Here is a 288358-nt window from a genome sequence, read left to right as displayed (position 1 = left end):
CAAAATCCAGAGAAACATGAGGTGGAACCTTCAGCCTTAACTGAATCTTGAGATGACTAGAGTCCTCATCTGCTTAACTACTCTGAAATGAAGTTTATAGGTAACCCATCAACACGCAAAATTTCAAAAATGCAAAAAATGCTCTACATATAAAACAAAGGAGAAATCAAAGGGAATAATTTGCTACAATAGAATGAACACTTAAATATATAAATGCTCTTGCATGACTACCCTTGAAGACATATTAAAGTAGCCAAATGCTTGAGTCTATAGGTGACTTCAGAAGCAAATGACTGCAGTAGAGTGGTGTCCGCAAATTCTGTAAGTTCTATTTCCATTGGTGACATGATTTTCCAAAATAACAAGCATCTCTTGGTATAATAAGGCAAAACACCACCCTCCCTTGAAATATAGAGAAGTTACATCCCTGGAATATAGTTACAGCATTACATTGAGTTTTGAAAATTTTGCTTGTAGATTGGTTATTATCTATTAATTTCATTTCAGAATTGTAGAGAAGTCATAAAAAAGTAATTATTATAAAAAGAGGACATTAAGCCTAATAGGGCTGAGCACTGGTGTAGAGAATTATTATTAAAAGAGGACATTACGTCTAATAGGGCTGAGCACGGGTCTGGAGAAAAACTTAGATGTAGTTAGAATGTTGAATCAACTCTGTAGGAAATAAAAAATCACCTCAATGATTCAGTGCTAAACATGGGGGGAAATTCAGCTGTCTAAAGCTCAGGGAATTGCTGGGCAACACTTATCATTCCTTTCAATATAAACATTATACCCCTACACCTTGTAAGACATTGATTCCCTACAACCTGTGATACTACAGCCCCAATGACTGCCCTCCAACCTCGTTTTGTATGGCTTTGTAATTAGTCAAGCTCCACTTCATTTTGTAATAAATTTTCTTTATGCATTCTGTCTCCCTATGTCAACCAAAAGATTTAGTAATCCATACTCAAGCAAAGAAAAAAAGCTACATGATGTTAATCCTTGAGAAATTCTAGATGATTTCTAATGTGGGTGAATCACAGGCTGAGCATTGATTTTAAACCATCCTTGGAGGACAACAAAGCAATGTACTAGGATTGGAGTCATAATGGAATTGATTTTGGTAGCTATGTAGACTTTTGTCCTTTAATGCATGCATTACTCTTCATTCAATTTTTGCTCCATGATATTTGACAGTTTATGAATGTCACTGTCTGTTAATACTAAACATTATCAAAAAGTGAAGCTGTATAAATGTCTTATGATAATCCTATAGGCATTAGCCAACTCAGAAACTGTAATCGCCACAGAATCATGATCACAACCTAAAATGTGTGAAAAATCATATTTTATATTAACAGCAGCAAAAAGACAGGAAGTAGAGATGAAAGAAAAGTGGGAAGGGAAGAAGACGCAGTATTTAATGCACGGGAAATTGCTCTGAACGGTTGATGACTCTGGTGGTCTTCCAATGGTCAATAGCGCTGAGTAGTGAGAGCCCTGGAATCATTTGCAAAGAAGCCTCCTCGTCTTCAGAACCATATTACATTGACGTAAAACGCCATAACCTAAACCTGTAAAACTTATACCCTGTATTCAAAAGCAGAAAAATCAAAGCCCATCTCTTATTACGCACCATTGACTTTCCAGGATAATAACAACTTGCATTTTTTTTTTTTTTTTTTTTGCTTTTAGGCTACTTTTCTTTGCCTGCAGCTCTTTTGAAAGATAAAAATATCGAACTTGCCTTCCCATTTTGCACTGCTCCACATGCTCAGAGGTTATTAAGATTTATTTTCACTCCGTTTTCTTTGTAGTCAATGTGGTATTGGTGAAAACTCATCATGAGCCCTTCATGTGGACTTGTGGTTGTGAAACTGGGCCCAGAATAAGTCTCCGCAGTTCCTCCACCCATCCCAAGCTAAGCCCCTCTTTCCGCCTCCAGAACAATCATAATGAAGTGTCCGGAGGCCCTAACTCTTCCCTTGACAGTTCCATCAAATGATCCAGCCTCCTTCCTTTAAAACACACTAGTGAGTAAGAGTGAAGGTCCTCAACCTCCCTCTTTTATCTCAAAATGTGGCTGTGGTTCTACCTACCTTTACCATCTTCACTCCCATCTCGGGAGAGGGATTGTTTTGCTCTGCTCTGAGGTCAAGCCCTCCATTTGTACAATCTTACATGTCCCTTGAATTACTGCCACTCTTAGTCAATTTATCCCTCCCCAGTTTCTCTTACTTCTCCATCTACACACTCTCCAAATCTCCACCGCACCCCCAATCCTTTACTCCAGCCTCCCTACGATCCTCTCCTATTTCTGTAATTCCCATCACAATCTGTTTTTAAGAGCATAATACATCATTGACTCCACTTAATCTCTTCAATCTACTCAAACTGGTTTTTGTTCTTGACAAGTGAAATGAAATTACTCTAATACAGTCTTCTCCTGCTCACTTGCTTAACACCTCCTTATTCACCAACACACTGCTAAGGCTTCATACTTAATAGATGCTCATATAAATTTGCTGAATCAATTAAGGATCAAATCATTCTCAAAATTCTTAGCAAAATGTTCAAAGGCTTTAATAATCAGCCCCAAATATCTTTCTAGCTTCATCTCTTGCTATTTCCCATGAGGTTTCACTTGTTTCCATCAAAAGGGGCATACTCTGAGCTCAGCGCCAATGTCTTCATTGATTTGTTCATGGAAATTTATCTTCTCCCCGCCTATTAAATATTATGCAGAGGCATTAGAAAACAATGGTTAAGAGCCCAGCATAGGATGTCAGATCACCTAAAGCCAAACTCTGCCATATTACATACTATCTGCATTAACTATTTTTCTTATATACATATTTTTCAAGGATCATTTAAAATGTCTTCCTTCATTATAATCACTGGGAGGGAAAAGATCACTTCCTTCTTGCCCCACCCAGGATTCCAGGAGCTTTCTTCACCTGATGTCTTCATTACTTTGGAGGTTCCTATAAGACTAGGAGTCTGTCCTGGTCTTCTCCCCCAACCCACACCCCACCCCATAGCCTCAAAGACAATGCTGTCTATGGGGCAATCACCTTCGTCTTCCTGAAAGCGAACATACTGGGCTCAGCTGGAGGTTAGTCAAGTGAACGGAAGCGAGGGGCAAGAGTCTGTCTAGAGACTGATAGAGTCCTCTCCAGTACTAGAGAGTAAGAGAGAACAAGTGTAAGCCTTGATTTGGACTAAAGATCATACTTTGGAAAATCAAAACCATCCATCAAATGCATACTATGATGGGTAGATTAGATGAAGCTAAGTTTATACCCACCTCGAAGTGCAGGTGGAGGTCTTAGAGTATTTCTTAACTGATGATACAGTCGGTGTGTGAAAAATTATGAAAATTCAAACCACATGGTCTAAAAGGCTATTTGGAAGTAAAAAAAAAAAATACAAGGAGATCACAGAATGTAACATCTGGTTGCCATACCTAGTGGCTTATACTGAGAAATAAGAAGGAAGTATGAAAGGAAAAAAATATGTGTGAAGAGCCCGAGGGTTACTGAGTGTAAAGTGTTGATGTGAACATTAGAAAGGTTTGGGGGCTGAACAATCAGAGCAGTTTGTGGTACACTGTGAGATCTAACAATAGCAAAAGCAGTTATGATTATCCTGGTAGTCTGGGTCAGAGTAGTGGTTAAGATCTAGGAAACTAAACAGAGTACATTCAAGAAGATGTTAATCAAAAATGCAAACATTTAGTCCAAACAAGATTTCAAAAGAAGGCACTGGGGATGTGTTTTTTTTGTTTTTTTTTTTTTTTTTAAAAAGTTCCAAAAGAGGAAACCAGGCAAGAACAAAGACCAAAATGTTGAAGTTGAGTTTGAGAAGCAGAGCCTAGAGAATTACCCTAACGTGCCTACCATGTAGCTGCCTTGATTTATATGTGATTCTTGTGACTGCTGCCTTGAGTATGTCTAAGAACTGACCTGAATGTCAAAGATCAACTCCATCCAATGAAGATTCCCCAGTTGACAAGGTTCTAGGTCATGCTCTTTTGTACATTTTTTTAAAAGTACTTATTTATTTTAGAGAAAGCATGCAGAAGAACATGGGGAGGGAGAGAGCAGAGGAAGAGAGAGAATCTCAAGCAGACTCCCCAGTGAGCACAGAGCCTAAGGTAGGGCTTGATGTCATGACCTTGAGATCATGAACTGAGCTGAAATCAAGACACTGACACTCAACTGACTGAGCCACCCATGTGCCTCTCTTTTAACCTGGGATTAAATCGTGTAAATTTAATCCTAGGAAATGCAATCCCCAAATTAGGGAACGTGAAATCAAAAAGGCAAAAATTACAGCATTAGAGGGAGGGGGCTGAGTAGAAAGACAGTGAAAATTCCTAGAGAGGCTTTTCACTCTAACTTAAATAGTAGCAGAAGCAGATACTGCTGGAGAGAACAGGAACATGACAAAAGAAAATATTCGGTTTGAGAGTTGGTGCCCTAACATGGCTAACAGAAACTGGAAATTGTAGGGAGTCCTAGAAGCACTGAGATAAGTTTCCACCTTACTCTGCTGGTGTTTAGATGTGAGCTGGGATCTCCTGTAATCATAGGCCAGTTAGGTGAGGGTCAGGGTTTTTTTTGAATTCTCTTTGGGTTACCTGCTCTATCTCATCTGAAAGGCCATTTCAATTGTCCAGCAAGGGCAGCTGAGCGTTTGAGGGCTCTGAACCACACTGGACTTTGAATCCTGGCTCTGCCCCCTTGTGACAGTGTGACAGAAGTTGGATAGCATGATTTTAGAGAAATGGGTGGGGAGGGAGGATGGATAGGATCTACTAATTATGTAACATTTGGGGATTCTTCTAACTGAGCCAACTTGGAGAAGAGAAGAGTTCCTTCTTCTCATTCCTAAAGTTATTGTCTTATCACTTTAGGAATATTATCAGATCTAGAAAGACCTCAGGGTGATCCAGGCCAGAGGTGTCTGTGCAGTTTAAGGGGAGTGAAGCCCAGAGTATGTAGCACCTTTGATACATAATTGTTTGAAAGACATCATTTGACGAATCCAGAAAATAACTGAGAGGGAAATAGGGAGTTAGCGAAAGTTCTATTCATGTTGATTTGACTTCATTTTTAACCAAGCTGGTGAATGTCTAAGTAGCATACATATTATCAAGGTTAGCCTTCATATGAGTGCTATGGAGGCCCCCTGGGTGGCACAGTCAGACAAGCATCTAAACTCTTGGTTTCGGCTCAGGTCGTGATCTCAGGGTTGTGAGACCAAGCCCCACATCAGGCTCCCTTCTCAGCATGGAGTCTGCTTGTTCCTCCCCCTATGCTCCTCCCCTTTCTCTTTCTCTCTCCCTCCCTCCTTCTTTCTGCCAAATAAATAAATAAATAAAATCTTTCTAAAAATACAGCTTTATAAAGTACATGTAATTTCAAATATAATCTCAATTTTTATAGAAAACTAAAGATCAAAGTAGTAAAAGAAACATGCTCAAGATCACAAAGCAATAGTAAAATAAAAGCATGGTTTCAGGCTGAATTTTCTCTTTCCCTGTATCACAGTCTTTCCCTCACCTATTCACCCGCTCCTAGCTCTGGCAGATATATTTGAAGATAATAAAACTGCATTTCTTTGAAAATGTCCCATTTCCGAGCCAGTTCAGCCCCATCCAGCAGAGAACACTGAGAAGCGTGCCTCTGCTGTTTTGAGCGATGTGCGTGTTCTGTATTTAAAAAGCACAGTGTCTGGAGATAATACCCAGATGGCATCTCTACTGCTTAACGGAAAATGGCATCTCCCCTTTCACTTTGTGTATCTTCTGCCAAATAGTCTTACTCCTCCAAATTCTAACCAAACCATGCAGCAATCATTATCCGCAAGGGTGTGTAGGAAGGACCCTCCTCCCCAACTCCCACCTCTAGTTCCCAAGCAAGTGTGCACTCTAATTATTCATTCCAGAAATCTCATTTTCTGTGTGGACCCCACTTTGAGACCTGCCACAGAATCATCTTATCTGAGCAGTTAAGTAAAAGCAGAAGCTCTTCACAGGTGTGTTGGGCAGGTGGTACCATGAATTAGAAAAGCACTGTAGTTAGAGCTCATTTTGAATCCCCATTTTCAAGGACCATTGCTGCATGACCTTGGACAAGTCAATGTTTCTCTAAACTCCACTGTCTCCTTTACCCATATCCTTTGATACTCGATACTAATAGCAATCTCACAGGGGGGTTTCTAGGAGTAAGGGAGGTAAAATGCCTATCCAAAGGTGAGCAATTAAAATCTTTTTCTGGAGGTGCCTGGGTGGCTCAGTGGGTTAAAGCGTCTGCATTTGGCTTAGGTCATGATCTCAGGGTCCTGGGATCGAGCCCCACATCGGGCTCTCTGCTCAGCGGGCAGACTGCTTCCTCCCTCTCTCTCTGCCTGCCTCTCTGTCTACTTGTGATCTTGTCTGTCAAATAAATAAAATTTTTAAAAATAAAAATTAAAAAATAAAATAAAATCTTTTTCTGCATTCCCTCAAAAGAGTAGATGATCACCATTCTGATCAAAATAACCTCTTCTACTACTTGAAATTCTAAAGACAGAAAAGTCTGAAAGGAAGATAAGACATCATACTATACCTTATAGTACATTATACTGTACCATTATGCTGTATCTTATACACTATACTGTACAGACAGTTATACTATACGTACAACTATATTGTCAATAATAGTTAGAATGAGTTTCTCCAGACTTTTCTGCTATGACAAATAAATGGCAAGTACCTTTCTAGAAAATACAACAGGGTGTACATATTTTCACAGGAGGGAGGATGGGCGTTTGGAGTTACCCTTGAGCAACCGAGAGGCAGCACCAGGTCCCAGGGGAGCTGTGGGGAAGACCTAGCTAAGGAACAAGCACCCTAAAAAGAAAGGAGTAATGCGAAGGAGTCAGAGGTCACTTTGTGGAACAAGAGCACAGCAGGGTCCTGAGAAGAACAGCAGGTTATTATGTAAGTGTGCTTGTTCATTATGTATCTCTCCCAGCTACAGGAAGCTGTGTATTTTTGTATTCATCTCTGCTCTTAACATCTGCTACAGACCTGGCACATAGTATGTACTTAATAAATATTTACTGAATAAATAAATAAACAGATTTCTCGTCCTCCGGCTCTCGTAAGTGCCCCATTCTCCGTGAGTCTGGACATCCATTGTCCCATTTAATCTTTACAATTGTCCTTTAAGGCAGTCAGGGGCTCAGTGTCTTCCTTTACAAAGGAAGACACTGAGGCCATAAAAATGCAAGGACTTTAGCCAAGTTTACATAGCCGGTAAGCAAACAAATCAAGAGTCAAACCCAGATGCATGAGAAAAGACACTTTTTCTGCTACCCCTTATGACATGTGTATTTCAGCTACAATAGGTGCTGTGGTAGCAAAGCTTGTGTGCCCTTAGATCTCACCCTAAAAGATGAGGTTTCCTTACCGCAGTTGCTTAGGGCTATTTTTACTTTTCATGCAGCACAAACCAAAAGTGCCAGGAAATTAATGTCCTTGCAAGCAGCCATCAAATCAGTGACAGATGGGAAGCTGGAAAGAATCTCAACTATTTCACCCTTCGGTTCGGTAACTTGAGAAAATGTTCTATGGTGTCTCCTGTGAGCTTCAGGGGGATTGAGCCCTGTTATTCCTCATGTGTAGGACAAACCTACAAAATAGCACACTCTTGTCTGGCCTTCTGCCATTTGGATTCAAGGCACTAACTTACTCATCTCTTAGAATTTCCTAGATTCACCTCTGAAATAAACTAAATAAACTACTTGTTCCCAAACTGCTTCCTCGGGGTCTGCTTCTGGAGAACCTAACTGGAGAGATCTCTCTCGACGAACCCCGGGACTTCTTACTCTCTTACTTCTGCACTAGGCTCTTGTGGACAGCTGAACATAAGCCATTCACGGTCAAAGAAATGATCTGGGGTTAATGGGTCTATACCACTCTAGCATGCTTCATCTGGACACGCCATTTCTTCATCTGTTTCCGTGTGAATATCCCCACTGGTTTGGAGGGCTTTCTGATGCTCTAGGCATTTTCAAGACTTATCCATATCAAGATTCATAAGAGAATCCAACAAAAGGGGAAGATATGAATGCTCTTGGTGATCCCATGTATATATTCTATTTTGGAACATTAATAAAGTTGGTTGGAAGAATATTTCTAAGAAGTAAGTGACTGGGAATGCTATGTGACAAAACCTGCAGCTTATAGTGATCTCCTAAAAAAGTGCTGTGTTAATTCCTTTTGCTTATCCATTTGGCCACAAAACATGATTTTTTTTTTTCACATTTATAGCATTCCTGAGGTTCCTAGAGTGTTTCCTATTCAGCCATTTCATTCATATTCATCATTCTTGAATTTTATTATTATTATTTTTTAAATTTTATTATTAATCTGTAAGTAAGTTACTCTGCTTTTCAGCAGAGTGCATGATCAGTCTGGGAAATAAACTGAGGAGGGCCATTCAGGGAACGGTCTGCTTAATTTTCCTTCAAGGTATGAAAAATTCAACCACGCCCTATTAGCTTCGTCTCATGAGTAGCCTGCGTGTTTTCCCAAATAAACTTTATGGGAGCAACTCAGTGGATAGACAACCAACGGTAAAGTAGACTATGTAAAGTACAGAATTGTGTAGAAAACAATTGTAACATGAATGGAGGGACGGGAAGAGGTAAAATATGGGCCTCTGAATAACACAGCACAAAAACATTTAATCCGGATCCAATAGCTGACTTAATTTCCACTAGGGCAGCGTACTGGCTTTGCCCACCACTCAATTTCAGGACCTGGCTCAGGGCCTGACCCAGAGGAAGCACTGAATTATTTGTTAAACTAACTGATGAAGGATATGAAAATGTATGTTTTATTGGAAAACACTGGCCCTTTCCCCTGAGGCATCCAAATGAAACTAGAGGTTCGGGGAGGAAACACACTATATATTAATGTCAGACTACCTACGTTTTATTTCTGAAAAGGTTTCAAGAACTACTACATCCATCTCTCCTTTGCAAAAAACAAATGTCACCATTACTTTCAGAAACATATTTTTAGAGGGAAAAGTAGCAAATAAGTGATCATGGCCAATGATCCAGTCAGCAACCACCTGTAACTCAGGCCAGGCTCACAGAGCGCTAAGATAATATTTATTTTGCAATAAAATTAAACTCAGAACCCATACCAACTGACTTGAACAATTGTCTTTGCCCTGTTTTTGCTCTTTGTTCCCTAGTCCATTTCTATCTTGCTTTTAACCTTTGTGAGTTGTCTCCTAGTCCCTGGAATAGGATTTTCAATCCTCACTAAGGTGACAAAAGGCATCCTGAACCAAAGAGTGTTCTGCTCCAGTTAAAGAGATTGTATTAATAACGTAGTAGTGAAGAGTGGGAGACAGAAGCTTGTGGGTACAAAATGAGTAAGTTAGGAGAGTAAGAGGTGCAGCACAGGCACTGTAATGGCATCGTCTGGTGACAGAGGGTGGCTATGCCTGTGGTTTACATGGGCCTCATGGACCTTGTGGAATCCCTAGGCTGTAGGTCTGTAACCAACATAACACTGTGTGCCAACTATACTTTGCTAACAGAAGAGGAAACAAAGAATGCAGCAACAAGTGTGTGGGAATAATGTGCTGAAGAAGAAAAGAAAAAGGTCTATGGCAGGGCATTTTGATGAAGATGGCAGTATGATGATGATGGTGATGGCAACATGGTGGTGACGGTAATAATTACTATTATTATATTGTCCTGTTTTTCAGTATATTTTGTCCATAATTATACTCAGTGTCCTCATGACTTTCAAAAGTAAATTCAGCCTTTCAATGCCTCTTCTGCTTTTGTAATGCTGTGAAGTAGGGTCTTTTCAAACCAAACCAGCTAAGTAAAGGACAGAGAGAAATGTTGACATGAGCTCAGTACCGCACTCATAATGCATATTTAATATATAATTTGAATTAAGCTGAATTAATTTATTCTTAGTACTATCCTCTGGTTTTGCATTTTTCATAAATTCATTCACTTGAAAGATATTAACTTTGAACAACTTATAGATTTTTATCGAGCTAAATCATGTATATATTCTTATCCCTCCTGGAAGAACCTGTTTTGACAGTCTCATACTTTAGATGGGCCCATTTTGCATATATGTCTTTTGATCATTTTTTAAGGAACACCACTTAGAAATTAATTTTCTCCTGTTTAACCACAGAACAAAGATCGTCAGGCCCCACGACTCAAATATAAACAATGGCAGAGTCATGCGGATGTTTTATACTGGTTGCCCATTATTAATGAGTCACACGGCACTGAAACTAATTAGACGCAAAAGCAAAATAGCTCTGCATGCATTATCGGTATCTGGCACCTCTCATTACTATTATAAGCAACTTGCCTGGAACAAACAACAATGTGGCTTCCATGCTATTTATTTACATGCATGCATTTTCTGTTCCGCTTCCTTCTTCCTAAGACCAAGAAATAAGTCTTAAGTAGAGAGTAGAGTGTATTTCTCTGACATATGGATGGGTTACTACATCTGATAATAACCAAACATATATAATTCTCATTTGTTAACAATTTCAAATGTACAGATACTGTTTCATGGGAAATGTATGCAGAGAAAATATAGACCAATTCCGTGAAAAACAGTGGCTCACCAATGTTTATGTAACAGCTCTTGAGAGTTTCCACAACCCAGCTGTGCCCCATATCATTACTACAAAAATTCAAACTGGATAACAACCCAGGAGAAGAGCAGAGAAGAAGGAGCAGAAATGAGAAGTGGTGGGTCAGCCCTTCCCATGCACCTGCAGCTCACCCCGGCTGCAAGCCCGGTGTTCCTTAGAGCAGAACTTAATGCTCTCCTAAGGGCTCGCAAAGGCAGTCACTTGTTTTCACCTTCAAACTGGTGAGAGGCTGGTCAGAAAAATAAAGCCATTAAAAACCGACGAATAAATAAATTTCTCCTATTTAGCACACAGGTACCCAAATGGTAGCACATTTTTCTACCCAAACCATCCAAATTCTTAGCACATTGACCCTAAAATACCCTCGACAGCCAGGTCCACCCCGTCCACTCCGAGGCAGAGAGCTCAGCCATGCTGGATGTCCAACACACGCGTTGATTTTGTTTTCTTGTCCTTATCTCTCACTGTGCTGTAAACCTGGAGACTAAAATCTGTGTTTTGTTTGCTACTGTGCTGCTCCATCTCTAAGATCGCTCAAGTTCGAAATTATTGTACTTCCGGAATGAAGTTAATGCATTTAAAATAACTTATGTGTTTGTACAAAAAAAAAAAAATGACAGAATTTTCCCTACATGAATATCCCATCCTTATGAAGTCATACTAAAAGTTATTAAGATGCATTGAGGGATAATTATTTTATATTAAACATGATTGCAAAAATTGCAGTCATAGAAAAATATCAGATTGCTTCAAGAGTAGCACAGGTCATTGCCTCCAAGTCTGTCCGCCCAAATGAGCTTCAATTTAAATCATTCTCCATGTATCCTCTTAGAAGGGAACAAGCTTTTGTGGCAGCCCATTTATATTCTCAAACACATACAACATTTCTTTTATTTGGGCATTGCACATGAATGTGCCGGTATTAGGTAAGCACAGAGAAACATGTCCTCCATTTAGGTATTATGTATGAAGATGTCAGTGTTGCATATTCACTAATACTTTATGGCAAACAGTTTTGGGGTGCAAAATGTTATTTTCCAGGGACTTAGAAAAACGTTTTTACTAGGTCTTTATTTTTTCTCTGCCTGGATTTCACACAAATTTAGAGCTGACCTCACTGCACCCACAAACAGTTGTTAGCTCGGTTAAATAAAGTTTCAGTGCAGAAATGGGCCAGCATGTCCCTCATTAGCACTGTGTCTCTTTGACATGGAAATGCTGACGCCTTGATGACTGCTCTTCTGCCAAACTGACCTCAGACTCTAAAATATTTTCCTAAGGACAATTTTCACTTTTCTTAAAAACAACAAACTTTCTTTCCTTGATTGTGTTGTCTCTAAGGCCTTTCAAGCTTCTTTAGAAATGAATTAGAAGTGGGGGATCCCTGCCTGGGCTGTGTTGACCTGGGTCACCATTCGGAGCCTCATGCCGGATGACGGCCAGGCGAGGAAACGGCGCAGCAGAGATGCTCACCGAACGCCCTTCCTGGGCCTGTGGGGCCAAGATGCCGTGACTCAGTAAGGCTGGGCATCTGGATGGAGGGACTGCCAGCCCCAGTCTCTGCACAGTCCTTCCGGGCCTTGTTCTGTTTGCAGCCATAGCTCTCCTTTCCCTGGGACCATGATGACTTGGCATCCTGTCCTCGGACGTCTCCTTCTCGGTGTTCTCTCACTCCGGCCCTGCTGTTTGGACAACTGCCGCTTCCTGCCCCGAGAAACAGTGTGCCCGCAGGAAAGTCTCTCTCACAAGGCGCTCCGACTCTGTCCGGCACTGTTTGTCCAGCATTCCGCCCATGCCATGGTTCCAGGTACACACGCTGCAGCCTCTCCCCGGACCTCAGGTTTCGCCTTGCTGCGCGGCTCTGCTCTAGACCTCCAGACCCCTGACGCGGGGGATGCGGCTGGAATATTGTGCCAGGCAGGCACCCGGGCCATCGCTTTGCTGATGTATTTACTCCCTTTGTTGGAGGAGTTTGGGCTTCTTCCCAATGCCTTGTTGCCCTAAAGACGGCCCATGTAAGTCTGTTCTCAAGAGATACTAAATTCAGACAGAAGGACAATGGAAGTTAAGAAAGTCTTGGGCCTCTAAGGGAAGCTGGGCACTGTTAATACTGAAGCCTGAGGGTGAACTGAGGCAGATGAGTGGAGCTCTGCACAAGGTCTTCACTTTTACGGGAAACAGCAGAATGTTTTGGATATGAGCATTTGCTTTCGGTGGACCTGGCTTGAGCACAAGTTTAATCATATCCTAATATGATTATTAATATCCTAATAATAATGACATCAGAGCTGCCTGAGCCTCAATATACTTCTTTGTAAAATGAGGTAGGGGCACCTGGGTGGCTCCATTGGTGAAGCGTCCGCTTTCGGCTCAGGTCATGATCCCAGAGTCCTGGAATGGAGCCCCACATCGGGCTCCCTGCTCAGCGGGGACTCTGCTTCTCCCTCTCCCACAGCCCATCCCCCTATTCTCTCTCTCTCTCTCTCTCTCTCTCTCTCTCTCTGACGCCCTGTCAAAAAAATACGATATTTTAAGAAAGGAAAATAAAATGAGATAGATAGTGGTATTTACCTCACCTAGCTGAGGTGACGATGACCATGTTCATGGACGTCAAGTTCTCTGGAGCGGGTCTGCACACAGAAAACACTACCAAAAGGTGGTCATTGTAATGATCTGGAGATGCTCCGTGTTCTAACCATCAGCTCTGCGCTGTGCGCCCCTCAGTTCACAGCTGCACAGCCTCCGCTCAGTGATGCTGCTTGGACTGACAGGACAACGTCAAACAGGAGATGGCTCTGACACCAGGAATAAATGTGGCGCTTGAGAGTGCTCTGAAGGACGAGCATTCAGGGAAAGGGGGGAGCCCTCGCTACAGAAAGTTATTAGGCTTGGTCAGCAAATACCATTAAGCAAGCCCTTACCTGTCAATGAATAATTTAGGGGCAAAGGAGCTGCCTTTTATTAATTTTGAATGTACCTTGTATGTTGGGGGGAAGGCTGTTTTGATATCAGAGTCCGTTTTCCTAAAGTGCCAAACCTTCCAAGAAAACAGTCATTCACCCTATACTTGTTTCTCAAGTGAAAGCATGGAACTTTTGAGGTAATAAGACTGCATTTGAGTCACACAAGTTTATTAGAATTATACCAGTTCCATTTAAATTCTGCTCTTCTCTGCCTCCCTGCCTTTGCTCGTGGGACTGTTTAGAAGACGCTGCCCTTCTGTCTGGGTATACAGTCCCGCACACACTTCCTGGTCCATACCCAATGCCTTGCCTTCTCAAAGTCCTTCCTGAACCCCCTCCCCAGACACACGCACATCTCCAGCTGATGTCATCTCACTCTCCTCCACACTCTCACAGAGCTTGATACCTTTATGCCTAGACACAAACAACAATTTTGACTTCATGGGCCACTGATTCATATACTTAACTCCCTATCGTTTGTGATTTCTGAAGTGTTTTTTGTATGTGTGTCGGTGTGGTATGTTCATTTCTAAGTTTCCACACTCATAGAAACATACCTTGAATATTGCAGAAGCCCCATGCATATTCAATGAGCACCTGAATTTACCAGACCATTGATGCTCAGATTCCATTTTCCAGAACGGAGGAGAGTGTGCTAGTTTCCCCGATGACAGGACTTCCTATCATGCAGCCACAAAGCGGGTGCTCCTAGACATTTAGCGGGTGAACAAATGGGGGGGACAGCCATGTCTCACTGGGATGTTTCAGTTAGAGGAGCCTCACTTGGATCTGGAGAGAAAGACAAGAAGCAGCTTCACAGCACTTCTTGGCAGGCTTTTAAGAACAGGAGAGTCAGCTACAAGCATCAGTGTACAGAAGCCACACTGAAACATAATGAAATGTGTAATAAAAATGTTTCTTCCTTAATTCAGCAGCATTTTATCTTGCCCCTTTGCTGATTAGGCATTTGCCTTCTTAATAAACTTTAATTTGTTTGCATATTAACCACCGAAATTTTAAATGAAAGTGATTATTCGAAATCATATTAAATTTTACATGCCTTAAAATGCACCATAAAAATTTATAAGGCAGGGGCTGTCTCAGATTACACACGTGAGATGTTTGCAAGTCAGACATAATTATGTAATGCTTAGTGTGCATGAGGTCCTTCAATAACTAAAAGAGAAATTATGGCAAGGCAAATGTGACATACATGCACAATAAAACAGCGATTTACTAGAATGCTCTCAAAATGTGTTCTCATTAACCGAATTACATGGGTAACTAAAAATTAAGCAGGAAACATTTGTTTTTCCCGCTAGAATCATAGAGTGTTATGATAACTTCCTACATCAGCAGCCTCCTAACATGTCCACTTATCTTCTACCCCTCTGTCATCTACACTGATTGTTTTAAGATAGAAGGTAGGTCATGCTACTTCCCATTGCATTACAGATAAAATTTAAGTTTTTACCATGGGAAATAACTAAGGGTGTGAAACGTAACTATAGGTCATAACCTAGGCTGCCTATTGCGATCACCAGTGAGAATCAAAGCATGCTGATTCTTGTGTGTCCACCTGCTCTGGGGTGGGGTCCAACACAAGCAACTGTCAATAGCTTCCCAAGTGATGCTGACGTGCCGCAATGTGCTAAAGAGTTCGGCCCTCATTTCAAGGGAGAATGAGCAATCACTGATGGGTTTTAACCAGCCAATCAAAAGTATCAGAATTAAATTAGAAAATGATAAAAACTTATAAATTTGCTCCTTATCATTTTTCTTTGTGAACATTTTTCTTTGTGGTGGCAAGTTCACCACCTCCTTTATTCATCCTTGAGTCATTTTAACAGCTCTTAATAAAGAATAGCAATTCATTGAGAAGTCGTAAGATTAATGGAGGTTTTTTTTAAATAAGCATTTATCAATTATCACTGCATCCATGTCACTCGAACTCCACAGGACATTGCTGAGTACAGATAACCCTTTTATTTATCCAACAGCATGCCTTGTATTTTTGCTATGACCCACACTATCCTAGACTTAAGAGACATGAAAATGAACAATCATAGTTCTACTTGTCAAGGTACTTTCTCTTCACTGGAAAGACAGACAAATGCACAACTAACTTAATGGTAGAGGAAGACATTCTCTAGGAGTAAACATAAGGCAGGAATAATCTGCTGTTGAAATGGGAGGAGGGTCAGTCAGGGAAGCTTCAGAACTTTTGCCCCATGGCCTTAAAAGATGAATGGGGATTGACCAAGCAGAGAAGAGAGCAGAGTCTTCAAATCTGAGGCAATGGCAATAGTGATGGGCTAGAGGAAGCAAAAGAAGACAAAGCCTGTTAAAGACTTACTCAGCAAACAAGGACATAGAGTGTACGATGTGCTAGAAGGGAAGGCACACAATGAAAATAGAAAAGTATGTCCCATGAGCTCAGTCTCTTAGGAGCTTTAGTTTTTTACAATAATTCCTTGATATTTCTAAAAAAGATTTTATTTATTGGTGGGGGGGTAGCACAGAAGGAGAAGCAGAGCAGAGAGTCCAACACGGGGCTATATTCCAGGACCTTGGGTTCATGACCTGAAATGAAGGCAGACGCTTAACCAACTGAGGTACCCAGGTGTACCTAATTTCTTTATATTTAAAGAAGAAGACTTAACAGGATTGGATTGAGAATGTTTCAAACCTAGAAATTGAGTCTAAAATTTCAGAGTTAAGATCTTTGGGTATAAAGTAGGGTGGCTCAGGACTCAGTGCAACGGCTGTGGTGTGGGCTACAGCTCCTGTGTCCCTGGTCAGCAGTAAATCAAGATGGTAGATGTAGATAAAACATGTGGATAAAAGTTGTTATCATTCTCCATGAGGAGTGCCCCAAATACCAATGTGCCCTAACACATCCTGCATTGAACTAAAATTCCCATCTAATCTAGGCAATGGAAACTACTTCCTGGGAACCAAATTTGGCCCAGTCCCTGTTTTTGAAAATAAAGTTTTACTGAAACACAGTCATTGTCATTCATTTACGTATTGTTTATGGATCCTTTCACACCATAATGGTAGCTTTAAGTCTTTGTGACAGAAGCCATACATCTGCAAACCTAAAATACTTACTTTGTGTCCTTTATAGAAAAAGAATTGCCAACCACTGATCTGACAGGTAAGACTTTTCCCCTATGAAGTCCCAATTAAAGAGAAAATCAGCTCAAGTGGCCAAAGCAAACTTGAGAAAGAAAAAGAAAGCTGGTGGCATTACACTTACTCGTTTCCAACAATACTACAAATTGACAGTAAATAAAACAGTATGGTATTGGCATAAAACAAACAAATAGACCTATGCAACAAAGTAGAGAGCCCAGAAATAAACCTACACATATATGGCCAATTAATTTATGGTAATGAAGCAAGAATATACAATAAGGGAATGCACTGTTTCCTCAATAAATAGTGTTGGGAAAATTGGACAGCCATATGCAAAAGAATGCAACTGGACCACTGACTTACACAATACACTGAAATCAACTCAAAATCAATTAAAGACTCAGCTATAAGACTTGAAACCACAGAACTCCCAGGAGAAAACATAGGCAGTAAGGCCCCAACGGAGGTCTTGGTGATAATTTTTTGAATCAAAAGCAACAAAAGCAAAAGTGAGCAAATGGGACTACATAAAACTTTTAGCTTCTGAACAGTAAAGGAAACAACTGAAAAAAATGGAAAGGCAACCTACTGAATGGGAAAATATATTTGCAAATTATATAGCTGATAAGTGGCTAAAATCCAAAATATGTAAAGAACTCATACAACTCAACAACAAAGAAACAAAAATAAAAACAAAATGATTGAAAATGGGCAGCATATCTGATTAGACATATTTCCAATAACAACATACAGATGGCCAACATCATTAATCATCGTGGAAAACGCAAATCAAAACCACAATGAGCAATCACTGCACCTGTTAGGATGACTGGATCAAAAAGACAGGAACTAGCAAGTTTCTGAGGATTTGAGGAAAAAGAAGACTTGAGGACAATTAGTGGGAATGCAATCTGCTGTAGCCACTGTGGAAACTGTATGGAGGGTCTTCAAAAACTTAAAAATAAAACTGCCTTATGATCAAGAAATTCTACTTCTAGGTTTTTATCCCAAGAGAACAAAAATGTCAATTTGAAAAGATACATGCACCCCCATGTTCACTGCAATATTATTTGCAATAACCAAGATATGGAAACAACCCAGATGTCCATTAGTAAATGAATGGATAAAGAAATCATGGTGTACATACAATGGAATATTATTTGGCCATAACAGTAATAAAATCTTGCCATGGGTGGACCTTGGGGGTGTTATGCTAAGTGAAATAAGCCAGACTGAAAAAGACAAGTAACAGGATCTTACATGCAGAATCTGAAAAAACAAAAACAAAAACAAAAAACAAAAAACAAAACCACCAAACCAAGCTCACAGATAATGGGGAACAGACCGGTGGCTGTAAAAGGCAGAGGTGGGAAGTGGAGGCATGGGTAAACTATTTTTTTTTAGTCTGAATACATTTAATAAAAAATTTTAAAAAATATAGGGAGGAAATGTAAGTGGAATTAGCTGAATTCCAGCTCACCCTTGAATCAATGTGGTTTGAACTGTGTCAGTCCACTGGATACACTGAATTTATTCCATAAATATGTTACAATACTGTAAATGTATATTTCTTATCCTTAGGATCTTCTTAACATTTTATTTTGTTTGGTTTATTTTCAGAATTATAATGCACATAATGGACAACAGTGATGTCGGGATACCTGGGTGGCGCAGTTGGTTAAGCATCTGACTCTTGGGTTTCAGCTCAGGTAGTGATCTCAGGATCATGAGATCCACATTTGGCAGGAAGTCAGCTTGAGATTCTCTCCCTCTACCCCTCCTCAGACTCTCTCTCTCTCTACAATAATGGATAAATCTTTAAAAAAATGTGTTAATTAACTGTTTGATGTTATTGGTAAGCCTCTTGGTCAACAGTAGACAATTAGCAGTTTAGTTTGGGGGGAGTTGAAAGTTATACAAGGTTTTTACTGTTCAAGGCTGGTGCCCTAAACCCCACATTGTTCATGTTAACTACCATTGTGAATGGTAGTTAAAATAACGAATTTCAGTGTCAGTGTCAAATAAAGGGGTAGTGGAATAAATGAAGGTATGGTCTCTGCCAACATGGCGGCACATGGCTTGGCATGGTGAGTAAGAGCACAGACTGTGGAGCTGTCCCGGCCACAGTGGAATCCCAGCTCCACCACGTACCACCCATGCAAGTGACTTGAGAAGTTTGCTAACCTTTCCCAAGTCCTAGACGTGGTCATACAGCCCAGTTGTGAAGACCATTCATGACACAACTCCAGCACCCCCTTCCAGTCAATAGTCTATGTGATTGAAGGCCATGGAATTACACAGCATGCAACCTATATGTCCCTGTGTGTTATACTCAACTTTTGGGTAGGCCAAATAGTCGCGGCTTTCTCAAGAAGAGTTGAGAAGAAGAGATTAACTAACATAATAAGTCAGTTAAAACTTGGTTTAGCACAGAGTATGCATTCAATAAATAAGGTTACTGTGAAGATGGCTAGTTGCTTCACCAAATCCCCTTCTCACTTTCCTCCTTTCTAGTCAAGTTTTCCTTGGACACAGAACCATCTGATTAGGATCCATATTTCCCAAAATTCCTCGCAGACAGGTGTTTGTGGCTTTAAGGTTAAATTTAGGAAAAGAAATATGAGTAGAAGGGACCAATGCATCTTCCATATTACCTCAGATTTAAGATCACTCGCTCTCCCTGAAGCATGGCTTTTTCTCCCCATGAGGTATGTCAGAAGGCATAGCAGAAAACCAACTCTGAGCACACAGATGAGGGTAACATCCAAGGAAGATGAAGAAACAAAAAGATGGAGGGAATCTGGGTCCCTGAACGACCTGAGAAGTAGAACTATGAACGACTACACAGAACAAATATACATATGAGAGAAATAAAGCGCCATCTTATTTAAGCCTCAATATTTGTAACAGATTTATTGACATATGACTGACATATAATAATCTGCACATATTTAAATTCTACAACCGGATATGCTTTGATTTATGGAAATGCCTGTGATACCATCACCACAATCACACTAACGAATAAATCCATCATCTCTCCATGTTTCCTGGTGCCCCTCCTCCTGGCCTCCCACCCATCACTAGTCAACCACTGTATTTTATAGCCTTTCTGTCAGAGCACCTTAACCTCTATCTAAACTAGTGCTGATATTATGACTTATTACCATGAGTTTTATGTCAGTTCCCGAAGAAGTTTTTGGCAAGTGTTGTAGCTGATGGATACATTCTAATATTCTGGAGGAAGAGTGAGGTGAAGGGAGGGTGTGGTGAAGGGAAGAGTTAAAGCACAAAGCAGTGAAAACAACAACAACAAAAAAGCACAAAGCAGTGTTTTTGGGTGAGTGGTTTCCACCATCAGGGGCAACCGCTTGCTTATTGTAAACTCATTGTAGGCAGAGCCTACATCTCATTTATCTCTAAATCCCCAGCATCTACCACAGTGTCCTAACTTCAGGACTCAACGCATGGTAAATTGGGGAGTGGATGAGGGTATCGTACCATGAAAGCAGAGAAAAACATGGCCAACAATTTAAATTATTTTATAATTACTCACTGAGCTTGGCATGGCCATCAGAGCACAAGGAGGCCAAGATTAACAGCATATTTTTAGATGATTCTCCTTCAAAGCAAGCACAGAAGTAAAAAATATGTTTAGATGTGGCAATTGTGGGAAAAATATCTTTGATCTTCTTCTAAAATATGTGGCAAAGAGAACAAAAGTAAAAAAAAAAATATTCGATGTTATGAAAGCTCTTGTGAGAAGCATGTTTTTATTTGACATTTAAGAGCTATCTCTGTTTATATCTTTTTCAACTCCTGATCTCCAGCTTAAGAGCAAGTAACAAAAGCAGAATGTTGAAGAATAAACAGAATGAGTAATGTGCCAGAGAAGAGGTGAGGGGCAAGAAGATGGTTGAACAGAAACCGAGAACCCCCGCTCCACGCGCCGCCCAGCCTGATCCACAGGGTGTCTGGACCCTGTGCTTTTTGCTCTTTGATGCTCTTTACAGACTCAAAGTGTAGTCATTCATCCACTCGGCCAACCACAGACTAGGTGCCAGGGTCTATGCTAGCAGTAAAAGATAAAAACAGCACTGTCGATGAAGATATTAATAGGAGAAAACAGTCACATAAAGAGATATATGAGTTAAAAATAGAAGGACCACACATTCCATTTTTGCAGCACAGTCTTAATTTTAAACATATTGGATAATGTAATTTTCCTAGCATCATTTCACTTTCCAAGTGTCCCAGGTGGGACAATAAATGCAGTGTTATAATAGAAATCTGAATAGTTTCTCAAAGGATACAAGTGGTTAAGTCCATCTGAGGGAGTCTGGGAAGAGTTCACGCAGAAGAAACGTTTGAAGGGAATATAACGGATAAGTAGCTATGAGCCAGGAAAGGGAGACTAGGGTTGGACACTTCAGGCAGATGGAGCACTAAGGGCCAAGCTTCAGGGTTACAAGCAAGCACAGTACTTCAGAAGAGAAGAGGATGGCAGAAAGGAGGAGGCTTAAAGAGGATGGAAATGCTTTTGTGTTAAAAGTGTATGGGTAATGGAACAGACTAGATTAAGGATGAATGAAACTGCTTCTGAGAATCCAGGTGGGTTGATGACCATGGCTCATTAGTGCGTTCCAGCTTCCCACCTGGCAATTTCTCTAACAACATCCGTGAGATCAGGTGTAAAAGCAAGATAAGCCAGGTGACATTAATTCAACATTTTATGAAAAGATAAAACAAAAGGACAAAACATTGAATGAATGCAGTGGCAAGAGAGACTTTAGTACAATAAAATGCTTCTTCATAGCTGTGTAAATTGGGAAGTACAGTTAGACTGAATGGGGGAGAGGTAGGAAAAAATAATGGAAGAAACTAAAAGACTAGATTAATGGATCTCAAATTATGGTGTATATAAGATAGCTGAGTGTTTACTAAATTACATTCCCTGGTACTTTTCCACTCTCACTCCTAGATATAGAAAATCTGGTATGAGTCTCAAAAGTCATATCAAAGGGAAGAGTATGGAGGAAGTGAAGTGTAGTGAAGACTGAGTGAGTGTATGGAGAATTATTGAACTCCAGGCAAGAGATGCTCTGCTTCTCTCTAAGAATATGCTTACAGCAACTGCTGTGTTTAGTCCACTCCTTCATTCCTACAATTTCTCATTCATACACTCATTCTAAGGCAGATTCCAGAGGTGCCTGGGTGGCTCAGTTGGTTAAGAGTCTGACTCTTGACCTCAGCTCAGGTCATGATCTCAGGGTCATGGGATCAAGCCTGGACTCTGCACTCAGTGTGGAGTCTGCTTGAGATTCTCTCTCTCTTTCTCCCTCTCCTCCTCTGCCTCTCCCCCTGCTTGCTCTCTCTTTCTCTTAAAATAAATCAAATAAAAGATTCAACTTAACCAAACAGGTGAAAGACCTGTACACTGAAAACTATAAAACACTGATGAAGGAAACTGAAGAAGACACAAATTAATGGAAAGATATTCTACGCTTATGGAGTGGAAGAATTACTATTGCTAAAATGCACACACTACCCAAAGCAATCTATAGATTTAATGCAATCCCTATCAAAATTCTAATGGCATTTTTTGGTAGATTCCAGAAATAGAACAAACAACCTAAAATTTGTATGGGACCACAAAAGACCATGAATAGTCCAAGCAATCTTGAGAAAGAAGAACAAAGCTGGTAACATCAAATTTACTCATTCCAAACTGTATTACAAAGGCATAGTAATTAAAACAGTATAATATTGGCATAAAACAGACACATAGATCAACGGAACAATATGGAGAGCCTGGAAATAAACCCATACATATTATGGCTAATTAATTTACGATGAAGAAGTAAAAAATACACAACGGATAAAGGCCATGCTTTTCAACAAATGGTGCTGGAAACACTGGACAGTCACATGTAAAAGAATGAAACTGGACCACTTTCTTAGACCACATGTGAAAATAAACTCAAAGTGAATTAAAGACTTGGAGGTAAGCTTTCAAGTGAGAAGGGTGAGTGAGAAGTGAGAGGAAAACAAAGGGTATGAACCCCTTGACTTCAATCTTGGCAATGATTTTTTTTTATTCTGACACCAAAAGCAAAGGCAACAAAAGCAAAACAATCAAATGAACTAATCAAACTTTTAGCTTCTGCTAAGGAAAAGACGCTATCAAAAATATGAAAAGACAGCCTACGGAATGGGAGAAGACACTTCCAAACCATATATCTAATAAGGTGATAATATCCAAAATATATAAAGAACTCATACAACTCAATAGCAAAAACCGAAGACATCCAGATGGCCAACAGACACATGAAAAGGTGCTCAACATCACTGATCATCAGGGAAATGCCAATCAGAACCACAAAGAGGTATCACTTCACCACTATTAGATGGCTATCTACTATCAAAAAGAGAAGAAATAACAAGGGTCAGCAAAGATGTGGACAAAAGGGAACCCTCATGCACTGTTGATGGGAATGTCTACCAGTGCAGCCACGGTGAAGAACAGTATGGAATTTTCTCAAAAAATTACAAATAGAACTACCACATGATCCAACAATTCCACTTCTGGGAATATACCTAAAGGAAATAAAATCACTGTGTTGAAGAGATATCAGTATCCCCACATCCATTGTAGCATTATTTATAATTATCTCCACCCCCAAGTTCATTACAAATTTGCAACAACCAAGACCTGGAAACCATCTAAGTGTCCACCAGTGGATGGATGGATAAAGAAAATGTAGTGTGTGTGTATACATATATATATGTATACACACACACACACACACACACACAATGACATATTATTCATCGACCAAAAAGAAGGAAATTCTGGCATCTGTGAAATGGACAGACTTTGAGGGTATTATCCAAAGTGAAGTAAGTCAGACATTGAAAAACAAATACCATGAGCTCACTTACATGTAGAATCTAAAATAATAATGATGGAAAGCCTGGTAACTATAGTTAATAATACTGTATTATATATTTGAAAGTTTCTAAAAGAATAGACCAAAAAGTTCTCATCACAAGGAAAAGAATTTAGTAATTACAGGTGGTGATGGATATTAACTAGAGTTACTGTGGTGATCATTTAACAATATACACATATAGGGAATCATGATGTGGTACACCTGAAACTAACAGAAGGCTATATGTCAATTATATTTCAATTTTAAAATAAAATAATCCAAAGGGTTTAATTCACCTTCCAGCATTGGCAAATGGGTTAATACATACCTCAGTTTCATCATCTGTAAAATGGGTATAAAATACCTATACCATAGGGATGGTGCATTAAATGGCAACATATATGCAATGGACCCTAGGTAGAGACTGAAATATCATAGTCACTTGAAAAGTACCAGTTCCTTTCATTTGTGGAGTTCTGTGTTCTTATACATATCAACCCTTAGACAATTCCAGAAGACCACTCTTCAAGTGGACTTAGTCAGGTGCAGTTCTGTCTGTGTGCCTACAGTAGATTCCAGATGATCAGAAATCATTTAGAAACCCAGGAAGATCAGGGCAGGGTAGATGCTCTAAGTCTTTTTAGAGAATTCTTAGATTCTAAGGAGAGCAAATTGTTCAACTCAGGGTCTATGTGACTGGTGTAGAATCACAAAATATTTAGAGGTCACCTAGTCTGAACATGTCATTTATTAATTAGGACATGGATGTGAAAGAAAGTCAAGTCATTAGCCAATTCATAGAAAACAGTGGTGGAAATGGACCTAGCACCCAGGAGCTCTGACTGCCACACCAGGGCTCGTGGGATTAGTCCCTCATTGGTGCCTCAAACATTCACTAATTCATTTGTTCATTCACTTTACAAATTTTATTGAGTAGCTTGGATGTGTCAGGCCTTGTTCATGACACTGGATACTCACATAGCCAATAATCTGATACTATCAGCTGAAATTGGTTGAGGTCTCATGGTAGGTAAAATACTGTTTTCAATACTTTGCATATATTAATTCATTAATCTCTACTTTTTTACAGAATATTTTATGTTGGTATTTTTATGTGTTTCTGGTATTTGGAAAATAATTAGTCAATTCATATAGTCTAAATATTGAGAAATTAATATTCAAATAATGTGTTTGTCTGGGTTTTTAATAAACTGGGGGAAGTAGGTAAGTGGAAATTGTACTGGGCAAATGAGTAGTGAACTCCACATCATTCTACAACTCTTTTAACCTAAAACTGTCTGTCTTAACACAATGTTGCTTTAACACAAGCAAGTGTTACTGCTTGTAAGTTGCTGTTGCTTGAAAAAACCCAATTCTGTCACTTAAGTATTTTCTGTCCGTGTTGCTCACAGGTTTGAACATTAACTTATCCATGCAAAAACTTAATTATCTTCTTTGATTTTTAAAATGTTTGCGAAATGATGTATATGCAGATATCTTCCTCCTCTCTTGCTCATTTCAACCTTTATGCACATCACAGAATCATCCAAACTATTTCAATTTTAGTTTCAGTTTTGATCCAAAATCTGAATCTTAAACAATGATAAACATTTAAACTTTGTTGGCACATCACACTAAAAGTATTTGTGTTATTTCATCATTTAATGACTAAATCTACTGTGTGAATTTGTAATTTCATGTCTTCATTGTAATCCTCTAATAAAAAAAATGACCAAATTAGTACAGATTGTTAAAAAATGATTGGGGGGATTTTTATTTTCCCCACTTTACAGGTGAAGGAACTGAAACCAGAAGAATTAAATATCTCTCCCCTAATTGTATGAGCAGTAGAAGTCATATTAGAATTGGACCTGATCCCTACTCTTCACACTATACTATCCCTTGGAGAGAAGGAACTCTAACAAAGTTGACCAATAATAAAACACACACCAGGAGTGATCGCACAGTAAAGAAAATAGAGTAAACCCAGAAGGTAGTAGTGAGGAGAAGGGTTGCAATCTGTCCAGACACTAGCAGGGAGATTTCCACATTGCAATAACACTAACATGGAAAAGACTGGAAACCACCTAAATAAAGAGTGGAGGGGACACCTGGGTGGCTCAGTGGGTTAAGCATCTGCCTTCAGCTCAGGTAATAATCTCAGGGTCCTGGGATTGAGTCCGGCATTGGGATCCCTGCTCGGTGGGGAGCCTGCTTCTCCCTCTGTCTGCTGCTCCCGTGCTTGTGTTCTCTCTTTCAGATAAATAAATAAAATCTTAAAAAAAAATAGTGAAGGAATAATTTCACACACAGGGATTATTAGCTTGCGAGAAGGCTCAGGTGTGTGAGGGGTGGTGGGACTCAAGTGTGGAGAGCAAGGGTGAGAATGAGAACAGCCACTGTTGGAGAGCAAGGCAGGGTCCAGATTGTGGGTGCCTTGGCCACATTAAGACATTCTGATGCCATTGTAAGTGCAAAAATAAGTTACTGAAGCATTTTAACCCGAGACCTTGATTTCTGGGTCGTTTACATCTTCTCTTCCGTCTTACTCAACCAAGCGCGCTCTACATGTTCAATTGTGAATAAAGGTTAGAGTTAAATTGGCTGTCATTAAAATTACCAATAGAGAAGCCTCCCCCCCCATTTGATTGCTTCTTTATGGTTAAGAGGGGACACAGGCCACATAGAAATAATAAGCAGTAATACAGAGCTAAATATATCTCAGAGCTTTCAGTTTTCATGCCAATAAAAATATTACCATCCCGCCCACACCACCATCCACATATCTGAATAAGTAAGTAACAATGTGGCTATTTAAAATGAAAAGGTCAGCCATAGGTCCGTATTTTTAGAAATCCCCAGCCTAAATGAAATAAAGCATCCAGCTAGAATTTTTTCTCAGCCCACAGGTTCCCTGTTCATGTTTTACCAAAATGAATTACTTCTGCCATTAAAAGAAATATGCCCTTGAAAAAATATGTGTTGCTTCAGTGATCCATCCGAACCAGAAAATGTATACCAGAGCAAAAGCAAACATAGATTTGCCTCTGACATAGAGAACTGCCAAAAGCAGGAGAGGGATGGAATGGAGAGAAATATTTCCAGGAATTATTTTCATGACTCCATTAAACAATAAACTTAAATTAGCTTAAAATAAACTTTGAAGAATACTTAAACTTATTAGAGCACACTGGTGTCTGGGTCCAGGATAAAGGAGGATAAAAATGACAATTTGGACCCAGTTCAAGGTTTACTTCCAAGGAGGCTAAGCATTCCTGCAAAGGAAAATGAAGGGACCCCAATGAGGGAGGAAGAGTGTGCTCCCTGTGGCCTTCGTCCATCTTGCAGAATAGCCCAGGCTCAGGGTTCGCAGCAGCCCTCACAGAGAGGATGTCCACCCCAGCAAAGGCACATGGAATCACACGCTTTCTGCCCTGTACACCCCCAAGTCCCATTAGCACCGGATGCTATTTTTACTTAATGCATAAGACCCTAAATTCACACCTCAGCAACCTTGTCTCCAAAGGCACAACATCCAAGTCATGGGTCTCAACCTTTTGCTGTGCAAGGACTGGGCAATCCCTCCTGGAAGTCTTCACTGCAGAATGTGGAAATCCCATGCAGGGGCTCTCAAAGGCCAGCCAGGCACAGCCCACAAGAGCGACACGCACTAAGTTACAAGAGGGATCGACTCCTCACGCCAGGCTCTGCACGTTCTGTTGCTTGTGGAAGTGCATCTGGAACAAACTGGTAAGAGCCTGAAGAATAGGTTACCATTTGTCTAGTCCCAAAGCCTGAATGAGATGCTAAAAAATGACCGAGGATGGTGTGTCACTGGTTGGGCTTCTGACTCTCGGTTTCATCTGGGGTTGTGATCTGGGGTTGTAGGATCAGCCCAGCATGGAGCCCCGTGTTGGGCTCCACAATTGGTACCGAGCTTGCTTGGGACTCTCTCCCCCACTCCTTCTGCCGCTCCACCAGCACTCTCTCTCTCTGTCTCATAAATAAATAAATCTTTTTTAAAAATAACCAATGATGGTTAACTCAACTCAAGAAAATATGGAGAAAGAAACAGCATCAGGATAGAGATGTGATAGTCTCTAGAATTTAAGTGGGAAAGTGTTCTCCTCATCTTTTCATAATAATGTTTGACTTGTATGTAAGAATATTTCAGAAAAGCAGCAGTGTATTTGAATACTGGAAGTTTCTGTGGAGACAAGATTAAATCTGGGCTGACCAAGCAAAGCCCTGTCTATTTAGCCATTCCCCGATCACACTGACCTAGTGAGGAACACTTTCACGTTTGAGAGCACAGTGGTAGAAATCTTTTTTTTTTCATTAATTGTTCTTTTTCTCACAAAACATTGTGGGAAGATTGCATCAGCTCTGAAAACTCCACCCAAATACATATTTTTAAATCCCTTTTGTCCAACAACACAAGATTCAATCCTGCAGTAAATGAGTAACGCAAGTCGTAGGTGTAATTATACTATTCAATCCTTGTAGAGATCTTAAGACAACACGGTACCCATTTATAAATGGTCTCTACAAGAGCATGGAACTGAATGAGATGGTCCTTCTGATCACTGTCCCTCTACCTACATCTCGAAAGGCAATGAAGCATTTTCTGTTTGGTAATGCTTTAGAGCTCACGAAGTGCTTAAATAGACACCAAATTATTTGATCCAACCTTTTAGAAACACAGAAACTGACACCCAGAACAGTCAACTGACTTGTTCAACACCATCCTGCTAACAAGTTAAAGAACAAAAGTTAAACCGAGGGGTTCTTTCCACAGTGTCAATGTGAGTCCCCAGCGGCAAGCCTAAGACTCCGCACACAAGCACACCCGTATTTTAATCAGTATAGTCCTCTGATATTTTCTCAAAGCAACGTCGGTACATAATCTCAAATAAATAATGCACTCTCATACCGCGCGGGCTGACCTCATATGACCTATCCATCAACACGTATAAAATATACCACCATCCCATCTTTTCTTTCAAAACTAATGAGCACAGGAAGTAATCTCATCCTAGTTTTCAGACGGACACCTGTCAATCCTTGCGTTGTTTGTTTACATACTGGCAAATGCTAGGATGTCACGTGCCCAGCTCAGCATCCCACTCAATGAAAACTTTGGGAAAATGGTAATTTATCATTCCCTCTGAAAATGTGTTTATGGGTATTGATTTGTCTTATAGCATCAATGACTATACCAAATAGAACATGAATTTAGATTTCTACTATGGAATGAAATACAAAGAAATGGCATAGTTGCATGAGATGAAATGCTGAGTACATAATTTTGAAGTCTTTAAATTCAAAATGCCAGTTACTTGATCTGCCCTTATCTTCCTGAAATGACCCAGCCCACTGCCTCAGGTGAGATAACAACGGACTGGATATAGTCACTCTCCCTGCCCCCGACCCTCCTCCGGACTACACCCACCCTGAGTACTTCCCTGGCAGGGGATCAGACCAACCCAGGGCCTTTAGCAAATAAGGCTCCTCCCTACAGGCCCTGACCTATACCTTCAAGAGTTCCAGCTCCTGAAGTGCACCAAACACACTGTCCATCCGCTGTTGGAACCACAGATACCACAGGAAGACCTATGCAGTGATAAACACTTGCTCTGAAATGTTTATAGAACTGAGGTTATGGAGGCCATTCAAAGGCCCCAAATCTTTGAAAGTTGTCCAAGAGGAGAATCTCAGGGGGAGGTGTTTTGGAGACAGATGAGGAGAAGCTGGATGCAGCAGGACCCTAGCAGCAGGAGGCGAGTGGCCTCTGTCGCCCACTTCCCAGGTCCCAGCCTCCACCTCAGGGAGGCCAAACGACACTTCACTCCGGAACTCAGATAGGTGTGGGACGCCCCGCCAGCAAGCTTAAACGGGTCTCTGTTACTTACACCTGAAAAAATATACCAACCAGGACATGAATATTACCTTGGCTTTGGGAATCTGGGTGTGTGGGCAGGCAAGGGAGTTTTCCTCTGGTTATCTTTTATATCCATGAACAAACACATAAGATAGGGGGAAAGGTTTTAATTTTTTCAAGTAAAAGTTCACCACTATTTCCAAAAGGGAGAAGGAAGAAGTGGAAGAGGCTCTTTACTGTCCTTTAAAATTTAAGGATCAGGAACAAATTTCCTACCAGAAAATCATGATCCTGCCAGTCACGGAGAAACACAATACCCTAAAATGTTAGCAGGAATGCTGCGGGCTAATCACACACACACACTCAGTTCATATTTGGAATGATAAGTTAGGACGAGGCGCACAGGAGAACGTGGTAGGGAGTTGCCCCAAGGCAGGCGTCTGTCTATATCTGGCCCCTCCCACCCCGGGACCACTGCATAATTACTGGCCTCTTGTTTGATACTCACTTCCAGGCAGCGGCGTCCCTCTTCAGCTGGGCAACATTCATGAGTGGATCTTGCTGCCCCACACGGGCCATACGGAAGCTTTTTCTTAGTTCTATTGGCATAGAATGAGATGAGGACATTTCTGAGAAAACAGCCACTTGTTAAGACACTGATTCTGGGGGCACCTGGGTGGCTCAGTCCGTTAAGTGTCCGCCTTTGGCTCAGAACATGATCCTGGTGTCCTGGGATGGAGCCCTGTGCCAGGCTCCCTGCTTAGTGGGGAGTCTGCTTCTCCCTCTCCTCTGCCCCTCCCCACAGCTTCTGCTCTCTCTCTCTCTCAAATAAATAAATAAAATCTTAAAAAAAGAAAGAAGGAAGGAAGGAAGGAAGGAAGGAAAGGGAAGGGAAGGAAGGAATTGATTCTGTTGAGAAATGCACTGATCATCAGTTGGAGTTGTAACTTTTTTACCCGGACCTTAATGAAGAGGTTTTCATTCATGTTCTCCCCAGGGACTCCCAGGTCCTTTGATGGGACATGTGTTGGTTCAGCAACCCATGATCTCTTTATGCCAATTTCTCTTTGGTTTTAAAGAAATTTTAAGCAACAGAATAAAATCATGGGGGAAAAAAGTGCCAGGATACTGTTATAATATACTTTTTAATAATCAACATGATATTTTATGGGCTTAAATTGCTTAAATGTATGATGTACTTTGAACTTAACCAAAGTAGGATACTTAATAATATCATTATCCACAAGGAGGCATTTTGTTTTGATAATTGGATAGAGAAGAATAAATATCTTGTGGCGCCTGGGTAGCATCATCATCAGGTAAGCCCCCAACTCTTGATTTCAGCTCAGGTCATGATCTCAGGGTCCTGGAATGAAACCCCACATTGGGCTCAACGGTCATTGGGGAGTCTGCTTCTCCCTCTCCCTCTGCCCCTCCCCACACACCTTCTACCCCTGTATTCTGTCTCTAAAATAAATAAATCTTTAAAAAAAAAAGAAAAGAAGAAATATCTCTGACATGAATAGCAATTGCCAATCTTCATGCCTCACAACAGTAAATTCTGGAGGACCACACGATCACCTCAGGGCAAAATGGTTGTGCTGCTTGTGTAAAGACATGGAAGTCTAGTAGAAAGCTCTGCAAGGTGCAAAGCTTTGAAGCCAATACATTTTCCCTCCACTAAGAAACTACCATTTTAAAGACGAAGCTCATAGTTTGGAGACCCTGAAGTTAGGCATAAATAATTTATATTTATCTAGGTCGAATGCCTCTCTGGCATGCAAAGTGCTCCAATTATCTGGACCAGACAAGTACTTCATTTTCATTTTCTGGGGTGATATGTTTATGGTCAAATATATCTGTGGATATTTCTGCATGATTACTTGCAATGGGCTTGTTCATTCCCCCACTTAAACTGGCTAGAAGTTGGTTTAATGTTTTGCTATATTGAAATTTATATTAATCCTGAAGGGTCATACTGAATTATGTGAGTGTGTTTTATGATGGTTTTATCCTTAGTAGACTGTACAGAGGAGACTTGAGGTATTAAAGAAAGTCTATTTTCCATAATTAAGCACCTTCTGTTCCCTTTGTCCCTCTCACATTTAACTATAATTGTATTTATCTAACCACTAACACATTTCTTTTGAGAAGGAAAGATCTTAGCGTAATGAAGTTGTTTTTGAAGGCAATAGCAAACCCATAGTTGCACAGGAAAAGGCAAGGATTCTAATTCTCAAATGAGTTTTCTGGGACCTGAATGTTATTTTCTGCTGTTCCCCATTCAGAGCTATTTTCTTACTTTTACCAAATGGGGAACAGTATGGAAAATTTGCAGAAGGGAAAATCATGAGAACTGGTGGTTCTTTTTCCTCCTTTTGGTATTTCTTACTTATACATTCAAAGAATTCTGTTTTTTCCTTCTCTGGCATGCAATTATCAAAAACAGGGGGGGTGGAGAACATTGTTTGCAGGTTTTGGATACTGTCAGAGGCATCATTTTGAAGATACTGAGAGCAAATCCAAGAACGCCTTCATTTTTACCTTCTTTATTTTTAACTTCAAAGAATTGGTGGATTCCCACTCCACAGATCATGACACGGATGTCACTGTCTTTGGAAGTCCCTTTCTTTAGGGTTTATTTTTAAAACCTTCATCCTCTGTAGCAACTTCACGATACCCCCAGTTCCCCAAAGGAAGTAACACGAGAAGAAAAATTAAACATTTGACCTCAGAAGCTTCCAAGCATCCTCAAAAGGTGAACGGGAAAATAAAGGGGGACAGAGAGAGGGCAATTATTCAGAAAGGAAAATGAATTTTGGGTGAATCAGGTCTTCATTTTTTGAAAAATGGCACTGATATGTAACTACCACTTAAAATTGACCTACAAACTCCAGCAGTCATCCTCAATTGATCTGCCCTTTCAGCTTTCACGTACACTCTAGGAGCAATGTCTCCACGATGCATCCCTGTATCCTCTCAGTTAGCCCAGTCTCTACTGGCATCCTCCTGGTCCAGAACACCAAGGGCATCTGACCTGGACCAGAGCCCAGTCCCATTCTGGTCTTCCTGCTCACACACATGCAAATATGTTTCTGCCACACTGGCCTTTCCCCTCCAATCTCAAGACCTGTGCATGGACTCTTTCCTCCGCCTGGAAAACCCCTCTTCCTAATTTAACTTCTACTGTTTCACATCATTCAGTTTTCAGATCAACTATGGCCTCTGGAAAGATGATTTCTATGATCATCCTATGGAAAGTAGCCCTACTCAAGCCCAAGTTATTTTGCATTTTATTACTTGGTGTATTTTCTTTCTTTCTTTGCTAATTTCTATTGAAAAATTTCATGTCTGTTTATTTGCTTATTTTATATCTACCACTTCCCTTTTGTAATTCCAGAGAAGGTAAACTCCACAAAAGATACGGCTACTATCCTTCTTCGTGTTACAGAGAACATGAGTCTGCCTGTGGGCAATTGAATGCTTCCTAAATGGGTGAAAGTATCAGGCATGCTACTGGGTGACATCATCCATCCATCCTAAGAGCAGATACACCATATTCTCATTATTGCTATTTTGTAGATGAGAAAACCGAAGTGTAGAGAGATTAGATAATCTGGCCAAGACTCCACGAATAAGAAATGGCATATCCGGAATCAACACCACTTGATTTGAAGTAATTTGTTCATGTTCCAAAGCCGTTGGTGTTCTTACTGAGCCTGTGATTTATAAAGATGACTTCCTATGGGGTAGGTGTTTCCATCTCTGTTCTTATGGGTGAGGAAGTTGAGGCACAAGACAATCAATCCTTTTGCCCCAAATTGAGCAGGTGGAATCCGGTGGGGTCAGAATTTGAATCACACTTTCTCTAGTGTAATCTCAGGCTTTTTCTATCCAGCATGCCACCTCATCTATCAAATCATAGTACTAACCTTAAGTTATTACAATAGAAGTTCTTAGGAACAAAAGAGGTTAAATATAAGCATACCATTTTTTTTACATTAGACATCAAATTCTTGCCATCAGAGTACACCGTAAATGTGCGTGAATAACCTCTCTAAGAACATGAGTCTTAACCTTACCACCATCTCTGTACAAAGAACTCGGTACTGTAACCAATCCTGTACGGACAGTCCATTTTTGCAGAGCAGCAAGTTCAATCATCTGGGAGAGGAGGAACCCAGATGTAGGCTTTGCAATAAAATCAGTTTCAGTTATAATTTTGTGGCAAAAAATATTGCCACTGGCCCCCAAATCCATGCTCTTCTCATCTTCTTGGGAACATGGCTGGAGGGCTGACCTCATTTCCGGCTCCATCTCATTATGTGTGCCCATAAGATTAAATTCCAGACAATGGAATGTGTGAGAGAAAGTAATAAGCAAGTCCTCAAAGGTTGGCCCAGGAAAATCTTTACAAAGGCTTCTCAGAGCGCTTTTTCTTCCTGACTGCTTGAAATGGAGATCACTCCAAGGTCACCTTGGAAGCATCCGTAAGTCTGGGTTCCTGAAAAACTGGATGGGGTAGAATATCTTGCCAATCTGTTCACTGGAAAAACACTGTTGGTTGAGGAAGGAATAGAACTTTCCAGTCTGTTCTACAACAGTTTCTACAGTAGATTAGCTCACATAAAATGTGTCACATGGGAAAATGGTTAGAATCTGACATGGGTGATGTGCCCTAATGTGTGATCTCCCCACGCATGCCCATGGTTTGTGCACATTGAAGCAACAGCTGAACAGGCACAGAGCAGTACGGAGCTGCCGACTTCTATACACTCCACGTTCACCCCACATTCCATCACTTGCTGTGTATCTCAGACTTCTCGTGGTCTCCTTGCCCTCGTCTCCACCACTCTGAAGCTCGAATATTCCTCGTACTCTTCTGCCCTTATTCTCCCACTTCGTCAAAAGTACCTTCCGAGTGTTCTCTTACTTATCAGAAGTTTAAGGCAAACATCAGAAATGAAGACCTGATTCACAGCAAAAGTGAGTGGAAAGAACCGGGATCAGATAAGCGCCTGATCCCACCCCACCACTTACACAGACTCTGCCTGCTCTCAATATCTCCATCAGAGTCATACTTTCGTCACCATCCATGAACAGACAATGGCACCTCATTATCGTTCATAGTCCAGTTTACACAAGGGTTCACCCTTGCCATTCTGCCATTTTTGACAAAAGTATGATGATGTGTATCCACTACTGTGTTATCCTCCAAAACAGCTGAAAAGCTCTGTATTCCAACAGCTCATCTCTCCCTCCTCCCTACCTCATGGAACCACCGACACCCCTACTCTTTCCATAGATTTACCTTTTCAGGATGCCAGGTAGTTAGAAATATGTCTTCCTTAATATACTAGTATTTTTTTTTCTTCTTGTTTTTAGTGTTCTGTTTAGAACTTTATAGAGTTACTAAGCTCCATAGTTTTCAAAGGGTCTTCCCCACCTCCATTCTTCCCAGAAGTGCTATTTTATAGAATGGGTTATCCTTTAGGAATGGGCATATTAGGTTTTTACAGCACCTCACTTGAATTTGAGCCATTATAAACTTGGGGTCTCTGTGTTATAAGACTTAGCTGACTCTAGCCTATACAGGTCCTTCACTAAAGTCGCTTTTACCCAAAGGAGTAGGGCATTTTGAGACAGTGCTGTTGGAAGCAGTGTAGTATGGTAGTTGTGTGGCCTCCAGCAAGTGTCTAAGTCTTGATCACCTTATCTGTCAAATAGGTCTTACAGGTTTTTGTGAGTATTCCGCCAAAGAAGCTGTGGGATGGACTCCGTTCAGGACGGTCTCTCATTCATGCGAATGTTTAGATTCCAAGTTTTATGGCTTTGTTATCAGACATGCCGCAATTCTGCCACTTACTATCCGTACCATCTCGGGAATGTTTTTTAACCCCGTAAATCATCATTTTCTTCATCTGAAAAATCTGTGACAAGGAATGAATACTTTAACTCAGTAAGAGAGATCACGTACGCAAAACTAGTAGACATGTAAAGCACCACGTTCAAGCAGAAAAAATGACATTCAAATGCTTTCCCGGGAATAGCAGGCACATTTCAAAAAGCAGGTTTTCAGTGCTTTTCCAAGTCATATCTTGTAGGTAATTGGCGTCCTTGCATACATATCAGAATGGCTCCGGGGTCGCCAGTGTGAGAAAGGAATATGCCTGTAATCAGCAGTGCACACACTAAGCGTAGGAAAAAGAAAATTTCTAACTGCAGCACTTTCATCTAATTCACCCAGGGACATATTCACAGAGGGAACTCTAGCTCAGTAAATAGTTTATTAAAATTCTTTCTGAGTTTCATTGTATCCAGTTTAAAAAAAGGAGATAAGACAAATGAGATACATCAAAATAAATCCCAGAATTTGAGAATTAAGCAATAAAAAATAAAGAAACTGGAAGAAATAATATGTATTTATCAGTTATTGGGCAACAGAGGGACTTTCTGAATATATTATAGAAGGGAACCATAAAATAAAAACTTAACCAATAAGACTTCCTAAAATTTTTTGTTTTTAACATTTCAAGTTTTTATTTAAATTCTAGTTAGTTAAAACGCAGGATATATTTTATGGTTCCCGTCTACAATATTATATTTAAAAAGTCCCTCTGCTGCCCAATAACTGATGGAACTCTTGATTTCAGCTCAGGTCATGATCTCAGGGTCCTGAGATAGAGCCCCCATGTTGTCAGGCTCCCTGCTCAGTGGGCAGTCTGCATCTCCCTCTTCCTCTGCCCTTTCTCCCATGTGTTTTCTCTCTCAAATAAATAAGTAAATAAGTCTTCATATATATATATATAGAGAGAGAGATACATAGATATATAGATATATATACACACACATATTCATATATATATATATATATATATATATTTGGTAGAATTTGCCTGTGAAGCCATCTGGCCCTGGACTTTTGCTTATTGAGAGGTTTTGATTACTGATTCCATTTCTTTGCTGGTCATAGGTATGTTCAAATTCTCTATTTCTTCCTGATTCAGTTTTGGTAGTTTGTACGTTTCTAGGAATTTATCCTTTTTTTTCCAGGATGCCCAAATTGCTGGTACATAATTTTGCATAATAGTCTCTTATAATTGTTTGCATTTCTGTGGTATCTATTGTGATTTCTTCTTTCTCATTCACAATTTCAGTTTTTTAATTTATTTTCTTTCTTCTTTTTGGTAAATATGGTTAGGGGTTCATCAGTTTTATTAATTCTTTTAAAGAACCATCTCCTAGTTTCATTGATCTGTTCTACTGGGGTTTTGGTTGTTGTTATTATTGTTTCTATGTCATTTATTTCTGCTCTAATCTTTATTTCCCTTCCCCTGCTGACTTTAGGGTTCATTTGCTTTCCTTTTTCTAACTCATTTAGGTGTAAGGTTAGGTTGTGTAGTTGAGAGTTTTTTGCTTCTTGAGGCAGGCCTGTATTGCTAAAACTTCCTTCTTATGACTGCTTTTATTGCATCCCAAAGGTTTCAGACTGTCATATTTTCATTTTTATTTATGTGTATATATATATTTTTATTTCTTTTCAGCATAACAGAATTCATTGTTTATGCACCACACCCAGTGCTCCATGCAATATGTGCCCTCCATAATACCCACCACCTGGCTCCCCCAACCTCCCACCCCCGCCCCTTCAAAACCTTCAGATTGTTTTTCAGAGTCCATAGTCTCTCATGGTTCACCTCCCCTTCCAATTTCCCTCAACTCCCTTCTCCTCTCCATCTCCCCTTGTCCTCCATGCTTTTTGTTATGCTCCACAAATAAGTGAAACCATATGATAATTGACTCTCTCTGCTTGACTTATTTCACTCAGCATCATCTCTTCCAGTCCTGTCCATGTTGATACAAAGTTGGGTATTCATCCTTTCTGATGGAGGCATAATACTCCATAGTGTATATGGACCACATCTTCCTTATCCATTCGTCCATTGGAGGGCATCTTGGTTCTTTCCACAGTTTGGTGACCGTGGCCACTGCTGCTATAAACATTGGGGTACAGATGGCCCTTCTTTTCGCTACATCTATATCTTTGGGGTAAATAGTATAATTGCAGGGTCATAGGGAAGCTCTATTTTTAATTTCTTAAGGAATCTCCACACTGTTCTCCAAAGTGGCTGCACCAACTTGCATTCCCACCAACAGTGCAAGAGGGTTCCCCTTTCTCCACATCCTCTCCAACACACATTGTTTCCTATCTTGCTAATTTTGGCCATTCTAACTGGTGTAAGGTGATATGTTTTTTATTTCTTTTTTTTAATCTCCTAATTAACCCATTCACTCTTTAGTAGGATGTTCTTTATCCTCCATACATTTGTGATCTTTCCAAATATTTTCTTGTGGTTGACTTCAAGTTTCATAGCACTGTGGGCTGAACAATACACATTGTATGATCTCAGTCTTTTTGTATTTGAGGACTGGTTTGTGACCCAGTATGTGATCTATTCTGGAGAATATCCCATGTATTTGACAGTAAGGTATATTCTGCTGCTTTAGGATGGAACGTTCTGAATATGTCTGTGATGTCTACCTGGTCCAGTGTGTCATTCGAAGCCATTGTTTCCTTATTGATTTTCTGCTTAGATGATCTGCCCCTTGCTGTGAGTGGGATGTTAAAGCTCCTACTCTCATTGTGTCATTATCAATCAATTTCTTTGTGTTTGTTATTAATTGTTTTACATATTTGGCTGCTCCCAAGTTGGGGGCATAGATATTTACAATTGTTAGATCTTGGTGGACAGATGCACGAATGAAGATATAGTGACCTGCTTCGTCTCTTGTTACAGTCTTTGGTTTAAAGTCTAGTTTGTCTTATATAAGTATGGCTACTCTAGCTCTCTTTTGATGTCTGTTAGCCTAATAAATGGTTTTCCATCCTCCTGACTTTCAATCTGCATGTGTCTTTAGGTCTCAGATGAGTCTCTCACAGGCAGCACATAGATGGTTCTTGTGTTTTTATGCATTCTGACACCCTATGTCTTTAGATTGGAGTATTTAGTCCATTTACATTCAGAGCGATTATTGGTATATAGGAACTTAGTGCCATTGTATGACCTGTTAAGTCATTGTTTTTGGAGATTTTCTCTGTTCCTTGTGTATCTAGTGTGCTCCGTGCACTCTGCTGCTGTGTTCTGGCTGCTCCTTCCCTCAGGTCAGTCCCCTGCACAGTGTCTCCTTGCCCGCAGTGGAATGTTTGGAGCTTGTTCAGAGTGTGGTGCGTTTTAAGTAGGTGTGCTCTGGTCTGCTTGTTTAAAAAGCCTTGATCCTATTTCCACCAGAGCTGAAGCTTTGCAGTACTCTCCAGTGAGCAGACTTGGTGCATGCAGGGAATCTGTTCTGGACTTCTGGGGGAGGGGCGCACTGCTCTGGTTTTCAGGCATACCTGCCCTAGTAAAGAAACACCTGCAGAGTGCAGGGGTGGGACTTGGAGGAAGGCTCAGGCCTCCACTGTTGGTGCTGTGTTCCTCACTGCCGTCAGTCCTTGCTGACGGGCAGGGGGGGAAACGGCGCCAGTCCTCGCTCTCATCCCTGGAGAAGGGGTGTTCACACCTGCCACTGTCTGGGAAGCCCTCACAGAAGAGCAAACAATCACCCCCTGTGTGTCCCAGGCACCGGTCAGATCCCTGCCTTCATCCAGTCTGTGTCCGGATGATCTGTCCACCCAGCAGCACAGTGCACCTGTGTTTTATCTCAGGCATGCCAGCTGAGTTTCCAACTCCACACTTTAGGGATGTGGTGTGGTGAGAACCTACACAGATCGTCCAGGGGAGGGTCTCCTTGCACTGGGGCTGGTGCCAGCTCATCCCAGAGGAGCTGTCAAACCAATGCATAGGAGCTTGGAGGTCAGAGTAAAGTGCAGCAAAAAAGCCTGAGTCCAGGCTAACTGTCTTCAGTAGGTGGCTCTGTTCCCATGCTTAAGGGGCAGAGGAGTGCGAAGGCGCTGCAGGGTCTTTTGTCCCCTGAGAGGTAATGCCACCTCTTCCACATGCACTCTGAGAAGGGGGAAGCATCTCTCCCAGTGCATCCCAGGGGATCCTCAGATCATGCTGTCATCTCCTATGCTTCTGTCCTCCTCCATGGAAGTGTGGCAGTGCACGCCAGGCTCCACACTGGCCATGGACCGCTAAAACTCCAGTCTTTGAGCTCCACTGGTTGTAATAACTCACAATAATCAGTTCCTCTTTTTTTTCCCCAGGTAATGGTTTTGAGGAAGTGTTTTTTCTTGCGTGATCCCCTGTGCACTGCGCTCTCTCTCCCTCCCTGTCACTCTGTCTCCGCTCTCTCCATGATCAAGTCTCCCTCCCCTCTGCAGCATCTGTGATCCTTTTCTCCCCCAAATCACGTCCCCACACTTACTACCTTCCACAGCATGGGCTCTTCTCTCCCTCTAGCTGTACAGTTTGTCCTCTCAGCACTCAGATCGATTTCTTGGGTGTTCAGAATGATTTGATATTGATCTAGCTGTATTCAAGAGACAAAGCAAGCATAGAGTTCCCCCTACACCGCACCATCTTCTAATCTTCTGACTTCCTGAAAATTTTGAACTTCTGCATAAAAGTTTAATTCCCTCACTCATCACCCTAAAAAGGCAAACAACTAACCAGGAAAAAATATGGGTTATGGGATACATAAGATATATCTGGATTAATGGGGAAACAACACTTAAAGGATTAATAAAATTGGTGGTCTTATTCTATTGAAATACTCTCTACAAGGAAAAGAGAAACATCCAAATAGAAAGATAGCACTTTGAACTGAATGTTTTTGTCTCCTAAAAATTCCTTTGCTGAGATCCTAAGGCCCAATGTGATGGCATTAGGAGGCAGGGTCTCTGGGACATGCTCAGGGAGCCCTCATTAAGGCAGTAGAGCCCTTTTATAAAAGAGACCCCAGAATGCCCTCTCATCCCTCCTGTCATGATAGACAGGCTGAAGACAGCTGTATATGAACCAGGAAAGAACCTTCACCAGACACTGAATCTGCCAGTGCTTTGATCTGGGGCTTCCTAGACTCCAGAACTGTGAAAAATGAGTTTCTGTTATTTCCATTATAGCAGCCCAAACTGACTACAATAAATGGGTAAATGACAATTCCAAATAATTCACTGGCAAAAGAGTACCTGGTATATGCTAGACAGAACTCTAGGTGGTGGGAATAAAAACCAGAATGAAAAAGAGCCACGCTTCCTCTGCTCAGGAAGCTTGTCATCTAAGGGGAAGGTGGACAGTAAAAAAGTAAACAGGAGGCTGTGACATAAATAAACAGCATGATTTTAGGTGGCAAACAAATGTTTTACAAAAGCAGGGGAAGTAGATAAAGAACACAGGCGGAGAGGCTATTTTGGACCGCAGAGCCCGGGAGTGCTCCTATGAGAAGGTGACACTGAAGCAGAGCTGAGTGGAGTCAAAGAGTGAGTCTAGTGAAGATCTGGAAGCAGGGACGCGCTGTGGCTAGAGAAAGCCCACAGCATGGTCAAGGTCTCCGAGAGAAACAAACTCAGCATAACACAACAGTAGTGAAAAGCATGTGGGGGCGCCTGGGTGGCTCAGTGGGTTAAGCCTCTGCCTTCGGCTCCGGTCATGATCTCAGGGTCCTGGGATCGAGCCCCGCATCGGGGTCTCTGCTCGGCGGGAAGCCTGCTTCCCCACGCCCTCTGCCTGCCTCTCTGCCTACTTGTGATCTCTCTGTCAAATAAATAAATAAAATTTTTAAAAGAAAGAAAGAAAGAAAGAAAGAAAGAAAGAAAGAAAGAAAGAAAGAAAGAAAGGCAGGCGTGTGGCTACAGCAGAGTCAAACAGGAAAGGTGTCAGGAGAAAAGGAAGGTCCATCCCAGGTGGACAAATATTTATAATGCTTGACCAGTAATTCCCCTTCTAAAAATTTATGACATTGATAAAGTCACTGCACACATACATGCACACAGATATTCATCCATTATAATTCAAAATAATGCAATACTGAAAATAAACCAACGTACAACCCTAGAGACTATGGCATTAGTATGATATGACAAGAACTTCAACAGTTATGTAGAAATAAAATGATATTTTCAGACTACTTAGTAAGAGTAAATACTTGGGACAATACATTGAAGGGAAAAGAGCAGAATGCAAGAGAGAATGGCCTTAATTTTAGGGAGAAAACAAAAGAGAGAAGCAGGCAAGCAAGAACATTGAAATGTAAGCAGTGATTTTTACTGTGTTAAAAAATTATATGTGATTTCAATCTTCCTCTTTATATGCCCTGTGTTTTCCATTTTGTCCAGTGGCAATGTGTCACTCTTATATTTGAAAAGCCAGACAAAGGTTATTAAGAAAATTTAGTTCACACCCAAGAATGTCTTGCTTTTTATAAAATGGCCTACGATGGGTTATTCCCACGGTGAATTGTTTGTCCACCTTGTTTGGCTATAGACAGAGCAAAGGCAAGGGAAACACACGGTTCTCTGGATGTATTTTTGAAAAGAATCATCACGGACTGATGCGACGTTAGACAGGGAAGGGACAGAAAGATAGTCAAAGCACTTTGTTTTGAAGATGAGGAAACCAGGACTCAGGAGAGGTTATGTAATCTGCCAAGGATCCAACAGCAGTTCACAGCAGGAATCAAACTAAAGCCTCCGTGTCCTGATCCTCAATCCCTTATCCTATATCCCAGAACATCTACTCTAGCCTAACACCAGCATTACTAATGTCTGGAGATCGGTCAGATCGGTCAGAACACGAGGGAACAGATGACTGGGGAAAAGCTCTAACGTGGAGGAAAAAATCTAGCCCTAGTGAAGGAGGGGTGAGGATGACACAGAGACCTTCAGTTGGCCATGTAGCCGCTGGTGGACAGACTCAAGTACACAGAAGAAAGGAACAATTATTGACAGCTGAGGGACAGTGAACTGGCTAATAACACTTCAGAGTCTCCATTTTCAGGAAAAAGGTTCAATCAGGAGAGATACTTGAAGCAGCAAACTAGTAACCATCCATCCTTTGTAAGGCCTGGAGGGAGGGGAGATGTCAGATAGGATGCCTGGAGCCAGGAAGCTGGAGAATGTCTCTCTGTAAGGATGCTGCTCTCAGTTCCCTGGGGTTTTGCATATTTGCACCCTAGATAATAGTAGGTAACTCCTGAACCTTAAGACTCTTTCAATTGATAGCTCACCGGGGTTATTCCTGCCATGACACACATCGTAGATACTCCCTGCGTGCTTGCCATGCAAGCGTCTGGATGCTGTAACGCGCCATGATGCAGGATCTGTAGGACCACTCAGCAATTCCAGGAGCAACGCTGAATTCCGGAAGAGCTCCAACGGCACAGTGGAACAAGAGAAGTCCCCATCCGACTGACCTGTCACAGAATCCTAATTTTGTTGCTTTTTAACTTTGGATCAGGAGCTTCAGCGTCTCCATCTAGTCTACCTGACAGAGCCGCAAGGACGAGCTGAGACAATGGGTGTACATCACAGCGGACAGGGTGTGAAACAGAAAAAGCACAAGAGAAAGATTAGAGGCTCTTTCTACACTTCTGACTTTTGACCACACAAACTACCCCTTCACCTTCATCCCTTTCACGTTTTCCAAATACAATCAGAGTTCATGAACTAGAAAACTACATTTTTTAAAAGATTTTATTTATTCGTGAGAGAGAGAGAAGGAAAGAGAGAGAGGCAGAAAGGGAAGCAGGCTCCCCCCTGAGCAGGGAGCCTCATCCCAGGACCCCGGGATCATGACCCAAGCCGAAGGCAGATGCTTCACTGACCGAGTCACCCAGGCACCCCTCCATTATGGTGTTTAATGCTGCTTCTTCTCAAGTTAGAGCTGTACTTCTCACAGACACCCAATACTGGGTGATCGACGGTATTACCACTGAGGTCTCCCTAAAGATAAGGTAAAAGCCCACATGGGAGCAACTGAACTCACCCATGAAGCATGTGTTGGTTTTCCACACACCCGGCATGAGAGTCTATCAAGCGTTTTTGCAGATGCTTCTGGTGTATCCGGTGTGTATGCGTGCACACTATGTGTGTGCACGTGTGTTGTCCTTACGTAAAGCAAGGGGAATCCTTTCTGACATGCAAAATGACTGCATCGGTGGAACAATGAGCGATGCAGTGATGGTTCTACTGTACTCGCTGGCCTTAGAGGCAGAGGCCAGCCCCCAGGAGGCCTTGCAAATTTCAATTTCCAATTCCGCCCCCACAGAGCATGAAATGAAATGGGAAAAATAAATGTTGTCAATTTGAGTTGTCTAATATATTTGGTGGAAAAGGATATTAAGTTTGAAAGTAAAGCAGTCCATTTCTTCCCTGCCTGGCTGTGATCTAATCCTGTTCCTGGGTAAAAATAGAGAGCAGGAGTGTGGGAGCCAGAAACAATGACCCCAGCTCCATACTCACTACCTACATTTGCGCACTTCAGAACTCATTTCACTGTTCCTGGGAATCTACTTCCTGTCTTACATTTTCGTTAACCTTAGTCACCTGTGTAAGGGCCACCTGAAAAGACAAATTCTCGGTCTGCCATGAAGAACTCTAATTTAGGGACCTGCATGTGTGAATGAACATCTCAGGTGATGCTGGCGCGAACGGTCATCTCTATCCCACCTTGACAGACTGCTACTCTTCTGCTGCTCTTTCAGGTAAATTCCCTTCCAATGAGGCCTTCCCACTATTGTTCTCCACTGAGGAATATACTTCTTCCTTCAGTTTTTAAAAAACATTCTTACAGGTCTCAGATGTCTCTTTTTACTGCCTTTTTGCTTTTATAATCCATGTGCTAGTGAATACGAAACATCTTCACTTGGCTTCCAGAACACACATTTGTGTATTTTTCTCTCACCTTTTTGGCCACTTCTCAGTGCCCCTTGTTGTTCCCTACTTATCTCCCCAACGTGTCCATGTTGGTGCTCCCAGGGCTCAGTCCTCGGCTATCTTCTGTTTCCCGTCGGAATCGCCCCCTAGGTCATCTTACCCATCTTATGGCTTGTAGACCCAACTACTCAGCATCTCCACTTGGATGTCTACAAAGCATATCGACCTTGCGTGCCCCAACCTGGGGTCCTGATAATCCCTCCAAACTGCATTCTTCTGTGTCCTCCATCTTTCCAGTTCCCAATTCTTGGAATTACGTTTAACTCTTCCCTTTCTCTCATACCCTGCATGCCATCCATTAACAAGTCCCATTGGTTTTACCTAAAAATGTATTTATGATCTGAACAGCTCCAGTCACCCCCAACTCCACCCCCTTACCAACATTTCTCACTCACATTCACATTGACCTTCTTCCTCTCATGCCGACCTCCCTTTCTGAGCCATTCTTGCTTCAGCAGCTGGAATGAACTTACTAAAATGTAAGTCAGAACATATCACTGCTCCAAACCCAGACTTCTCATCTCACTTGGAGTAAATGCCTACTTTTGTACTGTGACCCCCGAAGACCCTACAAACAATCTGGCCTCAGGGCCACTCTTGTCCCTCAACTCTCCCACTTAACTGCTTCTGCTCCAGCCCACTGGTCTCCTAACTGTTCTGGGAACATGGTGGTACCTTTCTGTCACAGGGTGTTTGCAACTGCTGTTTCCTCTCTGGAATGTGCTTCCCTCAGATATCTGCCAGCTTCGCTGTCTCACTTCCTCCAGCTTTTTACTTGAAAAGTCATTTTCTCAGAGAGACCTTTCCTGGGTAATCTGTCTAAAATTTCAACACTCCCATCCTCTGCCCTCAACCATTCTAAACTCTTGACACTTCATGAGTTTCCCATTCCCTGCTTCATTTTCTACTCTTAGCTCTTCTTCGAACTCAGTACGTGTTTTACCTCTACCAACTCTAGTTGACTAGTTCTGTGAGTGTTTAGTTTATTGCTGTGTCCCTAGCAACTAGAACATTGCCAGACACATAGCAGATACTCAATAAATACTGGTTGAATGACTTAAAGAACAGACGTTTAATTCCTTCGGTCCAGCAATCCATTCGAGTTTACCTCTTATATTTTCTCTGGTTCTTTCCTTTGTATCTTCAATTTCTTTTTCCCATATGTAAATAAATGCCAACTACCTTTATGTGACTCCCGAAAAAGTGCTCTATTTTCTACCCTAATATTATTTGGACTGTTAACTTCTTTTCCTATAAAAATGGTAGCCTTTGCTTTTACACTTCCTCCCATGTGACAAGCACTAATATAACGCACCTCTAATATAATGCTGTTTTCCCATTTTACAGATGAGGAAAATATCCATTGAGTGAGTAATCCAAACATGTTTAGTGAAGATCATTCTTTGATCCTCCTCATTCTGCCCCTAAACCTGGACTTTTTGCCATAAATCCCACCCTACTTTTTCATACCAAAGCCATATCATAGGGCTTCATGTGTACTTGTCCCATCTTTGAAACATCCCCAGGTCTAATTATGATGCACTACCCTCCCATGATTTGCTTCATAGACATCCAACTATGTTCTTTCATTTGACATTTCTTAAAACTCATCCTCTCTCTCCATTTCTCCTAAAACTTTCCCGATCTATCTATGTAGTTTCATGTCACTTGTCTCTGAAAATCTCTCCCTCTTTCTCTCACCCTATATAGTCCCCTTCCTCAGGTCTCCCAACAGTTAAACCTCAGATTCCAACCCCACTTTTAAAATGTGTCATGCGAGGCAGTGTTAGTAGTGATAGCCAATGTCAGCAGAAAATTTGGAGAACTCACTGTTTCAAAATGGAATTACTGGCTCGTCAATCTGGCACAGTTATTTTATGTGTGAAGAAGTACCACTGTAGGTGCCAAGCGTCTCCCCTTAAATTTTTGTTGGGTAGATGCGTCCATAGGAATGATATAACAAAGACAAAATTTCAAGGCAATGCAGCTTTTGGAGGGCAATGACATCTGCTTCACTATCATGATACCTTTATCCTACTTTTAATCATAAAGACTAAAGATAAGCTATTTGACATTAATGGGAAAAACTGCCAGAAAAAAATGAAAAAAATCAGGATAATTTAATATTTTACAGATCCACCATGTTCTTCTTGCTGAGAGTAACTTAATTCAGACACTGCTCATGAACACAGCAGCACCTCCAGGAAGGTGAATATTTTAACGCTCCTGGTTCTCAAAATAAATGCCTTGCTTGCTTCATAATTCACCAAAAGTCTGGTGAGGTTATATTCCGTAAATCCCTATTTCCTTTAGAGCAGTCTTGAGCTTCTCAATGTTCTCTCTGCATTTTTATTAGAAAAGTGGGGAGGGCAAAAGACTAGATTATGATGGCACTTACATGAATTCATTACCTTTCCTAGAGATGAAGACAGATTTTATAGTCCCATTGCACTGAAGCATAACTTCCTTAAAATTAAGGGTAGAATTTTCATTTTTAATGACTCCCTGCTAAAAGGAAAAGGTTAAAGTAGCTGATTTACAAAAGAGGAAAATACATACGATAAATAAAATAGAATGTATGTATTTTTGAGATCGTAACTTTCCTACTACTGAATTTCGTATTTACTGAAGTGGAGGCACGGCAGGCAGTGATGAGGAAGAACGACAGTGAAAAATCAGGAGCGCAGCTTCAGTCGGTTAATGCTTCCGTGTAGACAAAAACCTCATCACAGGTTTCAGAAAGGAAACTCATGCATCAGATTTTCAGCCAAGAGCTTATCAGATAATTGCAGGTTCCTATGGCTGTAATTCTTCAACTCCTTTTTTGTCAACTGTATTATTTTCACCATCATCCCTATCATGGGTCAACCAACACACTGGGAAAACAAAAATCAGCTGGACTGCAAATCACTCAGGCCAAGTATGGTCCTTGCGGCCACGTACAGACATCTTTCAATTTCTCTGATCAGTTCTCTGCAATTGCTCAAAATGGTCAGTCTGAACGCACATGTCTATCTGAAAATAAAACTGGTAAAAAAAGCATTGAATTCTTTTCTCAAATTTCTGAGAAATTTGATGGCAAGATAATTATTTTCAAATTCTAGCATCCTTTGGAGAATTAATACACTTAAGTATTGCCAAGATAAAGTCGAAAAATATGTCATTATTTTGTGTACCCTTGGGAAAGAAAAAAAAACCTGTCAATTAAACTCCTAATTTAACTAATCAAGGCTTTGTTCTCCTTAGAAATGTTATGCTTATTCAAAGAACTCCTTCATACATAATTTTCACACATAACTTATTCATACACAATTTTTAAAAATTGCTTCTGTGCATAAATAAAAATGAAAGTATTAGGAGAATACATTGGTTTAAGTATCCCTGAAACTTATTCCAATGCAGAATCCAACTCTGCTGAATAATTTTTTGGTTGAGGATTATTAAACTCTCTGTGTTTTCCCATATAGTGTTATTTTCTGGGTCATCAAGGATGTTCATGATTCAGCATTTGTTTACAACATGCTCCACTACTGACTCTGAGCTTTTCTCCTACCCACTTATGCCATCCCACCAGATCTGATGCTCAGTGTTTCTTGATCTTACCGGAAGAGTCAGGTGATGTCAACCATGTTACTATGACTGCTGCTTGGCCAAGAGCATCTGAGAGAAGCAAAGGGTTTATTCTGATTGTAGACCTGTTTAAAGGGAGAAAATGAAATGTATCTTAGAATTGATGATATACAGTACACTCTTTGCCAAATATGTCAAGGAGTTTTTGTCCTTCCTATGCAGGACAACAATTCTACATATCAAAACTTATTTTTAAACAGATTCTACAGTGTCTTCTGTGTCAATGACTCAGTATTCTCACCTCCCTCACTTTCCTGGTGGTCTTCTTAAATATCAAACTTAGTTTTTGATCAGTGTCCTCCAAATATTGACCATACAATTCAATTGAAAGGTGAGTTCAAGTTGAGTTTCCTTGTAATCCAGTATTTCACAAATTTATGTCCAATATATTGGGGAAATGCTGGATTAAGCAAAAGTAAACAGGATGCTTCAATACAACTTTCTCAGAGCCTATAATATATTGATGTATATTGTGATAGTCTAAGAGTGGCAAATTATGGAACACTTTTGAAAATTATTTGATTATAGAATATTTTTAATAGAATATGTTATAAAAATTTGTGCTTTGAGGAACAATATTATGGGTAGCTCATATTCTTTGTAGGGTTTCTTTGAAGTGCCTATTCTTTGCTATGCGGCATTCTAAATGACTAAAACTCTGGGATTGCATGTGATTTTAATACAGATAACTCCATATTTATCCAGTATTATCAAAGAATGAGATAGCCATGATATAAATTTTAGGTGAGAGAATCGTATTTAGGCACAAAATTGTTTGCCTCCTATTGTACAGTGTGGTTACACAATTCCATAACATATGTCTGTTTTGTAAACTGACCTAATATGGACGCGAGGCAAATCCTAGGCTTTTGGGAAAATATGAACCATCTCTGGCAGCTAGAGTGGATGAAGGCTACATGTTCTTTCCCCCACAACTGTCCTAACAGTTACATCACAGTAGAAGCCTACCTGCCAAACAGATAAATGCTCTTAGAAAAAAAGTATAAAGCCAACGGCCGGTTCTTAAAGCTGCTCTGGGGACAGTCTAATTCTGCTCAGATACTCCAACCTTACACGGCAGACTTACTCTGAGGTGAACACTGTGGTATGGTGGTATAGGACTAGCAGGCCTTGTAACTAGGTCAGAAGACAAGGAATTCTGTAAAGCAGGAGGATGTATGTCCAGTGGGGTCTGGTCAAGACCGTGCTGTGCACCAAAGACATTCAGCTGCTAACCTTGCTGAATTCTTACACCTCATTCATTCAAGAAGAGAGTCTCACCAGTATTTCCTAACAAACCCAACCATGGGACACTACTCACTTTACTAATGAAAAATCATTTCTAATATTGCTTATACAAATTAACAAAATCTTCATGTGTTTATGTGGATAAAGATATGTAGGCACTAAGCATTCAAATTCTGCAATGCTGATTTCTGACAAAGATTATTTTTACAAATGCTAACCAATCACTGCTTTGGTTTAAAGTAGAGTTAACTTGTATACACGTACCTATATGTTATAATATTAATATCTGATTTTTAAAAATAAATTTCCATTATATTGGTAATGTAAAAGCTTACCAGCTTAAACAGAATATAGCCAATGGAATTTATACGTATTTATGGTAACTAACCACCATTATTATATTTTTCAATTAATGGAACATCCCATTGATTTTTGTGAGCTCCAGAGAGCTGTATCAGATGTTGGCAAGCATAGTAAATAAAGAAAGGAACTCCGTACTGAATTTTACATTCTTCTTTTTGTACATTGTTTAGAAATCGTCTCTCATTCTAGATTTTACCATATTATTCTTGCAGTTCCACCCTCCAGTCTGATACTTGATAGAGAAACCTCAGATTTGATCCAACTAAAATTACTTACAGGGGCGCCTGGGTGGCTTAGTCAGTTAAGCATCTGCCTTCAGCTTAGGTCATGACCCCAGGGTCCTGGGACTGAGCCTCGTGTCGGGCTCCTTGCTCAGTGGGGAGTCTTCTTGTCCCTCTCCTTCTGCCCCTCATCCCTGCTCATGCTCTCTCTGTCTCAAACAATAACAATAAATAAACAATAAATGACTAAATAAAATCTTTTAAAAAATGTTTGAAATTATGCACAAAGTAGGACCAAGCCAGCTCTGTAGTAGGGCCTCAAGTTTTCCCAGAGTGAAGTACACAGACTTTCTAGAATCATCTTTGGAAGACCTAGCTTGGCTGTTCTGAGACTGTCCTTCAGTTTTATTATAATTTCTTCAAGTTGCTGAATAAGTTATTTTCAAAACAATGTGAAAAATAAGTTATACCAGATTTTATTGGCCTTAATGTTTTCCTATTTTCTGCAGTTATGTTTGGCTTCAAGAGTGAATTCAACAACGTTCCAAGCTTGGTAAAATTAATATTGTACTAGAAAAAACAATTACATCAACTTCAATGCATTAGGGAAAAATATATTTGTGGTCATCGTGCTCGTCAAGATGCTGGTCAGATTGAGACAATCAATTTGCGTATTTTCTATTCTCAAAGTAATACCGTCCTGCCTGTGCCTTAGGACCGTATTAAGAATGGAGCTGGGCTTCATGGGGGGGTCTAGACAACACTCCTAATAACTGAAAATATTTTAAAATGACCTGAAATAGAACTATTAAAAATTCCCAGCTGTGCTGCATATAATAGGGTTATTGTTCAAAAACTAAATAATTTGGGGGGAGATATAACCATAAAAGTGCAATATCCTACAGGTGGGGAGAAAACTTTTAAGGCCTTTCAAAACTTCGTAGTGAAGTACCTTCATTTTTAATGCTCCTGTTGTCAACACAGTCCCCGCGATAATGTTTTTAGTAATTTAAACAACAACTTCTGTCCTAAGATACAACTCATTCTATTTTTAAACAGGTCAAATTAGGGGGATTTTTTGTGTTTTTAAAATGGCATATTAATTGGAATGTCCCTAGTTCTACATGCTTTATACAGCAGGAATGTTTTATTAACTCTTCCACATATTAATAGGTCTTCAAGTACATGCAGTTGATGTCTGTGTCTCTCTACACCCCTCACCCCTACCCAGCTCTCCCTCCACTCCCACTCTCCTGCTTTTCACTTCACAATCATTAGGACAGGGTCCCTGCAGATAGACTCTACTGTTCTTGTGGCCTCATCAGTATGCATGTTAGTTTCTCTACACTGATACATGGCTCCCAAGCAGCTTTTAAAGTCAAGCCATTGAAGTTAGAAGTTTAAATTAGACAGATTTATTTATTTATTTATTTATTTATTTTGCCTTTGTTCCCTTGAAACAACCTGCTTCTTCCCTATGGTCTCCCACACCGGTCAAGCTCTCATTGTGTTCCACTTCATCCAGCCCATTAGTGAGATGGCACCTCATGGGTTGTTCTACATTGAGCCAACAAGGTTGTGATTCCTTCAAACCTTCTTCAGAGGTTTCGAGGTTCAGCCCTGCCAACTCAAAAACAGAAATGGCCAACCAACAGCTTGAATGAGCGATGCCTTTTCATAGCTTTGAGAGCAGCCTAGGCTCCAACACTAAAAATATAATCATGAAAACATGCCACGACCTTGCAAAGATGCCACATTAGATTATACTTCAGGATTCTTTAATCACTTAATCAGAAGAAAATACTGAAAAAAATATTTGTAAAATTATGTTGATGACACTGGCAGACAGTGGCTACCTCTTGTCAAACAGTCTCCAGCTTGGTAGCAGTCTAAAATTTTCAAATGAGAGAGTCTCCCCATCTTCACTGGGGAAACAGATTCTTTATGGCCTCAAAAGAAAAAAAAAATCTAAGAGAAAAATCAGGGTCAGAGTCTAACGATGTGATTTATTTCTATGTCAGCTTATTAAAAGAAAACTGTGGGGTGCCTGGGTGGCTCAATCGGTTAAGCTTCTGAATCATGATTTTGGCTCAGGTCAGGATCTCAGGGTCGTGGGATCAAGCCCCCATGCTGGGCTCCATGCTCAGCGAGGAGTCTGCCTAAAATTCTCTCTCCCTCTCCCCCTTGCCCCACTCACACGCTCTCTCTCTTTCAAAATTAAAAAAATAAATAAACAAATAAACTTTATTATACATTTTTTTGCAGAACTTTCAATACTTTTTTCTCTTCCATGGTGCAGTATTACCTTCTTTGGTAGAAAAGATGTAAGGGGGAAAGTCAGGAAGATAACCAAGATTTTAGAACACAAAAGATGGCCTCAGTCTCAAACCCTCAAAAGGCACTCCGTGATGGAGGATTACACATCCCAATGGTGAACTTAGTTAGCTGAGAATAAAGAATCTGATCATTACTAAGGGTTAAATACTCAAGTTTTAAATACTGTCATTAATAAATTCAAAATGGGCCCCATGAAAAAGAATAAATGTGTAATATGGAATTCCAAGGGACATAAATATAGGGAAACATTTTCTTGATTGAATTAAAATCCTCACTCAAGGAAAGGGAACTGAATACCAATTTCTTGCTCAAGAAATGAGAACTCAAAGTGTGACAGTTCACTGGATATAAGCCCATCTTATAAAGATAAAAGTGCAGCATTTTAAAGGAGGCTGGCAGACATCCCAGATCAATTAAGGAAGGAGTTCTGCGGTATCTGCAACATATTTATCTTTGAAACCTTAAATTTAGATAATGCAGCTCGAGAATGGATAAATGGAAATAAAACATATAAGTAAGCTGAAGAAATATTACAGATACAGGGATTCTTTTCCATCAGAGACATATAACTCAGTGACTCTTTCTATTAAGCCGAATCGCCGGTTTATTCTAGGGAGTAAAAGAAAACTAAAGGTTGACAGGACAGACTCCCTGACTGACTGACTGGATCTGTTAGTTGTCAAAAAGTCAAGCTGAGGTCTCACCACAACCAGTTCTTAAAGATCAAATCTGGGAGTTCGTGCTCAAAATACGTCAGCAGGTTAGCTCTCCTATTTCCATGTCGGATAATCTGACATTGCCGGAGAGGGATCCAGACAGTACTGCATCTACGCATTACATAAAGAGGGAAAGAGTGGGCCAAAACTTGCATACACCCGGACTTAGGATTGTATAACCACACGTGTACAATAATTTTTTCCAAGTTAGGACCCAGGAAATAGAAATTGGTTTGCATTTGAGTTAATCAAATAGACCTAACAGTTGTATTGTATATTTCTGCTATGCATTTAGTAGTAGCCATTGCAATTATAATTTTAAAGAAAAGTCCTTAACAAGAAGAAACTCGGAGCCATCGCCTCTTAAGGACCATGCTCAGAGCATGGGCCCCCTCACCAACAGTTGAAAAGAGGAATAAATTAATGCTATTTTGAAAGAAATTAAATAAATCAGAGAGTTTCAGTCCTCCTAAGAGCCATAATTTCAGTCATTTCCTCCCTTTTTAAAAACAGAGAATGTGATACTTTTAAGAAAAGCTGCCTAAAAAAGTCTTTCTACATTATTTTACTGTTAATAATAATGGAGATAAAAGGATAGAGATGACACATGTAGCAAATGAATCCGTTAAAAATATGACAGAATGTAACAAAAGGAAAATTTAATTGTTAAAAGACAGTCATCGAATGGGTTAAAAAATGATGTGCTTCTTGTCAATGACTCAACATAATTTAATGGCATATTTTGCACTTATTTGATATAAAATATTCTGTAACCATGTTGGTAATCTAGGTCTTTTGAATCATTTGGAACTATTTAGAAAATTTACCACGGTTTGTCATCTTGTGAATATTTCATTTCAGTTTTTGGCACCAACTATTCAAACATTATCTTTTATTCAATTACAAAAATCAACCGAGTTTAATCCAGTTTTTCTGAGCCAAATCATAGGTCAAAATCGTTTTGCTAACTGTCTTAAAGCACCAGAGTCTGTCTCTTTTCCGAATCTGTCACAATTTCAATCACCTGTCCTTAACCCCCTCAGTTATTCCCGCCACGAACCCATGTTCCCGCCCGCTCCATTTTCCTACACTAGCATCACTGACGTCTCTAAAGAAAACACGACTTTGAAAACAAAAGGAACTATTAATAGTGGATGACAGGCCAACCTCTGAATTAGTTTGTCACAGCAGTGCCCAGTGCCCCCCCGTTATCCACAAGGGATATGTTCCAAGACCCCAGACAGTACCGAACCCTGTAACTACTCTTTCTTCCTATACGTACGGACCTACCATAAAGTTCAGTCACCAAGGAGGCACAACGAGAGATTAACAACGACAATAATAACATAGAACTATGATAACAGGAGGCCGTAATACAAGTTAAGGGATCGTGGTCTCTCTCTCTGTCTCTTTGAAACCATCCCACTGGCCTCACCCGTCTCGGGAGCACAGGCGACGACACGCCGCCCGCACGCGGACCGACTGGAGGTGAGGCGCAGAGCGCCGCGCGGCGCGGGCGCAGTGACGTAGAGCTAGGCTACTATTGACCTTTGACAGATTCGTCAGAAGGACGAGCTCAGAGTCTCTGGACCTCAGTTCACCGCTGGGAATTGAAACGGCTGACGGCGAAACCACAGATAAGCAGAGGGAACTACCGTATATATGTGTTACTGAAATTCTGAATGCCAGCTCATTCAAGTTTGTAGAAAACTTTCTTCTATGTTGCATTCTTGTATATACTTACAATTTCTAAAAACCACTTAAGTGCATTTGAACTTGATAAAGTTACATATGTGCAGACTGTGGTTTTAGAGAGAGACAGAACGGGGTTTAACAAACTAAACAAAATAGATTTCCAAAGAAATCTTGAAGGCCATCTAGTGTAACACTCCCCTTTTACAGGAACAGATCTACGGCCCGTAGAAGAAGCTCAGTACTGCCCAAGATCAGTAGTCTATCTGGAGAGCAAAAATTAGGATTTATGTCAGAGTGTTCTGTTTCTTTCTGAGATCAGTGAGTGGAGGATGACTAACCCATTGGTGTCCTCTTGGCAGAGAGCAGACTTTATAACATGATTACCATAGTCAAGAGAAAGGTCCTGCGCTGAATTATAAGTTAAAGGCTGGTACACGTTTAGGGGAAAAAAAAAAAAAAAAAAAAAGTAAAAAAAAAAAAAAAAAAAAAAAAGTACCGCTATGAGCCACATGCAGAAACGAGACACGCCCCTTTTCATTCCTTTTCCACTGTGGCTTTTATGAATTCCTGAAGGAAGCCAAGCATATTTGAAAATGTAGTGGAAAACACCATTCTTGTGCTCTATTTATGTAAGGGAAAGAGTATATGATAAAAAATAGTGTCACTTCCTAACCTATCCTTTTAGCAAATCATTACTGCTAGAATATATGTGTTTGGGATAAATACCACTTTGCACAGACCTATTATAAATTGCTCTCATATTTAAGAATGTTTTCTAAACAGTAGAAGTATCTTTTACAGTTGTATGGATGTCATTGAACAATGTCTAAATATAGAATTGTTGACTTATCTTATTCTGAACAGTAATAAATATTTATACATCTGGTTTCCTTGTGTTGGCTCATGTTCCTCCAACTGGCCTATCAGCATTTAAAAACATAGCGTCAAATTCAGTGTTTTGCTAAATTAGTTTAAGATACAGGTAAAAAGAAAAATTGAATCATCTTATCTTTAATCTTGATAGCAGACCTTCCTCAGTCTCTCAGTGTATCTTTCTTAAGTGCCTATTCTGTGTAAAATGATACATTAGTTGGTGTAATCAACCTCATTTGTAAGAATTAATTTTAGGTAATACTGAAAACCAGATTCAGAAGAGTTGATTAGGCACGGCTCCCTAGTTTTTTGGTTTTATCATTGGTTTGGAGTATTTACCTATGTTAAAGGTAAAGAAAATGAAGGTTCCATACAACATCCTTTACTGCTCCTGGCTAAAATAGTTGACATTATGAATTACAAGGTCTTTACACAGCTCATAGTATTAGTATGTCGGACAACATGACTTTGAATACTTTAAATTCAGTATATTATATATTGTGATAAATTATCCTCTTTAGCATTTAATACTTTTACAACATAAGCCATTTGCACATTTTTTCATTGTTTCTATATTCTCATTTCAGAGGCTAGGTCTGAAACGTAATGAGCATTTTCAACCACTTTTTCTTTTCTTCTTTTTTTTTTTTAAAGATTTTATTTATTTACTTGACAGATAGAGATCACAAGTAGGCAGAGAGGCAGGCAGAGAGAGAGAGGAGGAGGCAGGTTCCCTGCTGAGCAGAGAGCCCGATGCGGGGCTCTATCCCAGGACCCTGGGACCATGACCTGAGCCGAAGGCAGAGGCTTTAACCCACTGAGCCACCCAGGTGCCCCCATTTTCAACCACTTTTTAAAAATGGTATAACATACTTTAATTAGTCCCAGTCCTATCTGATCTGTCTCTCACGCTTTTCTCTTATTAATGTCTATCTACATAGATATTATCTATCTATCCATCTATCTCTACTTGTTTAGGATCACTTTCTTCCATTAGAAAGTAAGATTCAATGGATTAGAGACCTTATCTCTCATGATCAGTATTTTATTCCCTGGAGTTTTAGACTAGGGCATGGCAAAGGGAAAATCTATTGCTTTATTAATACTTGTTAAATGAGTAAATGATTGACTGCAAACCCAAATTTTATGTCTCTCCTTGGTGCCTCTTAAAGGGACTGATTATATTTTGAGACAATGTGATCAGCCTTCTTTCTGGTGATTTTCAAGCTTTTTTGATCATGCCCCATAGAAATGCCTTTTATATTCTTATGGGTGTGTATTTGAACCAAAATATTCATAAAACAATGTTATTTTCTGCCATGAACTCTGATAATTAAATCTCAAAGCTATTGTAGTCCATTCAATTTATGGAAAAAATAATGCTGAAGAACAGAGGATTTTTAGAGCAGTGAAAGCAGTCCATGCAACACCCTATGGATAAGTTACATGTCATCATATATTTGTCCAAAGCCACAGAATGTACAACACCAAGAATGAACCATAATGTAGCCTTCATATGTGCCCTATGTAATCAACTGTGTACCATACTGTAAGCTTTGAGTGATTACAATGTGTCAATGTATGATCACCAGTTGTAACAAATACACCACGGTATTTGGCCCTGTTGATAATGGCAGAGGCTACCCCTGTGTCTGGGCAAAGTGTATACAGGACAACTTTGTAGTTTCCATTCAGTTTTGCTGTGAACCTAAAAGCTCACTGAAAAAATGAAGTCTTAATAGAAAAAAGTCATCATGCTGTTCTTGAAATTGACCTCACCGCCCACAAACCTGCAGTTTGTGAAACACTGTTCTAGATAAAAGGCCAGGAGATGAACCACATGAATCTTTGCACATATGGAAGGAACACCGGAATCCTAGTCTGTGTTGGACTGAGTAATTGTCAAGTGTCTCTTTTCCTTAACTCCCTTCCCTTCTCAGCTGCTCCTGGCTCTGTTTATCTGGGTATCGCTGACTTCTCATACCCCATTCCTTCAGGGGCTGGAAGGCATAAAAGAGACTACTAAATGTCTCTTCTAGGTCTCATCAGTGAGCAGCTGAGAAATTATGTAAATTTGGATTTTAATTCAGCTACAAAGCTAAATACTAAAATTATTTCACATAATTCTCGCCACAACCATACAGACTAAAAATCGCTACCCTTCTTTTCTAAGTAGAGACACTGGGGCTCAAGAGGTCCAGTGGTTTGCCCAAGGTGACAAGGTTAGTAAGGTGCCGGGCCCAGACCCTACTGTTCCGAATGTAGTTCCTTCCGCTGGGGAGATAGAGACGTGAGGCCAAAACTCCTAGAATCCAGAGTCCGTTCCTCTGGACCTCTGAGCTCCCAGATCCTGAGAAGAGGGAGGCCCAAAGGCCTGATGCTCCCTGCCTCTTGCTGTGGACCATGAAGAAAAAGAATGTGATGTTCTCATAACGTCACCTTGCCAGGGTGCTCCAGCTCGACCCCACCCTGACCTTTAGCCGCTTCTGTTGTGCAGGGGGTGGGGGTGGGCATTCAAGGGCACCCCTAACCATTTCTGATACCCTTCCCCACGTGGGGCCATCACAACTAGAGCCCCATGAGATACGGAGCATCTCTGTTCCCCTCCCACCCTGGGCGAACCACCTTGACTCAGCTAAGCTCACGCTGGAGCCCGGAGCTCACAGGAAGGTCAGCCAGGCTCCTCTACCTTGCGGTATCCCACTTTCTCCCGAGTGACACCCTGAGTAAGCAGAATCTGATTCTGGCCCAACTCCAGGCCCCATCCCCAACGCCCCCAGCACCAGGGCACGAGTTCTGCCTCCTGGGCAGGGACTAGCCGGCCACCCGGGGAGCAGGGCTGGGACTTGAACCCCTGCCCCTCCTCCCCAGCCCCCTGGCTCCCGATGTCCCGGCTCGGGCGGGCGGACCCAGCCGGGCTGACCCCCGGCAGGTGGGGAGAGCCAGGTCCCCCCTCCCAGCACCGCACCCGGGCCTGCCGGGGGCGGGGCGCAGAGCGCGCCTCCGGGCTCGGGGGCCGCGCGGCCGGCGGAGGACGCGGCCGCCCTGCGCGCTCGGGCGCCCGCCCGCCCGGGACGCCGCCCCCGCCGCCTGTGCTGGCGCCGCCGGCCGCCGGAGGGGGCGGACCAGTGTCAACCTGTTGTGGGTCCGGCCACCGTCCGCCGGCCTGCGGCTGCACAAGGAAGTGCGGCGCCCACACGCGCTCCGAAAGTTGGGCATGCAGGAAGTGCGCGCCCCGCGCGGCCACTAGCTCCGCGGCCCGGCCCTCGCGCGGGAGCGCAGGCGGCGACAGCGCGGCGTCCGGCCCGGCGGCCCCGGCTTTCTCCTGCGGCCACGCGGTCCCCGGCTCGCGGCTCCCAATGCGCCCGCTCGGCCTCGTCTACACTCTGGTCTGCGCCAACTTTTGCAGCTATCGGGACGCGTCTGCAGCCCCGCAGAGCGCATCCATCAAAGCTCTGCGCAACGCCAACCTCAGGCGAGATGGTGAGAGATTCACATTTCATTTTCTGTAGTTTTTGAAAAGAAATCCCGTTGTTGTTGTTGTGATCGTTACTTCTTTTAAGAAACTTTTTCCTCCGAAGCCTGCTGAAGGCTTCGTGGCGGCGGGGCGGGGGCGGGGGGTGTCTCGTGCCTGCCCGCATTCCGGAGTGGGCCTGGGGGCTGCGGGACGCGGGCCGGCGGCGGGGGGACCACGAAGATCTGGTGGCTCCTTTGCCGCTCCCCGGAACACTCCTTCCTGCCCTGTAGTCACTGACCCAGGGTCCCAGAGCTGCAGAAAGTTGCAGCCTGCGCCGCCCCTCGGCCGGGCTCTTAACCTTTCGGACTGGAAACGCGGATAGACGGGGCGTTTATGATAGGCGGGGGGGACTCAGCGGTGGCTCTTTCTGGATGACCTATTTTATTTTTATTGTATCAGTAGGAGGACAGGGAATGGTGTCCTTCAGTCCTGCAGCCGTATCTGGAACAGAGAATTTGTATCTTATTTATTTGGGAGAGATGGAGGAATGCAGCGTTCCCCCTTTATGTCCCCAAAGTGCATTTCCCACGAGGGTGCAGCTGGGGCTCAGAAGCTGAGTCTGGGAGACTGGGACAGCCGGGGTCTCTTCAGTACCACAGGGGGATCCGGCTCCTGATGTTAGTTTCCCCGCACGGAGGCTTCCAACTGTTGCAAGGAGCAGGGCTGTTTAGTCCGCTAACCTCAGCAAGGTCCCAGGCAGGCTTGTTTGTTTTCCTTTGCTCTAGAGGACACCTGGGTCAGTGGGTCCCAGAGACTTGAATTGAGCTTATTTCGTTTCTGGGCTTCCACGAAGGTCCGAACTTGATTTATTCTTTTATTCTCAACTACAACTTTGCCAGTAATTTGAAGCTGTTTCTAGCATCTACCTGAAGTGACCCATAGGTTTTGTTTTTTTCCTTTATTGATAGTATCTTCTTTCCGTCTGCCTGCTGAGGGTTCTAACACATCCCCCAAAGAGCTCACCACTGTTCTTAATGGCTTCACTGAGTTGGCAAAATATGTCCTCTCGTATATTCATAGGAGCCATCTTATTCCCTTATCAGTTTCTCTCTTGGTGTGACCTTAATTTGGACTTTACTGCAAGGCTTTTGAACTTTGAAACAATAATAAAAGCCTACTATATTTTGTGATGACAAGGACGCTATGGATTTCAGTGTGCTCAGGTCCTAGGAGGTGGGGTAGGTGTGTGGAGAGGGCACAGGGAAGCCTCAGGGTCACTTCCGGGCCAAAAGATGTCTCTATGTTTCCGGAATTATTTTATCACAGTGTTTTTATGTAAAATATTCCAGCAGTGGCTTGCCCTCTGTCTTAGTTAAAGCACAGAATTTTCTTACTAAAACTTAAAAAAAGGTTCAGGCTCAAGACCAAAATTTTATAGTTTTGCTTTCCTCATTAATGTTTCCACCAGGGATGATTTTCTCCTAGTCGAGTTTTTAGATTTGTTAACATTTGCACTCTGTATGCCCTCTTAGCTGTGTAGAATAAAATGCCATGTATAACTTGCATGACTTCATAGCCATAATTTTTGTAATCCTCAGCCTCCCGAGTATCATTTACAAGATGTCAAGGACGGAAAGCAAAAAGTATGTAACCATTGCCTGGTAACCCAAGATTCCATCTAAAACCAAGTCATGCAGCTCATGTTTTTTTTTTAAAAGAATGCTCTCCTTTTAGTTTTCATTGTTAAAACTCTGTGCATCTGTCTAGTCTATATGATAAAAGCTTTATTTTATCACAATTTTGAAAACCACCCTGGATTGAATTATTCATATTTTAGTTAAAGCTGTTTTGCAGTTACTAATAGCACACACATGCACACACATTTTAATTAATTTGGATGACTCAACAATTTCCTCAATGTCACTCTAATTTTGCAAACAAAACTAGGAGTGGGGAAAGGTTAGATAAAGAAAGAATTGTCATGTACAGAAATGGAAAAAAATTAATACTCATAATGGGTTGTTCATTTGGGGATTTTTCAAAAGGCATCTTATTCTTAAGTGTTCCAGAGCACGCATTCTTAAAGAGAGACAAAATTGCCCCCAAAGTAGCAAAATCAGATCTTAGAGGGTGAAAAAAATCTTAAGTACTACAATGGTTTGTGATCCTCCAAAGGGCCAATATATATAAAGAGGTATACTGTATCTGTAGTGTGAACATCTCATAGGGAGGGGGCATGATTAGGAAAAAATTCTAAACAGGCTCTTGAAGGGAGGATTGATGATAAAGAAAAAAAAATTGAGAAACACTGCCATAGGGTTTTGCTGAGAGAGTAAGAATAAAGGGTCTTTGGAAAAGTCTAGACATCATCTGGAAAATCTTAATCACAACAGTTGGGTTGTTGAGAGAAAGTACTAGTGTATTAAATTAAAACCCTTGTTCTGATTCCATACATTTTTAACTGGTTCCCCCAAAGTTCCTTTCTTAAGGAAGACAATAGTCTAGTTCTTTCGACTATCAGGTTAAGACAGGGTATAAGCCTGGAGAGGACATAGGCATGGAATGTAGTAAGGGGAAATTTAGAAGATAAAAGTTTCCAAACATTAACTTAGGGTCCTTAGAAGATCAGGCCCTCCAGGTACAAGTGGTAGGAAGTCACAATAAAAAATTAGCCATGACCCTTGGATGGGGTTTTAGGAACCAGTATCTAATGATGGAACTATCTTTATTCACAGTTGACTGCCATCAATTTGTTCCCGCAGACCCTGTTAGCTGCCACCTAATGCTTGAGTCGAGATAAGGACTCACAGGACAGGCATCCTGTCATGGGCATGGGATGTGCTGGATCCTGTCCAGCCTGACACACGAAAAACTTGTTTTTATTCTCTCTTTACCTGAGAGCTCCCAGTAGCTGAAGTGGCTAAAAACCATACGAAAGTATTGGAGTGGATAGATGATAATCTCCTTACCCAGTATGGGGGGCTACTCTGCTGCTGTCTCCTGGCCTTCCAGAACTCTCTATCACAATATATTCCTATTGTAAAGGGGTATTTACAGACCCCTTCCCAGCACCTGCAGAAGGGCTCAAGGAGAGCCAATGGTGGGTGAATTTGGTCCCTGTCTCTAGGAGGAAACTAGGATACTAGAAGGAAACTAAGAAGGATAAAAGCATTATATTTGAAAAAAAAAAAAAAACCCAGAATATTTACACTTCCTTATATCATATTTACTTTTGATGCCCATTCCTGATCTGCCTCCCAGCACAGGGAAAGTCTTACTTGAGTAGCAGAATCCCCGTCTTCCCATTTCAGTGCCCGTGAAGTTGGTATTTTGTAATAACTAGCTGGAGCTGGTGTTGCTCAGAGTGTGGATCGAGAAATGTAAAGGTAGCAATTAACTTACAGTATTACTTACTTATTTTAAAATGGAACCAGACAGAACTTCCTGCTGTGGGATGGGGGTTAAGGATACAGACACAGTCTCCATTTTCTTGGCCTTTTGTTGTTCTGTGTGGCTTTCTGGTGCTGTTGGGAAACGATTCTGAATTTAATGCTTCTTGGCCTCCTGTGCCAATACTTGAATTGTCTGTTACGTTATCATTACCTAGTGATAAGCCTGCAGGTTTACTAATGTGGTCTTAGATCTTTAAGGAGTCAAGCTTGTGTCTTAGATAATGTGGGTTTGTGTCATCAGTGATGACAAAGATTAGATCTTTTAGGGAAGGAGACAAAAGAGGACAATGGAAGCAAATAATGAGGGTTTATTTGTTTTTTTGAAGTAGCCTTGACCTACATTATACTCTCAAGACTCCCCTGCACATAGGATATGCATTCTGTCCACTGCAGCATTATTTGCAATAAACAAATTATCTTTAAAGTGTCTGAAAGCTGAGAATCAGGTTAGTGTCAGATCTTGTGTTCTTCTGGGTTTATATTTTCTGTTCAACTCTAAGGGCATTAAAGTTTCATCATCTCATAGAGCATCCTGGGGATGGCATATTTTAAATGTAACGTGGCTTTGACGTGCTCCTGTGGCTTATGATATTTAATATAGGTTCTTCTCAAGATGGGAGTTTAAACAAGTGGACGGACATACACTCTGTAGGAGGAAATGCCACTAGGTCGTGAGTTACGGTAATGACATTGATTTTTGTCTATGGGATTTTCCCTTTCGGGGAATGAGAGCTAAACTTTATTGTTTTGGAACAGTATGGCCAACCAATGGAACAATGTCCCCACAGTCATTGATCTCTGATGACCAGTGATAAGCAAGCTGTCACACGGGTCTCCTGAGCATGCCTGGTCTCAACCCCTTCATTCTGCGTCTGGAAGGGTGTGTGTATTCATGCCTCTGTCCTTGAGAGCTGAGTCATAACGCATATCGTCTCCCTTCTGGAACTACTCTTCAACTTTCCTTGCTGAATTGATCAGATTAGCTTAAAAAGGTGCTTCCTGGGCATCTTAATAAAATACTTCCTTGTATTAAAATAAGGATGTCTTCTAAGTGAGCCAGGTGTAGCTGCTCTTAGTTCGTCTATGCCAAGTCCTTTAGGCAATGATTTGGTCCCTCACAAAGGAGTCGGATGACTTAAGGTGGAAGCCAAGCATGTTTGAGTTCTCTGTCCTTTCTTAAGGTTGTCTCTTTTTAGTTCGTTCCTTACTTGGTCTGTGCTGTCCTCTAAACATGAGAGGTTGACAATGAATGTGCAGATGGTTCTTTGTCCTAAGCTCTGCTCTTGGCCCCCACTGTAACTTACTCATCTCTACGCAGTTATTTATTCTATCTCTAACCTTTGCCAGTTGTTATACTGGATGCATAGTTATCTAGCCCATTATGAATGAACCACATGCGTGGTTCCTGCCTCCTTCCAGCCTATGGCCTCCTGGACGATAGAGACAAATGCATACTTCCTGCCTGCGTATTACCATCGTGTTTCAGACGCATTTGGGTGAGTCCCAGGATTCTCCACCCTTCTTCAACAGAACTATCCCACACGCATCTCTGCCTTTCTGCTTCACATATTTGAATCCATCAGAAGATTTTTAGGTGAAAAGGATTTCTTTTGCAGTGAGAAAAGTGTGAAGGCGCAGTGGAGTGTGACAGTTGCTCTTATGGAGGAAATGCACCGGGGTATGGGAACTCACAAGGAGCACCTGATCTAGATTTGAGGCATTGGGGAAGGCTTCCTGGAGGAAGGAGTGACTGGGGAATGAAGGGTGAGTAGGAGTTAGAAGTTGGGGATGGTGAGGAAGGAGGGGAGAGTTTGCTAGTGGGAGAGAGCCCTTACCAAGGTTTGGAGATGAGAACACAGTCGTCATGTGTCCATTAAGCAGAGGTCTGGGAAGGAATGTTAGGGAGTTTGGCCATTATTCGTAAGGTGGTGAGAAGCCACTGAAGGAGTTAGTTTGGAGAAAGATGGGGCCTGTGCTGCTTTGAATACTGACTGCCCACGTTCCTGAGAAGTCAACCAGGCCAGGGCTGTGATCGGGAACAGTCTCCCTATTCCTCCACTGCCCATGGGACATGAACACGGGACCACTTAATTTTCAGCATGGATCATGGTGGACGTGACTGGTTTTCCTAGCCCGAATTTTGTAGAGGTGAGATGACAGTGTCCTGGGACATCACAGAAGTCCCCTCACCCTGGATGCCCCAGATTCTAGATTCTGCTCCCCATACCTAAGGTCTCATTCTGTAGATAGGGAAAGCAGCCTGTCTGGTGTGTCTACATTTTAAGATATTCCATGCTTCTATATTTCAGAATTAATGCCATTTATTTTTTTTAAAGATTTTATTTATGTATTTGACAGAGAGAGATCACAAGTGGATGGAGAGGCAGGCAGAGAGAGAGAGAGAGGGAAGCAGGCTCCCTGCTGAGCAGAGAGCCCGATGTGGGACTCGATCCCAGGACCCTGAGATCATGACCTCAGCCGAAGGCAGCGGCTTAACCCACTAAGCCACCCAGGCGCCCAGAATTAATGCAATTTAAAAGAGAACATTTTTACCCTGACTTTTATGTGAAGGACGGTTTGGGCAGAAAGGTACTGGGGATAATACATAATAGCCAAAAAGAAAGACTCTAAGACAGATACTGAGGCAAAAAAAAAAAAAAGAAGTTCTCCCTCCCCACACAGTATTTCAGGACCAAGTATAAGTCATAAATAAAGGAATAAGCCCATGAGACACTAGAGTGCACAAGTACACATACAGGAAGAAATATTTTCTTCCAAGGATTTTTTTTTTTTCAGAATAAGAATGAAGTATGCCTTGTTTTTACAAGCGTTGATGATGTAGATAATAATATATCTTTTCTCTGCTGTTTACCATGGTATGCTGACATCAGTAGATTAGCTTTAATGTTAATAGATTAGCACTGTGCGTTTGTGTGTGTGCCATGTGCAGGTTAGTGGGTATTTTGTGTAACTGGGAGACGGGGGTGTCTCTGGAAACACCCTGGTACAGGCATAGGAGTTGTCTTTGATAGGAGGAGGGATGCTTTCTGATTTTAGGTTTTTTTACTTGAGCACTTTTTTTGGTAGAGAGTTTACGAAGATAGCTGTACAAGCAGCACTTTGCCCGCAAAAAGTGAGCCAGGCGTGATTTGGAATCTTGGATCTTAAGATTCTTGATCTCTGGAATTTGGAGGCCAGCATGCCTTCTTGGGACTGAAGGAACTCTGTGAAAGCCACCAGGTGTGCCGAATGATACACTGTGTGAATCTGGGACAAGTCATTTCAGACCCAACAGGTTCTGCCTTTCACTGAGACAGGCAATCAACAATGTAGCACCAGCCCACTTTCATTTTTTAAATATTTAATTTATTTACTTATTTAAGAGAGGGAGTACATAAGCAGGGGGAGGGGGGAGAGGGAGAGAGAGAGTCTTAAGATGCTCCCCGCTGACCTTGGAGCCCAACAAGGGGCTCAATCTTCTGACCTGAGATCATGACCCAAGCAGATTAGCATCCAATTCTAAACCAAATGAGCCCCCTCGTCCCAACCTGGCGCCCTGGCAATGGCCCACTTTTACAGACCTTAGCTATTCAGCATCCTCTGCTATGTAAAATGCAACCGATTGAGTCGGGTAAGTATGTAACAAATCCGTTTAAAGCCAACATAGCGTTGCAGAGTTTATAGTGAGTTTGCAAGTTCATGCAGTAGACACTAAAAGATGCTTTGCTTCTACTTTCCGCGTAATCCCAGCCCCCTTGTTTTGCTGGTTCTTACATCCACAGCAGAAAGAGCAGGTCTGGTTTGAGTCGTGCACACTGTTGGTACCGAGAACTGACAGCTAGTAGTTTTTCTGCCCCTTTGTATTTCCACGCCTTGGAAAACAGTCATAAGATCTAATCAGGCATAGCTGGCTTTGGCTTCTATTGAACAAGGCCAAAAAAGTTCCAGCCTTCAAGAGACTGAATGTCTGTCCCCCCTCAGAATTCGTTCATTGAAATTCTAGCTCCAGTGTGATGACATTGGAGGTGGAGCCTTTGGGAGGTTATTAATGGCGTCAGCGCCCTTATACAAGGACTCCAGGGATGTGTCTCACCCTTTCTGCCATGTGAGGGAACAGTAAAAGGATACAGGATCTGCCCAGGCCTCAGTCTTGGACTTCCTGGCCTCCAGAACTGTGAGAAATAAACTACTATTGTTTAAAACCCACTCGGTCTCTGGTATTTTGTTGCGTAGTCTGACTAGGCCAAGAGGTTCCTCTCTTCACAGGAATTACTCTCCAGGGAATTACTTTATTACAGCCCAGGAACATTGCTGATTTTTAAAATCATGACCTTGGGGGCTCAGTCGGTTGAGCGTCTGCCTGTCGGTTTTATGATCTCAGGGTCGTGAGATCAAGCCCCTTGTCTGGCTCTGCACTTGGCAGGTCTGCTGGGCATTTTCTCTCTCTCCCTCTAGCTCTCCCCTCCCCACCCTCCTTATAAATGTTCTATCTCTCTCTCTTTTTCTCTTTAAAAAAATTAAATAAATGAAATAAAATTATGTCCTTGAGTCATAAAGGAAAGTTTAGATGATGTGTTTCATGGGTTTACCGAGGTCCTAATGGGCGTATTAGCGTAGGTGTATATGGACCTCAACCAGAAAATGGGCATTTCTAGGACAACTTTGTGGAACAGAATGGCTGTAACCTGCATGATGCTAAACACATTGTCATTCTTTTGGCAGTGACTAATAAATTTGTGTTGTCAAGAGGGAGATAAAGAGGGATTTTATTGGCACTTTGGATTAGACCATATTGGGGTCAGAATTCTTAATAACTTGAGTAAACACATGGAAAACCCATCTGCTAAACTTGGGTATTTTAGCTGGAAACCATAGTTAGTGAGTTGGAGTAGATGCAGAGTGTCAGGCTTTTTCTGTAAAGGGCCAAATACTGAATATCTTAGACTTTCAGGCTCTCAGGTCTCTGTTGCAATGATTTGACTCTGCCATTGTAGTATGAAAGTAGCCAAGATATTAGGTAAAAGAACAGCTGTGGTTGTGTTCATTCCAATCAAGCGTTATTTGCAGAAGCAGGCAGTGGGCCTCCAGGCTGTCGTTTGCTGAGGCTGAATGAGGAAATCCATGTGCTCTTTGGTGGAAATGATGGGCTGATCCTATGAAATTCGACAGGAATAAGTGAAAAATCTCATTTTTTTTTTTTTTTTTTGGCTAGAAAACAAGAACAGCTACATAATGACAGATCAGAACAACTTGGATTAACATCAGTTCATGCCTGGATGGATGATTGTATGGATAGATAGATAGATGGATAGATAGGTAGATGGCTGACTGGCTGGCTGTCTGGCTGGCTGGACAGATGGAAGGATGGATGGATAGGTGGATGGATGGATGGATGGATGGACAGGTAGATGGATGGATAGGTAGACAGATGTGTGGTTGGATAGCTGGAAGGATGGGTTGGTAGGTGGATGGATGGGTAGGTAGATGGATATACTTGTCTATATCTGTCTGTATTGTCTAACTGGTTTAAATGAATACAGCTTATGCTTCAACCAACAGCAGAGTTGCTAACCAACAATCACTGTTTAAAACTGGTAACGGCATTAACACTATGTCAAGATCAGGGAGGCAGCCGTGCTCTTTTACGTAAGACTCTGTTCTGGTCCATCCTGTATGAGGGTTCGTGGTCAGGGTCTCTCTCCTGTGGGTGAATCTGCTGACTGCTTCACTCCCGTGACCCAAACCCACAGCTTACCACTCTTTCGTCTTTAAAGATCCCCTTCTTACTGGCTCTGTCTCCTCAGCCACCATGTGTGGTCAACTTCCCTTGCCCCCTCCCACAATGGACACAGGATGTATTACCACTTTCCTGTTTTATCACCATATAAGCATCTTTGGTTTCACCACGACTCCCTGACTCCACCACTTCTCCTCTTTGTCACCCACTGTGACCTGCAGTCACTCCCACAGCTCCCCTGAGCTGCTCTGGGTGACGTCACTATGATTTGTAGCCGCCTCTTGTCTGGAAACATGGTCAGCGCTTGGCTTGACACTGCCTCTCCTTTGCCTTAACTGCTCCTAAGTGCCAGGTTTGAAATGGTGATAGATGTAAAGCCACAACTAACACAGTACTTGTTTTAGGTTCCTTAGAGGAGCAAGCTTAGAGAAAGCCTCAAAACGTGTATTTTCTGTGTTATTATCCCCGAAACCTTTATGAATAATGAAAGAAGTAGCAAAGACCTCTTAGAATGTAGTAGGGATTTTGTTAATATGGGAAGAGCACTCAAAGATTAAAAAAATATATTAAACCTAGTAAGCACTACAATTGCAATATTTTGGGGGAGAGAATGTATCTGTGTATATATATGTATTCGTATGAATTTGTATATATATGTCTGTATATGTGTATGTATAAAAACTCAAAATGTTTTACACAGAAGAGTCTTTATGGTTATGGAAATAATGACACTGGACACAGGCATAGATTTCGTTTTCTTATATCATTGAGCACTCTTTTATTTCTTTATTTTTTGTTTCCTCAGCTGGGTCTCCATCGGTCGGCCCTATAAATACTGGTATGTTTTTTTTTAAGGTTCCGACCTCAGCCTTATCGTCTCGCTTTTCTCACTGATAATCTCTGGAAGATCTTAGTTTTGTCCAGAGTGCCAATTGCTGCTTCTGTGTCAAAGACCTGTAAATACACATTTACTGCCTCTGCCTCTTTCCTGAGCTCTGAACTTAAGGGCTGCTCTGGGCGATCCCACTGGGGCTTCAAGTAAACTCTCCAATTTAGAGGCCTGAGAGTGAAATAATTAGTTTTTTTTTTTTTTTTTTAATGTTAGCTTATTCATCCAGTGGTGAGTGCCTTGGCAGTATTAACCCTTGTGGTTCTTTCGGACACAGCACAGCTCAGTTTGCGTGGACCGTGTGTGGGCGTATGGGCAGGGGGACTGCATCACTCTGTCACCTTTCTGGACCCCAGCACTCTCCAGGAAGAATGGGCTGCTCCTTCATTTAGCCCACATTTCCATCCTAAAGCCTCTAAGGGTACATACTTATTTACATATCCGACGTTTCTGATGTGAGCATGCTTGCTGTGTTTAGTACAGACTCGTTTTCTGTTCCGTTGTCTCTCACAGGAGAAGCTCCGTGAGGTCAGGAATCAGTAAGTCATCCACAGCCAGTGTCTCCTTTTCGTGCCTGATCTTGGAACCACATGAGCCCTCCCACCAGCAGACTGTAAAGGAACGGGAGAAAGGTGTTTAAACTTGAATCGAGGGTGACAGGTTCCTGTTCCTTGTCTGGGGAGCTATTTATATCCTAGAACAGGCTAGAAGATGGGAGAGGAGGAGCAGGGAAGGGAAGGGCATGGACACAGGCAAGGTCAAGTTCCCGGAGATGGACCCTTCAGGCTTTGGGCGCATGTGCAGAGCCATGCAGATAGAATCTAGAGGCAGGGAGATTTGAGGAGAAACACTGTGTACATGAAATATGTGCACAGTGAACATGAAGAATCAACAGTGTATTATGCTTTTCAAGTAAGCGATTGCACAGTTGTGGGCATATGAGAATAAAACCTGGCATTTCTGGAGAACTTGCAACGTGGGGAAACTCTCCTAGCCTCATGGACAGCGATTGGTGTGAAGGGTTGAGTTATGTTTCCAGCAGACTTCGTGGATAATGCCCAGATGACACATATTTTTAGACTACTGCCTTAGGTAGGCATAAGCATGACATTCGGGGGTTCACTTTGGACTAGTAGCAATGAAGTGTGTGAAGAGTCCCCCCGCCCCGAAAAAAAACACACATGTACTGAGTATAATGGCTCCCTTTGGGGATACCTTTCCTTTCCAGTATGAATATTTGAGTGCTTCTGCACGAAACTCCTGCTACTTAATAAAAGTTCAAAAGAAAGACATTAAGGATCAGGAAACAAGTCTCCAGGTTCAATCTGGATGACTAAAGAACATCAAGAAAGATTAATGCATCTCGGTTCTATAGAGAATGCATATTTAACCCATCTGTTATTTTGCTGAGGGTAAAACAAGAGAGTTGCCGCTGAATGGAATAAAAAATATACGTATTTCCTATAAAAACAAAAAGTTCATTGATGACACAAATATGGTATTGAAGGATTTTTGTAGAGTTGTTAATTTAAAAAAAAGCATGAAGTGAGAGCTATTTGGAATCTCGTTTAAATACAGCACATTGGGAGGATTATTTAAATACCTCGAGAAGAACTGCTGCGGCTTTCTATTGTTTTGAGTCAATTCTGTAGATTAATGTTTTTCACCAAACCCCATTCCAGTAAACATGAGCGCTACTCATTCACTCTACAGATGTTTACTGAGGGCTGCCCACTCCCAGAGCTCGGGATGACGCATTGAGGAAGGAACAGGGAAGCCCGAGGCACAGTCTCTATTAAAACTTATACTTATAAATATAAAAAATATAAAATAGATATAAAACGTCTCTGTAAATAAGCATAAGGGTTCTGCCATTCTGTGTCCTAGGCTTTGTGTCTGAAGAGTCCATCCTGTTGGCCTAATTGTAACCGTGCGTCGTCTCTCCTCATGCTTAGTTCAGGAGAGGAGGGTATCGGTCAAGATGCTTTTGAGCACAGGTTTCTTCAAAGGTCGGGAAACGGTTCCCTCAAGGGTTATCACTATTCTATTCATTAAAATTCGAGCAGAAAAGAAATTTTGATTGTAGAACGGGGAGTCGTTCTGTCTTGATTTTCTCTTTTGTGTGTTTAGATGTTAGCCTAAATATTCCTGAACCACAAGAGCAAAAGCCGTGGGCCCCCTTAGCAACCCACATTAACTTTTTAATGCTTATTTGCAGGCTACTCCACTGTGTAATGTGCAATACAATTATTTGACCACTGGATGGCAGTAGGGAAAAGACAGCTTTATGCCTCCTATTTTTTTTACTCCCTCTCTTGGGAATGTGAGTTAAAGTAGGGAAATTTCATACTTTTCAAATACATTGGGGAAAAAATGAACAATAATGGTCATCTGTCATTCATATACAACCGTTCTCATCCATGTGATCTCAGTAAATTTTATATGCTTTAAGAAGCTGAATCAGTTATAGGACTCTTATTTCTTGGCGCCATTCACACACCCAATTTGCAGGCATCCCTAATATTCGTGAAAATAGAATTTGGAAACATTGATGAGTCACACGTGATCTTCTGAACGACATCTGCACGTGCACAGCCCTCGGCTGACCAGGTTCCTCTGAGCACAGAACCAGCCAACCCGCCACTTGAGACTGGCAGAAACTCCTGGAGACGCCTCGTTGCTTGCTGGGCGTTGATCAGAAATGAGTTATTCAGGGGGACGAAAGCATGATGATCGTATCAGGAGTGAGAAGTCATCATCTCAGAATCCTAGCAAGCGTGAGATCCTGAGGAGGCACGGGCAGCGTGGTGAGCACATGAGAGCCCAGGAGTGTGAAACTTGCAGCTCCCTCCCACGGTGGGGACAGTAGGCGTCATGGACGTGTAATAACTCGTCACTGCTGTATAAAGAAGTTTGGTTGCGTCCATCCTGCTTTCATAGAGATTGCAAAGTGGTGTACCAAAATGACCACTTTTAGTGAATACCGTAGGGCCGATTGGGAAGCTACGTGTCGGAGTCTGTCTTCTGTGGACTCATGGCCCTGAAAGGTTGCATGCACTCATTCTGGCATCTCTAAGTGATGCTTTGGGGCAAAGAATTTGCCAGTGTGATTTAGCTGAGGATCTTGGGATGTGGGGGATCAGCTGGGTTTTCCCAGTGGGCCTGATGCGATCACAAGTGTCTTTATAAGAGAGAGACTGAGGGAGCTCTGACCCAGAGAGGAGAGGACAGAGTGACCACAGAAGCAGAGACTGGAGCCATGTGGACACACACCACGGAATGCCAACAATCAGCAGAAGAGAGAAGAGGCAGGCAAGGGATTCTTCCCTAGAGCAACCAGAGGGAGCATGACCCTGTCAGCACCTTGATTTTGGATCATGGCACTGACCTCAGACGCCTGCCCTCTAGAATCGTAAGAGAATAAATGTGTGTTGTTTTAAGCCGGTCAGTCTGGGGCGATTTGTCACAGCACCTGTGGGAAACTGATAAAGGGTATGAAAGATCTTTTGACATGAAGGATAAAAAGTTGAACTGCTTGTTGAGCTCAGTTTTCTAATCATTTCTACATTTCACTGGCCAGGAAATCTGTATTGACAGTTTACTGGTACCTTTTGGACCCTGCCTTTGAGAATTCTCTAGGAAGACGAGCCTTGCTTGTGCCGTAGTTCCATCTCAGAACGTCTTGAAAATCCTGGCTTCAACTCCTATCTGTTTTTCAGCTCAGATGAAATCCTGACACCATCAAAAGGGCCGGGCTCCTATTCCGTTATCGTTTCATTGATTCTTAAAAACTCTCCCTTAACCCGTCCTGTGTCATTTATGGCTTCATTGACTCACGTGTATTCGTTTGTTCATTCCACAGACTTTTGTTGTGGGGTCACTGCGTTAGTTTCTAGGCTGCATTCTGGGCCATGGTGTTGTAAGTGATACAATGATAACGACTTTGTTAATGAGCTGTGTGATATTGGCTACCATCCAGAGTATTTAACTCTTAGGGAGAGTACGCTGATGTGACGTACTATGTGTTAGGGCCATGGCGATATTGTATGCTGGGTGGTGGGACATTAAAGAGACGGAGCTCAATGAGATATTTGCAGGTATTAGGGTGGACGGGCTTTTGGAGCTTAGGACAGAAGGAGAGAATTCTGGTTGAATATCTGAGCCCAGTTCCATTAGCTGGAATTACACCAACACTTGCCGCTCTAGAGTGTCATTGTCCAACAGAAGGATAATGCAATATACGCCATTTAAAAAATTGTAGCAGCCAGATAAAAAAATTTTAAAAGAAATGCATGAAATTAATTTTATTAATATATTTTATTTAAGCCAATCTATATCCAAATATTGTCATTTCAAGGGTCAATAAATCTTTTAAAATATTGAGATACCTCTTCATCTTCCTTTTATGACACTGAGTGCTCAAAATGGGATATGCACTTACGCTTACCACACACCCTATTTCAGACTAGACACATCACAGATACTCAGTATAAGATGTGGCTTGTCATTACCAACAGGAACAGCACGGTTCTGGGACAGTCACATCATTAATTTAGGCTAACCCACTTATCATCGGTCTTTTTCCAAAAATAAAAAATAATTCATACACGCTATCTCTCTAGCTCTTTTTCTGCAGTGTGTGGAAGTTGACTGAGTCACTTGTTAGGGGCATTAATCATCTAACATCGGCACATTTTGTATGGCTTCTATTTTGCTTTCTTATTCTATCAACATGGATACATTTGATGTTTCTCGTTGCTTTCCTATATTCTCTTTTTTTAAAGAAAAGAACATACAGTCAGCTAGAAGATAAGCAGTCAGGCAGACTCCTCATTTTTCTGTGGCAGGTGCAACATTTTTTGAGACTTGAGAAGCTGCTTATGCAAACAGCAACTGGTACTTCATTTCTCAGTCACGGATGGAAAACCTGTGTTTAAGCAGCTTTGGTATCCTTTTTCATTTACAACTTAATTTGACTTCTGTAATGGTAATATTCTTTTTTTTTTTTAATCGCTTGGCTATTTTTAAAAATGACTCTTTCTGGCTGACCAGTGGAAGATTTGTGAAAAACACAGTCTTGCCATGTGCGGAGGGAGGCTTTAACCTATTGGAAATCTGATACGGCTTTTTATTAAATAACCCGTATCTCCCTGGATTTAGGGGCCTTGGGCAGCATCTGTTCGGAGGCTGCCTTTTTAAAGGAAAATGAAAGGTTATGAACGCTGATGTTTCGCATTTTAAAGTCTCGGATCTACCAGTCACTCTCTGGTCCACAGTGAAAAGGTGATCCATGAAAGCGATCACAGAACTATAAATCATTCTTCCTTTTTGTTCAGTGAGTTATTTCTACCAAACGTTTGCTTGGCTGTGTGTCGGCATGGCATTTTAATTTGTTAATTATCTGGGCAAGCAAACACATTCTGTCGAGTGAATGCGGCTGGTAGGGGGGTCTTGGGTTACCGTAACTGACTTTGGAACCATCTCCTTGGATGCCGTCCCTGCGAGAGGCTCATCTGTTGTGTATACCAGTGCCCTGTGCAACTTACGCTGTCGCCGAATGTGTTTCTTCTGGGGGTGGAGGGCTCCCGCCCCGCCGCCTGGGGTCTCAGGCAGAGGTCTCAGCCCGTGAAGGACCTCAGTACGGTGCCCTTGGTGTTCGGGATCAACACCCGCGATGGAGAAGGTTCCACGGAAGGAACGACTTCATAAGGCCCGAATTTCTTCAACAGCCCTATGTATGTCAGGACACAGCATGACTACTTCTGCGAAAACATTTTGTTCATGAAGCACTTTTCATTTCCCGAGAAGTGGTTTTAAAAACAATGCCTGCTAAGCCCATCGCCACTCCCCTCTACCTGAAGTGATACTATTTATTGTTATTTGTGTAGATCTTATCTCCTTCCAGGGACTGAGCTGTGAGGATGGACGCTTGGTCTCTTGTGTTCCCTGCTGTCCCCTTGGCTCTTGGCATAGCACCTGGTGTGGCGAGGCGCTCAGTAAATATTGGCTGGATGGTTGAGTGGATGTCTGCGGAGTGCAGGTCTGGGGAAGCTCACACTGGCAGCAAGAGGAAGGTCTCTGCGGGTGGCAGCGGGGGCCTGACTTGGGAGCTGAGAAGAGTTGAGCTGCAGGCCCCCTCCCTCACTGGGTCCCTGCCGAGGCCCTGTTACCTAAGTTGATATTTATAATCTGGTTTTCTTTCTCATAAAGCGAGCATCTCAGATTGTAGAAGCATCACGTCCCACAAAATCTGGGTCCTTCCCGGGTATTCAGGCACGTTTCTCGGTCATGTGAGATTCGCTCTGCAGAAATACGAAAGCGTCCTCCAGCAGCTGGACAGACTAATGCCGCAGGAGCACTTTTACCCCGAAAGGCAGACTGACCGCATGGTCTAGTGTTAATGGAAAACCTTTGACTGGTACCTGACGGAGGAGCGACAGCAGGGCTCGAAGCCAATGGCCAAGAAAGAATTCCTGAGCAGTCTTTGATGCAGAAATGTGGTTTTATTGAAGAACAGGGACAGGCCCTGTAGGCAGAAAAAGCGACTATGGCCCTTTCTGTACTTTCAAGTTGGGAGGGGGTTAAGGAGAGCTTAGTCCTAAGGAATTTTGGAAGCAAGGTTTTCAAAGCTCGAGGGGGCTGCATATTGTTAGGAATAGTCATTTATTACAGTCTAATAAAACCTTGCTCATGAGACCCTTCAGGTGTCTTTCGGTGGGTCCTATGCTTGCGGGGTGACTGCCAGCACGTATCTTGGGAGGGCGGGGGTACTTAGAGATAAAGGAGGAGTCCAAAAGAATTTTTATACGGTAGAGTAGGCTTACAGGATCCTGGGTTGCGGGGGAGGGTTGGGCTAGGGCTGCCTTTTGCCCTTAGCAAAGTTTCAACACTGAGGTAGTTGAGTTCCTAGAAGTTTGTCCCTCCGCTGTTTCAAGGACTTGTCAGTGCGCTGCAGGGAGTCAGGGAATTTAGTACTTTCTCCTCTGCCTTTGTTTCCCACATCAGTACCCATGACTGTAGTGCTCGAGGTACTACCCTGAACACATTTGGCCTCCACCGTTGAGATGAACACACCCCAAGGGTCCGTTATACTCGTGACCAAACATCTGTCTTCCAGTTGTACACACTGATACAATGACACAGTTCAGTTAAGTATCGTGGGGCACAACAAAACGTGAGTGTAGTCAAGAGGGTTTATTTTTTATTACAGTAAATATTTAATTGAAAATCCAAACTTTAATGGTGAGTTGCTTTAAAAAAAAACTGTCGTTGAGTTAGGTATCAGTGAGACAACTCATCTGTTTCACAAAGAATGTGAATAAATGAATCTGAAACGCCCGAAGGCTCCATGTATAAATGGCTTCGCATGTGTCTCTCGGTTTTTCTCTACTTTCAAGACAGAGAAATTGGAAATTATGGATATGTTATGGATGTGGCATATATAATAAAGATCAGAAAGAATTTTATCAGTACGAGACGTACTCAGAGAAAAGATCTTTGTACTTCACCAGAACCTGGTCACAGGAATGCACATTTATGTTTTAAGTTACAATGTAAAACTCCCCACTTTAACAGGCATTTTACGTGGGTTAATCTAGGACTGTCTCAACTGTGTTGGGTAGGGTGGTTTCGAACATGTGTGCGTGGAGAAGAGTAATGTCTTAAAGGGACACGTGTACTGTGTAACAGAGCATCCAGTTTATGCCAACAGAGGTCAATGAATTTATGTTAATGAAGGAAATCCAGAAATCTGGCTTATAGGAGGCTGTGTGGGAAATGATTAAGAGTAACAAGACCTCAGCTAAAATCCTGCCTCTACCGCTTGCTTAGCCAAGTATTCTGGGGAAAGTGCTCAATTCTCTCCCACCTGGGCACCTTGGATATTGAAAGCAAAAGACACACTAAAAAAAAAAGAAAAAAAGAAAAACACTCTATAAGACAGTGATGTGAAGAGTCAGTAATTACCGTATGTAAAGCTCTTAACATGATGTTGGGGAGACAACAGTTGATGAAAGATGGAGCATTTGGGTGTCTGCATTTAGTTGTTTGTCAGGTTTTGGGGTTTTTTTGTTTTTGTTTTTGTTTTAAGATTTTATTTATTTGGGAGGGAGAGGAAGAGAGACAGCAGCAGGGAACAGGGGAGGGAGAAGCAGGCTCCCCGCTGAGCAAGGAGGCCGACGTGGGACTGGATTCCAGGACCCAGAAATCATGACCTGAGCTGAAGGCAGACACTTCACCCACGGAGTGCCCCCAGGTGCCCTCTATTTGTCAGGTTTTTATTTTTCTGGCTGGACATTTCCTTCAGAGGATACCTTCTGTGATAAAAGTCATAGCTCATACTGTGTCTATGGTGTGCTTCCGTGATGACTTTGTAGACTCGGGGAATTTTAGCCCTGGAAGCTTTCTTCAGGGTAGTGCAGGCCATCTTCTTTGCTGTAGAGTTGATAAAACCATGACACAGAGAGGTAACCTGCCCACAGTCACACAGTGGATCACGCCAGGGTCAAGGTTCAAGGACACGTTGTCCAACTACTTGTCTGTTGCTTTTTCTGCGGTAGTGCAGACGACTCCTGCTGGTAGGTCTGGCAAGTGCCAGTCTCAGGGAAGGTGATGGCAGGATGAGAGAACGCCTTCATCAGGACCTCACCAGTCATCTCAGCAATATGCCTGCCTTTCTCTCCTCCCCGGCTGTGTTCCCTTTGGGCTTCGTTATAGTAAATACAATGGCTGTATTGAACGTTTTGAACTAAAGAGTAGTCATAACAATTGAGAACTTGTGGCTCTCTCTTTTTTGTTGTTGGTTTTATTTATAATCTTAACCTTCAGCGTTCAGTTTACTGCAGTGTGTCTGAGCCAAAGGCATAGATCAAGCCAGTCTCATCAGGAGACGCCGGGCTCCTCAGCAGTCTGCTTCGTGCGTGTAAAGACCTGAATCTCTATCAGGCTGGAAGTCAGGAAATCCATCTCTGAGTGCGTTTTCTTTAACGTCTTGAAGCGATACGTGTGCAAATACAAACTAGTCTTGAGGAAAATGACAGAAGCCTAAGCTGCTTTTAAATAATCATCTCTAGATTTGACAAATCAGTTTTATAATGTAACCAAGGGAAATCGTGTAAATCCAGCCCTCTGGGTGGGAGTTTTGTTTGATTCATCTGTCACTTGAGTCTTCTCTGTGCTGAGATCTTGGGCTGTTACAGGTCGTAAGAGACATGTGATTGTCCAACCGAGTAACCTGTTTGGTGGGGAGACCCTCGACCCATAGATTTCTGCCCCAGAGTGAAGGCTGTGAGTGAGCTCAACATGCCGAGGGCGTACCAAGGAGGGGTCTCTATCCTAGAACCACAGCGGGGCTGGGACCTTAAGATCTCTTCTCTAGAGAACTTTGAGTGACCATAAAAGGGTCATTTATGATGCCTCCAAGGATAAAAGCAGAGTCAACCAAACCTTTACCATCTAATCAGTTGCCAGATTTTGTCTTTTCATGGCAGCCAGAATCAAATAAGAATTCCAAGAATATGAGGGTTTCTGCTTTTATTCAACAGCGTTAGTTTAAGAAGCCTTCTCAACCATGTTTGCTCCCCTCTAGCATATTCAGAAATGTGGACGCTACACATAGATATTTTAGTATTAATCTTACTATCAAACGAATAATTTTCTAAAATAGCCCCAGCAAACAATGCCTGATCTAGAGGAGTTCCTCATACCAAAGAGGAAGTTACAGGTTTCTATAAAATAAAGGGGGGGGGGTGCTGGGTGGCCCAGTGGTTTAAAGCCTCTGCCTTCGGCTCAGCTCATGATCTCAGCATCCTGGGATCGAGCCCCACATCAGGCTCTCTGCTCAGCGGGGAGCCTGCTTCCCCCTCTCTTTCTGCCTGCCTCTCTGCTTGCTTGTGATCCCTGTCTCTCTGTCAAATAAATAAATAAAATCTTAAAAATCTTAAAAAAAAAAAAGAATTACATGTAAAAATATAGCAGACATTTGGTGCACCTGGGCGGCTCAGTTGGTTAAGTGTCTGTCTTCTCTTACTAGGGAACCCGCAGACAACTTGCAAACTCATTGATTTATTGGATGAATGTGTACTGGGCATCTGTTGTTATTAAAGAGCAATGCTGGGTAAATAAGATGGAGATTTGTATAAAACAAAGGGATCGGCTAAAGATAGTTACATGATGTGTATCCTGGTGCGTACCGACACATCCACGTGCACGGTAACGATTTACATTTACATGCAATTACACAAGCTTGGGGGTGTCAAACAACAGAAATTTATTCTTCCGCAGTTCTGGAGGTCAGAAGTCTAAAATCAAGATGTTAGCAGGGCTGCATACCCTGCAGAGACTCTAGGGGAACACCTGTCCCTCACCTTCTGTTGGCTCTTGGCTCTCCTTAGCTTTGGCCACATCACTGCTATCTCTGCTCCTGTGGCCACGCGTTGCCTTCTCCTCTCTGGTGTGTCGGCTGGCCCTTGGCTTAAGGATACTTGAGATTGTAGGACTCTCGTGTATAATCAAGGAAAGCTCTTCTTCTTGAGGTCCCAAAGTTATGCACATCTTTTGCCATGTAAGGTAATTGTCACAAATGTTTGAAATGAAAGCATAGACCTATCTTTTGGGGATGACTCTCCTTTGAACCCACTGTAGGTGAGAACATTTTTAAAAGCTAAATTTGGGGAGAGCATTACAGGTTGGGAAACTAAACCAAGCAAAGACATAGGGACATCTCTAGGAAGAAGAAGGCACGTTGAGTACCAAGGAGGAACCTCAGGGAGCAGCCATGTCAGTGGAGAAAAGGGAGAGACGCAAACAAGGTTCAGGTGGGGCCAAGCCAGGATGGCCCTTTGCTCGTGGGCAGCCGTGTTCAAATGAATGGGAGAACGAATGAGGACCAGATAGGAAGCTGTTAACGTGCCCAGGTAAGACATTGCCAAACCCTACAGGTAGTTCTTAGCTATGGGAATAGAAAGGAAAGGAGGTATTTCTTTCTTTCTTTTTTTTTTTTTTTAAGAGTTATTTATTTGTCAGGGAGAGAAAGCACTAGCAGGGGGAAAGGGAGGGGCAGAGGGAGAAGCAGACTCCTGCTGAGCAGGGAGCCCCTGCTGGGACTCATCCCAGGACCCCGGGATTATGACCTGAGCCGAAGGCAGTCGCTTCACCGACTGAGCCACCCAGGTGTCCCAGGAAAGAAGGTATTTCAGCAATACAGTCAATAAATAGAGTTTGCAACACACTGGGTTCGGTTCCACAAAAAAGAATTCCAAATGCTTGGATAACCGGGAAAGGGCTGGGACAGAAACGACCTTGGGGAGATTAGAGGGTGGGAATGCTTGGGTTTGGCTGTGTTGTCTCAGTCGCCATATGCAGAGGGGGAGCCAATTAGAGTGTCGACTGGGTCTGCAGAGAGTCACTGGCGTTGGAGTTCTCCGCCCCGAAGGGCGAGGCTCCAGTGGGAAGGAAGAGACGGTGAAGAAGAGAACGTGTCCAAGGTGTTACAGACTTGGAAGACTCCTTCCATGGAGGTTAGGAAACAGTATTTCCCTGTTTCCCTGTTTCAAGCCAGAGGGTTATTGAATTTCCAGGACTTTTGGTGCACTCATGGGTTGTAGTGAGCTCAATCTCTTTATGTCATCTCTACTGGTTTATGAATCTTGCTGTGTCTTTGCATTTTTTTTGCTAGCGTAATTTAGCCTAATTATGACCTTATTAAAATAACATGGTTATATTTGCTCTTTGTTTTATGGTAATGACTGATAAACAAAATGCTAATTGGCATTACAATTTGGGGCTATATTTGTTCTGATATTCAAATGGATTAATTAGGATTTAATTTTCACACCAGCCTGAGCAGTTGTCTATGCTGATACTTCTTTTGCTTTCTTGGTTCGGGGAGTGTTGTGTATTAAGACATGGTGAGGGCCCAAAGCTTTGCCCGTGGGTACTGTGGTAGTGCTTGGTTTTTAGGGAGGAGAGTTTGGAAAGGCACAGTTGATTCCAATTATGTGGTTGTGTGAGAAGTTGTTTCAGGTGAAAACCACCGATTATCCTTGGTCCAAGCGAAAGGAGAGATTTTCACACTTAATGTTGCCTTTGGTCTTTAGTGTCTAGCGTTGGTGATTGGAAGGTTGTCCTGGCCGCTTATTTCCGGTTCCGTTCGGACCCATACAAACTTGTTCTGTCAATACTTAACAGATAGTAATTTCTCCTGGGGCATCTGGGGCTCCCCTTCTCCTTGTTTTCGTCCGATTGGACTTCTCAGCCACGAGTGTTCCTAGTTACATTTCTTCTCTCCTCACTGTATGACGCACGGTGAGGTCAGATCCCTGCAGCAGGAAGTAGCTGTCCTGTACTTGGTCACCAGCTCTCACTACTGGGTCATCTGCCAAGCTGGGAAGAGTACAATTCTCTAGTGGTGTTAGAGCAAGTCATGGAAAAATGGGTGGGGACCACGGGTATTTAAACGTATTCTGAAAAGATTCAAAGCGGGTTAAAAGACATGGCACAACTCTACTGTGTGTTTCATACTATTGCTATTTAGTTACTTTGTTTCCAAGTGACAGGCCCATACCACAGAGAAGGAAAGGCACATGAGCCCAAGTCCTGCTTCTTGGAGGGGGTTGTGGGTACGGATGGACACCGGTGGATCATGCTGAAAGGCAGGTGCTGCAGATTCGAGGTATCCCTAATCGAATAGAAGAATTTACATGTATGTACATGTAAGTCTGTATCTCTCGTAGACCCAGATGCATTTTTTTAAAGATTTTATTTATTTATTTGAGAGAGAGAGAGCAAGAAAGAGAGAGCACAAGCAAGGTGAAGAGCAGAGAGAGAAACAGACTCCCCGATGAGCAGGAGCCCGATGCAGGGCTTGATCCCAAGACTCCAGGATCATGACCTGAGCGGAAGGCCCTAGGGGTATTGACCCAGATGCATTGTCAATAATACACATGGGGCTGGGAAGAAACCTAAAAACTTTTCTAACCCAATGAAAGACTCAAACCATCTTAAAAGCTGTAAGACCAAATTAGTTTAGGGATTTTGCTCTTTATTTACAATTTTTAGGAATTTGAGGTTTAGAAGAGCTTTATCGTGATGTCTCTTGTCACGCGAATCTCTATCTAAAATAACTGCTTTGTAAATGTGGGTTTTTTCATTGGGTTTTCCTAAAAGTAGATTTATTTTTTTAATTTAAAAAGTTAAGGTTTAAATTGGAATCTGTTGTCAATTTTTTCTCGATTCCATAAATACCATTTTAGGGGTAATGTACCCCGTTTCACTGTTTTCTTTAACACATAGGATTATCACAGAACATTAACTATCACAGGTATGGATTTGTACCCTTTGTTCTCAGTAAGATAAGGTTCATCTCCGTAACACAGGCCAGTGTGGGGGCCTCCTGGGAGGGGAGGAATTGCAGACAGAGCCTTCCCGACATCCTCCAGTAAGGGAGAAGGCACCAAGGGGTGATGTGCATCACTCGCAGACTAATTGGAGGTATGTGGAAGATCACGGTCTACCATCACGGAATTTGTGATATGGAAGTCAGCCAGCATGTGTGGTCAAGGACCCTGTCAGCCAGCGACGGTTGGTGGTCTCCAGCAACTAAGTGACATCTTCCAAGTAGGCTGGAACTTAATAAAAGATGGCATACTGAGGGGGTTCAGTACTTCCGGGAGCATTCTAACTTTGTCTTGGACTAATGATAAAATTGACCAAGTAAGCCCTACTTGAACTATCTAGAAAGAGTGCTGGAAACTTCGTATCTGGAGGCATATTTGTGATTTGAGGGCTTTGGAGAATCTTCCTGTTCCCGTGAAGTATTGTAGCGTCCATCACCATGCTTTCTTACACTTTTCCTCTGCTAAGAGCACATGGACAGCTCAGCTTTCTTATTCACCGCTGTCATAAGGAAAGTTCTGAAGCATTGTATGCATTTAGGATGGGATTCTGTATCAGTCCAGTGTTCAAAGATCCCTTTTTTGTTACAGAAATCTTAACAACAGACAAATTTTTAAATGCTCTCAGTACTGACAATGGTGTCACTATTCTGAGCAGCCATTTGGTATAATAGACCTAGTGTTCTAGACCAGGGCTTGAGACATATGGGATGAGTGGAACGAAGAATGGAAAGGAGGGTTTCTGCATCCTTGTCTGACCTCTAGCAGGTCCTCTCATTCGAGGCTTCTTCTCCTGATCCCACATGAGGACGTTGGATTGTTTCCACTCAAAGCCCCTTCTTGTTCTACATTGTATGATGTGTCTAAGTGAAATACGAGTGTGAATTCTTTTAGGGAGTTGGCCCAAATGTTTCTGAGTGTTTCTTAAAAGGACTTGGTCAGGAAGGCAGGATAATTCTATTTTATCCGCAGTAAAGCATAAAAGTGGTGAAGGATAAGTGTTGGTGTGGGGTGAGTACGCCCGGCAGAGCACATGTTGACATAGTTAGTAAGGCACGAGTGCACTTCTCGTGTTAGTTATTACCAGAAAAGGTGTATTTGTGAAAAGTTACATGCAGCCTGAATCTCATTCTCATGGTGTTGATGTTGTAGTTCATAAAATGTGTATTTTTGCCCGAGTGATACGTGTCTGTAGTTGAAACCAGACAGATGTCTCTCTGGGTTTATAATAATGAACGGTGGTCCTTTGAGTCCTAAATCCCATAGGACTCTGGTGTTTTGCTTTAATTGGCATTTGTTTTCTTTTATCTTTGCATCTCCTAGATCTGTCAATTTTAGACATTGTTTTATTTTGACACTGGGAGGTGACGTTTTGTGGGCTTTTAGAGGAAGGGAAGGTAAACGTGCTTGCCCAATCCGACATCCTTCACTGGTGGCCTGTAAATGTGATTTTAGAGATGTTCTATTTTTGTTTCTACAGAACAGTAGCTCAGTCATTAAGTCACATATAACCTTGGCTCTCTTGGCTGTCCATTCTCTATAAAGACTGAATCATGAGATAATTCTAGGTCTTTCCCTGCGTACCAAAGAGCTCAGTGGTGCCAGTAACCTCCTTTCTCAGGTTCCAAAGACGAGGCTCACAGACTTGCCTCTGCATTATGCTCCCTCTTTCATGGGGTGCCTCTCTTCCCTTCTGCACCCCATGGCACCGGTCTACTTGGAGACCCCCCTCCTGCTCCTTGCAACTCAAATCCAGTGTTACCTGACCTTCTGCCGAGAACCCTTCCCAGCCTTCCTTAGACCGATGCCTCCACGTCCGATTTCCCACAACTCTTGGGACATGTGGTTTATGTGTCTCCTCACTCTCCCTCCATCCATATCCCAGACCTCCCTCTTGAGCAAGACTCTTAGCTTCATTTCCCTAAAGACACCTCATAGCTGTCTTGCAGGTGCCTCAAATTCATGGAGCACAGACCTAAACTCATCCCCCCCTTTTCTAAAGTAGCGTTCCCTTGCAGTACTCTGGATGAATGGTGCCCGGAACGCCTGTTGACTGAGATCCCCACTCCCATCCTGCTGTCAGTTAATCCACGGTCGTCACAGTGCAAGGAGCAGGGGGACGTCACATCGGGTCCTTCCCTTTCTAACATTCTTCGGCACTGCCAAGCAGAGTAGCCTTCTGAGAGAGGCACCGGTTCCGCCTTCAGCCTCCTCCCACCTCTGCACACACATGCGCTCCAAGTTTCTGGTGCGTTAAACCACTTGGAGTTTCTGGAAAGGCACGTTCTCTGTCCCTCCTCTGGGACTTTATACATGCTGTACCATTTTGGAAAGCCTCTCCCCTGGCCTGCAACACACCCTTCCTTCCTCACCTTTTAATTCCTCCTCCTCCCTCTTCTCCAGCTCAGCTCACAGGCCTTTCTGGGGCCTGCACAGCCAAGGTGGGAGTTGCTGTACTGGGCTGCCCGTGGTCTCTGGGTTACTCTCCCCTAACACCTAATGCCATGGGATACGAAAAACAATGAAAAGTGTCACTGCTGTTTATTTAGGACTTACTTGTTCAAGGGATTATACTGAGTGTTTTAGGGATATTATGCCACTTGAATGTGACTCTCTAATTATTAATGGAAGAGACATCGTGGTTAGTTTTCCTCTTCACTCATGGCCCTTCCCTGGGAGATTAACCACAGTCCCTGCCAAGAGGCCCGGGCATCCCCTGCCTTGTCCCACTGGCCTCAGGACATTGGGCATGGACAGATGCTTGACTCAGCCTGGTCAACCAGACTCCTCCTTGCAGAAAGCTTGAATTTGGGCTCAAAGACTCTACTGAGATACGAAGTAATTGGATTCTCAACTGAGGAGTGACTGCTGCCTTTCCATGCATTCAGAAGTGCAGACAGCCAGTCGGGAAAGAGGATGGCGGCTGCAGCTGTGCAGCCCGTGGGGGCTGCGGACGCAGCGAGCGGACCTATTTCTGACAGTGAGTGACGGGTTTCATCCCCTCATGAGTTCTGAGTAAACATGCTGCTTTGGGTTTCAGGAGACTCTGTGTCTGCCGCAAGTTCCTCTTTTTACCAGAGCTACCTTGCCACTTAAAACCAAAGTATTCTTAATTAAGATATTGATCTTAACCAAAATAGTGACTGCGAGCTTCTTAAGGACATGGGTGATGGGAGTGATGGGTGCTACAGTGGTGCCTGCGGCCGTCAGAGATCTATTAGGGGAACAGGAGTAAGCTTGGGAGCGATCTGGGCAGCTGTCTACCCTAACACGGGGAATATTAGTATATTAGCATATTAGCAAGAGACACCATTCTGGTGGCTGCTCGGTACCCTCAGTTTGACCCCATCATGTCCCTGGGGGATGATATGCGTAGACACTGGATGCCGGATGTACCAGGGCTCAGCTCTCTGTCGCACAAGAGGTCACACAGCCTCTTTGAGCCTCAGTTTTCCTGTTGTGGTTTCAGTTTATTTTTTAATCAGTAGAGTAGAATGCATAACCCTGATCGTGCATTCATGCTTTATAGGACTTGTGTATATAGTCTCTTAATCTAGTGCATTATATGACATAGTAGATCCCAGTAGATATTAGTGGTAATTATTGCTCTCTAAAACTCAAAGAGAAATAATTTGTTCCTGTGAATTAAAGGTAGGGCGCCCATGATGAAACGTGTTGGTAAGGTCCTAAATGAAGATGACATTTGCAGAGAGCTAGAGCACTTGTCCCAGATAACACTCCATGCCTGAATAGGCTAGAGCATCCCCACCACGTCTGCTGGTCAGCCCCAGCTGTGTACCATGTTTGGGCATCCTTGTTGAAGTCTCTTCAACATAGAAGCTGGAAGTGTAGTGAGAACTTTGAAACTGCCCTTATCATTATGACTTTGAAGAAATAGCCCCAAAGAAGTTCCACGACAGAAGTTTCCCTAGCTTTTAAAAAGTGCCCTAGCTTAGAAAGGGGAACCCTCCTACACTGTTGGTGGGAATGCCAGCTGGTGCAGCCACTCTGGAAATCAGTATGGAGGTTCCTCAAAAAGTGTAAGATAGAGCTACCCTATGACCCAGCAATCACACTACTGGGTATTTACCCCAAAGATACGAACGTGGTGCTCCAAAGGGGCATGTGCACCTGAATGTTTATGGCAGCAATATCCACAATAGCCAAACTATGGAAAGAACCTAGATGTCCATCAATAGATGAATGGATAAAGAAGATGTGGTATATATATATATATATACACACACACACATACATACAATGGAATACTATGCAGCCATCAGAGGAAATGAAATCTTGTCATTTGCAATGATATGGATGGAACTAGAGGGTATTATGCTGAGAGAAATAAGTCAATCAGAGAAAGACAATTCTCATATGATCTCCCTGATATGAGGAATTTGAGAGGCAGTGTGGAGGTCGTGGGGGGTAGGGAAGGAAAAAAATGAAACAAGATGGGACCAGGAGGGAGACAAACCATAAGAGATTCTTAATCTCAGGAAACCAACTGGGGGTTGCTGGGGGGGTTGGTTTATGGAGGGGGTGGTTGGTTTATGGACATTGGGGAGGGTATGTGCTATTATGAGTACTGTGCAATGTAAGCCTGATGATTCACAGACCTGTACCCCTGGGGCAAATAATACATTATATGTTAATAAAAATAATTTTAAAAATTATCACAATTAATAATTAAATAATAATTAACATTTATTAAATGTAAAAAAAACTGTCTTAGGTTGTAAAATCCTGCTAAAATCTTGATGAAGTCATTTAGAATTCCCATTTCATCCTTCATGACTTATAAAGACTCAGGATATTAGTCAAAACAACAAAAAAAAGTCCACCTTGGTGCCATTTTATTGGATTCTGGCCGCCATTTAATCTTCCATCTGTTCAGGGAACAGCTGAGTCCTTATCACAGTGCTAGGCTGCGTTCAAGGTCCTGGCTATGTGGTAATGGCCAGGAAAGGCTAAGTCCCTATTATCGTGGACCTAGCTTCTTGGGAGGGGGGATTGGGGGGAAGAGAGGCAAAGGGCACGAATAAATAATGAGGACAGTCTCCAGAAGTGACAAGTAAAATAAAACCGAGAGCTCCAACAGTGAGTCGGGTGGATAGGTGGTGGTATTAGGTGGGACTGTCGAGAAATAAACTCTGGGGACATTTGGAGTGAGACTGGCACGATGGCAAGGAAGCGGCTTTGTGAAGGTTGGGAGAAGGAACCTCCCAGGCAGTGGGAACAAAGCGCAAACTCCCTGAGTCAGGGGAATAGGAAGATAAGCCAGTGTCCACCCGGAGTTGTCAAGTCTTAATCTGGAAGATTTTCGAAGATGTTGAGAGTCTTGAGCTAAGGGGGATTATTTTGAACCGTCAGGGTGGACTCTCACTGCCATCACAGGTGTTCTTGGAAGAGAGATGCAGCCAGAGATGAGACGCACACAGAAGAGAAGCAGTGTGAAGAAGGAGGAAGAGATGGAGAGAGACAACCATGAGCCAAAGAATGCTGGCAGCCCCAGAAGCTTCTAGAAGGAGCATGGCCCTGCCAACTCCTTGTTTTTGACTTTCTGGTCTCAGAAAAAACTGTGACACAGAAATCCCTGTTGTTGTAAGCCCCAGAGTTTGAGGCCATGCATTACAGCAGCCTCGGTAAACCCATGCACATCATCAGTGAGAACTAGATTAGAAGCAGAAGTGCAGATCTGATTGGTTTTAGAGGCAAAGTTGGTTTTTGTTTGTTTGTTTGTTTGTTTTTTCTAAATGCAGTGGGGAGGGCCTGTGTGACCTACTTTTAAGCAAATCAGTTTGGCTGTTGGGGAGGGAAATAGACTATGGTGGGGAGGGAAGAAGGTTGGGGTAAGAGTGGAGATAGGCTACTCATGGGCCAGTGGTAGCCATCCAAGCAGGACGTCATGGTGGCTTGGTTTTGGACGGAAGCCATAGAGATGGAGAGACATTGATAAATTCACATTATATTTTGAAGATTGAGCTGATAAAACTCACGAATAGATTGAATGTGAAATCTATCAACAAAGAGGTCTTGATCTTCATGTAAGTAAAATAAAACTAAGGGCAAAATATTTGTTTCTGCTCATCTTCTTGAAAAAAATACAATCTGACAAATTTTTACTATTTTTTTCTTACATTTTTCAATAAACTTAAATAAATTACCTTACTTCTAAGGTGACTTTTAAGGGATTTTCCTAAGGTACTTTAAGTATTTTCAGCTTACTTATAGTTATCAGGAGATGAGACTGTGTGTAAGACTGATGGGCAGAATAAACATCTCTTCAAGGAGATTTTATGGAAATGTTTTATAGAATGCTGCAAAATGTACCAATCTACATAGTCCTCCCTGGAAATTTTAGCACATCTCCTCATTTCGAGGTTCTTAGAAAGTCTGTGGTCATGCACAACTCCGAGTGTGTGCACTACAGACATTACAAGGACAGTTAAAGTAAAATTCCATTTTCACGTTTTACCATTATTTGATGGTAGCCTGAGCATCATGATGAAAATGATAAAGAAAAGCTGTTATTTATAAGCAGTTACTTTTTCCCTGTTGTAATTCACTGATAAATGGTAAAATCAGGCAACTTACATGTTTTGTTCATTTTTCAGTTAGGATGTGTTACCGATTTCAAGAAATTTCTTAGGCACCTGACTCCATTTTTACCACTTAGGAAAATATAAAATGACCAGAATTCAAAATTAACCCATGATGATTGTGATAATGATGGAGATGGTGGTAATAATAAATGCTAAAATTTAGATATTCTGTTACTGTAATAACAATGAATCAAAATGGTACTATTTAGATATAATACTAACATACTAACTAAACCTCCTTGAATGTTACTACTAAAGGGAGACATAGGTTATGAGCTATTTCTTTATGGAGTCTTCATAACTAAATCTGGGTCATGGGTGGTCATTGAAGTGACCTTTCCCAAGTGTGGGCAGAGGTGGGGGGCATCTGTATCTCTTGCACCTGCTTCTCCTACTACAGCAACCTTGGAGTTCCAGATGGCAAAGCTACCAGAGAGCCTCCCAGAGTGCTTTGGATTGTATGGGCATGAAAAAACGGACTTGGAGTTGGGCAGCTGAGAGGTCAAGGTTGTTTTGTTACCGTGGCAACGATCTTACCCTGACTAGTAGCCTCACTGCGTGATAGGGGATGCAGTCAGTTTGTTCACGTGGTTTATTTTGGGTCATCTTGGAAAGGTGGTGTTAGTATTTAAGGAAGTATGTTTGACTTGGACACATCAGTTCATTGTACCTTTATAAATCTCCATGTAGGAATAATCATTGATTAGATGAGAAGACCATGGTCTCAACAAAAGCATCAATGCTTGACATAAAGAATTCTTTAAATTGATGTTGTGTGGGAGTGTATGATCTGTAGTAAGGAGCTCACTAGACTTCTTTCCTTGTTGACTAGTTTATGAGCTGGCCATCCTCATGTTAGAATAGGAGAGCACCGGAGAACAGAAAAGATGACACAGCTAGTAGAGGCCAGGGAGAGATCACCAGCAGGGAGAGGCCCCCTTAAAAAGAGGTTTCAAAAGAGGCTCTGGGGAACCCAAATTGTAGACAGTGAGCATTTTCCATCTAGCTGTAGGAAAGTAGCGAAGCGTATTGTTTTCTCTTCATACAAAGTAGAAGAAAAGAAACAAAACATTCTTAAAGTCATACCTTAGGTTCATCTGCTTATGCATGCTGAGATTGTGTTACTTGTGCAGCATTTTTGAAAAAAGGATATTTGTTTTTACTGAACTTTATTAGAACCCTGATCTGTTCAGTTTGAGCAAACTGCAGAGAAAGAACATCAAGGAAAACAAGAAGTTGCTGTAAGAATGAGTGATGTGAATTAAATCATGCAGGTGGATAAAAGGATGAGTTTTATTTAACCCTGCCTTGATGTCTGATACTTTACTGTCCTTTGGCCTCCTTGCCATAGGCAGGGGATGTTCAGATCTCCAGATTTCTTGAACCTGAAGGTGATAGTAGGTTTTTAAAGGAACCTTGGTGGTATGTTCATCGAAAGATTCATCCTGGTGCTGCTTGTCAATTTCTTCCTTGCTTTTCCCGGCTTCGGCAATGGAGAATTTCAGCCTGGAGGTTATCCCATCAGAGAGTAGATTTATGAGATGTTTTTACCGTTCATTGCAATCTCGGATACTTAGAGGAAAACACTAGGACAGTGTCCCTAATTTTGGCATTTCTTCTCATTGGTGGCAGCAAATCTTTAAGGCACAGTTACTAAACCAGACCAGAAATGCCAGCTGCTGTGAAGTTGACAGAGAAACGGGATTCATAGCTGTTACCCCCCATGCCATCATCACTCTGCATGGTAGTGTTAGCTCAGAGAGAGAATGCATCGCATTCTTTGAATTAAACATGTTTGAAGTTACCTCCCATGTTCTAGACTATCAGGGAATATAGGCAAGGTTCTTGCTCTCCTAAATCTTGCGCTTTCAAGATGGCATATGATCAATGAGCTTATTGTGCTGATTCTAATATACATGTTCTGTTTCACCTTTTAGCAGTTCTGAAGTCAAATGCAACTCACGGTTAAAGGTGTGTTTACCACTGCAGACGAGTCAGCTGTCTGGTATAGCAGTCATTTCCTGCTTCTGCCCAAACTTGTCAAAAAATGACCATACAACGGCCAGTTGAGTTGCATTATGTGTCCACAGGTTGAGTTTAGTTGCCAATTAAAATCTTTTTGAGGCAATTACAGTATAATTTGACATTAAAGCAAGAAGTGATTGTGACTACAGGAAGACCAGGAACAGCCTAAAGTTTGTGATAATGAAGGGGACATTCATTTTTGGCAGAATGACTGTGACATTGTATGTAACTGCAAGACAAGGAACAGCCTATCTCATTTATATCTTCCTGCTCATGTTTGTAAAATAGTGATATAAAATAAAAATCGGTGTCTCAGTAGGTCTAAAAGAACATCTTTCCATTTAATATATAATCGGAATTCAAAATGTTAAGAAAAACATGTGTCATGGTTTAATTGGAGGTACATTGCTTTGTTAGGAACACAATAAATAATAGTATGTCTTGTACTTGGTGGCCCCTTGGATACAGGGCATATAGTCAATAAACCAAAAACTATCAGGTGATTGGAAGGTCTGTGTAAGGCCTATGAAGATAACACAATGGGATGAGGTGATTGAGATTGGTTGGGTCCAAGGCAGGGGAGGTCCTTTAAAGAGGTGGCCTGAGAAGTTCTCTCTGAGGTCGTTTGAGCCCAGATGAGATCTGATAACAAAAATGAGCCATTGTCCAGGAAGAACATTCCAAATGGGGGAGGGACAGCACAGTCCGAGGCCCTGAGGGGGACACACCCAGCTTGTTCAGCCAACACAGAAGGCTGGTGTAAGGATATTTGTATCTTCTGGTACGTGTTTCAGCGACTGTTATTGTTAACTGGTGTAACTCAGACGTTGCCTTTCCCCTAGAAGGTGAGGTCGCCTCTCTGGACATTTGGAGCAAAGTGGGTTCATCTCATGCCCACCTTGAGTCCATTCTGCCGCTCCTCAGTGCTCCTCTGAGCCCGGACATGGCCTTTGGGGCAGGTCACCGCCCAGAGACACAGACAGCTGTGCAGCAGCAGCAGCTACAGTGTTGCTACTGTTTCTCCGTGATGCCTGGCCTTCCTTCCCAGCCCCGGCTTCCAAGGGTGGACGGTGGCCTTAGACCTCGCTCAGAGTTTCGGTGGAGAAAGGGGGAGCTGAGAAAGCACTTACAATATAGAGGGTCCTTCTGCCCCATCACATAGCCTTCATGAGCCTCCGTGTCCCCGAATTTCTGCAGACTGCCTCCCATTGTGTTTTTCAGCCCCTCCCAAACCCCCCCATTCTCTGTCTTCCATGCTGGGGTACCACCTGCAGGCCCCCCTTTAATTTTCTATGCTGAGTGGGTTAGCAGTTTCTTCCTTTTAGGGTCTCCTTTCAACTCTTGCCTCAATGCATCATTTTCTGTCTCCAAGAAGCTGATCGAGGTTAACTTGAAGTTTCTTCTTTAAGAGGAACTCCTGTACCCACTTCTAAGATGGTAAATTCCACACCTTAGGGCTTCAGGGAAGCATCTGAGGTTGGTGTGCAAGGCTCCCAGCAATCATGATGGCAAGCTTTATTCTACTCTTTTCTCCCCCTCTCCTCTTTATTATGAGAAAAAAGAAAAAGAGTGCGTTCCAAGACACGTGACTGGGAAGACCCGTTTTCTTTCCATGCATCTGCTCACGGCTTGGAAGGATCACAGGAGAAAACGTTGCAGGTAAAGGGGAGAGTTGACAAGGAAGGCTGCGTGGCTTTCAGGGTACAGAGGGAAGTGTGTCAGGCTTTCCTTCTCATTAAACCACTCTCCACGGTGCCCGAATAGCAGCCACACAGTGCTACCTGGAAAGATTAAAAAAAAAAAAAAAAGTCTTTTTTGAGGTTGCCAAAGGAGAAGGGAGAAATAAGAAAATGATGGTAGGCACAGAGTGAGCCCTTCGTTGCTGGGCAGATGGAGAGCTCAGACTGAAGGGGCTCTCTGCGTGCACTCCGCCGCGTCCCGTGTGGTCTGCTGTGTCTCTTACATTTCTAAGACTCACGCAGGTTTCCAGTCTATTCCACAACTTTCAAGATGCCCCTGCAGAATGTTGGCAACGTGGACCACGAAACCAGTGGCCACGGCATTTATCGGCTTTGATTTGGAGACTCCTCTGAATCGTGGGATGCTTGGACTTTGCATTTCTAGGTCGCCTTGAGGATAGTTTCTGAATGCAGGATTGTAATTAAGAATTATGAGCAAGAGTGCTAGCAACAGTAAAAATAATCGGCATCCTTCATGGAGCATATCTCAGCGTGCTGGGACAATGCCAAGGGCTCCATGCTCGTTATCTGTGTGCATTATCTCATTTAATCCTCCCTGGAAATCCTCCAAGCACATACGATCTTTGCTCTCATTTTATAGTTCAATAAATTCGATTTCCCCAGAGAAGCCCAAATTGCAAAATATGTTTCTCTCATTGCAAAACAATTCTATATGGCCTCTCCTGAACCAGCACTTTCTTACAGTCAACATCTCTCATTTATTGTTTATGGCAGGCTGACAAAAGAAAAGAGAAATGGGTTCTCGGGCACAGAGTCAGGTGTATGTGCCAGCCTTTTCGTGTAGCTTGCAGGGATCAACGGGGGGTGACAGTGCTGTCCTGAAGGTGTTTATAAACAGGAGGGGCATTTTGGTTGTCCTGGTGAGTGGAGAGACCGCCAACATTTAGTGGACATGCCAAGGAGAAGGGCATCTGCTCTCTGGGTTAGAGCTGTGTTTGGGCATTTGAGAATTCCTGGGATGGTGGGCCTTGCTGTAGGAAGGCTGTAGGAAGTCACTCAGAAACCCCACTGTCCCAAGACTGCTGGCCAACCTGGGGAGAAGCAAAATCATTCCCTTGAAAATGGGTCAGGCTTTGTTCATCCAAGAAGGGCTGGGAGGACAGGTGCAGAAGGACCATCCCATGATACTGGGGTGGGGGCACATTTTAAATTCCATTCTGCAGCACTTTTTCATAGATTAGTCCATTTCTTTGTAGACCATCGTTTATTGTTCTCCTCTCTTCTGTGTTCAGGATGTCATAGCCATGGCTGAGGTGGGATCCCCCCACACCGTGTTTTCTCAGTGAGACATTCCCGTGTCTCTTAGACTCTCTTCCCCTTCTCAGTTGAGCAGGGTAGACTGCACGCCAAGCATGTGGTGGGGGATGAACTGGGGGTGGGGGTGTTGGAAGGCTGGAACCCACACAGATCAGCACTTCCCTGAGGACAGCTCCCGGCTGTGACCAGAGATCCACGGATGTTCCTGTGCCCACAGTCGGCAAGTAACCCTCTCCTCAGTGTTTGCAACCGGAGTGGCATGAGGCCCAGGGACTACATGTATCAGAATACTAATACTAATCCTAATGCTAAAACGGACTAAATGGCAGTGCTAGTGATGAGGAGAAGGTCTATGAGTTTTTGTGTTGAGGTTGTAAGAGCTTCTCTGGATCCTGTTCTTGGCACTGGTTCATTGTTCATATTCTTTTTCGTTTCCGAGCCACCTCTGATAAAGCTCTCTCTGATGTAGATAAAATCTACATGCATATAAATGTACACATACACACACATACATACACTTATATACATGAAATCTACATAGACACACAATCCATTTTTAACTGAGCCTTAATTATTTTCATTGCTTGGAAAACCAACCAACAATACTTGGGTTGCTATACAAGCATACCAGAGCTGGAATCTGACATTAAAAGCTATTTTGGGTGGTCACCTCTGGATAAATCGTTTAGAATTTATATATATAAAAGATTTTATTTATTTGCTTTTGCAAGGGAGAGAGAGAGAGAGGGAGTGAGAAAAAGAGCACACAAGCCGGAGGAGGGGCAGAGGGAGAAGCAGGCTCCCTGCTGAGCAGGGAGCTTGATGTGGACTCGATCTCAGGGCCCTGGGATCATGACCTCAGCTAAAGGCAGATTCTTAACAGACTGAGCCCCTCAGGTGCCCAGATAGTTTAGAATACAACACATATTTCATGTTAAATGCTTATTAGAACCATACCAGAATCTAGGCTTCCACACAACAAAATCTGACCTCTTTGAAAAATGAATCTGGTTTTATCTCTTCCTAACTCTTTCATCTGTGTCATTGGCTGTGTCCCTTGCTGCATGTTGGAATATCCTGGAATCTTGGAAAAAATCTCCCAGTCCAGATCGTAGTTGTACTAATTAAATCATAAAGTCTGTGGGTGGGATCCAGGCATGACGTTTTCCGGAGGTGCCAGGGCAGTTCTGGCGTGCAGCGGGATTGGGAGGCCATTGTGGGCAGGATGGTAGGACTCCTCATCTGGTCTCTGTCTCCCCACCTCCTGCCTCCTGTTCCCGCCTTAGCACTTGCCACCTCCCTCCTCCTGTGGAAATTCTTACATCATGTTCTTTTATCTTCTTCAACTGTCTTCATTTTCAGAACAACTAGTTTGTGGAATCACTGTGTGGAAAGTGGGAAAAAGCCGAGCTAGTGTGGTGGTGGGCATGGGTGCCTGCTGCTAGAGGGACCTGGTCCCTGGATGGTCTGTAAGAATCCCCCTGCCCCCAGCACCACCAACAACCCCCCAAAGACAGAGTTGAAGCTCTACCACCATGACATGTTGATGTGCCGTTGGCTTCCTGCACAGCTGGAGAACTCATAGGATTTGTTACTCCGAGGGTACCATAGTTTACAAACGATTTCTTCAGAGTTCGAGTTCTTTCATAGTTATTCCTGCTCCCTTCACTGCACTGCAGGCTGCATTGCTGTGTCGGGGGAAGAGGGCTAGAGCCATGCTGCCCGTATGTCAGCTGCCCTCACATGCGCTGTTGGCTGGGAACTGTGCATGTGATTGGCATGAGCGTCACATGTAATGCACTTGCCACATTGCTGTGCTGTGTCTCTGGCCCACTCTTCCCAGAACTTAATCTTCTAAAGAGCACACACTGCATTTCAGGTCTTTCTTCTGCTTTTGGCATAATGTCTGGCACATAGTAGGTGCTCAGCCAAAATTGTTTTTCTCATTAGAAATCAAGTAAATAACACCAAACTGAGTTTAAAGAGACCTGATGAGTAGTATGTGCTTTCTGCACCTGGTGTCTGAAACCACTGTGAAGTAAGCCAAAAGATAAGGCAGATGATCCTAGTGCAGGTGGGACAGGAGGATGTCATTTCATGTGTGCATTTTCTTACTGCGGACGGAATCCCAGCCTCAGATCCCCACACTGCCACATGGAAGGGGGCCTTCCCATGTCCTCTGTTCAGGACAGTGAGGGTTACGCATGCCCCACTTTTCATTCCAAACTCACTGAGTGTCGACTCAGTTGTTCTTCTTGGAGTTTAAGCAAGGGAGTGGTGAGAGGCTGGGGATATGCTCATGGACCTCTAACTACATGGGAGGAACCATCAGGAGTGGTGGGAAAGGATTCTTTCCCTGAACGCCCACCCCCACAGTGACCACACTTGGTCACTCAGTGGAGCTGTGCCTTGTGTGTTTGAGTTTGGGTCTTCATCGTATAATATGTATGAGATTAAGGATGCCTGCTCTCCGTGATCGTGTCATTGTTATTCTGGGCCCGAAATGAACACCCTGCACCTTGTCACTCTTCGTCGTAGTATGAACAACTTTACTCACTGCCTATGAGCATGAGGGGTACTCATGCCACCTGTTTGCTAGTAGAAGGATAGGGAGTTTTATATTTTTGCAGGTAAAATTATTGGGATTTTTTATGTTTTCCTGAGAAGAGTCATTGATAAATATGCAATAGTGTAATAACATGCACTCGCATCTATAAGGTGCTCTTAAGAGTGAGATATTCTTGAGAACTTAGAAGCAGGAAGCGTTTTGGACTAATTTCATGTGGTTTTATTCAACTTGGGTCTGAAAATCTATCATCTGTAATTTCCATTTTAAAGTAAATATGTCCCTGATAACTTATACACAAACAAGTTTAAAATCTGAAACTGAGATCACTCAGAAAACATGTTAAGGTAGAAATCTCTCAGTATAAAGTAACAGTAATAATAATAAGAGCATGCTCATGTTTTCTGTTATGTAAAGCCCTTTATATGTGTTATTTCACTTGATCCAGAAAACAACCCTGTGAGGTATATTTTTGTCCCTCTTATCAGATAAGGACATTTAGAGAGTTTGATTCACTTGGTCAAGGTCAAAGAGCTGCTAAGCAGGAAATTCAGACTCCAGGTCACATGCTTCTTGACATCATGCTGCGAAGGAAGCATTTTCCTCACCATCCCTGAGACCTAACTGACCCTCTACGTTATACCTATCCTTCTGCACCATTACTACTTACAGGGTTCCAGTTCTTCCCCAAACTGAGCAGAACTGCCCTCAGATGAAGCTGGAATTCCTCAGTCAAGATCAAGAGTGTGGTCACGAAGATGGGCACAATTGGAGAACGTCTTTGTCACAGCAGTTTTCATAGTAAAAGGCAGTTAGTCTAAAAATCAGCATTTCTGACTCATCTATTTAAAAGAAATGCCAGCTACATGATTGTTTAAATACACTCTTTGCTATTTGACAATGTCTAAAAAGATATTTTAGAGACTCCTCTGGATTCTTTAAGATCCTTTATTTTAAATTCTTTTTTTTTAAGATTTTATTTATTTATTTGACAGACAGAGATCACAAGTAGGCAGAGAGGCAGGCAGAGAGAGAGAGAGGAGGAAGCAGGCTCCCCGTGGAGCAGAGAGCCCGATGTGGGGCTCGATCCCAGGACCCTGGGATCATGACCTGAGCCGAAGGCAGAGGCTTTAACCCACTGAGCCACCCAGGAGCCCCCTTTATTTTAAATTCTTAAACAGTTTATGTGAACAGGAAAGTCCGAATGTAGAGTACAGCTTTTCTGGGGGAAGGGAGACCTCCTTTTTTAGGGTCTTTAGGAAAGGGGATGGTTTGGATTGGTACCAACACTGAGAAAGGTTCATTGCATTGTTAAAACACTCTACATTTGCCTTTCAAAACTTTGCTCCACTGTAAACTGGTAAAACAAAACAAAACTGAACTTCTTCTAGCCACTTTGATAAAATGAATCTTATGTGTCTGTTCTGAATGAATGAGAAACAAATGAACATAAGCATTTATAATAATTATCCGTAGCGAGGATGAGGGCCTTAAAGATGATCTGCTGATCTTCTACTCAGAGACATCTCCTCTGTGATGCAGTTATAGGATTTCTAGCAAGTGGGACTCACCACTGTACCACATAGCCCTTTCACGGCCACGGACTCAGTAGTAAGAAGGTTCTTTCATGCCTTGGAGTGGAGTCGGCCTCCTAGAAATATCCCCACATGGCAATGATTTTAACAGCTAAATGTACAAAATGACAGCGAGAGAGGGAACACAGCAGGGGGAGTGGGAAAGGAAGAAGCAGGCTTCCCACTGAGCAGGGAGCCCGATGCGGGGCTTGATCCCAGGACCCCGGGATTATGACCTGAGCGGAAGGCAGATATTTAATGACTGAGCCACCCAGGCACCCCGTCCTGAGAACTCTTAACATATATTGTATTTATTTTGCCCTTTACACTTGCTCTGTTTATGCTGGAGGAGACGCACTGGCATGGAGGTTCTCTGGTGCTGAGACGGGAGTGGGAGAGCACGGGAAGGGCTTCCGTTGGCTTGACCCCACAGACAACAGGGCTGGGCTCGAGCCGCATTTGGAGCCTGGTATGATACACTTGTTGCACTGTTATCAGAGCAGAGACAAAGGGTCGATAAATGTAAGGTCACTGTCGTCCAGGATTCCAAGTCCTGTTCTCTCCCCACTCTGCCTAGTTTCGCGGGGAGTGATCTCATCCGTGCTCTTTCCAGCAGCGTGGCCGTGTTGGCTGCTGATTCCTAAGTGCTCCTCCTCCGCCGGACTTCTGTATCTCACTGCCTCCTGGGCGTCTCTTCTTGCATATTTCGCCCGTATTACAGAAATGTCACCATGTGCCAATTCAACGTGACAAAAATCCAACCATTTTCCCTGCCAAATACATTCTTCCTCCCGTGGATCTTAATGAGCAGTGCTGCCATTTAGCTCCCCGCGCCCAGTGTGGAGAGCCGTCCTGCGGCTTCCCTCTCTGGATCTTCTCTAGAAGCTGTTTCACCACCTTCAGAGCGTGCACAGTTTTCTGTCCCTGTCCTCACGGCAGCCATCCCGTCTGTGCCCCCGTGACCTGTAGCGTGCAGCCCCGTGAGTCCCGAAGCCTCCAGCCCCCGCCTCCGTTCTCCGGGACCGTCCCGCCGGCCGCCGGTGAGGCCTTCCACCCCTGCGGATACTCCCTGTTCATTTCCGACGTGGAGCTTTCATGCACACGTCCTTCGGCAGGAAGCCTCTGTCCTGTGTGTGCTTAGGAGACCCTTAACCCTGTTCCGCAATGGCAGCTGCTTCTTGAAAAACAACCAAACCATCCCAACTGTCAGTTCCGTGAGTTAAGGACAACCTTTTCACCGTTGTTTCCCCAGCAGGGAGGTTGAGATGGAGAAGACAGACAGTCAGTGACTCTCTGTGAATACAGAAGCGACCCCCCTCCAGACTAAGCCTTGCTACCCTGGTTTGGTCTTATCTGTGCAAAGAGGAGAGAAGACCACAGAGCCTAACGCAGTGACGAGCTGCAGAAGGGCTGTGCTAATTGGGGCTTTGCTAATTAGAAGCAAATTTTTAGTGGATTTTTATCGACTTTTCTTTATTATCTGCAGTCCACACCAATGACTACAGCAGTTACTAAAACAGGTAAAAGAGAAGGAAAAAGTCATATTCGAGAAATATCAATAGCCCCAGGAGGAAGAGAACACGAAAGAGTACAGGTGTGTACAAAGCAAAGGGTATTTGAAAAATCTTTCAAAGTCTGCATTAAAATTGCAAGCTTTGCTAACAAGTTATTTATTTTGCCTTTGAATTCATGAATTCCAAGTACAGACAAATGAATGCCACTTTAAACATATTTAATTAGTTGAATTCATGGCTTCCGGATGTTATTGACTCATAGTTTACTAGGTTTAAAAATTGATAGAAAGCTTATTAATAATAGATGCGTGTACTCCTTACTTAACAGTCACAAAGCAACTCTAGTCTTCATCTTCCTAGACAAATAAACCAGTGGTTTGAGGCAATTAACTAGACATTTCAAGAACTTCTTACTTGAATTTTCTAGATAATTACCCTGGTGCCCTGTTTGCTTTTCATATACAGATAAAGAGGTAGAATATAAAGTTTTGTTTCTTAAAGGCCATTTGATAGAAGAAAAAGAGCTCCTTTTTCAGAATCAGCTCCTGGTCTGGTCATTAGGATATGGCCATTACTTTTAATCACTTCTACGGTTAGAAGTTTTAAAAATGCAATGTAGCTAATATTTTACTTATTTTGTGTTTGTATATGTTTATGTTTCTAGTTTTTTGGAAGATATAGTGAATTATTTGTCATATGGGATACCATATTTAATAGATAAGATATTTACTACCATGGAAGTTCCCAGGAAAACATTCTTTGGAAAAAAGAGAAAAATAACAAAACTCCCCAAACTCCCCAGTGTTTTAACTTGTTGGGATTAATGTTAGTAGGGAAAAAATGTAAACACAGCTGTGTAGAGTGTGCAGGAGACCCCGGGTCCTCTATCAACAACTGTTGTCATTACGTGCCCGGGCTTGGCCTCATAATTTTTCATTTTCATATCAGGTTTTTCTCCATCTAATCTTACGTTCCATGTTCGCCTTATACACACACAATCAGCAAGATCAAGGTACAGTTCCAATCTATACAAATTCAGAGACTAGTGCTCTGAAAATGGAAATGAAAGGCACATTTATGATCCCTTTCATGAGCCTTTTGATGAGCTGAAGAAAGGAACACACATTGATGGAAAGTTGTGTTTCAGGGGTCAGGTAGGACCAGAAGAAAGGTACTTGGATGTCTCTGGGCCTGTAACTATGTTCTCCAATGTGTCAGTTTATGGACATCAGTTTTTTCCAGCTGTTAAGGTAAGTATAGTGTCTATCAAAAAGGATTTTCTGGAGACTAAAGAAATTATGGGAAGACTCTAGAGCAATTCTGGATATATAACCAATGGTCAAAAAAATTTGAAATTACTATGATTCTCACATTGCTCTTCTGTAAAATAAGGAGACCTTATCAGTGCCACTCCAAGTGTGGTTTGGGAACCAGTAATGACCAATGAATCAACTCACATATCCTGAATTAAGTACAAAAATTGGAAGTATGTATTATATGTTTTACATGATTCGCTAGAATACTTTTATGTCTGCTGAATCTAATAATTAAACCACAGAACTTAAATACTCTATTTTTTATTATTTCATTTTTAAATAATTCATTTTTATTATGGTTTTCAAAATCACTAGTCAATGACAGATTGAACATTGGAAAAAAAAAACGCTGTCCTTCACCACAGGTGGTTTGAGCGCTGGACCAGATGATCTCTGAGATTTTCCTTCTAGCTCTCAATTTCTGTATTTCTGGATAAACTCTACAGTTTTCTTCAGGGAACTGTGAAATGTACTTGCACCAGATACAGATGTTTTGAAAACATTTCATTTAGTGAGAATTGCCTCACTAAATTAAAATTCCAAATATGTACCCCATAATATTTATTCATATTGTCACCTGTGTTAAAATGGGCGTTGTAAGTGCCTGAGGAAAAGAACGACAGGTCTGCGTTGTTGACAGTCAAATTAAACTTCCTATTTGTTTTTTGAAACCAATTTGACTTGGATTCAGAGTTCTGTTTTTAATGAAAAGCAGCAGGGGGTACCCAAGACGGAGATGTGCATGGTCCCTCTGGGTCATCAGTTGCTTTCTTAGATTCAGAAAGGAAATTATTCACTTCTCACAAACACCGCTTCATAGAATTTAGGTTGGAATTAAGGTTGCTAATCTGCAGTCTTTGGGAGAGAGGGAGATTTTTCCTGGAGGATCTGATGAGCCCAGTGTGGTCATCGGGTCCTCATAGTGGGGAAAGGAGGCAGAAGAGTGAGAGTCCAAGCCTCGACTACGTAGAGGGAATCCAGGCAGACCTCGAAGGTGCTAGAAGGGGGCCAGGACCTGAGAGACGTAGGAGGGCCTCCAGGAGCTGGAAGAGGTTCCCCCATGATCACCCAAAGAACATCACACTGCAGCACCTTGATTTTAGCTCAGTGAGGCTCAGTTTGGACTTCGAACCTCGAGAACCGTGAGATGATGAATTTCTAGTCAGCTACGAGGTTCAGGACAATGCATAGAGCCGTCGTGGAAAACTGATAGGGGCCGGCATGGACACGGCGGCGCTGTGGCTTCCCCCTCCCTGGCGTCCAGCCTGACAACACGAGCCCCCCAGAGATGGACCCCCGACCCTGGGCTCAGGAATAATGCTCCCTTCCTAGAGTGGTCCTTAACTGATCTGTCATGGACGGAGAGCAGCAGGAAGGCACGAATCTCTCACTGTCTCACACTGCTCTATGTCTGTGTATGAATTAACGATTGTTTTATAAATTACCTATCAGATTTTGTCATATGAAGTCATGGAGAGAGGTGAACCATAAATTGACCTGAGGGCAAGGAGTAATCCAAGTTTTATATGGGTGTAAGCATATACAATTTGGGGGAAAAGGACAAAATAGAAATTCAGGTATGACTGTGCCTATAGATTTAAGATGAGAGAATGAATAACAACAGATGACAGACAAAAATGTTAATAAGCACCACAGATATCCAAAAACTATAACTATATATATTATGGCTCACATGTCTTTATAATGCTTTCTCTATATTTTTTGACTACGTACTCTTGGATTATTTCCTCATATGACCATGACGGCATCATTTCATTTTCTGTAAAGAGAACAGAAAGCTCGTGCAAGCTTTCTGCTAGCTTGGCTAATCGATTTCTTTTCTTTTATTAATAGTTTGGAAAAGTTTCTCTAAGCGTCATAGCTCATTACTAGTGATTCCAGTATTTTCTTGAGATTGTTGCCAGCCTCCATCGAGTGTCTTTCACATACGAGCGGGAAGATTTGGAAGGTTTTCCCCAGTCCGGCCACTGACTCCACACATTTCAGACCTTGCTTCTCTTCCACTACCGTGTTCCTTGGGTAACAGGCACCAGGGGACCCAGTCTTGTCTCTACAGAACCTCTGGCTTTGCAATCCCATGTCCCAGCAACAGGTGCGTGGGGAGTCAGCATGGTAGGAGGTAGGATATTTCTGGAAGACGTTCCTGCCCCAGGACAGTAGTGAAGACTCGGCTTTACAAGGGCACGGCCAGGGCCAGAGAATGTTGCCCATTAAATGTGAACCGAGCTCAGAATCCTTTAGCAGGGCTCTCCATCACCATCTGATGCAAGGCTGGCCTGATGGAGCGTATAAAGAAGGAGACAGCGGTCTTTACTGATGGCATTCAAAGTACCTTACTTTTGCAAAATTTACTAAACATATGATGTGGTAACCTCATTGCTGGGGTCTCTCAACGTGCCTTGCAGGGAGCTCTTGGCAAAGGATGGACCCTAAAGCTTTGTCCGTTTCTCCAATAAAAACATCTCTGATAGGACATTATTTCATACACTGGCAGGATTTTGTAATTCTTTTGTTTTTGAAGTTTTCCAACCCATGATTTTGAAATCCCAAATATGGAAGTAACCAAGAAACATGGATCATATGCTGTGGTCAAAACATTTATTCCCATAGGATGCCTTCCTTGACCTTGGAAGGCTTAGCTTTATAGAAGGATAAAATTTGCAGACCTGGTTGTTTGTTCGTTTGTTTTGTTTTCCCTGAAGAAGCTCTCTTGTATGCTTTCCTCTGAATTTAACCAACGTAGACATCCTCAAAACAGGTGTCTTTCTTCACTTTGGGGGTGGTTTTTTATTGTTGTTGTTGTTTGGGTTTTGTTTGGGTTTTTTTGGTCCATATTATTACAGCCATGGTTTGTTTAAAAAACGTCAATTTGCACATTCCTACGCATCTGTCATTTAGCTAAACTGAAGCATTAGAACTTCCTTCCACTATGGAGGAAGAGTGGAAAACATTGTTACCTGGAATGAAAAGCAAAATCATGCAGCTGTATCGCTAATGGAAGCAGCAGGAATGAATCAGCTTGCGTAGAGCCATGGCTGGAATGTTTCACAGCCCTGGTGATGCACTCGGCCGGGCGGTACCTTCAGGAACATCAGGAATGGTTCCTGCCTTTCCCTGCTAAGGGGGACAAGGCCCAGAGAAGAAAGTGCTCCATCATTTCTGAAGAGGTCTCCTTCCTCTGGGTTTACAGAGCTTTATTCAGTATCTGAAAATGTTCTGTGTGTGTTTGTAGTATGCACAAGCCATCAGCTAATTGGATTTTTAATTCCTGCAGATAGGATTTGCCAAATTTGGTGACAAGCTTTGGAAAGTTTTTTTTTTTTTTTTTTACTGGTGGATGGGTGATGTGGGGCATGGGCACACTGCAGGAATATTTGGCAGTCTTTAGGGTACAGAATGTTGGGAGCCTCTAGATGAGAGCAAATGTGCAAATATCACTTACACACAACTTCTCTAGACTCTGTTGCAGCTTCAGTGCAGAAACGGATTGGTTCTTGTCATGTCAAGAAGGCCCTGGCCTCCTTCAGTAGGGCAAAGCAGCACGTGTTTGGAAATATGCTTAGTGAGAAACTGGTCTTAAGTGTGTATGTGGTGCCCGTTTGAGCTGAGAGCTTCCTCTGCTTTGGTAAAGTCATGAGAGGACCCGGAGCAGCCTTGGGTTAAAGTTCTCCTCGGCCCCAACATCGGCTGCCCGGCAGCCCTGAAGGCTTGCGCTGCCCCTGTCCCTCACTTCACTCAGTTCGCTCCCGGCTCCTCCCGGGCTGGGACTTGCTCTTGGTTTTCTCTGGGCTTTTAAACTCCTGTTGTTTTGTGCATAATTCCTGTTAAAGACAAAATTGTTTGGTCAACCAGTGTCTTTGACTTAGCCTTTGTCATTCCTCCAAACTTTCCCAGGTCCACGGTCTGCGTGAATGTCACTTCCTTCTTAAAGTCTTTCCTGCTTTCCCCGCTGGAATCCATCCATAGCTCTGCTTTCCTCCCTTCCTCTTCCTCGCCCATTGTGCCTGCAGAGAACTCTCCTTGCTGCGTTCTGTCTGCCGTGTTTTATAAATGGCTCGGTTTCTCCTGACTGGCCTGTAACATATACAAGGATGGGAAGAATGATCTCCTGTACTTTTTATTGTTATTATTATTATTATTATTTTGCCTTATCCTTGGTGCTTGGCATAACTACAAGATATTAAGGGTTTTTTGTGTTGCATTCATTCAGCAAATACTGAGCCTGTTTTCCAGGCACTGTTCTAAGCACTGGGGACATAGTGAACCAAACAGACAAAACTTTCTGCCCTAATAAAACATACACTAATCATGTTGAATTGTACTTCTATTTTATTCTTTAAAATGTATATGTATTTTATTATATATATACACACACATATACGTGTGTGTATGTGTGCATATATATATATATATATTTTAGAGGGGGGAGATGGGGAGGGGCAGAGGGAGAGAAACTTAAACAGAATGTGTGCTGAATGCGGAGCCTGATGCTGGGTTCGACTTCACGACCCTGAGATCAGACCTGAGCCGATTCCAAGTGTCAGATGCTCTGCCAACGACAGCACCCAGGTGCCACACTCCTCTTTTATTCTTAAATCTCTGGTGTGCTTCTTGACTTATAAAAAATCAGTTTAAAAATCAGTGTTATTCATTAGTCTGACAACTCCTCACGTTAATGGTGATTCCTCCCAACTAACATTAGTAGGTATAGTGCTGCGAGCTTCATATGAACCAGTTTGGCCAAGATTTTTGTAGAATTGTTTTAAATTACACCCAAAGTTAAATCACTTAATGGTTTTGTTAACCAGTCTGTAGGAGTGCGTGTAACTTAGTTACTTATGGGGTTTAGTGTCTCCGCGGATGGGTCTTCCCCAACCCAGCTCCTTCCCAGTCACCCTGTGCTCCTCAAACTCGTATCCTACGTCATTTTTCCATGTCCATATATGTCACTTTATCTTAATCTCTTATCAGCTCTCCAGTAAGGTGTAGGCTTTGTGTTGGCTTGGACATGGCTGCATTCCCAGGGCCTGCTACAGTGTCGAGCGAAAAAGAGGTGTTCGGTCAGTGTTCAGTCAGTGTTTTTGACGATTGCAAAGGAGCACTGGGTGTTGTGTAAGTCTGTCGAGTCACAGACCTGTACTTTTGAAGCAAATAATACATTGTATGTTCATTAAAAAAATAAAAATAAAAAATTAAAGAGAAAAAAGAAAATGAGTTAGTAATACCTTCTTGATTTCTGAGGTACTTACAACCTTGGGTGTAAACAGTACCCCCTGACCCGCAACCATGAAATTCGTTTTTAAGGTTGTTCTTACGAACAATGATGTCAAGGCCACCCAGACATTCCAACTGAATAGAGCTCTCTTTCAGTTATGGGTCCTGTTCTTAATTTGTAAAAACACGCCATTGGGTTTCATCTTACTTATTCTGCTTTATAGTTTCTTTCATCCTTGAATTAATTAGAAAATGTAATAAACCACTTTGCATTTCTAGTTTTTGAAAGGATGGCATCATGGAGATAACAAAAAATTTTAAGAATCTACATCGGTCTTACATTCTTATTTGAGACTGACATGTAATTAGGATGTGAATGAAATCCTTAGCCCGAAGACCTGAAATTTATGGAAGCATATTTCTGTAGCAGGTTATACAGGTTACAGACTACCCTTTGGAGTAGGTTTAGATGTGGTGGTAATAGATGTTTAAACCTCTGAGTGTTTTACCATGACTTATAGCCATACTTCCTTTTATAATTCCCAGTTAATTATGGATCTTATAGTTCCACATCTGTATTGGATCTGAATTTTTTTCGAAGTTACCATATTCTTTACTCTTCTTCCCGGTGTCTCCTAAAAAGGGTAATTCGTTTACACTGTAGAGTGAGCAGATGTCTAAAATTTGCCCGGTGCTCACCATCATCAGCGTTTCTTAGGTTTTCCCAGCCTGAGTTTCTTTCAAGAGAATATTGCTAAAAGATATCCAAAACCAAGAATGGTGCAGAATGGGAGTGAATCATTCAAAAAGACATAATCAATAAACAGATCTTATTAAAGTATGGGTTTGTTAACAAATGCTGTTTGTGTATATGATTTTAGTTTTACTGAATGGGAATTTTAAGAACTGGAGAAAAGTAGGAAATAAACATGCAGTCTATTAGGAATCCTGTTGTTTATGTGGTTATAGTCATTGTTTTTGTTATATTAATAAATACCTCAAATTCTTGTACTTTTAATAATAAATATCCTGGGAACATTTTCCTCCTGTAGAGTTTCACTCAATAAACAGAAGCTTTATTTTCCTTGAGTGAAAACTGTTTGCAGGAGGTTAAAAAAGCATTTTGGGGGATGCAAAATGGCTTAGGAGGTTTCTTTTAGGTTTAGGAGAATTTCTTTTTTTACTTTTATACCTTCTTCCCTTCCAGTGGCTCTCAAAATGTTTTATCCTAAGATTTTAGTTATTCTTGGAATCTTCTCTAAAACTCTCCTAATCTTACCATTGAGAAGAGAGACAAAAATACAAATGCAATACTTAAGCTCAGAGATACTGCCCACACTCAGCCATGATCAGAGTTTTGTAACATCATCGCAGCGAATTCTGGGGTTTTTTTTCAGCTTTTTTGAGATATATTTGACATAAATCATTGTGTAAGTTTAAGGTGTACAGTGTGTCGATTTAACAAACTGATCTATTGTAAAATGACTGCCACCACAGTGTTCACACATCACACATTTACTGTTTCTCTTTCGTGAGAACATTTAAGATTTACCATCTGAGCAAGTCTTATGTGAGTATATGATGCAGACTGTTCAGGTATATAATACAGTAGTACTAACTACAATCACCAGATGTACATGGATCTTCAGAACTTACTCATCTGATCTCTAGAATTTTGTACTCTTGGATCAGCATCTCCTTATGCCCCCTCCACCCCATTCTACGTTCTGCGTTCCCTGTTTCAGATTCTAAATACAGATGACACGCAGCGTGGTCTTTCTCCGACTTATTGCACTAAGGATGAATGCCCTCAAGGACCACATTGTTACAAATGCCAGGCTTTTCTTCTTTCTCACGGCTGAATATTTCACTCTATATACGTAAGTGTCCATAAACAGATAAATGGATAAAGAAAATGTTATACATATGTATATATACTTATTTTTTGCACACACATGTACATAAGTGCACATATATAAAACCACATACATACGTACACATACCTATATATTATGTTATTTATACGCATGTATACTATACGTATATGTGTATATTGTATATGTATATTATGTATTTTCTTTATCCATTCATTTATCCATTCATCTGTTGATGAACACTTTGGTTGTTTCCATATCTTGGCTATTGCAAATAATGCTGCAGTGGATGTGAAAAGGTAGGTATCATTTTGCGATCCTGTTTTCATTCCCTTTGGTTACATATCCAGAAGTGGGATTGCTGGATCATAGGGTAGTTCTATTTTTAATTTTTAGAGGCACCTCCATACTGTTTTCCATAGTGACTGTACCAGTTTGCATCCCCAAAAACAGTGCACAAGGATTCCGGTAGCTCCCCGTGCTGAACAGTCCTTGTTATCTCTTCCCTTTTTTGACAAAGAAAGATCTGTGGATTATCTTATGGGGTAGGGGTCCCTTGTATGTAACAAGTTGGTTTTCTCTTGCTGCTTTTGACATTCTCTCCTTGTCTTTAACTTTCACTGATTTAATTATAATGTGTCTCATATGGGTCTCTTTGGATTCATCTTGAAACTGAATTTCCTGGGTCTGAATATATATTTCTTTCCCCAGTTTAGGTAAGTTTTTAAACATTATTTCTTTGAGTAGTATTTCTGCCCCTTTCTCTGTCTCTTTCCCTTCTGGGACCTTATAATGTGTATATTGATGCACTTAATTGTGTCCCATATGTGCTCTCCACTCTTTTCCCCTCATATGAATTCCACTGCCTCATCTTTAACTTCACTCATCCTTTCTTCTGCTTGATCTAGTCTGCTATTAAACCCTTATGCAGATTTTTTTTTTTCAGTTTCATTATTATATTCTTTGGCTCCTGATTTCTGTTTGGTGCTTTGGGAATACTTTTTGTTGAAATTCTCACTCGGATCCTGCGTTTTCTCCTGACCTCAGTGAATACCTTGAAGGGCATCCCTTGAACTCTCCGTCAGGTCCCTCCCTCACCTCTGTTTCACTGGGCTCTTTGTCTGGACTTTTAACTCTTTCTCAGTTCGAAACCGATTTCTGTTTCTTCATTTTCCTTGACTCTCGTCGTTGATTTCGGTGTATTAGATCAAACCGCGCAGCCACCTCTCCCAGCCTTGACAGAGTGGGCTTGTGTGGGGGGTGGACCTTGTCACTCAACCCAGCCTGCGCTCCCGATCATCCTTTATGCTTTGTTGTATGTTGTCCAACTGTCCAAACGTACTTCTTTGTTCTTAGTGGCTCCCAGTAGCTGGGGGTGTGCCAAGACCCACCGGTGTTCCAAATAGGGGGCTTGCAGTTAGTACCTAGATGCAGCCGGGCTGAAGCCTGGACCCTCAGGCAGCAGCAGGGAAGTTTGCAGTTAGGACCCTTCCAGGGAGACGGTCATTTTTGCCTGCTCCTTCTTCCCTGGGCCCAGGTGCATATCTGTGCAAGGGTGCTCCCTAGACTGTTTAGATCTTTTTTGTTTGCTGTGGTCCTCTGGGGCTCCTGAATGCCAGCCCTCCGGGGCTCCTCCCACAGGTGGCACCACAAAAGCTGGGCCCCAGGCAGGTGTCCTCCCAAGGAAATCCTGGTGACTTGGAGAGGGCTAGAGTGAGGACAAGGGAGGTGTTGGCAAACCTCTCTGGTCTCTGGCGAGGATCACAGTCACCCCTAGATTCATGCTAATGGAGAAGCCTGACCCTCAGACGTTAGCTTCTCAAGTAAGGGTGTGAATGTTAGAGAGCAGCAGGTCAGGGCTTGGGGGAAAGACACAGCATGGGGCCTGTGGGTCATGGCGTCCTGTGCCCACTAAAACGTGACGCATCTGTTGTAGAGTCCTTCCAAATGGTCACAAGCTTTCCTAAGCTTCTTGTCTCATGCCAGACTCCGGATCCAGCACTGCATGTGTGTTTCTTCTCCAGCTCTGACGGTTCCCACTGAGGAGGCCCTGCCCTGGGCACGGTGAGGAAGATCATTCTGAAGGGCTCAGAAATTGTGTTTCCGTGAATAAATGATTAAAACATATTGCTGATGGTCAGATTCACAGTCGTCTGCAATTTCCATGAAGCCCTTCCCAATTCACTCACTTATTTCTTCATCCATTCATACCTTCCAGCCTGGGCTAGGCATCAGGTGCGCAGTGCATGACCCAGACATGTTTGCTGTAATCTCGTTAGCACTGCTGCTAAGAACAGCTGTAGCAGCGACCGTAGCGATCCCAGGATTTTATGGAGAGCTTCCTCTTTGGCAGGAGCCAGTTTCAGCATTAGACATGTTGTTCTCTCACTAAACCCGCACAAACTCTATGTATTATTCCCCATTTTGTAGGTGAGGAAACTGAGGTTGAGTCACTTGCCAAAGGTCGCATAGATATTAAGTAGCTCCAGACTGCCCTGCTGTAAGTGCAGTGAATTTGGGGATTGGAAAAGAAAAACAAGATTTTATTCATTCTGGAATTCTGGAAATTTGCTTTCCAGGGCGTATTTAATGCACACTGACTTACATATTCATTTTGTTATTTCTGCAAAATAACCTCCAGTTTAGCTGATCAAAGGACACCTGTTCGTTGTCCAAAATGTGGTCCGGCTGGGTCTGCTCCAGCACAGGTTAAGGTGTCAGCGAGGGCTGCGGTCTCATCTGGGGGCCAGGGTTCTCATCCAAGCTCATGGGTAGTCAGCGCAATTTGGCTCTTTCTGGTTGTCAGGTTGAGGTCTCCAGCAGCTGGGCCACCTGCCATTCCCAGCCACATGACCTTCTCCCAAAAACAGCAGCTGGCCTCTTCAAGACCAACAAGAGAACGCCCCTGCTGCTTCTCGTGTCATAACTTCAAACCTTTTACAAAGGGCTCACCTGATTAGTCTTTTAAGGGCTAATCTAAAGTGAACTGATGAGGGACCTTCATACATCTGCAGAGTTGTTTTAGCTTTATCATCTTATCCCCTCATCTTCACTGGCCCTGCCCCCACTCATGGGAGGGGGTCATACAAAGGCACGGGTCCTTGGAATTGTGGCTACCACAAATTATAATAATGAGGAATTGTTTCATTTCTACCACTCTACCTTCAGCCTGAGAAAGGCCTAGAACTGACAGTCTTTGTTGTTGTTTCTTTTAAAGTTTTGGTAATCTTTATGCCCTATGTGGGGCTCAAACTCATGACTCCAAGATCAAGAGTTGCATGCTCTACCAACTGAGGCAGGCAGGCACCCCAGCTAACCTATTTTTACCCTGCAACGTGCAAGAGTTTGCCTTGCATGGAGTAGGTTATCAGTCTTAGCTGAATGGCTGACTGTGTGGGATTCTTATCTTCTGTGAGTCAATCCTAGCATCTCACCCAGACTCCCCACTAGCATGTGATCTATGTTAATATAAATTATGCTTATTTTTAGAAACAAAAACAGTGGTCTCTGCTATCCCAGTTTGGATCGTATGCTAATGCGGAGGTAGTGATCTTGTCCTTGAAACAAACAAAAAGAGAAACAGTGTGTGCTGTGCTAGAGTCTGGCTGTGCTCCCTGGTGTATGATAACATTCTTCAGGGATGAAAAATGAAAGCATATGCTATCAATTAGTGGGTTCATGAGGAACTTTGTGAACAAGCAGTGCCAAAGTGTTGAAAAATTGGAATTACTTCATCTTGTTTACAACTGGACTGCTTGGAAATTTGAGATTACACAGTTTACTAAGGCATTCTGTCGGAATGCTCTCAAGTCAGCTAGTTTTTTTTCTGCTTCTCAGTGCAAAAATGTGCATTTCTAATACATGTGTGATTTACTATACCCTATGGTGCTGCCGTAGTTTTTTAAGTGGAGATTTAATAATACTTCCAAAGTTCTTCTGTTATAAATAGTATACGTTTTCCCGTGTGCAATCACTGTGTCAGGAATTTCAACGATATATCCCATTCTGGACTTCCTTGTAGTCCCATCTCAAATTTAAGTTCTTTTCCGTAATTCCTAATGTTACAAACAGGTAACGAACTTAGAACCTCACTTTTCCTTTGAAGAAGAATGAAAGTTCTCCATCAAAGTTAAGCAAGAATTTCCAGGAATACTTTCACGTGATAACTTTGTCCGTCATCCACACTCCCTGTCCCTGTCCTTTATTTTCCTGTGATGTTATTTTCCTGCTGTCATTTGGAAGCAGTGTTTGCGTGGCTGGATTCTATGAACCATCACCTCTGTACAGACCATCACTGACTCCACTTAGAGAAAATGGCATGCAAAGCTGAATGAGCGCTTGGAAAATATGAGGACATTTACAACACGACAGCTTGAATAGTTGGAGCTACAAACAACACTTTTCTTTTACGAGAACAGTCTTCTGTGGGTTAGCTGGGTAACTGACCAAAGACTTTGGTTTACCCCTGTAACCAGGGTGGATGTTTTCTTCTTCCTGTGGTGGGTTCTCAGCTCTGAACTCTTAGTCTATGTGGGTTGATTTCATCCAGATGTTTGATGTGTGCTGTGATTTGGTAGTTAGCTCAGGTAACTCGAGGAAACTAGTTGCTTACCAACAGAAGATGGTGGATAGTGGATCATAACGAGAACTGAGGTTTGTAAGCGTGACGTCTGCTTTTCCTTCTTGCTGTGGGTGCTTATGGGGGCTCAGACACCTGGGCTCCAACAGCAGCCCAGCCGAACTGTGTAATGGCTGACAAATCATTGCATAGATGGTCTTCGTCTCTGCTTCCCTGTCTTGTAAAATGATCACCATGAAGTCCCCTTGTGAGGTTGCTGTATGGCTCAGATGAGTAATGCATGTGAAGTACTTCTCACATGGCAGGCACATAATACATTTCACTGACATCTTTACTCTTCTGGTAATTACATTTTATCTTGTATGCTACTGATATTTATGGCAAGCAGCAAAAAGGAGGTCCTTATTCGTGAAAAATAACAGTTTCCCTGTATAGTGTTGCTGTCGGTCTGTGTAGAGCTGTATATAGTGTAAGTGAGGGGACAAACAGCTGCTTCACGTGGCCCTTATGAGTAAGACCACCTGTTCCTAGTGACGCACACGCATAGAGACTTAATGCCCTTCTTTGGGGAAGTGCTGTGTAGATGTGTGGTAAGTCGTTAGTGAGATGTTTTCGTGATGTGAGATAGAGTCCTCCATATGCAAACACACAGTTTTCTATTTTTACTTGGATATTTTGGTTATTGAGAAAGGGAGAGAAATTGGTTCAGATGAAAGGTTTAAATACCAGTGGATGCTTACTAATGGGACTTGATCACCAGATTTACAGAGCAGACTAAAAAAAATAAACAAATAAACACACAGAAAAAAAAAAGAAAAAGAGATGGTTGTATTTATAAAGAAAAAGGGGTAATAATTTTACAACCATAAGACTATGCCAGCGCTCATGCCAACACCTCCCATGTCCTTGTGAACTTCCTCTTCATCAAACAACCCTAGGAATTGGACGCTATTAATATCGCCATTCTGCAAACAAGGAAACTAAGGCACAGAATAAAGTGACTTGTGTGTGGTCAAATGACTGATACGTGGGGAGCTGGGATTTGAAACCCTGCCGTGTGGCTCTGGAACCTTTGCTTTTAGCCAACAGGCTAGTTCAAAATAAAAGGTCATTTCATAGATTTCAAAAAAGTACCACCTTGGATTGAAGCCAGAGAGACCCCCCACCCTAGGACCTAGGACCCACATTTGGTTGGCCCTGCTAATCACACACACAGAAGCAAGGAGAAAACCAGGGGAACCCCTCCAGGAGCACGTGGTCCCTCGGATGCTGTCCTGGGTGCTGTCCTAGTGTGGCCTGCCACCTGCTCAGCCCCAGCACCCCTCCGGGGCATTTCTTGTCCTGAGTCTCCAGCAAGGACGCTGCGTCTTCAGCGTCAGAATGTCCCCAAGTGCATGGGCTGCCTGTGGTGGAGGGACTCGGCCTCTGAGGTTTAATTGCCAGAAATGCTCAAGGATGGGAGAAGACTAATTCCCCTTTCAAACCCATTTGCTCAAATGGCCACGTGCGGCAGATTTTTGCATTGATAAAAGCTTTGTTCTCTGTCGTTGTGAACATCCGTTTCCCTGATTCTCTTCATGCTCCCATCTTGTGGTTTGAAAGGTATTAAGCATCTAGAGTAATATTCAAAACATGCTAATTACCGGTTTGTAAAGTAATTCACGTTACTCTTAAAAATGTGCAGGTGAGTGCAGGCCTAACATGCGGCAGACAAGACACCTACGTGGGCAGCTAGACAGACGTGAGGTACCAGATTTACAAATAGTCCTCTTTTTATAATAATTATGGAAGATTTAATGGTTTAATTAAAATTTCCAATATTCATAGAACAATTTAAGCTCCGTTTTCCAGGTAGAAAGATGAAATATGTCTCATTAAACAATGTGGTTGCTCAATTTAGAAATTAAATATTTAGACATACTGTGTGTCAGCCCTCATTTATAATCTTGCTGTGAGCAGAGGGTGGGGCTGGTTCAAATTTCTAAATATTTGACAGATGTGGAGCTTGAGCCACGGCATGATTTTCCTATTTTTTGGTAATTTGTTTCTTTATGATAGAACTTGGAATGGAAAGAACATTCAGAAGGAAAATTTGACACCTTATAAAACCCACATTTCACTTTCTTTACCCCAGATGGTACCAAGAGTTATAATTTTTTTGTCTGCATGTTTATTTATTTGTGTTTTTCAAGATTATGTATTTAAAGAAGCAAGGTGTGTCCCTCAGAAGTTGGCAGAGACCACAGGTCCGGGCAGCCCGGGTTCCCATGCGCTCACTGGCCGAGCGTCTGGGCTTGTTGGCGTGACACCCGTCCTCACACATCCACCTCCCAGTCATTGTGAGAAATGGCTCTGAGAAGCCCCTATGGAAATTAGGTGTTATTATTTTACTCAACTTTCAGTGTCTTAAGCTGTTTTTATGAACATCATTTTAAGAAACCACTTGATAATTTATATGAGGGATTTCATCTGCTTTTTCAAAAATAAAACAAAGATCTCCAACAGATTTTATAATTTTTCACGGGGCTCACCCTTATCTGCGTCCCATACTCCTTTATCCTTTTTTTTTCATATCTAGTCACTAGAATGAAGAAAAGTAGAAGAAGAGTCTTTCCCCTGTAGATATACGCTTTGCAGCATTTTAGACTGCTTGGAATTGGCAAATGCTTCTCTAGGGGAAGGTCAAAGTGTAGATTAAAGGAAACAGCCTCCTCTACCAGACACACTGTGTTCTCTCTACACCACCCCCCTCTCTGGAAGGTCCAGATTCCTTCGCATCTCAGAGAGCTCCAGCCCAGCAGAGAGGCAGAGAATGGAGCAGGAATAGCCACCATGTTACTCTGCTTTTCTCTTGCCCGGCAAAACCTTTGCCCAAAGCCAACCGTGTAGCAGGACCAGGTGGGTATTTGTATCCTGACAAGTTCAAACAAATGATGTGTTTTCCAGTTGAAGTTGGTGACCCATCTCAACGAGGATAAAAATACTTTCATGCAAAGTATTTTTGGGGTGTCAGTTTAAGGGGCAGATTCTCTTTTCTTACGGTCGACCTTGATCTTGATGTAGGAAGAAGGGCTTTTGGAGTGCAAGGTTGGAGTTCTCTAAGTCGACGGGCCCACCATGTTAATCATCTGAAACTTGCTGTACACTTGCCAGAGGCCCCACTTAGAACTGGCTTGTGCTTGGGGGGAGGCACTGTGGTTAGGTTTAAAGTAAGAGCCAGAGACTCAGACCTGGTGTGGGTGGAAGCCCCGTTGCTTACCTGATGAGAGATTGCTGGTGTCCCAAGCCCCAGCCCCCTCGTATGTAAAATCAGGACAATGATAGAGTTGGCGTCGGCATTCTTAGAAAAATCTGCCTACAGCACTTAGCACAGTGGAAGGACACCATCACTGCTCTCCACTCGGTTATATCCCTGTTCATGTTGTTACGAGAGCGTCCAAGCAGTTTCTGTTTCGTGTAACATCAGCTCGTCCGGGATCCCAGCCATTTGCTGACTCCCTCCTGCGTACCAGGCATTGTTCCAGAGGCTTCGTTCTTCTCCCGAGGACCCTGCCTGGTAGCTTCTGTTGTCTCCTCGTCACAGGTGAGCTGCAGGAGCAGGGAGGCAGCCTCTCCGTTTTTGGTTCATGTGAAAGTGTTCCTATCTGACCACTGAAGTTTAGAGGTTTGGAGATGCCTGTGTACGCGGCAGGTGATGATTCTCGCAAGAATGTGATACAATTTTCTTTGTAACTGCTGGGACATAAACAGTTCCATGTGCCGACACCCCAACAAAGCCCTTGATACGCGCAGCGGGTTTGGTAGGGGTACTGGCCGGGTGTGCTCAACCCGGGGAACCACGTGAGTTTGTTGTGTCAGCCTCGCGCAGAGAACCGGAAGCTCCGCTGAGCGCGCGGCTCTTGCTGAGGTCTGGGCCAAACCTCTTGACCTCCCGGGCCCTCTTGTTTAAGAGCAGAGGAGTGATGACTTCCAGAAGCACGGTAAGGCCTGACATAATGAAGAACAAAGTGATCAGTATGGAAGGCGGCGTTAAGATAAGAGGACATAAATAGCGCCTTCACTGAAGCCGGCTGGTGGCTCTCCAAGACCTAACCGCCTCATTCATCTCCTCCTGAGCAGCCTGGTCACAGCCGCCCCTTAGCGCAGCTAGAACTGTTTGTGCTTTGGAGAAGGAGCTTCAGACCGCCGCGCCTCGTTGTACCCTGGCATCTCCTCTCATTTTACATCCTGTGCTGGTGCCACCATATACACCTGGTGTACCCACGCTGGTTCGAATTGTTGTGCAAGATGTGAAATTTTGGCCGCACAGAGATGAGACCACTCAGTGAGCCCAGAAACCCTATGGAATGACACTTGTAGGATACGCGCTTTCTCCCCCCGTCTCTCTTTTTTAATTGCAGCAGAGTTGGCACGTAGGGTTCTGAGAGTCAGGTGTGCAGAACAGTGATTCACACCTGTGCCCCCAGTGCTGCGCTCACTGCAGGTGTCCTCCTGCCTGTCCCCATACGCTGCTGTCGCAGCCCCACTGACCAATGCCCTGTGCTGTACCTTTCCTTCCTGTGACGCACCCACCCCTGGAAGCCTGGACCTTCCGGAGATGCTCTCTGAACAAGTGCTCAGCCAGTGAGCACATGGGAACCCGGCTGTCCCCACCTGTGTTCTTCACCAATTTCTGAAGGACACCTTGCTTCTTTATATACGTTCAGTGACACACATCGAATGAAGGGATCCGTGGATCTTCTATTCCTCATACTTCAAGCAGAGTCGAGTCTACAAAAATGTTCGCTGAATGAAAAAACAGAGCTTGGGGACTATGGATGACCGTAATTTGTCCATTACTTCTTTTTTTCCTCCTTCTAGGATGAAATCGGGGGGTGAACAAATACACTATTCACATCTGTTGATCTTCACTAACATTTGGCTTTAAATTGCACAGTACATGCAGTGCTCTTCATGGCTGTTTTTCCACAATTCCCGATATTTTGACCAATACCTACATTCCACATTACGATAAATATAAAGAAGAGACTTTTTTTTTTGAAGCCATGTAGCTCTTTTTTATCTTTGCAGGAAAGATGAGACAGTTATTGGACATTTGACTTCCTGAACAAGTGCTTAGAGAAATCTCAAATTGTGGCTTTTTTCATAAACTTCAATTCGTATTTTTAGATTGTAATTATTATCTTTTCGGGGAACGCATTTCAGAAAATCCAGCTGTAATAACAGGAAAGAGACCTGGTGTCCCACTGTCCGCGTGCCTCGGTGACTCTCTTGGGAGTGCGTTTAGGCAGATCTGCAGATTACATTAATTCCTTCGTGCCACTGGGGGGCAGGGGGTTGAATGAGTTACTGTTTCCAAGTGCGGGCTGTGGAATGAATACTGAGCTGCAGAACTAATAGAGCTAACCCACATTTTTATTTCCTCATATATCAGTAAGAGCGATTTCATTTCTGGTGTGAAAGAGGCGAAGCGATAAATATGGTGCTAGAGTTTGTAGGATGCCCCCTTCTAAGGATGGAAGCTATGTATTTGGCCTTTGCAAACGTTAACAGTAATGGGGACCGCGTGTGTGAGTGTTCATTACAGAGATGATAGGCTTTTCTACGGAGCATGTTTTATAGACCAGATCTGAAAGGAGAGTGGTGAGAATATTTCTTGCATATCCCGTGTGCTTCAGCTACAAATAGTAAATCTTTTTCTCCTTTCCCCAGCTCTTTCTCCTGCTCCTCTCATTTTTCTGTCTTATACGGTTAGGGATGCAGCAATGGAAAATAGATGTTACAATGGGGATTTTAGGCACGGACGGCAGAGTGTTCCTGTGGATGGAAATGGGAGCTTGTAGCAACCCCCGCCCCCGGGACCCCGACCTCCTATTTGCAGGGGCCAGATCAGAGCTGAGAGGGCTGCTCTGTTCCGTGGGAAGAGTGGTTTTTAATAGTCAAAATCTTTGCTGCTTATTAATGGACACATCATTCTTGAGTACCTCCTATGTGCACTGTTAGGAGAAATAAAGGTCTCGTTCCTGCCATCATGGGGATTATGATTTAGTTAGATTAGATGACATAAAACAAATCAAGATAGATCGATACGTCGTGATAAGAGCACATTGTGTTCCTTTAAGTCCCGTGGGTGGTCAGAAAAGGCATCTGAGGAGGCACTACTTGAATGGGTACTTGAAGAATTAGTAGAGGTCCATGAGGCGAAGGGCGGATGTAAGATGTTTCCAGGCAGAGGAATCTGCATAAAGGGAAATAGGGGGCAGAGAGGAGGGTTGGAAACTGAGGCAAGAGTCAGATCACACAAAGTTTTGTGGGCATGCTTAGGAGTTTTAATTTTATTTTCACTTTAGCAGAAAGCCATCGGAGAGCTTTGAAAAGGAGACTGCCGCGACCTGATGAATATTTAGGAATATCTCTGGGCATGATAGGAAGGACGTGTGCAGGAGAGGCCAGCTAGGAGGTTATTGAGTTTGCCCATATAAGGGTTGATGTCCTGGCTAGAATTTTGGCAGTAGAGTTGGAGAAGAAAATCTGAAAGAAATGTGAGCACATAGTTTAGATAATAGAATGGACAGGGCTTGGCCAACGATCGGTTGAGGGTGGAGAGAGAGAGGACGATCTCAAGGCTGAACTGAGCAACTGGGCAGATGGTAATGTGGTAAATGTGGACAGAAGGGGAAGCATTGAGGGGGGGAAGGTGAAGAGTATAGTTTAGGGAAAGTCAAGTCTGCGATGCTTGTTTCTCAAGGAGGTTTTGGATGTATGATTCTGGTCTTCAGATGTAAATATTGGCATTCTTGGCACAGAAACTAGAGCGTACAGAAGAGACGGCCTAAGGTGACTGTACGCAGAGAGAAAAGAAGAGGGGCCAGACGGATTACCAAGGAATTCCAGCCTTTACCTTTGGTTAGAGGAGGAAGAGCCAGCGGATGCCGCTGAAGACAGTGGGGGAGAGTCCAGCAAGGCTGAGCCAAATCAAGCTGGGCTGATCTAGAGACCAAGGAAGCATGGGATTGAGATGGAGGGGGTGGGAGACCGATGTCCCAAATGCCCAAATGCTGATGAGAGGCCTGGTCATTTAGGAATCAAAGCACACCTGATTTTTGTTTTTGTTTTTTTTGTGTGTGGGGGGGGGTTTGGAGAGAGAGCATGCAAGAAAGTATGCATGTGGTAGTGCTGGGGAGGGGCAGAGGGAGAGGAGTATCTCAAGCAGATGCCACGCTCAGCATGGGGCCTGATGCGGGGCTCGATCTCATGACCTTGAGATCACAGCCCAAGCTGGAATCAAGAGTCACATGCTCCACTGACTTGAGCCCCCCAGGCTGCCCTCACACCTGATTAACTATGACCACAGACAGTCTGGGGTGTGTGAGAAGTGCTGGCCGGGGACTGGGGGTTGATGCTGGACTGGAGCGAGGTGAAGGAGGGGCCGGGATGGCAGTGTCTCTGACAAAGAGGGGGGAAATTGGAAATTGGGCCATAGCTGGAAGAGATGGTGAGATGAAGAGGAATTTCTTTCTTTGGTGTGGGAGGTCCTGGCACTGGAAGAGCAGAGAATCAAAGTGAGAGGGCCTTGCCAGGAGGGTTCGGTCTTTGCTGAGAAAAGAGCAGGAGGAGGTGGGTAGAGCCCCGTCACATTCTGTAATTTACTGATGCAATTAGATGAGGGAGGAGAGCCCTCAAGGATTCCATCCTCTGGCCAAGAAGGAAGCAAAGTCACTGCTTACGCAAGGAAGGGAGAGGGTTTGGGGGGTTTGAGTGAGAGAAGATAGTCCATAGAACCTTGAGATACAAATTGGTAGAAGAAGAGCTGTTCTGTTGGAAGAAGAGAGGAGGGACAGTGTTGTGTCTGGTCTGTTCTCTCCACACTCCTGGGCCAGGAGACCTTGGACCCCAAAGCACTTCATTTAAGAACACCTGCACTGGGGAGAATGTCCCCAGTGTCCCATGGCTTTTCAGCAGGCGGAGCATCTAGGCTCTGACCATGTGGAGACGTGTGCCTGGCCGCCAAGCCCTTCCAGGCCTGGCCCGTAAAGCACCAGTGAGGTGTCCCGTACCATCTCGCTTTTCCTGAAATCTTCATCACTAAAACATATCTTTTCCTCTTGAAGGCATACTGAATTTCTAGTGAAAAATCACATTCTCCTTGAAGAGCTACTAGCTTGTGAAACTTGGAAGCATTTTGGTTTCAGCTGACCCAAGACAAGCCGAGTGTGTGTACCTGGGACTAGGGGAACCCCGCAGGGGAGCAGGGGTGCTCAGAAAGCAGGAGGGGGAAAAGCCGTAACAGCCTCCATTCGCTTTACAGATCTGTGCTCGATGGAACTTGCTGTCCTAAGCTGCTGGTTAATGTCACAGGAAAATGTTGCATCTGGCGTGCTCTCAGCCCACCTGTGGAATGCCTCATTTTCTTCTGGGTCAGCCTTTAGAATATGAGGAGGAGTGAAAAATGCTGGACAAAATTTTAAAACCCCAAGATGAGCAGTTTCTGTTTTTTTTTTTTTTCTCCATATAATCACTGTTGGTTTTCTACTTTTTGCTCATGTCAGAAAAGCCAACAGCATTGGGTATACTTTTTTAGGAGGGGGCTTCTGTTTCTCAAAATTCTGATCATTACATGCTCATGTGTCGGTGATGTATCTGTATAATATGAAATTGTTTCCTTTAAGAAGATAAGAACTGCTCCATTTTTTTGGACGGAGGAGACATGTTTTAATCATAAAACAGGTCCTTTGGCAATGACATTTTCTTTTCTTTGTTTTTTAGATTCATTTATTTATCTGAGAGAGAGTGAACGAGCTGTGGGGGGGTGGCGGCGAGGGAGAGGGAACGAGAATCACGTGGTGATTCTGCACTGAGCATGGAGCCTGATGTGGTGCTCGATCCCTTGACTCTGAGATCATGACCGAGCCAAAACCAAGGGCCAGATGCTTAACTGACTGAGTCACCCAGGTGCCCCTGGAAATGACATTTCCTAATCTTATTTATTGGAATATCATTCTAATTGACTCGAAAATGGTCAGAGTCATGCATCAAATGCACGGGTGTTTTGTCCAGGACAGCATAGGGGCTGGTGTAGGGCAATCTGCTGGACGTGATTGTGGGCACCTCTCTTTACTCTTCTGGAAAATGTGCCCAATGAAATACCACCCTCCTGAGGTTGTTCCAAGGTTTTGGTAAGTAAAACTCTAAGAACACCACAACCTTCGCCTGGTTAGCAGGGGTCATAAACTCGTGTAAGCCTACGAAGACGCTACAGACCCACTGGGGGCCATGTATTGTAGCCGAAAACGCATTGTCTCTGAGTCAGATTTATAGGGTTTCAAGTGCTGGCGCTGGCGTTTCCTGGGTGTGCCACCTTAGCAAGGCCACCTTGGTCTCTGAGTCCTGCGGGCTTGCTTCATTTTACCGGCTTGGAGAGCCCCCGTTTTCTCCAGGCTCCACTTTCTTTGCCTTTGAGCTAGAAGTAGTCCTCTTTCCCCTGTAGGGCTGATCCAAGTTACTTGGGATAATGTGCAGAAAATACATGGAAGGTTCTGGGTAACAAGATCTGGAGGCACTTACGGCACATCGGCCCGTCCTTCACTGCCAGCCAGACTGGTTTCCAGTCCGTCAGCCTGGTGCGTTCTCATGGTCGGCTGCTCCTGCAAGCCCCCAGGGTTAGATCCTTGCTGCCATGAGGAGCGGATTTTGGAACCAGTCCCAAAATCAAGAGTGTGAAACCGTGGGTTATATAATGGCCATCGTTACTGTTTGTTACATAAACGGTGTAGGCTCTGCTCTGAGCACATCAAATCTGACTCCTAAGGAGTCGGCCTGAGCTCGCTTCTCCTCGAAACGCACCGTTGGGGATCCCTGCGCGTCGTCGCACCGCGGTCGTGGCTCATCGGGGCAGCTGGTCAGCCCTTCCCCCACCTGCGCACAATGCCGTCCCTCAGAGCACTGGTGCAGGAGGGAACAAACTGTGGCTTGGTCTTCCGATAACCACTCCCGAGGCTGTGATCTGCATCGGACGGGGTGACGTGTTTTCCTGGGACTCGCTCTGTCTGGGTCGCGCAGGAGCAGAGAGGGCTAAAATATGGAAATGTATGGAACGGAGGGAGCTTCTCCTCCTTAGACACCAACTAAGGACCGTAGGCTATCTCTCCCTTAAAATAAAAGGGTGTTTCCTGGTTGATTCTACAGTGCTAAGCAGTTCTCATCAAGAAAGGAAAAAAATAAATAATCGTGATGATTTTGATGTTTAAATATGTTCAGCTTAGAAATTACTTATGAAACCATTTCTACTGCTCATATGCATATAAGCAAGCGTGGTTTTGGCTAAAGATGGTCCGAGGCTCTAATTTGCAGTGCTCGGAAGGCATCAGCTGTAAATCTGCCAGTCATCTTGTCCGGTTGGCCTGGAGGCCGTGGGGCATGCGTTAGGATTTCAGCGTTAGACCCGGTCTCTTGCCTGGGGGGCTTCTGTGAGAGGAGTTGCAGGCCACATTCCTGCATCTGTTCTGGTATCCACTGCGTCAGAGGCAGAGTGGCTGCTCCTGAGAGAGACCGGGGAGATCAGTAGTGCGGCAGGTTCCGGGCAGAGTTGGGGGAAGCAGGTCCTTAGCTGCTGGGCTTGCCTGAGAAGCAGGACACAAACAGAAAAACAGAGTCATTATTCCATTTTGCTGTCTTTCTCCATTGTAGACCAAGTTTCCTTGAAACACAATCTTTGTGAAAATACTGCTGTGGCTGTTTCTTCTTTTCAGTGAATGCGGATTTTCCCACAGTGCCTTGCTCTATAGGACCTCGGTTTTCAGCATGGACCGAGGGCTAAAACTGATCTCCCAAATGCTGAGTTTCAGGGGGAAATTCTGGGCAGATGGGGGAAGCCGCAAACCTCAATGTTAAAAATGGCAAAAAAAGAGTCCTAGCTTTTTATTCTTGTTAATGTTGTAATATGGTTCCAAGGAAAGTGTTTTGAGGGAAAAAAAGAGAAGGAATATAATTAAAATTTCTTCTTTTCCTTCTGTCTTCCACTGCTGTCTTCGAAGGATGAGATGACACTCCAGTCAGTGTTTTAAAACCCATTTTAGAGTCTTGATCGATAGGGACATTCATAGTTTTTCGTTGTTGATCTTAGTTAACTTGAGGGTGAGGAGCTGTATGTTCTGCTCTCTGCTGTCTGGGTCTGAGGCAAGTGGACCACATCTTCAACGTCCACGGAGAGTGGGCAGCTGCAGTAGAAACTGGACAGTGTGTGCTTCCTTTGCTGCCTTTGGCAGGCATGTTACTGGTCAGTTATTAACTCTGTTATGACAGATGGGTTACGCTTCACATGGGAGACTTTTATTTAAAGCATTCTTCGTTTCACTTATTTGTGGAGCATAACAAATAGCATGGAGGACAAGGGGAGATGGAGAAGAGAAGGGAGTTGAGGAAAATTGGAAGGGGAGGTGAACCATGAGAGACTATGGACTCGGAAAAACAACCTGAGGGTTTTGAAGGGGCGAGGGTGGGAGGTTGGGGGAACCAGGTGGTGGGTATTGGAGAGGGCACAGATTGCATGGAGCACTGGGTGTGGTGCAAAAATAATGAATACTGTTACGCTGAAAAAATAAAAAAATTAAAAAAAAATAAAGCATTCTTGGGTGAAGTCTTTCTTGAAGTCAAAAATTCTGCATCTTAGGACAGGATAGGACCACACACTCAAGTCCAGGAGCTCTCCTGGGCTGGCCAACCACAGACACACCTCTAACCTTGCCAAGACCTGTGTCCTCGCCTGGAAAGTAGGGATGATAAGTTATCATGAGGGTTGGTGAAAATCAATTTATTTAATTCCTGCAGGAGGATTTAGTAATCTCAAACATCTAAGCTGATGTCCTTAAAGTTCTCTCTGATACTATTTTATTCTTACAGTCGAACTTCTACTTTGTATGAACTTGGGGTTTCTAATATTGAACCCATATAGAAAGGGCATAAACCTCTGTACCTAGGAAATAAAAAATATTGGACCCATCTGTGAATTTTTGCTTTCCGGTGTTGCTTTGAACCATTCTGGCTTTGGTCGTGCGGTGACTGCCTCGATGGGCTTTGAGCTCTGTGTGCCCCTTAGGGGAGAGAAGATACTCTGTAGACTCTTCTTTTCTCTAATTCCCGTAGTTTCAAATCCAGTGTAAATGAATTTTGTCTGACCCACAAGGGAGCCCTGATTTTGATCATCTGTTCAGCTGTCCTGATAGTGCAGGGTCATTTTCTGAACATAGTGTCTCCGTGAAATGTTCTCTGATGCTGCACAGTCTGTTTCCCGCCTCAAGTTGAAGACAGTCTTTGGTTCGTAACTTGCCAGTTGGCCATTTATGGACTCATACATTTATGGCCCTCAAATTAGCCGATTTGTTCTTTCCTTTGTGACTTGAGCTTTTGAAGTCCCTTAAAGACACAACTAGGATTTTATTGTTCTTTTCGTTCCCTTCCTCTTGGATTTTTTTCTCCGTAGTTTTTTATCCCACTTTGATGCTCACGCTTCCGCAAAGGAGCTGATGGCCGGTCGCATCTCTAGAGCTTTTCTGGTTGTAGAGGGGAGGATTTGGGATCAGTCCATTCTCAGAGCGCTTACCCAGCTGAGAGCCCTCTGGCCACTGTGGGACAGGGCAGCCTCACGTGTCCTCTGCAGGTGGACGCATCTGACCTGGCTGTCAGTCCGGGAAGGTCTCTTCTCTCTCCATCACTGTCTGCCTTTCTTTCTCCCAGAGAAAAATGTCTGATGTGCAGCTTCTCCCAAGCTGTAATACCCAGACATGGAGTCCAGACTCAAAAATTTTTATTTTTGAATGTTGTGTTTAGAAACTGCGGTATCCCTTTCAGAAGTCTTTTAGGTCATGCTTCTGTGTATGTATGCTTCTGTGCTTTGTATTGTTCTCGGTGATGAAGGTTCTCAGGGCTTAGAAGCAAATTATGAAACAGTTAGTAAATAAGTGATATATTGAGCACCATGGGGTATGTGATAGACCTGGTTTCTAGAATTCTCACCTCTGAGGACCAGTCAGTAAGGTGCAATAAACAGGTAAACTTGCAACTATGTATTTAACTGTCACTGTCACTCTGCAAAGTTTCCTGTGTGTGTGTGTTTTAGTAGAAAATGTTCTGAGCACCCACCATATAGAGGAGCTTGTCATAGCTGTAGGTGCCACAGAGATAAACTACACTTTGGGGACTGCCACAGAGAAGTCACTCTACTCATGTTACTCATTTGAATACAGTCGAAGGACAGTTATTAGTATGATGTTGTGAAAGCCCAGGAAAAAAAAAATGGTTAATTCTACTGAGATGTCTTCACAGAAAACGTGAATCTTCTGTTTCCTTTAGATGGACAAATATGATTTCATTGAGCAAGTGCAAGGGGTTGTTATTCAGTATGACGGGATCACTGAATATGTAAGCCACATCATGGACCCCTGTTCAAGTCCAGGCCTCTCCCCCCATTACTCCAAATGAAAACATTGTAGGCTTTTATCTTCCTTTTTTTTTTCTTTTTTAAAGATTTTATTTATTTATTTGACAGAGAGAGAGCACAAGTAAGGAGAGCAGCAGGCAGAGGGAGAGAGAGAAGCAGGCTCTCTGCTAAACAGGAAGCCTGATGTGGGGCTCGATCCCAGGACCCTGGAATCATGACCTGAGCCAAAGGCAGCGGCTTAACCCACTGAGCCACCCAGGCGCCCCTGCAGGCTCTTTTCTTAAGGGGTCATTAATACCTACCTTTGTTCAGGAGGAAATAAGGAAGCCCCGACGAACCAGGCATCTGTGTGGCTGGCCCTTGGAGTCTCTGCAGCTCTAAGGTAACAGGAAAAGATTTTGTTTTCTAATATTACGTGTCAGTGACACTTACAAGATCAAGAAGAAAAAGGAGGCCTAAGGGCTGAGAAGAAAAGAGGGTCTTCTCTCCCTCCGTGCCGTCTGAATCAACTCAGTGTGGTCACTGTGTTATAAACTGAAGACCACTAATTCTAGCCTTGTATCTCTGATTTATTCTTAAAGAACTTAGACACTGTGTCTCCTAAGACTTGGAATCTGTTACAAGAACATTACTTGGCACAAAGGGGACATTCTCATTATCTGTTCCCGATACTGAGGAATCTCTGTTTACATTTGGGCTAAACATGTGCCTTGGTCTTCACTCGAATACAGTAATTTTGTTTCTATAATATCCTCTTAAAGAATAGAGCAAGATGAGTATCTGGGGAAAAAAGTGAATATTATTACAGTGTTTGGGTGATATGTTTACCTAAAGTTAATATTCTCTGGTCTGAACTCTGCTGTGTTTATTTCTAACTAAGGTTCCAGCAATGTGGAGAGGCAAATGGAATCATTAAACATTTATGCATTCTTAGTTTTAAAAGTTGTTACAGAACTGTCTGTAAAAATCTATACTTCGTTCTGATCTGTGTGTGGACAGTAGTGGAATAGAGAAGTGTAGCCCTTTAAATACAAGATGTCATTGGTTATAGGGGCAGTATCTGTATACGAATAGCTTGGGAAGAAGAAGAAAAAAGAACGGGAAAGAAAGGGAAGGAAGGAAGGCTGGGAAGGGAGGAAGGGAGAAAGGGAGCGAGGGAGTGAGGAAGGAAGGAGGAAAGGAAGGGAGACGTCCCATTACACGCATACTTTTCTCGTTTGCCAAATTCATCCTAAAATGTGCTGCTCCTCCCGACAGTATCCATACAGCAGTGCAGGTGTGGAATGTGTGAGAGACCCCTGCCTCCTTTCCTTCCCTCATTTCCCCGATCTGCTTCATCCCCAGGACCTGTAGACCCCCTCACCGCAGACACAGGTCAGTGTGTCTTCCTGCCGGCCCTCTGGTTCCAGCCTCCACGGTGTCCTCTGGGGGGGAGCTCCTGGAGCTTCTGGGCAGTGTCTCCACTGCCACGTAGGCCTCCTGCCCCAATCTTGGCCGTCAGCAACCACCTTAGATATTCATTAAGCTCATCAAAGCCAGAGGAGTGATGTTTCAGAAAGATAAAAATCAAATTATGTCACTCTCTTGGTTAAGACTCTATAGTGAACTCTCTTCTCTTAAAATCCAGTCCTTTATTGTCCAAAACACTCACTCTATGGTTCTTCAGGAGTTCAGGAAATCTTGGGAGCCCTGGAGATCTATTCAGGGGATCCACAAGGTCAAAAACGTTTTTCCTCATCATGCTAAAATGTTCATTACTTTTTCCCCCTCATCTCCTCATGAATGTTTGGAGGAGGTTCTTGGAGGTCACATGACATGTGATATCACAGCTCAATGAAGGCAGAAGCAGGTGGGCAAAGCCCGTCGTCTTCTGTTGAGATGGACATTAAATATGTCTGCAAACATGCCACTCTTCTGACGTGCTTTTCTTTTGAAAAATACATTTTTTATCTATTTATTTTTTTTTCAGTGTTCCAAGATTCATTGTTTATGCACCACACCCAGTGCTCCATGCAATACGTGCCCTCCTTGATATCCACCACCAGGCTCACCCATCTCCCCACCCACCTTCCTCCAAAACCCTCAGTTTGTTTCTCAGAGTCCACAGTCTCTCATGGTTTGTCTCCCACTCCGATTTCCCCCATCTCACTTCTCCTCTCCTTCTCCCCATGCCCTCCGTGTTATTCCTTATGCTCCACAAGTAAGTGAAACCATATATTAATTGACTCTCTCTGCTTGACTTATTTCAGTCAGCATAATCTCCTCCAGTCCCGTCCATGTTGATACAAAAGTTGGGTATTCATCCTTTCTGATGGAGGCATAATACTTCATTGTATACATGGACCATATCTTCTTTACCCATCCATCCATTGAAGGGCATCTTGGTTCTTTCCACAGTTTGGCGACTGTGGCCATTGCTGCTATGAACATTGGGGTACAGATGGCCCTTCATTTCACTACATCTGTATCTTTGGGGTAAATACCCAGTAGTGCAATTTCAGGGTCACAGGGTAGCTCTATTTTTAATTTCTTACGGAATCTTCACACTGTTTTCCAGAGAGGCTGCACCAACTTGCATTCCCACCAACAGCATTCCCCCAAAAGAGGGTTCCCCTTTCTCCACATACTCTCCAACACTTGTTGTTTACGGTCTTGTTGATTTTGGCCATCCTAACTGGTACAAGGTGGTATCTCAGTGTGGTTTTGATTTGAATCTCCCTGATGGCTAATGATGAACATTTTTTCATGTGTTTGTTAGCCATTTTGCATGTCTTCTTTGGAGAAGTATCTGTTCATATCTTCTGCCCATTTTTGGACGTAATTATCTGTTTGGTGTGTGTTGAGTTTGAGGAGTTCTTTATAGATCTTGGATATCAGCCCTTTGTCTGTAGTGTCACTTGCGAATATCTTCTCCCATTCCGTGGGTGGCCTCTTTGTTTTGTTGACTGTTTCCTTTGCTGTGCAGAAGCTTTGATCTTGATGAAGACCCAAAAGTTCATTTTAGCTTTTGTTTCCTTTGCCTTTGCAGACATATCTTGAAAGAAGTTGCTATGGCTGATGTCAAAGAGGTTACTGCCTATGTTCTCCTCTAGGATTCTGATAGATTCCTGCCTCACGTTGAGGTCTTTTATCCATTCCAAGTTTATCTTTTTCATAAAAGCAGGTTATTTCTGTGAACCTACAATGGGTTTGTTATTGCTAGTTTTAAGTGATTTAACAAATAAATATTTTTAAATGCTCCCGATGGAATTCCCAATGCGGTACGTTTTCCACGTATACAGCACATATAAACAAAAGCTGTTTGGAGTCCAACAAAAATTTTTGGAGTAATTTTTAGGGATGTAAAAGTGACACAGATGGGCTCCAGTGAGCAAATGGGTAAAGAAACTGTGGTATATCCATTCATGGAGCACTGCTCAGCATTCAGAAGGGACACACTGTTGGAACATGGAGCCTTGTGAGTGGATCTCAGGGACATTGTGCTGAGTGAGATGAAACCCAATTTATATAAATTGATATAATATTCCCAGGGTGATAAATTATAGAAAACCTGTCAGTGGTTGCCCAGAGCTAAGGTTGCAGGAAGTGTAATAATTACGAGGTAAACGAGCAGTTTTCTTTGTGGTGATGGGGCTTTTGTGGAATGGCAGTACTCATAGTTACACCGATTTACACACGTGATAAAGCTCAACAGAAATACATATCCCCAAAAGTGCAAACAGGTGGAGTATGAATACGGTCTGTGTCCGAGTGAGTAGCATTCTACTAATATCAGCTTCCTCGTTTTGACATGTGCTCTGGTTATGTAAGTGACTGTCATCGATGAAAGCTGAGGGAAGGGGACCATATGTATATGAAATAGTGTATGTATATGGAGAGAGATATATATAGTTATGTATTATTATATTACTCTTATAGATTACACATATCTCATTTCTATACAATTAATGTATAATATAAAATATATTTTTCACTTATTATATATATTATGATATATTATATGTGTATATATAGAGAGAGAGAGAGTTTATTTTTTTAATGCACAGAGGAGCTTTAGAACAAAGTGTTTGAGAAGGTTTGCCGTAAATGATCTGACCCCCAGCCTCCTTTCAAACCTTTCCCCCTCTGCTTGTTCCATCTCACCTGCACTCCTCTTCCTTCTCTTCCTTCATTATATGGAGCTCAGGGCTTGGGTACCAGCCCTTTCTCCTTCCTGGAAATCTTCCAGGCTGGAGTGTTCTGTCCTTCACTCTCAGCTGAAGCCTCATTTTCTCAGAGCTTCCCTGACCACGCAGCGTGAGGTAGTTTCCTGGTCACACTCTGTGTTCTCTACTCCTTGGTCTTCGCCTGAACAGCTCCCACCACGTGACCTGTCTTGCTTGCAAATGTGTCTGCTGCCTGCGAGTTCCGTGTGGGCCCTGTGGGCATGGGCATCTCCTCTGAGCATCCGCCACTGCTCTTCCCCATGCGCACTTGGACTAGCGTGGGAACTAAGGCCACACTTGGTGAGTGGATGTGCTAAGACAGGTGTGTTCTTCTTCACTAGCATCTCAGAGTTCAGGGTCAGGCTTTCTCCATGTGGAGCTTTATGTCTGCCGGGGTCAGTAGATCAGCTCGAAGTGACCCAGCCCAGGGTATGAGATCTTGACCTCTTTGGCGCCGTCAGAACTGACAGTGTCCTTTGGAAGCACATCGAAGAATTCTGAAGCCTTATTAGCATTTCTTCTCTTGTAAAACCAAGAACTACAAACCCAAATTCCTGTGGGACCCAGGCAGTCTGTGTTAACTGAGAGGACATCAGGGTTGGGCACAGAAGAGCCGGGTTAGAGCCCCATGTGGAAGTGATTTTTAGTGCTCGCTTCGGCAGTACATGTACTAGAATTGGAAGTGATTGGCAATGGCCAGATCATACACTGGGCCCAATAATCTAGAATTCTGTCGAAGTCTATCAAGTTAAGTATATTGCCGATTAATTTACATTTTTGGAAAAGACTGTGCAGGGGAAGATGACATGTATCTGTGGGTCAGGTTCTGTAGGTGTCCAGATTAGGATCCCGGATTAGATTTGTGGGTTTTGTTGTCTGTATTGTAACTGCAATTAAATATGCCTGGCAGAAAACACAATTACTTTGAAAATAATCTGTAAAGTTTTGATTAAAAAAGAAGTCTGGGGTCACCTTGATGGCTCAGTGGGTTAAGCCTCTGCCTTCAGCTCAGGTCATGATCTCAAGGTCCCAGGATCGAGCTCCACATCAGGCTTTCTGCTCAGCAAGGAGTCTGCTTCCCTCTCTCTTTCTGCCTGCCTCACTTCCTACCTGTGATCTCTGTCTGTCAAATAAATAAATAAAAATCTTTAAAAAAAAAAAGAAGTCTGATGGTTGAATAATACATCTTTTCTTTGATCTATAAATTATTCAGATCTATTCCTTCTAGTTTTCAGATTCCACTGACTAATTCTGCAAGATTTGACATGTTCTGTTGCTTTTAATGGGCTTGTCTTTTATTTCTGTGCTAGATTAGAGAGTAATTTATTTGAATATATTATACAGTAATTAAAGATCTTAATTTAAGTTATGTGACACTCCAAGTGGAAATAATTTAGCAGTCTCTGTGCAGCAATAAATTCACCCAGCTAGGTTCACACCTGTCAGTCTCAGCCAGGTCACAACTCACCCTTATACCTGGTGTCACACAAGTTTCTTTCAGGGTTGATTATGATAGACACCATGACATTGAAAACATTAAATTTTGAGACAAAGCACCTTTTAAAATGGTTTCAGTGTAGTCATTGTTAAATGAGTCATGCATACTGAGAGGTAAGTTTGCAAGATTTGGCAAATAAAAATACAGACCGTGTTCTCCAGAGAAATAGATCCAACAGATTATCTGTACATATATGGAGATTTATTATAAGGATTGGCTCACATGATTATGAAGGCTGAGTCCCAAGATATGCAGTCAGGAAGCTTTAAGACCTAGGAGAGCCAGTGGTGTAATTCCTGTCTGAATCCAAAGGCCTGGGATCCAAGAAGAGTTTATGTTTCAGTTTGAGTCTGAAGGCAAGCAAACACCAGAGCCTTCAGCCAGAAGACCAGTGCCTTCAGCTACATGACCATTGCAGACCAGTGCAGACCAGTGCCTTCAGCTGGATGACCCGTGCCTTCAGCTACATGACCAGTGAAGACCAGTGTCTTCAGCTGGAAGACAGTCAGACAGGAACATCTCCCTCTTACCAGCTGGAATGTCTGCCTTTTTGTTCTACGACAGCCTTCTGCTGATTGGATGCGAGCCTCCCATGTTAGGAAGGACAATCTGCTTTGCTTAAGCAACAGATTCAGCTGTAATGTCACCCCAAAACACTCTCACAGACATACTTAAAATAAGTATGGGTCGAGCTGACACATAAAATCAACCATCACATGGACTAATTTAAATTTCACATCAACAGTAATTTTTAGTATAAATATGTCCCATGCAATATTTGGAACATACTTAAACATACTTAATTGCTTATTGCTTCTCTAAAGTTAAAATTTAACTGTCCTGTTTTGTATCTAACAGCACTACCCAGAGGACAGTTTACTTTATGCTCACTCTTCTCCAAGTGAGACGCACTGACGTGCATGAGTGGCAGGCAGTATGAAACTCAAAACCATATGATGCTTCTTAGTGCACTCTAAATGCTTTATTAGAAGTTGAGGATATGTTTTTGTTTGTTTGTTTCAAGTTTTTCTTAAATTCTAGTTCATTAACATGTAGTGTAATATCAGTTTCAGGAGTAGCATTCAGTGGTTCATCACTTAACACACAGTGCCCTGCGCTCATCCCAACAAGCAGTCTCCCAAGAGTTTGTCATGTGCATTACATCAGTGTAATCCAATTTTTCTTTGTTAGAACAATGTCATATTTTATTTTATTTTAATTTTTGTTTGAAAACCTAGAGAATAGACATATTTTCTGTGTAACTAAGAGATTAGAGAATTTGATACTTTTGTGTTGTCAGGTAATCTAGTGGTCTTAACACAAGCTATAGAATAAAAGTGGTCAGAGCTCAGGAAAATAAAAGATAATGGGACTTGTGTTCATTATGGAATGCTCCATTTCTTACAATGCCCTCAAAAACCTCAAAGACAACTTTGAATTATGTTTGTTTCTTACATGCCAGGTACTTCAAACTTTCTGTTAAAAATACTGCTCTCACACATCATTTCAGCTTTTCCCCATCTTTGGCCAAAGAAGTATTTCGTATGAAAACCATCATCTATTTTTTTCCACTTTTCCCTGAGGTTGGTTAACAAATGACCAAGATACCAAGATATTTTTATAAATTTTATATCATTCTTTATTTAAGTCTTAACAATTTAATGGATTTCATTTTCTACTAGAATACAAATATGAAGTCAATATATTATGAAACCATTACATCATATGGACAACTTATACCAACCTGAAATATACAGGGTCATGACTAACAAGAAGAGGACCCCAAAGAGGTTTGCAGTTGGTCACCAATAGTGTATTGATATTAAGAGACAATGATAGGATGTTCTTAGAACTTAAATTTAATGTGTTTTAATTAGGTGTGATGGCACAAATAAGCTTTAAACCTTAGTGATTTGAACCGATCTTTAAAATAGATGAACCAAAAATTTAAGCACATGAATTTTGAACAAGCATCACTAGTGTTTTTGGTAACTAAAATGAAAAAAAAAAATCGAAGTATAATCTATATGGTAAAAAATACAACCCAACCCAGAAAATAATATTTTTCTTGGAATTTCCTTTAAGACTAATTTTAGAAAGATCTTTGAAAGTGAGATTTACATAATGGAGGAATGTTGTGAAAGTTTGCCATGGATAAGACTGACAGTTTTCTGGGTCACTAAGAGGTAGCCACTTAGAAAGAAAAGCATCGTTCTCTGACACCATCAGAGATTGTGTCCCTAAACAGCTGCTTGAGAGGTTGACTTCTCGCCCATATAATGATACAATTTTAGAACTATTAAAATTAACACTTATATGAACTTTTGTTCATATATGTAATGTCATCAGCAAAAACACATTAAACTTTATATTGCCTGATCGGCCAGCTACTGGGACAAAGTTTAGCAATAACTGACATTTCTATGAAAAGCAAAACATTGGGAAGTCAATATACTCTATCCAGGCCATTGTTACATTTATTAAGAATTGACTACCGGGCGCCTGGGTGGCTCAGTGGGTTAAGCCGCTGCCTTCGACTCAGGTCTTGATCTCAGGGTCCTGGGATCGAGTCCCGCGTCAGGCTCTCTGCTCAGCAGGGAGCCTGCTCCCTCCTCTCTCTCCGCCTGCCTCTTTGTCTACTTGTGACCTCTCTGTCAAATAAATAAATAAAATATTAAAAAAAAAAGAAAAAAGAATTGACTACCTCATTGACTTTGGCCCTTGGCTCTCTTTGTGCTTTCAATGGGATTATTAAAAAATACTATTTTAGAAAATCAAGTATCAAATAGCTATCATTTTAAATAAATTTATGGTGAATTGAAAGATGAATTCAAAATCTTATTCTCTGAATATATATTTCAAGGTGAGCAAGGTTGTTAAAGTGCTCAAACTTGGCTCTGGAAAACAGTATGGAGGTTTCTCAAAAAGTTGAAAATAAAGCTACCCTATGACCCAGCAATCGCACTACTGGGTATTTACCCTAAAGATACAAATGTAGTGATCCGAAGGGGCACGTGCACCCGAATGTTTATAGCAGCAATGTTCACAACAGCCAAACTATGGAAAGAGCCTAGATGTCCATCAACAGATGAATGGATAAAGAAGATGTGGTATATATACACAATGGAATACTATGCAGCCATCAAAAGAAATGAAATCTTGCCATTTGCAATGACATGGATGGAACTAGAGGGTATTATGCTGAGCGAAATAAGTCAATCAGAGAAAGACAACTTTCATGTGATCTCCCTGATATGAGGAATTTGAGAGGCAGGGCTGGGGTCATGGGGGAAAGGAGGGAAAAAAATGAAACCGGGAGGGAGACAAAACATAAGCGACTTCTAGTCTCAGGAAACAAACTGAGGGTTGCTTGGGGGGAGAAGGATAAGGTGGCTGGGTGATGGACATTGGGGAAGGTATGTGATATGGTGAGTGCTGTGAAGTGTGTAATCCTGATGATTCACAGACTTGTACCCCTGGGGCAAATAATACATTATATGTTAATTTTAAAAATGAAAAAAAAAAAAGTGCTCAAACTTGGGTTTGAATTGTGTGGTTTTTTTTCCCCAAAGGGAAAATATGGGCATCATGACAAAAGGCAAAGAACTGAATCAGTGACTGATCTTGTTCTCATAAATTTGGTTTATTTTGAAAATTTTTGTAGCTGAATATTACTATCAACAACTGCAATTGCAAAACTGTTTTTTTTTTTTACTGTTTCTATCAACATTGGTATAATCAAAGTGAAATTTTATAGTTGGATGAAGAAATTTGATCATATGGACGACGTGTTCTTTGTGGCTCTTGCTTCATTTGGATTTGACAGAAATTATAGGTTTTGTGGTGAAAGAAAAATAGCTTTTGATGACTTATTTTTCCAAGGCATTAAAAAAACAAAGCGAATAGTGATTCAGAGAATATTTCAATCTGTCACATAAAAGAAGCAAAGTTACCTCTTAGCAAAAAGATTAACTCAATGACTTTTCTGTCAATAGAATCTTGAAAATAGAACTGCACCAGCTTATTGCTAGGCTGCACGAACTTCTTTTTAGGTAATGCCTTGATATAGTGTCATGAAGAAGTAAAATAATTTGCCATCTGTATCCACTTGTGTATTATTTTTCTGTTGTGTATAACAAAATATCCCAAAACTTGGTGGCTTAAAAAAACGAGAAACACATATTATCTCCTGGAGTTTTTGTTAAGTCAAGAATTTGGAATGGCTTAGGGATACCTGAGTGGCTCGGTCGGTCACGCATCCGACTCTTAATGCTGGCTCAGGTCATGATCTCACGGTCATGAGATTGAGCCCTGCACTGGGCTCTGCAGTGCGGAGCCTGCTTGGGGTTCTGTCTTCCTCTGCCCTCCCCTCCCCTCACACATGCATGGGTGCTCTCTGTCTCATAAACATTTTCTTTTTGGAATGGTTTCTCTGCGCATTTCTAACTCTGATTCTTTTATGAAACCACAGTGAAAACACTACCCAGGCTGTAATCCTCGGAAAGCCATGAGGCTGTCTTCACATCGACTGACTTGGGTAACTGGCAAGTTGGTGCTGGTTAGTGACTGGAGACCTCAGTTTTTCCCCATGTGGGGGTTCTCCACAAGGTTGTGTTAGACGCCTCATGACATGGCAGCTGCCCTCCCCCCTGCCCCCAGAGTGAACAATCCCAGAGGCCCGTATGGGAGCTGGGGTGTCTTTGATGGCATCTCCTCAGAAGTCGCACACCATCACTTCCTTGAGATGTGTGGGTCCTACAGGTCACCCTCATTCAGTGTGTGAGGGTACTAGCAAGAGGGGAGCAGAGATCATGGTCATATCAGAGGTTACTCTAACACACGTCACAGTATGTTCATGAAGTATTGTGATGCCACTGTGGCAACAAGAGATGGTCGAGGTGCTGAAAGTAGGAGGTAGTGAATGTCAGATCTCTTTAGTTCAGCCCAGTTCCCACCTCAGTGTGAAGTTGTTATCTTGCATATTAACCAAGATGATGTCACAATGTCTATTTCTTTTCCAGGAGGTATTTAAGCCATGACTTTGATATTAGGACAGAATTGATGTAGTATGGAGTCAAATTTAAATTTTAAATGAGATTTCCAGGAGACTTTGAAAAAGGATCAGATTTAGGTCAGGCTTCCTGGACATCTCTCCTCTCCCTTCCATGGTTCTTGGTAGGAAGTTTGAGAAGTCCCTTCCTTTAGGAAACATCCCGTACACACCTCATCCTAAATATCAGAGTTAAAAAGCTTCAGCATCAGACCTTTCCTTGTTATGCTTCAGTCCTACATACGCTCCCTCTGCATCTTGAGGTTTTGGGGTTTGGCGCTTCTGTATGCCCAGTTTCTTAGCATTCACTTCCTGTCTACTCATGCGCAGCTACCTCCGTAATTCAAAACTATGATTAAAAGCTTTGTTTTCCACAAAGCCTTTCCATCTGGCCTCCATAACCCCTTTTTGCCTAGCAATTCCTGTCCCCTCTGCATGGTGTGGGGACCATGGGTTTGAATAGGGTTGGGAAAGAGAAGGAGGTTGATGATTAGTTAGAAATAACAGCGAGCTTGTCAGAGGTCCGTCCTGTAGCTTTTCTGTGGCCCCTTCCACATGCGTTCCTAATACCCACGTTACCGTGTTGGAGTCACGCACCAGAGGGTCAGAGATGGGTTGTGGAATGAATGGGAAGACATAATTCTGTGCTTGGTCCATAAGGTAGGGTTGATTTTTACCTTACTGGTGAGCGATCTTAATACAAAAGTTGGGCATTTCATGTCCGTGCTTCTGCGAGTTCTCTTTCCGGAAGAGAAAACTCACGAATTAAAAAGTTCAACTCTGCCGTTTGTCTTTCATTGATCTTAGTTTAGAGTGTAATGGGTTTTAATATATTTCAGGTTTGCTGCCCAGTTCTTCATCCTCCAGGAATCCTGGGCATTATGGCTTTCATTGACAGAAGTATGAGTCATGCTGTTGGACTTAGGAGAAAAGAACAGCAGTGAGGACTCTCTGTTATTTGTTGTAAAACTTCATGCTTCAACCACCCGTCTAACAGTTACATTGAATATATGCCTTGAATAGTTCTTGGTTTCCTAATTAAACAATAAAATATTATGAGACAAAGTTATTCTTTAGACTCCCTGAAGCAACAAATACAGTATATTGTTGCTGATTAATTCGTTGGCACAAGTTTTGAACATCCAAAATAGTTTATTCCCCTTGCGAAAGGCTTGCTTCTGTTTTGCTTAAATGGCTTCATGCAGATCAGTTCCTCTCCCGGCTGTCTCTCCCCCTCCCTCCACCTCTGCCTCCCATCCTTATGTCAGGGGAATAATTTGGGGTCACAGCTGGCCCTCAGTGGTGTAGAACTTGCTTCAGTTTTGGAAACACATGAGTCTGTAAGTGTCTTCAGGACAAGTGCTAGACTTTTGTTCAATATATATACTCTCATGATCTCTCATACAGTGTCTGAATAAAGCAAATATTTATAAGTATTTGTCCGATGAATGAACGAATGAGATAACTCGTACACAATGGTTGAATTACTGAATGTCATGTGTGATTTCATTTTACGATTATCATTTTGCCATGTGTGATTTTCAAGTACTCGTATTTCTGACCCGCAGTTCAAATCTGGTGATGGTTGATATTACTTGAGGGGTCTTTTTTTTCTCTCTTTTTTTTTTTTTTTGGATTATGCCTTAGTTACTTCCTGTTGAGAAGCACACGTGTCATAACTTATTCCCTTGTCGGTAACGGCAAAGGGTGACGGTGTTAAAAGATCAAAGATGTGGTGAATCTCAGTCTTTGGAAATCTCAGAAGAAGGTAGTGCTAAGGACGGATTTTAATGATTCAGACATAAAAAGTGCTCGCCTTTCTCTTGGTAGAGGACACACTGTACCAATCCTCTTTTCACTTCATTTAATCCCACATACGGTAGAATTAGTGGGGAAAATGAAGAGTAAATCATCGAGCTTCTCAGCCCACTTTTGTATGCATCAACTGTGATGTTGTCAGCGCCATTATTTTTTAATCCAAAGAGTGTGACATATACTTCAAAGTATGTACAAAATGTATAAATTTTTAGAGGTTCACTGCTTGGCTCAGAAATGTGCATATACTTTTTTATACTATGCATACATTCCATTAAATTATATTTTCAGCCTTTTTCTCTATATCCTTGCTATTAATAATTCATTCATGGATGTGGTAATATATAGGTATTTAGGTAAAGATGAATTTTTTAGATTACAGCTAGTCTGTTCCCGTACATGTGTTGGAAAACTTAGACAAAGCACTCATAAAGGGAATTGTCAACAGTGTTTGAAAGTGACCCTTTGTCTAGAATTAGCATATCCGTTCAAGAATTCATGGTATACCAACCTGATAATTTTAGCAAAAGAGTGAGGTGACAAATAGGGTTACTGCAATGCCATAGATCTTTCTTCAATAAGTGCTATCACCTACACATTGTGCCAAGGTAATTAAAGATAAGAAGATCCTAGGGAAGACTGTTTATTCTCTTTGCTTGGATATGGAGTCTGACTTATTCAGCTATTGCACCTACGTTGTCTTTAATTCAGTGGGTGAGGTTTTTTTTTTTTCAGATTTTTGATCTGTGCTTGATATTGTCAGAACTGAGAAAAGTGAAATAATGCTATCTACTAAAGTAAAAATAGCAATTCAACCAATTATTTTTAAAGAGTCTGCCACATAAAACTTGAGAAGCATCACATGGAAAAAAAAAAAAAAGGCATTGCTTAGGATGCCGATTGCTAAGTGAAAGCTTTCTTAAAGGACAAGCAAGCCCAGACAATGTTAAATCTCATGTTTATTTAGGAAACATAAAGTATATAAAGTGAATAAATGAAACGACTTTTTGTAATATTTCTGCTCTTGTTGGTAAAGAGCTGATTGCCTAAATATTGAATATATTAAGGGCATAATTATTTTAAAGGTCTTTTTGGGGGTCAAAATATAATCAGCTTACTAAAATAAAATAATATTTTGGTGGGCCACTTCCAAAGTCAACATGAATTATACTGATCAGTCCACATTAACACACTGAAAGGCATTTTGGTTGAGATTTTATTGGACTTTCAGGTTGAGGAGCTATACCACATGGAATGTGTCATTAAGTGACCCAGCAGAAGAGAAATAAGAAAGATACTTCCAAAATAGAGAGTAGTGGTCCAGAGAGAGAGCAGGTGCTCACGAAAATGCCAGGACCAGGAAGGCATGGAGCATCTCTCCCACATGTGAGCAACAGAGGGGCCTGGACGAAAGAAGCCCATGTGCCATGATCAAACCCCGTGGGAACTGCCATGTCCCCCTCTGCGTGCAGTCACGTGTGGAGCTCCAGCAGCCCAGTGAGTCATGTCCTCCTTCCCTGGCCCCCCAGACACCGCGGGAGGCAGTAGAAATAAATCACCTTTGAAATCTACCGCATCTTATTTTATTTCTGAAACTTTTGCTCTGAAGAAGTGGAGACTTCCATAACCATGGTGCATTCCCCTTTCTTCATCCGTCAGTTGAAGATTCAAATGCTCGCCTTATGAGGTGGTTGTGGGACGATATGGGTATTTTAGATGTTTTCAATACCTCCCAGGCTCTCTCCCTCAATGGGCAAGTTACTTTGTGCACCTATCCCCCATGCACAATGTGACCCTAGGGAGTGAGGAGGGAAAACACCACCTGGGGAAGGAGGCAAATATGGGGACCCCTCCAAGACACAGGGGGAGGTCAAAGAAAGTCTGAGTCAGGGAGAGTGGGAAAAAGGGATGGGGTGAGGGAGTGAGTGAGAGAGAAGAGGTGGGGGAGACCGTCCACTTAGAAACAGCCAGCCTAGGAAAGGAGGAATCTGGGAGTTGGGTACTTAGTGACTGGTTTCTTGGGCACAGTGTTGGGATGCATCAGTCTTTGGAGGGACCATAACATCTCAAAAGCCATAGTCAAGTCCTTAGCACGGACTTCCGGAAAAGTACGTAGGGAAGTGTGCCGCAGAACCTTCATGGATTCCTGCCAGAAGGGGGCGAACTCAGTCTCATCGGGAAGAAACCACAGCAGACTCAGCCGATGGCGTCCTGCTAATTGGCCTTCCTCTTCGGAGATGTCACTGTCCTGCAAGAGAAGACTCGGGTACTGTTTCCCATCAGAAGGGCTGCAGGTGGTGGGTATTGGAGAGGGCATGGATTGCATGGAGCACTGGGTGTGGTGCAAAAGTAATGAATACTGTTACGCCGAAAATATAAAAAATTAAAAAAAAAAAAAGAAGAAGGGCTGAAGAGGCAAGGTGGCAAAGCCCTGCATTATCTTGGGTTTTCATTTGCTCTTGACATTATTGGGGCGATTTAGAAATTGAATAAGGCCGTATCTGTAGATCAGATAACAGTGCTGGATCAGTGTCCGTTTCCGGATTCTGACAATCGCACAAAAATTCTTTGCTCCTAGAAAATACACACTGAAATAGTAGTTCATCGTGTCCACAAAGTGCTCTGACAGAGTTTGGGGGGAAATACACACATGCATGTAAGGTAAAAAAAGAAAAGAAAGAAAAAAGAGTAAATCGACTGTCATGAACATGTTAAAATCTCTGCGAAGGATATTCATAAATTCTTTGTACTGTTGTTGCCATTTTCAAGTTATGGCCAAAGATTTTAAAAAGTGACCCACGAATATCTCAATAGATGATTTTCCATTTCTCATAAACGCATTTAGTGAATTAACCAGTGTTGATCAAGCCCTGTTTACACCTAATAACATGAGAAAACTGTATAACAGATGTGAAATCTATTTACTAATTGCCAGTGATATTAAATGAAAGAGTGGGATTTTGATTGGGCCAATCTAGGTAGCATTCTGGGTCTTGGCCTTTTTGAGTGCAGAGACTTTGTGTAAGTAGGTAAGGTAGATCTTTCCCTAGATCCTGTATCTGCTGAAGCCATATGTTTTTGTTGGGTTCTTTTTGTTTTTTTTCTTTTGGGTCGGGGGGTTGGCCAGAAGCATCCAGTGGGATTAGCGGCTGTCTGCCTTTGTTAAGTCATCAATCACTAGAAGATTTTTGCAGATCCTACACTTTAGTGAAGCATAATCTGAGTATAGTTAATGCCTTATCTGTAAATATCCTATGATTTTTATTTTATTGTTGGACTGGGAACTTCAGAGGGATATTTAAAATTGTACTCTGGATCTATCCCCGCATTGGAAACAAGAGCAGAGCTACAGATGTTGGGGTCCGTTATCGAAGGAACGAGGCTGAGGCAAAGGGAAAGTTATGTAGAGCCTTATTCTATGCCAAGCATTAGAAGTCAGACTGACCGGCCAGGGCCGCCTCCCAAGAAAGCGACCCCCTCCCGATCTCACAGGCTGGTTTTATAGGGCATAACCGCAGACCCAAGGTACATGGCTTCTATTGTTAAGGCGTTTACTCCCGGAATCGATACCCAGAGCCATACCAGGAACTACGGGGGCATTTATTCCCGGAATGAAGTCCGTGGATGTAAACAACAATATGGCTATCTAGGCAATATGGAGTCACTCTGGCTAAGCAGGCCCTAATAGTTAGACAGGTTTTAACATTAAATTGGCCCTAACACATACACAATGAAGTCCTGAGACTTTTTTTTTAATCCTCTGGAGCCAGACAGATCTGGGTTCAAATCCTCCTCCTGTACTTGGCTCTTAAACATAGGCTTTGATCTCTAGCACAGGGGGCGTGGGTGTGGTTCAGCAAGGCCACCTACCCACGCACAGCATTGCCATGATTGTCACCCGTCAGTTTTCTAGATGCAGAGTGATACAATCAAACCAGTTGCTTTCTGATCTCCCATGTTAAAGACAATTACTTAGGAAAGAAGCTTATTCTTTTACGTGTTAGCATTTACGTGTGTGATTGTACATGATTTTCCATCAACTGAAATTTTCTTGGCAGTTTCGCACATATAATTCACTCTCCCCTGTAATCTTATTAGCATTATTCCCGTGGAACAACCACAGAAATAAAGCAAAAGCATTTTAATTAACTCGGGTTTAATATGTTTTCCTTATCTGCCATTGCTATAGATTCCAGATGAGCAGAACTGCTCTAGGTATGCAGAATCTTTTCATTGATCAGAGAAAGGAGACTACAGGAAATTCAAAGCTAGAAATTCATTTAGTTCTGTGTAGGCCACAGACATGAGCAAAGGCCATTTATCCTTCATCAGATCTTAAAATTTCTGTTTTTCTACTTGAATCTAATATTCTTTAGAATTGTCTTGGCTTGCTAATGGAGACAGTGCGCCTGGATGACCTCCCTGTTCCCTCCGTCTCCCATCCTACCAATGGGAAACAGGAGACATCGTACGGTACATCGCTAATACTTTGAATAGAATTGAAAAGTACATGCCTGTATGTGTGTGTATGTAATCTGGCTGAATTCCAGTAAAAAAAGATTTTAAATTTGGAAGCACCTTTGCTCCTTAATACATGTGAAACAAGAAAAATTGCTTGGTCCCCTTTTCAACTGGCTGTTTTAATATTGTGAGAATAATTATTCAAGCCATGAAGACACACTGAGCAGGTATTTCCTACTTGAAAAGAAATGATTTTCAAAGTGTAATTGAGAGCACTATAAGTCTTTTTTGATATTGCCTCAAAAAAAGAAAAAAAAACAACAACTATTACACTTCCTGGAATGTCTACATAGAGAAATATCTCCCTTAATCGCAAGGAATTTTTTTTTTTTTAATTTCTGGAGGAATGTTTGAACGTGCGTATATATTCGCGGGAGCCGGCATTACCCCAACACACACATTTCTTTCACAGTCTAGAGATATATTCGGCACATAGACTTGCCCACCAGAACTGAGCACAGTGCCTGGCCGTTATTTTGTCCTCAGCAACTATGCGAAGAATTAGAATATGCAGCTTTGGGTGGAGAGCAAGCCTTCGGAGATGGGCAAGCAAACTCCCCTGGAATCCAGGAGTCCAGGTGCTTCCCCTTCCAGACTTCAAGAAAGGGGGATAGCGCAGCAAATTCTCCAAGACCGAGTGGGATTTGATCCTAGGAGTTATGTAAATACCGTCTGGGATCAATCAGCAATGCGGGTGTATATTTTTAAATATTTTATAGTTTTACAGGGTGACAGCAGATGTTTTATCTTACTTCCTTCTGAGATATGCTTAAAACTGTGCTCCCAGTAGCCCCAACATTCCTCTCTAAACTCTGAAGCATCTAGCAGGTCTGACTGTATCCAGGTGCGCTCTTTATAGCGTGTTAGCTCTGACTGTCGGTTCACGGAGTTTATTGGCTACAGCGGCTGGTATGGTTCTCTCTCCTTGTCTGTGAGCTACGACCCAGTATTTCCGTCACCTCCCTCAGAGGTTGGACTGAGTGCCTGTTCTTTAGGTTTTACAGGAATAAGACCTGACCCAGCACAGATTCCTGAAAGAAAAACGTTGTTAACGCTTTTTATTGACAGAAGTATCTGATCATTCATAAACTCTGAGATTGTATATGACAGAACATGTTATCCAATTCAGTCCAACTGGGTTCTTTTATTTTCAGTGGGTTGTTTTTTTTTAAGATTTTATTTATTTATTTGATGGACAGAGATCACAAGTAGGCAGAGAGGCAGGCAGAGAGAAAGAGAGGGAAGCAGGCTCCCCACTGGGCAGAGAGCCCGATGTGGGGCTCAATCCCAGGACCCTGGGATCATGACCTGAGCTGAAGGCAGAGGCTTTAACCCACTGAGCCACCCAGGCACCTTTATTTTCAGTGGTTTTAAAATGCATTTTATCGTTGTGGTAGAGAGCCCTGGAGAAAGGATTTTTGGTGATTTTTAACAAACATGTTTTCACATTCCTCGGGATATAGTAGATGGGGAAGGTACAGCATTCCGGTACAAGTATCAGTCATTCCCCTCACCCACTTAAAATAGGCATGCTGCTACTGCTTTATGTTTCAATAACAAACACACTTTCAACTTTATATCTGTAAAAATGTATATATGGGGTGCCTGGGTGGCTCAGCCAGTTAAGCATCTGCCTTCAGCTCAGCTATTCTTGTTTTATTTCTGTTTTTTTTTTTTTTGCCAGTTCTTAGACCAGTTCTTTATAAGAACGAAATGTTTTAAGTAATTTAAAATCCTCTCCACATGATGAGAATTGTTTAATGCTAAACACCTTCTAAAAATCTAAGCCTTTACCAAGGCATGAGTCTGGAAGGATGTTTGTTGAAGCTGAATAAGGTAAAGAAATGCACATTTGCGATCTAGCCGCAGTGCCCCAGTGATTATATTTTATGTCAACTTCAGGTCCCATTCATCTGCAGCGTAAATAATTATATGTGGTAAATTGTGCAATATGCCTCCGTTTGAAGTGAAAATCAGAATGTACAATGTATGGAGAGGCAGCATTGACAGGAGTGGCTGTGACACCGTGGGAGACAGGGTCATGGCCGTTGCTCTCAAGTGGCGGCCGTTGCCTTATTTCCTTCCCTTCCTCCATTCACTTCTCTTTTTTTCTTTGCATCTTTTATTTTATGAATACAGTATTCTAAGCTCATCAAAATCCAAAATACTTCCTTGGAGAAATTAAACCTCAGTTGTAGAAGGCTCCGTGCCTGTTTCGTCTGGATACTGTGTGGACATTTTGATGGCATGTCCCTGTCTGTTAAGGTATCAAGAATGTGTCTGTCCTCCATGCGTGGCGACTAGTTCCACCCTGGTCCCCGTTTCCTGCTCAAGGGCATCAGGCGTCTGTCTGCAGAAGGCTCAGAAGTGTAATTCGTGCTGTATGTTCAACAGCACTTCTGCTGGGTGGCCTCGAACCCCAGTCAAGGTGTTTATCACATGGTGATTTAATGAGTAAATCCACCACATCAGCACGGTCCGCACTAGGTGGTATCTGTGAGGGTGCTCCACGGGGAGGCACACGTGGTAAAGTCGGCGCTGTTCTGTCTTCCAAGCACATGGCACACTCATCCCAGAAGGGCATATTTTGGATGTTAAGAATGTACTTGTGCTTCCATTCACTGACGTTGTGTTGGGAATCCCAAAGTCATGGCGTGCATGGGGCAGGTCCAGATTGAAGGCTTTGAAACCCAGAGACTGATACCTCAAGTCCAGGCTCCACTGGTTCTGAACCACTTCTTTCTCCGTCCCTCTCCCTCTCTGCATTGGTCCTCCCTGTCCTTCTCCTCTGCCCTTTGAGACAATGGAATCTGCCATGGGGCCAGGTTTAGCAATATATGTATTTATATCCCTCCTCCCTCTGTCTCTTCCCCCATCACCCCCACCACATGCGTGCACACACATATGCACACAAACACACCTGCACACACACATCTAAAACAGCATGACTTAAGGACACATCATTAAAAGACCTGCTGAGAGGTGTCCTATCTTACGTAATGTTGATGATGCTGGAGTCTCTGTCCTAGTGCATGCATTTATGGAAAGCCCTCACGATCTTTCACTGTAGGACAAACAGCCCGGCCCCCACCGTCCATCTTTGTTCTCTAATATTTGGTGGCATAATTGATTGGATGTCTGTTAGTCCTTCTCAGAGTGTGGAGCCTGGGGCCACTGCCCTAGTTTGCTGGACCTCTGCAGAAGCTCCTCATACAGTATCTACATAACCCAGACACACAGAGGTTGGAAATTAGAGGGGTTTTGTCTTTTTTTGTTGTCATTGTTGTGCCAGGCTGTTGGATGTTCACAAAGTTTTGTGGGAATGGGGTGAGATCAATTTAATAGCACTTCTAGATACTCTCTATTTGTATCTCCAGAGAAGTACGCATATCAGATGAGCAAACTCATTAGCATATCTGTGTGGATAATGGTAATTAATCTGATTGAAGACATTTTTGTTTTTTCCCCTTAATATGAATTTTCAAATATGCCCCTTTGTGCCCAGGAAGTAGGTTTGTATTTACTTTTTTTTTTTTTTAATCGTACCATTTAGAGGATGTTTGTAGTAACATAATAACGTATTCTCTTTGTATGTCAATTCTCAGCTGGTTCGTGCTGCAGTAAATGGAAGATTTAAGTGGGTGGATAAGCGTATTTGATTAATCTAGGTAATTATTTCTAAGATATTCCAAGGTGCTGAGCTGCAACCGGGTTATTTTTGCAATGTAACCAAAATAATAATAATGATGATGATAATGATAATAATAATAGCTATTCTTATCATTATTATTCAAAACCCAAATGGGCCTTTTCATAGCAAGTGGATACATTGATTATGCATTTTGTCATACTTTACTTGAAATTGGAAAAGTCTTTTTTATTGGATGGAGTCGGGGGGAAGGACATGCAGAGCCAGATTGGACGACAGATGAGGCCAGAAGAGATGGAGGAGTTTGCCTTTTCCGAGGCCAAGCAGAATGGGGATGAGGATCCCCGGGAGAACTGGCCAAGGTTCTAAGTGGAGCACTGAGTGCAGGTGTCGGATTTCCGGGTGACGGAGAGCAGCACCGGAGCTGCAGGGAGCGAGCAGGCCATCCTGTCGAGGATGGAGCCAGCAGGTGCCAGCCCTCATTCCCCAGGTCCAAACAGAACGTCATGGGAAAGTTTCTTATTTCCCCTTCTCTCACTTAGCTTTGATGAAAGGGGATGGTGTCTCAGTCAGGAGTCATTCTGGGACACGTGACAAAGTATATGAATGGCCCAGAGGTATGCAGAACCTAAGCCATGCGAAGATCGGAGACGTCTGGACCTGCCTGAACTCTGGTATGTCAACATTCAGGTTGTTAACTACTTGAAGCAAGAAAAATACCAGAGAAACTTAATGTAAAACATACCAAAAATACATACCCAAGCATTCCATCTGGGATATGTGGTTCCTGAAACAGGCCTGGCGCATAGTAGGTTTGTTAATTCATCTAATAAATATGAAGCGTTTATTGCTCTGTTAATAAGCGGAACTTGCAGGAACGTGTATAGAATTCTCTGCTAAGCAGCCATCGGAATCCCCCTCGGCCGTGGACCTCTGCAGACGTGAAGCCTGAGCAGTGCGCGCAAGTCGGAATCGGCGGCCCACAGGCAGTCCTTCCGCCCTTCCCAGCCCTGCACTGGGAGCAAGTGGTGATCCGACTTGATGCTCCTACTACCCACATGGTATCCAGACTCCATATACATGAGACTGTCTTCTCCAGACTTGCGAGCCAGCCATCGGCTCAGAGAACCGTGCCCACCTGGTCTACAAGAGGTGACGAGCTCCTGCCCAGGGAGGAAGAAGCCCTGTGGGTCAGAATTCAGACCCCCCTCACCTGGGGAGGATCTGAAACCTCCAGCTGCAGCCACGCTCACGTGGACCCCTGGAGCCTCTCCGGGATGCTGATCTGGGCACAGCCCCACTGCAGGCACGGAGACTGGTCCAAGACACAGTCAAATCTGAGCTTTAAAGCACAGTGGATGTGTATAGTGTTTGCCCCTGGAACTCTGCACATTTCTGGAGTGACCCCATTAGTCTGTCATTGGGAATGACACAGTGCCTGAATGAAAATATCCAAGTGGAAGGCAAGCAAAACCAAACAAGGCTGAGTCTGCTGTCCTTCAGAAATGCCATTTCACTCTAACGTCTCTCCTGGGGCTGCCCCCCACCCATCCAGACCCACCTGCCACAGGGGCAAAGTCTTGCATTCAGAGAAATGAGAGCTGATGTTGAAAATGATTTGTTTCCGTAGCCTTCTTGTATTTCATGCCGGTAGATGTGAGGCACTTCGCCAAGGGGTGGGCCAGCAATGCTCCATAAGCTAAATCCCCTGTCCCCATTGTAGTTGGAGACAAATGTGAATCCGAGGGGCGCCATCCTAGAAATGAGTTAGACGCTCCTGGGCACAGAGGAGAGATTGGTGCATCCACACGACACAGCAGCAGAGTCTCCAGGGAAGCAGCCTGCCAGCAGTCCCGAAGAATGAGTTGTATTTCCTTAGGCAGATGAGGGCTCAGAGGGGGAAAAAAACACATATCATACAGGAAACTGTGCTGAAGTGGGAACTTTGATGATATAAATTGGAAAATCTCAGTCAATTAGAGAACTAGATTTGAATTAACTGATCTTAGAATAATAACCACACAACAACAATATAAAAACAAAGTTTATGGGCTCTTTTCACCTGTCCGGGAAAGGGGGTTTCACTTGTAAAGAAGTTCTTTGGTCTGTCGTTGTTCAAAACAATGGACAAGGAAGGATGTTTAAGAATCGTGTAGTAATGACAATGATACTGCTGACAGTTACATTTAAGAAATGTTTTGGGGGAGGCACCTGGGTGGCCTGGTTGGTTAAGTGTCGGATCTCAGGGTTGTGGGATTGAGCCCCACGTCAGGCTCTGCAATCAGCGGGGAGTCTGTGATTCTCTCTCCCTCTGCCCTCTGCACACATGCTCCTTCTCTCTCTCAAATAAATAAATCTTTTAAAAAGTGTTTCATTTTTAGCAAGAGATACATACAAAAATTATATTTGTTGAGGGGTGTTCAGGATCTATATTTGCTTGGCGATGTCAGGCTTTTGAAGAAGACATCTGGCTTAATCAAACTTCAGAAACACAAACGCGACTCTGAATTCCTCTACCTCCAAACCCTCCATTCTGCCATTGAAATATTTTTTTAGGCGGGTGTGTTGAGGTATAACGTACACGGGGTAAAATTTTGACAAATGTCAGTGGTTATGTAACCATGAGGGCCATCATGGCCTCATGAAAACATGAGGGCAATGTTTTCGTTGCCTGAAGACGTTCCCTGGAGTTTCTCTGGAGTTGGTCCCTCTTCCTCCTGCATGTTCTGGAAACCCTTGCCATGCCTCTGTCTTTGTACTTGTACCTTCTAACGAATATCATATAGATGGGATGATGCAGTGGGCAGCCTGTGGGTCTGGACTTTTCATCTAGCAGGTGCTTTCAAGACCTCTCCCTGCTGTCGCATGTGTCTATCGTTTGTTCTTTCTTATTGCCAAGTGCTTTTCCATTGTATGGAAATTTTGTAATTTGCTTCTCCATCCAAGTGCTTGTGGACTATTATGGAAAAAAACACTCTGAACTTTGAGGAGTTGTGTACGTCTCTGTGGTGTCATCCCTTTGGTACGAATACCTACAAGTGTGGTAAGTATCTGTTTATATGAAACTTCCAAACCATAATTTTCCAAGATGGCCCCTCCTTTGTGCGCACCTGCCAGCAGTGTGTGAGTTCTAGGTGCCCCACATCTTTTCCAGCGCCCAGTGCTGTCGGTCGCTCATGGTGTAGAATTTAAGCCACTCTCATACGTGTGCCTTGATATCTCACTGTGGTTTTATTTGCATTTCCCTAGTGACTAATAACGTTGACCATCTTTTCATACTTCCTCTTTAGGGAACTGTCTCTTCACATCTTTTGCCCATCTTGTATTGAGTTTCCTTATCATTCAATTATGAAAGTTATATATGTGTATATTTATATACACATATATGTCTATATATAATTATATATATAACAATACTATATATGTGTATATTTATCAGATACACATTTTGAAATTTTGAAAATTTATTTTAAATTATTTTGAAAATAATTTCTCTCAGTCTGAGGTTTATCATTTCTGTTTCTTGAAGTGCTTTTCAGAGGGTTTTTAATTTTGGTGAGGCCCAAGTGGTCAGTTTTTTTCTTTTATGGTTCATGCTTTTTGTGTTCTATCTAAGAAGCCTTTACTTAATCTCTGTCATGAACATTTTCTCCTATGTTTTCTTCCAGAAGTTGTATAGGCTTTATATTTGGGTCTGTGATCTATTTTGAGTTCGTTTTGCTTTTGTGTTTTGTTTTGTTTTGTTTTTAATGTATGCCTTTTGGTTCCAGTACCACTTGTTGAAAAGACACATCTCTTTTCATTGGATTATTTTGACCATATACAGATAGGTTGAAAATCAACTGACCATATATGTACGGGTCTATTTCCAGACTCTGTATTGCGATCTATAGGTGTATAGGGCTGTCTATATGCTAATGCCGAATTATCTTGATTCCTGCAGCTTGGTCTTGAAATCAGGTATTATGGAATTTCCAGCTTTTTTTCCAAATTATTTTAGATTTTCTAGGCCCTTCATATAGAATCATATCGTTGGGTTTAAAAAATATATATTTATTTATTTGAGAGAGAGGGAGAACAGAGGGAGGGACAAAGGGAGAGAATCCTCAGGTAGACTCCCTGCTCAGCACAGAGCCCAGCATGGGGCTCCAACTCACCACCCTGAGATTATGACCTGAGCTGAAATCAAGAGTCAGACATTTAATGGAGTGCGCCCCCTAGGTGCCACCATATTGCATATTGTCAGTTTTAATAAAAAAAAAATGCTACTGAGCTTTGATTGGAATTACATTGATTCTACCTATGGAATTAGGAGGAACTGACCTTTTCACAGTATTGGGTTCCTTATTTTTGTTATCAGTGTTGTGTAGTTTTCTGTGTCCAAGTCTTATACATATTTCATTAGATTCAGTTTGTAAGAACTTTGTATTTTTGGATGATGTGGAAAGTTTTAAAATTTAATTTCCAGATGTTTATGCTAGTACGTTAAAAATGCAGTTGTTTTTTGTATGAAACGGTTGTTTTAAACTTACTAAGATATAAATACAGAAAGAAAATGTTGCCCTAAAATGCAGCTTTTGATGAGTCTACTTAGAAGCGACTGTCATGCTACCAAAGAGTGTTTACCCCTCAACAAAAATATTTTTCACTCTAATCCATAATGAATCAGAACTAGTGTTCTCTTGGGATCTGAGAGCCATGAAAATGTTAGAGAACATCCCTTCTCTCATCCTGACATTCTTCCCTGTCAAAGGGAGCATCTTCCCCCCAAGGTTAGTGAGATTAAATGTGATTAAACGCAGAGCAGTTAGTGCTTTGACAAGTTCCCTGTCCTTCACCCACCTTTCCTGTTCAGTGCTGAGTTGGCTTACTGGGTCTGCTGGAACACGTCCCCACAAACGTGGTGGTCTAAGACCACTGTGAAACATGTGCACACACACTTATGGAGGCCAGGGGTTCAAAGTCAGAATGCCGGCGAGGTTGGTTCCTTTCAGAAGCTCAGAGAGAATTCCTTTCCAGGACTGTCTCCCGGCTCCTGGTGGCTCCTGACCATCCTGGGCGTTCCCCAGCTTGTAGCTGCTCTACTCCAGTATCCGCCTGTCTTCCCTTGGCCTTCCTCTCTGCGTCTCTGTGTCCCAGATCTTTCTCTCCTTTCTCGTACACCCTGAATCCAGGAGGACCTAATCCCAAGACCCTTAACTTAATTACATCTGCTAAGACCCTCTCTTAAATAAAGTCACATTCATGGTTACAGAGGGTTAGGACGTGAAGGGACCTCTTCCCGGACACTCCACAACCCACCACGGATGTCTAGACAAAGACGTGTACAAATAAGGGCACGCTTCATAGTAAATACCCTGTCATATACAACACGGGTAAAGAATAGAGAAGAGACCCCACTGGAACGTTCGGTGGTTTTACGTCTGCAGATAACCTGGCACGTGTATGGATAACTCGCTGTATCCTATTCTATGTTTTTAGAACCTTTGTTGTTTAACAGGTTTTATGTGGGTAAAACTTGGGATCAGCTTGAGGGTCCCAGAGTTTTTGCCCGTTTTATATCCATGTCATAGGTTCATCTTTCGGCTTTGAGGTGGGGAGGAGTATCGGCCTTTCGCTTGTTGATTTTGTGTTTTATGAGGCATGTTATTTTCAAAGGTAAAAAAAGAATAATTTAAGCAAGAAATAGAAATTGCTTTCAGCGTTTTATTTGCGTGAGTGTTTCTTCTTACTCTCCTATGAAGGAGACACGACCAAAGGGAGAGTGCAAACTGGAGAAATACCGTTTCTATGGCAACGGCTCTAGCACGATGATGCTTCCGTAGTCACTTCTGTAGCACATCGGACCAGCATAGCTGGTGCCTTCAGAGGACGCACACGGGGCAAATAACACATCGATATCTATCAGATCCCTTCAGGAAAAACTCTGCAAATGTTTCTCCAAGTGAAAACTGTTTTAAACTGATCACACTAAAGGTGAATTTCAGATTTTAAGAAAAATTAAGGTCTGATTTATTGGGCCTTCCTCTAAATTCTTCTAATAGTTATAATTATCTTTGCTTTACTTTCACTGTGAAAGGTTGGTATGTACCACATGGCTCCCACTGAGGGCCAGACACTGTATTGCCACATGAATCTGCTCTTTCTATTCCTTCCAACACACTTGCGTTGGGAGGATTATTAGTTCCACCTACAGAGAAGGGACCTGCATCTCAATAAACCTGACTCATTTATTCTTTCTGCAAATATTTATTAAGCCAGACACTATTCCAAATGTCAGACATGCAGCAGTGAATAAGAATGTGCTAGAAACTGGGGCTCCTGGGGGGCTCAGTCAGTTAAGTGTCCCACTCTTGGTTTCAGCTCAGGTCATGGTCTCAGGTCCTGGGGTTGAGTCCCATATCAGGCTCTGTGCTCAGCGGGGAGTCTGCTTGAGATTCTCTCTTTCCCTCTCCCTTTGCCCCTCCCCCCCAGCACCTGTGTTTGTGCACGCTCTCTCTCTCTCTCTCAAAAATAAATTCATTAAAAAGAATGAAAACAAAACAAAAAGAATGAACGAGAAACAGGGAAGGGCTGGGATCCAAAGCCATGCGTCTGTTCATGCTAAAATCTGCATTCTTTCTGATAAAAACTTGCGGAGGAAACCAACCCTACTTGCCAGACCCTTGCTGTGTGGGTGTTAAACTTGAATGAATATGTTATTTATATGTTAAACAGTATGTGATAGATATGTTAATTCCTTATTGTGAATTCTTTGAAATTAATCCCTGGGTTGTGTTACCATGGAGTAGGGCACCCTCTTCCTGTCAGCCAATTTGCTTTTGAACAGACATGACATAAGCATAAAAATTCAGAAGTAGTAGCAAGAGTGTTTGTATCAAAAATTTTAAATTACATAAACTTTTGGGGCACCTGGATGACTCAGTAGGTTAAGCGTCTGCCTTCCGCTCAGGTCATGGTCCCAGGGTCCTGGGAATCGAGCCCCGCATCAGGCTCTCTGCTCTGCGGAAAGCCTGCTTCCCCCCTCCCACTTCCCCTGCTTGTGTTGTTTCTCGCACTGTTTCTCTCTCTGTCAGATAAATATAATCTTTAAATACAAATAAACTTTTATAGTCTAGCTGCTATTGGCATAACATTTTCTAAGAGATTCCTGTTGTGGTTCTGAGTTTAAGGATTAGAAATGGGCTGTGGACACGGTAAGGTCCTTGCTGCACCTGAGGCCCTGCCTTCCCCTTACCAGACCCACCTGCCACCTCCTGGGCCTTCTCCAACACCTGCTCCTCTCCAGGATTCGTCCTCTGCTGCCACTTCCTTCCTGTGTCTCTAATGTCTACTGGTGGCTTCCTTCACATCTGAATGTCTTCAGATATCTCCCAAGTGAAACCCTATGAGCTCCCGCTGTGCCTTTGCCCCCACCCCTGATAGCACCGTGTGTCTCTTCCTCTGAAACGTCTTCCTTGGAAGACGTTCTCCACACTCCCTGTCCTTGCTTTCCCCTCTCCTGTGTATCCGTCACCACCTGAACCCCCTTTTCTCCAATTCCACTCCAAGTGCTTTATCCAAAGACTTGGCCAGGCCCCTGTTTCCACTGATAATTCATCGTCCATGTGTTTATTTCATTTCTAAAGCAACTGAACACTAGTTCACATTTCTGACTCCTTTCTCATCTGTCTTTGTGTTCCCTGCTTGAGACTTGGGCCTACTTTCTTGTTATGCTTAACCCATTTCTCTTAAATGCTTTAGTGGGGAAAGTAGATGATTTCCTCACTTTCTGACCAGCATCCAGTAGAACTAAGAACTGGAAACACCACATTGCTAAAGGTCAACAGTGAATGTGAGGACAGCACTGAACCAGCAAAGGACAGAGGATGTTGTGCAAAAATGTAGCTGCTGTTTCACCAGAACCGTATTTCCCAGCAACAGGAGATTTTCTTCCTCCTTTCTGGTTATCACTGCCCAACAGTAAAACTCCACTGGTGAGGTAACACACCATCCGTGTATGGTGGTGTTTGTTTCGAAGCCCCCTGAGGACAGCTGTCTGGCTCCCACTACTGGACCACCGAGGCTGTGGGCTCCTAGCGAGTGGAGCTCGTGAAAAACATCTTGCATCCTCTTTGGCTGGCCTCTCTGCATCTTCCGGGATTCATGAGTCTTTTTCCTGCATAAATGTCTCTGTTCCTCCTCTCGTTGCTGTCAATCTGTTTTATCTCTGTCATGTGGCAGCGTGTCTTCACAACCAAGACTGCCCTGCCGTGCGGAGGCCTCCGGAATCGGGGCCATGGTGTCGCGCAGTTCTCCGGATTCGTGAGATTTTACACTGAGCATGTGTAGTTTTGTGTCTCAGCACCGCAGCTTGCTTGATTGCTCTGGACTCTGCAAGTGTTTATAAAGCCCCACCTTGTTCGACTGGACATGCTTCTCATTCTGAACCTCCGATTGCAAACTAGAGAACTGATCTGGCACCAAAAAGACAAAGTTTATTTTTATGTGGATGCAATTTAATTTTATGGATGACTACGATTCTGTTGAAAGGTATAAATAATTGATCTTCAATTTGTGGCTATTATGGCTCTTTAACACATTTTCATAGGAATGGTAGCCCAATCCGGAGTTTTTTGGAATAAGCTAATTGCCTTCTAAAAGCTCTTTGGGCAACGATTAGTTTCTGCAAGAATGAATTGCCATCTCATTTAAATTAACTGAGTAAATAAAATGACCCCAAACTTTAAGATACACATTTATGAAAAAAAAACAGACACAGCAAAAAGTTAAATTTCAGTTATTTTGCATACTGTTGTTGTTGTTTTTAGAGATTTTATTTATTTGTCAGAGAGAGAGAGAGAGAGAGAGATCACAAGTAGGCAGAGAGGCAGGCAGAGAGAGGGAGAAGCAGGCTCTCTGCTGAGCAGAGAGCCCCATGTGGGATTAGATCCCAGGACCCTGAGATCATGACCTGAGCTGAAGGCAGATGCTTAATCCACTGAGCCACCCAGGTGCCTCTTTGCATAGTGTTTTTACCCAACTATCTAAAATATTAGAGAGAACAAACAAATGTCTCCTTGGAGGAAAATGTATACCTTGTAAATGGGATCTCAGCTTCTTAGTATTCTTTCTGAAAACTCTTGCAGTATAAAAAGGGCCTGTTTTTTTCTCCTTGAGGGTATCATTAGGAAATCAAGGTAGACTGCTGTCCCACTTCAGTTCAACTAACTGAGGTCCATAAGAGAAGCTCGCCATTCCCAGTTTCAGAGTAAGAAACTATCTGGTCAATTAAATCATAAGCCTATAAACCAACTAATAGAAGAAAGTAGGACTTAAAATCATAGCCTGGAAAATTACAGTTAAGAGCAGTGTTCTGTTTCATAAATTACGTCACTGTGTTTCTGCCAGTGAATAAAAACATAGAAATTCTGTGCCAGACATAGAATACAGCTCCCGCAAAATGGAGATGTCGATCAAAACAGCAGAAAGGAAGGTCTTTTCTTTTCCTTGACTTTTTCTACAGACTACTGAGGACAGTTCGTAGAAAGCCCACCTGCTCCCCCATCCCTGATGTGGGGCAGTTACCAGTTTCAGAAGCAGATTCATGAAAATTCTGACAGTCCGCGTGGTTGATCCCAGAAAGAGATACAACTCCACCTGCCATGCCACCCGTATTGCATTATCTTGAGATGGGACGGAAAAATTAAATAAATAAATAAATAAATAAATAAATAAAATAAACAAAACCAAAGTTCCCTCTATCGCTACTGCAGTTCACTCTGCAGAAATTTACGCGAGCCCTCGGTAATCTGGCTAAGAATTCCGAAGTCTCCAGCTCAGCAGGGGTTAGTGGAGATCTGGTGTCTCCTTAGAAAAGACCGAAATGTCACTTAAGTAAAGAAGAGGTTCTCCAGCAGTGGCGTGTGCAGTTTCATGAATGATTCCTTAGAGGACGATGAACAGAACAGCTCTTTCCCGCTCTTCTCCCGGTAAGCGCCATCGTTAATCCGAACAGGCGGGGCTTCGCTGGGTGTCTGCTGGGTTCTGCGCGCTGGTGTCCCTCAGAACTGGGAGGGAGGTCCGTGTCGTGCTCGCAAGCTCACAGCATCGTTCAAAAGCACGTTGGCTTCGGCCACAGAAAGGAATGAGGTGCTGATCCGTGGTTCCGAACGTTATGCTAAGAGAACGAAGCCGGACACACGCGGCCACATATTGTGTGATTCTGTTTAGGCGAACTATGCAGAATTCTTAGATCCATAAAGACAAAACACAGGTGGGGGTCGCCCGCAGCTGGGAGGATGATGGGGGGGGCGCACAGAGCATCTGCCTAGTGTGTACATGGTTTTCTTTTGGGGTGACAACGTTTTAGAGCTACGTACAAGTGGTGGTAGCACCACATTATGACTTTATTTATTTTCATTTTTTTTATTATGTTAGTCACCATACAGTACATCGTTAATTTTTTTTTTCAACATCATGTGCTTATTTCTTGATGTCAGAGATTGGCACATCATTATTACATAGTAACAAGAATATCAACAAAAGCATACAGATATAATACCAACCAAATATTTATGGAGGGTAGTAATTAAATCATGCATTTATATGTATAATGCTCGTTTACCAATGTTTCCATCTTTATGTAAAATGTATAAACAGTATTTAAAATGAATAAAAAGTTTATATTATGAAGTAGGTAGGAACAATTTAGATGATTAGGTTACGAGGAGACCAAGAACTGGTTTTTAACAATTTCTAATTTGCTCCATTTTTCCTATGTAAATAATCAACACCATATTTAGAACTGCCTGTCATCATTCGTTTCTGATGTCATGTTCCATGATTCATTGTTTGCGTATAACCCCCAGTGCTCCGTGCAATCCGTGCCCTCCTTAATGCCCACCACCAGGCTCACCCATCCCCCCACCCCTCCCCTCTAAAACCCTCAGTTTGTTTCTACACTACGGAGTCCATAGTCTCTCGTGGTTCGTCTCCCACTCCAATTTCTTCCCCTTCATTTTTCCCTTCCTTCTCCTAATGTCCTCCATGTTATTTCTTATGCTCCACAAGTAAGTGAAACCATATGATACTTGACTCTTTGCTTGACTTATGTCACTCAGCATCATCTCCTCCAGTCCCGTCCATGTTGATGCAAAAGTTGGGTGTTCATCCTTTCTGATGGCTGCATAATACTCCATTATGTCTATGAACCACATCTTCTTTATCCCTTCATCTGTCAAAGGGCATCTGGGCTCCTTCCACAGTTTGGCTGTTGTGGATATTTCTGCTATGAACATTGGGGACTTTATTAATGTCCACTGAATTGTTCACTTCAAAATGGTTAATTTTATGTTACATGAATTTTACCCCAATTGAAAATGTACACCAAAAAATGTTGTTTAAATTTTTTGAGAAAGAAAAAAAGCATATGGCTCTTTGTATACTTAGATATACATGTTCTATACTTGGATACATGATGCAGACACAACAGTAGTGTTCATAATATCTGGCAGCTATTTTTATTCAATAAATATCTGTAATAAAACTGTCTGGGAATTGGGTAATCATTGAGGTTCCCCCCACCCACAAATCACCATTGTAGGGGAGGAATTTTTTTCCCATTTCCCCTTCTAGGTTCTTTGACTGATCTAATAATTAGATATTAAGACAGATTAATGAGAAAAACTGATTAATTTGCTGTGTATGGAAGCCCATAAAAATATGAGACTCAAAGAAGTGACCAAAGCAGGCAGCTTTCATATCTTTTTGATAAGAAAATAATAAATTTGTGAAGATTTGACAAGACAAAGAAGTTTGGGCATGGGGTAACAAATTAATAAAGAAGTAACAAGGCTTATTTATACTTAGTTCTCAGCCCTGAGTTCCCGGTCTCCAGCGGTAGGGATGCCTTCTACCCTGTCTGCAGAAGGAGGGTGCCTTTGGTGTGAGAGATTTTGTTCCTGCTTTCAGAGGGTGAAGGAGGGTCAGAGCGTTTTCCTCACCCTTGGTCTTTTGTAAGTAATAATCAGTGTGTCAAAGTGACAGATTTGGGGGGTGCCATAGTCTGCTACTGTCCCCATCCTACGACTGAAGATTTTCCACCTAGAACTTTACCATCTCTCTGGGTTATCTTCCTGTATAATTGCCTGTCTTGAATTTTGCATCTTCCCAAGAGCCTTTGTATTCTTTTCTACTCTGGTTATTACTGTGATGTTGGAAGCTTGCATTCGGAATTAACTCCTATGGTAGAATCATTTCTGAAAATCCATTCCCGTGTTGGCTCTGCTCTTAGACACCATTAATGAAGGTGTCAACTAGAAAGGTCACCAATAGCAGCACCCGCGGCCCCCCACGGATCACCTGAATCGAATTTGATATATTGCCTTTAATAATTGCCCTGTCCTTGTCAACTAATTCTCAGTTCATGTTGGAGGCCTTATGGTCAATAGAATTAACATTAATTTTTCTCATTTTATGGCCCCGAGAGGCTCTTCTGTATCATACTGGCCGCCTAGACATGAAAAAAAATTTTTTTTTCTTTTTTGCTACAACTGGGCATGTACTTCTGTGTAGTGACTATGGGAGTTAACAACTGTAACAACTGGTCCTTCACTTCTGGATCTCGCTGGGTTAGATTTTCCTTTTCCTGGCTTGAATCTGCACCCTGTTCAGCTGCTTGTTCGTAGCTCTAAGGCCCGAGGAGATAGCGAGGACGGCTTCTGCTCACTTGGCCTGGCTCGAGGCCTGATTTCAGCCTGGGGACTGCATGGCGGGGGTGGTGGCAGGGGATTCCGTGGATGCGTGCTGGGTCCATCCGTGAGAGTGTCCCCTGAGAGAGTGACACCTGAAGCTACAGGGACAGTCTCAGAGTCAGGGACCCTCTGGTCCGACCCTCAGCCCCGTTTTTCCCATCGAAGCAGAGCTAGTTTTATTTAAAACACTGAAGCGGGACTCTTCAGTTGACCATCAGTACTGGTCTGTGGTTCAGTCCCTCCCGGACTCAGCCCCGTCTTTCTGGCTCCAGAATGATCTCTCATTCTCAGTCATCGGGCCCTCCCTTGGCTCTTGCGGCGCTGCCCCCCACGCTGCCCCCGTGGGACCGGGACGAAGAGCCCACCGGCTGTCTTCCCGCCGTCCGCTCCGCAGCCCGCCTGCGTTTGCCTCCGTGTGCGGCCCGACTTCCAGCCCCGGGCCGTGAGGTCTTGCTCCCGAGACCCCGTGATCCCTCACGCAGGGCTGTGTTTCCAGAGTTACCGTCTCTCTAGTTTCTTCGCTTTCTTCCTCCCGCGCGATGACGCCATCAACACACACACACACACACACACACACACACACTCGGTGGCTTCCCCGTAAGACAGACACGCCCTCGGCCCCTCCACCGATGAAGGTGCTTTCCCCTTCCCTGGCAGCTTTCTGTCCTGCGAGAGCTGTGAGTCCTAGTTCTCCCCGTCTTCCCTCCAGCAGAGCCCTTGACCTCCTCAGACTAACCCTACTGTCTCTACCAAACCCGCAATGTTGTTCTGCCAGTGACCACCGCCGTCTTGCCAAATCGAGCCACAAATTCTCAACCCTCTTCCTAACCTCTCCTCTGTGTTTGCCCCACTGTTCTTCAGGAACATCTGATTCAGTTGGCTTCTAAAACGAAACACGATTTCTTTGTTTGTCTCCCCACAATACCCATCGGTTTTCATCGAAAGGTCCTCTACACACGAGTCCAGGAGGTGGTAGTCGACTCACAAATGTGTACAGTGTGATTCGTTTGTATCACGGGAGACTGAAATAAGTCAGTGCTTCTCAATCACTATCAAAGATAATAGCGGGGCACCTAGGTGGCTCAGTGGGTTAAAACCTCTGCTTTCTGCTCAGGTCATGATCCCAGGGTCCTGGGATCGAGTCCCACATTGGGCTCTCAGCCCAGCGGGGAACCTATTTCCTCCTCCTCTCTCTCCACCTGCCTCTCTGCCTACTTGTGATCTCTGTCTGTCAAATAAATAAATTAAAAAAAAGGTAATAGCAGATTTCCTGTAGCTATGGACTAGCAAGTCATGCTGGCCACCAGTTCACAAACATAATACCTTTCATCTGACCGGTCACCCTCACTTAGTTTTCGTGACGTTTCCGCGAAAGGATGATGAACCGTTCACCTTTTCTCTGAACTTCCCACTGGACTGCTTAGGTGGTTACCTGATTTTTTAGACCTTCACAAAGCCATCGAAAGTGATCGTGCAAATGGGAATTTGGAACTTCCCCGTGCACCTTTCTAGTATTAGGGATAACCTGAAAGATGCTTAGAATGTTTTTAGAAAACTAAAGCATCTAACAGTACAGCCTCACTGTTCTTTCAGAGTTTTTGCAAAATGGCTTTTGAAAGGCAGTTTCACTTGAATCACTGCGAAGCGTTGGGTGCCTGGAAATGCTTTTGCATTTTTCATAAAGCTTTGTTACTGAACACTTAGAGGAAAAGAGCAGGAACTGTTTTGGTTTCTTTGAATTAATGAAGAGACTCTGAGGCCAGACACTTAAGAGTCGTTATATAACGAGGCTCTGACTGTGGAGACCTTGCCATATGGGACAGAAACTCTGAGAGCTTCTGGAATAGCAGTGAGATGGGTCTCTGTCGATTACAGCTCCGGATGCAAGTGATGGCAGTTGGCGGTGTTTGAACAGAGAATGTCTTTGTTTCTGTTCTACTCTGACGGCCCATCTGGTGCTTTAATGTCAGGCCATTGTTTCTGATGGAATAATGCTGGAAGCACTGGCTCCAGTATATTTCTATACAATTTTTCTTAATATCAGTTCCTTCTACATTTTTGAGGAGATAAGCTCGAAGGGAAGTTACGAGCCAGCAGACTGAAGAACTGTCTGTCTGGGTAGGAAAAGTTGGCTTGTGTACGCGTTTCTGGTTCCACCAATGCCCTCCACGTACCTCCTTCAATCCTCTGAAAGCCACTCTGGTCTCGGGCTTTCTTGTCCTTCTGGGGGCGAAGGTGAAATTCTCACTTGGCCATTTGGTACTCTGGAGGTTAGTGGCTGACCTGTTTTCCTTAGAACCTCCCCAGACCTCAGCTTCCATGGCAATATTATTGTCAAGCCTTACGGCCACTCCTGGCCTCACAGCCCCCAACCCTGTACAGCTTTCTGCCACATCGGGGGTCCTCCCTGCCTCTTCCCCTCCTCAACCGCATACTCAGTCGAGCCGCTGCTTGTTGGCATCACCTGTCGTCCGTGAGCTCCTCTTCTTCTCAGAAACCCACTTGTCTCCTGCTTCCTGGCGGGCAGACCTGCCTTCGGCTCTCGTCCTTGCACCTTGCCCTTTCTCAGAGCCCCACAGCAACTCCTAATAAATGCAAGGGGGACGTCATTCTTCTTCTTTCTTCCTTTCTGACGTTTCTGCTCCTCTGTCCAGAAGAGCCCCTTCAAGTGCCAAACCTGGGATTCACTTTGAGACTTCAATCCAGTCCATCCCGAGTGTAAACATGGGCGTGATTTTGTCTTGTTGCTGCTTCTTCAGGATGATCCGAGTTCATCGGTATTTGACCTGTTTGTTTTGAGGACCCCGTGCTCCCATTTTCAGACATCAGTTCCCACTCTTGATTTTCATATTGTATAGTCTCAGTGTATACCTGCTTCTAAGAAGTCTTGACAATTAAAGCAGCTTTGTCAATTTCAGAGATTTTGTGGATTTTCTTGAAAAAAAGAAAATGTACAGGGCCCTTCGACTAAATTCTTCTAGTACTTCTTTCAGGATGTGGCTTTGTTACGAGTTTGAAAGCGATCAACTCTCCAGTGCACACATGTGGGAGGAATGCGTGTCAATGAGGTTGTCTCCCGTGCTACTAGGCAAGGACGTTCTTCATCCAGCAAGTGTTAGGACGTGTGCTGGCAGCACGGGTCGTCAGTCCTTCCGTCCTGTGAATCCTGCATCTTGTTTGGAGGTTCCCACAGCAGGTTTGTGTGCCTTAAACTAAAAACCCCTTCCAGCATTTGTAGGGCGATGGACTGCTCCCGTCTGCCCAGGACTGGCGGAATTTCTAGGAGGCTAGACGGTTGGTTTTCAAACCAGAGTGATTTGGCCCCGGCAAATACTAGCTAAATTGTCCTTAGAGTAGAGAAGTTGGCAACTTTACCAGATAAAAAGCACTTGAGGATTGATTTCTCGGATCACTTACGTTGAAATCTGTACATGTAAATACCAACCATGTTATTAACCCAACACATGTTTATTCTAATGATACAAAGATAATCTGTCTCTATGTATAATTTAGTTATACCTTCCATACTTTTACATTAAAAAAATTAAATAAAAAGTCACACTTTCTCTACATCAGCTTGTTAATAAATGTGGGGCTTTTCTGTGTATTCATTCTTTGAATCTTTAAGTGAGTACTGTTGGCCTCATACAAAATGCCAAGGACGAGAGACATAGTTATGAACCAGGTTATTGTCACTTTAGGAAGTTCCAACGCTTACTAGATTTTTCTTGGTAATTTGGGCCCCATCCCAGGTTTTCAAAATCCCCAAACATTTAGATAAGGTGCCATCTGGTTGGTTTCTCATTGGCCGTGAGAACCCCAGCTCTGGTTCCCTGGAGTTCGAGTGTGTGACAAATGTTCCCTTAAATTGACTCATCTCGGTGGTTAATTTCTCCTGCCTGTGTTGCTGGTTGTTCAGGCGTTGTGCGAGCCCTAAGCCTTTCCATTAGCTTGGGAGAAAAGTATTTGTTTGCAATTGTCAAACCTTGCTCCAAGACGAAGCCCGTCACAGGAAGGAGGTTGAGCACAGTGTCCCTGTGGATCAAGGCAGGGACAGACCACAGACTTCACCTTGAAACTTGCCCTGAGACTCTGCCACAGGCTAGCTGGCTCGGTTGGCTGGGTCACCTCAAAGCAGCCCTGAATGGCCCATCTTTGAGGAAGGACAGATTCTCCCATTTGCCTGGCCGTAGCTTAAAAGCACCAGATGGAGGGCACCTGGGTGGCTCAGTGGGTTAAAGCCTCTACCTTCGGCCCAGGTCATGATCCCAGGGTCCTGGGATCGAGCCCCGCATCAGGCTTTCTGCTCGGCCGGGAGCCTGCTTCCCCCTCTCTCTCTGCCTGCCTCTCCATCTACTTGTAATCTCTATCAAATAAATAAAATCTTAAAAAAAAAAAAAAAAGCACCAGATGGACACCCGAAAATTGTTGCTGCAAGCCCAGCACCTGAATAGTGCCTGGTATACAGTAGGTGCTCAATAAGATCTCACCCAGAAGATCTAACTGCCATATGCAGTTAGCACCCCAGGATACAGGAGATCATCCGCTGAACTCATCCTGTATTTCATGATTCAGCACTGAATGCAATATTATTTTGCAACCCTTTACTTGGCATTTTTTTTTCTAGTTCCTCTAATTTCTAACTTTTAAAAGCGAAGACTGTAACTTATTTTTCCTTGTCTCTCAGCATGACACAGGACAGTGACTGGGCTCTTAAAAAGGTATATTGAATTTTTAGTAGTGTCGATGAATGTAAAACTTTGCTACTTTCTGACAGATAGACTAATTAAATCCCTAGACATGACATGGGTTTGAAGGGAGACTATGTGAATTAATGTAATTTTAAATTAATTTTCCTCTTCATGTCAACTTCCTTGTATTGAGGTGCTAGTAGAGGAAGATTTTAGAATAGTGATTGATGTTGTAGGGTGAGGATTTGATGGTGTTAAGTGATTATTTTACCTGGGATATGCTTGTGTTGGTAATCAGTGTCTATTCTATTGGGACACAGCATCAATATGTCCCTTAACAGTAGGAAAATAGACACTTGTCTCCCACCTGGAGGACAGCCCATGTTGTCTCGCCCAGACTTTAACACAGGAGCAAATTATCTTGTGATTTTTCTGACGATGTCCTTAAAATAAGCCTTACTGATTAGAAATAGAAAAGCTGGATTTACCATAAAAATCTTTCCTTGGGGGGGAACAAAAAAGGAAGAAGAAAGAAACTATTAGAAAACATTCAGGGCAGTCATAAAAGACAAAATCGCACAGGTGCACTCATCTCCACAGCCTGTTAAACGGATCCTTGAAGAAACCCACAGCAGGACCACAGACCCCATTTATCTGATCCCAGACTCCTAGAAATTCTGAGATTCAAACCTGTGGATCCAGACATGCAAACAAGGCAGGGTTCAAAACATGTCGGACTCAGGCTGGAATGTGAAAGCATGTTCATTTTGGGTAACTGGCCAAGGACAGGTGAGTCTTATGGCCCTAAGAGCTAACCCTTAATCTCAGCTCAGTCCCCACCCCCCTTATGAGACTGCAGTTAAACCAAGAGAGAATTCGTTTGAAGAGCGGCATGGATTTTTCGGGGTTTTTAAAATCTCCTCTTCCTTCTCTACTGTTACTTCACCATTGTTCCTCTCTGGTTCTCGAGGCTCTTGTTAACCTCAAAGAACCTCTATGAATTTTAGCATTGATTACTATCTTCCCCAGCCATCTCCCCCTGGTGTGAATCCCAGATTACTCCCCCATAATTCACTCCCATTTTTCTTTATGGAATGTTGGATGTCAGCAATGGCCTCTGAAATAAAGGCAATGTTCAGGAGTGCCTGAGTTTCTCAGTTGGCTAAGGGTCTGCCTTCGGCTCAGGTCATTGATCTCAGGGTCCTGGGAAGGAGTTCCGCTCAGCAGGCAGTCTCCTTTCCCCTCTCCCCCTGCCCCACCCCCACCCCACTAGTGCTCTCTCTCTTGATTCTCTCTCTCAATTTTTTTTTTTTTTTAAAGGCAACATTTAGTGCCTGCAGTGAAGGTGAATTCATATATGGAGACATCCATTTCTTTCTCTTTGCGGGGGAAATGGGTTTTCCCCTAGGAACAGGAGAGACTTTATGACCTGCTATTATTGTAAGAAGTTGAGTCTACATGTTCTACAAATTTCGAACATCGGTCTCCTGGTTTAACGGTGGCACAGTGGGTTACTGCAGTCTTGGAATGCATGCTTATCTACAGTCTGATTTCCTTTTAGGTAAGACGGGCATTTAAATGGACATCAGGAGAAACCAAGAGATTAATGGGTGTTTTTTAAAGGACTTGCTCTCTTTATCAGGGTTAGGTTGGTTTCATCGTGTGGTGCGCTTTATCCTGATTTCTCACGGAAGACGGAAAATGAAGATTTGTTCATCATTGTACAGGTAGTGAACTCCCAGGAGTAGATAGTCCCCAACAATGTTGCAAGTTGGATATTAGCAACCTGAACTTTAGGAGGAGAGCATGTTGGTCTTGTGGTCCAACATTAGCGACGGTCGTCCTGCTTCCTTCACAGGAGTTCAACAAATAATTGTCACGTGAGCCCCATGGGCTGCTTCTCTGGGGTCGTCTTCGCTGGTGATGGTTGGTCAATTTCCACAGGTGTTTGTTGTTTCACTTAGAGAGCAGCAGGTGTGTACCGGCATCCGTCTCAGAGGAGGGCCCCTGAACGCTGGAGTCTCACCCCTTTCATGAAAACTTCTGTACACGGTCTCATCGCATACAGTTGCGAGAATCCGCGTTAGTGATGTTTTCTAACATTTTTTGCTGGTAGCTAAGACTCAAATGTGACAGATAAAGAAGGTTGAGTAGTGGAGAGAACATGGCATTTCTCAAACCAGAAAACCCGAAACTCAGTAATGCGGTGAGTCCAGTTTTTTTCCAAATTGTGGGTCAGGATACATTGGTGGGATACAATGAGTGGGACGCGCCTAATATGTTTTCTTAATAGAAATATAGTTGTTCAGAGTAGTAGACTGGGGAAGGATAAAACATTTCATGTTTTTTCAAGAATCTTTTTGTTTCAGAGATACAGACTGGTTTGTGTATGTGTGTGTGCGCATGTGCAAATGTGTGTTCATGTGTGCACACCCACATGTGTGCACATGCATGTTTGTGTGTGCATGTGCCCATGTGCATGTGTGTGCACCCACATGTGTGCATGTGTGTTTTTGTGTGCATGTGTCCATGTGCATATGTGTGCACCCACATGCATGCATGTGCTTGTGTGTGTCCATGTGTGTGCATGTGTTCACATGCACACGTGTGTGCATGTGCACTGCTTCTGGTGTATGCATATATGTGTATGTGTGCACGTGTGCTCATGTGTTCATGTGTGTGTGCACATTCTCCTGTGCATGTGCACATATGCCCATGTGCACATGGGTGTGCATGTGTCCACGTGTCTGCATGTGTGTTCATGTGCACAAGTGTGTGCATGTGCACGTGCTCCTGTGCATGTGCATGTATGTCCACATACGCATTGCGCTTGTGTCTACACGTGTGTGCATGTGTGCTCATGTGTACATGTGTGTGTGCTCATGTGCATGTGCACATATGCCCATGTGTGCCCATGTGTATGCACCTGTTCGTGTGCACATGTGTGTGCATGTGTGTGCACATGTCTGTGCGTGTGAATATGTGCCCGTGTGTGTGAGCATGTGTGTGCATGTGTGCATGTGGTGCGTGTGCCCACATGTACATTTCTACTTGTCTGCATGTGTGTGCATTCTGTGTGCATGTGCGTATATGCATCTGTGCCCGTTTGTACGTGTGTGTGTGTGTGTGTGTGTGAGAGAGACGTGAAACTGGGTCACAATCTAAAATCTATATTGTCATCAACAAAGCTTTGGGTATTTCAATGTTTCATCATTCTGAGGCCTGAGTTTCTCATCTGTTAAATGAGATTAATTGTGATTAATTTTGAGGGTTTATTCTGAGGATCGATGGCAGTAACACATGCAAGGTACCTTGCATGGCACCTAATTTACATGAAAGACATACAAAAGATGTTACCTTTTACTAAAACTAATCCATTTAAAATTTAATTGATTAGAATCTATTCAAGTGTACACAGGATTGAGTCAAGATTTAAATCCATAAAACTAATTTTTAAAATATTTTCTGATTTGAAAGACAATGATGTTAAAAATTAATCAGGAAGGACATTGCTTAATTAATTCACTCTGTTTATTGATTTTTTTTCTTTGAGATCATTGTTTTTCAGTTCAATAAAGTATTTTTAATTTATCAACCCATTTACTCGAGTAGTATTTCCAGAAGCTGGAATATGTCCAAAGCAACATGACAGAAATTCTTATGTGACTCCAAACTTATGCTATGAGAAATAGTTACATAATCTGGTGACAGCTTACAAAAGAGAATACTCAAATGACATTGATTTCATATACTAAAAGGATTATTTCATGCCAGAGAAATTATACTAATTAAATAAACCTTGGAAGAAGAAGAGTGAAGACAAATTTATTGGAACTTATGGAAAAATAGAGTTCAGCTCAAAACCAGAACCAGAGAATTACTCTTGAGACTGGTCCTGAGCCACCAGAGCTACCTCTGAGAAGGGAGGATGGGTATGTTTGGATTTGATGGGGTGCAAATCATCTTTTAGCTTAAAGACCTGATGATTGTTTAGATCGGCTTTTATGGGTTAGATATCCTGATGGGCTCTATATCAAACTTTTTTTTTTTTTAAGATTTTATTTGACAGACAGAGCACAAGGGGGGTGCAGCAGGCAGAGGGAGAGGCAGGCTCCCCAATGAATGGGGAGTCCAACGCAGGGCTCTGTCCCCAGACCCCGGGATCATGACCTGAGCTGAAGGTAGCTGCTTAACCGACTGAGCCACCCAGGCGCCCCATATCAAACTTTCATGTTGAACAGTCCCACAGGGCATATGCGTGTGGAACGTGCGTTTTCCATAAATGGGCCTGGAAACACAGTCTGGTGGAAACCGCCGAGGAACATGCATGCTTTCATCTGTCGAGGAATCCTTGTGTTTATCGGGTCTGTTTTCATGTAGTGACAGGCATTAAGTGCTCACCCCTGTCCTTACTCTGGATTTCTTTCTTCATTTAGTTAGTTACATTTGCTGAGTACTTAGAAGCAAAAGTAGAAAAGAAGCTTGTCCATTCCTTGTTTTTAGCTGTTTAGTGGGCATAATAAGCCTTGGTATGAATGCAGACAAGGTTGGGGCTCGTGAGCATGGTAGCATCTGTACTGAGGAAGAACACAAGAGGTAAACTAATGTCAGCTGGAGGGGGAGAGGGGACGCTAGAGAAATACGATGGTTCGTCTCACCAAGAAGCATACCAAGAAAGGCATGATAGGGAAAGGTGATGGTCGGGAAAGGTGATAGGAGGGAAGGACTCTTTTTTTCCCCTGTAGCCTTTAAGGAGTGCTTTGAGTGGCTTTTGATTTTGTTGGGAAAAGAGAATAACTTAAAAGATGCCCGCGATCATAACATAGTCTTGGTACCTGACAATGACTCTCTCCTCCAAAGTAATTTACAGAAGAGAAATCAGGAGTTGTGTAAAAAGGGACCTGACTTGCCCAAGTACTCCAGAGCTAGAATCAGAACATGTGTTTCTTGATTTCGCACTGTTCTGATACCAGTCTTGATGGGTTCCTGCCCTGAAATGTCCTCCGAGTCTTGCGGGCCTCAGGCAGCTGGACCTGCGTGTCAGGGGTTTTAGCTACGGATGTAACGGGTCCGGGATCTTCCAGGAGTAACGCGGGGTGGGTTGTTTGAATGGATCACGCAGCTGAGTGAGGGTTCATGCGTCTTCTCATTCAGAGGTTTTCAGATGTTACTTTAACAGGAAAACCCTCTATTCACATTATATTTCTGTAGCAGCTTAATGTGTAAGCAGAGCTTTGTTTTTTGTTTTGTTTTGTTTTTAAACAAAGATGATTTAGTTGAAACGAGTATTAGGGATCTGGACCGCTGCCTGCTCCTACTTCCCACTGGTCCACCGTGACAACCACGAGGCTTCCAAGATGTATCATAATTAAAAAAAAAAAAAAAAAGTCTACTTGCTGGCCTTCGTTTTATGACCAGGCTTTCTTTGAATGCAGGGGAAAGAGGACATTATTTCAGAATTCCTGGAGAAAAATCCATTTTCTTAAATATGGCAAAAAGAGCCTAAAGGGGCAGATTTCAAGGGAGCGTGACTCTGGGGGAGTCCAGTGGAAGGGGAGACATGAAATATGAGGAAATCGACCTCTGGACTGTCCAAAACAGGCATTGTGAGGACTAATCAGCTCATGTGTAACTGACTCGCCGTGTCTAAGCTCTTTCACAAAGAAAACGAAATTTGGGGAAATACGCATATTTCTCTAACTATAAATGGTGGTTCATGCTGATTTGAAATCGTTTTGTGCAGATATCTGGTAGGGTCTGCAGTGATGGCTCTTTCTAGGGAATCTGCAGAATAGTATCTGGTTTGGACACCCCTGTCCCACCCTGTAACCTGGTGGGACAGAGACCTGTGTCCTTCCCTGGGTTCTCTGGAAATCACGCAGAGCCTCCAGAGCCTTCCCAGGATGAGGCCCCGCGATCTCTGGATAAGGGAAACGAGGAGGCCAAGATCCCGCAATCATGAGTCGCATAGGGGTGGATCCCACAAGGTAGTCCCTGAGCCAGGTTCGGTTGTTACTGATGTGTTTAATGATTACACTGCCAGGGAGCCCGTGCTTAGAATCTCCTGGGACCTGGTGCTCCCTCAAGACGGTGGCATATTCATAACCCATTTCAACGCTTTTTCCGTCCTAAGTCCTTGACTGAATGCTTAATAGTACCCGCAGCTTCCCTGTCGGGAGGCTGTTCTTGCCCAGACGCGCACGCCAGCTTGGCGCAGGGCGGCAGCTCTCCCTCGGGAAGGAAGTGCGTCTGCGTGCCCGTCGTGCCGATCACCAGCACGTTTTTCTTCAGGTCGAGGGAACACTGGTGTCTCCTGAGCATGTCTAGGCCTAGCAGCATGTCCATGGGCTGGTCCTCCAGGATGGAGAACGAGCACTGGAGGAAGTCGCCTTCGATCTGGATCTGGGCGAGGTGCACCCGGCCGATGATTCTCTGCGTGCCCACGCCCTTGGCGATGCCAGCCCAGCGGCGGTCCACCAGCCGGATGATGTTGCACCTCTCGGCGCACGCCTGGCTCATGATGGTCATCTGGGCCCCGGAGTCCACGAAGGCCTTCAGAGGGTGTCCGTTCACCTTGCAGTTGATGTAGAGCATGGTCACTTGCGCGAAGCTCTCCGGAGCCTCCTCCATCGCGATGCTCATGTTCTCCTCGATGTTGCGCTGCCGGATTTCTTCCTCGATTTTGGCCTGAGCCTCCGGGTCGAACGGGTCGGCCGTGAAGAGGCGCAGCCGCTCCTGCTCCCGCAGGGCCCGCTCCCTCTGCTGCTCCAGGAGGACGCGGGAGAAGGCGTCCAGGTTCCCGCTGAGCAGGGCTTCGGCCAGGGCCGGGTTGCGCTCCTTGAGCAGCGACAGGTCGTGCGGGTTGGACAGCAGCAGGCTGCGGATCAGGGCGGGGCTGTCCACACCCTGCGCGCGCGTCATCTTCTCCCCGGAGCCCAGGCCGTGGGACGGCTGCGGGGCGCGGGGCGGCTGCGGGGCGCGGGGCGGCGGGGGCGGCGCGGGCGGCGCGGGCGGCGGGCGGCAGCTGGACGTGCCGGGCACCGCTACGCCGGCGGGGTCGGGCCTCGCCAGGCTGGACGTGCGTCCGGGCGGCCGCGGGCCCGCGCCCTCCTTCTGCAGCAGCACCACCACGTCGCCGTCCCGGAGGCCGTAGGAGCCCAGGGAGCGCTGGTCGTCGGCCAGGAGCCGCTCCAGGAAGACGATCTGGGTCTCGGCGGCGGGGATGCCGGACTCGAGCTCGCAGAGCAGGCGGAAGTTGGAGAGCTCGAAGTCAGGGCTGACCTGGAGGGAGAAGGTCGCCTCGGACAGGTCCCTCCGCACGCAGTACACGGTGACCAGCATGGCATGGGCCCGGGCGGGCCCGGCGGGCACCGGGCATCGGGGTGTCCTCCGGCTGGCTGGGGCGGTCCCGCCGGTGGTGCGGCTGCTCCCCACTCGCGCGGCTGGGCTCGGGGCCACCCACTTCTGCGCGAGGCCCAGTCGCTCCCCAGCCTCCCTGCCGGCCGCTCGGCTGCTCGGAACGCGGAGGAGGCCGCGTGCGTTCCACACTCATTTGTGCGCAGCCGCGTGGAACTCGGAACCCCGTTCCCTCGGAGGCGCCCGACGCCCGGCCGCGGCCCCGGCCCCCTGCCAACCCTGCCGCATCCCGGACCGCAAAGAGACGACTCAGCTCTTCCTAACAGCTGGGCCCATTCCAGCGTGCTCACTGGAGAGCGGGGTTCCCTGGGCTCTTCCGGGGGCCCCGGACAGGGAGGGAGTGCGGGTTTCCCAGGGGCCGGCAGCGTACGGGGCGCTGGGCAAGAAAGAGGGATCGGCCCTGGCCCCTGATGGCGGGGACCTCACCCTCTGGGGGAACTGGTGGTCAGCGGTGACTCAGAATACCCAGGCTGAGAGAGTGGCGCTCCAGGCAAGAATGACAGGAGCCCGAATTCATGACCAGCCCTGCTGTTCTCCAGAGGAAAAGGTTTGTGTCCATGATTTTAAAGGGCAGGGTATGAAGCTGAAAAGAAAATGATCAGCAGGGGTTTATAGAGTTCTACGTGAATCCGAGGCCTGTAAGCAGTATCCATAAGCAAAAAAACTCCCCCAAAAATATAAAATGGGAGGGAGGGAAAAGAGAAAAATGAGAAGGGGAATGGGAAGGATTCAAAGCAGGTGTTTGTGATGGTTTTTTGTTTGTTTCTTGTGTGTGTGTGTGTTTTCATTTAATTTAAGGAAGTGGTTTCTCACGACCCGTGAAGGACACTTGGTGGCAGGACGGCCAGGTAGATGCTTCCTTGTTGGCTCAGAGAGGACACTGTTGCTAGGAGCTGAAAATACGAGGACCAAAGCCAATGACCATGAGTGTGGTCCTTGAGCAGAACAGACGGGCCCCCGTCAGCCACTGGATGTGGGGAGCGTAAAGGAACACATGGTGTGGGTAACATAGAGGGTCTCCGAAATGCAAGCCCCCTTCCCAGCAGGCCATTGCCTTCAGCGGGCGTGTGAGATGAACTTGTGAGGAGATTGGTCTGACTTGGATTTTGGAGTAAGACGGGTCATGGATGCCTCTCCGGGGGCTGTCTGTGGCTCCGGCTCGGACGCAGGGCTCACTCCCTCCCCGGCACCGAATGGAGGTTCACAGGGCACAGTGGAGAGGTCCTTCCGGCCAGGTGGCAGCGGGTAGAAACCTTTGAGCACCACTTGTCTTTCTCTGTATTTCTCTAAGTGTTTATGAGGAGCTCCTCTTCCCTGGCTTGGCCTTCCCACGGGTGTCAGTCAACATCCTGGGCTCTGCCCCACCCCCTCTTTATTTCTGGTTTTGTCAGAAGACCGGCACTGTGAGACGTTCCATCAGCTGCAAGGACTGTCTTAGCTTCTCATTCTCGTGTGCTTGTCTCAGAGAAAGGATAGCATCTCACTCCATGCTCTCATTATCATTATATTTCCATACTCGTATTCATTTATTGGAAACGTTGGCTAAATGCCCAGCGTGTGTGGAGCGTGTGCTACGTTCCAGGGATGCACGCACAAATTGTGTTAAGTGCAGGCTGTGCTCATAGAGAAGCCACAGTCTGAAAGAGGACACGTGCACGTGTGCACATATGCACACACACACACACGTACCTGCACACACATGCACACATGTGCACACATGCATGCACACATGCAGACACAAAGGCCTATATCTGCATGTGCACATATGCACACATGCACACACATGTACACATACATGCATCACATACACAAATGCATATGCCCACATATACACATATATGCGTACACAGAGACACACGTGCACACACATACCCACACACGTACACACGTGCACGTGTACATGCATATGGACACACATACACACACGTTGGGTGGTTAAAAAAATACCAGAAAAGTCAGTACACCACAGGAGAAATGGATAATATCTGGAAAACTAATGCAGACTGTGGAGAGGGGTCCGGCAGGGAAGGCTTCCTGAAAGAGCTGGGCTTGGAGAGAGGGTGAGAAGTCAGCCAGGGCAGGTAGACACAGCAGGCGGAGAAGCGCCGTCCCAGCTCCACATAACCAGTAAGGCAGCAGCACCGCAGGAGAAGGAGGATTTTTTAACATTTAAGGGGAGGGATCTAGCATTATAATTTTCCTGGAGAAAATTATGAATTATTTAGAGCAGGTTTTCACTATTTGCAGAGATGGATGGTGCTTTGACTCAAATATAAGTTAATAAATTTCCTCTGTAATTCTTGGCCTCCCAGTAAGACCCTCAGAGACCAGCCGCGGTGCCTCTGAGCTCGAGAGCAGCTGTGCGCTGAGACCCGTCACGTCCAAACAACTCTGCCAGAAGCCAGCAAGGCTCCCAGCCCCGTCCCTTTTCCCTTCCTGACAACCAGCTTTGCACACTTCACTTTTAAAATCTTAGTAAGTTAGAGAGATAATGCAGGGGTTTTGTTTTCTTAAACAGTGGATGCAATTATTTTTGTAGAGTAAGATTTTCCTCTTTTTGGGGGGCAAAGCAAGAATCTGGGGTTCACATCAAAAGAAGCGAACATCTTTTTTTTTTCCATATTACCATGGCTTTGATACTGAACGTAATTAAGCTTTATGCAGTCTATTTTATTATCTTGCTGTAATTCTGTTGTTGGCATTTTGCATTTATGTGCCTTTTACTATTTTCACCATTTTCTGAGAACACACAGTGGAAAGTAAGAAGCCTCACCGTCTGGCCAATGAGTGCCCTCCCTCCCTAGAAGGATCACACAGGCCATCAGGATTAGTGGGGAGCTGAGTGTTCTCTAGTCCACCCACCACGCAGGCCTTACATCTCTGTAGCGTTCTGGAATCCGAAACGCTAACCACAGCCTTCTGGGGCTCTCTATATTGTAGGATTCCTTCATTCTCCTCAGCACTGTGATTCAGATACCAGATGTGTAATTATCTTACCTCAAAATTGTAATTAAAAACTTGCTCTGATTATGTAATAAACTCAGGGATCGTTGGGAGCGTGTATAAATACTCCTAAAAGTGAAATGTCCGCACACCGTAAATTCCCGCTGCATAGGCTCTTGGGAAACGGGCTGTCTGACTTAGCTAGACGTGCAGACCCAGGCAGCTGGAGGTGGTTATAACTTCTGAGGGGTCGCAGTGAAGTATGTTCTCTTGCTTTTTCTTCCTTGGTAAGTGTAATATGGGAACATAATCAATCCTTTCTTTGGTAAGTGAGACGCCTGCAAGGTCTCGTGGCTATCGCTCAGAAAATCAATTCTCATTGTTCAGCCTAAATACCCAGAAAATAGAAAAGATGACCCTGATTTCATGCCGGCCAAGTAAACAGCCCTGAAGTTATTTTTTGGAATAAATAATGCCCTTTATAATTTGCCTCTTTATAAAACCTTAATGCCACAAAAAATCCAGATAATTGATGGTTTCACTTAGCACAGTCAGCTGACAGCTTAAAGTTCCATGTCTTGCTTTGCAAAACAAATAAATGTCTTTTCTGTGAAAAAGGAGTGGCGGCAGAAATGTCTGTATGTAGCATCTGTGATGATCGGATTACATTAAGTGAATGTATTAACTTGCTGTGTTTGAAAGGAAAGATTCCTTCCTTGAAATGTGCGGCTGCTATTACTTTAAAAATAAAGCGTAATTGAGACATTCAGACAGAGTAATCTTCACCTGAAATTCTCAAAGCAACTTAGGAAAGATGCAGTATTTTCAAAGCTGATCTAGAGGTTAAACTATGAATTCTTCCTCCTGTTCCCCCATTTGCTTTATAATAATACAATAATTGTGCCTCCTCTGTTGCAAATGAGCAACATTTCTTTCCTTGGATAACTATTTAATAGACCCATTGACGATACTCTGATGAAAGTTCAAGCTTTTATTTGTATGTTTGAGGGTTTCCCATTGGAGAGGTTTAATGTTGCCCATCTTTGAGACTTAAACACCATAATAAAACCTGTTAAATAAATGTATAAACAGTCACATAATTGCAGAAACTCATGAGACCTGACAGTTTAGTCTGTGGCAACCCGCGGGCAACCCAGCTAGTGAGTTTTTCTCTATTATAAGGAGACAGAATATGGACAGAAGACACACACACACATGCACACACAAATATACATGTGTTGGGGGAGGAAAGGTGAGCAAATGCACACTCAGTCTGGGCATGTTTTCAATCACTTTAATGTGCAATTAAAAGATGATGTCATTTTCCAGCAGGGAGCACTTTTAGGAAACATTGTATTTATTGTTTTATTTTACAGATTACTGTTTTAACATTTTATCATGAAAAGTGATATATATAAATATATATGTATCTTAAAATATGAAATATATAATTTAAAACTATGCATTTTAAGTTATATATTGTGTGTTAAAAATAATATCTCTTGATAGCTTTTGGCTTTATAGAATTTTGGCTTTGGCTTTACTTTCCAAGTCTAGATATACATGTGTGTGTATTTACTTATTTTTAGGAAAGTTTGCTGCTACAGTTTTGTGCCTTATGGCCTCTTCCAGTGTCTTAATCATAGAAGAATTACTCGGGTGTAGGACACACACCTTATTACTGAAGATTTGTAGATTACTTATAATTTGTGAAAGAAATACTTAGATTAGATAACCTTAATGTAATAAATTAAAGACACGCTAAAAACAATTTATGGGGACATCTGGGTGGCTCAGTTGGTTAAGCATCTGACACTTGGTTTCGGCTCAGGTCATGATCTCGGGGTCCTGGGATCAAGCCTCACATCTGGCTGCGTGCTCAGTGGGGAGTCTGCTTCTCCATCTCTCTCTGCCCCTCCCCTCCACCTGCTCTCTCCCTCTCTCTCTCAAATAAATATAATCTTTCCAAAAATATGATTTCCTGGTTTTATTGTTTTTTTCTTCACTTCCAATGTGCCTTAACAAAAGAATGTTTCCATTTTTTAAAATTTTTGCTCTTTGGAGAATAACCATGTAACAAAATAGTAAGAGTAATGATAATGGAGACTTAAGATGTTTTGAATTCAGCTGTGATTGAGGAAAGCCATTCAAACCATTTTTTTAAAGATTTTATTTGAGAGAGAGAGAGAGAACATAAGAAGGGAGAGGGTCAGAGGGAGAAGCAGACTCCCCGCCAAGCAGGGAGCCTGATGCGGGACTCGATCCCGGGACTTCAGGATCATGACCTGAGCCGAAGGCAGTCGCTCAACCAACTGAGCTACCCAGGTGCCCCAAACCATATTTTAATGTTTACTCTTTTGTAGGAAACTTATAATCAACACATTTCAAAGACATTGTCACTATAGTTTAGAAGTATCAGTGTGACCTGTCCATAAGTTCAAATACACTTTAATAACTTCAACATAAACTTTCTTTGTCGGAATATTAACACTAATATCATCATTAATTCCTCATTACATTTAGGTAATTATGTGTTATCCTGAAAATGAGAAAATTATCTGGTTCCCTCTTGTGAGGTATTAATATTCAATCAGCAAAGTATTCCTTTACTTCCAAGAACAATGATGTATATTTGAGTAAAGCATCAAACTAGAAGATAATGGAAAGTGTTTTGCAAGTTAGCAGCTTTCTATTTATTATATTTTTATTTTAAAAATTACAGTTTTATCTCATTAAAACTACGGTGTGAGGTGTTTCCTACCTTAGGTTTTTGGGGGGTTTTCTGATATAAGATATGTTATTCAAACTTGAACCCTACAAAGTTCCTAACAAAGGGCGTTGATCATGATGTACAAGCAGAAGTGTTGGCATGACTGGGAAAGTAGCCACAGCCTTATAGAGGACAGGAGTCCCCGTCAAAGTGTCACTAACATCCTAGATCTTCATGAGTCCTTTCTTACTGCTGCTAAGGTCTGAAGCAACTGTTTGTGTTTGTTTTTTATTTTATTCTAAGTTACTTGTGATTTCTCTGCTCTTCCTCTTCGTGCACAGTCGTTCTTGGTGGGACATCGGGGGAGGACAGTGCTGTTCTTTGGAAGTGCCTTGAATTGACCCCAATAATTGTCCAGAAGAATATGTATTTGGAAAATCATAGACTCGTTTGCCATTTACAGACTTAGTTAAGCTTTGCCCCATGTGGAGAAGAGCTGAGAAACATGTTAATAATTTCTCATAGTGAAGATTTAATGACAGCACTGTATAAGCAAGTCACTGGACTAGTAGATTCCAGGACAGAAGAAGGATGACTTGGACCCGCTTTCCTCTTCCAAAGAACAAAATACCTATGAGGAGAGCTAAGACTCACATACTTTGAATTATTGTACATAAGAGAAGTTAATAAGAGTCCTGATAGGTGTGTAAGTAAAACGCCGTGTTTGCAGAAGAGATCAAGTTCCTTGTTGGGGTCATTCAGGGCATGGTCAGGATGCTGCGGAAGGCTCACTGCTCGTGGCACGGTTGTGTTGGGCCCAGAAGAAGGATTTGGTCATGGTGCAGTCTTACCTGCCTGGGTTTGAGGAGCAGCTCTTTCCTTTATCATACCATGCACTTGACTCCTTTCTCCTCACACACACATACGTCTTACTGTTCACTGTCCTTGTAAACGCTGGAGCCGAACGGGTGCTGTAGGATGGTAGGACAGGTGCAGTCTCCCTGACCCCAGCAATCACACGGGCACCCACACAGGCACACACAGAAGAGACTCCCATGTTTCCTTCTGGTCAGAGCCTCACTGATGGAGGGACAGTCTTAGCTCCATGAGGAGCCCTGTGTGGTGCCCAGATGGAACTCTGCATGGTCTTTTCCTCAATTCTCCTTCTCCTGCTTTACGAGTGGAAGATTCCTTCAAGACGTTGGCATCACGTCGCCCTTCTTAGCTTGGGTTCCTCTCTGGACTGTGCGGAGACTTCATCAGAGAATGGGTGGAGGCTACCTCAGGAATATCCACAAGTCCTTGTGGTTGCTTTTAGTATAACTGTGCATTATTAGTGGCTGTCGTGCTTTAAAAGTGTTGACGGGACAACACACATATCTATGAGATGATGCAAGACTTCATGAAATTAACCATGAACGCCTTCACCCCTGACCCATGAAACCTCCAGCTACAGAGCACAGAATAATAGCGTGCCGTCCCCTTGGACGTGAAGGATCAGAGACCTCTAGCCCCCGGCCGTGCCACCTCCAAAGCTAGTGACGAGGCAAGTCACTGTGTTTAAGCTGACACCTGGGGTCCACCTGTCTCTGCGGCATGGAGCTCCGCTAGTTTCCTGGCAGGACAAAGATAGAGTGAGAAGGGCTCCAGTCAATACAAAAGCCCCTCATGCCATGGTAATATGGTCTCCTGGATATTTCATGAATTATATGCACGATAGGTGATGTTTCTACAGTGGTCCCAGGAAAGACAGAATTTCCAGATTGTTGTGTATGTAGCTTTCTCTCTTCTAAACAGGCAGCTGACTTAATTGATCGCCATGGTAATTAGCACGGTGAAAGCCATCTGTCAGTAGGATTTCATTGTATTCCAGCCATGAAAATGAAAAACAAAGCCTGATAAACAAATCTTCGTTTAAAAAAAAAAAAAAAAAAGCCAGAGAAGAGAAATCCACTCACCTTCTGTTTCTCTCAGAAAAATTAAATTCAGCAGCCCAGGTACAAGGATTCTTTCTTAGACCATCTTGATGGCATCCCACACAGAGCATTTTCCTGCCTGTTATTAGAAAGGTCTGGAGGTGTGAGTGTCTCTGTGGGCTGTCTCTGTTCTGAGACGTGAGTCTCCCATGCCAGCCCTGAGCCATTATCGTTCCCATTCAACTGACGAATATTCTATTTCCTTCAGCTCATAAAATGTGCTTAACGGCTGATAGGCTCTTGTTTCCTCATGCATTGGTGAAGTATCTCAGTGCCGCTTATGCACAGAATGGAAGTCGTCTTTTCCTGGAGACCTCTAGAGGATGAGAACTAATCAGAGACCCAATTTCTGATGTTGAAGAGAAAGAAGATAGGATCATTGATTTATTTTTTTCTTTACAAACTGTAAAGGAAATGCAACATCGAGGTCTCAGGCACCCCTAACAAAACTCTTTTTGAGTCTTTCATTTTTCCGCATTTCCTTATTTTTCTTCAAGAAAACTTAAGACACTATGAATTTTGCCCAAAGCCTTGGTTTTGTCTTATGTTCTTACTGCAGTGTTTTTCATCTCGAAGGGCAAGTCGTGCTGGACGCTTCGTGCCTGTGGCTGAGACCCGGGACCAGATGATCTGAGGATAACTTGTAAATTACCACTTATGCACATGAAATAAACTGGCGTTCCATTAAAATAACGATGTGGAGTCCTGCTGTAGCCGTCGTCTCTGATATTCAAGTTGGGCTCTTCAGACTGTTTCGTTACAGAAAAGTTTAGAGCAAACAGGATCATCCATCCGTTCTTGAATTTGCAGCAGAACAGCTTAAAAAGAAGAGCCACAGCCACAAAGAAAACCAGTGGCCACTTCCTGCTTGAGGTGAAACGTGTGTGGTTGGATGTGAGGCCCACCAGTCCCGCAAATGGCCTCTGGTCTTCCAAGCTTCTCCTTCGCAGTCCTAGGTGAGACCATTCCTTTATGGTCTGGAATTGTTCACCTACAATAACGAGGACCATCCTAGATACAAGACAACTCAATTGGAGGGAAAAAATTCATGCTACACTTTTCATAGGCTCTTAAGTGAATCACTTCTTAAAAAGAAAGCTGTGTGTTCTGTTCCTTGAAAACTGTTGACTCCTGCTGTCTCTTTGACCAACAGGGAGGTCAGCAAACACGGGCATCTTCAGAAACTAGAATCAAAAAATGAATCAAGATGTGTTATTCTATCCTTACATGAAACAGCAGTGTTCTGTAACTGCAGTTCTGGAAAAACAGTCTCTCTCTCCTCTCCCCATCTCTCTCTCTCTGTTCCCTTGTCTCTCTGTCTCACTCTCACTCTCTCACTTTCTCACACATGCACACATACGAACTGGTTAAGATATACAGACCAGTGAGATAGAAAGCTTCTTGTTCCTTTAAGGTCATAAAAGTAGGGTTTAAATTCCCTGAATTTGTCACTTATTATCTGAATGCCCTTGGACAAAGCACTAATTTCTCTGAGCTTCATTATCCTCTTATGTAAAATGGGGATGAGGACAATAATCTGTTTTCCATGGGATTTCCATGTAGACTTAACGGATCATTTAAATTTGACTTGTAAATAGAAAACCACCCTACCAAAGTCCGTTCCTGTTTCCTCATATGAGTAGACACAGTAATTAGCAACCTAGAGAAGTAGGAAGAGAGGATGGGATTTACAAATCCTGAAGGAAATCTGCAGATTGATTTTTAACCACCTCTAGACTTGGATTGGGTGTTCTTGTGTCTTTAGAGCTGTCCCTGCCCCTTCCACCTTGCACTCTGGGCTGCCCAAAACAGGAGCAAGACCTATCACCAAAACTGTCTCAAAACCAAGAAGTAGGCTTCAAGGGTTGACTAAGCAGATCCTTTCATAAGACTAGAATTGTCAACAATTTATTCAAGGTCATTTTTTTTTTAAAAGATTTTATTTATTTATTTGACAGACAGAGATCACAAATAGGCAGAGAGGCAGGCAGATAAGAGAGGGGGCAAAGCAGGCTCCCTGCCAAGCAGAGAGCCTGATATGGGGCTCGATCCCAGGACCCTGGCATCATGACCTGAGCTAAGACAGAGGCTTAACTCACTGAGCCACCCAGGCGCCCCTCAAGGTCGTTTTTAACTGTCACAACCTGCAAGGTGTTCTTGTAGGTCCCAGAAAGGAAACAGCGAGGCCCGTGCTCATAAGGTGCTTCTATGGTGGTTAAGCAGACAGAACACAGTGTAGACATTCCATTCACCATAAGTAAGTGTGGAAAAGTGTTGCAGAGTGAATCAGGTTAGTAATGCTTGCATTGTATGTGGCCAGACTGTCGAGGTGGATACCAAGAAGGTAAGAATCGTCCTTCCCATAAACTATGGTTTAGAATTCCTGGGACACTTACGTAGTAGATGGGACAATGAGAGGGCCTCATTCCATAGGGCACTTTCCTTAAAGGCCTTTTGAAAGAAAAAACAAAAAGCAAATCACAGAGCTGAGGAAAGCAAACCCTCAGAGTGGATATCCAGAGGCATTCGGATGGTGAGTGTAACCGTGAGGCCCCAAGGTTGCAAGCCTGGAGGACTTCGAGAGCAGCCATCTAAGGCACCATAGAGAGCAGCCATCTAAGAGTCCCTGCAAGAACTGGTCTGTCGACAGAGGTCATTGGTCCTGGGGCTACCAGACAACAGATCTGACCTCTTTCCTGGCAGGGCCTTCAAACCTTTTTAGTGATGCATCTCATTACTTTAAAAAAAGTTCGCTCACGCACTCAATGATTATATTTTATAAACCTCTTTAATGGGGCACCTGGGTGGTTCTGTTGGTTAAACGTCTGACTCTTGATTTTGGCTCAGGTGTGATCTCAGGGTTGTGAGATCAAGCTCCATGCTCTGTGCTCAGCAGGGAGTCTGCTCAAGATTCTCTCTCTCTCTTGCCCTCTGCCCCTCACCCCCCCCAAAGAGATAAGTAAATCTTTCAACAAAATAAACTAAATGGATCAGTTACAGTACATACAAATAGAATTTCTGTTCTTTCCCACCCTCATTGATGGGTGTGGAGGTGTGAGCACGGCGCTCTGATCCTGGTAGAAGAAGACTCCGTGTCGGACGCTCTGGCTGAGTGGCTGGGGCAGCTTCCTCTAGGACAGCATAGTTAGGATCAGAGTAGGAGGACGGGGTCCAGGGAAAGGCCGGCCTTGCGTAGCCTTGCGGAGAAGCTCGGGGGAAGGCCATGCTTGCGGCCGAGGCCTTTCCTAACACAGCTGGTCCAGCGGGGGCGCATGGGGAGCAGAGAGCAGAGCAGCTCCAGGCACGGAGTGGGGAGCCACGGCGGTGAGGGCAGGCCAGCGGGAGCGCACCCTCGCCGCCCCCTCCGCCAAGGTACTGGCCTATGGGGCAGGCAAGCCCAGGATGTCGCCGACCTCATCAGGGGTCTCAGGGAGACCTGATGGGCGGTGGTAAGGATGGTAAGGATGGCTGCAAGGGAAGAGGGGCAAAGAAGCCAGCACATTTTGAAAGTCCCCCGTGCTTCCCAGCGGCTGGGAATGTCGCTCCAGGCCTCACAGCTCTGCTGGATGAACGCAGCTGGGATGCTGGGGTGCTCGTGCTTGGGGAGCCGACACCGTTGCTCGCCCCACCGCTCCTCCCACATTTGTGTTCCTGCGTGTGCCAGCGCTCCTGTGACTCGGTTTCCCCACCCCAGGGAGCTTGCTCAGTGCTCCTCAACCCGGTACAGAGACAACTCCTACACAGCGAAGGATGAGATTTGGGGATGAACACCCCGGTGTCTCCCTCTTTCTGTGGCGGCTCTCAAGTCTGTTCTCTGTGGCTCCCCAGAGGGGTTGAACTGGAGGTGCTCCCAGCGACACTGGGCTCTGCCCTCTTGCTCTGCCTCAGTTTACCTGCCTCCTCACTGGTGCTCCCTGGAACGAGCTCCCGATAACGACGGCCCACACCCTCATCAGGGTCTCCGTGTCAGCGCCTGAAGAAAAACCATAAATGAATTTGTGGGGGGGGGGCGGGGACCATGTTCGTTATTGTGTTATGAATATTCTTCCTCAAATGATTTCTTCCGGAGTCTCAAATAATTCCTGTTGATGTTACAAAAAGCTGATACTCAGACTTCACATCGTCCGGTCAAAATCTTGGTACTGGGTTGGGGTTCAGGGTGAGCAGCGTTTGTATTAATCCTACACATTCTGTAACAGGATTCTCACCTGTTGCTCCGAACTGGCTCACTCAGATCCCCGAGGGCCCTGTGAGTAAATCTCACCATTGTATGTATTTGGTAATTACCACATGTAATAAAATGTATCCGACAGATGGTTTGGCATAAGTCTTAAGGCATGGGACTTCCGAGTTCAGTTCTCTACTTTGAAACTGTTCGTGGTGTGTATCCATTTCTTTCTTTGTAAAGGAGGCTCTGGACGGTAATAGCCTGCGGCCCGAGCAATCCCCCTGGCATTGATCTGGGGCTTACTTTAAAGCAGCCCTCACGTTACCGTCCTCAGAAAAAGATCTGTTCCACATTCTGCCCACCACTTCTTGATCCATTCTTCAGGAGCGATGATACAGATTTGACACTTATATGTGCAAATAGGTAATTTGTATGCACACTGTTTGACAGGGGCCTTCTGTGTATCTCTCATTGTTTTGACAATATTAGCAAAACATTAGACACTGACTTTAGGATCAGTTATTTGTATGCAATTCAGTCAGCTTATTGTGGTTCTTTGAAGAAAATGTGTATTCTGTGGCCAATTTGTTCTACATGTGATGTATGAATAGAGAAACAGCATGAAAAGTCAGTGTTCCATTTTTCTTTGCATGATACTGCCATGTAGAACTGTATTCTTAGGAGCATAGCTGGAGATTTTAATCCTCTCAATTCACCTCTGTTTATACTCCAAATGTATAGCCCAAGGTGAAAAGTACTTCTTGACCCTAATTGCCAAACTCTGTGTTTTGTGAGACTTTCTCGTTCACTAGGGTTCCAAAGGAAAGCCCCTCTTCATGCGTATGTGATAACGTTTTCCCTCACAGCCTGAGTTAATATGGGATATGTTTAAGTTTCTAAGAGCTGGTAGAAAGCAAAGATATTGAAGACGCCCTTGAGATCATATTAACACCAGCCAAAGTGACCCAGCTTTGTGCACCTTTTTTCCTTAGCTTAGCGATGTTTGCATATTAAAATCTGGCTAATGTTAGAGACTCAGGTTGTTGGAATTTCACTGTGAATTTGACTTTTAGATGTAACAGGGAAATAGTCTGTAAGAGAATGTCTGCGGCAAATGTGAAAGTTGTAATAGGCGTTTTGCCAACCTGTGAAATTCCACTTGCGAGTTCACACTGGCTGCCGTACCAGCTCCGTGTTGGAAGAGACAGGCTGAGTGTCTGTGTGGCCAGCCTCAGGACACATTTACTTAACCTTGATTCTGCGGCTGCATGATTTGTCTCATGGAACACTTAGGTGACATTTCTTAACAGTGGATTGCTTTTACATGATAATAAGATGAGACGTTAGGAGAAATTACAATTTCTAAGAAATTCTAAATTACTAAGAATGGATCAAATGGCGTACTTTTTTCATGAAAAGGCAAGAACTATTGATAAGAAAATAGTCAATACCATCTTTTTCTCCCCTTGTACTTAAAATCAACACTTCCGAAACGTCGCTCCGTAGGTAGGAGCATTTCTAGAACGATTATATGAGTCTGTCTTTGGTCAATTGAGTGAGATGAAAGGAACTTTGCCTTAATTGCAGAAGGAAGCTTGAATCTTCCGAGACCAAGAGCTTCCTTAAAAACAAAACAAAACAAAACACGGAATGGTCGGCGTTCTATCTGACACGCACCGGAGCAGAGAAGTTTGCAGTTCAGAAAGATGTGACTAAGACGCCGCTCAGAAGACGTATTTTTGTGGCTCGCCATGCAGCTGTTATTTGCTAGAAAGGCTGGTTATCTAATTATACCTCATTCCAGAAGATATTCAAGGTCACACTTGCGGCAGATTTCTGATTATATACGAAGCTGTCCAAAGTGGAACATTTCACCCTGGGGAGCCCCCCAGAGTGGCTGTAGCCAGTTTATTAAGGAAGCTGCCACGGAGCTTGGCTCTGGTTGTTAAATCAAAGGTCTGTGTGTATGTCTGGTTACTTCAGGCAGCAACTGTTCTGTAGTTTCCATTTTTGACCAAGCGGAAGTGCGAACCAGTGGACCTTTGAAAAAATAAAAGCAGTTTTTGCATTTTTATGTGGTTATTACCCAAAGAGTATCCAGGAAACTTTAACAGAACATCAGTCCTGTAAAGTTAGGGTGTGCGCACGTACCTAAATTTAACTACCAGTTTGTTAAGGTTCAACTACGTACACTGCATTTTACCTTTCTGCCCTGTGAAAGCAGAAACCAGCGTAAAATATTGTTTCACTTTTGTTGTTGTAAATTTTAAGGTCAGATTTTTTTTTTTCCTTCTTCATTGTGTGGTTGGCACTGGAACTGGAGAAAAGCATTTTGGAAGTTGACGTAGGAAGTTGGGGTAAGAGGCGTTCTTCGTTAGTGCTGTGGAACGTGTGTGTTATTGTGAAGTCACACTGTAAATATTAATTATGAAAGCATTATTCTGTTACAACAGTTAACTGCAGCAATCTCTCTGAGGTGGCGAGTCCAAATATCCAGTCTTGAACACTCTCCTGATGGGATCTGTTAAGTCCTAACTTGACGGGAAAATACAAAGGAGAGCAGGAAATCACTTGGGTCCACACTGGGAAGGGAGAACCCTACTCTGACGGGGGTCTGACTCTTCTAAGGAGAAAAACTGAGCAGTGCGGTGTTATTCCTGCCAGCCTCAGCAGAAGGTTCCCTCTCTTTCGTAAATGGTGAAAATCTGTTGTATCTCAGCTTAAAACTTTCCTCTTTCACTAACAAATTCTGGTCTCTGTGTAATCCATTCTGGTTTTGTCTTCTGCTTCACTAACTGGGGAAGAAAATATGGAAGAATGGTCTTTGCCTCGTATCAGAGCCCTGGCTGAGACTCTCTGTACTCTGTCCTCGGACTGCCCACAGAGCTAGTTACGGACTCCTGGTCCACCACGCCCAGAGCTAGCATGTGAGTATAGCTGCTCCCACACCATCCCTCTCAGCAGCCCTCCTCTCCTTGACTCTTGCAAGGTTCCCTGCTATGTGTGTTAGTTAGCTATTTGAAGAAAAAGCTGTGTAACAACCATCCCCAATCTAAAGTGTCTTAAAGCAAGAATTACTTATTCTCATGCATGTGTCTGAAGTCAAATGGAGTTTGATAGACCTAGACCAGGCTTGTATGGTATAGCCTTCTACATTTGGTTGGATCCACATCTGATGCCCGTGTCTCTCCTCTTTGTTCTAACAGGCTACCCAATCCATGTGCTTCTCATGGCAACTGCAGAAGCACAGGAAGGTTGAATAGAAACATAGGATGACTTCTAAGGTCTAGGCTCAGAATTGGTACATCAGCTCTTCCTCCTTTCTGTTGTCTCTAGCAAATCTGATTCCCAAGCCCAGCATCAGTAGAGCAGGAAAATGAAGGGATTGACTCTAGAGGGACTCCAAGAAAGTCATATGGCAAATCATGATGACATTGTGGGAGAATGAGTAAGTGGGATGATATGAGCAGTAATGAAACCAACTGTAGTATGACCTCAAGACTTGATCCCAGTGCCTTTTCTCTCTCAAATCGATGCTGTGCAAGGATTTTGTAGAGTATTCTAGTGTTGATAAGTCTTGTGATTCAGTAGGTCAGACAGAAGAGAATCAGTCCGTTTCTAGTTTTCCGTCAACCACTGCCACTCACATGTAATCCATGGACTGCTGTCAGTCCCAGAAATCCTTCGGTATTAGTCCAGAGTAAGATAAGGAACTTGGACCAAATGTAGATTAACTATGACCCTGAGTGCACTATTTACTAGAATTGTATATTGTAGCAAGAAATTTTGGGTGACGGAAGCTGTATTTTAATTTTCAAACTGGCCCCAGCTCTTCATTTCATGGCCAACAGGCACTTTAAGAAGCATTACCCTGGAACTGGTCAAGAAAAATGGATCCCTTAATCCAGTATTTCAACCCTTTCCCTAATTCTAGATGATACATCAATCCTCGGAACTAAGTTAAAATATAATGAATTCAGTACCTTTATATTACATTACCAGTCCTGTCTGTTGAAATGGTTCCATTAGTAGGACAGGTTCGTGCAGGGAATAATGTAATGTTAGGATGGATAGGAAATTTGGCACTTGTGTTAAGGCCTAGAAAGAATGAAGTACAAAATAGGACCATATCCTGCCCCATACTCTTAAAATATAGTCATTTCCTTAGTTTTAAATAGAAAAATGTGTTTTCCATTGCCTTTTCAGCATACTTTAGAAATAATTTATTGTGTTCCCTGATGTGTACAAGGTACCTATCAAATTACAGCTGTGATAGAATAGAATAATTATTTCTGTTACTAATACTTACCTGCTTTGGTCTTCATATTATCTCATTCTTGTTAGATTGGAACATTTTCCATTTTTTATTTTCACTTAGGAGCTATCAATAAATTATCTGTAATGTCTTTGGCACATTGAGTGGATAAAATCAGGTCACACATTATGGGGTTTATGTTTTCAGTGTTTTATGTTGACAGTCACAGTCATGTCAAACTTATTAGGAAAAAATTAATGAAATAGCTCCGGGGCCTAACATTTCTAAAACTAGTCCAGGAAAGCCAAATATAAAATATCGAGTGTATGTCTCCGTCTCTACATTTTATTACATAGGTTACTTCTACTCTCTGAAGCAATAAATCGGGCTAAGAAACTGCCCCGCATTCTCTGAACTCCTAAAATGTTTGCAGCGAAAATGCATTGTTAATTTACTCCTTTGTGTTATTTTTCTGCATGTCTGCCTAATTAAGTGACATTCCTCTTATTTCTGCTTTAGATTTTGTAAAGAATTTCCCCTTTTTCTGAGGCAGGGGCCCTTTTCACCGTCCCACAGGGAAGTCAGTCTTATCACTGTTTTGCAGATTAAGAAAATGCCTCCTACATTACCTGATTTTCCTCAAAGACACGTAGGAAGTAACACCAACCATTCCATTCAAATGCACCTTTTTTAAAAAAAAGCTCATGCCTCTTAGTCCTGTTCCAGTGGGGGTGGCAGATGGGTATATTGCTGTCTATCCCTGCTCCGTGCACAGGGCTGGTATTAATTCCACCTGGAGCTCTTTCCCCAGGCACCTGTGCAGTCTCAGAAACGGTCCCAGGGCACTGCTCCGGGGAACGTCACATATGTGTTTGGAGCTGGCATTCACGATTAAATGGGTTTGATTTTCCATCTCTGTACCTTGCTTTATTAGGATTTATGTTTTGTTTTGTTTTGATTTTTGTAATTATGCCCCATAGCATCTATCGCTGTACAAAATAATAAATGCTAAATGAGTTTTCATGGTTTACGGTGAAATAGGTACAAGTCATAATGTGGTAGAATCTGGTTGATGACAAGGAAGAGTTTTTCTTTCATTATCATCGAATCCTTTATTTCTTATGGATTTCTGGGTCTCATCTTGTGCTACACATTGGAGGCCCAAGTTCAAATTCATCCACCAGGCAGAAAAGGGAGGCAGAGAAGGGTACAGCGGAACAGACAGATGCACGAGGGCTGGGGGCCCCCAGGATCTGGTGTAGACGTTGCTGTCTGTATGTCACCGCTGAGGACCAGGAGCCACTTGGGCACCCCCTGGATTGCTGTCAAGGGAGAACAGGGTGTCGTGAGAGTTGGGCAGCCCAGCCGGGGCACGTGTCAGGGGTCGCCTGCAGGGTTTGTGAATGGCGGTTTCCAAACCACCCATGAGGGCTGCTTGGGTGGCTCCGTCCATTCAGCGTCCAACTCTTGATCTAAGCTCGGGTCTTGATCCAGGGTCATGAGTTCAAGCCCCATGTTGGGTTGCACGCTGGGTATGGGACCTACTTAAAAAGAGAAAAAGAAAAGGAAAAACTGCAAGTGAACTAACTCAGTCAACAAACAGACTAATCGCCTGACCTCGCCTGTGCTGCCTGCTTCTGGGGCCGTCCATAGAATTAGCTTGTGCTGAGAATCTTCTGAATCTCATTCCTTTGTCCCATGTGTACTGAAAGCCTTTTAGTATCTCCCACTGGGTTCTGCAACAGCAGCGAATGAGACGCAGTCTTTGTTTTCCAGAATCTTCTGGTCTGGAAAATGGAGGACAGGAAGAGAGTGAGTGTTTCAGGCAAAGTCAATAAAAAGACATGTGTTAAGTTTTCTGTCAAAATATCTGCCCCAAGAAGGGTTCTCCCCCCCACTTACTATATATCATCATAAGGTACTCTTGATTGTTTTTTAATCACAAAACCCTTCTGTACCACAGTTATTCACCAGGGAGAACAGCAGTCATCACTGTGCTAGTTTTTAAGTCTTTCTAGAGGTAGAAATGTCAGTGACACACAAAAGGGCCTGTCGAGCAAACCCCAAGGATCCTACCAATAACACTTACACCAAATATGGTGCACTTCCCTTCTGGGAGGCGCTCACGAGTACAGCCATAGAAGGCATCAGCTCTTCCTCACAGAAATTAGTGTCCTGGTCTATGTACGAAGGTAAAGATGGAGGCAGTATCTGCTGAGTCAGCGTTTGTGAGGCTTACGTCAGGAACCCACAGAGAACCCCACGGATGAGAGAAAATACCAAGACTTCCACACTTTATTGTTTATTAAATCAGTGTTAGTCCACACGTAGAGGTCAGATCTTCCTATCTGAGTCTCCGGCATTTGTCTGTGTCTGCTGGAAGCTTGACAGGAAGAACCCCAAAGAGATGATAACAGGTACTTCTAATGACACAGAGACATCTGGGGGTTGAAAAAGCGAACTTCTCCTCACCAAATTCTAATATGACTGATAGTTCCTAAGTGCCACTGCATGCCAACTGTGGAAGGAGAGATTTTCCTGCCAACCTCCCTTCACCCCAGACAGCTGACACACACCCTTTCCAGAGGGAGAACGATGCCATGTCCATCCTTTCAGTCCAGCAGAGGTCATGGGGCCCTATCCGTGTTGAGGTAGCATGTACTCAGGAGACGTTGGCTGGGTATGTATCTCACGCAGCCTTTTAAACCTCTGTAAAAACACAAGCACACTTGTGAACTCACTGCCTGTGGTGGCCACTCTGCTTTCCTCCCTGCGTGTTTTTTCTTCCTCACAGAACCCTGTTAGGTGGACATGAGGTTGGAGAGAGGCCCAGCCTCCCCCGGCCCAAAAGTGTGTGGTGTGTGTCTGAGGGAGAGCCTGCCTGCTGGAGGGTGTGAGGTTCCAGAGCAGTTTCTCTCTTAGGATGAGATTCGTGTAGAAGAAGGCTGTTTCTTGGCCTCTGCATCCAACCCTGTGAGGAGGAAATGGCTGGAGCTTTGGAGAACCTCTGTCAGATTTTGAGACAAGCCCACATGCCCGGGCTGGCAGAGGGGAAAGGTGGGAGCCCGTGATGACATCTCAGTGTCTTGAGTGAACCCACGCTTCCAATCCAAGATGACACATTGTCTTTATGGTCCAGCCGTTTGCTCGTTCATCTGTTACGTGCAGCCTGCGTGAGCTTCTGAGGTCCGTGACTTGATCACAACTCGTGACGCCTGCAAATAAAGGGCCTCTCCCATGGGCAGAATTTCAGAAGGGTTCTGTCAGCAGATATTTCTTGAGAGCTCTCTGCTCTTCAAAAATTGATGAATTGGAAGAGAATGTATTTCTGTAGAGATTTCTGTACTCTGCAGGACACACATGGAATGGATAGAAAGAACCAGCCAGCGTTCAGTGTAGTTTCCGTGTGAGCGCTCCGCGCGCATGACGGCGTGGCCTTTGGGTCCCTGCGATGAACCAAACGTGAAAATAGAGACAGAAGATCACATGCAAAACGTACGTGGTCTCATAAGTTGGTGAAACATGACATTCGGAGTAGTCTAACATATTAATACACTGGTGCTTTTTTAAGGGACTTTATTTATTTTAGGGAGAGTGTGTGTTTGTGGCTGGGAGGGGCAGAGGGAGAGGGAGAGAGGGAATCTCAAGCAGACTCCCTGCTGAGTGCAGAGCTGGACTCGGGGCTCGATCTCACGACCCTGAGATCAAGACCTGAGCTGAAATCAGGAGTCTTAATCTCCTGAACCACCCAGGTGCCCCAATGCACTGGTAATTTTTAAGTTCCTAAAACCCTATTTTGTTCTCTTTCTCTCTCTCTCTCTCCCCATGTGTCTGTATATATCTATATATCTTTAGGTCTAATGTAGAGACAGTATGATACTAGTTAGAAAACTGTCTTATTTAAGGAAAATGCTAAATATATAATTTTCCTTTGTGCACAGGTGCTTTAAAATGCTTTTTTTTTTAATTTCATTTATTTGTTTGACAGAGAGAGTGAGAGAGAGACAGATCACAAGTAGGCAGAGAGGCAAGCAGAGAGAGAAGGAAGCAGGCTCCCCACTGAGCAGAGAGCCCAATGCGGGGCTCAATTCCAGGATCCTGGGACCATGACCTGAGCTGAAGGCAGGTGCTTAACCCACTGAGCCACCCAGTCATCCCTTAAAATGCTTTTTAAAAAAATATTCCAGATACAAAGGCAGTGCCATCTTTTCTTTTTTATTTGAAGTACCAAAAGAAACGGCCTGTAGTAGTTCTTCCCTCTGAAACTGCTATTTTTCTAAGATTAACCTTAAAAAATGCAGCTTCGTTCACACCTGAGACCCCCTGAGAATAAACAAAATCCGCATTTCTTTTTCAGGCAGTAGCCTGTCAATCCAAGAAGCAAACAGAGCTGTGTTTCAGCGGCTGGCTTCTCCTGCCATCTGGTCTCTGCAGCAGTCAGTCTCACAGAGGACTAGTCACTGTAGCTCAGTTTAAAAATTATAATTTTATTATGTTTCAGAAGAAAATCTAGTAAAGTTTAAAAGCAATTATGCATGGTTTATGAATGACATAAAAAATATCATTATAAGAGTTCAGAGCAACAGATCCATGGCAATATTCTTGAAGCCTTAAGCTGATGGGAATAGAAAGTTCTATTTTTCTTCTCCTTTGCAAAAACAATTGTAATGGAGGAACCTGGAATTGGCAGCTTCTACCACATGGTGTTGGACTTGGGGTGAGCACATAAAGCCCACACGCTGTCTGAAGGTGACTCCTGATTCCTACCAGGCGCTCCTGGAGATCTGAGTAAATGCTTAAGGAGTGATGGCCCACTTTGGATCTTGTCCCAGAAAATAGCTTCAGATTCTTTCCTGCTAGTCGTGTATGAGATTCTATTATTAATACATGTGCTCCCAAGGAAGCCAGACAGATTGCCGGGATGTATCTATCACTCGTCATCTTTTCCAAGTCGTCTTCCAGTTTTCTAGGGTGAAGCATGCCTCTTTGAGTTCCCAGGTAAGTTCCTTTTAACTGTGTATAGACACACCATTAGCATTCTCCGTACTCGGTAAATGCTGGTATGAATTGTCCTTTACGAAAGGCCACACCCTTTTCTCTATGTCATCAGAAAAAGTGATTCTAGATGACTGCAGGAGTGGCCCAGCACGAGAGCGAGCTTGCCTTCCGGTGACACACGTTTCATATACCCACACTGTGTTCCAAGTGCCTTCATAATCATGAAGGACACTATGGGGTGGGGTATGTACAGGTTTCTAGTTTGGCAGTCTGACTCTATCACAGTTTGACTCTGTCACAGATACATAGATAGATAGATACATAGATAGACAGTCTCCAGATATATGACCGTGTCTCGGTTATTTCCCTTAGTTTTTCCTATCAAAAATACTATTATTTGCTATAAAATTTTTATAGTAAATAGTAAAATTTTATAGTAAATAGTAAAATTTTTGTGTTAAAATGAAAGTTACAGAGAGTAAGTAGGATAATCTTATTTGAGATGAAAAACGGTCTCTTCCATCATCTGTCACTCATGAAATTCTCTTATTTGTTCATTCATTTACTCTTGTAATGGACGCTCAGTTACTATCTGCCAGGTCCTGGTCCTGTGCCTGGTGCTAAGCTCCATGGGGGAGCTTGTGGGTATGTGATGAGTGGCACTAGACTGACGGCGTGTGTAAAGCGTGGAGACGAGGAGCGGAATAAAACCCAAAATATTAGCTCATCTGTCCAGGTCTCCCCCCTCCGTCTGCAGAACTGGTTACAGAAATCTGAGGTCTACTGTTTAGAAATGGTTGGTGCAACAAAAATGAGTCAACAAAGAACAGAACAAAATTTTCTCTTTCATGTGTTTAAGGGATTTTCTGCTTCTGAATGTGTAGTAATAATGAAGACCAATGAACTAGGTTCCTTCATGTTCTAAACAGACCATAAGCACTAAGCACCTTGTAGTACTTGAGACATATCTAGCAGAATATTAGCTTTTTGTGAAAATTACTCTTTAATCTAACATTTACAGATATCCTGAAGAACATGTAAATAAGGTTCTACACAGATTTAATTTGCCCAGAGATTTCTTTGTCCTAAATAGGAAAACCACCCAATCTTTCTGTTACTTCCAAGCAAAGATTCATCGAGCAAGTTATCGGTTGGGTACCCACTGTGAATAACACACCTACCTAGCAGTTTGTAATCGTGTCGAACAGGTAAGAGGAAACCTAAATGTGGAATAATGAGGAGACCTAGAGTATGAGTCAGTGGGAAAGTGAGTGATGCAAACAGGAGTTGTTTCTGGGCCCACGACAGACCTAGATGCTCATTTCTACTTCCCCCACTTAAAACAGATGTAGGCTCGGAATCCTAAGTTAATATTGCAGAAGGTCATCACCACTCGCGTTCACCCACTCGGTAAATAAAACCCATCTGCCGTCTCTAACAAGACAAGTTCTGAAGACGGTCAAGCTCCCTTACTCAAATGTATTTTTCTGGCAACTCACCAACATCTTTCTTCCTCCGTGGTCCTCAGGGGTTCATCTATGAATTCTCTGCCCCTATCGGTTTCTCTCCCCAACATCTCTCCCACCACCTCTGCAATGATTTATTGCAAAAGAACAGTGGATGCTATCCAGAGCGTGGATAGTTTCTGCTACTGATCGCAAAACAAAGACACGAGTCAAGCCCTCACTTCAGTGTGGGGGACGCAAGCAGAGCCCTGTGGTCATCACTAGAGCTGCTTGTCACTTCCAGAAGGCTGCCCTGCTGGAAATTGGATCTAGCCACACGAGGAGCTTTGGCCAGGGCTCTGCAAACAGAAGCATTTAGAAAACCGGTGGGTCCCTGAGTGGGAAAGCAGGAAGCAGAGCCCCCCGACCCAAATAGATGGACATGCAGTGTGAGCAACAATGAAAACTTTGTTGTGAAAAGAAGTGAGATTTAGGCCGGTGCCATCCGGCCCCTCCCGACAAACACCACTGTGTGACCACAACAAGACAAGGTGGAGAGGGCTCACCAGGTCAGGCCACCATGCTGGAGAGACCTGTTGGCAGGAGACCAGCGAGCAGACATGAGTTTGGCTCCGTTCTGAAGCACTGTCCACTACAAAACCCAACATGGCCCCAGCATAGCTTTGGAATAGCTTATGTGGGGAAATGCATCTGTTTTGAGAACACACAAAACTCTTTTTTTATAACATGGTAATAGCATGAATTCATCCATAAAAATTTAACTCTTCTATTTCATTATCCCAGTGGAAGTCCAAGTTCAAGCCTTTTTTGAGTTGAGCCTCAAAAGCCTTATTTATTTCTGTCCTTCAGTATGGAGACATAGCGCCGAGGTAACATGACCTTTTTCATGACCTCTGTGTGTGTGTGCATGCGTGTGTGTTCTTGGTTTGCTAAGCTTAGCACTTTTGGGCCTCAAAATATTTTTAAGAAAGATTGAGGAGTACTGGGAATCCATCTGCATTTTCTGTTTAATTAATTGCAGTATAATTCTTGGCTTACGGGAGTTAGAATCAGTACATCGGACGGCGGATTCTCCCGAAAGCTACCAGCTATTGACAGATGTTTATCACACCACACTGTGTGAATTATTTGCATTAATATCTCTGAGCTTTGACAGTTCTTTGACCTGTTCTGAGATATATAGTAATTTCTTCTGCCTTTATTTTAATGTCTGAGGTAAGAAGGGAATTTGTTTACTTACAGCTCAACGACAAGTCAAAATTCAGCTTTCTGGGCTTGTATGTCTCTTCTCAGCTTCAGTCCTATAAAGCACTGGATAATTTCTTCACAAGAGAACATGGAAGGGATATCATTTCTCCCGTTTTTTGTTTTTTTTTTTTGTCTATTTATATTTTTCATTTGTTTGCACACTCATTTATATGCCTAGAGGCATTTCCATTTTTGTGCTCCATTTTAATGCAGACTTGGAAAGGCACTTTACATTACAGTTAGATATCCAAATATAAATTATAATTCATCCATGTATAATGCTACCCGTGAACATACCCGAGTTTGAAGCCAGATGAATAGTTATCTCTTAAGCATGACTAAATTTGGACAGACAAAACTCTGCCCTCACTTGCTCTATTTCCTGACAGCTGGACACTTACCTTTAACAGTAATCATACAATATTTCCCTATTTTGAAATCTGAATATGCGAAAAATTCTGGAATTCACGGACATTCCGTATTGAAAAACAACTCACTCTACAAAGAGCACCGAGGCCGTGTAGCTTAATAAACATGTGAGTGTAATTATAGGTACCCGTGATGTGCTCATGTCTATTACATGAGAGATAATTAATGTACGTAGCAAATAGGGATACACAGATCACAAATTAGAAGCTGAGTGATGCTTATATGAACCCCCAGTTAGTTTTCTCTTGCATTTGATGAATCTTTAGTCAAACGTGATTGGGAAAATGCTCTGTCTTCATCACGCGAATCAAGGTCTTAATCAGGGGATAGTTCAGAATCGTCTTCTTTGTTCCACACTGTCCCGATCCCATAGCAGTTTTGCTGGGCTGATGACTGCTTCCTAAAACTTACTCCACAAACTAACTCGAGAAAATTCTCACCCTCCGTGAAGACTCAAAGTTCATACTTTTTCGTCTTCCTTGACGTTGTTTGTAAGAATATTAATTTTCATATAATCAGTGCTTCCTAGGGAGAAGGGGAGATCTCATTTTTCTTGGGCATGACTTTTCCTGCTATTTTGCCTCTTATCTTTCTGTATCTCTGAGCTGTGTTCGCAGTGATTAAAGTAGATCTTTTTGTCATTATAATTGTCTTGTTTTCTAGGTGTTAAGTTAGTATAATTGAAAAGGTCTCTCTCTTTGATTCTGTAATACTTCCCGTCATCCCACTCAGCACTGCCCCTCCCCGTCTGCCACAGTTCTGCATATGATTGATTCACTCTTTTCCTGTCTTCCTCATGTAAGCAACGTCACAACACAGAAAGACTACAGTAAAAGAAAAGAGGCTTATTAGAGAGTTAATGAATAGGAATTATCCTAATGAGATAAAATTCAGCGTAGATTCTTGGGGCTATTTTTATTTTCACCCCTCTTAATTTTCTAAATATAGGCCAAAGCTAATTTTCATTTTAATAGAATTTTGCAATCATTTTAGAGTATACCTATAAAATAGAAGAATTGAAGGAAAGCATATGTATTAGTCTCCCACCCCCTGTTTGTGATTTTACTTTCCCCGATGTCGTTTACCCTGGGTCATCGATGGTCTGGAAGCAGGTGATCTTCCTTCTGATGTATAGTTGAAGGGTCAGGATTGGCCTCCTGCCACATCACCATGCCCATGTGGTTTGTCACCTCCCACCATCCCCAGAGGGACGAATACAGTTGGGAGAGCCCACAGTCACAGGACTGTCATCATCGTATATTGTCACAGTTGCTGTGGGTCAGTCTTAGCTACTATTGCTGATCCCTCACTGTGCCTAAATTAAGCTCTCTCGGAGGTGTGCGTGTTCCCAGAAAACATAGCGTATACAGCAGTCACTGGTTGCAGGCGTGCACAGGGGTCTTGGAGCGATTGTCCCGTGGGTGGGAGCAGCTCCTATAATTCCTCAGTGTTGTGCCATGACACAACAAAACCTTGTGCATTAAGAGATCGGCTGAGGGGAGGAGTAGTAACTATTAGTCCAGTGCTTTGGGCATCACGGCATTCCTGGTGACTGTTTCTGGCCAACATCCAAAAAGAATTGAGGGTACTTTTTTCTTTTTCTATTTTGATAGACTCAAATTCTTAAAGAAGAATAATTTTTGAGCTCAGGGAATGATCAAGTGATTACCCTCCAAAAACACACTCCAAATGGTTACTCTGAGGAAGTTTGTTTATAAAACAGTAACACTTTGGTTTGTGCCAAAAGGACCTGTAATTTAAAATAATAATAATAATAATACATAACTGGCAGGCAACCATTTCCCTCCTCCCTGAATCTTCGTGAAGGGAAAGGTTCTTGTATGACGACTGGAGTCCTTAGAAAAATCTCTGCTGGAGAATTCTAAATAAATGTCTGATGTTTAATCAGCTTTGCTCTCAAGGTACTTAGAAGCAGAATGAGCACAGGTGACTTGTTTGAGAGCTGACAGGGGATTTGGGAAGAACCAGTGTTCACTAGGAACACATGCCAGGTGTTAACCAAATTTCTTTAATGAAGATGGCCCCACCAACAGTCCCGGGAAGAATTTAGTTCATTGATTGCAAGCTTTGGTGCCTTGGGAAACACGGAGGGGGGAAAATGTCGAAAATGCTCTCACACTGATTTTTAAACGAACATTTTTAATGAGGTCTAATTTTCACCTTTAGCAGTTCACATGGTGAGACTCCAACCCTGTGCTTTTTAAGTTAGATAATTTCCCATAAATTATCTCCTAATTAAATTCAATTTCATCCCAGTTGTGTGTTTTAGGATCTGTTCTACAAATTGACCTATTCGTTTGAAAATTAGAGACTCCCTGCCCTACCCTCTTTTATATTCTCCACATCTCCCTGCTTCTTGTTTGTCTCTTCAACAAGGCACCGAGCTGTGGAGCTGCGTCTTACTAATGAAGGTGCTATTCTGTAGCCTAGGAAGGTTTTCTACACTGTGTTGTTAGCCACGGAGGAAGGGCGCAAAGATAATCTGCCTTCACTTTGTAGCAATACTGAGGATAACACATTAGGCAAAGCACAGACCTGACCCCTGATTAGTCTTGCTAAGCTTACTATTCTAAACTAGAGCCTTGCACCCGGTGGGAACCTCCACTCAGTCCCCTGACTCTGTATGGTGCTCGACAGATCTGAGCGTGGCCCCACTTACAATGGCAACCCTCCCCTCCTCCTCGCTTTTATGCCAGGGTTGTTCTTTTCTTTCTTGGTCCCAGGTTTTCCAAGTGTGGTACAGACTGGCTGTCATGAACTTGGTGGTAACAGAGTTGGATGGAAATAGCACAGAAGAGGAGGCGGGATCATTCCGGTGGAATTCTCCCCCAAATAATCCTTTAATGTTGATGACAAATGTATCCCCCACGATGTCAGGCCCACTGGCTACATCAGAATCACATTTCTTAGAAATAAAACATTTGGGGGACACCTGGATGGCTCATTCGGTTGAGCATCTGACTCTTGGTTTCAGCTCAGGTCATGATCTCAGGGTCCTGAGATCGAGCCCCGTGTCAGGCTCTGTGCTCAGCGGGGATTCTGCTTGAGGTTCTCTCTCTCCCTCTGCTTCTACTCTTTCCCCCCACCACCCGGCTTTCTCTCCCTCTCAAAATAAATAAATAGATAAATCTTTAAAAAAAAAAAGAAAATATTTTGGTGCTGGAGTTACAAGGCATAGTCCTTTCCCTGAAGAATGTGATATTCTGCATATTTTCTTTTTACTTTCCTGTGAGACTTTCAACGAAATAATGAAGCACCTTTGAGTATCTTCAGTTCTTATTTCCTGTCACTAACCAGCCCCGCTTAGCTTTAAAACGCGCTAAACAGAGAATACATTGTTCCCACATTAGATTTATTTAAATTCTTCTACAATGTGTTCAGCACAAATCTGTGGGCAAAGCAGTGAGCTGTGAGCCCAGGATACTTTTCTAGTTTATAAGAAGTGAAGATTTTCCTAAGTGTGTGTTTGAACAACTTTTTGAAATTGTCCATTCACACTCTTAGACAACAGAGTATGACACTGTATAACTTCTTTGTTAGACGGAAGAGTATCTGTCCCGTTGGAGATTGGGCATTTCAGATTCTGTTGTCCCATCTTTGCCTCACTCTTGACCACTTAGTCTTGGTCAACCTACTGGCACCCCCATCCCCTTGCAAGAAAATTGGGTGAGGTGTCGTGTCCCTTGGACCTGAACAGAATCTTGAGTGTCGCGTGATGTGACCCCCTTAAGTATCAGTTTAAGAAACAGAAGCCAAAAGGATGACATGGTGGGTCCAGTGCTGTTGTGTGTGGTCAAGAGGTAAAGCCATCAGGACCAGAACTTGGCAAAGCTGGATTCAAGACTCTTACACATACCAGCCTCCATTCCTGTGGCTTGCAACACATCCCTTTAACTTCTCGGGGCTGGTTTCATTACCTGTTCAAGGAACAAAACAATTTAATTTCAAAGAAAAAACAGGGCGCCTGGGTGGCTCAGTGGGTTAATAAGCCTCTTCCTTCAGCTCAGGTCATGATCTCAGGGTCCTGGGATCAAGCCCCCGATCGGGCTCTCTGCTCAGCAGGGAGTCTGCTTCCCCCTCTCTCTCCCTGCCTGCCTCTCTGCCTACTTGTGATCTCTCTCTCAGTGTCAAATAAATAAATAAAGTTAAAAAAAAAAAAGAAAAGAAGAGAAGGAGAACAATGATATTTACTACCTCCTTGTTTGTTACATAAACTTGTATTGGCGATGGACTTACAGAATTGGATTCTTATCAACTGCATTGCTCCCTTCCCAGATTAAGTAGTCTTGCTGTGGTGGGTTAGCAGCAAAAGCGGGGCTCCTTGGTTTATATATCATTCAGGTGTAGTCCTGGCAAATGTTGTTTCTGTGATATATATGCAAGCCATTTTGCAAATGATATTTTGTAATATATCCCTTTGCACGTTAGGAATTTTCTGAGTCCAGTGACCATTCTTTGGTTCTCTTTCAGTCATGCTGCTGGCTCCCAGATGTCTTATGGAGACAGTGGGGCAAATGCGTATGCCTGTCCTGTCCCACTGCATTTGTGCTGTGGCACAGTCTGTAATGGGATCATCGTTTGCTCCTGTGGGCCAAGTATTTCAATCCTATTTAACTGTTCAGCATCTGGGCTTTGTCTTTTATGTTGTCATAGGTAATATCATGATCTGAGAATAAATAAGAGTATTGCCATTATCCGTGATTCCATTCCCTCTTAAACATCATGTTATGTGACAGAGGATTACCACAGGTATCTGTCGGGACCAGGAACTATTCTGCTCCATGATACAGAGGAAGCTAGATGGGGGGCGGGGGACACCCAGGTGCTCTGTGTCAAAGTCAGTAAGACAGGTAGCCTCTCGCCTTAGGGTCACTGGGCACCAGAAAGGATGACTTGGAGGAGGTTCAAAGGTCAAAGACAGGAAAGTGAGCCCAGGACAGGTCATCAGCTGGGGAGGTAAGATGAAATATTGAACTTGAGGCGTGGAGTCGCAACAAGGACATGGAAGAACCAGGTCAGTCGGGAAGAGCAAGGAAGATGACGGGACCTGTGAGGTCGTCAGCCGGGTGGGCAGTTCTCCCCCAGGCAGCAGAGGAATCCCAGGGAGGGTTCTCTTAAAACAAGCAGCGCTATTCTCCACCCCCAGCTCTCTTGCCTCAGTGGGTCTCGGGTGGGTCCCGGTCATCTGCATTTCTGACAAGCTCTGCGGTGATGTTAATGAGTCTGATCTGGGAGACACACCTGGAGAGCCGCGGTTCTAGGTGAATCCCAGAGATGAGTGCTGGGGCCTGAGGTGCTGTTCCTCGAGCTCCTTGGATACTTGGGTGGATGAGCTGAGTTTGTTTAAAGGTTTGGGGACAGAAAGACGAATACAACATGTGGCTTTGTTTTTTTCTTTTCATTTTAATTGGTTTTAAAGAAAAGATCAAATGCATAACTCAGAGTTTATGAGGATGTAAACTTCCTTCTGAATTAGATTGTGCAATAAAGAACTTACATTCTTGCCATATAAGCGTACATGGGGCATGCTGCTGAGCGAAGTAAGTCCATCAGAGAAAGACAGTTATCACATGATTTCATTCCTATGTGGAATTTAGGAAACAAAACAGGATCATAGGGGAAGGGAGGAAAAACTGCGAAGAAATCAGAGAGGGAGACAAGCCATAAGAGACTCTTAACCCTAGGAAACAAACTGAGGGTTGCTGGAGGGGGAGGTGGGGGGATGGGATCACTAGGGGATGGGCATGACGGAGGGCACGTGATATGATGAGCACTGGGTGTCACGTGCAGCTGATGAATCACTGACCTCCACCTCTGAAGCCAATAATACACACTATGTTAAGTAATTGAATTTAAATTTTAGAAAAGGAAAAAAAGAAATTATTCTCTACGAACAATGACGTATTTCATAGTTCTATAGTTTAGCAACTAGAACAGCACTCTGGTTACAGGCACGTGCTCTGAGGACGGACTGTCGCGGGTCAGACCGCGATCCCGCCACCAGCTCTGTGTCATGAGGTCCCAGGCCTAGATTCGCTGAGCTCCCTGTGTTCTGTGTCCACTTCTGCGGAGGGCAGGGACCTCTGCCTGGCTGTCAGCAGTGTCTGCCGGTTACCTGTAAAGCCCACAGGTGCCCCCACCTGCCCTGGGTCCCACCGGGGCCCGTTTGGACTCTGCTCCAGATCCGGTTGTTTGCAGACGTCTTCGTGGGACCCCGTACACACACCTCGTATTCCGCCCAGCCCCATAGCTCTCCGGGCTCCGAGCAACCACGGCCCTGGCCTCAGCGCTTCCCCTCTCCGCGCGTGGCTCACGGAGGTGTGCAAGGTTTGCTTCTCAGGTGCAAGACGCTTGACTGTTCTCTAAGCATTCTGAAACTAGAGCCAAACGTCACCTAGCATCTGGAATGTTAAAAGCGCCCAAACACTGATGACGACCCCCGAAAGAGACCAGACGGAAATGTGCCGCTCAGACTCCTTATTCGACAAGCAATGTGAACACCTCAGTGCCTGTTTTTAAATGCAATCGCTGTATCTTTAGGGTCACGTGTACCTTCTGTTCATGGCAAGTGGTTATCTAGTCGTTATTTACATTGATACAAAGTTTTGTTTTACAATAGATTTGCTTTTGATTAAAAATACTCACTTAGAGGGGCACCTGGGTGGCTCAGTCAGTTAAGCCTCCAACTCTTGATTTCGGCTCCTGATTTCTTGATCTCGGGGCTTGAGATCGAGCCCCACATCGGGTTCCACTCAGCGGGGGTCTGCTGGGGATTCTCTCCCTCCCTTTTCCTCTGTCCCTCCCTCCCACCCACTTGTGCATGCATGTTCTCTCTCTCTAAAAAAAAATTAATTTAGAGAAATGTTAAGCAAATGATAGTACTCAAAGTAAGGAAATAGGGCAGCAATTGTAAAGGTAAAAACTCCGGTGATAGAAGGGTTAACAACACTGCAAAACATTATGTTTTATAGTCTGCACCTAATAAAGGATTGTTGATTGACTGGCTGATAGTTCATTCTCTCTTCCTGGCAAACAGCTCTCCCTCATTTCCTGTAAGCCCCTTATGACAAAGCGAGCAGACAGGTAATTCTCATGGCTCCGTTTCAGCATAAGGTCCAGGAAGAGAGGAGGGAAGGGTCAGTCAGGAGAGACGTTTTCCTGGCACCTGGGAGGCTGGAGGAGGCCGCAGAGCCAGAGCTGTCCCTCCTGTCCTGGTTTCCAGAGACCAGCTCCCGTCAGCCCCTGGGCTCCTCGAGCGCTCTCTCTCCCACACAGAGTCAAACTGGGCAAGTGCAACACGTTGAACACTGAACAAGTTCCTGTGTGTAGGAACATTCGTGAAAAGGAGAGAAGCTTCTGAGTGTCACGTGCTTTTTCCCTCTTCCTTCCTCCGCTGTTTGGGAAGCTTTGCCTGCCACCCCAGGCAGCCCCACCTCCCGGTGGTTTCCACCAGCAATGTAAGCCTCCCTGACCAGGCTCACTGAATTACAGGGCCTCAGAATAAACGCTCTGCGGGAGAACGCAAGGAGACGGAGGCAGGAAGCCCACTAATGGCAGGGTCTGAGCAGCCAAAGTCTAGAATGCAAAGAGCTCTGGATATTGGGGAAGATGTAAAGACAGACCTACAGAGAGGAGGTCAGAGCCCACAGGTGAAAGGCACGGCACCCACGAGACTACACTTCAGACACCAACTGAAGATGGGGGAACCCGTCAGCCCACACTTCTTACCAGCTGGCTGCAGATTCAGGACCCCATAAACCCATCGGGTTTGATAATTTGTGAGAACGAAGTGCAGAACTCAAGAAAGCACTGTCATTATAATCACAGTTTTACTATTAAGTTTCACGGTGCAGACTACAAATCGGGACCGGCCAGATGAAGAGACACATGGGACGAGGTCTGGGAAGGTCCCAGGCAGGAAGCTTTCATGTCCCCAGGACACGTCCCTCCTAGCCCGTCTGTGTGTACGCTGCCCAGGAGGTTGACCCAAGCCCCTGGGACCAGAGAGCCTCTCGGGCTTTCATTCTGCAGGTGTGATGGATAGGATCACTGACTATGTGACTGGACCCAGTCCCTGATGCCCGTTTCCTCCAGGGAGAGTGGGAGGTCAGGCTGATGTCAGGGCTCCAAGCCCTAGCCCTCTAACCACAGGGCTGGTCTTATGGCCCAGCCAGCCACCGTCCTGAAACTGCTTAGGGACCCACAGTTGGCTAATGACCTCATTTGTGTAAACTCTGGTGTGGTCCCCAGGGTCCACCATGAATAACAAAGACCCTTCTGTCACCTGGGAAATTCTAAGGGGTTACGAGTTCCCTCTCAGGAACCCTGGACAAGGACTAGACAAGTTCTTTATGATAAAACAGAAACTAGAATAACGATCAGGCCTTTAAGAGCTCCTGGGTGGCTCAGTCCTTGAAGCATCTGCCTTCGGCTCAGGTCATGATCCCGGGGTCCTGGGATCGAGGCCCGCATGGGGCTCCCTGCTCCGTGGGGAGCCTGCTTCTCTCTCTCCCCCTTCCTTTGCTTGTGCTCACTCTCTGTCTCAAATAAATAAAATCTTAAAAAAAAATCAAGTCTTTAAGTCACCAAAAACTAAGGCAAAGAAATAATGATTTTTATGATGGAGACACCACTGGAAAGTGTTGTTTGAATTACAAATAAGTGGTCACTAAGCCCCGTGAAATTCTTTTCTGTGTTTCGCTCTCTTGTTTGTTCATGTGACAATGTTTATTGAGTCTGACCTGTGCTCCTCACTGAAGCTATGTCGTCGCACTGCCAGCATATAGGGAAAAAGAAAAAAAAAATTTAATGACATGGAAGAAGGGAAAGAAACACTATTTGAAATCATTTACTTATTTTCCTATTGATCTAAATGAACCCGCATTCTGAGATAATTGTTCATTTTTCTTGTCCCAAATTATGCTAAAGGAGCTCTCAAAGTACAAAATATTTCATGTGGGCCTGTGGGAGCCTGGGAGGTGGGGGTCGGAGAAGGAGTGCGGGTGTCACTTGTTTAACCTGAGGGCTGCCGCCGTCTGGCCTTCTGCTCTTCCATAAAACCAGAACATGCTTTAACATGTGATGTTTTTAAACTGTCTTTGTTTGCTTTCCTGTAATTGGAGCAACATACTAATTTCTACCAGTTGTGACTACTAACAGACAGCAATCACCTCACAGACTTGTACCGAAGAGATGAGACCATCCAGGTGACGGGAAACGGCCACGTGCAGAGTCCTCGCTTCCCCAACAGCTACCCCAGGAACCTGCTGCTGACGTGGCGGCTCCGGTCGCGGGACAAGACGAGGATACAGCTCGCCTTCGACCAGCAGTTTGGGCTGGAGGAAGCCGAAAATGAGATCTGCAGGTGAGCGGGGAGGAAACACTTTCAGGGGCACACTTCCAAGGTGAAGGCAAGGCAGTTCAAGGTGTCCCACCAGACTTCCCTCAGGGGCCCTGCGGACCTGCCCGAGGTGTGTCGTCCCCCTTCCTTTCCGAAGAGCCGTTGGGTCCATCCTGGCAGATGGAACATGGGAGCGCGGACCGCTGTGCAAAGGGCCTGCTTACCTGGGGCCTCACAGAGAAACACGGGCCCACGACAGCCCGTGAAGGCCAGGCCCCGAGCCGCCTTTGTGAGCAGGTAGACGCATCGGGTGTTCACGACAGCCCCCTTCCCAGGGTGGTTCTGGGACCCACCTGCCATGGGCTTACGGAGGATTCTGCACTGCTGGGCTCCAGGACCTCAGCCAGGCTGCTGTAACCGATGCATGGCCTGATCTCCCCCCGCCTGGGAGAGGGTGGTGGCCAGGACCTTGTCAGGGCCCTACCCTGAAATCACAGGCCTCAGATCCGTGTGAGAAAGAACCGTGAGCCCCAGGGTCTGGAAGCAACTCAGACAGGCTGTCTCCTGTCCTTCCTGCGCCAGTAGTCGACGAAAACCATGCTCCATAATGTCCCTTCCAAGCGAATTTATCAGAGAAAGCCCTGGCTGTTCCTTAAATTGTCTGCTCCCAGCATCATAGTCATTTAATTAGCATGTATAAGGCCAGGAAGGGTTTTGTTTCCCTCCCGCACCTTACCCCACTCGCTCCTTCTCCATTGCCTTGCGGCCACCGCTGAAGAAATCCTTTCAGCAGCTTTATTTCCCTCTGACGACGCATAAAAAGAGGCTGCCTCAAATCTGGCTGTCCTTTGTTGCATGTTTATGAGGCTGACAGCTTTTATCATGTGGCTATTGTTTTTTTTTTCAAGAATAGCAGCAGTGATGATTCCTTTCTAAGACCACAGAGGGTAGTGTAAGCCAAAAGCAGAGACAAATACAGTCCAAAGAGCCAGTTAATATTTATTTACAGAGAGAACGCACTCCAGCAGATCTCGGGTCTGTGCAACCTGGAAAGGGAGAACTCATTTTCTGGGCTGGAAAAAGAGATGGTGGGAGACACTTTTTTTTTTTTTGGAGACTCTAGAGGGTGGTGATGACCCGGACAGGAAAGCAGGTCCGGACAGCTGAGCTGGGATTTCGACCCTGGCCTTGAAAATAGAAGATGCCAGGGTGCTTTCCTTTCTGGACCCTTCATCAAAATCAGGTTGCGTCTCCAAATTTATGGAGGCAGGTAGAGGAGTAGGGGTGGAAAGGGGAAAGGAAGATGGGAGAGAGACAGGTCAGAGCCTCAGACCCTCCCAAAGAATTGAAGTGAAGCTCTCTTGACTTCATCCACAGTAAAAATCACCCTGCTGTTGTTTTCACAAAAAAAAAAAAAAAAAAAAGTGACCTATGGTGTTATTAACAAAGTTTCAAGTATACTCATGCTTTGTGCAGTAACTATGATTTACACATATTGTATATAAAATGTAATGCAATTGATTTCCTACCATCTGTTCCAAAGCCTCCTTGATGTTTACACTGTAATATTTTCTTGCTTGAATAATGATACTTTGTGAGTGCTTTTCACCTTCCAAGCACTGTATAAACATTAAGTAATTAATTTACACAGCACCCAAGAGATATCCAGCCAGGAAATTTGTATAAACTCTTATTTGGCTCATAAGGAAACTGAGGCAAAGGACTTAAGGACCTTGAGGTAGTCACGATGAGAGGTAGTCACGATGCCGATATTGGATAAGTGGGATGGGTGACAAGTTGGGTAAGTGGGTGAGAAGTTCCCCCACTCCTGTGATTATCCTGCCGGACCCAGGATTTTCTTCACATTCACCTGTGATGTTTCTCATGCTGATTCCCTTTGGCAGTCGGCGGGAGGGAGAGTCGGATGCCCAGAGCTGAAAGTCAGGTAGTTCAGCTCACCAAGTAGACTGTCCCAAGATTTGCAGTGTCTGAAAATCAGGGAGATGATCCCTAGAAGATGTACACTCTGTCCCTAAAGACATTCTACCACGTGATGGAAAGGTTATATAGAACATTCAGAGAGGGACTGCCCTCTGTTCTTAACCTTGGCATTCGGTGACTCTCTGCCCAGCGTCAGAGTTGAAACCGTGATCTTCTGCTCATTCACACGCTGGTTTAACCAGCCCAGCTAGTTCCAGTAGTGGCTAGGACAGCTCCCTCCCCGAAGTCTTAATGCTTTTCACTATGATAACTGTCCTGTTTTATGATATGATCCTTCCAAAAGACAGCTTCCAAAAAGAGTAAATAGAGGTTTATTTTATTTCACCAGGTATCTTCTATAATGGGATGATGTAATGTAATGCTAATTCTATATGCTTTAGAGATACAGGTCATTTCTTAAGGAAGCCCTGAATGTGGTGAATTGATTCAAAGTGGGAATTTGTTTGAAAACCTTATATAGTAAATATTTGGACATAGAATTAGAGCTATATCTAAAAAATAGGACAATAGATGACAATAGATTATAGTTACTGGTTTTCCTAGGAAACACTTATGAGCCCCTTGCTCACACAGTGGCCCATTTTCATTACTGATGATTTGGGCATACTCATGGCTAAACGTCCATGAGGGTTCTTTCGGATTATTGAAGTTTGAATTTAGAAAATTTCATCCAAAAAACCAGGTTTCCCTTCAAAATTTCAATGGGCTTTAGTTTTCATTTTAGCTCATAGGTCATGAGAAGGCACATATGTAAATTTCATTTCCAGGTGGAAGTATGAATTTCATAGTCTACCCTAACCAAAATATGTTTATTTATATCAAATTGAAACCAGGTATGATTTTGTGGAAGTCGAAGATGTATCTGAAACCAGTACCATAATTAGAGGACGGTGGTGTGGACACAAGGAAGTTCCTCCAAAGATAACATCAAGAACAAACCAAATAAAAATAACATTCAAGTCCGATGACTACTTCGTGGCTAAACCTGGATTCAAGATTTATTATTCCTTTGTGGTAAGTAGCCAAAACCACTCTGTGATTAAAAGCAGACACTGGTTTCATAAAGTATAGAGGTATTTTCTGTGATTAAATGCAGCGATATGAGGGTGAACTTTTGTTAATTCTCGGTGGTATGCTGTGTGCCTACTTCATGGCCAACACGGTAAAGCTCTCTTCGGTAAGGAACACCGTTTGGGATCGATTAAGCCAACCCTTGGGTCCACACCTTTTGAACGGAAGCCTGGTAATTAGAAAAAGTAAATAGTTGAGAAGAAAGCAGTATTACCTTTGATCCAGCTGATGTGGGATAAATGTATAGCCCAAAAAAAGGCATTTGGAAAGTTGACCATCTTCCATTCAAAAAGTTGTCTGTGTCATTCCAGCCACAGAGAAGAGTGTGAATGATTTTAGTTTAAATTCTGATCCAAACTGGGGAAAGGTCTATGTCATGATCATAGAGCTTCAGAGTTAGCAAGCCTCTTGAGGATCATAAAGCCTGAGCCCGGACCCCGGAGTTGCACACTGTTTGCCATAGTCACACTTCTCTGTGTCCTCACCTCTCCTTCCACACACCAGCCGCCATTCCCAACTCTACGTGGTTCTGACCGGTGGAAATTGCTCAGCCTCTTACTGAGTCAAAATCTCTATCGTCATTAATTCTGGCTCTTGGGTCACATGCCACCATGTGTCTGCTTTACTCATGCGGTCATTCATAGGACACTGGAAGGTTCCTGCTCATTGTCAGACATTCTGCTAGGTGTCATGGCCACAGAGGTGGGCAGGACGGATGGGTTTCTTGAGCCCCTGAAGTTTTAATCTGGTAGGGATGACAATCAGTTACAAAGCCATGGGGAGTGGGAACGATGAGTAATGACACAGAAGTGCTGGGCTCTATGGGTTAAGCTCAGAGAGACACCGGGATGGTTTTACCTGTTCGCTCTATTAGACTACCCGTGACCCCTTCGTGTTCGTAGCATGATGCCTTTTGTTTTCCCACAAACACCGTTTATTCCCATTCAGCTTGACTCTGTCTCTTTTCAAAGGCCGGATACCAAAATAGAACACGGCGATATGAATGGAGTCAATTTGTGGTCTTGCTCCCCTCTTGTGTTAAATTGAGAATGGGGGAAAAAAACTTGCTTTTTATATCTGATGTGGGTGGTGTTTTGTTTTGTTTTTTATTTTTGCATTATCGTGAGTTATTAAACACTAAGTGAATTCTACACCATAATAAATGGGAAAGGAGCGTGAGGTGTGTCTGGTTCCAGTTTTGATTTGAAAATAATCCATCAAGCAAGATTTGCATTTTTGCAAACAACCGTGCTGCTCAGCATGCAAACTGAAGTGTGAACCTTTAGTTTCCACCTTTCTTTCTTTCCACATGTCCACTGGTGCATCCATTCTCTGCTGTTCATGGATGAGCAGGCTTGGCATGTTGGAATGCAGGTGGATAGGCTTAGGGAAGGACTTTTTTTCCCTTAAAATACCAAGCACTATCCTGGATGATGGAGATACTTTTTGTAGAACTTTGGTCATGACTAAATTGAACGGTCCATAGCCAGTTAGAAATACCCCTAACCCTCATACAGGGACACTCTAAGGCGAAATAACGCCTTTTTGTTTTTGTAGAAAAGAGAGTACAGAGATGGATTTAGGCAAGAGCTACTTCTCCCATTGGAGGGTTTTGGGGTTTTGGTTCAGGCTCATCACTCCCTCACTAGCCGGTGGCAAGTGGCATATGGGAGAGCCTCTAGAGGGGCACGGAGACTGGCGTCCCCCCACTCCCTTACTCATTCACCTGCACCAGGACTCCACTGTGGGTTTGGGGGATGACGACAGTTATCACTTCTCTGTGTACTTCCCTGCCAACCCCTTGGTCTGCATTCATTGGGAATAGCTCCAGGCTCCCTTTTCTGCTCCTAAATTCTTCTGGCACTAAGTGTGATCCCCGGGAGACAAAGTGCTTTGGTGGCTGAATCCCAACAGGTGGGAGGAGCTTCCCCTCCAGGTGTGTACAGACTGTAGATCTGTGTGGCTGCGGATAAAACGTCCATTTGATTCTTGCTCAACGGGGATAGAAGATCGCTATGGCTCGAGCCGTGTATTGGGAAGACCATGTCATTTGTGTTTAAGTTGTACCTCCAGAGACTTCAAAGCAGCATTTATAAAGTCAGACTCCACCGAGACCAGGCTTAAAGCCTACAGTTGGCCAACTATGAGCTAATATGGAGACGGGGGATTAAAAATGGCAACCCCGCTTAAGTGTTATCTAAATTATTATTTTTACAGTGTTACGCAGTCCCGCAAAACTTCTAAGGGTTGGAGGCAGCTGTTCTGCAAACCCTACCTTCAGGTGTGTTAGGTTCTAGGGACGTTTGAGCCTGAGAATACTTTCTGAGGAGTCAGCGTGCTCTGGGAAGATGGCAAGTAGCCATCTTGGTAGGATATGACCACCTCCCTTCCGTCTTTCCCTTTTTACGTTTCTGCTTCCCATGAAACATCTCTCTTCCTCATACCTCAGTGACTCTCCAGGTGTACAGGGATGTTCTCTGGGGCTGGAAGTAACAGGTGCCCAGGACCATCAGAGCCCCATGCTCGGGAATCAGATCTGCATGGTCTCGGCTCATAACGTGTGCGGGATACCAAGTCCAGTACACATCTTGGGCAATTTTTCATTCCAGCTAAGTGTGGGAGGTGAATGGTTTAACATCAGGGCCACTTATTTTTGGTTAGGGCTGGTTCATGTATTACAATCTTGTTTGCTATGCTTGGAATTCAATCCACCTTTTTCTACAGCACCTGTCCCAGTCTCTCTTAGAGCAAGGCAGTGCAGTCTCATGGGGCCAGATTTGCTCTAAAGCTCCCTTTGTGTTGAATAAGGTTCCCTTCCTTACTAATGGTCTGATATTTAACAAGTCTCTTACCCTTTGCTCTTACATCTATAAAAGGAGGGTAGTAATTGGATTCGGCATGTGGTTTTTAGATGATAACACACACTTAGGGGTCAATAATCATGGCACCAATGATCCTACCTTTACCATCACTAATTGTGTGTATATCTGTCTCTTCCAGATTAATGATGTTAAAAATAATTCAACTGAGTAAATTTTACAGATTTTGTTGGCTTTATTTAATGATTCACTCATCAAGCAAGATCCAATCTATCAGACAGGACGTGGCTCCAAGGAGCTGTGCAAATAGAAAGACGTTTATAGGCAGAAGAGAGCACGAACAAGGAGGTTATACTAGGCCAAAAAAAAAAAAAAAAAAAACAAAAAACCTGAGTTCATTACCGCAAAGTTATGTTTCCTTGGAAGACAGCAGGAGTCCATTAGGCAGATTGTAAAACTAGTGTTAATCAGGAGATTCCTGATTGACTGCTTTAAGATTCTGTTCTGGGGAAAACCAACACTATAATTAAGTCTCTGTTTGGTAACGTGGCCTTAGCATGAGTGACTCCATTTTAAGGCTGTTGTCTTAATTTCCACAATGGTATTGAACTATTCAAGGGTAGGACAATTGTATTTCTGTGTGTATGCTGCATGTGCCTTCTACATGGCTAGCAAGTGAATTTGTTGAGTTGACTCTGTCCTGATAAAATATGATTCAACAGAACTTCCTAGTTTCATTTTTTGCTTTCTGCTCAGTCTTCTTTCCCTAATTTTTACTCTATGGAGGAGAATAGGTAGACTTCAGAGGGCACCATTGTTTTCAGATACTTGTTAGCAAGATGGGATTGTGTAAATAAATGAGGATCTCCCACCTCAATTCCAGTTTGTGGGGGAATGGATGGATGGGTTGTCAGGAATCTGCTTTTGAAGACCATTAAGTAGGTTATTGGAAAGTTATCCAAATACAAGGCTCTCAGTGGATGGTTTTCAGAGAAGTCAGCCACCATGGGTGTGAATTTCAGCTCTATGGCTCACTATAGTTTTTCATCTGTCAAATGAAGGTAATACTGCCCAACATTAAGTAGTTGTAGGCATTAAATTAGAGAATTTTGTAAACTCCCTAGAACTTAATAATTACTTATGTATCTGCTGTTCTTATTATCATTGGTATTATTATTAATAAAACAGGTGACAGGTGCACTCCTCAACCCTCTTCAAACAGCCCAGGTGTCAGTAAAGGCCATACACCTGTATAGACACCTCTAAACATCATCCTTTCCCTCCATCCAAGGTAGAAACATTTTACTGCACATCGTAACAAACATAAAAACTTTTATTTGTGTGTGCGTGCACTTGTGTTTAACGTAAAGTACATTTTTTTTAATTCATAAAAACAGTAAGTCATTTTAAAGCTATTCAAAAACTTTCTTTTTTTATTAACAAATTGCAAGTCATTTCAAAACTTGAAATTTGCTAGTACCTCTTATAAACAATTAAAAAGCAATTTTATCAGACCAGTTGCTTAACTACGTATCTCTATAGTTTGAATTAATTTCAAGAGGTGTAGTTAAGATTTCCATTGAAATTGAAACTGCATGAATCGTGGTTTCTTATAAATAATGTAATTATATTAATAATAATATGATTATAAATAATTATTTCGAGAAGAAAAGGGAGAAGGGAAAGAAGAAGAGGAGGAGGAGAAGAAAAAGGAATAAAATGAAGTAGTTGAATAAGATGGGATTCTCAGTTACAACTTTTGCAGATTCCACTTTCGTTCAACTAAAACCTTCCAGCTGGTTGAACAAAAACAAATGAACGGTGTGGGTAATTCATGCTTACTCCCTGAAGTGGAATTCTCAGACAAAGCTGGAGAGTGAAGAGCCCCATTTACTTTCTTCGTAAAATGTGTAGCATGTCTTCATTTGCACAGTCAGATAAAAATCGTGGGACATTGTGAACACGTCCTGGGGCCCCGGCCACACGGCCAGACCGTGTGTAGAGCCAGGAACAGTCGAGGTCAGGAGGGTGATCACACTGTCACTGTCTCCATCAGTTTCATCCTTACAGATAGATCCTACTGGAGCTTTGGGAGCTGTAAAGCCTGTGCAAGAGAGCTTGCTCTCTCTGTCTCCCAGATAAATAAACAGGAGGGGAGCAGAGCAGGGGGGATGGGTGCAGGCTCTGAAAGCCACAAGCAGCTGTCCCTGCAGTGGGCTGCCAGGCTGGGAAGCCTACCAGCCGCTTCAGCGCCTGTGGGTTGAAACTCAACATCTTATGGACAGAGTCTCATTGTGGCACCATTTTGCAGGCATGGGTAGACAAATGTTCTCATCTAAGTGTTCCAAATGTCCTAGAATCCCACTAATTCCATAGCCTATATTGAAGTGAATTCATTATTTTAATCAGATCGCTTTCCTAAAACCTGATCACATAGTGAAAACCTTAATAGAATTCATGAGAGACTGAAGAGCAAAGTTTTGTATCATCTTGGAGCAGAGGATACTTTCTCAAAGGTATGGTGAGGTTCACCAGCAAACTGCAGGTGTCAAGGGTTAGGGTGGGGGTGGGGGGGGGAGCAGAAGAGGAGCAGGTAGATAAATTTAAAAAAAAAGACTAAGGAAACAGGAAGAGACAAAAAAGGGAGGTGAATGCAGCCCCATGATAACACGGTCTGGCCCTGCCGAATTCCGGACATTTGTGCTGGTCATGCCTGGGCCTCAGTGCGTCACTCAGCAAGCTTTTTGCTGAGCACTTACAATGTGCCTAGCACTGTGGCACGTCTGGATTGAGTTCCTGCCCCCCTGGGACTGATAATTGGGCACAGATCAGGAGGAGGAGGAGAAGGAGAGCACCCAGCCCCTCCCGTTACTATGATGATTAAATGCATGAGATGTTTAATTCAGGAAGTGACCAGCCTGCTGCTACCAACCCATGCACTGCAGGAAGACTGGTTTCAGGAAGAATGTAGAATAGAGTTGCAGAATCTTCGAGATCCAGTGCCTAGGACAACCCTCATTTTACAAATGAGGCAGTGAACAGAGAGAGGTTACGAGTTGGCCTGTGGTCACAGAGCTCACCCATAGGTGCTCTCCTCAAGATGGGGAAACTGTGGGCCCTCCAGGGAAAAAGGCATACATCTAACACCGTCCGTAAAATCTCAGGGAACATCCACGTTCCCACCACGTGGTCCTGCGGGTCCGTCGATGCAGCTCAGAGCCCTACATGTATTGTCTGCGGGTGCTACCCAACTTTGGGAGTGTTTTTGTCCATGTTGACTTATCAGTTCCAACACAGTATTCGAAATAATACTTTACGCCTGTAATTAATTTTTCTCCTAAGCCCCATACACTAACCACATGAGCAGATGACTCCCCGCGTGTTGAGTAAACACATCTCCAGCTTCGAGGGGGAGCGAGTTTAATGACACTTGGGCAGTCCAGCATCCTGTTTATCTAGAGCATAAATTTACAGCCATACTACAAGTAAACTTTCGTCCTTGAGACCCGGGAAGTTGTAGTGACTCTAGGTGACTGTGTCTCTTTATAGACCCATAACTCTCTCTCTATAACCGTGCTCTTTGATGCGCTAATACTTGGTAGCTGGAGAAAAAGAGAAAAATGAAGGAGAAACCATTCAACTATATTAGAAAAGGCTTGCATACTTAAGATATGCCTCAAACAGAGCACGGTTTCTTTCTTAGAAAGCCAAGATGTGAATGAACCTCAGTAAAAAATACCTCTACCTAGTATTCGCTTGTAAATTCAACAAATATTTCTGAGAACTTACGGTGGATCGTAAGAAGAAAATGATGGTCCTGAGTGGGAGAAAGGACATGATTATAAACCACTGGGCGTCGCAGGGACAGAATGTGTGGGACCTCTGGGGGCCCACGGAGAGGGCGGCACTGACCTTCATGCAGGCAGCGACGGCTGGTGTAGGAGAAGGAAGGCTGTTTTCCCCCCTGTGCTCCCAGGCCCTCTGTCTGGGGCCCTGCAGACGAGACGACAAAAGACAGAAGGACAAGAGAAACACGAGCATGAACACAAACATCTCACACGCACAGGAGGGCACTCAGTGGTGAGTCACTCCAGGAGGGCGGTTAGAACTGGAGTTCACAGTCCGTCTTAACAAAAGAACAATACATCTTCGGGGAAGGGACAAGACAAAGGAAAGGGACTTGGAGTTTGCAGGCAGCACACTCTGGGACGGTAAATATGGGGTGGGGGGAGCTAATAGAAGCCAAGGGCCAGTGAGTCAGGTGTGTTCTGTAGGTTCCTCTGGTGCCTCCAGGCTGGTAAGGGTCTAGCGTTTTCTCTGATTAACTTCTGCCCTTCCTGGTGGAGAGGGGAGTGGGGACCCATTTATAAATTTATATCCTGCTTCTAGGCAGATGGGGAGGGCAGAGAGCTTGCCCCGTGTCTCTTCTTTTCAATTGCTTTTAGCTCAAAAGACTCTTTATGCCAAAGTGACATATCCTGGGGTCCCATAGTCTGTTCCCCTCCACTGGACTGAGGAGAGGGAAACACCCCGGGAAGAGGGGATTGGCTAAGTAAAGGCCCAAAAGGCAACGCATTTCAGAATACCTGAGCGGTTCGGTCAGAGCTGTAGAGATGGAGGTTATTAACCGCGTCCCACACTTTCTTCGTTCTAGCCAGCAGAAGAGAGAGACACGAAGCCAAAAAGTCCGCAGAACAGCAGCTTCATTCATGGTGTTCTGAGAAATGCCAAAGCTCGGGACCCTGCTGTAAAACTAGGGAACTGTCAGGGGCCCAACCTGAGGGGAGCGCGCCTCTCCTGAGGTGCAAATTCATGCCCAGGGGTTCTTTTGAGGAGTCGGGGGTCCAGAGAAGAGGCTGGGGTGCACTTACATGCCCCTCGCTGTGCGTGGAAGGTTTTAGGTCTGGGCCCAAATAGTCACAAACAGGCAGGACAGCCGATAAGGTCGCCAGACTGTGCACCGCAGATGGGCCAGGAAATGGAGGGGAGCCGAGACCCTTCCCGGTGGCTGGCGTCCAACGCAGGCGGCCCCAGGGAGACACGGAGAAAAGGGATGTGGTGGAGGAAGCATAGCAAGATAGACGTGATGAAGGGAAGGCGTTTGTGATGGAAGAGACCAGAAATGTTTGTTGATGTCTCCGTATCTGTGAACAGCGGCGGGAACACAGACAGAAGCGTTTGCCCCTCCGGAAGCGCCAGCAGAGAGCTCCGCGAAGGGTCTGAGACCACAGTGACTTACGCTTGTGCTTTTCTACCAGTCGTCTTGGTCACAGTCCTTGGGAACTCAACCCCACCCAGAGCTGGTTGACCTGCTCCCTCTCGGTAGGCATCAGCCACCCCGGGAAGTTGAAAGTCCTTAGAACTTCAGGGCAGTGCCGGTCTCCTCTCCCCGCTGAACAAAGGAATTAGAAATTAATCATATAGACAGGACTCATCTAGTCTTGAAAACACCTGCCCTTCATGTCCCCTTGATCAGTGGGAAGGTGACCCATTAGGGCTGACCCCCATTCAGCATTGCTTCTGACTCCTGTGAAAATACTGAGCTACAGATTCAAAGTGAATCTTTCCTTATTTTGCAATTGAAAATTGGAGTCAGGCAGGCAAAAAAAAAAAAAAATCAAAAAGAGAGATTAAAAAGGTATGGAGCCATCTCTGGAAGAGAGAAACATATGAATAAGTAATCAAGTAATCATTGCTGCTGGGCTGGGTCCTGCTGATGGCTTCCTGATTGGTCTCTCTACCTCCTGTCTCCCTTCCCTTCCGTCTGTCCAGAGCACAACTGCCTGCTAAAGGAAAGCTGTGATCACATCATTTTCCAGCTGAAGACTTGTGAATGACTTCCAATTTCCTGTGAATCTCATGTCCAAACACCTCACTCTGGTCCTGAGAGTCTTCCGCATCCTGATCCCAAGCTCACGTTCTAGCCAGTTCTCTCTTCTCCGTATGCATTCTTCATTCCAGACAAACAGCCTTATTCCCTGATGACCCAGCTATCTCAGGATTTTCCGCCTCTCATCCCTGCTATTTTATTTTCGTATCTGTGTCTATACCTCTCCTCAAAAACCCAAGCCCTCCGCAGTCAAAGCATATCCAATGTCAAAGCTACTACCTGTCCTTAGCTCATTTCCCTCCATTAGGCACTCAGATTGTCAGTCTTTATCAACACTGTGGTTGAAATTTTCAAGGAAAAAGTAATGAACACACATCCCAGATACTTTGGGAACTATATAGAATAGTAATGAAGAAAAAAAGAAAAGAAAAACACCAGTAGTTCCCATCACCCAAATATAACCTCTATGAATATTTTGATGTCTTTCTTTCCAGTCTTTTTTTTAATTGATAACAATCTTTGCACACGTGTCACTGTCTCTCCTGGAGGGTAGGGAGCGGCTTATTCCTGAAGGTCTATCAAAGGTATTGTTGTAAGTAGGCCTGTCTCAAGAGGTTTAATGGAGCTGAGGCAACACATATTCACGGAGTTCCCATGATGCATCTCAGTTTGGAGTAAAAACAGTAAAAAGCAATCCCCAGAGATGCACAAAGACAAGATGTACTAACAGCCCATTGCCTGGGTGTTTCCAGACTTAAGGCCTGAGAGAGCTGCAGTCATACCAATGGGCCTGAGCTGTTTTGGTCCAGGACTGGATGGGCATTGGAGGAGCAGACGTGAGGATGGAATGGTGGGAGCCATTGTTGGGGTCAGAGGTCAGCAGACTGTGGACTGGAAGCCGGCATTCTCATTGTGAAGTCTGTCTTTTCAGCCTCAAGGAGCATAGGGTTGCCTCAGTAACAGCCCGAACTTAGCAGTTCTTATGTCGAACTACGTAACTGTGACATGGTTTGGATCCTCCATTTCTCGAGAGGAAAGTTTGCAGCTTGGAAAGCCTTGGGGCTTCCTCCTAAGTGCAAAAAGGTCTTTGGGGTCCTGACATTCTAACACTCTCAGGATCTTTCCCAAGTCTCTAGAGCTTTCCAGGTTTTGAAGACACTCCAAAGCCATACCTTTGATTGTTTGAGGTTTTCTGTACAGGACAGAAGAGCTGTGAATGAGAAACACTCAAGTTCACATCTGTGTATTATCTGTGAGACTAGGACACACATTTCAACCGCCCAAGCTGCTGTTTCTTCATGTGCAAAGTGGGAAAGACCCACCTGTATCCCAGAGCTGCTCAAGGATTACCTGTAGGGTGTCTGGGTTTGAGGACCAGTTTGCATACAGCAGACGGAACTGTTATGAGGACTGTTAGCATTACAGTGTCTTTGGAGGGTTAGGATGAAATTAAGTGGTCCAAGGTTAAGAGGTGTTGTGCCTTAGTCCATCTGCACTGCTATAACAGAATACCATAGCCTGGATGACTTTTTAAAAAGTGATTTTTCAGTCTCGGAAGCTAGGAAGCCCTCTGATGAGGACTCATTTCCTGGTTCATGGCTGCTGTCTTTTGCTATAACCTCACATGGCAGAAGGGTGAGGGAGCTCTCAGGAAGCCTTTGATAAGGCACAAAACGCTTTCGTGACTGAATCATCTCCCAGAGGCCCCAGGACCATCACATTGGGGATTAGCTTGCAAGATATGAACTTGGGGGTGGAGCAACAGTGAGCGTACAGTCTTCTAAACCAGATGAACGCTGGGGAGATCATCATTTTTTCCCCCTGAAATGCTCAAACTGGCTATTTTTATGAAGAGAAAAAGTCTGTAAGCCTCCTAGTATTTTCAGCTCTACAATAAATATCTCTAGAACAGACAAGAAAGATATGAATTCGTAATAGAAACTTACTTCATTTAATCATGAAGATAGCCTCAATAGGAAAGTTTTTTTTTAATTGTTACAAAATATTTATAAATGCAAAGTCTTGACCAAAAAAATCATTTCTGAAGGAAAATCACGGTCATAAAGGCAGAGCTCTAAATTCAAATTTCAGGCCAGTACCTAATTTTTTATTGAATGAGTTACAAAAAACAACTATAAATGATCCATTTTCTTCTGTGCCTTTTATAAGAGCCTCCCTGTGTAACAAAAACATACGCTATCATCAATATGAAAATAAAATGGTTATTTCAAAACCCACGTTGCAGGCAGAATGACAAAGATGTTGTTTCCTGTGCCCCCCAGTTTCCTTTTGGAATCATCCACTACCCTGACTCCCACTTGTCTCACCTCTCTGCCCAGAAGGTTCTTTCCTCACAAACGAAAACCACTAGCAGATCTCTCATGCAGGCCAGGCTTAAATTCTCTGATTAATTCGGTCACTCATTTATTCTACATGCATTCTTGCGGCTCTCCAAGAGATGTCTATGTGTCTGTTTTTATGCCAGTACCATGCTGTCTTGGTGATCACAGCTTTGTAGTAAAGCTTGAAATCAGGTAACGTGATGCCACCAGTTTTATTTTTGTTTTTCAACATTTCCTTAGCGATTTGGGGTCTCTTCTGATTCCATACAAATTTTTGGATTATTTGCTCCAGCTCTTTGAAAAATACCGGTGGAATTTTGATCGGAATGGCATTAAAAGTATAGATTGCTCTAGGCAATATAGACATTTTAACAATGTTTATTCTTCCAATCCAAGAGCATGGAATGGTCTTCCATCTTTTTGTGTCTTCTTCAATTTCTTTCATGAGTGTTCTGTAGTTCCTTTAGTACAGATCCTTTACCTCTTTGGTTAGGTTTATTCCCAGGTATCTTATGGATCTTGGTGCTATAGTAAATGGAATCAGTTCTCTAATTTCCCTTTCTGTATTTTCATTGTTAGTGTATAAGAAAGCCACTGATTTCTGTACATTGACTTTGTATCCTGCCACGTTACTGAATTGTTGTATGAGTTCTAGTAGTTTGGGGGTGGAGTCTTTTGGGTTTTCCATATAAAGAATCATGTCATCTGCGAAGAGAGAGAGTTTGACTTCCTCATTGCCAATTTGGATACCTTTTATTTCTCTTTGTTGTCTGATTGCTGTTGCTAGGACTTCTAACATTATGTTGAACAAGAGTGGTGAGAGTGGGCATCCTTGTCGTGTTCCTGATCTCAACAGGAAGGCTGCAAGCTTTTTCCCATTGAGGATGATATTTGCTGTGGGTCTTTCATAGATAGATTTTATGAAGTTCAGGAATGTTCCCTCTATCCCTATACTTTGAAGTGTTTTAATCAGGAACGGATGCTGGATTTTGTCAAATGCTTTTTCTGCATCAATTGAGAGGACCATGTGGTTCTTCTCTCTTCTCTTATTAATTTGTTCTATCAGATTGATTGATTTGCGAATGTTGAACCATCCTTGTAGCCCAGGAATGAATCCCATCTGGTCATGGTGGATAATCTTTTTAATGTGCTGTTGGATCCTGTTTGCTAGGATCTTGTTGAGAATCTTAGCATCCATATTCATCACTGATATTGGTCTGAAATTCTCCTTTTTGGTAGGGTCTTTGCCTGGTTTGGGGATCAGGGTAATGCTGGCTTCATAGAAAGAGTCTGGAAATTTTCCTTCTGCTTCAATTTTTTGAAACAGCTTCAGGAGAATAGGTGTTATTTCTTCTTTGAAAGTTTGGTAGAATTCCCCAGGGAATCCGTCAGGTCCTGGGCTCTTGTTTTTTGGGAGGTTTTTGATCACTGCTTCAATCTCGTTACTAGATATCGGTCTATTCAGGTTGTCACTTTCTTCCTGGTTCAATTTTGGGAGTTTATAGTTTTCCAGGAATGCATCCATTTCATCTAGGTTGCTTAGCTTATTGGCATATAACTGTTGACAATAACTTCTGATGAATGTTTCTACTTCCTTGGTGTTAGTTGTGATCTCTCCCTTTTCATGCATAATCTTATGAATTTGGGCTTTCTCTCTTTTCTTTTGGATTAGTGTGGCCAATGGTTTATCGATCTTATTGATTCTTTCAAAAAACCAGCTTCTAGTTTCATTGATACGTTCTACTGTATCTCTGGTTTCTACCTCATTGATCTCAGCTCTAATCTTGATTATTTCCCTTCTTATGTGTGGAGTTGGTTTGATTTGTTGTTGATTCTCCAGTTCTTTAAGGTGTAGAGACAGCTGGTGTGCTCTGGATTTTTCAGTTTTTTTGAGGGAGGTTTGGATGGCTATGTATTTCCCCCTTAGGACCGCCTTAACCAAAGGCATTTCAGACTTAAACCCACAGAGCATCATCTAGACCTCATGAAGCCTCCCAGTTCGAAGAAAATGATTCTTAATCAAGCATTTGTGTTAGAACCACCTAAGGAATTTTTTTTTTTTAATATAGGTGCTCAGAACTTCCCCTAGACTGGCCAAATCAGAGTCTCAGGGAAAGGGTGGGCAAAACTCTTATTTATAAAAGCTCCTCAGTGGATGTGGATGTGCTGCCCTGTGAAGAACTATTTCCTTTGATAAGAATGCTTAATCTCTCAGCCGCGCGGCAGAATGTGCACTGTTGTCTGAGATGCCATCCCTAACTTCACATGGGCTGCTCGTCGCACCCTCCGTAGCACTGATTCTCCAGAGCTGCTCTTCACAGCACTCATGTCGGGGGCTGACGGTTCTTGTTAGCGGGAGACAGAAGCGCTCAAAGACAATGACAAGCCTTCATCATATTCTGTCTGCTATCCCGCATCACTTATGGGAACGGCATGCGTTCGTGAACGTCCCTGAATGAATTAATGTTCAGGAAGTTCCTGGAACACCCTAGGGACACCTGCTGTGTACCCAGCACATAGTCGGATGAGCTGAGGTGAGGTGTGGCAGGGCACTTTGTAAAATGTGATACACCAGGAAGTTTCACGACATCGTATCAAACCACGGAACCTGCTTCTTAATTCCGTTAAGCAGCTCAGTAGGCTCTGGTGTTCCTACCCTTGAAGTCACACTTTGCATGAAGGTCAATATATTTAAGCCCCATGAAAAGAGACCTCTTGATTAATTAGTTTTCTTAATTCCACACTACCTACTAATCAAACAGCCCCGGAGTTCGTATCTTCCATTAGTTAATGTTCTGTGTGGAGGCCTTAGGAGAGGGGCCCCTTTAAAAGACAGTATTCAAGTTGTGACATGTTCACGAGAAGGAGAACAAAGCCAGCTCCCTTGCCTCACAGACACCATCCCCACTCACTGCCCCTCTCCTCCGTCAGTAAACCAGATTTCCTTCTGAAGACACCACTGTTCTGAACTTCAGTTAAGGGAACATTTCTTCTGTTTTGCTGTTTAAAACCGTTGTTATGACAGAGAAAACAGACTTCACAGTGCCTGTTTGCTCAGGTGTTAGCAATGAGAATGAGACATTTTATGATAATATTTTGGGAAGGCACCTGCAGCAGCCCCTCTGCCCTGGGGGAGTGCTGGCAGTTTGCTGTTGTTCATGTATATAGTACTGGCTCTCTTTCTCCCTGTTCTCATGGTTATATAACGTCTGTTGTAATTTCTGTAAATCCGGCTTCTTGACACATTTCAGGTGTGAACGGCTCCTTCCTCCTGTCATTTAGATGGTGGTCCCACGTGTTTAAAGGAAAAGGAGAATCTCTGTACAGAATAGATCTCATTATCAGATACGGAGTAAGTGACCATTGGTCCTCCTGGGCCCGCCCCGATCATCTAGGTGTTGGAGGCCTGCCCCCGAGCTTCGTTTCGAGACGTGGGGTATTGGATGGAAGTGTCAGACCGCAGGGAGGTGATGCCACGCTGCCGGTGCGGCTCTGTGTGCTCAGATACTCCAGCTGCTAAGGGGGTTTTCAGGGGCCGATGCCACGGATAATCGTGGATGACCTGCCGTGCGCTGGGTACGTCGGAGGGTGCCGGGGACCAGGTCCAGCTTCCACGGAGAAACTGAAGCCATGGGAGAGTGTCATCGGTGAGGGCGGAAGGCAGATTGTGAGGGACATGCTGACAAGTGCTGTGCGGTCCCCCCGGGGTGGATGGCACGCCCTCCGCCGCTGGAGGCGGCTGCACCCCAGGGGAGGGGAGCACCTCTCCCAGAACTCTCGTGTCCCGCCGTTTGGAGTCCCTATTCCATCCTGGTGAGGTCAGCCAGCAGAAGAAAACACTGGGAATGAGAGAACAGGCACTGTCTTTTCTCTTCATATTTGGAAAAGTGCTACTCCCTTTTTAACTTCCTCACTCCTTAATCTCTTCCTCTATAAGCTCCCCTCCCCGCCACCTTTTTCTTCTCTTTCCCTATCACTCGGCCTGCAGCTACCATAATCTCTTCCCCAGGCAACACCCAAGAATCTCTTCCCTTCCTTGTTTCTCAGCCTGTGGAACTGTCATTGAGCCCCTCCTTTCTTCCCCACATGAGAGAGCTTTCTGGGTCTCATATCCAAATCAATGAGCCTCTCCTCTTCTTCAAACCTTTCCATGGTTTCCCAGGATCTGTGACCACATTCAAACAGACAACAGAGCATTTCCCGTTCCCTAGCTTCAGCCGGGAGGCTCTCTCTGGCTCTCCAGCTGTTCTGATACTCCAGTATTTCCAAGAACCGCCGTGGTGTGCGCCCAGCCTCTGCAGGTTAACGGAGGCTTCTTCTGCTTCGAGAAGGCTCTGGAGTGTGAATGCAGAGTCTGCGGCTGCTCAGGGTAGGGCTGGCCGCGAGAGTTCCTGCTCTCCAAGCCTGAACTTGTCACAGAGGGCACAGAGTGAAGGCCAGAGCCCTTGTCCACACTGTAGCGGGTATGTGCTGGCGCGGGGGCTGACCCACGTGGGGTGTGCAGGATTCTCACAGGCTTTGGATCTTTCAAAACTCCCTCTGAGAGCCACATCTTTGGCTGGGCCTCCTGCACCTCCCCCGCCGGCTGCGACTCCTTCCTCCTGCCTACCCAAGACTTCCCTTCCATATTCTTCCAAAGACTCTCCCAAGACTATAGTCTTCCAATGAGCAGCGACAGCCATTCCCAACACTTGTTGAGGGGTTCATCTAACCCTGTAACTTCACAAAGGCCAGGGTCCCCTTTTATTGATGTCTGTATGCCAGCCCCTTGGCTAAGCCCCGTGCACATTGTTGACACTCATGGTGTAGATTCCAGTGAACGAATTGTTACTGCCAGACTTTTACGATCGTTTCTTTTGTCATTGGCCAGTTCGTTGAAGCCACACAGACAGAAACTGGAAGCAATCGTTCGAAGTCTCCGTACAGCATCCCCGTGTCACGTGTGGCCCATGAAATAAGTGAGATAGGCCCACATTTATACTGCTAGATCGTGTACTTTTCCCTCTAAATGTGTATGTCTTAACCTGTTGGGACATTTGCTCCATCTCATTTCACCTGCTGTCACTGGTTCGGAGAATCAGATGAACCTGTCACAGGGACGTTCTCAGAAGGGGGGGTGTAGGGTGCCTCTCCCTGGGGAGGCTGTGCACGAGCCTATCTATACCTGCTGTTGAGTTTTCACAAAACTGAGCCTCACAGTCTCATTCCCTAAGCCCAGGCGGTCTGGATATGGACAGCTTGTGTTTGGGATAACCAGTCCCAGCCCAGTCTTCTGGCAGCGGTCTTCTCCACCAAACCCTGCAGGTGTCAAGGAGAAGAACCAAAAGATGAGTTCATCCAGGGGCTCCTCCCAACCTTGCCCACCTTGCTTTAGCAGTGGTTCTCAACCAAGGATGATCTCTCCTTCCTCCCCAACCCCAAGACAATATCTGGAAACATTCTTCTTGGTTGTCAGAACTGGCAGGGCGGTGGGGGGAATCCACTGGCATCTAGTAGGCGGAGACCAGGAATGTTGGTCAATATTCTACAATGTACAGGTCACCTCCTTTCCAGACCCCAGCCAAAAATTATCCAGCTCAAAGTGTCAATAGTGCTGAGTTTAAGGAATTCTACTTTAAGCCTTTTCTACACATTTTCCTGCCCAAAGTTACCCTTGTGATTTCCTGGAGTATTTTAGAGACAGGACTGTGAGGAAAAAGGGAACAGCAGGGGACCTGTTGTGACTTAAACAAAAAGGCAGGAAGGGGGGGGTGTGATGTGAGAGGAAGTCAAGGAGATTTTCACAAACCACAACCTCCTTTCATCGTTTCTTCATTTATATGACCCTCTTGAGTGTGAGCATGCTTTATGCCCTGTTTTCACACCATGAATATCCCCAAAGTGGACAGTACACCTGAAACTGATATAGCTAAGAACCCAGATGTGTGGTAAGCATTACAACTCGTGTTCTTTGCTCCTCTAATATTTATGAAGTAAGAAACAGTTTTACTGTGGGAGAATGCCTTAATAGAGTTAAATGGATCTTACACTTGAGATGGAATATTGACACAAAGATAATGTGCTAGGTTCTCATTCCTTTGGCAAATATTTGAAATTTACAATAATTTTTTACCTAGCCAAGGATCTTTTGAGAGGTAAATATGTATGTAATATAACTGAGATTAGCGTAAACGATTAAGTAGCTATTTTCAATGTGTCAAAGGTACCAGATACCTCTTCTTTCTAATCCATTGCCTATCCATTCCCCATAAATTTTCATGTAAGAGAAGATTAGATAATAAAAGCCCATAAGCAAAAGGATTAGGGTTTAATAAAACATGCAAAAGTGTCATATTCGTAAATGGCTAAAGGAGAAGATACTACTACCAGATTGACATCAATAAATAAAATAAGAATATTCCTCTCTGCTCTCTCATCGGCTTTCAGAGGCAATGAGTTTATGACTAGATGTATGCACTTCCAAGTACATTGTAAAGTGGATTAAAATTCCATCTGGTTTATTGCTTTTTCCTCCGAGCGGTTTCCTTATAGAGAGCTCAGGATATTAACGTATAAGTGTAATTTTCATAAAATACAATCCAAGCAAACCAAAGGGTTTACAAACTAGAGGCCTTTTAGAAAAATAAAATCAAAAGCAATTGAAATCATAAACATAAAATGAAAGCTGGGACAGAAATATATTCACAACAGAAGACAGATGCTCGGCGAAGACACATAATACTTCTAGAAGCACAAACAGGAAGCCCGAGTGGGTCATTCCTTGTACCGTCTGTCACGGCGGTCAGGGGATTTCTTTCCAAAGGTGTATCTTTGAATACTTTGTCCACTCTGGTGTGAAATGACTTACAGGATGGCTTTTCCACTATTTCCACTGTGAGGCCATTCCACAATTTAATAGATATCACTACTGGGAAAACTTTGTAGATAGGGAGCCTACATTCTCTGTTATTCAATTTCATGCCCTGGCTTCTAGTTATTGCCCCCAGGGAACACTGTAAATAGTTCTTTCCCTTCATGGTGATGCATTTTGAGTTCTTGGGAATTTGTATCCCCCTAAGTAACACTCCGAAAAATTTTATACATAGTGTACATTAAGTACTTAATTCCTTTGTCGATGAAAAATATATTTAGTTTTTATAATCTTGTCTCACGAATCGTTTTCCTCAGTCTGTTAATCAATCTGCTCTTCCCTGAATTCCCACGTTTGTCAGCATCTTATATTAAACTACTCACAAAATGATCTGGTAACCTGATTCCCGTCTTATCAATGCACTGCGCATATCCAGCCATTGATTCCTAGTTTCAAACAGCAACGTTCCTGTGTTTTGGCACCTTTGAAAGAGCTCAACGGTTCCCTCCATAGCTTTGTCTCACTTGCTGTTTTTCACAGTGGAAGTCTCTCCTTTGAAATTTCAGAGAAAGTAGCTACAATTCTAGATTCAGTGATACCAAAAAAGTCTTAACTACTTTTTGTAAAGACTCATCTATTCCATATTCCATACAATAGTGACATGGCATCAGGGATCGATATCTACAGGTGATTTCACTAGGGTCTGTGTTCTTCCAAGTTTTAGATGTTCTATATTGAATGTAATAGTAACATTTCTGTATAAAAATGTCTGAAGGACACTGTTAACTCTTCCCCCTACAAGGAACCTGTCCATGTACATGATACAAGTTAGTGAAGTTACTGAAGGACTTTTGTCAGGTAAACAGACATTTTTATTCTGTTTCTTTCAAATTGATTAAGCATGATCATCTATGACAGGGAAGCTCTCCTTTTAAATTCTTAAGACTTTTTTACTTTTTAACACCAATGTTTCCTCTTTTGTGAGATGATCTTGCCTTTTGGCAATATTTCAATTTTAGAGTTCTCAAGTTCCAGAATTAACATTGTTTTGAAAAGCAGTCATTGTTTTTCCTCTCTGTTTTATTGCTACCTGAATCTATATATTTTTTTGCCCTAAAAGAAACCAATTATATGTAGTGGATAAATTTTCAAAAAGACCTTGCCCCAGAGTTAAATCTGTGAAAACCTTTGCAATATCTTGAATTTCAATCCTAAAAGCTCCTGAAGGAGTATCTCTAATATCAAAGGACAGAAATAGCGAGAAAATATTTTCACATGGCCTTAAAGTAATTGAATTAGTCACCTGCTACCCCGCCTTCAGAGTGTTCATGTTAAGGGCAATACCTCAATAGTGTACTAAGAAGAAAAACATTTTTGAAGATAAACTAAATGCCAGCAGTTGTCTCCCTGCCAGGAAAGTGACTTTGGAGAAACTTTACTTGACTCACATTTAGAAATGCTTATGAACAGAAATAATTACTAACCCATAAGCCAACATCTAACTTTAAGCCACCTTTATGAATAAAAATAGCTTAGGGGTGCCCGGGTGGCTCAGTGGGTTAAAGCCTCAGCCTTCGGCTCAGGTCATGATCTCAGGGTCCCAGGATCGAGCCCCGCATCGGGCTCTCTGCTCCGCGGGGAGCCTGCTTCCTCCTCTCTCTCTGCCTGCTTCTCTGCCTACTTGTGATCTCCGTCTGTCAAATAAATAAATAAAATCTTTAAAAAAAAATAGCGTGAAAGTGAGTTGGCCACTTGCAAATATGATCTTTAAACTTACTAACCAAATTCCCATCTCATTGATAATGGATCTTCATGAAGGATTTGTAGAAGGACAAGTGTCGCATCATGCCTTTGGAACTCAGGTATTTTTCAAGTCTTTATGGAGAGCCTGATATGTTCCAGGAACTGTATTAGCTCCTGTGGATGCGTGAAAGTTCATGAAAAGCACACTGTAGGTCTTTGTATACTCTGGGAACACAGAGGAGGCATCCACTACGAATCAGACCCACTAGGGCTTCTCAAAAGAAGTGATTTCATTTGTGTTCTAAACAATAAGGCAGAGTTTACTAAAGGGAAAGGGTTGGGAGAACATTCCAAGCAAAGAGAGTGGCCTCTGCAGATTTACAAGGGCGGAAAAAGCAAGAGATAATTCTGAGAGCCCAGAGAAATATGAGTAACTCCTTGGAAATCATGGAGGAGAGTAAGAGGGAACCAGAGACTGAGGTTTTGATGTCCTCATCAAAGGATGTTCGACGAGCTACTGAGAACCTCTTGGAGCTTGCGTGGGTGGAGGAGCGCTTTTTGTTCTGATTTTGCTTTTGGAGACCAACATGACAGACCAGTGGAGGTTAGATTATAGTCGGACACAAATAGACAAGAGCTATTTAGGGAGCTACCACAGAAATCCACACGAGTTTTGATGAAATTCTGACTTAAAACTTAGGGTGAAGACATGGTTTTGAAGGATTAAGAAATTATGATCCGAGGAATTTCGTGACTAAGTGGAGCGTGTTTCAGCAGACACTGCAGCATATAGTGTACAACGGGTGAAGATGATTGTGGTTTTCTAGGAAAGGGGGCACAGGACAATGAACAGGTTTTGCGGGAATGTTGCTGAGTGCCATTTTGGACATGATGAGTTTGAAGAGCATATGGGACATCTGCTGGGGTGGTGGCTAGAGGGAATGTGGCAGAATGATCTAATTCTCAGCAAAGATTTCTTGGCCTGATATAGGGAGTTAGGCAAATTCATGTACATATGAGTGCTGATGCCAGGAAATTCAGTGAGTTTACCCAAATACCAAGCATCAAGTATCAGAATCCTGGAAAACACTGAAATTTAAAAAGACATTAAAAGACAGGGATCCAGAGAATTACTACGTGGAGAAGTAAAAGGAGAGTACCAGAACGTCATACCACGAACGCCAAGGGCAGCAATGATTACGGAGGGCAGCTTCAACAACGCTGAATGTTAGAAAGGTTTCAGGTAAAACAAAGGCTGTAGAAAGGGTTCATTGGTTTTGGAAACTCAAAAACTATTAAAACTATTAACAAGACTGTTTTCATTGGAACAAGAACCAGGCTGGCATGGGATGAAGGGCGGACCAAAATTGCAGGCACACCCAGTGCAAACTATTATTTCAAAAAAGCTTGAGTGTGAAGGGATGTGAATTTCAACAAATGATACCTAGAGAGGAGGTTTGAATCAGGAAGATACTTCTAAGATAGTAAAGAGACTCGAGCATTTTTTATAGGTTGGATGGACAGATAACTAGAGGAAAGAGGTGTGGAGATATAAGAAAGAAAGGCAACCCAGGGTGCTGGGTGTGTAATTGTCCTCCAGCAGATATCCAGATGAAAGTGTCCGGATGTTGAGGAATGATGGGATTGTTCCAGAGGAGGCCTTGGCAGCATGGGGCCCTGGGACAGCTCAGTGGTGGGGGCGTACTGATAAGAGAGGATGGGAAGTGATGGACCATGTGGCCTCTAAGATCACAGAAGGCTGATAACTTGGGTGGATGTGGAGGTACTGAGTGTCTGGAGGGCTCACTGAGGTTAAAGACAGAGGGACAGCAGCAAGAACTCAAGAGCGTGAGATTACGGAGCTCATGGTGAGAGTGCATGGTGCCTTTAAAAATTTGGATGTAGAAGGGGCTGCTGGAGTGGAGGCACCAAAGACATGAGTCAAAGGACCGCAGATCAAGGGTATTTGCCGTGCTGCCGGCATGGACTCTGGCATCATCCTGGTGATGGCATCAAGAGGAGAGGACAAATACTGAAATGCAGATGCCGCCATACTTGGCGAATGTGGGGAAGTGCCCACGACTTCAGAAGGAACGTCATAGCAAAACCTGAGAAGAAGAAGATTAATATATCATTATTTTTTAAGATTTTATTTATTTATTTGACACAGAGAGAGATCACAAGTAGGCAGAGAGGCCACAGAGAGAGGGGGAAGCAGGCTCCCCACTGAGCAGAGAGCTCAATGCGGGGCTCGATCCAAGGACCCTGAGATCATGACCTGAGCCGAAGGCAGAGGCTTAACCCACTGAGCCACCCAGGTGCCCCGAAGATTAATGTATTATTAACAATAGCTGTGTGTCCTGAGTCTCAGAGGAGGTGACTGTGTATGTGTCCTTTTATGTGCCCTCAGTGTCTTTCGAAGAATGTGGTAGAACCAGTAGTGTGGATGGCCTCCGATGGGCATTCTCTAACGGAGATGTGGGGCCTTGGGAATGTGTTGTATGAAAAATATCAACGATTTGTAAGTACCAGAATGGAGGCCAACGGAAGGTGGCCACATTTCCCAGCCTGGCAGGCATTTCAGAGCCGCCGCTCTCCTGTCAGCCCAGAAGGAATGCAGTCTTCAGAGGGAAGCAAGAGGGCGATCCGTGAAGACGGCTGGGGCACTGGGGTGTTGGTCCACACAAGCTGCCCGTCGCCTCTCAGAAGCCATCTCCTGCTGACGGGCGCCATTTTGAAATTAATCTACTCAGTAGTTTCTAGATTGAAAACACTCCACCAGTGTCAGAAATCCAATTTAAAGCTTCCATTTATTTGGGAAGAGAAGGTGAAGCCCAGGTTAAAACAGCTCCCAGTTGGCAGAGGACAACGTGGTGCTCTCTTGAGGGCAAAGGTTCTTGTTAACTTGTAGTCTTATTTTCTATAAAAGTTTACAGCTTTTTGGTTGTTGCTCCTACTGCTCTTAAAAGAATAGTGTCTTCCACTTAACGGGAGGGTGAAGGGTGTTGTCGTTGCTGTTTATTCTGATGAAATCGGAGATGCACCTCGGCTGAGCAGCGAGGGGCGCGGCAGACAAGGGGCTGCGGGAGGAGGACGCGAGCCGTGGAAGGCCGCAGAGCACAGATCCTGCACGCAGCTGCGTGGGGCGCTGTGCTTAAAGAGGCATTGTGGTGCCTTGAGCAGCCTGTCGTGCCTCCTCTCTCCCTCCCCCGTCTGTCCCCCAGACCGCAGTAGGAAACATCCTACACGGAGCTGCGAATACAGTGATTCTCACTGCATGCCTTTCGCCTGACCCAAATCGTTTTTGGCTTCCGCGTATCACCTACTGTCACATAGTTCTTTCTCCGCATCATAAGGAAACAGGCGACATCTCCCCTCACTTTCCTGTTCTGAGAAGAGCCAAGTGCTAAAGGCAGGAGCCGGCAGCACTGCCCAAGCTGTCCGCATGCCCGCACTGTCCACGCTGCCCACAGTGTCCGCGCTGTCCGCACTGCCCGCGCTGTCCACACTGCTCGCACTGTCCACACTGCCCGCACTGTCCACACTGCCCACAGTGTCCGCGCTGTCCGCACTGCCCGCGCTGTCCACACTGCTCGCACTGTCCACACTGCCCACAGTGTCCGCACTGTCCACACTGCCCGCGCTGTCCACACTGCTCGCACTGTCCACACTGTCCGCACTGCCCGTGCTGTCCGCACTGTCCACATTGCCCGCACTGTCCGCATGCCCACACTGTCCGCATGCCCGCACTGCCCGCACTGTCTGCACTCTCCACTTTGTCCATACTGCCCGCACTGTCCACACTGTCCATACTGCCCGCACTGCCCACACTGTCCGCACTGCCCACAGTGTCCGTGCTGTCCGCATGCCCGCACTGCACGCACTGTCCATACTGCCCGCACTGCCCACATGCCCGCACTGCCCAATCAGGGCCTGGGGAAGATTCCCGGCGGCGGGGGGGGGGGGGATGAGTGTCGGGGCCACGGTGGGGGGGGATGCCTTCTCTCCTCCAGCGAGAGTATCAAGAAGCCGTGAAATGTCAGGATTCTCGTGTTCTTCCCTAGACTGAGGAGGACTCCTTTAAACGTGTCTGTCAGGATGACAGGAGGTCACCAAAGACTTCTTGAAAGGGCAGTGAATTTCACATTAGGGTTGAGACTACTATGGTCAGCATTTGGATACGGTAGATGGTGTGAGTGGGATCATGAGCTCGACCCAGCTCCCCTCCCACCGCCCCGCTTCCTGCCATGGGTACCAGGCTCTTCTCTGCCCAAAGACAGGGGCTTTGGGTTTCAGTGACATTATTTCTACCCATAAGCATTCCATTAACGTAGCAGGTGTACACAACAGTTGTGCAAAACTTTGCATCCAATTCAAATAAAATCTGAGGGGGATTTTGCAAGTATTGGATTTTTGTTTTTGTTTTGTTTTGTTTTTTGGATTTTTGTTTTGTTTTTTGGATTTGTTTTAAAGTAGTGCTTCCATAGCCAGAAATAAAGGCTGTCATTTTTGATGATTAGAAAAAAGTTGTTGCATTTTGCAGGACTATGAACTATGACCCCTAATGTCCTTCCTAACTTGATGCTTCACATGAAAGGAGAGCTAATGTGCTTACATAGTATGTGTCTCCTGTGTATTCAAAAGCTGGCTTTCATACACCGTTGTTAGAGTCATCCTAAATGACAAAAAGTTTCTTCTGGCTTCTTCCACGTCAGCTGCAGAGAGAGCAGAGTAAATGCAGTTCCGTGTCTGTGTATCAAGACTTGTGTATCATTTCATATAAAAAAGGTCTTCTTTTACAGAGGATTTATTTTAAATGCCAGTGATTTTTCCTGGAGGGAACTGATATTGGGACAAGAAATAGTGTTTTGCAAACACATCTAGTATGAGATTACTTCTCTCTTCATTCCTCCGCTCTGTGGACTATTTCTACCTTTTTGAAATATAAATATAAATATTACCGAGATAACACCAGGGGACGTGTTACGAGAAGTGAACACTGGGCTGCACTATCTTCTGGAGCAGAACACAGCCTGGGATGAACTTGGAGGTAGCACCCGGGTTCAGGGTGAACACACACCTCACGCCCGCCCTGGGCCAGGAGTACCGCTGCGTCCGGCTGTCTTCCGAGTGGGCTCCACCGGCTCCCTGTATGCATCACAGGGGACAACCACTGACCGACCCAGGGTGGCCAGTTGCCTCTGAAAGCAAGATGATTTTCCTTCGCTTCTCCAGCACTGACAGAATTGGGCCAGACTTGAGCGGCTATTGGAAGGGTACCCTAGAGGAGGCCACTGGTGAATTGGGGGAAGAAGACAATGAGTGACCAGAAATCACTCCGGATGTCTGCAGAGCTATTTAGAGAAGGCGTCTCATTTCTGAAAGCTCGTGCTAGAATGGGAAACAGCTTTGACGAGGCATCAGGAGACGCCAGCTCTCGTTCTGGCTTTCTCAGGAGTTTGGGGTGCCCCCATGAGAAAACAATTGCTTTGGACACTTACTCCTGAGATAGTCAGGGTTTGCCGAGTTATACCGCACTAACAACAAGCCTGAAATGGCAGTGGCTTACAATAGCAAAGGTTGGTTTCCCAGTCATGTTTCATGTAAGTTCCTAATCCCCAGCCACAGGCTCCTTGTAGCCTCCCCATTTGGGAGACGTCCCCATCAGGGACGCACAGCAGAGGGAAAAGAGCGATGGCAGAACCACACAATGTGTTTCAAAGCTTCTCCCCTTCAGCTGGTGAAAGCAAGCCACATGGCCAAGCCTGCCTTCAAGGGAGCAGGAAATATGCCCCTCCCATAAGGAGGGCAACAGCAGAAGCCCTGAGAAGATGAACAGGGACAACTCCGTGCCTAGAAGCTGAAGGCATTGGGCGGTGATTTGCAAAGTTATGAGTTACAAGTTATTAATTTGTAAGTTACAAATAGCAATAACCAGTTTGGACATAGACGGGGGTTTTTACCTTTTTATTTATTTGAGAGAAAGAAAGAGAGAGCATGAGCAGGGGGAGCAGCAAAGGGAGAAGCAGGCTCCCCACTGAGCAGGGAGCTGGACATGGGGCCCAATCCCAGGACCCTGATATCGATCGTGACCTGAGCTGAAGGCAGACGCCTAACCAGCCAAGCCACCCAGGCACCCTGTGGACCTAGAGAGGTTTCACCAAAAGATAGGAGATGGTATGAATTAGTGGTCTGCTTATGCATGCCTAGTTTTTGTCTTTAAATTCCTTCAACTGTTTTAAAACAAGTTCTTGCCCTTTTGAAATGTTTTGTTTGCTAATGTGCAGAATGCATGAATAACAGTCCTTTGCATGTGTGTAGTGACTTAGAGTGGGGAAAATACTTATGCATACATCTGTTCCTGGGTCCTCTGGTCTCACGTGACCAAACTGACCATGTTTGGTTTGTTGGCTCTGTTTTTCCAGTGCCTAGAACAGTCTAGCACTCAGTAATTTCCTGGAGGGTGGGGTAGAACTCCTTTTGTAGGGAGACTATTGGAGTTAGTTAAGGGGCCAGGAGGAGTGTTCCATCCTGTAGGAAAAAGTCCAAGAAGACACAGCCCCCTGCCCAGTCGTTGCAGAAAAGCCCGGTCAGGAAATCTCCCCTGAGAAGATGCAAACTGTTACTTTATCGAACATATCATGCCCATACCCAGCCCACCGGGCGGTGGAAAGAGATTGAAATGAGATGAGGATGTTAAGTCTTCCTGAAAATTTCAAAATCTCCGTGCCCACCTTAGGTGAAGAAAGGCCAGGCCATTGTAGTCTGGATGGATCAACGTTTTTTCAGTGTTTTTCCAAGAAAAGGAATATGCAAATGTGTGATGTCTAAGCCTTTCTAGAACAGCATTCCATATGATGATCTCTTAAATATCCAGAACATTCCTTTAAGATAGAAATTACTGGTACATCCATGCTTGGGTAAGAATATTGAGGCACAGAGAACCTAAGTCCTTGGTTTTCTCCAGCGGGTCCATGGCGGCCTTCACAAGGGAGCCCCACAGCCCCTCTCGGAATTGGAACATCTTTGCAGAAGGGTTAAAGGAACGTAGCTATTTTTTTCAGCAGAAAAGTAACACATTGGAAAGACCATACTAGTTTTGGAAGGAACGCAGTGAATGTCCGCGTGGGCTAGTTAGTTTCACATGAGTTATCTGATTTAATGCTCAGCTACCCCTGTGGGGAATAAAAAGGGTATTTTGTCCCCATTTTACAAATCAGGACTCTCAAGTGTGGAGCGTTTACCTTGCCCAAGGTCACACAGCCGGTGTTCCATGTGGAATTCGATTCTGAGTGCTCGGTCTCCAAAGCCACTGTGTATGAATCTCCTCTAACTGGCCAAAAATGCTGCCGTCCTTTTCCGGCAAGGGGAATAGCAAAGGAAGCTCAGAGCTCCCCGGGTTTCCTTTAAAGGCACGGGGTCTGCTTTTATTTTGTTTGCTCTTAGAGATCCTCTGATGGGAGCCCTCGAGGGCCATTTGTATCCTAGATCTTTACGGTCCCTGCTGGGTGGAGAGATAGCTTTCAGTAATCCCACCAAATCAGTCCCCCACTGACCGACCTCGGGGGTCATCATAAAGTACTTAAGGATTTCTCATCTGTCGAATCTTCTCATCAGGCAAACATTCAAACTTTTCTTCGAAGAAGAAAGGTAATTTTGTACCCTGCTGAGAAATGAGATAGAACTCAATTGTATTTGAGGATGCTATAATCATTTTAGGGATTTAATTACCAGAATAAAAGAAGGACTCTTAATTCTAAGGTTTCCTTAGAAGATTATGGACATTCCAGAAAGGGTTTCCAAACCAATAGCACCGAATTTCTTGGTTTCAGTTTTTTCAACTGCTCTCATCTCTCAGAAGAGTGAAGCGTTGTTTACTGTGTGTCTTCTAGGGACTCTGTGATGCTGCTTAAGACCACAGAATGCACGCGGACGAAACACTTTCTCTTTTTCCTTGCGTTTGCACACACAGAAAGGGAGGCGTGTGGGGAGGGCAAGAGAGAGGCGGCTCCCTGTGGGGTAGCACGCACTGCGTCCAGAGACCTGGACCCCAGACACCAGCTGGGCCAGTGATACGGACGCTTGACCTTTCGGGAGCTCGGTTTCCTTGTGCTGCAGACAAAGCGTGGTCAGAATGGAAGCTCCCTGAGAGCAGCAACCTTGGTGTTCTTTTCTATATCTCCAGCACTATGAACTGTTAGAAATAGTGGAGTTCTTGGAATGCCTGGTGAATGAATGATTAAATACCACACTCTCCTCCCACCACATGCTCAGTGTGTCATCCACAACTCTCTCATCTGTCCTGCTCCTTCCTTTTCAGCTTCCTTTTCTGTCCGGTGCTTTGGGTGCTGTGCTTAGTAGGTCCCAGCTCATGCCACTCTCTGCCTTTGCGCGTGCTCTCCCCTGACCTGTCCGCTCTCCCGACTGTCTAAAGCCCTGATTCTCAGTGAGGGCCAACTCCAGGGCCGCTTCTTCTGAGACCTTTCCCCAGCCCCCCAGATGGACTTCAGGCATCCCTCCCTGCGGAGACCTGCGGGACTTGGCGTACGGCGCGGGTGGAGCGTTCACTCCTGTAGGACTTGTACCCCCATTGACTTATCCCACAGACGTCAATTCACACTCATACACACACCGGCCAGTCGGCTCGGGTTTATGGCCAGTCCCGTCACTCGCGGCTCACACAACCCCGTGGCTGTTCGTGCTTCCATTTCACTAGTACTTACCCGATGCCTGTTCGTTAACAGATGCTGTCACAGGTACTGGGGCTGAGCTCTGTCAAAGCTACAAGTCCATGAGACCAGTTCACCTGATGGGGAGCCCCTAAGAAAAAGTAAATAACGTTCATGTAAGTTGCTGACATGAAAGGGAGCGAAGAGAGTAGGGAATTAGAACTGATCTGGACGAGGGAGCCCCTCGGGGCTGTTGGACATGTTGCCTGTCTGTGCCTTGCCCGGGGCTTAACACAGTGAGCTCTACCCTGTGGTCATTCAAAAGTCTTGGTCACAGCATGACCAGAACTTTGAACCTAGCGATCTGTTAGCGCTCTTCTGTCTCCAGACTGTGCTGCTGAGATTTAAATGGATATAAGGTGCGTGAAATATCAGGCGTGCTAAAAAAATCCAGATGCAGCGAACGCCTGGGCCAGTCCTTGGGCCTGAGCAGCGAGGCGGTCAGCTCTGACGTCTCCCAGTCCTGTGGAGCAGAGCACCCAGTCACCCAACCCCTCGAGTATTTTCCCTTTGACTGTGGAATGCGTTCTTCTTTTAATTTTTCTGGCCGTGAAAATTACCTTTATAATTATATTTGGCTTAGATGACTGCAGCCACGAATTTGCATTCTCTCAGTACACAGCATGGGATAATACAAAAAAAAAAAAAAAAAAAGACAGCAAGAAGCTGAGGAGAGCCAATCTAGGATTAAAATTTTGCTGTTGCAAAGCCTCGTGCTCTCACGAACGCCACAGAAGACGCTGCTAACGGATGATAACCACACGTCCAGAGGAACTGTAAAGGCCCGTAAACATGAATGGCGAGGACTCAGATTGCGGGGTCTCTCACTTAAACCCCCCTTGCCTTGTTCGGAAGCGATTTTCCCAGCCACGAGGAACACGAGGAAAGAACTGTGTGGATTGTTGACTCCAGGGTCAGGATGAAGTTAAGTGGACAGAAGAGAGCATCGGTTCCCCGGAGGTCTCTTTCCCTGCTTTCACCACGGAGCCTGGTCACCAGATCGAGTTTTTCTTTGTGCAAAGCTTTCCCAGCTGATCAGAATGAATCCCATGACCTGGGGACCTGGGATTCAGCGCCAGCACGCTCCGCGGATGGGCTTGGACAGCAAGCCTGCTTTGGGGACCTGAACCCAGCGACCTGCTTTGATGAGCCGCTAGAGGCACGAGGAGTGGCAGGAGGAACTGTGAGGTCAAGAATGTGCTCGCCTCACCTTCTGTCAAGAGCGATGTGCGGGGGAGGGTGCACTCTTGTTTCAGACTTTACATTCACCAACCTGCGGGTTCCACCCCGGAACTGTGCCCAGAAATCCTTACAGTCAGGCCAAGAGAAAGGCTGGGTTTTGAATTAACGGTTAGTTCATGTCCACAGCCCCACAATATTCACGTGGCTGGTGAATATGCATAGGGACAAAAGGTAATTACCATGGGCGGTCACTCTGTTCCAGCGTAGCGCTGAGGACGTCTAGGGAAAATGTGTCACCAATACACAAAGCCGCCTCCCTAGGCAATATGCATAGTTATTTTCGTTTTTCAGTTTCTCATTTTTCAGTTTCTCGTTTTTCATTTCATTCATTTTTAAAAGAAGGAATAGATTTCTCAGTGCTTTTGACTGACTTGTCCCTGATTCTCCTCTAAGATGTCCCTCTTTACCTTATAACCCTGTCATTTGCTGGATAACGTTTCATGAGCCTTTTCTCCTGGCAGAGTGACAAGTTGTGTTGACTATGGCTTTGCCTCTTAGACTTCAAATGGCATTTTCTCCTTAAAGTTAGGTCTTACTTAGAGGTTTTAATTATTAGTGGAATCATTTGAGTTCATAAAGGGAATGACTTGAGCAAAGGGATTTTGGTGATATGGCCTTCATCTTCATAGTGTTCGTAATTTCCAGATTTTCTAATATTTGTCGTAATATAACTAGCTTTTAGCCAGGATGGAGGTAACCCATTTATACAACACCATCCGAATACAGAGAAACTCAGCAGTTTCTAGGAGTGTGCCTTTCAGCTCCATCCTCCAATCAAAATGAAGTGATTTGTTGAATTTGGAGGGTGCGGTAGTATTTCCTCCCTCAGCGATAGGAAGCGAACAGAAAGCAAAGAGAGTGATCACTCTGTACCAGGAAGTATGCTAAGTGTAAGGAAATGAAAATATGAATAATTCAGGTCAACCCTTCTTCTTTTCATTTCAAACTTGTAATTTTTCTAAGGTAGCAAACTCATCTCCTCAGCCATCCATTTTGTCTGGAGAGTGCAAATATCCTGAAGATTAGCTTAGCAGTACCTAAAGTACCATCTTTAATAATATTCAGGCTGCTGGTGAACCAAACCAAATGTTCTTTTTTGAAACGCTCTTAAGAAATGTCTGAAAACCTTGTACTTAGCACAAATCGAGGGTGTGTGTTTGGCTGATCTAAGGACTCTTGGTGAATGAAAGGATGAGACATTGTAGCAGCCAGGAAAGCATGTGCAGATCCAGCCTCAAGGTCAGGTACCTGCAGAACGTCTTGATGACCAGCTGGCTTCCATGGGCAGGTTCCTCCCGCATCCTCCAAGCTGCAGAAATGGATAAGAGCTGGAAGGCTTTCATGCAGTGCCTGGCATGTCCTCTGTGCTCCCTGAAAGGCAGCTGTTGCTACAAAGTAATTAATCATAGAGTTTTCTTAATCCTAAACAACACTATTGTGTTTATAAGAGCTCTTAACAACATTTAAACCTCCACCTAGGTTTCCAGCAACACGATGAATAAAGACCACTGGCAGTACCTTCTAGATGAAAATTAAATGTTCATTTATCATTTGGTCCTTATGGAGCACAGCAGAAGCTACTAGCACAGTTGTATTTGGCAATTTGTAATTTTCTGTGCAGCTCCTCACTAAGATGTCCTTGTTTGGCTAACACAGAGTTAATTTAATCAGACTTCATGACCGTCCGTCTCTCCTCTCCAGGATCATTGCAGTTTCCTCAGGCTGTCGTCCGCAAATAATAATGGCAGTGGATCATCCTTTTCCTAACTAGACTCACTCTGTCTACAAACACACCTTGAACTCTCTCTAGCTCTGGGCTGTGGCCCTCATGACGCCCTCTTTGAGTCGATGACCTCTTCTCTGTCTGCTGAAGGAAATTTCTTCCTTCCCTGTTGGACTGGTATTTGCTCTAATCTTTGCTTATCTGTTCTAACAACTTCCCAGACTAAGTTTGGTTTAAAGAAATCAGAAACTAACAAGTACAAGAAGTTCCTTGTCTTATAACTTAAGAGGAAAAATGAACTTTCAAAAAAAAAAAAAAACTTTGCATTAGCTTCAAGATTTCATGGGTGATTAGTGGATGAATCCTAGAAGATCTAAATTAAAACATTGTACTTTATAGTCAGTGATGGCTTAAAAAGTTGTGAAACAACCTCTTAAATCAGTGGAAATCTGCAAGTAGGTCTTAACTGTGGGGGCTATTTACAATTAAAGGTATATTTATTTTATTAATATTTTATTTCCAGTCGTAGTTGACTCCTGTCCAGAGCTTCTTGGAGCTCTCAGAATATATGTTACTAATTTCGCAGGCAAATTCTCTGCCTTTGAAAGATGCTCTTTGAAAAAAAAAAAAAAAGGAAAGAAAGAGGTTCTTTGATTCTTGTTCATTATTGATTTTGGAACTCTTGATATCCTTGTACTAAACATTTTTGCCAATAAAAGCTGACCTCCAGCCACGGCCTGTCCCATATTCCTTGTTATAGATCCGATTGGATGATGAGCATGTAATGAAATATACTTGTAAAGGCTTGGTTGGATCACAGAGTTTGATGGAACCAAAGGGTTTTCAATTTTGGCATTATTCCGTAGACACCGAGCCATCGGTGTATCATTATTTGCATGTGCATTGATTGGACTGCATGTCAGAAGTGCAGGTACTAGAGTACCAGGAGTCTTTGCTCTGAAGGATCTCCCCCATAGAGTGATCTCAGGGCCCAGGCCTGCAAGGTCAGCGTCATCTGAGTTTTCCTCCGTGGGTCATGAACGGAGTGTCCGGACAAACGAAGACTCACTTAGGGGACGAACGTTGACGGGGCATTTGTTTGTTATCGTTTTACGAATCCGGACAAACCCCTCTGTGTCTTTCACATTTCCGAAGGAACACCTCGAAGCCTTCACTTAATCAAGAAGCCCAGCTCGACGTAGGAGCGGACTTCATTATTTTATTACCTGCCTCTGAGGAGTGGACAGAAAACATCAAACAGAAGCAGAGTTTTCAAGGTGAAGGAAAATGCTCTGACAAAAGTCCCTCCAAACGTCGCCCCACTAAGTCATCCTTGGTCAGTTAGACATTGTGTTGGGCAAAAGCTTTTTAAAAATCTCTAAGTAAGTGCATACGTTTTGTTTGAAGAGATGGACGGGCACATCCCTCTGAGCAAGAAGACTTTAAGGCTCATCTCCTCACATACTGCACGGTCACCTTGGATGGAGATGAGCAGCCCTCCTCCGGGAGATCAGGGAACAATGATCCTAAATGTTGGGAACGGCGGCCTGGACAGCTGTCTCCAAGACTCCAAAGACAGTTGCTCCCGGCTTCACCGACGGGGCTCGGAGAGGGATTCACGCAGACACCCAGCGCCGGCACCCGGTGACTGACCGCCGATCAGCTTGCCGTGGCAGGGGCGTGAGTGGCTCGTTGACCTGTTAGTGTGTCGTGTACTACCTCCCTCCGCAGCGGCCCCCAGGCGACTGACGGCCAGGAAGGGTTATCTGGCCACAGCCTGTCTGCATGTGAAATCCCCAGTCAAGTCTGTCTTTCATAGTGAAGATTATTATGGAGAATTTTCATGAGCGATAGCGGCATCGTATCCGCAGCTCGATTTCTTTCAGACTGTGAGTCTGTCCTCACACGAGGCAGGCACATGCCTATCGGACACCGAGCTGATGGGTAACGGCGTGTTTTCTTTTAAGACATCAGAAGTTGGTGTTGCGTTAACCGTGTTTTCGGTGGAGCCGAATGTGATGATTCTAGAACAATTCTTCATTGTCCCATCTTTGAACAATTCTCTCTAGTTGGTGAAAATTATTTCTACAAAAATGCTTTTATTTTCCATGGAATTTCCAGGGAATACATGGGTGACAACAAGTCAGTCTAAGGATATAATGTAAGTCTTTAGGGGTAGGTGCTCCACACACTCCAGTCCATTTCTCTTTTCCATTTTTGTTTTAGAAATCATATGGTTTCACTCCTATGAAGGAATAGCGCAGGGGATCATAGGGGAAGAGGGAAAACTGGGAAGAATTCAGAGACGGAGACAAACCGTGAGAGACTCTGGACTCCAGGAAACAAACTGAGGGCTACAGGAGGAAGAGGGGTTGGGAGGGATGGGGTACAGGGTGATGGGCATGAAGGAGGGCACATAATGTGAGGGCACATGAGCCCTGGGCATTATACGCAACTATTGAATCATTAAACACTACATCAAAAACTGATGATGTACTATATGTCTAACTAAATAGAATTAAAAAAAGAAATTTATCAATTTCTTATTAACACTCGGTATGTATTATAAAAAGTCAAGGCCCCGTGAATAGACAAAGGGAAGAGAATGAAAGTGTGCGTCGTTCCATGTAGCAATGTGGTAAACGTAGTTTCAGTCTTGCCTCAGTCAGACACCTGTACGTTTTTCTAGTAGAATTAGGTGATTGAAACATACTCTTATAACCTTTTCGTGTGTAAGGTTTTATTTTTAAGGATAGTAACTGTTTATTATGTCTGTTACAAGTATAATTGTGCACTTATCTTTATGCTTTTAATTTTGTCTTAGTATTTGTTTTGGATTCATGCAACATTTAGCGTATATGAGGGGCGTCCATGTTGGTGCTCCCTGACGTGGCTAGCATGAGTGACGTAGCTAGCATGAGCGCCGACGGTACTCTTTCTCCCACACTTCAGTTACACAGGTACCATGTGTGTTTTCAGATGCTCTTAAGATGCTCTTTTTCCAGCTCCCCAACCTCCTAGTGAATAACTTTCCTCTCCCACAGATCAGACTTCCAGAACTAAGCTATTTAAAAAGCACAGATCTCAGAATCACATTTGTGTTTTCAAAATTACTTCAGATAGAGTGTAAGGGAGTGGGTTTTATTTCAAAATGCCAAATAATGAGTTTCACCACCAAAATATGATTATGGAGTGTTATAACGAGGACATAAACTAAGAATAAAGTATTTTTAATGATGTAAATGAATTCTTACTAGATTAAGGCAGTGCCGACGAAGACGCCTGTAATTAAAGGGTGATGTGTGCCATGGCTCGGTGGGCTGAAAACCATGCAACCAAGAGAGAACACTAGCTCCTTGGACTCCAGTCCTGACTCCAGTCATAATTAGTTCAGAGATGCTGGGCAGTCTCTCTGGCTCTCAGCCCCAGAGCATGCTCTCCTCTCAAGGGATGGCTTGGGCCCTGAGATACGGTCCTAGTAATTCACCCACAGCTCCAAAGTGAAGCCCCTGCAGGAAGTGAGGGAACCCAGTAGTCTGAATAGCAGCCTCTTTCCTTCAGGATGAAACAGGCTGCTGTGTAGACGCAGGAGGTAAGGAAACAAAGCACCGGATTGGTACCCGCTTCTTGGAGCTCACACATACTTCTCTCTCCTCGGAAGAATGGGACATAGCTCTTAAAGCGCTTGGTGGAGTTTGTTGTAATAAAACACAGAAATGTGTTTTTGTTAGATGGACTGTTTCAGTTTATGTTAAATGATTATTCACCATTCTGTTTTAGCATTTAAGTCCTGCTAAGGGCACTGCTCTGTGAAAAGCACCCACAGTAACAGAGTCTGACTTTGAAAAAGCAAGTTGTCTACCCAGGATGATTCTAAAACTGTGCAGCGAGCCGTCTGACACCGGCCCCAACTGATCAGAATGAGCTCTGGCTCTAGGGGGATGTGGATGAACGTCATCCCCAATGTGCTCACTGAACCAGTGAGATCAGAGTGTGTACCCAAAACTCCAATGAGAATTTGGGGTGAAACATGTAAGAAATAAACACGCACCCTGTATTCTAGAGCAAGCATTCTAAATGGGGAAGGAGATCATGAACAGTAGAACAAAAAGATCAGTTCAGATCATCATAAATGTTTAAAGAAAATTAAGCAAATTAAGTGGCCAGGGTGGCAAAGAGTGCGGGTATTTTAAATAAAGTGTTTGAGGAGGGGTTCCCCACTGATGTGGTGTTTGAGCATAGAACTAAATGATGAGGAGCCAGTCACGTTTGGGGAAAGTGCATCATGGGCAGAGGGAATAGTAGCAGACTTAGATGGAAGGGGAGAGGCCAGGAGTGTTATTTGCTGTAAGAAGGCCAGTGTTAGTGGGAGTGCAGTTTTTGAGAAAGATAGAACATAACTCAGAGAGAGACGCTGGGGAGGAAACAAGATGGGGTCAGATCATATAAGACCAGATCCTAAGTGTGATGGACAGCTATCAGAAGGATTTAAGCAGAAGACTGAAGTAATTTGATTTATACTTTAAAAAGATACCAGTAGAAAAAAGTAGCCCCAAAATACACCCATGCATATACAGTTAATGAAGATTTGACAAAAGAGCCAAGAATACTTGATGGGGAAAGATGCTCCATTCAATAAGTTGTGTTGGAAAAATTAGATATTCACATGGGAAAGAGTGAAATTGGACCTGTATCTTTTTTTTTTAATATTTTATTTGTTTATTTGACAGAGAACTAGAGAGAGAGCACAAGTAAGCAGAGCGGCAGGGAGAGGGGGAGAGAGAGAAGCAGGCTCTCTACTGAGCAGGGAGCCCGATGCAGGGCTTGATCCCAGGACCCTGGAATGATGACCTGAGCCAAAGGCAGCTGCCTAACCATCTGAGCCACCCGGGCGCCCCTGGACCTGTATCTTAATACCGCTCGTGAACACTGACTCGATACAGAGTCGACTTCAATGTAAGACTTGAAACTGTAAAACTCCTACAAGAAAACAGAGGCAGAAAGCTATACATTGGTTTTGGCAGTGACTTTTTTGGATATGGCATCAAAAGCAAAGGCAATAAATGAGCAGTGGGACTATGTCAAAGTATAAAATCTTTGACACAGCAAAAGAAACAGCAGAATGGAAAGGCACCCGAGGGAATGGGAGAAAACATTTGCAAACCACACAACTGAAAAGAGATTAACATCTAAAATATATAAGGAACTCATACAATGCAACAGCAAAAAAACCCACATAATCTGATTTAAAAATTGGCAGAGGACCAGGGTAGATTATTTTTTAAAAGAAGACATATAAATGCTCAATGGGTGCATGAAAAGATGCTCAACATTACTAATCAGCAGGGAAACACAAATCATAAACACAATGAGCTATCACCTTACACCTATTACAGTGACCAGTATCGAAAAGACAAGAGATAACAAGTGTTGACAAGGGAGTGGAGAAGAGGGAGCATTAATGCACTGTTGATGGGAATGCAGATAGATGAGTACAGGCCCTGTAGAAAACAGCACGGAGGTTCCTCAAGAAATTAAAAAAAAACAACATACAATCCAGCAATCCCACTTCTGGTTATGTAACCAAAAGAAACTCAGTCACGTAGTGGGGAGACTTCTACAACCCCACGTTCACTTCAGTGTCATTCACCACAGCCAAGACACGGAAACAACGTAAGTGTTCATTGAACAGATGAAGAAAACGTGAGAGATGTAATTCCGCCTGAGAAAGAAGGAAATCCTGCATTTGTGACAACATGGATGAACCTTGAGGACATTAGACATTATACTAAGTAAAACAAGTCAGACAGAAAAAGACAAAACCTGTATCTCACCTATATGTGTGCTCTTACGAAGAAGGGGGAAAAAGGTCAAACTCACAGGAACACATGAGTAGGGTACCTGCCAGGGGCAAGAAAGTAGGAAACTGGGAAGTGGTTGGTCAAAGGGTACAAACTTCCGGTGATAAGATCAAGAAGTTCTGGGCGTCTAATGCTGAGCACAGTGACTATAATTAACGATCTTGTTTATACACTTGAGAGTTGCTGAGAAAGAGTCGTTCTCAATCTCACCACACACACGTGCACACAGTTGTAATACATGAAGTGATCGATGTGTTAACCAGCCTCATTTGATAACCACTTAGCAAGTTACACGTATATCAGATTATCGTGTTGTTCACCTTCAATTTACCCAGTGTTGTCTGTCGGTCGTCTTTTGTAAAGCCAGAAAAGACAAGAGCATGGCGGCTGCCATGTGGAGTGTGGACTCTGGAGACGGTAGCAGCATTTAGAAGCTGGAGTCTGGGAGCCCCGCCAGTATCTCCGACGAGATTATGGTAGAGGAGATGCGAAATGCATGTGAAGGATAGATTTAGAAAGCAAATGGCCATGTTCCTTCCGATGCCAAGTTTGTCCTTTCGGGTCTAAATTCTGCAGTTCCGTCTTAGAAGGGGTATTTTTCCCTTTTTTAAAGCTCATTTTAAATGTGTCATTTATAAATAATGACAAATTTTGAAATAACCTCAAAGAAGGTTGGTTTATTTGAAAAGTCTACTAGTCATGTTGCCAAGAGAAGATAAATTTACTTTTTATCTGGAACTTAACGAAATCCTCTGTCATTGGTGCCTATTAAAGTTTCTAAGCAGACAGTGAAGAAACACAAAGTTCTTTGTGTAATATTTGTCTGGGTGCATGTGCGCAAAGGCCCTTTATGCTTAAAAATGCTTAACAAAACACTTTAACCCTATATCTGTGCAAGAAAACGAAGTAAATCGTAGTCACGGAATTTAGTAAGTGTAGATAGATGTAAAATCTAAATCTCTAAGAGTACTTCAGGTGATATCCTCATAGAACCTTCCACCGATACTCTGCTATACGTCTTTCCTACTTTTCTTTTACCTTCCCTCTGGACCCTGTTTCACCCAAGCCAGCTACGAGGATGTGAAAGACCAGCACACAGTGCATACTGAGAAGTGTGCTCAGGTGGCCCTGAGAATTGGTTTTCTAATCATTAAAATGAAGAGTTTGCATGAGATAATACTACAGTTCTTTCCAGGTCCACGATTTTGAGATCGTCCCTCTTCTGATTTCACACATGACCAACACGATCCATCACTTGCCTCCTTGCCATCGCTGTGCTGGAGGTTCTCAGACCTGCATCCCGTGTGCTGGTCTCCCTCACGGGGTCCTCTCCTAGAGCAGACGGCGTCCTGAGCATCAGTAGCTGGATAAAGCACGGGCACCTCAGATGCGCCGTACCTAGCATGACTCACTGATTTTCCCCAATAGCTTCCTTTCCTTACATGTTCCTCACATTTGTCGAGACGTCTGTCTGTCTTGGAGTCTTCTATCCCACCTCTCTCGCAAGCAGCCATCTACTTACTCCTCTCCTTACCTGAGTCTACAAGACTCAGCTCCAGGGTCACAGTCTTCATGAAATTTTCCCATGCCCATTTCCTCCCGGGTAAATTTCCTACTGCCTTCGTTGATGTCTCCAGCAAACCAGAATGATAGCACACGCGTGAGTTCACTGCAGGAGCTCTTTACCTGGGTATGGATATGTTGACATTTTGAACTCCTCGAGGGGGAGGTAGAGTTTCTCAGTTGCTTGTGATTCTAGTCTCAGCTTAGATTGCATCACGCAGTTGGTGATGAGCCAGCATGAAACTGAATGAGTGAAACGAAAATTCTAGGATGTGAGGACTGCTCATGGGATTGTCCTACCGGCATAGGCCCTCCCGCCAACAGTTCCTTCACAACATGGAAAGTTGGTGGCTCTATGGCCCAGTGTCACCTGTTCTCCTGCTTATGAAGGTTTCTGTCAATGCCAGTCTTCATTTGTGTTCACCCATCCTTTTGCTGGGGGAATTCACCGTTCGGTTTGCGGAGACCAATGTTCTCTTTCTTTCTTATCTTTCCTGAGGTAGAGATGAGAAGAATGATGTCTTGCCAGTTTTTAACAGATCATTCTTTGAACCCCACATTTGACTTAGTTCTATCTCAGTAAACAACGAAATTTTTTTAACACAGACATTTATATATAAACCAGTCTCATCATGAGCAATTAACAAATGCACTTGCAGCTCCTCAAAATGTTAATGAAATTTAGACCTGATACTTAGATTCATTCGGTAAGTATACTTGGGTAAATAAGCTGCCAGATTTGAAAATCTGAATTTTTCTCAGCATCGTCTTAAAACACATCCTACTCCCTGGCTTGGCTGGAAGGCTTTAACCAAGTTGAGTGGTTTTAGCAGGGTCAAGAAGCCATCTGTGACATGTGAAAATGGTAGAAATCAGCTTTTTCTTCCCATTATGTTTTTTTTTTTAGATTTTATTTATTTGACAGAGAGAGATCACAAGTAGGCAAAGAGGGAGAGAGGGGGAGGGAGAAGAGGAAGCAGGCTCCCCACCCAGCAGAGAGCCCAATGCGGGACTCAATCCCAGGACCCTGTGATCATGACCTGAGCTGAAGGCAGAGGCTTAACCCACTGAGCCACCCAGGCAGCCCCTCCCATTATGTTTTTAAAGCTACTGGTGCTGGAGTAATTAACAAGAAACACACACAAATTGGAGACAAATTCACCTTTTAAGAGAAGTTCTTTTTCTGAGATCCATTGCTACCACAAATCCTTCAAGGCTTCCCTGAAATAACTTTCTCGGGTCGTCCCTTTTTCCTTCTTTCTTTGAGTGGGTAGTACTTTGCCATTCCGTGGCCATCGTCTTCCCACTGCCACTCTTCCTGGTGTGTCCTCACAGAGTCAAGAATAACTCTTTGCTGCTGAATTTGTCTTTGAAAAGATCACTGATATTAGAGACCAGCTCAGGAAGCAGGACTGAACCTGATGCAGAACTAGTTCAAGCCAAATAAATATCAATATGGATAATGGCCATTATTACTCTTTATTAAGGACCTAATTAAGTGCTAGTTATAATTACATAATTAGTGCATTTAGTTAGTTCTCAAAACTACTCTCTAATTTAAGCATTCCATACCAGCCTTTTAAGATGGATTGCAGAGGCTAGGTAGAGTGCCTGAGGTCACCCAGTGGGCAGATGGCCGACTTAAAATGTGAACTCCTGTCTGCACATTTTCCATTTCACCAGGACTTAGGAGTAAATGTGATCGTACCCATTATGTCCATAAATGTGCATGTCTTGAATGGGTTCCTCAAGAACCCTTCTTGAGGAGATATGCTGAAGACAAATGGTGAACCATCCGGCAAGAATGTAGCCTTATTTCTGTTGTCACTTAGTGGGAAGAAGATTCCGATGGCTGAGATATAGAAACTGTGCACGTAATGAATTGCACAGAGGTTTGACTGACTCACACGGATGTTTCTTGCCTTCTAGGAAGATTTCCAACCCGCAGCAGCCTCAGAGACCAACTGGGAGTCAGTCACAAGCTCTATCTCAGTAAGTAATTTGCTTTTCTGTTGCCAGAGAACAGAGAAGCTGAGCTCAACCCCAGAACGGCATCAGCTGCATGAAGGACTTAGGGCTTTACTCGCAATCATGATGTGTCCTTCCATTTCTTTTACGGTTACAGCGGGCTTTGTCACATGCCCTTTCCCCCTCTCTTCAAAAAGTTTCTCAGGAAATGCCAGCACCCATCGTAGGAACACAGGCTAGACAATGACTTCAGTATTTATCATTTTCAAAGTAGAATGTTCCAACTAGACGACTGTCCAGACATATCAAACATAGCAAACTGGTCCATGAACCCAAGTTCCAGTGGGGAATTTTGAAATAGTGTTTTAAATATTCCAGGGGAAGCTGTTAACCTTTGTGTTTTTAAGGATCTTTGCAGATGTGAAAAATCCCGGTGTTTACAGTAAGATAACTTAAGTGCAAACCAGGCGTGTTGTTCTGTTGGACCTCGAAGTAAAACATAACTCACCCCAAAACTATAAAATGGTTCATGCTCTCCATTTTTTCTTCCACGTTTAGTCATTTCTCAGTATTCTACTTCTCTTTGTTCAGAAAGATGAGATCTTGTTTTCACCAGTCCTCCTATAGGTAGCACGTAGATAGCAAGGAGATACAAGATGATAAATGTAGGTGTTCACTAAAAGGTCAAGAGCATGGAGAAAGCTTGCCCATGGGTCTGACAGCATCCATGTGGCTGAGTTAGAGAGGAATTTTTTTTCAAGTAATATTCCATCCTTTGCTCTCTGGGGGATTTTTAAAGAAATTCCTTCAGAGGGCAGGGTTTCCTTAGCGATGGATTCTGTGACTAATTCACCTGGTGTGTCCGCTGGACTAGAACAACATGGCCTGATCAAGAGGTCAGTGATGTTTCTAATGGTGATATGAAGAGTCTCTTATTTGTTCTCAACAGCCCCAAACCTCTACATAAAACATATTTTGTTTTTGTGGAAAGTGGCTTCTAGTTTTCTGAGCATTTTTTTTTCTTTTACAAATTGTTATTTTAAAGCCATTCAGTTAGCTTTAGAATGGATTTTTATAGATAACGAAAGCTGAATGAGATCAGGTCTACAGGGCTGTGAAAAGAGGCATGCCCAGTTAGTTCTTTCTCACAAAAATAGTTTTTAAATAATTACAATAAATAATAATTTATAGTAATAATAAAAATGATTCTTAATAATAATAATAATAAAAGCCCTTCCCCATTCCCTTTCCCTACCAGGCATATTTGAAAACTGCTTTTAAGGTACACGTGGGTGGGTTAATGCTTTTGCCATAGAAGGACCACCTGAAAGCAGGTGGGCATCCATTCTCTGGCTTCCGGACCTTTGGACCTCGAATGGTTAACCAGAGAGAAACCCTGAGCTGAAAGTGAGGGTACGAAATGTGGGCTTTGCCATCTGAAATGCTGTGGCACATAGTGGTTCTTGTTAGGACGCTGCCTGAAGTCCCAGGAACGCAAGTGCGCGTTAATTCCCCCTTTCCCCGAGCAGGAGGAGATATTTGCCCGTGAGGGATCCTATTTGTTTGGCAGTTTCATGAAAGACCTTTTGAAACCCTTTGTGGCTCTGTGCTTTCTATTTCCTTGTTATGGGTCATGAATTTGTACAGAGATGTTTGAATCATGGCTCATTGGCCTCTAGATTATCCAAGGGGTAGTGAAGTAAGGGCTTGGGAATTTACGTGGGGATGTAGTGCACGGAATCCCTCCCAAACTTTCAGTGTGTTGCATGCCCTATTTAAAGAATATTTCTGAGAGTATTTTAAGGACAGCTGGGATCGTGAGCAAGCATCAGCCCTTTTAAAAATACATATATGTATGCTTCCCGTGAGGATCTCCCAGTCTTGGTCAAGAGCAGGTTTCACGACTAATTATCCTTGTTGATGCCCAGTAAATAAGCTGGTGAACGTGCCAGATTTTATCGGATTTTCTCCAGAAGAGATTCGAGCCCTGCTCACATGACCCCTGCGATGTAAGGTCACACCCACGAAGAGGAGACACAGAGGCCAAACATGGCGGGAGAGAGTGGATTATGGAAGCAGTTCACAATTTAGATTCTAATGATTTTTTGTGAACGCAGATATGGATGCTTTGGGAGCTCGAACCAGGACATGGGATGATGTAATTTGGATATTGCCACTGAGTCGATATCTTCTTTAATGATTATATTTCAGATGTACTGGAGGTTTTGTGATCTGCCTGGTTTTGATTCACAAAAATGTGAATGACTATCCTTTACTAATTAATTGCTCTTATTTAAGAACGTGGCAGAACTATGGTAACTTGAGCATGATATCTATGCGTAGAATGTCTCACGATCAGAAGCCTGTTTATGTTCCTTCCGTACAGTTGTATGACTATTGTATTTCGTAGCGATGGACCTTCTCTGAGTACACTGAGCTGTATGTCACCCTTAGGGGGTATCCTATCACTCTCCATCAGTAACGGACCCCACCCTCACGGCGGACGCCCTGGACAAGACAGTCGCAGAGTTTGATACTGTGGAAGACCTACTCAAGCACTTCAATCCAGAGTCATGGCAGGAAGACCTTGAGAATCTCTATTTGGACACTCCCCATTATCGGGGCAGGTCCTACCATGACAGGAAGTCAAAAGGTAAGAGACAGACCCTTGGCAGTTCTTCCTGAGCACATAAGACCACTGATAGTGACTCTCAGTGAGGACTAAACTTGCAATATATGTAACTCACTAAAATCAGAGCATTACTACCAGTCTTGTCCCATATATCTCTGACAGCACCTTCAGATGAGGTTTTGGGTTTATCACAAACTGTTTTGTTTGTACAGGACTAAGAAAGAGCTAGAAGAAACCTTGTAAAATCATCTGGACCAGCTTCTTGCATCTTGGCAAGTAAGGTATTATTAGCCTCACTGTCATTGGAAGGAAGCATGTTGGTACAAGCTGTGTGACCTGTGGGCAGTATGGTCTCTCGCCTCTAGGGCCAGTGCCCATGTGGTGGTCCGCTGGGCCTCTCCAACAGATGTGAATGTTGATTTAGCTCAGGACTCAATGATGGTAGGATAGGCTTCTGGGAAAGCAGTGGTCAGAACTCTTTGGAAGCTTTCACATTTTCCCATTCAGCGTCTATATTCTTGAACGGTTTTACGAAGGTCTACTGTGTGCTTGGTGTCCTGGAGGATTCATAGGACGTACATGTCTGAGAGAAGACAGAAGGAAAGCATGGGATGACTTGGAGGGGGGTGTGTGGGCATGCGTTCCACTGGAAGTTTCAGGCAAATATCATGAGGGGAGGAGAGAGGAGCACTCACAAGAAAACATCTTGAGTTAAAACAATAATACTGAAAGTCGCAAAAAATGAATATCTTGCTCATACATCTGAGCGATAGGATCTGAGATGAGGGTGTTTCTTTACATGTTTAAATTAATAGTGAAATATCTTGTAATGACTTTTATTGAATAAAACTATAATTTCTAGCCCTTTTCATTCTTGCTTTATTTGCTAAAATTTATCATTGAAATTTTAACTAAAAGTTTTGTAAGGCTCGTTTGCACCACAGATGTGAAGGTATTTTGCTAACATAGAGCTTGTTTCCTACATTTTATAAGGTCAGGGGCGCTTTGAAGAACTGTGAACTTGGCATGCTCTGGTAGAAAATGCTTGTGTCAGTAAGCGTGAGCTGTTAGAGCATTTGTCCTGGAATGACTAATTAGTTAGCTCCTGCCTGGGTCTGCAGCTTATGGCTCAGGTCTGGAACTTTATCTACTTAAAACGCACAGTGAAGGGGTGGACAGGGAGTCCCTGGTGTCCTTGACATCCTGGAGATACGCTGTAGGCAGATCACCGGAGCTCTCAAACAGAGTCTCCCCGGGTCTCAGGCTGGATTCAACTCAGACAAGAAATTGCTTTTCTGTAGTGTTGCTGTCTTTAGGTCTCTACTTACATCAACTTGAAGGAAAGTAAAAGATTCACAGTGTTTTGAAAACCCCAGAAAAACAGGAAAAGATGGTAATGGACAAAGAAATGAAATAATCTGACTCTTTCGTATCTTCCATACGATAGCTACTTGAGGAGAAATTCTGCTTGGCACCTATCATTTGGATTTTTAAAATGAAAAAAATCACCTAAATCCATTACTTTCTTTCCCCCAGAACTTATGTTGAGTTGGAGGCAGAGCATCTGGGTTCGAATCCTAACTCTGCCATTTACAGGTGTTGTGAAGGTACAGCAAGTCGTTGGTCTTCCTGTGCCTCTGTTTCTTCTGGCAAAGTGTGTGATTACATCTACCTCGGATGGTCATTAGTAGGGCCATCGAGAACCCCTGCACGTAGTACTTGTGCAAGAAACACCAGCTAGCTCTGGCTACTGAGAATTCCGGAATATGTTTGCATTGCTGTACTGGCGAAGCCTTCCTTGTCCTTCATCCTCTCCCCCTGAAGCCCACCACCTCAGACAGAGTCTGGAGTCCTCGGGGTGCCACGGCCTTCCTATGCCTAGTACTGCAGTTAACTTTATCTTGGTGTCTTCTGTAAGGCAGTGTGAGATCCTGGGACCTCCAGGTCCGAGTAGTAAGTCAGCTGGGGAATGGCAGGAAGCCGCGGGCGCCTGGTCCCAGCCACACTGACTCCCGGCCTCTGAGGGTGGGCTGAGCTGTCGGTGCTGTTTTACAGGCCGTGGGAGACTGAGATCCATCCTGAGTGGCAGCCAATGCTGAGGGCCATGGTGTTAGACATTGTTCATCTGTATCTCGGGCTCTCGGCACGGACTCTGTGAATGTGTGTGGAATTAAAGATATTAATAATCCAGCAGGAGCATTTATCCAAAGTTTGCAGAAACCTGCCCCCATAAGACTGAGGACTGTAGCTTACTAAGAATGCCTTTGGTCCTGACAGAGCCTCGCAAGAACACTCAAGGTGACATTCCACGTAGTCCTGACGGAGTCAACACTTCTTTCTCTGGTTGGCTTGGGTTCCATTTCTTAATCTCTTGTTTAGAATGGCCCTAAGGCGGATCTGTACTGTTTCTGGAAGCCCGGGCCAGTGTCCACGGTCCCTGTGCTTGTATAAACGTGCTGACTTCATTGTTTATCATTCCGCGCCTGCCATACCACCTGCATGCCTGTCTCACACACGAGGACAAGTCCGGTTTAATGTCTCAGATGTCACTGTTAGCTTTTCAAACTCAAGAAGTACAAACTCATGGTTTCTGATCTGTTGTATAAGGAAGGGAGCAGTGAATGCAGACTGGGGACAGAAACATAGTTACAGATAATGGAGGTCTGTTGGATGGCTAATAAAAGAGTGAACTTTGTAGGATCCTAAAAAAATGTTCTCTTGTCAGTATGATAATTCTTTAATGTTGTAAAAAGCAAATATCGGTTATGGATAGCTGTTGAATATCCATTCCTCTGATTTGTCCAGATGGATCAAAGGGACATTTTTTGTGATATCAAAGACCAGGATTCTAAGATGACCCTCCAATGTGAACATACAAACACAGAGTCTTATAAATGCTAAAATAAAACACAAACACACTGGGTATGGAATGTTTGTAATGAGGCAGGGATAGTACCTATTTAAAATTAAATTGTATGCTTCGATTTTAGTTTTTGTTTGAAAGCGGATTTGGTGACAGGGAGATTCAAGGTCTTTCTAGGAAGAGTCTTGTACATGGAGAGCAAGAGGTCAATGATGTTTGGGAAAAAGAGGGAGAGAAAAGGGACGATAACCTCGCCACATATTGGAGCCAGAACTTCAGCACATAAGGTCGACTTTTTAAAAATTCGCAAATAAAAGATAAGCTCAGACTTGTGTATCACAGCTTCTGGACTGAAGATAACACTATAAGCCCATGTATCCCATGTTCAGTTTCTTAAGGGATATGGAGAAAGGGGTGACAAGGATTATCAAAATTTGTCCATAACTGTAGTTCCAAAACTCAGTTTTTACCAATAATTTCAACCTCATACTTTCACTGAAAACTGCCAAAAAGTTAAGAAAAAAAAATCAAGTTCAAGTTGCATTTACTTTTTCTGATGACTCTGCTAATGATAAAAAACACTTGCACATAATTAGGTAAAAAGTTACATGGCTCTTCTGGAAATGATAATCATCCCAAGAGCATGGAGACCTAAATGAAACCACACTGTGATTTCTTTACAGCACAATCCTGTGAATTTAGGGGCAGCACAACTTTATTCACCTTCATAACTGATTTTGGATATCTTTAACTTAAGAAATGATCAGCCTTTCACTCTACTAGAGTAGGGGACTCATTGAGATGCCGTTTATGGTCATTAACAATGTAAATGAGATCTGTTGGGTTTTGTTTTTGTTTTTGTTTTTGTTTAACTTATTCCAGAAGAACTTGACTTTCCCCAAACATTTTGTGTCATAGGAAAAAAATCCAACAAATTAGAATAAGGGAGAAGCCTGTTTTCACAGCATCGGTGTTTGCCTTCAACTATGGATACAGTTTTTTGAGCATTCCAACCTAATAGTTTTGAACGACAGTTTTACTTACCACAAGTAAATGCTTCCCCAAAGGGTTGCTTTTTTTAAATGCGTGTGCCAGAATTCATGTGCACTCCTCTTTAAAAAAAAAAAAAATCAGCATTTCTACATTAAGTGGAATAAACGTATTGATATTAAATTGATTCTAAGTGATAGGGTTTGAAATATGTTAATTTTTTTCAAGATTTTGTCTATTTACGAGACAGAGAGAGACAGCGAGTGAGGGAACACAAGCAGGGGCAGAAGGAGAGGGAAAAGCAGTCTTTCCACTGAGCAGGGAGCACAAAATGGGGCTCAATCCTGGGACTCCAGGATCGTGACCCCAGCCGAAGGCAGATGCTTAACCAGCTGAGCCCCCCAAGTGTCCCTGAAATATGTGATTTTTACAGACTCTAAATGGTTGGGGGTTCTAACCCTGGGACGGCTAATAACCCATTTGAGAGGCTCTGATACCAATTCTGTGATTTCTCACATGACATTATTTTGCTCTAAGATCTAAGCCACTTCTTAATTTGAAGACGATCTGTGGGTGAGCAGCTAGCCTAGAATCTGAGGGTTCAGTGACATAAACATGTTTAAGATCAAAATGTTTGACTTGGTTCTGAATTCTCCCAGGTCAAAATACTTCTGATTTTTAAATTTGTCATTTATCGCCATTTCTTTGTCATGCCCTTTTCTACAAACTAGGACAATCAAGTTTTGTTCTTTCAAACATGATTTCGAGGGAAATAATTTCATAACATATTAAGTCGTGGACGTGGTCTAGAACGGGCTGAAGCCATCAGGAGACGAACACCCTCACTTTGCCTGTTTGCTATCTGGTAGCAACTTGCCGGAGGCCTTTGGCTAACACTAGTGATGAATCCCATCAGTCAGTCTGGAGATAACATCCCCTGGAACTATCTCTGTGTCAATTAAATGAGGTACAGGGGACATTAAATCAAAACGGATTTATTTTTCTAATTTCTGAGGTTGAAAGAAGGTCGGTTTCCTTGAACTTGCTGAACCATGTCTATGCCCCAAGTAAAAGCCGTCGTTATCTGTATGAAAATTGTCTTCCACAAATTGGATGGAATGAGAGCAGGAGAACGGATGCGGCAGCAGGAAAAGCATGGACTCTTGTCGTCAAGTAGACTTGCGATAAAATTCTAACTCACATCTGAAGAACAGTGGCCTCGGGGAGTCACTTGTAGGCCCCTGGGCAGCCGCGTTCTGCCCTTTGCTGGACGACTCTAGTTACAACCACTTTGCAAAGCTGTGCTGGGATGAACAAGAGAGACTCTCTAACACGGGCCCTCGGCAAGTTACAGCTAGGGCTGTTACTTAGGTAAAACGGCACAGAACCAAGATATTTCTGTGAACTCTTCCGCTTTCTTCCCTGGAGAGCGGTCAGATAATCATCGCTAATCTGGAGAGCCTCCTACCGAGTATCCAAATATTGTCAGGTTTAAGGATCTGTAAAATCAGTACACTCCTTACAAGTTTACAAAATAATCGGCAAGTACTAAACTTTTCTAGGATACTGTTTACCCAGAAACTTTTCTGGCTTGTTAGATGTTTCCTTTGAAAAGCACTTTGTTTTTTTTTAGCGTGCAGCCACTGTTGATGACCCGTGGGACTTGTAAGTATCTGGAATCCCCACTCTGTTTGCCAGAAAGCGTTAAGGAAAGCCGCATTTTTGTTGATCACGTTGTGTGTATCTGTGTGGGCGCACGTAAAAGCTTTGAAGGAAATCTCCATGCGGGGACAAGGATTTTGGGCCTTTTCCTCCTGGCGCCTCGCTTTCCTCCTACATGATGAGGTTGTCCACCTTTGTGTGTATCCTGACCCCCTTTCATCGCCTGTTACCCCCTTCCATGAGAGCACATTGACTGGAAAACATTTAATGGTAGAGAACAGTAGGTAACTTTGGTGTCTGGGGTGACGTGTGTGCCTTTCCCCCAATGGTCACTCTGGCTAATGATGGATGTCTTTGCCTCCTGGGTCCCTTATCCACTTTTTCTGGGAAGCATTGGGACGCCCCCCCTCCCCACAGCATCCTTTTGTCCTGTGCCCCTGTGGATGCAGGGAGAGCACACACCCTTCCTACAGCACACGCTCCTTTCAGAACCACCCATGCTGGGAAAACCAGCCCATTGAGTCTTGACTTACAAAGGACCATGTTAAGGCCCAGGGAATTAAACTGAAGACGCATGCCTTCTGACATGGGGATCGAGGTGAACGTGATGCTCCTTCCCTTCGTGACTCCGACTGCAGCATCTCTGCTGTTTGGGGCCTTCTGGGCTTAACCTCTTTTATTCATTGTGACAGTGTTGTGGGGGATACCTACTGAGAGCTAGGATTTGGATCTGTGCTTCAAACACCCTTCACTCATTCAATTTTTAGATTTTTTTAAGATTTTATTTATTTGAGAGAGAGAGAGAGAGAACATGAGAAGAAGGGGTAGAAGGAGAGAAAGAGAGAGAAAATCTCAAGCAGATGCCACACTGAGCGTGGAGCCTGATGTGGGGCTCGATCCCACGACCCTGAGATCAAGACCTGAGCCGAAACCAAGAGTCGGTCGTTTAACTGACTGCATGACCCAAGCGCCCCTTAACTCATTCAATCTTTATAAGTTTCTTGGCAGGAAAGTATCGTTATTGCCAATTTATATACTAAAAGAAAATCAGAAATGTCTGATGATCGTTGCGAAGGAGAGAGTCGTGCCACGAACTGGGGTTTGTTCACTGCCCAGGCCAGGCTCGGGGGAGCTCAGCGGTATTTCAGGCTCCGAGACTCGGTCTCGTATGTGAGAGAAAGACGTTTCAAGACCAGCTTGATTCTTATTCACCTCCTAGCTTGTTTTCCTGTTTTTCGTTGCATAGATGGACTTCACACGTCCTACCAGGTCACAGTTCTTAGAGGTCAGAGAATTGCCTTCTGATGGTATCAGCTGCCGTCTTGCCTCATTCAGCACCTTGCAGACGGCCGTGCACTCATCCCCTTTGTTGCACGTGTTTGTCAAATGCCTACTCTGTGTCCAGCGACCTTAGGCAGGTCACTTAAGTCCTCGGTCCCCACATCTATCAGATGGGGACAGTTGTGTCTACCATGAGGGTTTGTTACCAGAAGTCACTGAGAGTCGCACGTATGACAGCATCTCACAGAGAACCAGGCACACAACAGGTGCTCAGTACATTTCTATTTACGCATCCCTTGGCAATGTTTTTAAACCCCGAAAATTCACTGTTGTCTGATTGGGAACCTGGTGACATAGGTTAATCACTATAAATGCACGTAGTAAATATGTCCGTTCTTGAGAAACTAAACCAGGAAACGGAGTCATGAAATTCATGATTTTAAGTTTAAGATATCCTGATATTTTCTCCTTAAAAGTTATAAAGTCATTGCTATCTCCAGATTTATTTGTGCTTCCAAATTGGGGTTGAGGTGTGGAAACAGTTTTCACAATTATGGGCTGATTTATGGAAGAGGGAGTCTGAAAATCACAATGAGGTTGTAATGTCCGTAAAAATGAACAGACTCCTCCTGGAGAATTTATGAACCTTGAAAGGGGCTGAGAAACCCTAGTTACTTGGTGTAAAATACTACAATTACTCATATATCCCCCTTCCCTCCCACCCTCACCCAAAGCCTCATAAATCTAGGGTTGTAGAATCAAAGGCTCATTTTTAGTGTTTTCCGTAACACATTGTGGCCCTTTTCCCCATGGGACAGAGGGTGCATTTCTGGGGGCGACGAGCCACGTATCCGGGAGCGAGCCTTCCTGATGCCATCTTCTCCCAGTGGCACTGCTTCTAGATTCTGTGGGTCTCAGAGCCAGTCATTGCCATGTGTCATGGTTCCTCCTTGGTAGAGCCGGTCCTTGAAGGCTAGTTTCTCCATCCTGCACCAGCAGCAGTCTGATTCCTTCAGAGAGTCCAGATAGAAATCTGGATTGAGGAGTAGGGCTATCAGTGTCCGAAACTCTCTCTGACCTTGACTTTAAGTTTATGGGTTTCCATTCAGAGTCACGGAAGATTTAAGGAAAATCAGAAACACCTGTCTGGGGTGCCGTAAGGACTTCAGTTGTTTTTATTGGACTTAGTTATTCCAGACATCCTGAAATGGCACGCGTGCTCTGTCCTCAGAGATGCTGTACGTATTTCAGCAGGACTTGGTTGAAACCAAATGGTTTTAGGAGAGCAGGACTTAAATGACCTCCATTCGGGCTAATCCCTAGGAGAGGAGGAATCAAAAGGTGATTAACTCTCTGCTTCCAAGAACCTTATATTTTATTTTATTTTTTTCCAAGGTTTTATTTATTTATTTGACAGAGATCACAAGTAGGCAGAGAGGAGGCAGAGAGAGAGGAGGAAGCAGGCCCCCTGCTGAGCAGAGAGCCTGATGCGGGGCTGGATCCCAGGACCCTGAGATCGTGACCTGAGCCGAAGGCAGAGGCTTTAACCCACTGAGCCACTCAGGCGCCCCAGAACCTTATATTTTAATGGAAGAGAAACACCTAAATAAAAGAAAGGGGAAAAGCAAGGTCTTTGAAGTAAGGGCTATGGCAGAAGGCAGAGAAAGTGTGGTGAGCCTGTAGCAGGGGATCAGAGGAGATGGAGGCTGAATACGGCTTTGGACTTGAGCCCTAGAAGATTAAAATGACATAGTACACTTGAGTGCTAGGGAAAGTGAACTAGAATGACAAAAGCATGGTATTAAAAAGTTACATATATATATATTTTACATATAAAATATATATATTTTTATATTTTAAATTTGTTTTTATATATTATATATAATTTATATACATATAATATGTATATATACACACATATATAGCCCTACTTCAAGCACACGGACTTCCCACGCCTTTAGCACATGCTATATATATATGTGTGTATGTGTGTGTGTGTGTGTGTGTGTGTGTGTGTGTGTGTGTGTGTATGGTAATATACTGGTGGTGTGTGGCTGCTAAAAGAGTTCATAAAGAATTTGGGCACTGTGAAGTCTTGGTCTGGTTGTTAGAAAATGCTTCCTGGCTCTAAGAACTTGGGGAAGTCTAATTGGAGACCCAGGGGACTCCGGGAGATCAAGCAAAGGCTGGTGACACACACAGCCAAGTGGCGACGGATGGAAGACCAGCACGGTGAAAGCCGCCAATCAACTTGACACCCAGGGGCTGACCCAAGGGGATCATCTTCCTGTTAAGCAAAACAAGCAACAAATCAAACCTGCGTAGAGAGAAAAACATAAAAAACAAAACCAAAAAAACAGCGCTTTCCTGCATTCAGAAGGAGGACATTATTTTGTTTCGCAGTGAATTTTTGTGTTCACCAAAAAAACTTGAAATAAGATCGACTTACAAAAGGACTGTTAGAATGCTATCGTGAGCTGTTGGCGCCCATGCCGTGCGCCAAGCCCGTGGGTCCTCCCGCGGGCACACATCGGAGACACTTTGCGCTCGGTTCCAGCCCGGGGGGTCCACGGGAAGAAAGCAGATACTGCAAGGGAGCAGGTCAGAGGAACGCTGTGGTTTCCTGGCGTGTAGAAAAGTTGTTGTTACGCCGTGCTGTCGTCCGCCAAGGGTGCAATCGCATTATGTCGGAAGAAACCATGTTCATAGCTTGGTTAAAAAAGGCTTTAGAAGTAAAAATGCTTACCCGTCACCTGAGCTTTGAGTGAGCCCCAATCGCTGATCACAGATCACTGTAACAGATACCATAATAATGGAAAAGTCTGAAATATTGTGAGATTTATCAAAATGCGACAAAGGGGACAAATGCTGATTTGTACAACTCGTGTTGCCACACACCTCCACTTTGTGAAAAAGGGCAGCGTCTACAAGTATCTGCAAGTGTGGTGAAGCGAGACGCGACACAGTGAGGGAGGCGTGCCTATCGCGGCTGTATCTGTCCTGTAAAAACGGTTGCTAGGACCCCAGCATGGGTTCCCTCTGAAGACAGATTTTTTGTTATCAATCCGTTCAGCTCTCTGCGTGGGCTTGCCACCGGTTTTCATGGCTAAGACCACAGGCCGGCGAGGGCAAGAAGGTGCTTGTCTTCATTTCTTCTTCAGATGCAGATCGTGCATAGACGTGGGCTCCTTCAGTTTGGGGGCGATGGAGAAACACATTATGTTGGTCGATGCCAAAGGAGAAAGTAGGCTCTAGGCGGTCAGCCAGAAGCTGGCGTACTTCTCCAGCGGAACCCGATAAATGAGTGTGTGTGCTCGGGGCTCACAGGCTTGGGGGTACGTCACTGGCAACATCTTGAAAATGGCAGGTCACGGTCTGTCACAGACCTGGGAAACCAGCGAGTAGTCCTCCAGTGGGGAGACCCCAGGGTGGTTCATGGAAGCTGCTCTTTGCCCCCGCAACCACCCGCCCGCCCGCCTTCAGATCTTCAGACCACAGTCAGAAGTGTGCGGAGGCAAGAGAAAGCCTGGATTCAGACTCTAGCCTGGGTGGCTGGGATCACCCAGACCAGGCTGACTCTCCATCCTGTCTTTCCACACTTGAGCCTCAGTGGGTCGGAGACTGAATGCTATCTCCTGCTTGACACATCCCCACCCCGTGCTCAGACCCCAGAACTCATCACAGCACAAGGATCTCCTGCAAAGAACTTGTGCTTTGAGGCCAGGGCTACAAGAAGAGCGGCTCTCCCACTGCCCTGTGCCGGGCCCCACATTGGACTAATATGTCCAGGGAAAGCCTCTGAGGACGGTGGCCCCTTCTCGGCCCTTTGAACAGATTGTCAGTGCCCAACCCAGAAAACTGATGTCAAAGATCCGTGGAAAGACAAGACTCAAACTCGAAAGGGCAGCAAACGAGGGATTATAACATTACGTACACCAGGGTGAAATAAGGGAAAATCAATGAAATTCCGGCCTTGAATTACATTGGGGACTTCCTTGCTGCCCTGTCCTGTTCCTGTCTGGAGACCGAAGCAGGAATGGAAAGCAAAGCCTTCTCCCTGGATCTCCCTCCAAAGGCTCAAGCCGAGCCCCCATCCAGGAAGGCCCCGACGTTTGCTCACCACTCCGCCTGCTGCCCAGCATCCTGCTCTGGGCACCGCCTCACCTGTCCCCTTTGACAGGGAGCTCAGTGTCCCCTGCAGAACGCCCACAGTCACACCTGCAGCTGTTTGCATCTGCTCAGAAGCACGTTTTATGCCAAGTGCCTTGGTGGTTTCAGTCCCCGGAGACACAGGGCAGCTGGATGCTAGGGAGTTAACCCCGGGCCACGGCCGGAGCGGTCACATCGGCGACCTGATGCTAGAATGGACCGCGTCGTACATCTCTTCCCGGTGGGCAGGGAACGGAGGCGACCAGTGCTGGTCAGTAAAGCACTTACGTGATGTGAAGAGTCCTGCTTCCAGATGAGGCAGGAGGACGTGCCTCTCCCCGGTTTGCTGAGGGCACATTGAGGCTTAGCTAAATCCCCGGGAGAGGCATGCTGTCTTGGCGCTCTGGCTATCCTGGGGAGAAGGCTGCACCTGTTCCCACCCCAGACGTCCTACGGCACCAGGGAGCTCTTCTTCCTTTGGCTTTCGGAGACAGCCATGCCCCCGTTCTCCTAGATGTGCCAGAAGCTGGGGCCAAAGGGGGAAGAGGTCCGAAGCTCAGTGTCCCATTTCCTGTTCGCCTTAACAGGGTGGGGGGGACGGTGAAGTGCACTGATGGGTAGAAGGTGCTTTGTGGGGGGCTGACCTGGAGACCCTCAGCACGTGCCCTCCTGCCTGTCCCCCTCTGCCTTCCTGCACCCCAACCCCTTCTCCTCGCTAACAGCACCTGTTGACTGCTCGGCGGTCGACCAGATAGAGCCCCGTTAGCATACTCAGCAGCTGCAGCCGCTGGCACGAGCCCCGTCCATGGCGTGGCACTGCGCCAGCCAGCGTCACTGTTTGTCTCAAGGTGACACTTGGAATGGATGACGCGGCGCTTCCTAACGCATTTACGTAATCCTTCCTGCTTTGCTGGCAGTTACTTCCAGGGCTTTAGCAGCAATAAAACGGTTCCTTTCCCAAGACACAGTTCACTCGATTTAAATCTGGATTGATTATAGCTAAACTTAGGACACGTCTTTACAAAGGAAGGGAGAAAACAGCCATACATGATGCACAGAAGTTATTCAGCATTTCTTCAGCTGCCCCCTTCCCGCCCTCCCCCGGTGTCGCAGGCTCAGCATAAGGAAGCTGGTGGGGGCGGGGGAGTTCCCTGCCCTAGAGAATCAAAGCCCAGTCGCCCCTATGGAAAGACTCTCAGGGCAGGGCATCAACCCAACGGCCGTTAATTCCTTAGTCAGGGGGTCGTCTGCCCATATCGCCAGACCTTCCGCTGACTTCGTGGTGTGAGGGGGACCCCTCATCCCCGTGAGCCTCCCTTGTTTTGGGTTTCCCTCCCCTGCGTTCTCCCGACAGCATCCCTAGCCTCTGGCTTCGACCCCAAAAGAGCACGCTCGCCGCTCCTCAGCCAGTTTGGGTTTAAGACTAAGACGATCGCAGGGGCTGGAATGCAGAGGCAGCCTGGTGCTTGCTGTCTGCCTCGCCTTTGTGGGATTCCTCCCGGGCCCTCGAGGGTGTGGTCGGGAGGCATGTACCCCAAGTGCATAGAGGATTAGCTGGCTTTTGCAGAACACTGAATGGAAATTGTGTAAACACAGTAAAATAAATTTAACTCAAGGACATACTGTGACTAGAATTTGAAAATTGGGGGTGTTGGTCTTAATTCACAGAAGTCCCAGTAACCATACCCTCTTGGCTATCACTGACCCAGAGTCAGGACCAACAGAGAGAACCAGAGAAAGGCCTGGATTTTTTTTTTTAACCATTTGACTTGAAAGGGAAAGATGGAAGAAAGATCAAAATGAATCACGAAGAATAATCCTAATCAGCATTGACTGCGTGCCAGGCACGCTTGAATCAGCCTTCGGTATTGCTGTGGAATAGGTAAAGTTCTGATGTGGAACAGGTAAAGTTCTGCTGTTGACATTTCCTAGATGAGGAAACAGAGGTTGGAAGCAGCTGTGCCTTCCCAGCTCTCAGGAGGGAGGCAGCCACAGCTTTGGGGCAGAGCCCAGCCCTTGCCCTCTCTGCTGCTGCCATCTAAGACCCAGGGCACGAATACCCCTCAATACCCACTCCCCAAAATGCCAGCTTCGTGGACATTTTGGTTGACTTTGGAGTCAAAATGAAATTAAAACCTTTTCTTCTTCATACTTCCCTGTAAAATTGCATCACCAGGCAAGCATAATAGAGTAGTTGTCCCTAATGCATCCCTGATAGATTTCAAATTATATTTAAATCATGGTTTAGAGTTCAGGTTTTATTGAGAATTGAGAGGCCATGTATTTTGTTGTTGTTGTTGTTTTTTAAGATAAAGGTAGTTATTTTAAATTGCTGAACATTTTATTTTCTTTCCTCGGAATTCTTTTTTTATATAAAAAAAAGTATAAGGAAATTGAACCAAGATAAAGATTTAGCCATGTTTTTGAGTCTTTTGTTTTTTTCTTTGCTGTTGTTATTTTTTCTTTTCAAGCAAATGAATACTTTTATTAACATGGTCATTTTTTTCTAATACACATGGTATTAATATTTATTATATATAATTTATTAAATTATGATTTATTATTATTATTATTTTGAAGAGCAGATGGGATCAAAAGAGAATCAGATTTTCCATCTTGCATGTGAGGTTAATAAATGAGATCCCAAGGACAGGTTCAATGCCCTCATTAAGGTCATTCTCACAGCATCTTCCCACGCGCTTCCCAAAACCCATGCTGGGAGCTTTTGCTTCGGGTCGGGTGCTGGCTCACACCTGTGTGTGTTCCTTACAGTCGACTTGGACAGGCTCAATGACGACGTCAAGCGCTACAGCTGTACTCCCAGGAATTATTCCGTCAACTTAAGAGAGGAGCTGAAGCTGACGCACGTGGTCTTCTTTCCCCGCTGCCTCCTCGTGCAGCGCTGTGGGGGCAACTGTGGCTGTGGGACCGCGAACTGGAAATCCTGCACATGCAGTTCTGGGAAGACGGTGAAGAAGTATCATGAGGTATGTCCTTCTCAAACACGCATGAGCTCTTTCCAGCTGGAAATGTTAGGGTAGGGTGCTGGGTGACCCGGCCATGGGTTACAGTTGTTCTAGTTGTTCACTGCACAAAGGCAGCCAGCTGGAAGGATGATTGGGAGCTGAAATTACACATGACATAAACTTACCAAGCCAAATGCTCTAGAGGGGCTAAGTACATCCTGAAAGATGGACTCTTTTCTCTATTCTTTTTTTGTTTGTTTTAAAGATTTCATTTATTTATTCATTTCAGAGAAAGCAACAGCAGAGAGGTGGGGAGGGGATCAAAGGGAGAGGTAGAAGCAGACTCCCTGCTGAGCGGGGTGCCCCATGCCAGGCTTGATCCCAGGACCCCAAGATCATGAATGAGCCGAAGGCAGACACCTTACCGACCAAGCCACCCAGGTGCCCTTGGACTCTGCTTTCTAATCATCATAAAGCAACCTGTGGGACAACATCCTTGTTTGTTTATATGATCAAATGCGTGATGCAGTGATTCAGAGCTCACGTGACCTCTTTGTAGTCATATGGTGGCATTTGTAAAGGCTGTCATGGCAAAATTTAGGTCACTTTAAGAAAATTCTAAGGGCCAAACTTGAATGCAGTCAAGTCCTTAAGAAATTTAGGAGAGTGAAGACAGCAAAATGTAAATTGACAGAAGATGTTTAGAGAGTTTTTAATTCTCTAAATAGGATATTATTTTTCTTCTAAAAGTACCATTTTTTCCTAAAGACTGCTGAGTGCTACCTGGGAAATCAGCTGTGAAAGTAGGCAAAACTAAGCAAAAGTAAATATGAAGATAAAAGAGGAACTAAAATTTAGGGAGAACAGAGTTCTGCAGAACCCTGTGTTCCTGACTCTATGTTCCTATCACTAGTAACACTGCTTTTCCTTTTTGAACACATAGCACTTTATTGAGCATTAACGGATTCAAGGGGAGCTCAGAGCTGTCCCTGACCTTGGCAACAGCTGCTACTTCCCAATCGTGGGAGCATTTCCAAGTCACAAATATGGAGACTCAGTTTTCACATATGTGAAATGGGACTAAGATATTATAACAGATAACCACTTATAGAGTGGTTCTGGGGCTCAAATAAAATAGTGCATATGTAATGCTTTTTTTTTTTTTTTTTAAGATTTTATTTATTTGACAGAGAGAGATCACAAGTAGGCACTCGAGAGGCAGGGAGAGAGAGAGGAGGAAGCAGGCTCCCTGCCTAGCAGAGAGCCCGATGCAGGACTTGATCCCAGGACCCTGAGATCATGACCTGAGCTGAAGGCAGAGGCTTAACCCACTGAGCCACCCAGGCAGCCCTGGAATGCCTTTTGTAAGATGTGAAACATCATACCGAAATGTGTTTAAGAACATAATCTAAACAATGAAGCAGACATTACCATTAGAACTGATTGTTTGTGTTGCTTTTCCTTTTGTATCCACCAAAACAAAGGAGCAAAGCGTGACCACTAAATAAAACCTCCAGCTTTTAAAAGGTTTTTGTTTTTCTTTTTTTAGTCCTGAAAACAGTAAGACAATACAAACAAGTTTAAGGAGGTGACGGGAGCTAAATGAGAACGGAGACGTCATAACTGGTATTTCCAACTTGGGAAGTGTAGGAAATTAAATGCCACAGGGACCAGGCTTACCTCACATGGGAGAAACACATTATTTTAGACTTCCATAGAGCTTATTTTCTTAGTCATAAGAATTCCTTACTCCACCCTGCAGTTTTCAAGGGGAACAAAAAAAAAAAAAAAATCCTCCTGCTTTCATTGTGTTTTATTTTTGTATGACCTGATGAACTCTAGATAGGATGTTGTCCTTTGCATCTAAGAACATGAATTTTGTAATGTTTAGTCAGACCCTGAGGATCAGTGCCGAATGCAGTAATCACGCTAGAATTAAAATAATCTAGCAAGTGACAAGATCACTCTAGGCATAAATGCGGAGGAAAAACAGTTAAGTACAGGCCTTTGATCTATCTGTAGGGTGCTTTATTTTTCTCTGGACTCCACTCAGTTTGAAGTTACAGCTTCATTTTTTATATTGTTTATTGCAGAAATGGCAGAATTGAACGTGCACACCACCCCTTTAAAAGAAACAAAACAAAACAAAACAAAAACCCCTCACATTCCAGACAGTGAATGCTAAAGAACTCTGAAGGGTCCTTTTCTTGCTTCTTTTCTTGTCTCTGTCTGCCTACCCGAGCAGTTACCTGTAAATTCCTGTTCACAATTAATATCTAGAAAGGGAAGCCCTTGATCTCTGCTCATCACAGGAGCAGGTCTGAGATGCCAGCATCTTTTTGAAGCTGCTCTCTGAAGCAGCTCTTTGAAACACTGTAGCGTAGTATTTTTACTTCTGGGGTCTGCAGAGCTCTGCACAAAGCCGCTCTGCACAAAGTCACTCTGCCAGGCTCTGGACAAAGGGACAAAACAACATCGATCACTCTCTCAGCCGCCGCATACCTGACACAAACATGTCTGGCTCCTCGACCCCCGGCTCCTAAAATACCTTGCAACATGTCACAGTGATCCCTCTGCTGAGTGCCCCAGGGAAAGAGTAGAGGCTTGTTCCCTTTCCAGCAGTGGGGGTGGCTTGAGCCTGGCTCGTTAGGGAAAAATCCTGATTCTTTTTTCTATTCTGTATCTGTGCTCTAACCCAGAGACACGAAAAATCAGTTTCCCCAGCTGCTGCTTATAACTGATGAGATGTGAAATGAGTTTCCGTGGGCCGTGAGCACCCTTAAGGGGTAACTGGAACTTGTCACATAAGCAGGCCTGTGTGACTCTGCACAAATATTTCAGCACTCGGCGTTTAAGGCATAAAATGGGAAAAATTATAAAGCTCCTAATGAAGCTTAGATAATTGTTCTTTTCTTGGGTCACGCTGTTTCCCAAGCAGGGGGTTGAGCGTGTCCCCCCCCCACCACCACCACCGGTGCGATTTAGTGTTACCTTCTTTATGATTTCCTGTTCTCCAAAGCTTGTAGGTATCCTTTAAGGCATTTTCCCTGTTTGCTAATAATAGTTCTTTGCAGCCTCTTGGAATGCATAGGATACAAAATTACTTTGGGGTAGTGAGTTTTCAGAAGGAAGTTTCCAGAGAACATACCGTGTAGATGCTGTTATTTCAGGTCCCATCTTGCCTTGATAATGTGCCATGAAGGAGCAGGATCTTCCCCAGAAATAAGGTTACCTTAGCTGTTTGTCATCCTCTGGTTCCCTATCTATGGACATTCAGGCAACAGCCAAAAATTCACAGAGCAGAAGAGAGAGAGAGATCAGAGTTAATTTCTCTGTCCCTCCTCTCGTGATTTTGTCTCAATGCTGTTGTTAACTGTCCATCGTGTCGAGTAGAACTTTCTACAGTGAAGGGAGCATTCCCTACCTGCCCCTCCCAGTACGGCAGTCGCCAGTGACGTGTGGCTAGTTGGCACTTGACGAGGACCCGACACAAACAGGAGATCGGACTTTGAATTCTATGTGATTTTAACTTATGTAAATGTAGATAGCTACACATGGCTGGGGGTTGCCGTATTGAAAAACACAGCCTAGACCCATCTCTGTTTCTGGACCAAGTGGAAAAAAATAATGACTTTAGAAGATTCTTTTTATTTTGCTCTAGAATTTTATATTAAAAATCTGCTTCCTATTAACAGCTTAAGAGTCAGGACGTGTAAGCACATGTTTATATATGAAAAAAGATTAATTAGAGGTTTTAAACTGTTGAGCTTCAGACTTGGGATAAAATAATCATACTTTTAGGTTTTTACATGTTTTAAGCATCTGGTATAGAAACAAATTTAGCTAAAATGGGAAATTGAGATCAAGGAGACAGGAAACAAAATGAGTTTGTGAAGAGTTTCTTCTCTGTGGCAAAAGCAATGAGATTTGGAGTTATGATTCTAACCAACCGTAACAAAAGTCAAGAAAACTTGGTTCCTTTCTCTGGAAATGGCATTTCTAGAGTAAGGAGAGTCTCCCTGCTTCATCCTCTTTCTGTCTCTTTGGGTGAGACTGTGAGACCACGCTCCCGGGGCTTTTCCTGTGTTTGCAATGAGACGGGGCAATAGAGCACAACACTGTCTGACCGGAAGGAAGATGTGGCCCCTGGTTCCAGCTTTGCCGTGTGGAAGGCAGCCTAGGGGCCTAGGAGTTCTTCAGTTCCTCCCCACAATAACCCCCAATTTGGGGTTCCCAGGCAGACTTGAAATGACATGGCATCCATTAACCATTACACCATCCTACCCCCCACATCCTACCTTACCTTACACAAGGAATAGAAGCAAATTGGAGGTGGCAGTGCTAGGTCAACATCAAGGAGTAAAGATAGGACCGGACAATCAGCAGTTAACGTTGATGGAAAAATTCACTCACGTATCGGGGATAACAGTGACACTTGGCTCATGGGGCTACTGGACAGATGTGAGGGTAGAAGACTGGAAAGTCCAGAAGAGACGTGGGTGGAGTTTTCTGAGAGGTCTGGCTTCCCTGCAGCCTCGATGGCTCCCCAAGTGAATGGGCCCTGCATTTCAGTACAGCCGAATGTGCATGTTCCTTCCCCTGTAGATCTAGCTTTCTGCCATCGCTTCGCACACCTGCCTTGGGCCGTGCTCCCCCTCAGGTAGACAAGACCATCTGTGACATGAATGGTCGTCCATGCCAATTCTGCCCTCTGAATGTGGTGCCCAGTCAGCCGTCCATTACATTTTCTGCAGTGGGTAGACATGAGCCCTGTAAGGTGCTGTTGAAATTAGGGAACTGCTTCGCTCTTTCAAGGCTGGACTGCAGCTGGGTGGACCCTCACAGTAGCCCCCGTGTCCTCCCAGAAAACGTAACGTCTACAGAGAGCAAGATTGGATTTCCAGTATTCATGAGCGTTTTATGGACCCTGACCACAACCCCAGACTCTGGCCCCCTGCAGACTTCATCAGCCAGGGAATTGTTCCTAAACTCTGTCGTCGGTGTCTTTCTTACTGAGTACCCTATCTTACCACATGCAGTCAGTCCTTCCGCTGCGAGGCTCCGGGTCTGCTGGGACTGCTGCCCGCAAGCTCGGTAATTATCTGGCAGAAAATAATGTGTTATCCCTTCTCGAGATGTTTTCGTTCATAATCACTTAGGTTTCAGAAAAATGTCTAGCAGCCCTTAAAAATCTAAACTCTCTGCACATTTTTCATGAAGTCTAGAAGCATGGAAAAGCTCAAAAGGGAAGCAAAAATAGGAAGTTGTTTTTTTTTTTAAAGATCAGAAGCTATGTATATGGAGTACAGCCTGCTTTAGAAGTTGGGAAGAATCTCAAATAAACTCTTAATGGTTCCAGCTCATACAATGCATTTGTCCTGAAATATGTGTTTGTGTTCCTATGTCAGCCATTAATCTGAGAACTATTAAAGGCATTAACCTTTTTTTTTTAATATTCCCAATAAAGAAGAACCCAACTCAGCAGATAGCTTTTCTGCCTAGTCTTGTTTTATTAGTGGAATAGCTTTATGGCAATGATTCATTCAGTGGTTTATTGGCAACGAGGCGAGTAAATGAAGCGAAAAATCTTTCGTGATGTGGTAATTTGCAGATTGAGCATCTTTGACTTTGTGTAGCGTTGCGCAAGCCACCACCCGGTTTAGTCCTTCTCCAGTTAGTCCAAGTCAACTTTGCCTGGACTCATGTGGTTCTCCGGGTGGTGGAGAGGGCTCAGGGTTTCCACCCACAGGCAGTAAGAAATGGCTCGCGGGTCGTCAGTGGGTTTTTATTTTGGGGTGCGCTCGCAGCTGTGAGCCCTAGCTCAGAAAATAGGAAAGCATTTTGGGATGGTCTTATTAGTACGTGTCCTTCGGTGGCTGAAATTAATTCAGTGGTTCCTTCCTTCCCTTTAAAAGTGAGCAGATAACCTATAACCAGCCAGTTTGCCTTCCCAGATAAAAGCTTTTCATTTCTCTTTTAACTTTCCGTGCTCTCTCAAGTCAATTTTGCTTTCTTCCTCCTCTCAGTGCGGCGTACCTGAACCTCAGACTATTACATGGTCTGAGAGCTTTGAACATCAGCGCTGTGATCAGCCGGGAAAGCAGCCCGATATCCGCTTCGTTCAAACAGTGCTTTCCGGTCTCGTCTGGGAGAGTGTCTGCCAATTCATTTTTTTCTCTTCTTATCAGCAAAACACATACATACCATGCTCACGTTGCTTAATATAAAATACCGGGAAAATCCCTGAACCATCAGGAGACCGGTTAGAAGAACCACCTGGGCTCTGTGCTCACACCGTCGCCAGGCTCTTCTGTTGGCCGTCAAATGAGAACACAAAGAGCCCCGGGAGGCCAGGGGCCGGTCATCACTGCTCATTAGGCTCTTGTGACAGTCATGCTCTTCAGACACTCACATCTTTGGACTCATTTCCCTCCCCTCCATCTGCAGACCCCCGTCTGGTTAACGTAGAGTCTTGGACAATAGCGACTAACGCACATCGGACGGAGAAGTTCTCGGCAGAGCTGTGGGGCTCGAGCCTATAACGCCTTCCAAGCGCGCTGCCCGGACAGAGCTCAGCTGCACTTCTGGGCCATCATGGGTGGGGCTGTTCGGTGCCCAAAATGTCAGACATTCTGCAACCACTGTTGCTGGGTGGGTATTTTTTTTTGGGGGGGGGGTCTTTTTGTTTGTTTTTTAAATGAAGAAGCAACATCTCTTTGTTTCCCCTCGAGTTCCCAGCAGGCGAGCACCTGGCGGCCGCACATGGAAGGCACATACCACTGTGGTTCTGCTCATGGTACCTCAAATTTTCCAAAACTGTGAAGCGTTACAAGCCGCCCAAAGGGTGGGGCCCTGTTTCTGGACCCTGCTTTATCTCCTGGCTTGTGCGTCTGTCCCCCGGGTTTGTTGGAGGTGCAGGGAGGGAGGTGACGAGAGGAGATGCGGCGGAGGAGGGGGGTGAACAGGAGAGAGCAGGAGCGTTCACGGCTCCGATGGCACCGCCCCCAGCCCGGGGTGCTGCTTCAGCCGCTGCTGTGTGCGCAGCGTGCTCGCGGGCCGTCCACACGTAAGTTCCCGTGGCATAGGCGAGCTCAGCCACGTGGGGTCAAGTCCCAGTGCCAGCTCCGTAACGGTGGGCAAGTAGCTTAACCTCTCTCTTTCCTCACGTATGAAAATTAGAAAAGTACTAATATGTTGCAGGGAAATCCAAATAATATTTGCAAAAAAGCCCCTTAGGACAGCGTGTGGCATCAGTACCGTGAGTCGTTGTTTCCGCTGTCCTCGAAGCGCTTTGATCCAAACTAGGACACAAAATAAATCGGGTGGAATTGGTGACACAGACCGTCAGAGTAGTCGAGTCGCAGGAGGGAAAGAGAACAACAGAATTAGCTCGGAGAATGGCCATTTGGACTAAGTTTACCAACAGCAGATAGTTTCGAGTGTCTGTGCCTCTGGCAGGGCTCTCGTCGAGTGCCCCCACCCCCGTGCGCTCATGAGCATCCGTCGGGAGCTCTGCTGCAGGTGGGAATCCGTGTCCCGCTCTGTATTCGCCGAGTGCAGACTCTGTAGCGTGATCGAACATGGAAGAAACGAACTGATCTGTTCTCCTCCTCCCTGGGGTCCCCATGGCCCAGCCTGGCTTCATACAGGGAGACAAGCGATGAGGACTCTGCACCTGGCTTTTCCTAGTCGAGGGTTTGGGTCTGTTCATGGCTCCCAAGCAGCTAATGACGTGAAGACGAGCAAACGGCTAGGAAGGAATTCCTGGTCAAGAAGCGGAGGAGTACCATGAAATGTCCCACAGAGTCCAAAGCAAGATTTTGCCACATGTAGCCTTCACCTGGGACCAGCATATGCCAGGGGCGTCCCCGCTCTGGCTCCCACGTGGAGCCTGACAGCCCTTGGAGACACAAGGAAATCACAGGCACATCAAAGGGCATGGGTGCCAGGGTGCTAGAACCCTAGCGGACAGCCCAGTGCACAAGTTGCAGTGGCCGGAAGACCCCGCACAAGGCACGCGGCCTCCTTGAGGATCTCGGTACCCCCGTCTATAAAACGGGGATAAGGACCCGTCCACTACTACGTGACAAGGTTTGTCGGAGGGGAGAAGAAATAATGTGTCTGTGCTCATCCTTGGAAAACTATAACATACAATATCGTTGTATGGTAGTGCCTGCTGGAGTTCAGAGTCTGAAAGGAAAATGGGAAAAAAAATCCGAACTGACGGTGGACAGGAGTCTGAGAGCATATAGAGGAGAAGTGGACTGACGAGATCGTGTTGGTGGGAGCGCGTGTATGGTTTCCACGGCATCGTGTCTGAGACGAGTAACGTTTGATTTCGGTGAAGGCCTTTGCAGAGAAGAAGTTAGCTTCCATGTAAACATACTAAAAGTATATTTCAACTTAGATTTTTTTAAGTTTTTATTTAAATTCCAGTGTGTTAACATACCACATGATGCTAGTTTCTGGTGTACAACACACTGATTCAACACTTCCTTCCCCACCCGGAGCTCATCACGGCAGGTGCCCTCCTTCAGCCCCGTCCTGTTCCCCTGTCCCCCACCCGCCTCCCCTCTGGTGAGTCCAGCAGTGTCATCTCTGTAGCTCAGTCTGTTTCTTGGTTTGCCTCTTTCTCTCTTTTTCCCCCACTTTGCTCATCTGCTTTGTTTCTTATATTCCACATTTGAGTGCAATCATTTGGTATTTGTCTTTCTCTAACTTACTTCCCTTAGCATGATGCTCTCCAGCCCCACATCATTCCAATCAACTTATTAACTTAAAAGATTAAGGATATACTTTATGAAGAAACACTGTATCAATACAGTATTGAGGTAGAAAAATTCTAGTGGAGCCTGGTCTGTTTTAAATTGCAAAAGGTATTGCATTTTGACAAATGGATAAGGACATATACCCATTTTCAAGTAATTATGGCCACTACGCACCTTCATCAGGCGTTACATCAGGGCATTACATCAAACATTTAGCCACACTGGCGTATTCACATTCATGACACTATCCGTTGTTCTGTTTCCAGAAATAATCCATACTCGGTATTGTATTTATCCGTAACATATGCTCTATTCAAAGAATATTTATAACGGTGTTTGGAGCAGCACTTGGCACAAAACGAGCCCTTGGAAAGCTGTTGTAAGTGCCCACCGGGACCCTGGAGCTCATCCTGGTGCCGCCCGCGGGTGATGCTGTTGGTGTTACCCTGTGATCAGGTGACCACGCTGCCCTCGTCGGGAAGTTGACAGTTGTAAAAATATTAACGTGAGGGCGTCATCATTGCAAGCCCATAGTTCTTATTGGCTTCTCAAAGGGTTGGGAGCCAGTTGTCATAAAGAGCAGAAGGGGCATCTCCTTGTGCTAAACCCTCTGGGCTTTCTAACAGGCACTGTGCTTCTGGTCCTAGGTGTTGAAGTTTGAGCCGGGCCATTTCAAGAGGAGGGGCAGAGCAAAGCACATGGCTCTCGTCGACATCCAGCTGGACCATCACGAGCGCTGTGACTGTGTCTGCAGCTCAAGACCGCCTCGATAAAGGGGTGTGCACACACTTACACTGAGCACGAATGAATCCTTAGTTTGAGGAGGGTGTGGCGAGAGACCCTTTTCCTCCCAGCAGCCGAACTTAACTACTAACCTGCAAAGCAATGAATACAAGTGGTTGCTGAGTTTCAACCCAGCTTGGTTAGCCGTGGCAAGTAGCAAGGTATATCGTCAATGTCTATAGCCCAGAATATAGGATTGCAGCCAATAATAGTGTCAGAGAATCCGTACATGTACATACACATACGGTCTTACTCTTCACGTCTCTGTGTCAATACAACAAACGGTTTATTCCGTGTCTACAACGAGGTACATCAGAGCTGATGCATGGTGGCATCATTTAGACCCTTAAAAATCTTTTGACAAATTCAGGGACATATTAAATACAGGAAACATGACCTTGGAAGATTCAGAAGATTATTTAGGTTATTTTAAAATTTGAATCACAAAACAATCTTGGAGCTTGCTCTTTTAAAGAAAGCACCTTGTATATTAAAAACCAATAAATGAGCTTTTCTTATATATACATCTTAACTATAAAGAAAAATAAGGAAAACTATGGATTCTGGGACAAAGGCACAGACATAACCATGTTTCCCATGGGACACACTACGTGCTTACCTAGGTAGACAATACTTGCCCATCTCCAGAAGCATGCCATAATAATATAGATGCTTTAGAAAGTAAGTCATTGAGTCTTTTTCTGCATCTTGCTGAGGCATGCAAATTCATTGAACACCTGTCTCCAAAAAATTTCTCAGAAGGTTTATTATTATAATCCTCCCAGAGACAGTTTATTAACTGTAGCAGAAATCTGAATTGTTTCCTTCTGGAATACACCTCCACAGAAATAACTCCTTTGGAAAATGGCATGGGGACTCTGTATGACCCTTTCCAACTAGTGTTCGTTGAAAGACTTGGGTAGTTGAAAGTAAGAACAGTGAACATAGAGACAGTAACGGAACTGGAAATCGGATGGAGTATTTGATTGGGTCCTTAATAATAGTGGATCCAAACCTCTCCAAACTATGCCAGTCCATTTTATCTCTTGCATTCGTGCTCCCGTCTCTCTGATATACAAACGTGGATTTATAATGGCATTTAAATTTGGCAAACATCCTGAATTATTTATAGCCTAAAAGCTTTCCTGTATTAAAACCACCCGGTTTTATTGATGTAACTTCCTAATTGTACCCTCACTCACCATTCTGAATTCCTTTTTCTAAACTAAGTGGAATCAGGTCTGGAGTCTGTGGTTCTCTCCAGATCTGCGGAGCTCATTCTTAGAAGGCTGTCCTGCAAGTTACAGGAACACAAATTTGGCCTTGCTCCACCGCTAGAAACCTTGAGTTCGGATCGGCGGTCTTCTCATTTTTCCCTCCCAGGCTCCCCAATGTCTATTAGAAAGGAGACTGGGTCCCGGAGTAGGAAGCAATTCATCATTCTCCAGGCTCAAGACAGAGAGAAACACTGAAATCCGGATAGCCCCAGGGCCACTCGGAGAGAGTCCCACTTTTCTTGCTGCCTGGAAACAAAAAAAGGAGAGCCGACTTCTCCCGTGAGTCTAGGGCCCTAGTGACCAGGACCGGTTTGAGTGAGGGGTGTATGATGTGGGCTGCACCAGCCCAGTGCTCAGGTGCGGGGTCGAAATACACCTGGACTTCAAAGCATGGACCACCTTCCCCACCGTCCTCACTCGTAGCCTCTTTCCCTCTCAGCTCTAGGAGACGAAGGCCACTGCTTATTGACGATGTGAAAGTGCCCTAGAAGCACCCAGTGTTCTCGCCGCGGAGGGGTGAGGGCGGGAATCCCTGCCTTGTTTAGTTGCCCAGAATCCCAGAGCACAGTCAGAAGTATCCCAAGCAGACACCCTCCCGGTCAGGGACCTGCTGGTCCCCTTCACGGCCACGTGCAAGTCCACCGTGAAAACATCAGCTTGGGTGCCCAGATCAAATGTGTGTCCCCTGACGGTGGCTTGTGCCGCTCACGCCGTCGCGGAAGTGTGAAAGATGAGAGTGCTCTCCCCGGTTTTCAATAAACCTTCCAGGCTGCAATAACCGGGATGGTTTTCGGTTAAAGCCCTCTCTGTGCCCTTTATTTATTAGCTGAAATGGAAGCAGGCATATTCACTCACTTTCCTTTCTTCTTTCCTGAGTGTTTTATTAAAACGTCTCCCTTGGTTATCTGTTATCTGTTGCACTTGCAACGTGTAGCCAATAAATCTGTTCCATTGCCATCAGAGGAATAGAAAAGCTCGCCATACAAATTACATTTCAAAACAATCCCTAATAAACCCGCATTTCCGCGTGGCTCGCTCACCTGGAATAATGCCTTTCATTCACTACGTTCTTATGGGGCAGAACACTTTCATAAGCGGAATTGGTTGTGTTTTGTCATATCGGCAACACGCACTTTTTTCCTCTTGCCGCATTCTTCTATAGCAAATGTAATATGGCTCTTATCTTCGTGAAAAATGTATGTTGCTTTTGAACAAAACTACTCTGTTATTTAGTCCCCAACGGCACTTTTGAAAGGAGTACAGTGTTACGACCTTACTTTCACCAACGCATGCAAGTCTCGGGGTGACGGGACGGGGTGACATCTGTGGGCTTCATTTTGGGAAGTAGGAAGGGCGCGAACCTTGTCCCCTAACAGCAGGTTTTGGCTCCGTCCCTGTGCCGAGGCTGGGCAACCGGACGGGGTTCGAGTTTTGCTGTTCTGCTATGCCATTGTGCCTCTTGGACTGTTTGTTTCCCCACCGGCCTTTTAATAAAACAGAGTCGCATCTGACATCCCTCCCTGAAGACAGTTCACAGCCTGTCTCTTCCTTGGGGGCCTGACATCAGTACCATTGGGACTCATTTCCCTTTTGTCTGCCCTGGAAGCTTTTCCCCTCTGGAGGGGCAACCCAGCCGGGGAGGGGTGCTCCTGGCTCAGGGAGACCAGTGAGGGGTTGTGAGCCTAAGGACTTTGATTATGATCAGGGGTTGGGGAAGCGGGAACAAAGGGCAAAGCGAGCTCTGCTCAGACGAGAACTTGAGCCTCTCCTCGCAGCTTAGTCCTGCTGGAGGCAGCCGCTGCTCCGAGCTGGGGGAAACTCAGCCACTTCATTTAGCTGAGTGGCTTCAGGTTGCTCGGGGAAAGGCAGTGGAGACGTGTTTTCTGTGCCAAGAATCAATTTTCCCATCGGAAATACCAGCTAACGTGTGAGACAAAGTGTGGGGAGGGCCAGGAAGGAATCCAATAATGCTGTGCATAGTAGTTAATTTAGAGAACTTGGATTTTTATATAAAAATCATGCTAGCTGTAGATCATGATTCTTACATAAAAATCCAAGTTATCAGACTATATATACACATGCATGGTTACCTGAAATGCTTATGCATATATATATGCAGTATCTTAATGCAGAAACCTGAATCATCTTATGTTATTTCCTGAAGTATACATGTGTCCACTTTTACTCTAAGAATAACTTAACAGACGTCCAAATTGTTCACATCTTCCCGGGGTCCTCTGGTAGAATATTAAATCAAAATTCATAGATTAGTGTTCATGCCTGAACTCCCAGGAAATACGGTTTTGTTTATTGACAGCTCTGATCAAATATGCTGGAAGAGAGAATATTTATAATTCACTGGTTTTTATTGACATCCACTTAAATTGTGTTGTTTTTAAAGATCAAGTTAAGACATGCAGCCCTGGGTGGGGATGGGGGGTGTCTCCTCAGTGGCAGGGGAGGCATCACCAGTGGGAATGGAGGAGCCACTAACCGCTTCATTTAAGACCTCATGCTTGCCGTCCAGGTTATCGTCCTCAATTATAGGTTAAGTTGTATTTTTTTTTATATAAAGCTCATTTCTATAGAGATCTGTAAAAATTCTTTAGCAGACCACATTAGAAGAGAGTGGGGCTGAATCAGGCCAAGAAATCTTCATTTTCCAATAAGACCATTTGAATTTCTAATTATTTTAAACTGTTGGATATGGGCTGCCGGGTTCAGTGGCCAGGAACCAAACGTTAAAATTACTCTTGGATTCAATTTCTATTTTACATAATTCCTATAATATAGATTCTCTTTTAAGAACACATTCTGGGTCATGTTCTCTTACCTCCACGTCTCTGGTTGAGGTCATATTACAAATTCATTCTCTTCTGATAGCTTCTGGCCTTTCCTTTCTCCCTCTGAGCCCTACCTTCCTTCCCTTTCTCATCAGGCTCTATCCACCAATCTTTGGGTCAGGGACAATCAGGATCAATGTCTGCTTTGGGAAGGCACAGGAGGTGGGGGCCATTCAAGGAGACCAGGAGAGCAAATGGTTTCCCAAGTGAGTATGTCACAGGCTTAGAACGCCAACTGTTAAAAAAAATCCCTACTTTTTGAGAGTTGAACACAACAAGCGAATGTTTGCTGTTACTGTCCATTTTGGTACAAACTTTAGAATATGGTGGTGGATGTTTCCTCACTTCTATCAAAGGATATCTAGCCACCATCAATATGGGGAAAACTGACTAAATTAAATGTTTTATTAGTTCATTGAACAACAAAATGTATTAAAACACACTATGTATCAGGATTGCTTTGGGGTCAACACACAAGGTCCACAAGAGAGGACAAAAGTAGGGATAGATATTGTAGGGGGCATAAACAAGAAGAACAAAGATCTTCCGGCAAAAACGCAAAAGGTAAATGTAGGCCTTTCAAAGAATGAAAAGTAACGTGGCAGGAAAGAACCACGATGGGTGGTAACTTTGATAAGGCAGAAAAGCAGCTGGTCACACAAAGTCTTATGTGGATGGCTAGCAAAGTTTTGTCCTTTATGTGGAGCTGAGGAAGCCGTGGGGGCTCTTAAGCCCAGCGGGGCTGCAAGTGTCACACTGTGTCGGAACATTAGAAGGTCTTGGGTTCAGTGAACCAGCCGGCCACTTTCTGGACCTGTTTCCTCGTTTACAAAATCAGAAGGCTGAGATCGAGCCTTTCCAGCAGAACAGTTCTGCATTTTGGAAAATGGCAGCCTGCAGGAAGGATGGGGCTAGGAATACGAAATATAAAGCTCCTCAGAGTTCTCCAGATGAGGCGTCAGAGACAGGAGGGGTGCAGGCCCTCTCCGGTTGTGTGGGCTCTGCACTGCAAGTTCCGGAAGGTGCGGTCTGCATGGACTGGGGCTGTGAGGAAAGTTCACAGGGGGATTCAGGGGTCTTAGTGACTCAGTGTGGAGAGCAGTGCAGGCTCAGGGCATGTCCTAGAGGAAGAAGTCCTGTGAGTTGGACTGTTGAGAATGTTCTCCCTGGAACACTAGGCAGGCAGGAAGGAGAGGCTGATTTTGAGAGAGGAGATCACAACTGTCTTAAGAGCCAGGCCTGTGACATTGACCGGAGTCACGCTTAAAGCCGCGAAGCAGAACCCAAGAGAAGGACGGTAAATAACAGAAGCTAAAGGACCACAGAGAAGAGGGGAAGGAGGAGTTCACAGGCTCACAAGTAAGGGTTCCGAGGTGGGGTGAATACATGGCTGGTTACGTGTCCAGAACTCTGCCAGACGCAACAGATTTGAAGAACGAAAAAATAACCATGCTTTCTGCCCTTATCAAACTAGGGAAGGGATGGTACATATTACATAAATAATTCATTGTATTTGTGAGAAGGAAAAGGATGAGGTGAGAAGACAAAAAGAATTTCCCTCAGCAGCAGAAAGGGATTCCTGAAGCATTGGTCATTTCCTGGAGACCCTGGAGCAGGAACAGAGATTTGAATAAATGTTAGGCAGCAGGAAAGCGGAAGGAGACTGTGGTATTAGAAATGAAAATAAAATTGTGACTCAATTAGAGAAGTATTTTGAATTTTTAATTGACCACAGATGATATATGGATTGGGTGTCGAGAAGCGAGTGGAAGAGGGTGTCAAGGGTTTTTCTAGGGTTTCTGGCAAAACAAACTGGGCAGACAGAGATGCCATTTATTGAGATGAGGGCCCGGGAAGAAGAGGAGATTTGTGGTAAATCAAGAGCTCGGTATGAGACATTTGTGCCCAATGGTCTTTGACACACCCACTCGGAGATACTAGGTGGACAGGTCTGGTCTGGCACTCAGGAAGGGTCTAGGAGTGAGATGTAAGCTTGGGAGCCATCATCACATAGTGACTGAAAGTCACAGGAATGGTCGAATCCCTTGGAGGAGGGTGAAGACCAAGGAGGAAAAGGATGACAGAACAATCGCAAGGGTGCCGGAGGAAGCAGTGGGTCCGTGGGGGCTGGGCCTGTCTCATCAAGTATGGCGAAGAAGATGGAGCAGATGTGCCCAGAAACACCCTTCCCAACCTGCCCCCTCACAGATCTTTTCGGGGAAAAGCGGCTTGATCGATGGTGGCACTGTGCATGGGAACTTGGCGCCATGATGCCCAGCCCCCTCCTGGAGCCACGAGCTGTGTGTGCCTGTTGAGCCCCCGGAATGCAGCTTCAGGCTGAAGACGTCTTCCTTACACTACCTTAAACTGACTCACATTCAAGTGTGAACGGCCACACGGGAGTACTGGCTGCTCCTCAGAGCAGCTCTGGACATGAGGCGTTTCCCACAGACTTGCGGCCGCAGTCACACCTCACAGAACCACACACACACACACACACACACACACACACACACGCGCGCATCTCGGCTGGATATCCAGGGTAGCGGCACCTGACCCAGCCCAGGACCTACCTTTCTCATGATATATGAAGCTGGGAAGAGATTCAGATGGTCTCTCTGGTTATTGGCATGGTAAGACGTAAACATCGATGGCTGTGGCACCACACTCCTTCCACATGGACCAGAAAGCCCAGGGAAGGCCCAGCCACAAAGGAAGGGGAGGAATGACACTCATGTGGGGAAGAAGTGGGGAGTCCAGAGGGAGTCCCCCCACACCGTGCCCCTGGGTCCTGAGGTCTGGCCACATTCCACTCCTGATTCTCCCAGAATGTCACTTGTGAGGTGTGAATCAGAGGGTCACATGCTGTGTACGGAAGAACTGTGCTGAAATCGAGGTTTTGAGTGAAAATCACTTGCTGGAGAAGCTGATCAGGGATCAGAAAGAGAGACAGTCGATCCCTATTCCTCCTGGTGGTGAGGTGCTCTAATGGTGCCCTAGACACCGAGTTAGTGAGCCCCGAGTCACGGGGCTCTCCTCCACGGGAGGAGACACGTGGTTAGGTTTTGGAAGCATCTGGTCGCAATACTTACATCAAGTGATAGACACATGACCTTGTCTCCTGTGTGTCTCTGCTTCAGGGGGTCTTACTTAATATGTGCTATTGATTAACACTGAACTCACTGACAAAGCACTATAACCCTTGCCTTACCTAATGCACACATGTTCACCATAAGGCACGTCCCAGCCTTCTCGCCCTTAGGAGAACCACACAGCACATTAGTGCCAGGCCTGGGAGCCACTTCAAATGGCACAGGCACCAACAAAAAACCCACAAAAAATGTAAAAAACCTGGCACTAAAAAGACCATGAAAAAGACCCTTGTTTACCATCTGAGCACTGAAAAAAGAAGGCAGAGTGGCACCTCGTTCAACCCCAGCTGGGTGTATGTGTGTTGGACACGTCCAGTGGTTCAATGCACTGACCACGTCTGTAAAAACACACAAGGTGGACAGATTGTGGAGGCACGTATGAATTGTAGGGAACAGGCAAATTTGCAAATACAGAAGTTGCACGTAATAAACATTGACTGTGTCCATTTATTGAGTGCTCACAGGATCCCCTAAATTTTCTGAAGCTCAGGACTATTTACCTAATTTTCAAACTTACCCAATGATAAATGAGTTTTCTAAAATTGAAAAACGAATCTTTATAAAGCGTTTATTCTACAATGTCATTGTATTTATTACGTTTCCTGAAGATGAGAGGTGAAGCACAGAGACTTCGAGTAAGGTCTTCAAGGTCAGCAGGTGCTAGACTCCAGGCAGTTCTGTAACCCACATCCATCATCACACGGTCTCACCACCTGTCCTGGTCATTGGATGGGGGTGGAACTAAAGAATTTCTTCATCAAGTCTTCTCACCTAGAATCCCAGGCAAGTGTCCTGAAGTCATCAGTGAGTATTCTGGTTCACTTTCACTCATTTAATTAACTAATTAATTAATGAATTAGGACAGGCACAGTTTTGGGCACCAGGGCCAATGAACAAGATAAGGAACAACACAAGGTTCTAGCTTTTGTGGACTTGGTAGCAAGGTAGAAACAGAAAATAATCACGTATATAATTTTATAGAATGATCAGTGCTATTTTTTAAAAAAGAAAAAGCTAATTAGGTAAAAGTTCTCTCCTAAGGAAGTGACACTTTTGCTGAGATCTAAAGGAAGTGAAAAGTAACAGGGGGAAGCATCTTGGGGAGGAGCATTCTAGGCAAAGGGAACAGGAAGTGCAAAGGTCCTGAGGCAGAAACGAGTAAAGGACGGTGTGAGGAGAAGCTAGAGGGCTAGGGTAATGTGGACAAGGAACAGCAGCAAATAAACAGAAGTTTAAAAAGTAGGGAGGGCTCATTCATAGGGGTCTTCTTGGTCATAGCAAAGACTTTAGATTTTTAGTGTGTTGGGAGGTCTTCGGGGAGGTTTGACCAGGGGAGCAAAATATTAGGACAAGTGGCTAAAAGGTCCATCACTGGGTAGAGAGTTGACTGTGGGAAAGCAGAGTAGAAGCTGATAGACCATCGGAGCTACAGGCTCGGGAGCGACGAGCGACAGCGGCTCATTGAAGGAGGTGAGAGCAGGCAGTTTTCTGATGTCTGAAAAGCAAAGCTTTAGAGCACGAGGGAGGGAGTGGGGTCAAGAATGCCTCCACGAGTGTGGCCCTGACTCCCCAGTGGATGCTAGAACCCCCCCTGGGGAATGTCCTAATACAGGAGGACTGGGGGTGGAGGGTTTAGTTTTCTTCAGACATACACAGTCTTTTCATAAATCCTAGATTCTGGAGTCAGGTTTTTTCTTTTTTTTTTTTTTTTTTTTTTGAAAGAAAAAGTTGATTTCTGGGTCTCCTGGGAAAGTATGTTCTCAGTAATAGGAGTCAAACAGCTTTGCTGATTCACTTAAATCCCCATTTTGTAAAACAAACAAACAAACAAACCCTGATATTTTTCAGGTTAAACCTTATCTCAATACCAAATTCGATCTTGGTTATTACATAAATGAAAAGGAGAGTTTTCCGTGACAGATTACTTGTCCCTGCGTGTCATGGGAAGTAAAGACTCTTGGGCTGGATAGAAACTCTGACGAGAAGCCGCAAACAGCTTTGCTGAGAAGACAGCTTGCGCTCATCCTAAAGGAGAGAAAAGCCCAGAGCACATAGGAAGTGTATTCGTTGGGGGCGGGGGGAAGGAAAACAAGGAAACACTTTGGTCCACTATTTACCCAAAAATGCACTCAGAAAGAAACCAGATATAATTGTCTGAATTCTGGGACCTCCAGCTAGCTCACCCTGCCTTGGTCGCATGGGAACAAAAATCAGTTGCTGTTTTAGCCGTAGGAGGAGGCGCACCCCTTCAGCAAACATTTTCAAGCAACATATGAACATCTGCACGAGATTGGAGCAAATATGACTTTCCTTTTTCTTCTCATACAAATTAAAATAGACTAAAAGCCCCAGAGCTGTGAATGGTAGAGCTCTCAGTCTGACGTCAAGGAGATGAGCCAGAGTTTAACCATAATCGTGTTTTGTGTCTAGAATATAATGTGTCTAGAGGAGACCTACCGTTTTACTATTGTACTTTTCTGTGATTCAGTCCACGATTATTTCTGAGGACCTACTATGTATCAGGCACTGGAGGAGGTATGGGCAAAGGACCTGTGAATAACACCAATTCGGCTCCTGCCCGTATAGTTCTAACCATGTCACATGGACAGGTAGTAAAGTGGAGATTACCCGAAGCAATTTCCGGAACTCCTGTGACCAGGGCCTCTCCGTTCCCCCTGGAGCAGCATTTCTCCAGCTCAGATCTGTTGACACGTGGGGTGGACGATTCTTTACTGGTGCCTTGCAGACTGCGTGGAGGCATTCCTAGACTCCATGCACGAGATGCTAGGAACATGCTTCCCCCTCTTAGTGATAACTAGATGTGCCTTTCGATAATTCCAGGTGACCTTGGGGGAAACCATTAGTCCTCATGTGACAACACTGACCTGAGAGCGTGATCTTAGCAGTGAGAGTCTTGCTTCCTCTAGGATCTCCCATTCATTCTGCAAAGTTGCCTTTGCCAAATGATACTGCCAGGAGAGGAGATCGAGGACGAGGATAACGTGAAGAGGCTGGCCTGTACCCCCGGGCTGGACCCCACTGAGGATACAGCAGAACCCCTCCATTAGCTTTTGAACTAGAAAAACAATCACTGTTTCTTAGGACAGAACTATTAACTTCCAGGATATTCATTTGTTTATTCAGCAACAACAAAAAATAATTAAATGGCTACTCTCATATATGCCAGGCACAGTTATAGGGATTGGAGAGAGGGGACAAAACTGACCAAAATCCCTGTCCCTGAGCATCTAGAATGATGAGAGGTAGATAAATAAGTAAAATGCACATACCACGTGAGACAAATAATTGTTATGCCTACAGAAATATAAAATCAGGAAAAGAGGATCAGTGGTGGAGGGGAATTCAATTTTAGATAAGGCATTCATCTGAAGTAAAGGCCCAAAGCATGTAAGGGGGAAAGCCATGGAAATTCCTGATCAGATAATTCCCTGCAGAATGGATAGTAAGTGCAAAGGCCCTGAGGTAGAAGCTTGCCTGTGTACCTTCAGCTCCTTTCTTCCAGTTCTCGCCCTGGACCTCTGTCCCCGGAGGCTTGTCTGTTTTATTCTCTGCTATTTTTTTATCTTACACTTGAAATATTTTTATCTGTGCAGGAGGTTACAGTAGTAAGTGGTTTCACTTGTTTCCAATTAGATTCAAAACTGTTATCTTACTAACAAATCTTCTTCAAAGTAAAGATGATATGGTATACCCTGGTGAATTAGAGTGAGGAGCACAAGAAGAAAGGGAAAGAAAATTCCATAAAAGTAAGCGACTGCCGCAAGTAGTACGCTCCTTTGCTCCGCCCTCCTGGAAGCGCCGGGGCAGGTTCCTCTGTTTACCTGCTTATTCGTGATTGAAGCAGAGTCGACACACGACGTTCCGTTATGGGCATGTGGAGGACGTGGGGATCGGACAAGGGTCTGCCTCATGCGGGGACCACCCGTCCTGCACAGCACTGTCACACCACCGCAGACTCTATTCCCTAAGCTGTGCCTTCTCTCCCCAGGACTTACTCAGCCCCAGGAGGAGGATCTGAATGGAATGACGCCTGCGTCCTCCAGAGGGTGGTCGGGTTTGGCTCCTGGGAAGGAGCCCTCACGGGAGAGGAGGAAGACGAGACTAGAATTACGTCAGTGGCTCTCTGCTTTAAAAATGTGACTCTTTGGGGCGCCTGGGTGGCTCAGTAGGTTAAGCCTCTGCCTTCAGCTCAGGTCATGATCTCAGAGTCCTGGGATCGAGCCCCGCATCTGGCTCTCTGCTCAGCGGGAAGCCTGCTTCCCCCTCTCTCTCTGCCTGCCTCTCTGCCTACTTGTGATCTTTCTCCCTCTCTCTGTGTGTGTCAAGTAAATAAAAAGTCTTTTTTTTAAAAAATGTGAATCTTTGAATCACTCCCAAGGATTATTAGGCAGAGTGCTGGACCCCATCCTCAGAAGGATTGACTCTTCTCTGATCCGTGGGTGAGAAACGGTTTTGCATTTGTAAGTTCCCAGGAGCTGCCGATGCTGCTCGGCTGGGACCAGGCTTGGAGAAGCTCAGGGCTGGGGTACGTGTCCCTTGCTTTCCTCCCTGTGAGACGGCTTCAGCCCGCTGTGACCAGAGAGTCACTGTTCTGCTGGAGCTGGTCCATGGTACATGACTCAGTTTCCCCTGGTGTTCCCCTAACATCCTCCTATGCTCCTGCCCTCAGGGTCTCAAAGGCGGTAGCACTTCCCTCCCGAGGTCCTGAGCACCTATGCATGGCCCGTCCTTCCCCCACGCCCTACTCTTAGCTTGGTCATTAGTTTTCTTTGGAAATACAGCCTCCCTGAATTGCCCTAATTTGGGTGAGCCCGATTCGAAGACAGAAGAGTCCTGGGGAAAAATGAATAAGCAAATTTAAAAGGCACACGATATCCACAAAGGAGTCCAGTCCTCTTTAAGATCCTCAGTCACAGGAGGCCAAGGGTGAGGAGGTCTGCTATCGGTGGGCCAGCGCGCCAACCACTGAACCAGACACTCACAGCCGGGCTCGCCCAACAACAAGACAAGCCCACATGCTGGAAATCGAGCTGAAGGCTGGGCCTCCCATGTCAGCAAGCATCGGAATCACCTGCAGGGCCTTGCTAGACCAGCACGGTGGGCCCTGCCCCAGAGCTGGATTCTAGCGATCAGCCCGGAAGGCCAATCACCAGCCCTTTATCCAGTTCCCAGGTGCCGCTGACATCACCGGTCATGGGACCACGCTTTAGAAATCACAGCTCTGGGGGCGCCTGGGTGGCTCAGTGGGTTAAAGCCTCTGCCTTCAGCTCAGATCATGATCCCAGGGTCCTGGGATCGAGCCCCATGTCAGGCTCTCTGCTCAGTGGGGAGCCTGCTTCCTCCTCTCTCTCTGCCTGCCTCTCTGCCTACTTGTGATCTCTGTCTGTCAAATAAATAAATAAAATCTTAGAAATCACGGCTCTGTTGGCCCTTTCTCCCACCCCGCTTCCCTTTCTGCACTGGGCCAGTCCAGGCTCTCACGACGTTCACACGAATGACCGCCCCAGCTTCCGAAACATCCGGTCACAAGCAGGTAAGTCTAAAAAGCCGGGTCGTGGGGATCTGGGAGGCTTTTATGCTGTGGTTCTTTGGCTTTCTTTTAAGTGGGTGCGTGTGTGATTTCTGACTTCACAGGCCGAGGTGAGAGAGGCTTGTCCCCCGCTTGGGGAAGGGATTCAGGGAAATGTTCAGTTGCCTGTAGGGAAAGCAAGAGAAACACTGAACTCTGAGGTTCTTTATTTGTCTCACAAACATGGTTCTCTCCCGAGAACCGACAGGCTTATGGAGTTTTAAAAATTATTTTAATAATCATTTTTCTTACCAGTTACGTGATACCATCCCTG

The 288358-nt window shown here is 43.9% G+C and overlaps 2 protein-coding genes across 3 annotated transcripts; one reads left to right on the top strand and one right to left on the bottom strand.

Moving 5' to 3' along the window:
• The first annotated feature begins 58738 nt into the window (after positions 1 to 58738).
• PDGFD (platelet derived growth factor D) lies at positions 58739 to 277719 on the top strand. Of its 2 annotated transcripts, none has more exons than XM_032844078.1 (7): positions 58739 to 59070; positions 205224 to 205410; positions 208221 to 208401; positions 249090 to 249152; positions 251583 to 251781; positions 265478 to 265692; positions 275087 to 277719. In XM_032844078.1, exons 1-7 carry the CDS (start codon positions 58947 to 58949, stop codon positions 275210 to 275212), a joined length of 1095 nt encoding a protein of 364 aa, XP_032699969.1. In that variant the 5' UTR covers positions 58739 to 58946; the 3' UTR covers positions 275213 to 277719. The 2 variants fall into 2 exon arrangements, with proteins under 2 accessions (XP_032699969.1, XP_032699968.1); XM_032844077.1 differs by having other exon boundaries at positions 58766 to 59070; positions 205206 to 205410.
• Positions 170427 to 171918, bottom strand: DDI1 (DNA damage inducible 1 homolog 1). Its single transcript, XM_032844076.1, has one exon. The coding sequence runs from the start codon at positions 171755 to 171757 to the stop codon at positions 170528 to 170530; it is 1230 nt and encodes a 409-aa protein (XP_032699967.1). The 5' UTR covers positions 171758 to 171918; the 3' UTR covers positions 170427 to 170527.
• Positions 277720 to 288358: the final 10639 nt, after the last annotated feature.

The sequence above is a fragment of the Lontra canadensis genome, unplaced genomic scaffold, assembly GCF_010015895.1.
Source record: "Lontra canadensis isolate GAN:19392208 unplaced genomic scaffold, GSC_riverotter_1.0 scaffold147, whole genome shotgun sequence".
Lineage (NCBI taxonomy): Eukaryota > Metazoa > Chordata > Mammalia > Carnivora > Mustelidae > Lontra > Lontra canadensis.
Note: the sequence above shows the minus strand (reverse complement) of the source record. Positions and strands in the feature narration are given on the sequence as shown.

Bases quoted from the DNA above. Each gene is read 5' to 3' on its own strand.
- DDI1 (XM_032844076.1), bottom strand. From the start codon at position 171,757: ATGCTGGTCACCGTGTACTGCGTGCGGAGGGACCTGTCCGAGGCGACC.
- PDGFD (XM_032844077.1), top strand. From the start codon at position 58,947: ATGCGCCCGCTCGGCCTCGTCTACACTCTGGTCTGCGCCAACTTTTGC. The intron at 249,153-251,582 runs GTAAGTAATTTG...TGTCACCCTTAG, and splicing joins CAGTCACAAGCTCTATCTCA to GGGGTATCCTATCACTCTCC. The intron at 251,782-265,477 runs GTAAGAGACAGA...TGTTCCTTACAG, and splicing joins CCATGACAGGAAGTCAAAAG to TCGACTTGGACAGGCTCAAT.